At 43.8% G+C, this 288,358-nt stretch overlaps 1 protein-coding gene across 1 annotated transcript; it reads right to left on the reverse strand.

Annotated features, from left to right (window-relative positions):
• Positions 1-46,187: 46,187 nt before the first annotated feature.
• LOC311217847 (very low-density lipoprotein receptor-like) lies at positions 46,188-227,635 on the reverse strand (the record flags this gene model as incomplete). The annotated part of the gene is made up of 4 exons (XM_084300202.1): positions 46,188-46,214; positions 47,181-47,499; positions 225,918-227,146; positions 227,615-227,635. The coding sequence occupies 4 exons, from the start codon at positions 227,633-227,635 to the stop codon at positions 46,188-46,190; spliced, it is 1,596 nt and encodes a 531-aa protein (XP_084156328.1).
• Positions 227,636-288,358: the final 60,723 nt, after the last annotated feature.

Consider the following 288,358-nt stretch of genomic DNA (forward strand, 5'->3'; position numbering starts at 1 on the left):
TCAATTCTTGTTTAAGTTGTTTAAAGACTTTTTGTGCTTCTCCAGTCCAGACTAACTTTGACTGGTTAATCTTTATCAATTCACATAGAGGCTTTACCAATAGTCCATCATTATAAATCCAAAGGCGACACCAACCTGTCGTTCCTAAAAAGGTTTGTAGCTCCTTTACCATTTGAGGTTCTGGAGTCCGGCAAATGACTTCCTTATGTTCAGTTCCTAGTTCTCGTTGTCCTTCCGAAATGTCAAATCCCAGACAGGTCACACTTTGTTGAGCCAGCTGGACTTTCTGTCAAGAGACTTGATATCCATTTAAACCCAGAAAATTAAGACGACTTACAGTCCATTGAATACAACTCCCTTTAGTCTCGGTAGCTATTAAGAGATCATCTACATATTGTAACAAAGCACCTTCAGTGTCCGGAGGTATCCATGTTTCGAGTTCCCTTGCTAATTGGTTTCCAAAAATAGTGGGGCTGTTCTTGAATCCTTGAGGTAGTAATGTCCACGTAAGCTGCGTCTTTCTGCCTGAATCGGGATTTTCCCATTCAAAGGCGAATAGGTTTTGGCTTTCTGTGGCTAAGCCTAGGCAGAAGAAGGCATCTTTTAAATCCAGTACGGTAAACCAGACTTGACTATTCTTTAATTTAGTCAGCAAAGTATAAGGGTTTGCCACTACTGGATGTATATCCTCAGTGATTTTATTTATGGCCCTCAAATCCTGAACTAGCCTACAGCTTTTTCAGCTGCCTTTTTAATTGGCAATATGGGTGCATTGTATTCTGATTCGCATTCAAGCAATAATCCATCCTGTAAAAATTTATCAATTATCTCTTTAATTCCTTTCCTATCTTCTATCCTCAAAGGATATTACTTAACCTTAACGGGTTTCTCTCCTGGCTTTAATTTAATAATTATTAAGGTCACATTTTTAGCTCTTCCAGGGACTTCGGTAGCCCAAACTCCTGGACATACTTGATCTGTGATCTCTAAAGGTATTTCACTTTTAGGGTCACTTTGTATTAGTGCCAAGCTTAACACATTTATTAGTTATTCTTCTCCTCTTCTTAATTCCATTTTCCCTTTTTCAAAGACAATTTCTGCTCCTACTTGCTCTAATAAATCTCTACCTAAGAGTGCCCATGAGGAGCTAGGCATAGATAAAAATCTGTGTATGCCCCATTGTTTCCCTAACTTGTACTTCAAAGGTTCACCAAAATAAGCCTTTTCGGTTACACCTTGTCCTGGTTTCAGTTAGAACAGAGTTAATTTTCTTCCTAGTAGCTGGTAGAATGCTATGTTTTGGCTTAGGATGAGAAGAGTGCTGATAACACCCCGATGTTTTAATTGTTGCAGAGCAGTGCTTATACCAAGCCAAGGACATCTCAGCTTCTTGCTCTGTCCTGCCAACAGGCAGGCTGGGGGTGCAGTAAGAGCTGGGAGGGGACACACCCAGGACAGGTGACCCAAACTAGCCAAAGGGGTATTCCATAGCATCTGACGTCAGGCTAAACAATACATAGGGGTGGCTAGCCAGGGGGAGGGGGCCGGACTGCTCGGGGTTAGGCTGGGCATCGGTCAGCGGGTGGTGAGCAATTGCATTGTGCATCACTTGTTTGTACACATTATTAGTAGTGGTACTATTATCATCATTGTATTATTATTATTATTATTATTATTATTATTATTATTATTATTATTATTATTATTACTACTATTATTTTATCTTATTAAACTGTCTTTATCTCAACTCACGAGCTTCACTTTCCATTTCTCTTCCCCGTCCCAGAGAGGGAGGGGGAGGGTGAGCGAACAGCTGCGTGGTGTTTAGCTGCCGGCCGGGTTAAACCACGACACACCTTTTACCCTAACATAATAATTCTGTGAAGGCATTCATGCTTGATTTAGAACTGAATACGTTGCCCCATAGCAATAAGAAATTTCACTTCCATTCCTCCCCTAGCTTCATTATAACCAGTGGAGGATCCGCTAGGGTAGATTCCCCAGGTCCCCGTTATTCCTGTTGAAATCAGGGGTTGATTACCCTAGGAAAAGGCTAGTCAATTTGTCCTCCAAAGCCAGGTCCAAACCGTTTTGTTTTATTTATTTATTTATTTATGTATTTTCATTACATTTCAGAGTTGGTCCAAAAATTCCATAGGGCTTTCTTTTAGACCTTGTTGGAAGCATATTCTCAATTCCCAATTCATCCAGGTTTTAGTATTTACTTAACCGTTCATAATTTTCAGGATGATTCGGGTCTTAGTGGGGGTCGGTCAGGGGAATGCAATTGTCCACAGTTCCCTGAACGGTCCCATCAGCAATCTGAGCTCGCACATGAACTCAGGTTGTTTTAAGAGTTGACCTCTTTCCTGTTTCTGTGACAACTCTCTCGGACCGATCATGGTCCCTTTGCCCTAAAGGGCTAACACCCATGATTTTAAGATCTCTGCCTCGGGCAGAGGCAGAACTATTAACATTCCTACATCCTCTTTCCCTGCTCATTCAACTTCAAACACCTTTAACACTTTCCACAACCCTTTTAACACTTCCTTTATCTTTCTCCAGCCTGTACTTCTCTAATGCCAACATCAAAGGTTCAGTCAAGGGCCAACTTAATTCCGTACCTTTTCCCACCAAGATGCTGAAACATCAGTATACAACATTTCATCCTGTTCTGCTTCTCAAAAAACAACATTAACTGTAGCAAAATATTAAAGTTCCATTTAGGGGCCACTTTTCTCCACATTCCAGCTTATAAAGCGGCCACCACTGATTACGATATTTTATCAATGTTTTCCTGTTCACACTTCCACCGGCAGATCCTCCAATATCCTTCCAGTGACTTAAAACACAGCCTAACACACTTTTCTTTACAATTTCACTGCTTGTTTGCCCCCCCAGTTTCCAGTTTACACTTTCAGAATACACATGTTACTTACAAAAGCGTATCACAAAACGTATCACTCACAAAAATACGGGCACGCAATATCTTTCAGTAGCGATGTCACAAAACTACTATTACCAGCAATATTGCCAAAATCACAGTAACAATAGTCAGAGTCAAATTCCACATGCGATAAGTCAGAAAACCCAACTGTGTAACACCGTAACGATATCTTTCTTATAACAATGCCACGAACCTACTATTACCACCAGGAAAATAGCCAAAATCGCAGTAACAATAACCAGAGTTAAATACCATACTCCATGAGTCAGAAAACCGAAATAGACAACACAATTCCAGATGGACCTTAAAGCGAGCTCCTTCCTTAAGGTCCCCAAACATGTACTTACGGTGCTAACCACAAAGTATATACCAAACACTGCCTCGCAGAAGATCACCTTCTGACTTACAGACAGTTCCAGATGACCGGTCTACCAGAAAACCAAACCAGAATAAAGAATATACTCACTTACAATGATGGGGTCCTTGTCTGCCTCCGCAGTGATCCGGTGAGTCGAGGAGTCCCTCCGGGAAATCCCGGGGGTACCCTAGGGAGTCCGGTTTCCAGCGGGTCCTGCGGTCCGGCAGAGAGGTTGTCCCATCTGGGTCGCCAAATTGATTCAAAGATCGAAGCCGAAATTCCTTTCAGTGGTATATTCTTTATTGCAGCGCTGGATGCACGGGGGATCTCTCCACCTATCGTGCATACCCAAAGCAGAAAGCAGTCTTGAATTTATACAATCAATCTATCAATATTCTACAAGCACCTATACATATGCATTACCTATCCCCGCCTTCCCTCGCTTCTCATGCTAATTAGCCTTTTGGCACCTTGCGCCTGCGCAGAGCCTTCCAAGAATTGTGGGCAGGGGTCTTTGGGACGTGGGCAGGGGTCTTTGGGAGGAAGACCCCGAGTCTTCCTCACAGTGTACTTTTCACCTTTGGTCAGGAATCTGCTGAATTGGCATGTTTCTTAATTGCAAGAGCTGGTTGTTGCTAATTCTCCCCTTTGTTGTATCTTTATAATGAATTCCAATGTCCAGTTTCGAGATTTATAGTCCTTACATTCGTTTCTCTGTCCGCCTGCCGCTTCCTTATCATGAGTTCCAGTGTCTTGTTTCGAGATATACAGTCCTTGTCTGGGGATTGTCCTTGCCTCCCCAATACCTCCTTAATCAGCCTGCACACAATTATCTGAGAATGAAAGCTGCTTTCCAGTAATTCAGAAAGCCATGTTACGTTTCAGCCTTCAGCATCTCGGGCTTTTGGGCCTGTCTGTAACATTTGGCACCAGCACTAATACTTTTTTTGGCATATGTTTAGCGTTTGGGGCCTGTGTCTGGGATTTGGGCCCTGTCTCGAACCACTGGGGCTTTGTCCTGGGTTTTGGAGCCTGCCTCTAGAGTTCAGGGCCTGTGATTAGGCTTTTGGGGTCTGTGTCTGGGGACCGGTATCTGGGGGCAAGGGGGGAGCTGCTTGTAGACCCTAGGGGCCAGCATTGAGGGGGTTGGGAGCTGACTCTACACCTTTGGGGCCTGCTTCTGGGGGGGGGAGGGTTGAGACCAGCATCTGGGGGAGGGGTGGGAGCTCTTTATATTCCTTTGGAGCCTGTGTCGGGGGGGGGGGAAAGGAGGGTTGGTTGGGAGCTGCTTGTACACTGTTGGAGCCTGGGTTGAGGGAGGAGGTTTGGAGCTGCTTCTACACCTTTGGGCCTGGCATCGGAGGTAGGGGGTTGGGTGCTGGTTGTAGGGGCCTGTGTTTGGGGGGGGGGCTTGGGACCTGCGTCTGGAGGAGGGGTGGGAGCTGCTTGTACACCTTTGGGGCCTGCATCTGTGGGGGGTCAGGGCCTGTGTCTAGCGGGCTGGGAACTGCTTGTACAATGTAGGAATCTGTTTCTGCAGGGTGGCTGGGAGCTGTTTGTACAACTTTGGGGCCAGCATCTGGGGGTGGCTGGGAGCTGCCTGTACACTGTAGGGGCCTGTGTTTGTGGGGGGCTTGGGGGCCTCCCTCGGGGGGGGGGGGGGGGGGAGGGTTGGGAGCTGCTTGTATAGGGTAGGGGGCCTGCCTGGCAGGGGTTGGGAGCTGCTTGTAGAATTTGGGTCCCTGTGTCTGGGGGGGGGTTGGGGCCTGTGTCTCAGGGGTGTTGGGAACTGGTTGTACACCTTTGGGTCCTGTCTATGGGGGGGGGAGCTACTTGTACCCTTACCATAAGCCGTACTCTAACACATACTTCTACCAGTACCCTTACCGTAACCCTTACCTTTACCCTTACTCTTACCCTTACCAAAGCATTACCTTTACCCTTAACGTAAGCCTAAACCTTAACCTTATCCTTACAGTTACCCTTACCGTAAACCTTACCCTTTCTGCTACACTTACCCTTAGCCTAAATCTAAACCTTACACTTACCCTAACCCTAACACTTACCCTTACCATTACCCATATACTTACTCTTACCCTAACCCTAAATCTTACCCAAACACTTACCCTGACCCTTACATTAACCCTAAACCGTACCCTAAAACTTACACTTACTCTTAACCTTAACCTTACGCTTAACCTTAACCTACTACTTACCCTTTCTTATCCGTCACCCTACACCTAAAATTAACCCTAACCATTACCCTAACACTTACCCTTACCCTAACCCTTACTCTAACCCTTACAATGACCCGTACCATTACACATACACTTACTCTTACCCTAAACCTTACCCTTACCATAAGCCATATTCTAACAAATTCTACCCGTACCCTTACCTTTACCGTAATCCTTACCCTTTATGTTACCCTAAACCTTACCCTTACCCTAACACTTACCCTTATCGTAAACCTTACCCTTTCTGCTACATTTATCATTAGCCTAAATCTAAACCTTACACTTACCCTTACCTTAACCCAATACTTACCCTTACGTTTCCCTCACAATAACCCTAAAATTAACCCTAACCATTATTCTAACACTTACCCTTACCCTAACCCTAACCCTTACTCTAACCCTTACCCTTACACTCACCCTTACCCTTACATTACCATAACTCTTACCCATACCATAACCCATACCCTAACACATATTTGTACCCTTAACCTTACCGTTACCCTTACCCTTACTCTATCCGTTACCCTTACGCTTACCCTTAACATAAACCTTACCATTAATCTTACCCTTACGCTAACCCTTACCCTTACACTTATCCTTATCCATACCCTTAACCTTACCCCAACCCTTCCCCTTAAGCTGAACCTAACCCTAAACCTTACCCCAAACCTTTCTGTGAACTTTACATTAAGCCTTACCCTTAACCTAAACCTTACTCTTAACCTTAACCTTACCCTTAACCTTAAGCTAGTACTTAACCTTACATTTTTCTCACCCTAATCCTAAAATTAACCCTAACCATTACCCTAACACTTAACCGTTACACTTACCCTTATTCTATCCGTTACTCTTACGCTTTCCCTTAACATAAACCTTACCCTTTACCTTACCCTTACCATAAGCCATACATCAACACTTACACGTACACTTACGCTTACACTTATCCTAGTAATTACTCGTACAATTACCCTTAACCTAACCATAAACATTAAGGATAAGCTTAAGGGTCACCCTTAAGGTTAACGTTATCCTAACACTTACACTTAAGTTCAGGGTAAGGGTTAGAGTAAGGGTAAGTGTTAGGCTAATGGTTAGGCTAATTTTAGGTTTAGGGTGAGGGAAACGTAAGGGTAAGTATTCGGTTAAGTTTAAGGATAAGGTTAAGAGTTATGGTAAGGGTTAGGTTTAATGTAAGGGTAAGGGTTTGGGAAATGTTTAGGATAAGGGTAAGAGAAGGGATAATGGTAAGGGTAAGGATGATGTTTAGTGTAAGGGTTAGATTTAGTTAAGGGTAAGGGTTAGTGTAAGTTTAAGAGTAAGGGTAAGTGTAAGGGTATGTGTAAAAGTACGGGTAATTGTAAGGCTTAGGGTAAAGGTAAGTGTTAGGGTAATGGTTAGGGTTAATTTTAGGATTAGGGTGAGGGAAACGTAAGAGTAAGTATTAGGTTACAGCTAAGGTTAAGGTTAAGAGTAAGTGTAAGGTTTAGTGTAAGGATTAGGGTTAATGTAAGGGTCAAGGTAAGGGTTGGGGTAAAGGTTTAGGTAAAGGGTAAAAATATGTATATTGTAAGGGTGAGGGGTTAGGGTAATGGTTAGATTTTAGTTAGATTTAGGTAAGGGTGACGGTTCGGGTAAGGTTTAGAATTAGGCAAAGGGTAAGTGTAGCAGAAAGGGTAAGGTTTAGGATAAGGGTAAGTGTTAGGATAGGGGTAAGGTTTAGGGTTAGCTTAATAGTAAGGTTAAGGGTAATTGTACGAGTAATTGCTAGGGTAAGTGCAAGCATAAGTGTACATGTAAGTGTTGTTGTATGGCTTATGGTAAGGGTAAGGTCAAGGGTAAGGTTTATGTTAAGGGTAAGCGTAAGGGTAACGGATAGAGTAAGGGTAAGGTTAAGGGTAACGGTAAGGTTAAGGGTACAAATATGTGTTAGGGTATGGGTTATGGTATGGGTAAGAATTAGGGTAAGTGTAAGGGTATGGGTCAGGGTAAGGGTTAGAGTTACGGTTAGGGTTAGGTTAAGGTTAAGTGTTAGGGTAATGGTTAGGGTTAGTTTTAGGGTTAAAGTCAGGAAAACGTATGCGTAAGTATTAGGTGAATGTTAAGGGTAAGGTTAAGGTTAAGAGTAAGTGTAAGGTTTAGGGTAAGGGTTAGGTTAAGGATAAGTGTTAGGGTAAGGGTAAGGTTAATGGTAACCGTAAGTGTAAAGGTAAGGGTTACGGTAAGGGTAAGAATAAGGGTATGGGTAATGGTAAGGGTGAGGGTTAGGCTAAGGGTAAGTGTAAGGTTTAGATTTAGGCTAAGGGTAAGTGTAGCAGAAAGGGTAAGGTTTACTGTAAGGTTTAAGTTTTCGGCTTAGGTTAAGGTTAAGGGTAAGGGTAAGGGTAATTGTACAAGTAATTGCTAGGGTAAGTGTAAGCGTAAGTGTACATGTAAGTGTTGTTGTATGGCTTATGGTAAGGGTAAGGTCAAGGGTAAGGTTTATGTTAAGGGTAAGCGTAAGGGTAACAGATAGAGTAAGGGTAAGGGTAAGGGTAAGGTTAAGGGTAACGGTAAGGTTAAGGGTACAAATATGTGTTAGGGTATGGGTTATGGTATGGGTAAAAATTTACCCTTACGGTAAGGGTATGGGTAAGAATTTACCCTTACGGTAAGGGTAAGTGTTAGGATAAGGGTAAGGTTTAGGGTTAGGTTAAGGGTAAGGGATAGGGTAAGGGTAAGGGTAAGGGTAAGGGTAAGGGTAACGGTAACGGTAAGGGTAAGGGTTACGGTAAGGGTACGGGTACGGGTAGAAGTATGTGTTAGAGTATGGGTTATGGTAAGGGTAAGGGTTAGGGTAAGGGTAAGTGTTGGGGTAATGGTTAGGGTTAATTTTAGGGTTAGGGTGAGGGAAAAGTAAGGGTAAGTATTAGGTTAAGGTTAAGGGTAAGGTTAAGGGTAAGTGTAAGTTTTAGGGTAAGGGATAATGTAAGGGTCAGGGTAAGGGTTCAGGTAAGGTTTAGGGTTAGAGTTAGGTTAAGGTTAACTGTTAGGGTAAGCAAAAGTTGTATGGATAAGGATAAGTGTAAGGGATAGGGTAAGGGTAAGTGTTCGGGTAAGGGTAAGGTTAATGGTAACCGTAAGTGTAAGGGTAAGGGTTAGGGTAAGGGGAAGAGTAAGGGTAAGGGTAGGGGTAGTCTAAGGTTACGGGTCAGGGTTAAAAGTTAGAGTAAGGGTTAGGGTTAGGGTTAGGTAAGGATAAGTGTTAGGGTAATGGTTATGGTTAATTTTAGGGTTATGTTGAGGGAACACAGCAACAGTGCGCGCAGTCGCAGAATATACCAGGATGTGCTGCGTAAACCCAGAATTAGCAAGGTATAAAAAGGGACCCTGGCAGGGGTGAGGTGCGTGCCGTTGGCGGAGCTGAGACTCCCCGGCTGCCCAGTGCTGTTTTGTTTGATGTTTGCTTACTCAATAAATTCCTTTCTATGATTAATACAATGCTCTCTGAAAATTAATTAAGGGGGCAACTTATAACACTTTGGACGCTCAAAACCCAAACCCAAAAACTTTGGACGCTCAAAACCCTATCCCGAAAACACTAGGACGCTCCAAACCCTATCCCGAAAACAGGACGCTCAAAGCCCTAACCCAAAAACATTAGGATGCTCCAAGCCCTAACCCAAAAACATTCGGACGCTCAAAACCCAAACCCAAAACATTAAGATGCTCCAAACCCTATCCGGAAAACATTAGGAAGCTCAAAGACCCATCCCAAAAACTTAGGACGCTCAAAACCCTATCCTGGAAACACTGAGATGCTCAGAACCCTATCCTGAAAATTTAGGACGCTCCAAACGCTAACCCAAAAACATTAGGACGCTCAAAGCCCCAACCCAAAAACATTAGGACGCTCCAAACCCTATCCTGGAAACATTAAGATGCTCAAAACCCTATCCTGAAAACTGAGGATGCTCATTACCCAGACCCAAAATATTAAGATGCTCAAAACCCTAACCCAACTACTTAGGATGCTTGAAAGCCGATCCCAAAAAATTAGGGCACACAAGAGCCTAACCCCAAAATCAAGATGCTCAAAATCCAAACCCCCAAAGTTAGGATACTCAAAACCCTGGCCCTGGAGAACCTAACCTGAAAAAAAAAAAAATCTTAAAACCCTAACCGTAAATAACTGACCAAAAATAAAACCTTAAGACTTTAACCCTAAAAAACATATCAACACTACAACCCAAAAAACTCTAATACCCTAACACGCTAACCCTGAAACCCTTAAAACCCTAACCCCCAAATCCTTAAAACCCTAACCGTTAAAACTCCAACCCTAAAAACCTTAAAATCCTAAACATAAACCCTGAAACCCCTTACCCTGAAACCCAACCCTAGTGCCCAATCCCTGAAACCTTAAAACCCTGAATCAATCTGTAGCAAATAGCATAGGCTGAGTCGAGGATCTCAGTACAGTAGCATTATTATTCGAGATTACAATGGCGGGTGTCCCACAAGCAGGAGGGTGCCTACTAATTCCATACACAGTTTATACACTTTTTTTTTCTGCCGAGGACCGGGACCCTCCCCTGTTTCCCCTTTAACTGTGCTATTCAAGGTTCATAATCTAGCTGGTGCTTCACAGAAAATACACGGCTGCTGGCCTGTTACAAGTCACATTTCTTTTGAGGTTTTTACTCTTTGAGGTGGTAATGTTTCTTACGCCGTGATTTCCACCTAATTGCTGTAAGGATTCTGGTTGTCTGCGTTTTACAAGGTTGTCTGTTATAATAAATAAAAGTCCCAAATAGGATTACAATCAAAGTTTACAATTCACTGAATGAATAGAGGTAAGCAAACAGTGCTGGGTACGCCGGGAGTCTCTGCTCCACCAAGACGCGCACCAGTTATACACCAGTTACCTCCCTTAAGGGATATAGAGAAGCCCTCTCAGATACGTCCGTCCTACTTCTCCTGCATGCGGCCGGAGGTCGGTCTAATTCTGGTGCTGTTGGTGGTGGAAGCTGGGGCAACGGTGGTACTGGTGGCGATACCACAGCCACCGGAGGGGGAGCTGCCGAGGGTGGATTGTTAGGATATGGAGGTGGTAGCTTATCCAATGGCTCACGTTTATCTTCTTTTTCTTTTTCATGTTCTTCTTGTTCTTCAAATTTCTTACCTGCTTTTAGTGTAAATATTGAGGCTGGAAAAGGACGTGAAGTCCTCCTGATCCATAATCCTGCATAATCACTTTCTTCCTGGCTAAAAGGTTCCTTTGAATTAACATGGATATTTAAGGCCTGGCAAATCCAGTCTTCGAAGGATCCAAAAACAGGCCAAAAGACATGTAGTCTTAAAGGCTCCTTTGGCCATTCTGTCACACAATACTGGACCATTTTTAATTTACTTTTTCCTTTTCTGGGGTCCCTATCATTCCAATTTCTAATCGTTATTCCTAATGGACTTTCTGGTGGTATGACTGGTAATTTGCTCCCTTTCTTCTGGTCTCTGGTCTTCGATTTTGTCTGACCCATCTAGGAATTTTACTATGGCAATTCCCACAGCCCTTGGTTACCTTAGTAAGAGTGTCTTGCAGGGGGTCGAGGACCTATCACACACCCACAAATCCTATAGGAATCCCTTCGGTCCTTCACCAGCCACGTCCCTCGCGGGAGATTGGAACCGCGGTTAGAAGACCTCCACAATCGCTTCAGAACTAAGTTCCATCTCAGTCACACTCTTACACACACAGGCAACCGAACCCCACCCAACCGAACGGTATACGCTTTAAATGCTTACGACTCCGTCATCTTCGTTCGGATCTTCACACACACAATTACGGGCAAAATATAGTGCTGCAGCTGGCAAGGGAGCTGAAAAAAAGAATCAGAAACTTTGCTTACCTTTATTCAGGTTCAAGATGCCATTAGTTCCGACCTGACTCAAACAGCAGCCACCAAATGGTGGGGGTGCCTCTCCTAGATCAAACCAGAAATCAGGAACCAAAGCCCTCCCGGACGAGCGCCCACTTGTAATAAATGACTGGGTCCCAAATAGGCTTACAATTAATGTTTACGATTTATTAAAGGAATAGAGGTAAGCAAGCAGCGCTGGGTGCGCCAGGAGTCTCTGCTCCACCAAGACGCACACAAGTTACATCAGGCGGCTGGTTTTTATGCTGCTAGGCTAATACATATTCATTACTACTTCTACAAAAGGCAGGGTTATTCTAATTAGTTCCCAGAATCCAAACCCTCCCACTGGTGCAGGCGTTATCAGTCTCCGGTGGTCCCTCTGGGGGCCGCTCGTACTGAAGGCTCGCAGTCTTCCTCCCAGGCTTTTCTCTTGTCCATCTCCTTTGTCCATCTTGGCTGGATGGCAGACACTTGCATAGTGTCCCATGCAACAGTTGTAATAGTTAGCAGTTATTCTGAAACCCCTTTGTTCTCTTATCCCCTATTGACCCGAATTGCTGGACCATTCCTTTGCAAGATACAAGAACTATATATATTAACCACTCTGGTTTTCTCAGACTTTTCATCATATCATGCGGCCCTAGCATTGTTCCATATTGACACGAATCAGATGAACTCATTTCACACTGTTAAGCTGTCTTATCACTGCAAGCATATCTCAATACCACCTTCCTTCCCTCTACAGGATGTAACTGCGCAAAAACAACATTTTTATTCCCACAACCTTGATCCCCTTACCCTGAAGTCCTTATTCCCCTTAAACCTAACAACTCTAACCACAACCCTAACCCTTATTATCAACCCCCTAACGCTAATGACACTGACCTTAATCCAAACCCCAAACTGCCCCTAACCCCAGACAACCAACAACGAAACACACACACAAAAAGATGGAAACTACAAAAAAGGCAAAACCCTGGATACAGGCCCCAAATCACAAATACGCAACCAAAATGCAACAGAAAAGCTCCAGATGCAGGCCCCAAATGCTACTGCTAGGCCTCAAAAGCTCAAGATGCATCCCAAAGCAAAAATGCAGGCCCCAAACGTTACAGAAAAGCCCCCAAACCCAGGCTGCACAAGTCTACAAGCAGGCCCCAAACTGCCAACAGAAGCAGGCACCAACCACACCCAGATGCAGACCCCAACTGCCCACAAGCAGCTCCTACCCCACCACCCCCTCCCAAGAACTGGACTCCACCCAGACACTGGCCCAAGACCCAGACCCGACCCCCGCCAACCCCTCTACCCTGCCCCTGACACAGGTGTACAAGCAGCTCACAACCCGCTCCTTCAGAGACCGGTCCCACTCCCCCCACCTCCCCCAAGACATGGGATGCGGAAGTGTACAACCAACTCCCAACTCCCTCCCCCTCAAAGGGAGGCCCCAAAGACCCCCAAATGGAGGCTCCTAGAGTGAACAAACACCTCCCAACTCCCCCAGGCACAGGCCCACCCCCCCCCCAAACACAGGCCACAAAGGTGTATAAACAGCCCAGACCCCCCTCCAAGACCATGGCCCCTATAGTGTACAAGCAGCTCCCAACCACCCACAGATGCAGGCCCCAACCCTTCTCAAAAGGGAGGCACCTAGAATGCATGAGCAGCTCCCAACCCCCCTAAACATAGGTCCAAAAGTGCACAAGCAGCTCCCAACCCCCCTCAAATACAGACCCCAAAAGTGTACAAGTAGCTCCCCCCCGAGAGACAGGACCCAAAGGTGTACAACCAGTTCCCAACACCCCTGAGACACAGGCCCCAACCGCCCCCCCAGACACAGGAACCCAAATTCTACAAGCAGCTCCCAACCCCTGCCAGGCAGGCCCCCTACCCTATACAAGCAGCTCCCCATCCTCCCCCCCCCCCCCCCCCCCCGAGGGAGGCCCCCAAGCCCCCCACAAACACAGGCCCCTACAGTGTACAGGCAGCTCCCAGCCACCCCCAGATGCTGGCCCCAAAGTTGTACAAACAGCTCCCAGCCACCCTGCAGAAACAGATTCCTACATTGTACAAGCAGTTCCCAGCCCGCTAGACACAGGCCCTGACCCCCCACAGATGCAGGCCCCAAAGGTGTACAAGCAGCTCCCACCCCTCCCCCAGACGCAGGTCCCAAGCCCCCCCCCCAAACACAGGCCCCTACAACCAGCACCCAACCCCCTACCTCCGATGCCAGGCCCAAAGGTGTAGAAGCAGCTCCAAACCTCCTCCCTCAACCCAGGCTCCAACAGTGTACAAGCAGCTCCCAACCAACCCACCCCTTCCCCCCCCCCCCCGACACAGGCTCCAAAGGAATACAAAGAGCTCCCACCCCTCCCCCAGAAGCTGGTCTCAACCCCCCCCCGCCCCCAGAAGCAGGCCCCAAAGGCGTAGAGTCAGCTCCCAACCCCCTCAATGCTGGCCCCAAGGGTCTACAAGCAGCTCCCCCCTTGCCCCCAGATACCGGCCCCCAGACACAGACCCCAAAAGCCTAATCACAGGCCCTGAACTCTAGAGGCAGGCTCCAAAACCCAGGACAAAGCCCCAGTGGTTCGAGACAGGGCCCAAATCCCAGACACAGGCCCCAAACGCTAAACATATGCCAAAAAAAGTATTAGTGCTGGTGCCAAATGTTACAGACAGGCCCAAAAGCCCGAGATGCTCAAGGCTGAGACGTAACATGGCTTTCTGAATTACTGGAAAGCAGCTTTCATTCTCAGATAATTGTGTGCAGGCTGATTAAGGAGGTATTGGGGAGGCAAGGACAATCCCCAGACAAGGACTGTATATCTCGAAACAAGACACTGGAACTCATGATAAGGAAGCGGCAGGCGGACAGAGAAACGAATGTAAGGACTATAAATCTCGAAACTGGACATTGGAATTCATTATAAAGATACAACAAACGGGAGAATTAGCAACAACCAGCTCTTGCAATTAAGAAACATGCCAATTCAGCAGATTCCTGACCAAAGGTGAAAAGTACACTGTGAGGAAGACTCGGGGTCTTCCTCCCAAAGACCCCTGCCCACGTCCCAAAGACCCCTGCCCACAATTCTTGGAAGGCTCTGCGCAGGCGCAAGGTGCCAAAAGGCTAATTAGCATGAGAAGCGAGGGAAGGCGGGGATAGGTAATGCATATGTATAGGTGCTTGTAGAATATTGATAGATTGATTGTATAAATTCAAGACTGCTTTCTGCTTTGGGTATGCACGATAGGTGGAGAGATCCCCCGTGCATCCAGCGCTGCAATAAAGAATATACCACTGAAAGGAATTTCGGCTTCGATCTTTGAATCAATTTGGCGACCCAGATGGGACAACCTCTCTGCCGGACCGCAGGACCCGCTGGAAACAGGACTCCCTAGGGTACCCCTGGGATTTCCCGGAGGGACTCCTCGACTCACCGGATCACTGCGGAGGCAGACAAGGACCCCATCATTGTAAGTGAGTATATTCTTTATTCTGGTTTGGTTTTCTGGTAGACCGGTCATCTGGAACTGTCTGTAAGTCAGAAGGTGATCTTCTGCGAGGCAGTGTTTGGTATATACTTTGTGGTTAGCACCGTAAGTACATGTTTGGGGACCTTAAGGAAGGAGCTCGCTTTAAGGTCCATCTGGAATTGTGTTGTCTATTTCGGTTTTCTGACTCATGGAGTATGGTATTTAACTCTGGTTATTGTTACTGCGATTTTGGCTATTTTCCTGGTGGTAATAGTAGGTTCGTGGCATTGTTATAAGAAAGATATCGTTACGGTGTTACACAGTTGGGTTTTCTGACTTATCGCATGTGGAATTTGACTCTGACTATTGTTACTGTGATTTTGGCAATATTGCTGGTAATAGTAGTTTTGTGACATCGCTACTGAAAGATATTGCGTGCCCGTATTTTTGTGAGTGATACGTTTTGTGATACGCTTTTGTAAGTAACATGTGTATTCTGAAAGTGTAAACTGGAAACTGGGGGGGCAAACAAGCAGTGAAATTGTAAAGAAAAGTGTGTTAGGCTGTGTTTTAAGTCACTGGAAGGATATTGGAGGATCTGCCGGTGGAAGTGTGAACAGGAAAACATTGATAAAATATCGTAATCAGTGGTGGCGGCTTTATAAGCTGGAATGTGGAGAAAAGTGGCCCCTAAATGGAACTTTAAACTCTAATATTTTGCTACAGTTAATGTTGTTTTTTGAGAAGCAGAACAGGATGAAATGTTGTATACTGATGTTTCAGCATCTTGGTGGGAAAAGGTACGGAATTAAGTTGGCCCCTGACTGAACCTTTGATGTTGGCATTAGAGAAGTACAGGCTGGAGAAAGATAAAGGAAGTGTTAAAAGGGTTGTGGAAAGTGTTAAAGGTGTTTGAAGTTGAATGAGCAGGGAAAGAGGATGTAGGAATGTTAATAGTTCTGCCTCTGCCCGAGGCAGAGATCTTAAAATCATGGGTGTTAGCCCTTTAGGGCAAAGGGACCATGATCGGTCCGAGAGAGTTGTCACAGAAACAGAAAAGCAGTCAACTCTTAAAACAACCTGAGTTCATGTGCGAGCTCAGATTGCTGATGGGACCGTTCAGGGGACTGTGGACAATTGCATTCCCCTGACCGACCCCCACTAAGACCCGAATCATCCTGAAAATTATGAACGGTTAAGTAAATACTAAAACCTGGATGAATTGGGAATTGAGAATATGCTTCCAACAAGGTCTAAAAGAAAGCCCTATGGAATTTTTGGACCAACTCTGAAATGTAATGAAAATACATAAATAAATAAATAAATAAAACAAAACGGTTTGGACCTGGCTTTGGAGGACAAATTGACTAGCCTGTTCCTAGGGTAATCAACCCCTGATTTCAACAGGAATAACGGGGACCTGGGGAATCTACCCTAGCGGATCCTCCACTGGTTATAATGAAGCTAGGGGAGGAATGGAAGTGAAATTTCTTATTGCTATGGGGCAACGTATTCAGTTCTAAATCAAGCATTAATGCCTTCACAGAATTATTATGTTAGGGTAAAAGGTGTGTCGTGGTTTAACCCGGCCGGCAGCTAAACACCACGCAGCTGTTCGCTCCCCCTCCCCCTCCCTCTCTGGGACGGGGGAGAAAAAATGCAAAGTGAAGCCTGTGAGTTGAGATAAAGACAGTTTAATAAGACAAAATAATAATAATAATAATAATAATAATAATAATAATAATAATAATAATACAATGATGATAATAGTACCACTACTAATAATGTGTACAAACAAGTGATGCACAATGCAATTGCTCACCACCCGCTGACCGATGCCCAGCCTAACCCCGAGCAGTCCGGCCCCCTCCCCCTGGCTAGCCACCCCTATGTATTGTTTAGCCTGACGTCAGATGCTATGGAATACCCCTTTGGCTAGTTTGGGTCACCTGTCCTGGGTGTGTCCCCTCCCAGCTCTTACTGCACCCCCAGCCTGCCTGTTGGCAGGACAGAGCAAGAAGCTGAGATGTCCTTGGCTTGGTATAAGCACTGCTCTGCAACAATTAAAACATCGGGGTGTTATCAGCACTCTTCTCATCCTAAGCCAAAACATAGCATTCTACCAGCTACTAGGAAGAAAATTAACTCTGTTCTAACTGAAACCAGGACAAGGTGTAACCGAAAAGGCTTATTTTGGTGAACCTTTGAAGTACAAGTTAGGGAAACAATGGGGCATACACAGATTTTTATCTATGCCTAGCTCCTCATGGGCACTCTTAGGTAGAGATTTATTAGAGCAAGTAGGAGCAGAAATTGTCTTTGAAAAAGGGAAAATGGAATTAAGAAGAGGAGAAGAACAACTAATAAATGTGTTAAGCTTGGCACTAATACAAAGTGACCCTAAAAGTGAAATACCTTTAGAGATCACAGATCAAGTATGTCCAGGAGTTTGGGCTACCGAAGTCCCTGGAAGAGCTAAAAATGTGACCTTAATAATTATTAAATTGAAGCCAGGAGAGAAACCCGTTAAGGTTAAGTAATATCCTTTGAGGATAGAAGATAGGAAAGGAATTAAAGAGATAATTGATAAATTTTTACAGGATGGATTATTGCTTGAATGCGAATCAGAATACAATGCACCCATATTGCCAATTAAAAAGGCAGCTGAAAAAGCTATAGGCTAGTTCAGGATTTGAGGGCCATAAATAAAATCACTGAGGATATACATCCAGTAGTGGCAAACCCTTATACTTTGCTGACTAAATTAAAGAATAGTCAAGTCTGGTTTACCGTACTGGATTTAAAAGATGCCTTCTTCTGCCTAGGCTTAGCCACAGAAAGCCAAAACCTATTCGCCTTTGAATGGGAAAATCCCGATTCAGGCAGAAAGACGCAGCTTACGTGGACATTACTACCTCAAGGATTCAAGAATAGCCCCACTATTTTTGGAAACCAATTAGCAAGGGAACTCGAAACATGGATACCTCCGGACACTGAAGGTGCTTTGTTACAATATGTAGATGATCTTTTAATAGCTACCGAGACTAAAGGGAGTTGTATTCAATGGACTATAAGTCGTCTTAATTTTCTGGGTTTAAATGGATATCAAGTCTCTTGACAGAAAGTCCAGCTGGCTCAACAAAGTGTGACCTATCTGGGATTTGACATTTCGGAAGGACAACGAGAACTAGGAACTGAACATAAGGAAGTCATTTGCCGGACTTCAGAACCTCAAATGGTAAAGGAGCTACAAACCTTTTTAGGAATGACAGGTTGGTGTCGCCTTTGGATTTATAATGATGGACTATTGGTAAAGCCTCTATGTGAATTGATAAAGATTAACCAGTCAAAGTTAGTCTGGACTGGAGAAGCACAAAAAGTCTTTAAACAACTTAAACAAGAATTGATGATTTTGAAATATCAAGCAATATTGGTAGAACAGGACGACGTGGAAATTGTGATCATTAATATTGTGAATCTAGCCTCTTTTCTTAGTGATGCTCCGGCACAACCTGTGATTCACGATTGTTTAGAAACTATAGAGACTGTGTATTCCAGCCGCCCAGACCTTAAGGAGGAGCCCATGGAAGATGCGGAAGAAACTTGGTTCACGGATGGGAGCAGTTTTGTTACGCAAAGACAACGTAAAGCTGGATATGCTATAACAACTACTCAGCAGGTAATCGAGTCTAAGCCTTTACCCCCTGGAACATCAGCTCAAAAGGCGGAGATAGTTGCTCTCACGAGAGCATTGGAACTGGCAGCGGGAAAAAGGGTAACTATTTGGACAGATTCTAAATATACATTCGGCGTGGTACATGCTCATGGAGCAATTTGGAAAGACCATGGATTGCTGACCGCTCAGTGAAAACACAAAGTATGCTGAAGAAATTTTAAAATTGTTAGAGGCTGTAAAACAACCAGAAAAGGTAGCTATCATGCATTGTCAGGGACACCAAAAGGGGAACACCGATTTTGAAATTGGAAAATCGATTGGCAGAGGCTAAGCAGGCAGCTGAAATAACTGAGGTGAAGGCATTGTCTTTGATACCAGACGGTAAAATCCAAACTATATCCAAATTATACAAAAGAAGACTTAAAATTAATTGAAGATTTGAAAGGTAAAATGAAACCAGATGGATGAGTATATTTAAAAGATAAGCACATAGTAATACCCTCTAGTTTGACATGGCCCATAGTTCTTACAGAACACAATAAAACGCACTGGGGAGCTGGCACACTGCATAAGAGCCTGAGTCAGACATTAGTGGGACGATATGATAAAACAAGTAACTCAACAATGTAGCATTTGCTTACACAATAACCCCAATACCAAGAATAGAATAAAATTTGGAATAATCGGTAAAGGAAATTATTCGGGGCAACAGTGGCAAATTGATTTTTCAGAACTCCCTAGAAAAGGGGGGTATCATTATTTACTGGTTCTGACTGACACGTTCTCAGGAAGGCCTGAAGCCTTTCCCTGTCGAACAAACAAAGCAAGAGAAGTGGTTAAAGTCTTGTTAAATGAAATAATACCATGCTTTGGGATTCTAGTAGCAATGTCTTCTGATAGAGTTTCACATTTTTGTGCACAAGTGGTAGAACAGCTAAGTAAGATTCTAAAGATAGATTGGCAACTGCATACTCCTTATAGACCACAGGCAAGTGGACAGGTAGAAAAACTGAACCATTTAATTAAACAATAAATAGCTAAAATTGGATAAGAAGCTAATTTGTCATGGCCTCAATCCCTCCCTTTAGCATTACTTGGAATTAGAGTTAAACCTAGAATAAAAGGAAATTTGAGTCCCTTCAAAATCTTATATGGAAGGCCATAGCAATTTCTATTTAGTGGAGAGGACCTAACGCAGTTAGGATCAGAATATTTATATGCGTATATAACTGAACTTCAGAAACAATTAAATAAAGTCCATAAATTTGTTTTAGGGACCAGGGCTAGAGGGTTGGATCAACCAATCCACCCCTTTAAGCTCGGGGATTATATATATATAAAGACTTTTTCAGGACAACCCGTGCAGGAAAAATGGAAGGAAAGTGGATGGGACCATACCAAGTATTAATGACAACACACACCGCCATGAAGATTAAGAAGCAAGCAGCTTGGATCCACAATTCAAGGGTGAAGAAGGCCCCGGCGAGGATATGGACCACCACTCCAATTGGACCAACAAAATTACGGTTTTCCAGATCCTAATGATTGCAGGGGTGCGGTTCTCGGATTTGGGGTGGGCAACTTGGGATGAGAACTTACACCTGACCTTAATACAAACAATTTCTCAAGTAACTAATAAGACGAACTGTTGGGTATGCACCCATCTGCCACAGCATGGGAATAAGGGTGTATCGTTAATTGGGATTCCCTTGCCTGCAAACTTATCTTGGACTAATTTGTGGGAAAACACATCTTGGGGTCGAAAATATTAAGCAGTTTTGGAACTAGAAGTGAGTAGCTTCATGCCGTTAGAATCCTATTATGTATGTGTACAAAGGTGTAACCCGCCTAAGGGTATAGGAAAACAGCATTGTAAAAATACGGATACTACTTCTGTGGGAAATCAGACATCTTGTAATTGAACAATTGATATTAGTACGACTAGCGGCTGGGCAAATTCAACCAGCTGGACGGTTCCAGAAGGAAAAGGGTGGTATTGGCTATGCAATGATACAGCCCGTAAGGTCTTGCCTGAGAATTGGAAGGGAACTTGCACTCTTGGAGAGGTAGTCAAGGGTGGTATTGGCTATGCAATGATACAGCCCGTAAGGTCTTGCCTGAGAATTGGAAGGGAACTTGCACTCTTGGAGCGGTAGTCCCCAATATGACAGTACATGATGTAGTGCCTCGAGGTTACTTGAGAAATCATATCCGGAGAATCAGATGAAAAATTAGCAATCCATTGGTAGAGAGACACACCCCTTTTCATAGTTTTGTGCGATGGTTTATCCCATGCTTAGGAGTGAGTGAATTGGAAAAGGCAATAGTTAATATTTCTGCAATTATAGAGAAGTTAGAAAACAAAATTCTGGATGCTATAAAGGCTCAACAAGAAGAGATATCTAGTTTATCACAGGTCGTATTACCAAATCGGATGGCCCTAGACTTGTTACTGGCCACTCAAGGGGGAGTCTGTACAGTAATAAACACAAGTTGTTGTATGTATGTAGATCAGAGTGGAAGGATCTCTACCGACCTGGAAGAAATATGGAAGCAGACAAGGATCCTACATGAGATCAGTAAAGATGATCTTTCATGGAGTTTTAGTGAACTATGGAATAAGTTAACCTCTTGGTTGCCCAATTTCCAATGGTTGAAACAAGTATTCATTGCTCTAATCGTATTAGTAGTGTTAGGAATATTTGTGTGCATGTTGTTTAGATGCCTGCTTTGTTGTGTTACTGTAAATAATGAAAGTATCTGATGCAAAAGAATTTGCATGGGAAAGGAAAAGGGGGGATTGATTAAGGAGGTATTGGGGAGGCAAGGACAATCCCCAGACAATGACTGTATATCTCGAAACAAGACACTGGAACTCATGATAAGGAAGCAGCAGGCGGACAGAGAAACGAATGTAAGGACTATAAATCTCGAAACTGGACATTGGAATTCATTATAAAGATACAACAAACGGGAGAATTAGCAACAACCAGCTCTTGCAATTAAGAAACATGCCAATTCAGCAGATTCCTGACCAAAGGTGAAAAGTACACTGTGAGGAAGACTCGGGGTCTTCCTCCCAAAGACCCCTGCCCACGTCCCAAAGACCCCTGCCCACAATTCTTGGAAGGCTCTGCGCAGGCGCAAGGTGCCAAAAGGCTAATTAGCATGAGAAGCGAGGGAAGGCGGGGATAGGTAATGCATATGTATAGGTGCTTGTAGAATATTGATAGATTGATTGTATAAATTCAAGACTGCTTTCTGCTTTGGGTATGCACGATAGGTGGAGAGATCCCCCGTGCATCCAGCGCTGCAATAAAGAATATACCACTGAAAGGAATTTCGGCTTCGATCTTTGAATCAATTTGGAGACCCGGATGGGACAACCTCTCTGCCGGACCGCAGGACCCGCTGGGAACAGGACTCCCTAGGGTACTCCCGGGATTTCCCGGAGGGACTCCTCGACTCACCGGATCACTGCAGAGGCAGACAAGGACCCCATCATTGTAAGTGAGTATATTCTTTACTCTGGTTTGGTTTTCTGGTAGACCGGTCATCTGGAACTGTCTGTAAGTCAGAAGGTGATCTTCTGCGAGGCAGTGTTTGGTATATACTTTGTGGTTAGCACCATAAGTACATGTTTGGGGACCTTAAGGAAGGAGCTCGCTTTAAGGTCCATCTGGAATTGTGTTGTCTATTTCGGTTTTCTGACTCATGGAGTATGGTATTTAACTCTGGTTATTGTTACTGCGATTTTGGCTATTTTCCTGGTGGTAATAGTAGGTTCGTGGCATTGTTATAAGAAAGATATCGTTACGGTGTTACACAGTTGGGTTTTCTGACTTATCGCATGTGGAATTTGACTCTGACTATTGTTACTGTGATTTTGGCAATATTGCTGGTAATAGTAGTTTTGTGACATCGCTACTGAAAGATATTGCGTGCCCGTATTTTTGTGAGTGATACGTTTTGTGATACGCTTTTGTAAGTAACATGTGTATTTTGAAAGTGTAAACTGGAAACTGGGGGGGCAAACAAGCAGTGAAATTGTAAAGAAAAGTGTGTTAGGCTGTGTTTTAAGTCACTGGAAGGATATTGGAGGATCTGCCGGTGTAAGTGTGAACAGGAAAACATTGATAAAATATCGTAATCAGTGGTGGCCGCTTTATAAGCTGGAATGTGGAGAAAAGTGGCCCCTAAATGGAACTTTAAACTCTAATATTTTGCTACAGTTAATGTTGTTTTTTGAGAAGCAGAACAGGATGAAATGTTGTATACTGATGTTTCAGCATCTTGGTGGGAAAAGGTACGGAATTAAGTTGGCCCCTGACTGAACCTTTGATGTTGGCATTAGAGAAGTACAGGCTGGAGAAAGATAAAGGAAGTGTTAAAAGGGTTGTGGAAAGTGTTAAAGGTGTTTGAAGTTGAATGAGCAGGGAAAGAGGATGTAGGAATGTTAATAGTTCTGCCTCTGCCCGAGGCAGAGATCTTAAAATCATGGGTGTTAGCCCTTTAGGGCAAAGGGACCATGATCGGTCCGAGAGAGTTGTCACAGAAACAGGAAAGAGGTCAACTCTTAAAACAACCTGAGTTCATGTGCGAGCTCAGATTGCTGATGGGACCGTTCAGGGAACTGTGGACAATTGCATTCCCCTGACCGACCCCCACTAAGACCCGAATCATCCTGAAAATTATGAACGGTTAAGTAAATACTAAAACCTGGATGAATTGGGAATTGAGAATATGCTTCCAACAAGGTCTAAAAGAAAGCCCTATGGAATTTTTGGACCAACTCTGAAATGTAATGAAAATACATAAATAAATAAATAAATAAAACAAAACGGTTTGGACCTGGCTTTGGAGGACAAATTGACTAGCCTTTTCCTAGGGTAATCAACCCCTGATTTCAACAGGAATAACGGGGACCTGGGGAATCTACCCTAGCGGATCCTCCACTGGTTATAATGAAGCTAGGGGAGGAATGGAAGTGAAATTTCTTATTGCTATGGGGCAACGTATTCAGTTCTAAATCAAGCATTAATGCCTTCACAGAATTATTATGTTAGGGTAAAAGGTGTGTCGTGGTTTAACCCGGCCGGCAGCTAAACACCACACAGCTGTTCGCTCACCCTCCCCCTCCCTCTCTGGGACGGGGGAGAAAAAATGCAAAGTGAAGCCTGTGAGTTGAGATAAAGACAGTTTAATAAGACAAAATAATAATAATAATAATAATAATAATAATAATAATAATAATAATAATAATAATAATAATAATAATAATAATAATAATAATACAATGATGATAATAGTACCACTACTAATAATGTGTACAAACAAGTGATGCACAATGCAATTGCTCACCACCCGCTGACCGATGCCCAGCCTAACCCCGAGCAGTCCGGCCCCCTCCCCCTGGCTAGCCACCCCTATGTATTGTTTAGCCTGACGTCAGATGCTATGGAATACCCCTTTGGCTAGTTTGGGTCACCTGTCCTGGGTGTGTCCCCTCCCAGCTCTTACTGCACCCCCAGCCTGCCTGTTGGCAGGACAGAGCAAGAAGCTGAGATGTCCTTGGCTTGGTATAAGCACTGCTCTGCAACAATTAAAACATCGGGGTGTTATCAGCACTCTTCTCATCCTAAGCCAAAACATAGCATTCTACCAGCTACTAGGAAGAAAATTAACTCTGTTCTAACTGAAACCAGGACAAGGTGTAACCGAAAAGGCTTATTTTGGTGAACCTTTGAAGTACAAGTTAGGGAAACAATGGGGCATACACAGATTTTTATCTATGCCTAGCTCCTCATGGGCACTCTTAGGTAGAGATTTATTAGAGCAAGTAGGAGCAGAAATTGTCTTTGAAAAAGGGAAAATGGAATTAAGAAGAGGAGAAGAACAACTAATAAATGTGTTAAGCTTGGCACTAATACAAAGTGACCCTAAAAGTGAAATACCTTTAGAGATCACAGATCAAGTATGTCCAGGAGTTTGGGCTACCGAAGTCCCTGGAAGAGCTAAAAATGTGACCTTAATAATTATTAAATTGAAGCCAGGAGAGAAACCCGTTAAGGTTAAGTAATATCCTTTGAGGATAGAAGATAGGAAAGGAATTAAAGAGATAATTGATAAATTTTTACAGGATGGATTATTGCTTGAATGCGAATCAGAATACAATGCACCCATATTGCCAATTAAAAAGGCAGCTGAAAAAGCTATAGGCTAGTTCAGGATTTGAGGGCCATAAATAAAATCACTGAGGATATACATCCAGTAGTGGCAAACCCTTATACTTTGCTGACTAAATTAAAGAATAGTCAAGTCTGGTTTACCGTACTGGATTTAAAAGATGCCTTCTTCTGCCTAGGCTTAGCCACAGAAAGCCAAAACCTATTCGCCTTTGAATGGGAAAATCCCGATTCAGGCAGAAAGACGCAGCTTACGTGGACATTACTACCTCAAGGATTCAAGAATAGCCCCACTATTTTTGGAAACCAATTAGCAAGGGAACTCGAAACATGGATACCTCCGGACACTGAAGGTGCTTTGTTACAATATGTAGATGATCTTTTAATAGCTACCGAGACTAAAGGGAGTTGTATTCAATGGACTATAAGTCGTCTTAATTTTCTGGGTTTAAATGGATATCAAGTCTCTTGACAGAAAGTCCAGCTGGCTCAACAAAGTGTGACCTATCTGGGATTTGACATTTCGGAAGGACAACGAGAACTAGGAACTGAACATAAGGAAGTCATTTGCCGGACTTCAGAACCTCAAATGGTAAAGGAGCTACAAACCTTTTTAGGAATGACAGGTTGGTGTCGCCTTTGGATTTATAATGATGGACTATTGGTAAAGCCTCTATGTGAATTGATAAAGATTAACCAGTCAAAGTTAGTCTGGACTGGAGAAGCACAAAAAGTCTTTAAACAACTTAAACAAGAATTGATGATTTTGAAATATCAAGCAATATTGGTAGAACAGGACGACGTGGAAATTGTGATCATTAATATTGTGAATCTAGCCTCTTTTCTTAGTGATGCTCCGGCACAACCTGTGATTCACGATTGTTTAGAAACTATAGAGACTGTGTATTCCAGCCGCCCAGACCTTAAGGAGGAGCCCATGGAAGATGCGGAAGAAACTTGGTTCACGGATGGGAGCAGTTTTGTTACGCAAAGACAACGTAAAGCTGGATATGCTATAACAACTACTCAGCAGGTAATCGAGTCTAAGCCTTTACCCCCTGGAACATCAGCTCAAAAGGCGGAGATAGTTGCTCTCACGAGAGCATTGGAACTGGCAGCGGGAAAAAGGGTAACTATTTGGACAGATTCTAAATATACATTCGGCGTGGTACATGCTCATGGAGCAATTTGGAAAGACCATGGATTGCTGACCGCTCAGTGAAAACACAAAGTATGCTGAAGAAATTTTAAAATTGTTAGAGGCTGTAAAACAACCAGAAAAGGTAGCTATCATGCATTGTCAGGGACACCAAAAGGGGAACACCGATTTTGAAATTGGAAAATCGATTGGCAGAGGCTAAGCAGGCAGCTGAAATAACTGAGGTGAAGGCATTGTCTTTGATACCAGACGGTAAAATCCAAACTATATCCAAATTATACAAAAGAAGACTTAAAATTAATTGAAGATTTGAAAGGTAAAATGAAACCAGATGGATGAGTATATTTAAAAGATAATCACATAGTAATACCCTCTGGTTTGACATGGCCCATAGTTCTTACAGAACACAATAAAACGCACTGGGGAGCTGGCACACTGCATAAGAGCCTGAGTCAGACATTAGTGGGACGATATGATAAAACAAGTAACTCAACAATGTAGCATTTGCTTACACAATAACCCCAATACCAAGGATAGAATAAAATTTGGAATAATTGGTAAAGGAAATTATTCGGGGCAACAGTGGCAAATTGATTTTTCAGAACTCCCTAGAAAAGGGGGGTATCGTTATTTACTGGTTCTGAATGACACGTTTTCAGGAAGGCCTGAAGCCTTTCCCTGTCGAACAAACAAAGCAAGAGAAGTGGTTAAAGTCTTGTTAAATGAAATAATACCATGCTTTGGGATTCTAGTAGCAATGTCTTCTGATAGAGTTTCACATTTTTGTGCACAAGTGGTAGAACAGCTAAGTAAGATTCTAAAGATAGATTGGCAACTGCATACTCCTTATAGACCACAGGCAAGTGGACAGGTAGAAAAAATGAACCATTTAATTAAATAATAAATAGCTAAAATTGGATAAGAAGCTAATTTGTCATGGCCTCAATCCCTCCCTTTAGCATTACTTGGAATTAGAGTTAAACCTAGAATAAAAGGAAATTTGAGTCCCTTCAAAATCTTATATGCAAGGCCATAGCAATTTCTATTTAGTGGAGAGGACCTAACGCAGTTAGGATCAGAATATTTATATGCTTATATAACTGAACTTCAGAAACAATTAAATAAAGTACATAAATTTGTTTTAGGGACCAGGGCTAGAGGGTTGGATCAACCAATCCACCCCTTTAAGCTCGGGGATTATATATATATAAAGACTTTTTCAGGACAACCCCTGCAGGAAAAATGGAAGGAAAGTGGATGGGACCATACCAAGTATTAATGACAACACACACCGCCATGAAGATTAAGAAGCAAGCAGCTTGGATCCACAATTCAAGGGTGAAGAAGGCCCCGGTGAGGATATGGACCACCACTCCAATTGGACCAACAAAATTACGGTTTTCCAGATCCTAATGATTGCAGGGGTGCGGTTCTCGGATTTGGGGTGGGCAACTTGGGATGAGAACTTACACCTGACCTTAATACAAACAATTTCTCAAGTAACTAATAAGACGAACTGTTGGGTATGCACCCATCTGCCACAGCATGGGAATAAGGGTGTATCGTTAATTGGGATTCCCTTGCCTGCAAACTTATCTTGGACTAATTTGTGGGAAAACACATCTTGGGGTCGAAAATATTAAGCAGTTTTGGAACTAGAAGTGAGTAGCTTCGTGCCGTTAGAATCCTATTATGTATGTGTACAAAGGTGTAACCCGCCTAAGGGTATAGGAAAACAGCATTGTATAAATACGGATACTACTTCTGTGGGAAATCAGACATCTTGTAATTGAACAATTGATATTAGTACGACTAGCGGCTGGGCAAATTCAACCAGCTGGACGGTTCCAGAAGGAAAAGGGTGCTATTGGCTATGCAATGATACAGCCCGTAAGGTCTTGCCTGAGAATTGGAAGGGAACTTGCACTCTTGGAGCGGTAGTCCCCAATATGACAGTACATGATGTAGTGCCTCGAGGTTACTTGAGAAATCATATCCGGAGAATCAGATGAAAAATTAGCAATCCATTGGTAGAGAGACACACCCCTTTTCATAGTTTTGTGCGATGGTTTATCCCATGGTTAGGAGTGAGTGAATTGGAAAAGGCAATAGTTAATATTTCTGCAATTATAGAGAAGTTCGAAAACAAAATTCTGGATGCTATAAAGGCTCAGCAAGAAGAGATATCTAGTTTATCACAGGTCGTATTACCAAATCGGATGGCCCTAGACTTGTTACAGGCCACTCAAGGGGGAGTCTGTACAGTAATAAACACAAGTTGTTGTATGTATGTAGATCAGAGTGGAAGGATCTCTACCGACCTGGAAGAAATATGGAAGCAGACAAGGATCCTACATGAGATCAGTAAAGATGATCTTTCATGGAGTTTTAGTGAACTATGGAATAAGTGAACCTCCTGGTTGCCCAATTTCCAATGGTTGAAACAAGTATTCATTGCTCTAATCGTATTAGTAGTGTTAGGAATATTTGTGTGCATGTTGTTTAGATGCCTGCTTTGTTGTGTTACTGTAAATAATGAAAGTATCTGATGCAAAAGAATTTGCATGGGAAAAGAAAAGGGGGGATTGATTAAGGAGGTATTGGGGAGGCAAGGACAATCCCCAGACAAGGACTGTATATCTCGAAACAAGACACTGGAACTCATGATAAGGAAGCGGCAGGCGGACAGAGAAACGAATGTAAGGACTATAAATCTCGAAACTGGACATTGGAATTCATTATAAAGATACAACAAACGGGAGAATTAGCAACAACCAGCTCTTGCAATTAAGAAACATGCCAATTCAGCAGATTCCTGACCAAAGGTGAAAAGTACACTGTGAGGAAGACTCGGGGTCTTCCTCCCAAAGACCCCTGCCCACGTCCCAAAGACCCCTGCCCACAATTCTTGGAAGGCTCTGCGCAGGCGCAAGGTGCCAAAAGGCTAATTAGCATGAGAAGCGAGGGAAGGCGGGGATAGGTAATGCATATGTATAGGTGCTTGTAGAATATTGATAGATTGATTGTATAAATTCAAGACTGCTTTCTGCTTTGGGTATGCACGATAGGTGGAGAAATCCCCGTGCATCCAGCGCTGCAATAAAGAATATACCACTTAAAGGAATTTCGGCTTCGATCTTTGAATCAATTTGGCGACCCGGATGGGACAACCTCTCTGCCGGACCACAGGACCCGCTGGGAACAGGACTCCCTAGGGTACCCCTGGGATTTCCCAGAGGGACTCCTCGACTCACCGGATCACTGCGGAGGCAGACAAGGACCCCATCATTGTAAGTGAGTATATTCTTTATTCTGGTTTGGTTTTCTGGTAGACCGGTCATCTGGAACTGTCTGTAAGTCAGAAGGTGATCTTCTGCGAGGCAGTGTTTGGTATATACTTTGTGGTTAGCACCATAAGTACATGTTTGGGGACCTTAAGGAAGGAGCTCGCTTTAAGGTCCATCTGGAATTGTGTTGTCTATTTCGGTTTTCTGACTCATGGAGTATGGTATTTAACTCTGGTTATTGTTACTGCAATTTTGGCTATTTTCCTGGTGGTAATAGTAGGTTCGTGGCATTGTTATAAGAAAGATATCGTTACGGTGTTACACAGTTCGGTTTTCTGACTTATCGCATGTGGAATTTGACTCTGACTATTGTTACTGTGATTTTGGCAATATTGCTGGTAATAGTAGTTTTGTGACATCGCTACTGAAAGATATTGCGTGCCCGTATTTTTGTGAGTGATACGTTTTGTGATACGCTTTTGTAAGTAACGTGTATTCTGAAAGTGTAAACTGGAAACTGGGGGGGCAAACAAGCAGTGAAATTTTAAAGAAAAGTGTGTTAGGCTGTGTTTTAAGTCACTGGAAGGATATTGGAGGATCTGCCGGTGGAAGTGTGAACAGGAAAACATTGATAAAATATCGTAATCAGTGGTGGCCGCTTTATAAGCTGGAATGTGGAGAAAAGTGGCCCCTAAATGGAACTTTAATATTTTGCTACAGTTAATGTTGTTTTTTGAGAAGCAGAACAGGATGAAATGTTGTATACTGATGTTTCAGCATCTTGGTGGGAAAAGGTACGGAATTAAGTTGGCCCCTGACTGAACCTTTGATGTTGGCATTAGAGAAGTACAGGCTGGAGAAAGATAAAGGAAGTGTTAAAAGGGTTGTGGAAAGTGTTAAAGGTGTTTGAAGTTGAATGAGCAGGGAAAGAGGATGTAGGAATGTTAATAGTTCTGCCTCTGCCCGAGGCAGAGATCTTAAAATCCCAGGTTGACGTCCCAGGTTGTACACTGCGTTACCTAACCCTTACCGTAACCCTTACCCTAACCCTTCTCACCCTTACCATTACCCAAATCCTTACCTTTACTTTTTCCTTACCCTTACTCTTTCCTTTAATCATAACCTTACCCTTACCCTACACCTTACTCCAACCCTTCCCCTTACCTTCCCCTTCCCCTTACACTTAAACTAACCCTTACCCTTCTGCTTCCCCTAAAACATATCCTAACACTTTCCCTTACCCTTAAACTTACCCTAACCCTTACTATTACCCGTACAATTACTCTTGCCCTAATCCTTGCTTGCACCCTTACACTTATCCTAACCCTTACCCTTACCGTTACTCAAACCATTACTCTAACCCTTACCCTGACCCGTACCCTTATTCATACCATTACCCTTACCCTTAATCTTACCCTTATCCTAACACTTACCCTAACCCTTACGCTTTCTCCTACACTTACCCTTAGCCTAAATCTAAACCTTACACTTACCCTTAGCCTAACCCTCACCCTTACCGTTACCCATACCCTTATTCTTACCCTTACCCTAACCCTTACCTTTACACTTACGGTTACCATTAACCTTACCCTTACCCTAACACTTATCCTTAACCTAACCCTTACCCTAAACCTTACCCCAACCCTTACCCTGACCCTTACATTAACCCTAACCCTTACCCTAAACCTTACACGTACTCTTAACATTAACCTTACCCTTAACCTTTAGCTAATACTTAACCTTACGTTTTTCTCACCCTAACCCTATAATTAACCATAACCATTACCCTAACACTTAACCTTACCCTTACCATAAGCCATACAACAACACTTAAATGTACACTTACGCTTACAGTTACCCTAGGAATTACTCTTTCAATTACTCCTACCCTTACCCTTACACTTACCCTTACCCTTACCCTTCTCCATACCATTACCCTTATCCTAAACCTTACACTTACCCTTATCCTTACCCTAACCCTAACCCTCACCCTTACCATTAACCATACCCTTACTCTTCTCCTTACCCTAAACCTTACCCCAACCCTTACCCTAACCCTTACATTAACCCTAACCCTTAACCTAAACCTTACACTTACTCTTAACCTTAACCTTACCCTTAAACTGATACATACCCGTACATTTCCCTCACCATAACCCTAATTTTAACAGTACCCATTACCCTAACACTTATCCTTACCTAACCCTAACCCTTACCCTGACCTGTACCCTTACACTTACCCTTACCCTTACCCTTATCCTTACCATTACCCTTACCCTTAACCTAACCCTTATCCTAACACCCTTACCCTAATCCTACACCTTTCTGCTACACTTACCCTTAGCCTAAATCTAAACCTTACACTTACCCTTACCCTCGCCCTTACCATTACCCATATCCTTACTCTTACCCTTACCCTAAACCTTACCCTTCCTTTTACCGTTATCATTAACCTTAACCTTACCCTATCCCTTACAATTATCCTTGTCCATACAACTTACCCTTACCCTAACACTTACCCTTAACCTAATTCTAAACCTAAACCTTACCTGAAACCTTACCCTGATCCTTACATTAACCATAACCCTTATCCTAAACCTTACACTTACTCTTAACCTTAACCTTACCCTTAACCTTAACCTAATCCTTACCCTTACGTTTCCCTCACCATAAGCCTAAAATTTACCCTAACCATTACCCTAACACCCTTACCCTAACCCTTACTCTAACCCTTACAATGACCCGTACCCTTACACATACACTTACCCTAAACCTTACCCTTACCATAAGCCATATTCTAACAAATTCTACCCGTACCCTTACCTTTACCGTAATCCTTACCCTTTATGTTACCCTAAACCTTACCCTTACCCTAACACTTACCCTTATCGTAAACCTTACCCTTTCTGCTACACTTACCATTAGGCTAAATCTAAATCTTACACTTACCCTTACCTGAACCGAATACTTACCCTTACGTTTCCCTCACCCTAACCCTAAAATTAACCCTAACCATTATTCTAAACCTTACCCTGACCCATACCCTTACACTCACCCTTACCCTTACATTACCCTAACTCTTACCCATACCATAACCCATACCCTAACACATATTTGTACCCTTAACCTTACCGTTACCCTTACTCTATCCGTTACCCTTACGCTTACCCTTAACATAAACATTACCATTAATCTTACCCTTACGCTAACCCTTACCCTGAACTTAAGTGTAAGTGTTAGGATAACGTTAACCTTAAGGGTGACCCTTTAGCTTATCCTTAATGTTTATGGTTAGGTTAAGGGTAAGGGTAATGGTTTGGTAAGGGTAAGGTTAAGGGTAATTGTACGAGTAATTGCTAGGGTAAGTGTAAGCGTAAGTGTACATGTAAGTGTTGTTGTAGGGCTTATGGTAAGGGTAAGGTCAAGGGTAAGGTTTATGTTAAGGGTAAGCGTAAGGGTAATGGATAGAGTAAAAGTAAGGGTAAGGTTAAGGGTAACGATAAGGTTAAGGGTACAAATATGTGTTAGGGTATGGGTTATGGTATGGGTAAAAATTAGGGTAAGTATAAGGGTAAGGGTAAGTGTAAGGGTACAGGTCAGGGTAAGGGTTAGAGTAAGGTTAAGTGTTAAGGTTATGGTTAGGGTTAGTATTAGGGTTAAATTCAGGAAAACGTATGCGTAAATATTAGGTGAATGTTAAGGGTAAGGTTAAGGTTAAGAGTAAGTGTAAGGTTTAGGGTAAGGGTTAGGGTTAATGTAAGGGTCAGGGTAAGGGTTGGGGAAAGGTTTAGGGTAAGGGTTAGGTTAATGGTAACCGTAAGTGTAAGGGTAAGGGTTAGGGTAAGGGGAAGAGTAAGGGGAAGGGGAAGGGGAAGTCTAAGGGTCCGGGTCAGGGTAAAAGTTAGAGTAAAGGTTAGGGTTAGGGTTCGGTAAGGATAAGTGTTAGGGTAATGGTTCTGGTTAATTTTAGGGTTATGGTGAGGGAAGCGTAAGGGTATGTATTAGTTTAAGGGCAAGGTTAAAGTTAAGATTAAGTGTAAGGTTTAGGTTAAGGGTTAGGGTTAGAGTAAGGGTTAGGGTTAGGGTTAGGATTAGGGTAAGGGTTAGGGATAATGTAAGGGTCAGGGTAAGGGTTGGGGTAAGGTTTAGGTTAAGGGTAAAAGTAAGTATAATGGTAAGGGTAAGAGTGAAGGTTAGGGTAATGGTTAGATTTAGGTAAAGGGTGAGGGTTAGGGTAAGGTTTAGAATTAGGCAAAGGGTAAGTGTAGCAGAAAGGGTAAGGTTTAGGATAAGGGTAAGTGTTAGGATAAGGGTAAGGTTTAGGGTTAGCTTAATAGTAAGGTTAAGGGTAATTGTACGAGTAATTGCTAGGGTAAGTGCAAGCGTAAGTGTACATGTAAGTGTTGTTGTATGGCTTATGATAAGGGTTAGGTTAAGGTTAAGGTTTATGTTAAGTGTAAGTGTAAGGCTAACAGAGACAGTAAAGGTAAGGGTAAGGGGAACGGTAAGGTTAAGGCTACAAGTACGTGTTAGGGTATGGGTTATGGTACGGGTAAGGGTTAGGGTAAGGGTAAGTGTAAGGGTACGGGTCAGGGTAAGGGTTAGAGTAAGGGTTAGAGTAAGGGTTAGGTTTAGGGTATGGTTAAGTGTTAGGGTAATGGTTAGGGTTAGTTTTAGGGTTAAAGTCAGGAAAACGCAAGGGTAAGTATTAGGTTAATGTTAAGGGTAAGGTTAAGGTTAAGAGTAAGTTTAAGTTTTAGGGTAAGGGTTAGGGTTAACGTAAGGGTCAGGGTAAGGGCTGGGGTAAGGTTTAGGGTTAGGGTTAGGTTAAGGGTAAGGATTAGGGTAAGGGTAAGGGTATGGATAAGGATAAGTGTAAGTGTTAGGGTAAGGGTAATGTTAAAGGTAACAGTAAGTGTAAGGAGAAGGGTTAGGGTAAGGGTAAGAGTAAGGGTATTGGCAATGATAAGGGTGAGGGTTACAGTAAGGGTAAGAGTAAGGTTTAGATTTAGGCTAAGGGGAAGTGTAGCAGAAAGAATAAGGTTTACTGTAAGGTTTAAGGTTTCGGCTTAGGTTAAGGGTAAGGGTAAGGGTAATTGTACGAGTAATTGCTAGGGGAAGTGTAAGTGTAAGTGTACATGTAAGTGTTGTTGTATGGCTTATGGTAAGGGTAAGGTCAAGGGTAAGGTTTATGTTAAGGGTAAGCGTAAGGGTAACGGATAGAGTAAGGGTAAGGGTAAGGTTAAGGGTAACGGTAAGGTTAAGAGTACAAATATGTGTTAGGGTATGGGTTATGGTATGGGTAAGAATTAGGGTAAGTATAAGGGTAAGGGTAAGTGTAAGGGTACAGGTCAGGGTAAGGGTTAGAGTAAGGGTTAGGGTTAGGGTAAGGTTAAGTGTTAGGGTAATGGTTAGGGTTAGTTTTAGGGTTAAAGTCAGGAAAACGTATGCGTAAGTATTAGGTGAATGTTAAGGGTAAGGTTAAGGTTAAGAGTAAGTGTAAGGTTCAGGGTAAGGGTTAGGGTTAATGTAAGGGTCAGGGAAAGGGTTGGGGAAAGGTTTAGGGTAAGGGTTAGGTTAAGGATAAGTGTTAAGGTAAGGGAAAGGTTAATGGTAACCGTAAGTGTAAAGGTAAGGGTTACGGTAAGGGTAAGAATAAGGGTATGGGTAATGGTAAGGGCGAGGGTTAGGCTAAGGGTAAGTATAAGGTTTAGATTTAGGCTAACGGTAAGGTTTACGGTAAGGTTAAGTGTTTGGATAAGGGTAAGGTTTAGGGTTAGGTTAAGGGTATGGGGTCGGGTAAGGGTAAGGGTAAGGGTAAGGGTAAGGGTTACGGTAAGGGTAAGAGTTATGATAAGGGTACGGGTACGGGTAGAAGTATGTGTTAGAGTATGGGTTATGGTAAGGGTAAGGGTTAGGGTAAGGGTAAGTGTTGGGGTAATGGTTAGGGTTAATTTTAGGGTTAGGGTGAGGGAATAGTAAGGGTAAGTATTAGGTTAAGGTTAAGGGGAAGGTTAAGGTTAAGTGTAAGTTTTAGGGTAAGGGTTAATGTAAGGGTCAGGGTAAGGGTTCAGGTAAGGTTTAGGGTTAGGGTTAGGTTAAGGGTAAGGATTAGGGTAAGGGTAAGGGTATGGATAAGGATAAGTGTAAGTGTTAGGGTAAGGGTAATGTTAAAGGTAACAGTAAGTGTAAGGAGAAGTGTTAGGGTAAGGGTAAGAGTAAGGGTATTGGCAATGATAAGGGTGAGGGTTACAGTAAGGGTAAGAGTAAGGTTTAGATTTAGGCTAAGGGGAAGTGTAGCAGAAAGGGTAAGGTTTACTGTAAGGTTTAAGGTTTTGGCTTAGGTTAAGGGTAAGGGTAAGGGTAAGGGTAATTGTACGAGTAATTGCTAGGGGAAGTGTAAGTGTAAGTGTACATGTAAGTGTTGTTGTATGGCTTATGGTAAGGGTAAGGTCAAGGGTAAGGTTTATGTTAAGGGTAAGCGTAAGGGTAACGGATAGAGTAAGGGTAAGGGTAAGGTTAAGGGTAACGGTAAGGTTAAGGGTACAAATATGTGTTAGGGTATGGGTTATGGTATGGGTAAGAATTAGGGTAAGTATAAGGGTAAGGGTAAGTGTAAGGGTACAGGTCAGGGTAAGGGTTAGAGTAAGGGTTAGGGTTAGGGTAAGGTTAAGTGTTAGGGTAATGGTTAGGGTTAGTTTTAGGGTTAAAGTCAGGAAAACGTATGCGTAAGTATTAGGTGAATGTTAAGGGTTAGGTTAAGGTTAAGAGTAAGTGTAAGGTTTAGGGTAAGGGTTAGGGTTAATGTAAGGGTCAGGGTAAGGGTTGGGGAAAGGTTTAGGGTAAGGGTTAGGTTAAGGATAAGTGTTAAGGTAAGGGTAATGTTAATGGTAACCGTAAGTGTAAAGGTAAGGGTTACGGTAAGGGTAAGAATAAGGGTATGGGTAATGGTAAGGGTGAGGGTTAGGCTAAGGGTAAGTGTAAGGTTTAGATTTAGGCTAAGGGTAAGTGTAGCAGAAAGGGTAAGCTTTACGGTAAGGTTTAAGGTTTAGGGTTAGGTTAAGGGTAAGGGTAAGGGTAAGGGTACGTGTCAGGGTAAGGGTTAGAGTAAGGGTTTGAGTAAGGGTAAGGGTAAGGGTTAGGATAAGTGTAAGGGTGCAATCAAGGATTAGGGCAAGAGTAAGTGTAAGGGTAATAGGAAGGATTAGGGTAAGTATAAGGGTAAGGGAAAGTGTTAGGATATGTTTTAGGGGAAGCAGAAGGGTAAGGGTTAGGTTAAGTGTAAGGGGAAGGGGAAGGGGAAGGTAAGGGGAAGGGTTGGAGTAAGGTATAGGGTAAGGGTAAGGTTATGGTTAAACGAAAGAGTAAGGGTAAGGAAAAAGTAAAGGTAAGGATTTGGGTAATGGTAAGGGTGAGAAGGGTTAGGGTAAGGGTTACGGTAAGGGTTAGGTAACGCAGTGTACAACCTGGGACGTCACACGCAGAGCTGCCTCTGGCAAGGTGAGTGAGGAACAGATGTAGCAGTTGTTGTGTTGTAGGTCTCACTGTTCCTCTAAGCATCCCCTCTTTGTCTTTTAGAGGTGTTGTAGCTGTTTGAAGAGGGTAGATTGAAGCATCTGCCTCAGGGGCTGGTAAGCGGCAGAGGTAAGGGAGCAGATGAGAGTAACTTACCTAGTTGTGCTGTGTCTTTGGATGCTGCATAGGCCTATGCGTTTCTTTTTCTTTCACAGGTGTCTCGCACAGGCTCAAAGGAGCAAACTGCACTCTGAAGAGCTGTGTAAGAAGAGGGGCTGGTCATGAGCTGGGTTGGAGCAGAATGCCCAAGTAGCACAAGGTGACTATGAAAGGTGTCCGTCTTGCTTTGCAGGTGCCGTGGCAGGCTCTCCACAGAAGTGGATAAGGATATGAGATAAGGCCAGAGAGTGACAAGGAGCGGCACGTGCAGGGATGGTTTTGAAGCGCTGCGGCGGCTTACTCTTCTGTTCGTCAGGTGCCACAGGCAAGGTGGGTTGTAACATCAGTCGTTATATTTGCATGAAAGCAGTTCACTTGAATGCCACAGTGCATCTGAGTAGGGTGTTCTAGCAGAACAAGCTTGTCTGGCACAGCGGTGCCTGATGGCAGTGTGTTTCCTCAGGTGAAGAGGTGCCTGAAGCCCCATCCTATCTAGCCTGCACACAATTATCTGAGAATGAAAGCTGCTTTCCAGTAATTCAGAAAGCCAAGTTACGTCTCAGCCTTGAGCATCTAGGGCTTTTGGGCCTGTCTGTAACATTTGGCACCAGCACTAATACTTTTTTTGGCATATGTTTAGCGTTTGGGGCCTGTGTCTGGGATTTGGGCCCTGTCTCGAACCACTGGGGCTTTGTCCTGGGTTTTGGAGCCTGCCTCTAGAGTTCAGGGCCTGTGATTAGGCTTTTGGGGTCTGTGTCTGGGGGCCGGTATCTGGGGGCAAGGGGGGAGCTGCTTGTAGACCCTTGGGGCCAGCATTGAGGGGGTTGGGAGCTGACTCTACGCCTTTGGGGCCTGCTTCTGGGGGCGGGGGGGGGTTGAGACCAGCTTCTGGGGGAGGGGTGGGAGCTCTTTGTATTCCTTTGGAGCCTGTGTCGGGGGGGGGGGGAAGGGGAGGGTTGGTTGGGAGCTGCTTGTACACTGTTGGAGCCTGGGTTGAGGGAGGAGGTTTGGAGCTGCTTCTACACCTTTGGGCCTGGCATCGGAGGTAGGGGGTTGGGTGCTGGTTGTAGGGGCCTGTGTTTGGGGGGGGGGCTTGGGACCTGCGTCTGGGGGAGGGGTGGGAGCTGCTTGTACACCTTTGGGGCCTGCATCTGTGGGGGGTCAGGGCCTGTGTCTAGCGGGCTGGGAACTGCTTGTACAATGTAGGAATCTGTTTCTGCAGGGTGGCTGGGAGCTGTTTGTACAACTTTGGGGCCAGCATCTGGGGGTGGCTGGGAGCTGCCTGTACACTGTAGGGGCCTGTGTTTGTGGGGGGCTTGGGGGGCCTCCCTCGGGGGGGGGGGGGGGGGGGGGAGGATGGGGAGCTGCTTGTATAGGGTAGGGGGCCTGCCTGGCAGGGGTTGGGAGCTGCTTGTAGAATTTGGGTTCCTGTGTCTGGGGGGGCGGTTGGGGCCTGTGTCTCAGGGGTGTTGGGAACTGGTTGTACACCTTTGGGTCCTGTCTCTCGGGGGGGAGCTACTTGTACACTTTTGGGGTCTGTATTTGAGGGGGGTTGGGAGCTGCTTGTGCACTTTTGGACCTATGTTTAGGGGGGTTGGGAGCTGCTCATGCATTCTAGGTGCCTCCCTTTTGAGAAGGGTTGGGGCCTGCATCTGTGGGTGGTTGGGAGCTGCTTGTACACTATAGGGGCCATGGTCTTGGAGGGGGGTCTGGGCTGTTTATACACCTTTGTGGCCTGTGTTTGGGGGGGGGGGGGGGGGTGGGCCTGTGCTTGGGGAAGTTGGGAGGTGTTTGTTCACTCTAGGAGCCTCCATTTGGGGGTCTTTGGGGCCTCCCTTTGAGGGGGAGGGAGTTGGGAGTTGGTTGTACACCTCCACATCCCATGTCTTGGGGGGGGTGGGGGGAGTGGGACCGGTCTCTGAAGGGGCGGGTTGTGAGCTGCTTGTACACCTGTGTCGGGGGCAGGGTAGAGGGGTTGGCGGGGGTCGGGTCCGGGTCTTGGGCCAGTGTCTGGGTGGAGTCCAGTTCTTGGGAGGGGGTGGTGGGGTAGGAGCTGCTTGTGGGCAGTTGGGGGTCTGCATCTGGGTGTGGTTGGTGCCTGCTTCTGTTGGCAGTTTGGGGCCTGCTTGTAGACTTGTGCAGCCTGGGTTTGGGGGCTTTTCTGTAACGTTTGGGGCCTGCATTTTTGCTTTGGGATGCATCTTGAGCTTTTGAGGCCTAGCAGTAGCATTTGGGGCCTGCATCTGGAGCTTTTCTGTTGCATTTTGGTTGCGTATTTGTGATTTGGGGCCTGTATCCAGGGTTTTGCCTTTTTTGTAGTTTCCATCTTTGTGTGTGTGTGTTTCGTTGTTGGTTGTCTGGGGTTAGGGGCAGTTTGGGGTTTGGATTAAGGTCAGTGTCATTAGCGTTAGGGGGTTGATAATAAGGGTTAGGGTTGTGGTTAGAGTTGTTAGGTTTAAGGGGAATAAGGACTTCAGGGTAAGGGGATCAAGGTTGTGGGAATAAAAATGTTGTTTTTGCGCAGTTACATCCTGTAGAGGGAAGGAAGGTGGTATTGAGATATGCTTGCAGTGATAAGACAGCTTAACAGTGTGAAATGAGTTCATCTGATTCGTGTCAATATGGAACAATGCTAGGGCCGCATGATATGATGAAAAGTCTGAGAAAACCAGAGTGGTTAATGTATATAGTTCTTGTATCTTGCAAAGGAATGGTCCAGCAATTCGGGTCAATAGGGGATAAGAGAACAAAGGGGTTTCAGAATAACTGCTAACTATTACAACTGTTGCATGGGACACTATGCAAGTGTCTGCCATCCAGCCAAGATGGACAAAGGAGATGGACAAGAGAAAAGCCTGGGAGGAAGACTACGAGCCTTCAGTACGAGCGGCCCCCAGAGGGACCACCGGAGACTGATAACGCCTGCACCAGTGGGAAGGTTTGGATTCTGGGAACTAATTAGAATTACCCTGCCTTTTGTAGAAGTAGTAATGAATATGTATTAGCCTAGCAGCATAAAAACCAGCCGCCTGATGTAACTTGTGTGCGTCTTGGTGGAGCAGAGACTCCTGGCGCACCCAGCGCTGCTTGCTTACCTCTATTCCTTTAATAAATCGTAAACATTAATTGTAAGCCTATTTGGGACTTTTATTTATTATAACAGACAACCTTGTAAAACGCAGACAACCAGAATCCTTACAGCAATTAGGTGGAAATCACGGCGTAAGAAACATTACCACCTCAAAGAGTAAAAACCTCAAAAGAAATGTGACTTGTAACAGGCCAGCAGCCGTGTATTTTCTGTGAAGCACCAGCTAGATTATGAACCTTGAATAGCACAGTTAAAGGGGAAACAGGGGAGGGTCCCGGTCCTCGGCAGAAAAAAAAAAAGTGTATAAACTGTGTATGGAATTAGTAGGCACCCTCCTGCTTGTGGGACACCCGCCATTGTAATCTCGAATAATAATGCTACTGTACTGAGATCCTCGACTCAGCCTATGCTATTTGCTACAGATTGATTCAGGGTTTTAAGGTTTCAGGGATTGGGCACTAGGGTTGGGTTTCAGGGTAAGGGGTTTCAGGGTTTATGTTTAGGATTTTAAGGTTTTTAGGGTTGGAGTTTTAACGGTTAGTGTTTTAAGGATTTGGGGGTTAGGGTTTTAAGGGTTTCAGGGTTAGCGTGTTAGGGTATTAGAGTTTTTTGGGTTGTAGTGTTGATATGTTTTTTAGGGTTAGAGTCTTAAGGTTTTATTTTTGGTCAGTTATTTACGGTTAGGGTTTTAAGATCTTTTTTTTTTTTTTTTTTTTTTTTTTCAGGTTAGGTTCTCCAGGTCCAGGGTTTTGAGTATCCTAATTTTGGGGGTTTGGATTTTGAGCATCTTAATTTTGGGGTTAGGCTTTTGTGTGCCCTAATTTTTTGGGATCGGCTTTCAAGCATCCTAAGTAGTTGGGTTAGGGTTTTGAGCATCTTAATATTTTGGGTCTGGGTAATGAGCATCCTCAGTTTTCAGGATAGGGTTTTGAGCATCTTAATGTTTCCAGGATAGGGTTTGGAACGTCCTAAGTTTTTGGGATAGGTCTTTGAGCTTCCTAATGTTTTCGGATAGGGTTTGGAGCATCTTAATGTTTTGGGTTTGGGTTTTGAGCGTCCGAATGTTTTTTGGGTTAGGGCTTGGAGCATCCTAATGTTTTTGGGTTAGGGCTTTGAGCGTCCTGTTTTCGGGATAGGGTTTGGAGCGTCCTAGTGTTTTCGGGATAGGGTTTTGAGCGTCCAAAGTTTTGGGGTTTGGGTTTTGAGCGTCCAAAGTGTTATAAATTGCCCCCTTAATTAATTTTCAGAGAGCATTGTATTAATCATAGAAAGGAATTTATTGAGTAAGCAAACATCAAGCAAAACAGCACTGGGCAGCCGGGGAGTCTCAGCTCCGCCAACGGCACGCACCTCACCCCTGCCAGGGTCCCTTTTTATACCTTGCTAATTCCGGGATTACGCAGCACATCCTGGTATATTCTGCGACTGCGCACACTGTTGCGCGCAAAAGAATTTTTAAGAATTTAAATCTCTTTAAAAAGAAAATTAAGCAAAAGTATTTTCATAGTGTCTAGGCAAGCATTATGCAGCTCCTTACTTCAGCAGGGAGCTTTCGCAACTCCCGCTCCTCAAACAGAACTCCTTGTTTTTATAATACAAAAGACAATGAACAAACATTTATGGTGTATTACCCTAAGTTTTTGGGTTAGGGTTTTTTGCGTCTTAATGTTTTGGGGTTAGGGTTTGGAGTGCCCTAAATTTTTGGCTAGGGCTTTGAGCATTCCTAACATTTTGGGTTGGGTTTGGGTTTTGAGCATCCTAAGATTTGGGGTTAGGGGTTTTATGCATAGGTCTTCAGGGGTTTAGTGTGGTAAATAGTTTGGGTTAGGTCTGTAGGGGTTCCGAGGTTTTTTGGATGTTAGGGCTTGAGGCTTTTTTTGTAAGGGCGGTGAGGGTTCCAGTGAGTGCTGGTAAATGCAGTTCTCGAGCACTCGGCCTGTGATTGGCCATGCTGGCTGTGCGGGGAATGCTGGTAGGTGTAGTTTTCCGGCACGGGGAGGCCATGTTGTGTGCCCAGAGCATGCCGGGAGATGTAGTTCTCGGGACTCCGGACTTCCGGGAGGCCATGTTGCGTACCCTTGGTATGCCGGGAAATGTAGTTGTCGGATTCGGGACTTCCGGGAGGCCATGTTGAATGCCCAGAGCATACCGGGAGACGTAGTTCTCGGGAACTAGGGTTAGGAGCTAGGGCTGGGGCTAGAGTTAGGGTTTCGGGTGAGGGTTGGGGTTGGGGGTTATTGTTAGGGTTAGGGGTTTAGGGTTAGGCTTAGAGGGTTATGGTTAGGGATAGGTTAGGGGTAGGTTTAGAGGGTTAGGGTAAGGGTTAGGGGTTGGGACTGTGGTTAGGCTTAGGGTAAGGATTAGGGTGAGAGTATTAGGGTTAGGGTTCGGGTTCAGATTAGGGTAAGGGTAAGGGTTAGGGTAAAGGTAAGTGTTAGGGTAAGGCTAAGGGTAAGGCTTAGGGTGAGGATAAGGCTTAGGGAAAGGGTTATGTTTAGGGTAAGGGTTGGGGTAACGGTTAGGGTAAGGGTAAGGATTAGGGTTAGGTTTAGGGTAAGAATAAGGGTAAACTAATGGTTAGGATAAGGGTAAGGGTTAGGGTAAAGGTTTTCATTTGTTAAAGCTGAAACGCAGTATGCAATCTGGGATGTCACAGCCAGAGAAGACTATGGCAAGGTGAGAGAGGAAAAGATGGAGCAGATGTTCTACTCCTAGTTTTTTCTTTATACATAAATAAACGTTTGAGCTAATTCCAGTTGGAAGAGTTCCAATTACTTGCTTGGTCATAATGTCTTTTAATATTGACAGCTGCAGCAAAAGCATGGGGATTTTTGCTTCTAGAAACACCCTAATTCTCTTGTCTGCACTATGCATGCTTTTGAGCTAAAACTGATTAAAAAATAAAAACAAAAATCACACAGACACAAAAAAAAAAAAAAAACCACACCACAGCTGCTGCTGCTCTCTTCCTACTTCCTTGTGCTTTGCCCCTACCCTTCCCAGGTGATTGGGTTTGGGTGCTAGACGGGGCCAAATGGTATATGAGTCCCAGACATCCCCTCAGAGAGCTCATTCTGCTTGGGCTGCTCTTTGGGGTGTTTGTTTTTCCTTCGGTCAGTTGCAGGCTTCTTCAGGTGGATGAGAGTTTATGGACTGATGCGTTTCCAAGTAGCGAGGGGTACGCACATCTTTTTGAGGTAACAGCTAGTAGGATCTGTTAGAATAAACTGATGTAGTACTTGGTGCCTTTATTGCATGCAGTTCTTTATCAGGTGAGTAACTGTTGCGAGTAACTGAAGTCAGTGTTACTTTGTATGTTTGATATGCAGTGCCTGTGCGGACTATTGCACGAGACACAGCTTTCTGACATCTGGCCCAGCAACTACTAAATAAGGGGAGGGGAGAAGCTGAAGAACGACCAAAGGACAAAGCCTGGGAGGAAGACTACGAGCCTTCAGTACGAGCGGCCCCCAGAGGGACCACCGGAGACTGATAACGCCTGCACCAGTGGGAGGGTTTGGATTCTGGGAACTAATTAGAATAACCCTGCCTTTTGTAGAAGTAGTAATGAATATGTATTAGCCTAGCAGCATAAAAACCAGCCGCCTGATGTAACTTGTGTGCGTCTTGGTGGAGCAGAGACTCCTGGCGCACCCAGCGCTGCTTGCTTACCTCTATTCCTTTAATAAATCATAAACATTAATTGTAAGCCTATTTGGGACTCGGTCATTTATTACAAGTGGGACCTCCCGATGGGTGGAAGCTGTCGGGATAGCTCGGGATGCTGAGGCGTGGTGCTGCAAGGAGGTTGGTGGTCGGTGGCGCCCAGGGGCAGGCCGAATTGGGAGGGGGCGAGGCGGCGGGTGGTCGGTGGCTTCTGTGGAAAAGGCGCTTGTATGGGGGGGCTGCGCGTTCAGAGGAATCTTGACAAGCTGCAGGCAGGAACCATTTGAAGTTCAGGAGAGGGAAATGCCAAGCCCTACCCCTAGGGAGAAACACCTCTGTTTACCAGCACTGGCTAGCTCGATACTGAATAAGCATTTCTTCATGGAAGGAGTGCTTTGCTATTAGAGCAGGCTGCCCGGGGAAGTGGTAAGAGACCCGATCCTTAAAAGTATTGAAGAGACATGTGGACACAGCCCGGGAGTCCGGCCTCCGGCAGGACGGGAGCTGTCTCTTCCGAGCCCCTGTGCTCCGGTCTTGTGCGACGCGTTTGCAAGCAGCACCGGGTGCCGGGTCCGACATCGGACGGTTCGGGGACGGCGATTCCGGGGCCGTCGGCTAGCGGGGGCCGGCTATCTCGTGTCCCGGGGATCCGAATTCAGGGGGCGTGGGGGCCGGCCGTGCAGTGAAGCGGGGGGCTGGCGTCCGCCGGCTTCCCAGAGAGCGGGCTTTCGGTGCCGTGCGGTTCGGTGGCCGGCCGTCCCGAAACCCTGGGCACCGGTCTTGTGCTAGACTCAGCGGGGTCCGGGGCCGAACTCGGCTTCTCGGGGCCGGCGGTCCCGCTGTCCAGGTGTCCCGCCTCGGGCGGCGCGGGGCCGGCTGTCCCTAGCAGCTGGGCTCCCAAGAGCTTCTGGGCTCCCAAGCGTCGCCCAAGACCGGATCCCAGAGAATCGGGACGGCCGGCCACACCGCTGCGACTAGCACAAGCGTCTCCCGACAACGGAGCCCAGGGGCTTGCGAGGGTCAGATTCCGCACCCCGGGATAGAGAAACGGGGAGCGCGGGTCGGCCGGCCGCAGCTTCGCACGGGACCGAACCCCCTGTCTCCGGGACGGCCAGACCCCGAGCCGGCAGACAGCAGCCTCCCGCTTCACGGCACAGTCGGCCCCCAACCCGCCCGAGTTCTGATCGCCGGGACACGGGACAGCCGGCCGCGCCGCCCGAGGCCGGACACCTGGAGCCCGGGACCGCCGTCCCTGAGAAAGCCAAAGTCGGACCCGGACCCCGGTGCGGCTAGCACACGCGTCGCCCAGGACCGCAGGCTAGGACCTCGGGACGGTCGCATCCCGCGCCTCCGGCAGGAGCTACCAGGAAGGGCAGGACGGCCTGCCGCAGCTCCGCAAGAGACCGAACCTGCTGGATTCCGGGACGGCCAGAGCCCGAGCCGGTGGGCAGCAGCCTCCCGCTTTACGGCTCGGCAGTGAAGCTCACGGTTCATCGCCCGGCTCACGGTTCGTCGCCCGACTTCGGACCCGCGGGACAGCCGGCACCCGCGCCGCCGGAGGCCGGACACACGGGCCTCGGGACCACCGTCCCCGAGCCTCCCGAGGTCGGACCCGGTGCAGCAGTGCCAGACATGATAGAACTCCGGTACGAACTAGAGTCAAAGGCAGCCAAGTGGAATGCTACTATCGATACTGCTAATGCATTTTTCTCTCTCCGTCTAGCAGCAGCATGCAGGCCACAATTTGCTTTCAGTTGGAGGGGCATTCAGTATATTTGGAATCGACTGCCCAAGGGGTGGAAACACAGCCCTGCCATCTGCCATGGACTGATCCAGACGACACTGGAACAGGGGAACGCTCCTGAACACCTGCAGTATATCGATGATATCATCGTATGGGGTAACACAGCAGAAGAAGTTTTTGGGAAAGGGAAGAAAATAATTCCAATTCTCCTGAAAGCTGGATTTGCCATTAAACAGAATAAGGTCAAGGGACCTGCACAGGAAATCCAGTTCTTGGGGGTAAAATGGCAGGATGGACGTCGCCACATTCCGACGGATGTGATCAACAAAATAACAGTTCTGTCTCCGCCAACCAGCAAAAAAGAAACAGAAGCGTTCCTAGGTCTTGTGGGATTTTGGAGAATGCATGTGTCAGGCTATAGTCAGCTTGTGAGTCCTCTATATTGAGTGACTCGAAAGAGGAACTGACCATTGAGGCCGTCACACAGGTTACCCATCAGTGTGAGAGCTGTGCTGCAATCAAACAAGCCATGAGGGTAAAGTCTCCCTGGAATAGGGGGAGATGGCTTGGATTTCGATATGGTGAGGTCTGGCAGATTGACTACATCGGACCACTTCCACAAACCCGCCAAGGCAAACGGTACATACTCACCATGGAAGAAGCAACTACTGGGTGGCTGGAAACATACCCTGTAAACCATGCCACGGCCCGAAACACTATCTTGGTCCTGCAAAGACAAGTGCTGTGGCGACATGGTCCACCAGAAAGAATTGAGTCCGACAATGGGAGTCACTTCCGAAACAATTTGATCACTTTCTGGGCCAAGAGATGGGTGTATCTGGGCCATTGAATGGGTGTATCGCATCCCTTATCACCCACAAGCCTCTGGGAAGGTTGAGAGGTACAATGGACTGTTAAAACCTATGCTGCGAGCATTGGGTGCTGCGACATGGAAACATTGGGATATAAATCTACCAGAGGCCACTTGGCTAGTTAACAACAGGGGGTCTGAAAGCCGTGCTGGTCCTGCTGAAACAAAACCTCTACACACTGTGGGAGAAGCTAAAGTCCCTGTAGTGCATGTGGGGAAGTGGATGGGGAAGGCGGTGTGGGTTGCCCCTGCCATGGGAAAAGGCAAACCCACTCGTGGGATTGTCTTTGCCCAAGGTCCAGGGTATACCTGGTGGGTGATGCAGAAAGATGGGGATATCAAGTGTGTGCCTCAAGGAGATTTAACACTGGGAGAAAATTAATCTGTCATCCAAGTTATGTGTTGTAGGAGGACACTGCAGAACCAATGAAAGGTCAACTTGGCAAGGAACCAGGCAAGTGCAACAGTGATGTGAGCTAAGCTGGTGCTGGTGTCAAGAAGACCAACTTCGCCTGCCCTGAGTGACCACTTTGACAGATGATGCTGAAACCATCAACAGTTTTTATGAGCATTTTGGGAAAAGACCTATAAAATAAAGAGAAGTACAGACATAAAAATGCTTCAATGGACAGAAAACTATGGTGATGAGACCATCTATATACTAAACTGTACCTGATTGTGACACAAATGTTATGGAATAAGGGGTGGAAGTTGTGTTGGGTCTGTCTGAGCTGGAGTCACCTTTTCCCTGCAGCAGCCTGCACAGTGCTGTACTCTGCACTCGTAGCTGGACCAACACTGAAATCACTCCAGTGTTGTGTCTATTGCTGCATAGTGCTGGCACAGCATCAGGACTCCTTCCAAGTCCCCAAGAGCCAGGCACGGGTGCCGGCTGTCCCGTGGGTCCGAACTCGGGCTGCATGACGCACGGCCATCACGCTTCCCAGGGCTCCGGTCTTTGGCGACACATGTGTCAACCGCACCGGGTTCCCGGTACGACCTCGGACGGCTCTGGAGCTGTCTGTCCCTAGAACCTGTGCTCCGGTCTTGGGCGAGGCGTGTGCCAGACGCAGCGAGGTGCGGAGCCGACTTCGGGCGCTTTGAGGACGGTGATCCCCCCGGGGCACTGGAATCTGTCCTCCGGTGGCGCGGGTGCCAGTTGTCCCGTGTTCCGGGGGTCCGAACTCGGGCTGCGTGAGGCACGACCATCCCGCGGCCCTGGGCGCCGTTCTTGGGCGACGCATGTGCCAAGCGCACCGGGTTCCCGGATCGACCTCGGGCTGCACGGCGCTGGCTGATCCTATAATCTGGGCTCCGGTCTTTGCTATGCGTGTGCTGGACGCACCGGAGACCGTGTGTGACTTCGTGCGGTTCGGGGACGGCGATCCCGAGGCCCGTGTGTCCGGCCTCCGGCGGCGCGGGTGCCGGCTGTCCCGTGGGTCCGAAGTCGGGCGACGAACCGTGAGCCGGGCGATGAACCGTGAGCTTCACTGCCGAGCCCTGAAGCGGGAGGCTGCTGCCCACCGGCTCGGACTCTGGCCGTCCCGGAATCCAGCAGATTCGGTCTCTTGCGGAGCTGCGGCAGGCCGTCCTGCCCTTCCTGGTAGCTCCTGCCGGAGGCGCGGGATGCGACCGTCCCGAGGTCCTAGGCTGCGGTCCTGGGCGACGCGTGTGCTAGCCGCACCGGGGTCCGGGTCCGACTTTGGCTTTGTCAAGGACGGCGGTCCCGGGCTCCAGGTGTCCGGCCTCGGGCGGAGCGGCCGGCTGTCCCTTGTCCCGGCGATCAGAACTCGGGCGGGTTGGGGGCCGACTGTGCCGTGAAGCGGGAGGCTGCTGTCTGCCGGCTCGGGGTCTGGCCGTCCCGGAGACAGGGGGTTCGGTCCCGTGCGAAGCTGCGGCCGGCCGACCCGCGCTCCCCGTTTCTCTATCCCGGGGTGCGGAATCTGACCCTCGCAAGCCCCTGGGCTCCGTTGTCGGGAGACGCTTGTGCTAGTCGCAGCGGTGTGGCCGGCCGTCCCGATTCTCTGGGATCCGGTCTTGGGCGACGCTTGGGAGCCCAGAAGCTCTTGGGAGCCCAGCTGCTAGGGACAGCCGGCCCCGCGCCGCCCGAGGCGGGACACCTGGACAGCGGGACCGCCGGCCCCGAGATGCCGAGTTCGGCCCCGGACCCCGCTGAGTCTAGCACAAGACCGGTGCCCAGGGTTTCGGGACGGCCGGCCACCGAACCGCACGGCACCGAAAGCCCGCTCTCTGGGAAGCCGGCGGACGCCAGCCCCCCGCTTCACTGCACGGCCGGCCCCCACGCCCCCTGAATTCGGATCCCCGGGACACGAGATAGCCGGCCCCCGCTAGCCGACGGCCCGGGAATCGCCGTCCCCGAACCGTCCGATGTCGGACCCTGCACCCGGTGCTGCTTGCAAACGCGTCGCACAAGACCGGAGCACAGGGGCTCGGAAGAGACAGCTCCCGCCCTGCCGGAGGCCGGACTCCCGGGCTGTGTCCACATGTCTCTTCAATACTTTTAAGGATCGGGTCTCTTACCACTTCCCCGGGCAGCCTGCTCTAATAGCAAAGCACTCCTTCCATGAAGAAATGCTTATTCAGTATCGAGCTAGCCAGTGCTGGTAAACAGAGGTGTTTCTCCCTAGGGGTAGGGCTTGGCATTTCCCTCTCCTGAACTTCAAAAGGTTCCTGCCTGCCCCTATCTGCAGCCTGTCAAGATTCCTCTGAACGCGCAGCCCCCCATACAAGCGCCTTTTCCACAGAAGCCACCGACCACCCGCCGCCTCGCCCCCTCCCAATTCGGCCTGCCCCAGGGCGCCACCGACCACCAACCTCCTTGCAGCACCACGCCTCAGCATCCCGAGCTATCCCGACAGCTTCCACCCATCGGGAGGTCCCACTTGTAATAAATGACCGAGTCCCAAATAGGCTTACAATTAATGTTTTATGATTTATTAAAGGAATAGAGGTAAGCAAGCAGCGCTGGGTGCGCCAGGAGTCTCTGCTCCACCAAGACGCACACAAGTTACATCAGGCGGCTGGTTTTTATGCTGCTAGGCTAATACATATTCATTACTACTTCTACAAAAGGCAGGGTAATTCTAATTAGTTCCCAGAATCCAAACCCTCCCACTGGTGCAGGCGTTATCAGTCTCCGGTGGTCCCTCTGGGGGCCGCTCGTACTGAAGGCTCGTAGTCTTCCTCCCAGGCTTTGTCCTTTGGTCGTTCTTCAGCTTCTCCCCTCCCCTTATTTAGTAGTTGCTGGGCCAGATGTCAGAAAGCTGTGTCTCGTGCAATAGTCCGCACAGGCACTGCATAGCAAACACACCAAGTAACATTGACTTCAGTTACTCGCAACAGTTACTCACCTGATAAAGAACTGCATGCAATAAAGGCACCAAGTACTACATCAGTTTATTCTAACAGATCCTACTAGCTGTTACCTCAAAAAGATGTGCGTACCCCTCGCTACTTGGAAACGCATCAGTCCATAAACTCTCATCCACCTGAAGAAGCCTGCAACTGACCGAAGGAAAAACAAACACCCCAAAGAGCAGCCCAAGCAGAATGAGCTCTCTGAGGGGATGTCTGGGAATCATATACCATTTGGCCTCGCCTAGCACCCAAACCCAATCACCTGGGAAGGGTAGGGGCAAAGCACAAGGAAGTAGGAAGAGAGCAGCAGCAGCTGTGGTGTGTTTTTTTTTTTTTTTGTGTGTGTGTGATTTTTCTTTTTATTTTTTAATCAGTTTTAGCTCAAAAGCATGCGTAGTGCAGACAAGAGAACTAGGGTGTTTCTAGAAGCAAAAATCCCCATGCTTTTGCTGCAGCTTTCAATATTAAAAGACATTATGACCAAGCAAGTAATTGGAACTCCTCCAACTGGAATTAGCTCAAACTTTGTTTACGTATAAAGAAAAAACTAGGAGTAGAACATCTGCTCCATCTTTTCCTCTCTCACCTTGCCATAGGCAGCTCTGGCTGTGACGTCCCAGATTGCATACTGCGTTTCAGCTTTAACAAATGAAAACCTTTACCCTAACCCTTACCCTTATCCTAACCATTAGCTTACCCTTATTCTTAGCCTAAACCTAACCCTTTCCCTAAATCTTATCCTCACCCTAAGCCTTACCCTAACACTTACCTTTACCCTAACCCTTACCCTTACCCTAATCTGAACCCGAACCCTAACCCTAATACTCTCACCCTAACCCTTACCCTAAGCCTAACCACAGTCCCAACCCCTAACCCTTACCCTAACCCTCTAAACCTACCCCTAACCTATCCCTAACCATAACCCTCTAAGCCTAACCCTAAACCACTAACCCTAACAATAATCCCCAACCCCAACCCTCACCCGAAACCGTAACTCTAGCCCCAGCCCTAGCCCCTAACCCTAACCCTAGTTCCCGAGAACTACATCTCCCGGTATGCTCTGGGCATTCAACATGGCCTCCCGGAAGTCCGGAGTCCCGAGAACTACATCTCCCGGCATGCTCTGGGCACACAACATGGCCTCCCACTGCCGGAAAACTACACCTACCAGCATTCCCCGGACAGCCAGCATGGCCAATCACAGGCCGAGTGCTCGAGAACTGCATTTACCAGCACTCACTGGAACCCTCACCGCCCTTACAAAAAAAGCCTCAAGCCCTAACATCCAAAAAACCTCGGAACCCCTACAGACCTAACCCAAACTATTTACCACACTAAACCCCTGAAGACCTATGCATAAAACCCCTAACCCAAAATCTTAGGATGCTCAAAACCCAAACCCAACCCAAAACGTTAGGAATGCTCAAAGCCCTAGCCAAAAATTTAGGGCGCTCCAAACCCTAACCCCAAAACATTAAGACGCAAAAAACCCTAACCCAAAAACTTAGGGTAATACACCATAAATGTTTGTTCATTGTCTTTTGTATTATAAAAACAAGGAGTTCTGTTTGAGGAGCGGGAGGTGCGAAAGCTCCCTGCTGAAGTAAGGAGCTGCATAATGCTTGCCTAGACGCTATGAAAATACTTTTGCTTAATTTTCTTTTTAAAGAGATTTAAATTCTTAAAAATTCTTTTGCGCGCAACATTGTGCGCAGTCGCAGAATATACCAGGATGTGCTGCGTAATCCCGGAATTAGCAAGGTATAAAAAGGGACCCTGGCAGGGGTGAGGTGCGTGCCGTTGGCGGAGCTGAGACTCCCCGGCTGCCCAGTGCTGTTTTGCTTGATGTTTGCTTACTCAATAAATTCCTTTCTATGATTAATACAATGCTCTCTGAAAATTAATTAAGGGGGCAACTTATAACACTTTGGACGCTCAAAACCCAAACCCCAAAACTTTGGACGCTCAAAACCCTATCCCGAAAACACTAGGACGCTCCAAACCCTATCCCGAAAACAGGACGCTCAAAGCCCTTACCCAAAAACATTAGGATGCTCAAAACCCAAACCCAAAACATTAAGATGCTCCAAACCCTATCCGGAAAACATTAGGAAGCTCAAAGACCTATCCCAAAAACTTAGGACGCTCAAAACCCTATCCTGGAAACACTGAGATGCTCAGAACCCTATCCTGAAAATTTAGGACGCTCCAAACCCTAACCCAAAAACATTAGGACGCTCCAAACCCTATCCTGGAAACATTAAGATGCTCAAAACCCTATCCTGAAAACTGAGGATGCTCATTACCCAGACCCAAAATATTAAGATGCTCAAAACCCTAACCCAACTACTTAGGATGCTTGAAAGCCGATCCCAAAAAATTAGGGCACACAAGAGCCTAACCCCAAAATCAAGATGCTCAAAATCCAAACCCCCAAAGTTAGGATACTCAAAACCCTGGCCCTGGAGAACCTAACCTGAAAAAAAAAAAAAAAAATCTTAAAACCCTAACCGTAAATAACTGACCAAAAATAAAATCTTAAGACTCTAACCCTAAAAAACATATCAACACTACAACCCAAAAAACTCTAATACCCTAACACGCTAACCCTGAAACCCTTAAAACCCTAACCCCCAAATCCTTAAAACACTAACCGTTAAAACTCCAACCCTAAAAACCTTAAAATCCTAAACATAAACCCTGAAACCCCTTACCCTGAAACCCAACCCTAGTGCCCAATCCCTGAAACCTTAAAACCCTGAATCAATCTGTAGCAAATAGCATAGGCTGAGTCGAGGATCTCAGTACAGTAGCATTATTATTCGAGATTACAATGGCGGGTGTCCCACAAGCAGGAGGGTGCCTACTAATTCCATACACAGTTTATACACTTTTTTTTTCTGCCGAGGACCGGGACCCTCCCCTGTTTCCCCTTTAACTGTGCTATTCAAGGTTCATAATCTAGCTGGTGCTTCACAGAAAATACACAGCTGCTGGCCTGTTACAAGTCACATTTCTTTTGAGGTTTTTACTCTTTGAGGTGGTAATGTTTCTTACGCCGTGATTTCCACCTAATTGCTGTAAGGATTCTGGTTGTCTGCGTTTTACAAGGTTGTCTGTTATAATAAATAAAAGTCCCAAATAGGATTACAATCAAAGTTTACAATTCACTGAATGAATAGAGGTAAGCAAACAGTGCTGGGTACGCCGGGAGTCTCTGCTCCACCAAGACGCGCACCAGTTATACACCAGTTACCTCCCTTAAGGGATATAGAGAAGCCCTCTCAGATACGTCCGTCCTACTTCTCCTGCATGCGGCCGGAGGTCGGTCTAATTCTGGTGCTGTTGGTGGTGGAAGCTGGGGCAACGGTGGTACTGGTGGCGATACCACAGCCACCGGAGGGGGAGCCGCCGGGGGTGGATTGTTAGGATATGGAGGTGGTAGCTTATCCAACGGCTCACGTTTATCTTCTTTTTCTTTTTCACGTTCTTCTTGTTCTTCAAATTTCTTACCTGCTTTTAGTGTAAATATTGAGGCTGGAAAAGGATGTGAAGTCCTCCTGATCCATAATCCTGCATAATCACTTTCTTCCTGGCTAAAAGGTTCCTTTGAATTAACATGGATATTTAAGGCCTGGCAAATCCAGTCTTCGAAGGATCCAAAAACAGGCCAAAAGACATGTAGTCTTAAAGGCTCCTTTGGCCATTCTGTCACACAATACTGGACCATTTTTAATTTACTTTTTCCTTTTCTGGGGTCCCTATCATTCCAATTTCTAATCGTTATTCCTAATGGACTTTCTGGTGGTATGACTGGTAATTTGCTCCCTTTCTTCTGGTCTCTGGTCTTCGATTTTGTCTGACCCATCTAGGAATTTTACTATGGCAATTCCCACAGCCCTTGGTTACCTTAGTAAGAGTGTCTTGCAGGGGGTCGAGGACCTATCACACACCCACAAATCCTATAGGAATCCCTTCGGTCCTTCACCAGCCACGTCCCTCGCGGGAGATTGGAACCGCGGTTAGAAGACCTCCACAATCGCTTCAGAACTAAGTTCCATCTCAGTCACACTCTTACTCACACAGGCAACCGAACCCCACCCAACCGAACGGTATACGCTTTAAATGCTTACGACTCCGTCATCTTCGTTCGGATCTTCACACACACAATTACAGGCAAAATATAGTGCTGCAGCTGGCAAGGGAGCTGAAAAAAAGAATCAGAAACTTTGCTTACCTTTATTCAGGTTCAAGATGCCATCAGTTCCGACCTGACCCAAACAGCAGCCACCAAATGGTGGGGGTGCCTCTCCTAGATCAAACCAGAAATCAGGAACCAAAGCCCTCCTGGACGAGCGCCCACTTGTAATAAATGACCGGGTCCCAAATAGGCTTACAATTAATGTTTATGATTTATTAAAGGAATAGAGGTAAGCAAGCAGCGCTGGGTGCGCCAGGAGTCTCTGCTCCACCAAGACGCACACAAGTTACATCAGGCGGCTGGTTTTTATGCTGCTAGGCTAATACATATTCATTACTACTTCTACAAAAGGCAGGGTAATTCTAATTAGTTCCCAGAATCCAAACCCTCCCACTGGTGCAGGCGTTATCAGTCTCTGGTGGTCCCTCTGGGGGCCGCTCGTACTGAAGGCTCGTAGTCTTCCTCCCAGGCTTTTCTCTTGTCCTTCTCCTTTGTCCATCTTGGCTGGATGGCAGACACTTGCATAGTGTCCCATGCAACAGTTGTAATAGTTAGCAGTTATTCTGAAACCCCTTTGTTCTCTTATCCCCTATTGACCCGAATTGCTGGACCATTCCTTTGCAAGATACAAGAACTATATACATTAACCACTCTGGTTTTCTCAGACTTTTCATCATATCATGCGGCCCTAGCATTGTTCCATATTGACACGAATCAGATGAACTCATTTCACACTGTTAAGCTGTCTTATCACTGCAAGCATATCTCAATACCACCTTCCTTCCCTCTACAGGATGTAACTGCGCAAAAACAACATTTTTATTCCCACAACCTTGATTCCCTTACCCTGAAGTCCTTATTCCCCTTAAACCTAACAACTCTAACCACAACCCTAACCCTTATTATCAACCCCCTAACGCTAATGACACTGACCTTAATCCAAACCCCAAACTGCCCCTAACCCCAGACAACCAACAACGAAACACACACACACAAAGATGGAAACTACAAAAAAGGGAAAACCCTGGATACAGGCCCCAAATCACAAATACGCAACCAAAATGCTACAGAAAAGCCCCAGATGTAGGCCCCAAATGCTAGGACTCAAAAGCTCAAGATGCATCCCAAAGCAAAAATGCAGGCCCCAAACGTTACAGAAAAGCCCCCAAACCCAGGCTGCACAAGTCTACAAGCAGGCCCCAAACTGCCAACAGAAGCAGGCACCAACTGCCCACAAGCAGCTCCTACCCCACCACCCCCTCCCAAGAACTGGACTCCACCCAGACACTGGCCCAAGACCCGGACCCGACCCCCGCCAACCCCTCTACCCTTCCCCCCGACACAGGTGTACAAGCAGCTCACAACCCGCCCCTTCAGAGACCGGTCCCACTCCCCCCACCCCCCCCAAGACATGGGATGCGGAGGTGTACAACCAACTCCCAACTCCCTCCCCCTCAAAGGGAGGCCCCAAAGACCCCCAAATGGAGGCTCCTAGAGTGAACAAACACCTCCCAACTTCCCCAGGCACAGGCCCCCTCCCCCCCCCCCCAAAAAACACAGGCCACAAAGGTGTATAAACAGCCCAGACCCCCCTCCAAGACCATGGCCCGTATAGTGTACAAGCAGCTCCCAACCACCCACAGATGCAGGCCCCAACCCTTCTCAAAAGGGAGGCACCTAGAATGCATGAGCAACTCCCAACCCCCCTAAACCTAGGTCCAAAAGTGCACAAGCAGCTCCCAACTCCCCTCAAATACAGACCTCAAAAGTGTACAAGTAGCTCCCCCCCAGAGACAGGACCCAAAGGTGTACAACCAGTTCCCAACACACCTGAGACACAGGCCCCAACCGCCCCCCCAGACACAGCGACCCAAATTCTACAAGCAGCTCCCAACCCCTGCCAGGCAGGCCCCCTACCCTATACAAGCAGCTCCCAACCCTCCCCCCCCCCCCCCCCCGAGGGAGGCCCCCAAGCCCCCCACAAACACAGGCCCCTACAGTGTACAGGCAGCTCCCAGCCACCCCCAGATGCTGGCCCCAAAGTTGTACAAACAGCTCCCAGCCACCCTGCAGAAACAGATTCCTACATTGTACAAGCAGTTCCCAGCCCGCTAGACACAGGCCCTGACCCCCCACAGATGCAGGCCCCAAAGGTGTACAAGCAGCTCCCACCCCTCCCCCAGATGCTGGTCTCAAACCCCCCCTCCTGCCCCCAGAAGCAGGCCCCAAAGGTGTAGAGTCAGCTCCCAACCCCCTCAATGCTGGCCCCAAGGGTCTACAAGCAGCTCCCCCCTTGCCCCCAGATACCGGCCCCCAGACACAGACCCCAAAAGCCTAATCACAGGCCCTGAACTCTAGAGGCAGGCTCCAAAACCCAGGACAAAGCCCCAGTGGTTCGAGACAGGGCCCAAATCCCAGACACAGGCCCCAAACACTAAACATATGCCAAAAAAAAGTATTAGTGCTGGTGCCAAATGTTACAGACAGGCCCAAAAGCCCGAGATGCTCAAGGCTGAGACGTAACTTGGCTTTCTGAATTACTGGAAAGCAGCTTTCATTCTCAGATAATTGTGTGCAGGCTAGATAGGATGGGGCTTCAGGCACCTCTTCACCTGAGGAAACACACTGCCATCAGGCACCGCTGTGCCAGACAAGCTTGTTCTGCTAGAACACCCTACTCAGATGCACTGTGGCATTCAAGTGAACTGCTTTCATGCAAATATAACGACTGATGTTACAACCCACCTTGCCTGTGGCACCTGACGAACAGAAGAGTAAGCCGCCGCAGCGCTTCAAAACCATCCCTGCACGTGCCGCTCCTTGTCGCTCTCTGGCCTTATCTCATATCCTTACCCACTTCTGTGGAGAGCCTGCCACGGCACCTGCAAAGCAAGACGGACACCTTTCATAGTCACCTTGTGCTACTTGGTCGTTCTGCTCCAACCCAGCTCATGACCAGCCCCTCTTCTTACACAGCTCTTCAGAGTGCAGTTTGCTCCTTTGAGCCTGTGCGAGACACCTGTGAAAGAAAAAGAAACGCATAGGCCGATGCAGCATCCAAAGACACAGCACAACTAGGTAAGTTACTCTCATCTGCTCCCTTACCTCTGCCGCTTACCAGCCCCCGAGGCAGATGCTTCAATCTACCCTCTTCAAACAGCTACAACACCTCTAAAAGACAAAGAGGGGATGCTTAGAGGAACAGTGAGACCTACAACACAACAACTGCTACATCTGTTCCTCACTCACCTTGCCAGAGGCAGCTCTGCGTGTGACGTCCCAGGTTGTACACTGCGTTACCTAACCCTTACCGTAACCCTTACCCTAACCCTTCTCACCCTTACCATTACCCAAATCCTTACCTTTACTTTTTCCTTACCCTTACTCTTTCCTTTAACCATAACCTTACCCTTACCCTATACCTTACTCCAACCCTTCCCCTTACCTTCCCCTTCCCCTTACACTTAACCTAACCCTTACCCTTCTGCTTCCCCTAAAACATATCCTAACACTTTCCCTTACCCTTATACTTACCCTAACCCTTTCTATTACCCTTACACTTACTCTTGCCCTAATCCTTGCTTGCACCCTTACACTTATCCTAACCCTTACCCTTACCCTTACTCAAACCCTTAATCTAACCCTTACCCTGACCCGTACCCTTACCCTTACCCTTAACCTAAGCCTAAACCTTAAACCTTAGAGTAAACCTTACCCTTTCTGCTACACTTACCCTTAGCCTAAATCTAAACCTTACACTTACCCTTAGCCTAACCCTTGCCCTTACCATTACCCATACCCTTATTCTTACCCTTACCGTAACCCTTACCTTTACACTTACGGTTACCATTAACCTTACCCTTACCCTAACACTTATCCTTAACCTAACCCTTACCCTAAACCTTACCCCAACCCTTACCCTGACCCTTACATTAACCCTAACCCTTACACTTACTCTTAACATTAACCTTACCCTTAACCTTTAGCTAATACTTAACCTTACGTTTTTCTCACCCTAACCCTATAATTAACCATAACCATTACCCTAACACTTAACCTTACCCTTACAATAAGCCATACAACAACACTTAAATGTACACTTACGCTTAAACTTACCCTAGCAATTACTCGTACAATTAAAATATTAATTAATTAAATTAAAAAAAATTAATTTAAAATAAATTGAATTAAAAAATTAAAATACCCGTATCCTTATACCTTATCCTTAACCCTCACCCTTATCGTTACCAATACCCTTACTCTTACACTTATTCTTATACATACAACTTACCCTTTTCCTAACACTTAACCCTAACCTAACTCTAACCCTAAACCTTACCTGAACCCTTTCCAGGACCCTTACATTAACCCTTACCCTTAATCTAAACCTTACACTTGCTCTTAACCTTAACCTAATACTTACCCTTACGTTTTCCTGACTTTAACCCTAAAACTAACCCTAACCATTACCCTAACACTTACCCTTAACCTAACCCTAACCGTAACTCTAACCCTTACTCTAAGCCTTACCCTTACCCTAACCCTTACCCTTACCATAACCCATACCCTAACACGTACTTGTAGCCTTAACCTTACCATTCCCCTTACCCTTACCTTTACTGTCTCTGTTAGCCTTACACTTAACATAAACCTTAACCTTAACCTAACCCTTATCATAAGCCATACAACAACACTTACATGTACACTTACGCTTGCACTTACCCTAGCAATTACTTGTACAATTACCCTTAACCTTACTATTAAGCTAACCCTAAACCTTACCCTTATCCTAACACTTACCCTTATCCTAAACCTTACCCTTTCTGCTACACTTACCCTTTGCCTAATTCTAAACCTTACCCTAACCCTCACCCTTTACCTAAATCTAACCATTACCCTAACCTTCACTCTTACCCTTACCATTATACTTACTTTTACCCTTAACCTAAACCTTACCCCAACCCTTACCCTGACCCTTACATTATCCCTAACCCTTACCCTAATCCTAACCCTAACCCTTACTCTAACCCTAACCCTTACTCTAACCCTAACCCTTAACCTAAACCTTACACTTAATCTTAACTTTAACCTTACCCTTAAACTAATACATACCCTTACGTTTCCCTCACCATAACCCTAAAATTAACCGTAACCATTATCCTAACACTTATCCTTACCGAACCCTAACCCTAACCCTTACTCTAACTTTTACCCTGACCCGGACCCTTAGACTTCCCCTTCCCCTTCCCCTTACTCTTCCCCTTACCCTAACCCTTACCCTTACACTTACGGTTACCATTAACCTTACCCTAACACTTATCCTTACCCTATCCCTTACTCTTATCCTTATCCATACAACTTACGCTTACCCTAACACTTAACCTTAACCTAACCCTAACCCTAAACCTTACCTGAACCCTTACCCTGACCCTTACATTAACCCTTACCCTAAACCTTACACTTACCCTTAACCTTACCCTTAACCTTAACCTAATACTTACCCTTACTTTTCCCTCACCCTAACCCTAAAATTAACCCTAACCATTACCCCAACACTTACCCTTACCCTAACCCTTACCCTTACCATAATCCATACTATAACACATACTTCTACCCATACCCGTACCGATACCATAACTCTTACCCTTACCGTAACCCTTACCCTTACCATAACCCTTACCCTTACCCTTACCCTTACCCTTACCCGATCCCATACCCTTAACCTAACCCTAAACCTTACCCTTATCCTAACACTTACCCTTACCATAAACCTTACCCTTTCTGCTACACTTAGCCTAAATCTAAACCTTACACTTACCCTTAGCCTAACCCTCACCCTTACCATTACTCATGCCCTTATTCTTACCCTTACCGTAACCCTTACCTTTACACTTACGGTTACCATTAACCTTACCCTTACCTTAACACTTATCCTTAACCTAACCCTTACCCTAAACCTTACCCCAACCCTTACCCTGACCCTTACATTAACCCTAACCCTTACCCTAAACCTTACACTTACTCTTAACCTTAACCTTACCCTTAACATTCACCTAATACTTACACATACGTTTTCCTGACTTTAACCCTAAAACTAACCCTGACCATAACCTTAACACTTAACCTTACCCTAACCCTAACCCTTACTCTTACCCTTACCCTGACCCTTTTTCTTACACTTACCCTAATTCTTACCCATACCATAACCCATACCCTAACACATATTTGTACCCTTAACCTTACCGTTACCCTTAACCTTATCCTTACCCTTACTCTATCCGTTACCCTTTCGCTTACCCTTAACATAAACCTTACCCTTGACCTTACCCTTACCATAAGCCATACAACAACACTTACATGTACACTTACGCTTACACTTACCCTAGCAATTACTCGTACAATTACCCTTACCCTTACCCTTAACCGTAACCTAAGCCGAAACCTTAAACCTTACAGTAAACCTTACCCTTTCTGCTACACTTACCCTTAGCCTGATGGCAGTGTGTTTCCTCAGGTGAAGAGGTGCCTGAAGCCCCATCCTATCTAGCCTCGATTCAAAGATTGAAGCCGAAATTCCTTTAAGTGGTATATTCTTTATTGCAGCGCTGGATGCACGGGGGATCTCTCCACCTATCGTGCATGCCATACACTGTGAGGAAGTCCCCGAGTCTTCCTCACAGTGTACTTTTCACCTTTGGTCAGGAATCTGCTGAATTGGCATGTTTCTTAATTGCAAGAGCTGGTTGTTGCTAATTCTCCCCTTTGTTGTATCTTTATAATGACTTCCAATGTCCAGTTTCGAGAGTTATAGTCCTTACATTCGTTTCTCTGTCCGCCTGCCGCTTCCTTATCATGAGTTCCAGTGTCTTGTTTCGAGATATACAGTCCTTGTCTGGGGATTGTCCTTGCCTCCCCAATACCTCCTTAATCAATCCCCCCTTTTCTTTTCCCATGCAAATTCTTTTGCATCAGATACTTTCATTATTGACAGTAACACAACAAAGCAGGCATCTAAACAACATGCACACAAATATTCCTAACACTACTAATACGATTAGAGCAATGAATACTTGTTTCAACCATTGGAAATTGGGCAACCAGGAGGTTAACTTATTCCATAGTTCACTAAAACTCCATGAAAGATCATCTTTACTGATCTCATGTAGGATCCTTGTCTGCTTCCATATTTCTTCCAGGTCGGTAGAGATCCTTCCACTCTGATCTACATACATACAACAACTTGTGTTTATTACTGTACAGACTCCCCCTTGAGTGGCCAGTAACAAGTCTAGGGCCATCCGATTTGGTAATACGACCTGTGATAAACTAGATATCTCTTCTTGTTGAGCCTTTATAGCATCCAGAATTTTGTTTTCGAACTTCTCTATAATTCCAGAAATATTAACTATTGCCTTTTCCAATTCACTCACTCCTAACCATGGGATAAACCATCGCACAAAACTATGAAAAGGGGTGTGTCTCTCTACCAATGGATTGTTAATTTTTCATCTGATTCTCCGGATATGATTTCTCAAGTAACCTCGAGGCACTACATCATGTACATTCATATTGGGGACTACCGCTCCAAGAGTGCAAGTTCCCTTCCAATTCTCAGGCAAGACCTTACGGGCTGTATCATTGCATAGCCAATAGCACCCTTTTCCTTCTGGAACCGTCCAGCTGGTTGAATTTGCCCAGCCGCTAGTCGTACTAATATCAATTGTTCAATTACAAGATGTCTGATTTCCCACATAAGTAGTATCCGTATTTATACAATGCTGTTTTCCTATACCCTTAGGCGGGTTACACCTTTGTACACATACATAATAGGATTCTAACGGCATGAAGCTACTCACTTCTAGTTCCAAAACTGCTTAATATTTTCGACCCCAAGATGTGTTTTCCCACAAATTAGTCCATGATAAGTTTGCAGGCAAGGGAATCCCAATTAACGATACACCCTTATTCCCATGCTGTGGCAGATGGGTGCATACCCAACAGTTCGTCTTATGAGTTACTTGAGAAATTGTTTGTATTAAGGTCAGGTGTAAGTTCTCATCCCAAGTTGCCCACCCCAAATCCGAGAACCGCACCCCTGCAATCATTAGGATCTGGAAAACCGTAATTTTGTTGGTCCAATTGGAGTGGTGGTCCATATCCTCGCCGGGGCCGCCTTCACCCTTGAATTGTGGATCCAAGCTGCTTGCTTCTTAATCTTCATGGCGGTGTGTGTTGTCAGTAATACTTGGTATGGTCCCATCCACTTTCCTTCCATTTTTCCTGCAGGGGTTGTCCTGAAAAAGTCTTTATATATATATAATCCCCGAGCTTAAAGGGGTGGATTGGTTGATCCAACCCTCTAGCCCTGGTCCCTAAAACAAATTCATGGACTTTATTTAATTGTTTCTGAAGTTCAGTTATATAAGCATATAAATATTCTGATCCTAACTGCGTTATGTCCTCTCCAATAAATAGAAATTGCTATGGCCTTGCATATAAGATTTTGAAGGGACTCAAATTTCCTTTTATTCTAGGTTTAACTCTAATTCCAAGTAATGCTAAAGGGAGGGATTGAGGCCATGACAAATTAGCTTCTTATCCAATTTTAGCTATTTATTGTTTAATTAAATGGTTCAGTTTTTCTACCTGTCCACTTGCCTGTGGTCTATAAGGAGTATGCAGTTGCCAATCTATCTTTAGAATCTTACTTATCTGTTCTACCACTTGTGCACAAAAATGTGAAACTCTATCAGAAGACATTGCTACTAGAATCCCAAAGCATGGTAGTATTTCATTTAACAAGACTTGAACCACTTCTCTTGCTTTGTTTGTTCGACAGGGAAAGGCTTCAGGCCTTCCTGAAAACGTGTCAGTCAGAACCAGTAAATAATGATACCCCCCTTTTCTAGGGAGTTCTGAAAAATCAATTTGCCACTGTTGCCCCGAATAATTTCCTTTACCGATTATTCCAAATTTTATTCTATTCTTGGTATTGGGGTTCTTGTGTAAGCAAATGCTACATTGTTGAGTTACTTGTTTTATCATATCGTCCCACTAATGTCTGACTCAGGCTCTTATGCAGTGTGCCAGCTCCCCAGTGCGTTTTATTGTGTTCTGTAAGAACTATGGGCCATGTCAAACTAGAGGGTATTACTATGTGGTTATCTTTTAAATATACTCATCCATCTGGTTTCATTTTACCTTTCAAATCTTCAATTAATTTTAAGTCTTCTTTTGTATAATTTGGATATAGTTTGGATTTTACCGTCTGGTATCAAAGACAATGCCTTCACCTCAGTTATTTCAGCTGCCTGCTTAGCCTCTGCCAATCGATTTTCCAATTTCAAAATCGGTGTTCCCCTTTTGGTGTCCCTGACAATGCATGATAGCTACCTTTTCTGGTTGTTTTACAGCCTCTAACAATTTTAAAATTTCTTCAGCATACTTTGTGTTTTCACTGAGCGGTCAGCAATCCATGGTCTTTCCAAATTGCTCCATGAGCATGTACCACGCCGAATGTATATTTAGAATCTGTCCAAATATTTACCCTTTTTCCCGCTGCCAGTTCCAATGCTCTCGTGAGAGCAACTATCTCCGCCTTTTGAGCTGATGTTCCAGGGGGTAAAGGCTTAGACTCGATTACCTGCTGAGTAGTTGTTATAGCATATCCAGCTTTACGTTGTCTTTGCGTAACAAAACTGCTCCCATCCGTGAACCAAGTTTCTTCCGCATCTTCCATGGGCTCCTCCTTAAGGTCTGGGCGGCTGGAATACACAGTCTCTATAGTTTCTAAACAATCGTGAATCACAGGCTGTGCCGGAGCATCACTAAGAAAAGAGGCTAGATTCACAATATTAATGATCACAATTTCCACGTCGTCCTGTTCTACCAATATTGCTTGATATTTCAAAATCATCAATTCTTGTTTAAGTTGTTTAAAGACTTTTTGTGCTTCTCCAGTCCAGACTAACTTTGACTGGTTAATCTTTATCAATTCACATAGAGGCTTTACCAATAGTCCATCATTATAAATCCAAAGGCGACACCAACCTGTCATTCCTAAAAAGGTTTGTAGCTCCTTTACCATTTGAGGTTCTGGAGTCCGGCAAATGACTTCCTTATGTTCAGTTCCTAGTTCTCGTTGTCCTTCCGAAATGTCAAATCCCAGATAGGTCACACTTTGTTGAGCCAGCTGGACTTTCTGTCAAGAGACTTGATATCCATTTAAACCCAGAAAATTAAGACGACTTATAGTCCATTGAATACAACTCCCTTTAGTCTCGGTAGCTATTAAGAGATCATCTACATACTACATATTGTAACAAAGCACCTTCAGTGTCCGGAGGTATCCATGTTTCGAGTTCCCTTGCTAATTGGTTTCCAAAAATAGTGGGGCTATTCTTGAATCCTTGAGGTAGTAATGTCCACGTAAGCTGCGTCTTTCTGCCTGAATCGGGATTTTCCCATTCAAAGGAGAATAGGTTTTGGCTTTCCGTGGCTAAGCCTAGGCAGAAGAAGGCATCTTTTAAATCCAGTACGGTAAACCAGACTTGACTATTCTTTAATTTAGTCAGCAAAGTATAAGGGTTTGCCACTACTGGATGTATATCCTCAGTGATTTTATTTATGGCCCTCAAATCCTGAACTAGCCTATAGCTTTTTCAGCTGCCTTTTTAATTGGCAATATGGGTGCATTGTATTCTGATTCGCATTCAAGCAATAATCCATCCTGTAAAAATTTATCAATTATCTCTTTAATTCCTTTCCTATCTTCTATCCTCAAAGGATATTACTTAACCTTAACGGGTTTCTCTCCTGGCTTCAATTTAATAATTATTAAGGTCACATTTTTAGCTCTTCCAGGGACTTCGGTAGCCCAAACTCCTGGACATACTTGATCTGTGATCTCTAAAGGTATTTCACTTTTAGGGTCACTTTGTATTAGTGCCAAGCTTAACACATTTATTAGTTGTTCTTCTCCTCTTCTTAATTCCATTTTCCCTTTTTCAAAGACAATTTCTGCTCCTACTTGCTCTAATAAATCTCTACCTAAGAGTGCCCATGAGGAGCTAGGCATAGATAAAAATCTGTGTATGCCCCATTGTTTCCCTAACTTGTACTTCAAAGGTTCACAAAAATAAGCCTTTTCGGTTACACCTTGTCCTGGTTTCAGTTAGAACAGAGTTAATTTTCTTCCTAGTAGCTGGTAGAATGCTATGTTTTGGCTTAGGATGAGAAGAGTGCTGATAACACCCCGATGTTTCAATTGTTGCAGAGCAATGCTTATACCAAGCCAAGGACATCTCAGCTTCTTGCTCTGTCCTGCCAACAGGCAGGCTGGGGGTGCAGTAAGAGCTGGGAGGGGACAGACCCAGGACAGGTGACCCAAACTAGCCAAAGGGGTATTCCATAGCATCTGACGTCAGGCTAAACAATACATAGGGGTGGCTAGCCAGGGGGAGGGGGCCGGACTGCTCGGGGTTAGGCTGGGCATCGGTCAGCGGGTGGTGAGCAATTGCATTGTGCATCACTTGTTTGTACACATTATTAGTAGTGGTACTATTATCATCATTGTATTATTATTATTATTATTATTATTATTATTATTATTATTATTATTATTATTATTATTTTGTCTTATTAAACTGTCTTTATCTCAACTCACGGGCTTCACTTTCCATTTCTCTCCCCCGTCCCAGAGAGGGAGGGGGAGGGGGAGCGAACAGCTGCGTGGTGTTTAGCTGCCGGCCGGGTTAAACCACGACACACCTTTTACCCTAACATAATAATTCTGTGAAGGCATTCATGCTTGATTTAGAACTGAATACGTTGCCCCATAGCAATAAGAAATTTCACTTCCATTCCTCCCCTAGCTTCATTATAACCAGTGGAGGATCCGCTAGGGTAGATTCCCCAGGTCCCCGTTATTCCTGTTGAAATCAGGGGTTGATTACCCTAGGAAAAGGCTAGTCAATTTGTCCTCCAAAGCCAGGTCCAAACCGTTTTGTTTTATTTATTTATTTATTTATTTATTTTCATTACATTTCAGAGTTGGTCCAAAAATTCCATAGGGCTTTCTTTTAGACCTTGTTGGAAGCATATTCTCAATTCCCAGTTCATCCAGGTTTTAGTATTTACTTAACCGTTCATAATTTTCAGGATGATTCGGGTCTTAGTGGGGGTCGGTCAGGGGAATGCAATTGTCCACAGTTCCCTGAACGGTCCCATCAGCAATCTGAGCTCGCACATGAACTCAGGTTGTTTTAAGAGTTGACCGCTTTTCTGTTTCTCTGACAACTCTCTCGGACCGATCATGGTCCCTTTGCCCTAAAGGGCTAACACCCATGATTTTAAGATCTCTGCCTCGGGCAGAGGCAGAACTATTAACATTCCTACATCCTCTTTCCCTGCTCATTCAACTTCAAACACCTTTAACACTTTCAACAACCCTTTTAACACTTCCTTTATCTTTCTCCAGCCTGTACTTCTCTAATGCCAACATCAAAGGTTCAGTCAGGGGCCAACTTAATTCCGTACCTTTTCCCACCAAGATGCTGAAACATCAGTATACAACATTTCATCCTCTTCTGCTTCTCAAAAAACAACATTAACTGTAGCAAAATATTAGAGTTTAAAGTTCCATTTAGGGGCCACTTTTCTCCACATTCCAGCTTATAAAGCGGCCACCACTGATTACGATATTTTATCAATGTTTTCCTGTTCACACTTCCACCGGCAGATCCTCCAATATCCTTCCAGTGACTTAAAACACATCCTAACACACTTTTCTTTAAAATTTCACTGCTTGTTTGCCCCCCCAGTTTCCAGTTTACACTTTCAGAATACACGTGTTACTTACAAAAGCGTATCACAAAACGTATCACTCACAAAAATACGGGCACGCAATATCTTTCAGTAGCGATGTCACAAAACTACTATTACCAGCAATATTGCCAAAATCACAGTAACAATAGTCAAATTCCACATGCGATAAGTCAGAAAACCGAACTGTGTAACACCGTAACGATATCTTTCTTATAACAATACCACGAACCTACTATTACCACCAGGAAAATAGCCAAAATCGCAGTAACAATAACCAGAGTTAAATACCATACTCCATGAGTCAGAAAACCGAAATAGACAACACAATTCCAGATGGACCTTAAAGCGAGCTCCTTCCTTAAGGTCCCCAAACATGTACTTATGGTGCTAACCACAAAGTATATACCAAACACTGCCTCGCAGAAGATCACCTTCTGACTTACAGACAGTTCCAGATGACCGGTCTACCAGAAAACCAAACCAGAATAAAGAATATACTCACTTACAATGATGGGGTCCTTGTCTGCCTCCGCAGTGATCCGGTGAGTCGAGGAGTCCCTCCGGGAAATCCCGGGGGTACCCTAGGGAGTCCTGTTCCCAGCAGGTCCTGCAGTCCGGCAGAGAGGTTGTCCCATCCGGGTCGCCAAATTGATTCAAAGATCGAAGCCAAAATTCCTTTAAGTGGTATATTCTTTATTGCAGCGCTGGATGCACGGGGGATCTCTCCACCTATCGTGCATACCCAAAGCAGAAAGCAGTCTTGAATTTATACAATCAATCTATCAATATTCTACAAGCACCTATACATATGCATTACCTATCCCCGCCTTCCCTCGCTTCTCATGCTAATTAGCCTTTTGGCACCTTGCGCCTGCGCACAGCCTTCCAAGAATTGTGGGCAGGGGTCTTTGGGACGTGGGCAGGGGTCTTTGGGAGGAAGACCCCGAGTCTTCCTCACAGTGTACTTTTCACCTTTGGTCAGGAATCTGCTGAATTGGCATGTTTCTTAATTGCAAGAGCTGGTTGTTGCTAATTCTCCCCTTTGTTGTATCTTTATAATGAATTCCAATGTCCAGTTTCGAGAGTTATAGTCCTTACATTCGTTTCTCTGTCCGCCTGCCGCTTCCTTATCATGAGTTCCAGTGTCTTGTTTCGAGATATACAGTCCTTGTCTGGGGATTGTCCTTGCCTCCCCAATACCTCCTTAATCAATCCCCCCTTTTCTTTTCCCATGCAAATTCTTTTGCATCAGATACTTTCATTATTGACAGTAACACAACAAAGCAGGCATCTAAACAACATGCACACAAATATTCCTAACACTACTAATACGATTAGAGCAATGAATACTTGTTTCAACCATTGGAAATTGGGCAACCAGGAGGTTAACTTATTCCATGGTTCACTAAAACTCCATGAAAGATCATCTTTACTGATCTCATGTAGGATCCTTGTCTGCTTCCATATTTCTTCCAGGTCGGTAGAGATCCTTCCACTCTGATCTACATACATACAACAACTTGTGTTTATTACTGTACAGACTCCCCCCTGAGTGGCCAGTAACAAGTCTAGGGCCATCCGATTTTGTAATACTACCTGTGATAAACTAGATATCTCTTCTTGTTGAGCCTTTATAGCATCCAGAATTTTGTTTTCGAACTTCTCTATAATTGCAGAAATATTAACTATTGCCTTTTCCAATTCACTCACTCCTAACCATGGGATAAACCATCGCACAAAACTATGAAAAGGGGTGTGTCTCTCTACCAATGGATTGTTAATTTTTCATCTGATTCTCCGGATATGATTTCTCAAGTAACCTCGAGGCACTACATCATGTACTGTCATATTGGGGACTACCGCTCCAAGAGTGCAAGTTCCCTTCCAATTCTCAGGCAAGACCTTACGGGCTGTATCATTGCATAGCCAATACCACCCTTTTCCTTCTGGAACCGTCCAGCTGGTTGAATTTGCCCAGCCGCTAGTCGTACTAATATCAATTGTTCAATTACAAGATGTCTGATTTCCCACAGAAGTAGTATCCGTATTTATACAATGCTGCTTTCCTATACCCTAGGCGGGTTACACCTTTGTACACATACATAATAGGATTCTAACGGCATGAAGCTACTCACTTCTAGTTCCAAAACTGCTTAATATTTTCGACCCCAAGACGTGTTTTCCCACAAATTAGTCCAAGATAAGTTTGCAGGCAAGGGAATCCCAATTAACGATACACCCTTATTCCCATGCTGTGGCAGATGGGTGCATACCCAACAGTTCGTCTTATGAGTTACTTGAGAAATTGTTTGTATTAAGGTCAGGTGTAAGTTCTCATCCCAAGTTGCCCACCCCAAATCCGAGAACTGCACCCCTGCAATCATTAGGATCTGGAAAACCGTAATTTTGTTGGTCCAATTGGAGTGGTGGTCCATATCCTCGCCGGGGCCTTCTTCACCCTTGAATTGTGGATCCAAGCTGCTTGCTTCTTAATCTTCATGGCGGTGTGTGTTGTCAGTAATACTTGGTATGGTCCCATCCACTTTCCTTCCATTTTTCCTGCACGGGTTGTCCTGAAAAAGTCTTTATATATATATAATCCCCGAGCTTAAAGGGGTGGATTGGTTGATCCAACCCTCTAGCCCTGGTCCCTAAAACAAATTTATGGACTTTATTTAATTGTTTCTGAAGTTCAGTTATATAAGCATATAAATATTCTGATCCTAATTGCGTTAGGTCCTCTCCACTAAATAGAAATTGCTATGGCCTTGCATATAAGATTTTGAAGGGACTCAAATTTCCTTTTATTCTAGGTTTAACTCTAATTCCAAGTAATGCTAAAGGGAGGGATTGAGGCCATGACAAATTAGCTTCTTATCCAATTTTAGCTATTTATTGTTTAATTAAATGGTTCATTTTTTCTACCTGTCCACTTGCCTGTGGTCTATAAGGAGTATGCAGTTGCCAATCTATCTTTAGAATCTTACTTATCTGTTCTACCACTTGTGCACAAAAATGTGAAACTCTATCAGAAGACATTGCTACTAGAATCCCAAAGCATGGTATTATTTCATTTAACAAGACTTTAACCACTTCTCTTGCTTTGTTTGTTCAACAGGGAAAGGCTTCAGGCCTTCCTGAAAACGTGTCAGTCAGAACCAGTAAATAATGATACCCCCCTTTTCTAGGGAGTTCTGAAAAATCAATTTGCCACTGTTGCCCCGAATAATTTCCTTTACCGATTATTCCAAATTTTATTCTATTCTTGGTATTGGGGTTCTTGTGTAAGCAAATGCTACATTGTTGAGTTACTTGTTTTATCATATCGTCCCACTAATGTCTGACTCAGGCTCTTATGCAGTGTGCCAGCTCCCCAGTGCGTTTTATTGTGTTCTGTAAGAACTATGGGCCATGTCAAACTAGAGGGTATTACTATGTGGTTATCTTTTAAATATACTCATCCATCTGGTTTCATTTTACCTTTCAAATCTTCAATTAATTTTAAGTCTTCTTTTGTATAATTTGGATATAGTTTGGATTTTACCGTCTGGTATCAAAGACAATGCCTTCACCTCAGTTATTTCAGCTGCCTGCTTAGCCTCTGCCAATCGATTTTCCAATTTCAAAATCGGTGTTCCCCTTTTGGTGTCCCTGACAATGCATGATAGCTACCTTTTCTGGTTGTTTTACAGCCTCTAACAATTTTAAAATTTCTTCAGCATACTTTGTGTTTTCACTGAGCGGTCAGCAATCCATGGTCTTTCCAAATTGCTCCATGAGCATGTACCACGCCGAATGTATATTTAGAATCTGTCCAAATATTTACCCTTTTTCCCGCTGCCAGTTCCAATGCTCTCGTGAGAGCAACTATCTCCGCCTTTTGAGCTGATGTTCCAGGGGGTAAAGGCTTAGACTCGATTACCTGCTGAGTAGTTGTTATAGCATATCCAGCTTTACGTTGTCTTTGCGTAACAAAACTGCTCCCATCCGTGAACCAAGTTTCTTCCGCATCTTCCATGGGCTCCTCCTTAAGGTCTGGGCGGCTGGAATACACAGTCTCTATAGTTTCTAAACAATCGTGAATCACAGGCTGTGCCGGAGCATCACTAAGAAAAGAGGCTAGATTCACAATATTAATGATCACAATTTCCACGTCGTCCTGTTCTACCAATATTGCTTGATATTTCAAAATCATCAATTCTTGTTTAAGTTGTTTAAAGACTTTTTGTGCTTCTCCAGTCCAGACTAACTTTGACTGGTTAATCTTTATCAATTCACATAGAGGCTTTACCAATAGTCCATCATTATAAATCCAAAGGCGACACCAACCTGTCATTCCTAAAAAGGTTTGTAGCTCCTTTACCATTTGAGGTTCTGGAGTCCGGCAAATGACTTCCTTATGTTCAGTTCCTAGTTCTCGTTGTCCTTCCGAAATGTCAAATCCCAGATAGGTCACACTTTGTTGAGCCAGCTGGACTTTCTGTCAAGAGACTTGATATCCATTTAAACCCAGAAAATTAAGACGACTTATAGTCCATTGAATACAACTCCCTTTAGTCTCGGTAGCTATTAAGAGATCATCTACATACTACATATTGTAACAAAGCACCTTCAGTGTCCGGAGGTATCCATGTTTCGAGTTCCCTTGCTAATTGGTTTCCAAAAATAGTGGGGCTATTCTTGAATCCTTGAGGTAGTAATGTCCACGTAAGCTGCGTCTTTCTGCCTGAATCGGGATTTTCCCATTCAAAGGAGAATAGGTTTTGGCTTTCCGTGGCTAAGCCTAGGCAGAAGAAGGCATCTTTTAAATCCAGTACGGTAAACCAGACTTGACTATTCTTTAATTTAGTCAGCAAAGTATAAGGGTTTGCCACTACTGGATGTATATCCTCAGTGATTTTATTTATGGCCCTCAAATCCTGAACTAGCCTATAGCTTTTTCAGCTGCCTTTTTAATTGGCAATATGGGTGCATTGTATTCTGATTCGCATTCAAGCAATAATCCATCCTGTAAAAATTTATCAATTATCTCTTTAATTCCTTTCCTATCTTCTATCCTCAAAGGATATTACTTAACCTTAACGGGTTTCTCTCCTGGCTTCAATTTAATAATTATTAAGGTCACATTTTTAGCTCTTCCAGGGACTTCGGTAGCCCAAACTCCTGGACATACTTGATCTGTGATCTCTAAAGGTATTTCACTTTTAGGGTCACTTTGTATTAGTGCCAAGCTTAACACATTTATTAGTTGTTCTTCTCCTCTTCTTAATTCCATTTTCCCTTTTTCAAAGACAATTTCTGCTCCTACTTGCTCTAATAAATCTCTACCTAAGAGTGCCCATGAGGAGCTAGGCATAGATAAAAATCTGTGTATGCCCCATTGTTTCCCTAACTTGTACTTCAAAGGTTCACAAAAATAAGCCTTTTCGGTTACACCTTGTCCTGGTTTCAGTTAGAACAGAGTTAATTTTCTTCCTAGTAGCTGGTAGAATGCTATGTTTTGGCTTAGGATGAGAAGAGTGCTGATAACACCCCGATGTTTCAATTGTTGCAGAGCAATGCTTATACCAAGCCAAGGACATCTCAGCTTCTTGCTCTGTCCTGCCAACAGGCAGGCTGGGGGTGCAGTAAGAGCTGGGAGGGGACAGACCCAGGACAGGTGACCCAAACTAGCCAAAGGGGTATTCCATAGCATCTGACGTCAGGCTAAACAATACATAGGGGTGGCTAGCCAGGGGGAGGGGGCCGGACTGCTCGGGGTTAGGCTGGGCATCGGTCAGCGGGTGGTGAGCAATTGCATTGTGCATCACTTGTTTGTACACATTATTAGTAGTGGTACTATTATCATCATTGTATTATTATTATTATTATTATTATTATTATTATTATTATTATTATTATTATTATTATTTTGTCTTATTAAACTGTCTTTATCTCAACTCACGGGCTTCACTTTCCATTTCTCTCCCCCGTCCCAGAGAGGGAGGGGGAGGGGGAGCGAACAGCTGCGTGGTGTTTAGCTGCCGGCCGGGTTAAACCACGACACACCTTTTACCCTAACATAATAATTCTGTGAAGGCATTCATGCTTGATTTAGAACTGAATACGTTGCCCCATAGCAATAAGAAATTTCACTTCCATTCCTCCCCTAGCTTCATTATAACCAGTGGAGGATCCGCTAGGGTAGATTCCCCAGGTCCCCGTTATTCCTGTTGAAATCAGGGGTTGATTACCCTAGGAAAAGGCTAGTCAATTTGTCCTCCAAAGCCAGGTCCAAACCGTTTTGTTTTATTTATTTATTTATTTATTTATTTTCATTACATTTCAGAGTTGGTCCAAAAATTCCATAGGGCTTTCTTTTAGACCTTGTTGGAAGCATATTCTCAATTCCCAGTTCATCCAGGTTTTAGTATTTACTTAACCGTTCATAATTTTCAGGATGATTCGGGTCTTAGTGGGGGTCGGTCAGGGGAATGCAATTGTCCACAGTTCCCTGAACGGTCCCATCAGCAATCTGAGCTCGCACATGAACTCAGGTTGTTTTAAGAGTTGACCGCTTTTCTGTTTCTCTGACAACTCTCTCGGACCGATCATGGTCCCTTTGCCCTAAAGGGCTAACACCCATGATTTTAAGATCTCTGCCTCGGGCAGAGGCAGAACTATTAACATTCCTACATCCTCTTTCCCTGCTCATTCAACTTCAAACACCTTTAACACTTTCAACAACCCTTTTAACACTTCCTTTATCTTTCTCCAGCCTGTACTTCTCTAATGCCAACATCAAAGGTTCAGTCAGGGGCCAACTTAATTCCGTACCTTTTCCCACCAAGATGCTGAAACATCAGTATACAACATTTCATCCTCTTCTGCTTCTCAAAAAACAACATTAACTGTAGCAAAATATTAGAGTTTAAAGTTCCATTTAGGGGCCACTTTTCTCCACATTCCAGCTTATAAAGCGGCCACCACTGATTACGATATTTTATCAATGTTTTCCTGTTCACACTTCCACCGGCAGATCCTCCAATATCCTTCCAGTGACTTAAAACACATCCTAACACACTTTTCTTTAAAATTTCACTGCTTGTTTGCCCCCCCAGTTTCCAGTTTACACTTTCAGAATACACGTGTTACTTACAAAAGCGTATCACAAAACGTATCACTCACAAAAATACGGGCACGCAATATCTTTCAGTAGCGATGTCACAAAACTACTATTACCAGCAATATTGCCAAAATCACAGTAACAATAGTCAAATTCCACATGCGATAAGTCAGAAAACCGAACTGTGTAACACCGTAACGATATCTTTCTTATAACAATACCACGAACCTACTATTACCACCAGGAAAATAGCCAAAATCGCAGTAACAATAACCAGAGTTAAATACCATACTCCATGAGTCAGAAAACCGAAATAGACAACACAATTCCAGATGGACCTTAAAGCGAGCTCCTTCCTTAAGGTCCCCAAACATGTACTTATGGTGCTAACCACAAAGTATATACCAAACACTGCCTCGCAGAAGATCACCTTCTGACTTACAGACAGTTCCAGATGACCGGTCTACCAGAAAACCAAACCAGAATAAAGAATATACTCACTTACAATGATGGGGTCCTTGTCTGCCTCCGCAGTGATCCGGTGAGTCGAGGAGTCCCTCCGGGAAATCCCGGGGGTACCCTAGGGAGTCCTGTTCCCAGCAGGTCCTGCAGTCCGGCAGAGAGGTTGTCCCATCCGGGTCGCCAAATTGATTCAAAGATCGAAGCCAAAATTCCTTTAAGTGGTATATTCTTTATTGCAGCGCTGGATGCACGGGGGATCTCTCCACCTATCGTGCATACCCAAAGCAGAAAGCAGTCTTGAATTTATACAATCAATCTATCAATATTCTACAAGCACCTATACATATGCATTACCTATCCCCGCCTTCCCTCGCTTCTCATGCTAATTAGCCTTTTGGCACCTTGCGCCTGCGCACAGCCTTCCAAGAATTGTGGGCAGGGGTCTTTGGGACGTGGGCAGGGGTCTTTGGGAGGAAGACCCCGAGTCTTCCTCACAGTGTACTTTTCACCTTTGGTCAGGAATCTGCTGAATTGGCATGTTTCTTAATTGCAAGAGCTGGTTGTTGCTAATTCTCCCCTTTGTTGTATCTTTATAATGACTTCCAATGTCCAGTTTCGAGAGTTATAGTCCTTACATTCGTTTCTCTGTCCGCCTGCCGCTTCCTTATCATGAGTTCCAGTGTCTTGTTTCGAGATATACAGTCCTTGTCTGGGGATTGTCCTTGCCTCCCCAATACCTCCTTAATCAATCCCCCCTTTTCTTTTCCCATGCAAATTCTTTTGCATCAGATACTTTCATTATTTACAGTAACACAACAAAGCAGGCATCTAAACAACATGCACACAAATATTCCTAACACTACTAATACGATTAGAGCAATGAATACTTGTTTCAACCATTGGAAATTGGGCAACCAGGAGGTTAACTTATTCCATAGTTCACTAAAACTCCATGAAAGATCATCTTTACTGATCTCATGTAGGATCCTTGTCTGCTTCCATATTTCTTCCAGGTCGGTAGAGATCCTTCCACTCTGATCTACATACATACAACAACTTGTGTTTATTACTGTACAGACTCCCCCCTGAGTGGCCAGTAACAAGTCTAGGGCCATCCGATTTTGTAATACTACCTGTGATAAACTAGATATCTCTTCTTGTTGAGCCTTTATAGCATCCAGAATTTTGTTTTCGAACTTCTCTATAATTGCAGAAATATTAACTATTGCCTTTTCCAATTCACTCACTCCTAACCATGGGATAAACCATCGCACAAAACTATGAAAAGGGGTGTGTCTCTCTACCAATGGATTGTTAATTTTTCATCTGATTCTCCGGATATGATTTCTCAAGTAACCTCGAGGCACTACATCATGTACTGTCATATTGGGGACTACCGCTCCAAGAGTGCAAGTTCCCTTCCAATTCTCAGGCAAGACCTTACGGGCTGTATCATTGCATAGCCAATAGCACCCTTTTCCTTCTGGAACCGTCCAGCTGGTTGAATTTGCCCAGCCGCTAGTCGTACTAATATCAATTGTTCAATTACAAGATGTCTGATTTCCCACAGAAGTAGTATCCGTATTTATACAATGCTGCTTTCCTATACCCTTAGGCGGGTTACACCTTTGTACACATACATAATAGGATTCTAACGGCATGAAGCTACTCACTTCTAGTTCCAAAACTGCTTAATATTTTCAACCCCAAGATGTGTTTTCCCACAAATTAGTCCATGATAAGTTTGCAGGCAAGGGAATCCCAATTAACGATACACCCTTATTCCCATGCTGTGGCAGATGGGTGCATACCCAACAGTTCGTCTTATGAGTTACTTGAGAAATTGTTTGTATTAAGGTCAGGTGTAAGTTCTCATCCCAAGTTGCCCACCCCAAATCCGAGAACCGCACCCCTGCAATCATTAGGATCTGGAAAACCGTAATTTTGTTGGTCCAATTGGAGTGGTGGTCCATATCCTCGCCGGGGCCTTCTTCACCCTTGAATTGTGGATCCAAGCTGCTTGCTTCTTAATCTTAATGGCGGTGTGTGTTGTCAGAAATACTTGGTATGGTCCCATCCACTTTCCTTCCATTTTTCCTGCACGGGTTGTCCTGAAAAAGTCTTTTTATATTTATAATCCCCGAGCTTAAAGGGGTGGATTGGTTGATCCAACCCTCTAGCCCTGGTCCCTAAAACAAATTTATGTACTTTATTTAATTGTTTCTGAAGTTCAGTTATATAAGCATATAAATATTCTGATCCTAACTGCGTTAGGTCCTCTCCACTAAATAGAAATTGCTATGGCCTTGCATATAAGATTTTGAAGGGACTCAAATTTCCTTTTATTCTAGGTTTAACTCTAATTCCAAGTAATGCTAAAGGGAGGGATTGAGGCCATGACAAATTAGCTTCTTATCCAATTTTAGCTATTTATTGTTTAATTAAATGGTTCATTTTTTCTACCTGTCCTCTTGCCTGTGGTCTATAAGGAGTATGCAGTTGCCAATCTATCTTTAGAATCTTACTTATCTGTTCTACCACTTGTGCACAAAAATGTGAAACTCTATCAGAAGACATTGCTACTAGAATCCCAAAGCATGGTAGTATTTCATTTAACAAGACTTGAACCACTTCTCTTGCTTTGTTTGTTCGACAGGGATTGGCTTCAGGCCTTCCTGAAAACGTGTCAGTCAGAACCAGTAAATAATGATACCCCCCTTTTCTAGGGAGTTCTGAAAAATCAATTTGCCACTGTTGCCCTGAATAATTTCCTTTACCGATTATTCCAAATTTTATTCTATCCTTGGTATTGGGGTTATTGTGTAAGCAAATGCTACATTGTTGAGTTACTTGTTTTATCGTATCGTTCCACTAATGTCTGACTCAGGCTCTTATGCAGTGTGCCAGCTCCCCAGTGCGTTTTATTGTGTTCTGTAAGAACTATGGGCCATGTCAAACTAGAGGGTATTACTATGTGGTTATCGTTTAAATATACTCATCCATCTGGTTTCATTTTACCTTTCAAATCTTCAATTAATTTTAAGTCTTCTTTTGTATAATTTGGATATAGTTTGGATTTTACCGTCTGGTATCAAAGACAATGCCTTCACCTCAGTTATTTCAGCTGCCTGCTTAGCCTCTGCCAATCGATTTTCCAATTTCAAAATCGGTGTTCCCCTTTTGGTGTCCCTGACAATGCATGATAGCTACCTTTTCTGGTTGTTTTACAGCCTCTAACAATTTTAAAATTTCTTCAGCATACTTTGTGTTTTCACTGAGCGGTCAGCAATCCATGTTCTTTCCAAATTGCTCCATGAGCATGTACCACGCCGAATGTATATTTAGAATCCGTCCAAATAGTTACCCTTTTTCCCGCTGCCAGTTCCAATGCTCTCGTGAGAGCAACTATCTCCGCCTTTTGAGCTGATGTTCCAGGGGGTAAAGGCTTAGACTCGATTACCTGCTGAGTAGTTGTTATAGCATATCCAGCTTTACGTTGTCTTTGCGTAACAAAACTGCTCCCATCCGTGAACCAAGTTTCTTCCGCATCTTCCATGGGCTCCTCCTTAAGGTCTGGTCGGCTGGAATACACAGTCTCTATAGTTTCTAAACAATCGTGAATCACAGGTTGTGCCGGAGCATCACTAAGAAAAGAGGCTAGATTCACAATATTAATGATCACAATTTCCACGTCGTCCTGTTCTACCAATATTGCTTGATATTTCAAAATCATCAATTCTTGTTTAAGTTGTTTAAAGACTTTTTGTGCTTCTCCAGTCCAGACTAACTTTGACTGGTTAATCTTTATCAATTCACATAGAGGCTTTACCAATAGTCCATCATTATAAATCCAAAGGCGACACCAACCTGTCATTCCTAAAAAGGTTTGTAGCTCCTTTACCATTTGAGGTTCTGGAGTCCGGCAAATGACTTCCTTATGTTCAGTTCCTAGTTCTCGTTGTCCTTCCGAAATGTCAAATCCCAGATAGGTCACACTTTGTTGAGCCAGCTGGACTTTCTGTCAAGAGACTTGATATCCATTTAAACCCAGAAAATTAAGACGACTTATAGTCCATTGAATACAACTCCCTTTAGTCTCGGTAGCTATTAAGAGATCATCTACATATTGTAACAAAGCACCTTCAGTGTCCGGAGGTATCCATGTTTCGAGTTCCCTTGCTAATTGGTTTCCAAAAATAGTGGGGCTATTCTTGAATCCTTGAGGTAGTAATGTCCACGTAAGCTGCGTCTTTCTGCCTGAATCGGGATTTTCCCATTCAAAGGAGAATAGGTTTTGGCTTTCTGTGGCTAAGCCTAGGCAGAAGAAGGCATCTTTTAAATCCAGTACGGTAAACCAGACTTGACTATTCTTTAATTTAGTCAGCAAAGTATCAGGGTTTGCCACTACTGGATGTATATCCTCAGTGATTTTATTTATGGCCCTCAAATCCTGAACTAGCCTATAGCTTTTTCAGCTGCCTTTTTAATTGGCAATATGGGTGCATTGTATTCTGATTTGCATTCAAGCAATAATCCATCCTGTAAAAATTTATCAATTATCTCTTTAATTCCTTTCCTATCTTCTATCCTCAAAGGATATTACTTAACCTTAATGGGTTTCTCTCCTGGCTTTAATTTAATAATTATTAAGGTCACATTTTTAGCTCTTCCAGGGAATTCGGTAGCCCAAACTCCTGGACATACTTGATCTGTGATCTCTAAAGGTATTTCACTTTTAGGGTCACTTTGTATTAGTGCCAAGCTTAACACATTTATTAGTTGTTCTTCTCCTCTTCTTAATTCCATTTTCCCTTTTTCAAAGACAATTTCTGCTCCTACTTGCTCTAATAAATCTCTACCTAAGAGTGCCCATGAGGAGCTAGGCATAGATAAAAATCTGTGTATGCCCCATTGTTTCCCTAACTTGTACTTCAAAGGTTCACAAAAATAAGCCTTTTCGGTTACACCTTGTCCTGGTTTCAGTTAGAACAGAGTTAATTTTCTTCCTAGTAGCTGGTAGAATGCTATGTTTTGGCTTAGGATGAGAAGAGTGCTGATAACACCCCGATGTTTCAATTGTTGCAGAGCAATGCTTATACCAAGCCAAGGACATCTCAGCTTCTTGCTCTGTCCTGCCAACAGGCAGGCTGGGGGTGCAGTAAGAGCTGGGAGGGGACAGACCCAGGACAGGTGACCCAAACTAGCCAAAGGGGTATTCCATAGCATCTGACGTCAGGCTAAACAATACATAGGGGTGGCTAGCCAGGGGGAGGGGGCCGGACTGCTCGGGGTTAGGCTGGGCATTGGTCAGCGGGTGGTGAGCAATTGCATTGTGCATCACTTGTTTGTACACATTATTAGTAGTGGTACTATTATCATCATTGTATTATTATTATTATTATTATTATTATTATTATTATTATTATTATTATTATTATTATTTTGTCTTATTAAACTGTCTTTATCTCAACTCACGGGCTTCACTTTCCATTTCTCTCCCCCGTCCCAGAGAGGGAGGGGGAGGGGGAGCGAACAGCTGCGTGGTGTTTAGCTGCCGGCCGGGTTAAACCACGACACACCTTTTACCCTAACATAATAATTCTGTGAAGGCATTCATGCTTGATTTAGAACTGAATACGTTGCCCCATAGCAATAAGAAATTTCACTTCCATTCCTCCCCTAGCTTCATTATAACCAGTGGAGGATCCGCTACGGTAGATTCCCCAGGTCCCCGTTATTCCTGTTGAAATCAGGGGTTGATTACCCTAGGAAAAGGCTAGTCAATTTGTCCTCCAAAGCCAGGTCCAAACCGTTTTGTTTTATTTATTTATTTATTTATTTATTTTCATTACATTTCAGAGTTGGTCCAAAAATTCCATAGGGCTTTCTTTTAGACCTTGTTGGAAGCATATTCTCAATTCCCAATTCATCCAGGTTTTAGTATTTACTTAACCGTTCATAATTTTCAGGATGATTCGGGTCTTAGTGGGGGTCGGTCAGGGGAATGCAATTGTCCACAGTTCCCTGAACGGTCCCATCAGCAATCTGAGCTCGCACATGAACTCAGGTTGTTTTAAGAGTTGACCGCTTTTCTGTTTCTCTGACAACTCTCTCGGACCGATCATGGTCCCTTTGCCCTAAAGGGCTAACACCCATGATTTTAAGATCTCTGCCTCGGGCAGAGGCAGAACTATTAACATTCCTACATCCTCTTTCCCTGCTCATTCAACTTCAAACACCTTTAACACTTTCAACAACCCTTTTAACACTTCCTTTATCTTTCTCCAGCCTGTACTTCTCTAATGCCAACATCAAAGGTTCAGTCAGGGGCCAACTTAATTCCGTACCTTTTCCCACCAAGATGCTGAAACATCAGTATACAACATTTCATCCTCTTCTGCTTCTCAAAAAACAACATTAACTGTAGCAAAATATTAGAGTTTAAAGTTCCATTTAGGGGCCACTTTTCTCCACATTCCAGCTTATAAAGCGGCCACCACTGATTACGATATTTTATCAATGTTTTCCTGTTCACACTTCCACCGGCAGATCCTCCAATATCCTTCCAGTGACTTAAAACACAGCCTAACACACTTTTCTTTAAAATTTCACTGCTTGTTTGCCCCCCCAGTTTCCAGTTTACACTTTCAGAATACACGTGTTACTTACAAAAGCGTATCACAAAACGTATCACTCACAAAAATACGGGCACGCAATATCTTTCAGTAGCGATGTCACAAAACTACTATTACCTGCAATATTGCCAAAATCACAGTAACAATAGTCAGAGTCAAATTCCACATGCGATAAGTCAGAAAACCGAACTGTGTAACACCGTAACGATATCTTTCTTATAACAATGCCACGAACCTACTATTACCACCAGGAAAATAGCCAAAATCGCAGTAACAATAACCAGAGTTAAATACCATACTCCATGAGTCAGAAAACCGAAATAGACAACACAATTCCAGATGGACCTTAAAGCGAGCTCCTTCCTTAAGGTCCCCAAACATGTACTTATGGTGCTAACCACAAAGTATATACCAAACACTGCCTCGCAGAAGATCACCTTCTGACTTACAGACAGTTCCAGATGACCGGTCTACCAGAAAACCAAACCAGAATAAAGAATATACTCACTTACAATGATGGGGTCCTTGTCTGCCTCCGCAGTGATCCGGTGAGTCGAGGAGTCCCTCCGGGAAATCCCGGGGGTACCCTAGGGAGTCCTGTTCCCAGCGGGTCCTGCGGTCCGGCAGAGAGGTTGTCCCATCTGGGTCGCCAAATTGATTCAAAGATCGAAGCCGAAATTCCTTTAAGTGGTATATTCTTTATTGCAGCGCTGGATGCACGGGGGATCTCTCCACCTATCGTGCATACCCAAAGCAGAAAGCAGTCGTGAATTTATACAATCAATCTATCAATATTCTACAAGCACCTATACATATGCATTACCTATCCCCGCCTTCCCTCGCTTCTCATGCTAATTAGCCTTTTGGCACCTTGCACCTGCGCAGAGCCTTCTAAGAATTGTGGGCAGGGGTCTTTGGGATGTGGGCAGGGGTCTTTGGGAGGAAGACCCCGAGTCTTCCTCACAGTGTACTTTTCACCTTTGGTCAGGAATCTGCTGAATTGGCATGTTTCTTAATTGCAAGAGCTGGTTGTTGCTAATTCTCCCGTTTGTTGTATCTTTATAATGACTTCCAACGTCCAGTTTCGAGAGTTATAGTCCTTACATTCGTTTCTCTGTCCGCCTGCCGCTTCCTTATCATGAGTTCCAGTGTCTTGTTTCGAGATATACAGTCCTTGTCTGGGGATTGTCCTTGCCTCCCCAATACCTCCTTAATCAGCCTGCACACAATTATCTGAGAATGAAAGCTGCTTTCCAGTAATTCAGAAAGCCAAGTTACGTCTCAGCCTTGAGCATCTCGGGCTTTTGGGCCTGTCTGTAACATTTGGCACCAGCACTAATACTTTTTTTGGCATATGTTTAGCGTTTGGGGCCTGTGTCTGGGATTTGGGCCCTGTCTCGAACCACTGGGGCTTTGTCCTGGGTTTTGGAGCCTGCCTCTAGAGTTCAGGGCCTGTGATTAGGCTTTTGGGGTCTGTGTCTGGGGGCCGGTATCTGGGGGCAAGGGGGGAGCTGCTTGTAGACCCTTGGGGCCAGCATTGAGGGGGTTGGGAGCTGACTCTATGCCTTTGGGGCCTGCTTCTGGGGGCGGGGGGGGGTTGAGACCAGCATCTGGGGGAGGGGTGGGAGCTCTTTGTATTCCTTTGGAGCCTGTGTCGGGGGGGGAGGGGGGGGGGGGAAGGGGAGGGTTGGTTGGGAGCTGCTTGTACACTGTTGGAGCCTGGGTTGAGGGAGGAGGTTTGGAGCTGCTTCTACACCTTTGGGCCTGGCATCGGAGGTAGGGGGTTGGGTGCTGGTTGTAGGGGCCTGTGTTTGGGGGGGGGCTTGGGACCTGCGTCTGGGGGAGGGGTGGGAGCTGCTTGTACACCTTTGGGGCCTGCATCTGTGGGGGGTCAGGGCCTGTGTCTAGCGGGCTGGGAACTGCTTGTACAATGTAGGAATCTGTTTCTGCAGGGTGGCTGGGAGCTGTTTGTACAACTTTGGGGCCAGCATCTGGGGGTGGCTGGGAGCTGCCTTTACACTGTAGGGGCCTGTGTTTGTGGGGGCCTTGGGGGCCTCCCTCGGGGCGGGGGGGGAGGATTGGGAGCTGCTTGTATAGGGTAGGGGGCCTGCCTGGCAGGGGTTGGGAGCTGCTTGTAGAATTTGGGTCGCTGTGTCTGGGGGGGCGGTTGGGGCCTGTGTCTCAGGGGTGTTGGGAACTGGTTGTACACCTTTGGGTCCTGTCTCTCGGGGTGGAGCTACTTGTACCCTTACCATAAGCCGTACTCTAACACATAGTTCTACCAGTACCCTTACCGTAACCCTTACCTTTACCCTTACTCTTACCCTTACCAAAGCATTACCCTTACCCTTAACGTAAGCCTAAACCTTAACCTTACACTTACACTTACACTTACACTTACCGTAACCCTTACCCTTTCTGCTACACTTACCCTTAGCCTAAATCTAAACCTTACACTTACCCTAACCCTAACACTTACCCTTACCATTACCCATATACTTACTCTTACCCTAACCCTAAATCTTACCCAAACACTTACCCTGACCCTTACATTAACCCTAAACCGTACCCTAAAACTTACACTTACTCTTAACCTTAACCTTACGCTTAACCTTAACCTACTACTTACCCTTTCTTATCCGTCACCCTACACCTAAAATTAACCCTAACCATTACCCTAACACTTACCCTTACCCTAACCCTTACTCTAACCCTTACAATGACCCGTACCCTTACACATACACTTACACTTACTCTTACCCTAAACCTTACCCTTACCATAAGCCATATTCTAACAAATTCTACCCGTACCCTTACCCTTACCGTAATCCTTACCCTTTATGTTACCCTAAACCTTACCCTTACCCTAACACTTACCCTTATCGTAAACCTTACCCTTTCTGCTACATTTACCATTAGCCTAAATCTAAACCTTACACTTACCCTTACCTTAACCCAATACTTACCCTTACGTTTCCCTCACCCTAACCCTAAAATTAACCCTAACCATTATTCTAACACTTACCCTTACCCTAACCCTAACCCTTACTCTAACCCTTACCCTGACCCATACCCTTACACTCACCCTTACCCCTACATTACCCTAACTCTTACCCATACCATAACCCATACCCTAACACATATTTGTACCCTTAACCTTACCGTTACCCTTACCCTTACTCTATCCGTTACCCTTACGCTTACCCTTAACATAAACCTTACCATTAATCTTACCCTTACGCTAACCCTTACCCTTACCCTATCCCTTACACTTATCCTTATCCATACCCTTAACCTTACCCCAACCCTTACCCTTAAGCTGAACCTAACCCTAAACCTTACCCCAAACCTTTCCCTGAACCTTATATTAACCCTAACCCTTAACCTAAACCTTACACTTACTCTTAACCTTAACCTTACCCTTAACCTTAAGCTAGTACTTAACCTTACATTTTTCTCACCCTAATCCTAAAATTAACCCTAACCATTACCCTAACACTTAACCGTTACACTTACCCTTATTCTATCCGTTACTCTTACGCTTTCCCTTAACATAAACCTTACCCTTTACCTTACCCTTACCATAAGCCATACATCAACACTTACATGTACACTTACGCTTACACTTATCCTAGCAATTACTCGTACAATTACCCTTAACCTAACCATAAACATTAAGGATAAGCTTAAGGGTCACCCTTAAGGTTAACGTTATCCTAACACTTACACTTAAGTTCAGGGTAAGGGTTAGAGTAAGGGTAAGTGTTAGGGTAATGGTTAGGCTAATTTTAGGTTTAGGGTGAGGGAAACGGAAGGGTAAGTATTAGGTTAAGTTTAAGGATAAGGTTAAGAGTTATGGTAAGGGTTAGGTTTATAAGGGTAAGGGTTTGGGAAATGTTTAGGATAAGGGTAAGAGAAGGGATAATAGTAAGGGTAAGGATGATGTTTAGTGTAAGGGTTAGATTTAGTTAAGGGTAAGGGTTAGTGTAAGTTTAAGAGTAAGGGTAAGTGTAAGGGTATGTGTAAAAGTACGGGTAATTGTAAGGGTTTGAGTAAGGGTTAGGGTAAAGGTAAGTGTTAGGGTAAAGGTTAGGGTTAATTTTAGGATTAGGGTGAGGGAAACGTAAGAGTAAGTATTAGGTTACAGCTAAGGTTAAGGTTAAGAGTAAGTGTAAGGTTTAGTGTAAGGATTAGGGTTAATGTAAGGGTCAAGGTAAGGGTTGGGGTAAAGGTTTAGGTAAAGGGTAAAAATATGTATATTGTAAGGGTGAGGGGTTAGGGTAATGGTTAGATTTTAGTTAGATTTAGGTAAGGGTGAGGGTTCGGGTAAGGTTTAGAATTAGGCAAAGGGTAAGTGTAGCAGAAAGGGTAAGGTTTAGGATAAGGGTAAGTGTTAGGATAGGGGTAAGGTTTAGGGTTAGCTTAATTGTAAGGTTAAGGGTAATTGCACGAGTAATTGCTAGGGTAAGTGCAAGCGTAAGTGTACATGTAAGTGTTGTTGTATGGCTTATGGTAAGGGTAAGGTCAAGGGTAAGGTTTATGTTAAGGGTAAGCGTAAGTGTAACGGATAGAGTAAGGGTAAGGGTGAGGTTAAGGGTAACGGTAAGGTTAAGGGTACAAATATGTGTTAGGGTATGGGTTATGGTATGGGTAAGAATTAGGGTAAGTGTAAGGGTATGGGTCAGGGTAAGGGTAAGAGTAAGGGTTAGGGTTAGGGTTAGGTTAAGGTTAAGTGTTAGGGTAATGGTTAGGGTTAGTTTTAGGGTTAAAGTCAGGAAAACGTATGCGTAAGTATTAGGTGAATGTTAAGGGTAAGGTTAAGGTTAAGAGTAAGTGTAAGGTTTAGGGTAAGGGTTAGGGTTAATGTAAGGGTCAGGGTAAGGGTTGGGGTAAGGTTTAGGGTAAGGGTTAGGTTAAGGATAAGTGTTAGGGTAAGGGTAAGGTTAATGGTAACCGTAAGTGTAAAGGTAAGGGTTAGGGTAAGGGTAAGAATAAGGGTATGGGTAATGGTAAGGGCAAGGGTTAGGCTAAGGGTAAGTGTAAGGTTTAGATTTAGGCTAAGGGTAAGTGTAGCAGAAAGGGTAAGGTTTACGGTAAGGGTAAGTGTTAGGATAAGGGTAAGGTTTAGGGTTAGATTAAGGGTAAGGGATAGGGTAAGGGTAAGGTAACGGTAAGGGTAACGGTAACGGTAAGGGTAAGGGTAACAGTAAGGGTAAGGGTAACGGTAACGGTAAGGGTAAGGGTTACGGTAAGGGTACGGGTACGGGTAGAAGTATGTGTTAGAGTATGGGTTATGGTAAGGGTAAGGGTTAGAGTAAGGGTTAGGGTAAGGGTAATGGTTAGGGTTAATTTTAGGGTTAGGTTGAGGGAAAAGTAAGGGTAAGTATTAGGTTAAGGTTAAGGGTAAGGTTAAGGTTAAGTGTAAGTTTTAGGGTTAGGGTTAATGTAAGGGTCAGGGTAAGGGTTCAGGTAAGGTTTAGGCTTAGGGTTAGGTTAAGGTTAAGTGTTAGGGTAAGCGTAAGTTGTATGGATAAGGATAAGTGTAAGGGATAGGGTAAGGGTAAGTGTTAGGGTAAGGGTAAGATTAATGGTAACCGTAAGTGTAAGGGTAAGGGTTAGGGTAAGGGTATGAGTAAGGGGAAGGGGAGGGGGAACTCTAAGGGTCCGGGTCAGGGTAAAAGTTAGAGTAAGGGTTAGGGTTAGGGTTCGGTAAGGATAAGTGTTAGGGTAATGGTTACGGTTAATTTTAGGGTTATGGTGAGGGAAACGTAAGGGTATGTATTAGTTTAAGGGTAAGGTTAAAGTTAAGATTAAGTGTAAGGTTTAGGTTAAGGGTTAGGATTAGAGTTAGGGTTAGGGTAAGGGTTAGGGTTAATGTAAGGGTCAGGGTAAGGGTTGGGGTAAGGTTTAGGGTAAGGGTAAAAGTAAGTATAATGGTAAGGGTAAGGGTGAGGGTTAGGGTAATGGTTAGATTTAGGTAAGGGTGAGGGTTAGGGTAAGGTTTAGAATTAGGCAAAACGTAAGTGTAGCAGAAAGGGTAAGGTTTAGGATAAGGGTAAGTGTTAGGATAAGGGTAAGGTTTAGGGCTAGCTTAATAGTAAGGTTAAGGGTAATTGTACGAGTAATTGCTAGGGTAAGTGCAAGCGTAAGTGTACATGTAAGTGTTGTTGTATGGCTTATGGTAAGGGTAAGGTCAAGGGTAAGGTTTATGTTAAGGGTAAGGGTAAGGGTAACGGTAAGGTTAAGAGTACAAATATGTGTTAGGGTATGGGTTATGGTATGGGTAAGAATTAGGGTAAGTATAAGGGTAAGGGTAAGTGTAAGGGTACAGGTCAGGGTAAGGGTTAGAGTAAGGGTTAGGGTTAGGGTAAGGTTAAGTGTTAGGGTAATGGTTAGGGTTAGTTTTAAGGTTAAAGTCAGGAAAACGTATGCGTAAGTATTACGTTAATTTTAAGGGTTAGGTTAAGGTTAACAGTAAGTGTAAGGTTTAGGGTAAGGTTTAGGGTTAATGTAAGGGTCAGGGTAAGGGTTGGGGTAAGGTTTAGGGTAAGGGTTAGGTTAAGGATAAGTGTTAGGGTAAGGGTAAGGTTAATGGTAACCGTAAGTGTAAAGGTAAGGGTTAGGGTAAGGGTAAGAATAAGGGTATGGGTAATGGTAAGGGTGAGGGTTAGGCTAAGGGTAAGTGTAAGGTTTAGATTTAGGCTAAGGGTAAGTGTAGCAGAAAGGGTAAGGTTTACTCTAAGGTTTAAGGTTTAGGCTTAAGTTAAGGGTAAGGGTAAGGGTACGGGTCAGGGTAAGGGTTAGAGTAAGGGTTTGAGTATGGGTAAGGGTAAGGGTTAGGATAAGTGTAAGGGTGCAAACAAGGATTAGGGCAAGAGTAAGTGTAAGGGTAATAGAAAGGGTTAGGGTAAGTGTAAGGGTAAGGGAAAGTGTTAGGATATGTTTTAGGGGAAGCAGAAGGGTAAGGGTTAGGTTAAGTGTAAGGGGAAGGGTAAGGTAAGGGGAAGGGTTGGAGTAAGGTATAGGGTAAGGGTAAGGTTATGGTTAAAGGAAAGAGTAAGGGAAAGGAAAAAGTAAAGGTAAGGATTTGGGTAATGGTAAGGGTGAGAAGGGTTAGGGTAAGGGTTACGGTAAGGGTTAGGTAACGCAGTGTACAACCTGGGACGTCACACGCAGAGCTGCCTCTGGCAAGGTGAGTGAGGAACAGATGTAGCAGTTGTTGTGTTGTAGGTCTCACTGTTCCTCTAAGCATCGCCTCTTTGTCTTTTAGAGGTGTTGTAGCTGTTTGAAGAGGGTAGATTGAAGCATCTGCCTCGGGGGCTGGTAAGCGGCAGAGGTAAGGGAGCAGATGAGAGTAACTTACCTAGTTGTGCTGTGTCTTTGGATGCTGCATAGGCCTATGCGTTTCTTTTTCTTTCACAGGTGTCTCTCACAGGCTCAAAGGAGCAAACTGCACTCTGAAGAGCTGTGTAAGAAGAGGGGCTGGTCATGAGCTGGGTTGGAGCAGAACGACCAAGTAGCACAAGGTGACTATGAAAGGTGTCCGTCTTGCTTTGCAGGTGCCGTGGCAGGCTCTCCACAGAAGTGGATAAGGATATGAGATAAGGCCAGAGAGCGACAAGGAGCGGCACGTGCAGGGATGGTTTTGAAGCGCTGCGGCGGCTTACTCTTCTGTTCATCAGGTGCCACAGGCAAGGTGGGTTGTAACATCAGTCGTTATATTTGCATGAAAGCAGTTCACTTGAACGCCACAGTGCATCTGAGTAGGGTGTTCTAGCAGAACAAGCTTGTCTGGCACAGCGGTGCCTGATGGCAGTGTGTTTCCTCAGGTGAAGAGGTGCCTGAAGCCCCATCCTATCTAGCCTGCACACAATTATCTGAGAATGAAAGCTGCTTTCCAGTAATTCAGAAAGCCAAGTTACGTCTCAGCCTTGAGCATCTCGGGCTTTTGGGCCTGTCTGTAACATTTGGCACCAGCACTAATACTTTTTTTGGCATATGTTTAGCGTTTGGGGCCTGTGTCTGGGATTTGGGCCCTGTCTCGAACCACTGGGGCTTTGTCCTGGGTTTTGGAGCCTGCCTCTAGAGTTCAGGGCCTGTGATTAGGCTTTTGGGGTCTGTGTCTGGGGGCCGGTATCTGGGGGCAAGGGGGGAGCTGCTTGTAGACCCTTGGGGCCAGCATTGAGGGGGTTGGGAGCTGACTCTACGCCTTTGGGGCCTGCTTCTGGGGGCGGGGGGGGGTTGAGACCAGCATCTGGGGGAGGGGTGGGAGCTCTTTGTATTCCTTTGGAGCCTGTGTCGGGGGGGAGGGGGGGGGGGGGGGAAGGGGAGGGTTGGTTGGGAGCTGCTTGTACACTGTTGGAGCCTGGGTTGAGGGAGGAGGTTTGGAGCTGCTTCTACACCTTTGGGCCTGGCATCGGAGGTAGGGGGTTGGGTGCTGGTTGTAGGGGCCTGTGTTTGGGGGGGGGGCTTGGGACCTGCGTCTGGGGGAGGGGTGGGAGCTGCTTGTACACCTTTGGGGCCTGCATCTGTGGGGGGTCAGGGCCTGTGTCTAGCGGGCTGGGAACTGCTTGTACAATGTAGGAATCTGTTTCTGCAGGGTGGCTGGGAGCTGTTTGTACAACTTTGGGGCCAGCATCTGGGGGTGGCTGGGAGCTGCCTTTACACTGTAGGGGCCTGTGTTTGTGGGGGGCTTGGGGGCCTCCCTCGGGAGGGGGGGGGGGAGGATTGGGAGCTGCTTGTATAGGGTAGGGGGCCTGCCTGGCAGGGGTTGGGAGCTGCTTGTAGAATTTGGGTCGCTGTGTCTGGGGGGGGGTTGGGGCCTGTGTCTCAGGGGTGTTGGGAACTGGTTGTACACCTTTGGGTCCTGTCTCTGGGGGGGAGCTACTTGTACACTTTTGGGGTTTTTATTTGAGGGGGGTTGGGAGCTGCTTGTGCACTTTTGGACCTATGTTTAGGGGGGTTGGGAGTTGCTCATGCATTCTAGGTGCCTCCCTTTTGAGAAGGGTTGGGGCCTGCATCTGTGGGTGGTTGGGAGCTGCTTGTACACTATAGGGGCCATGGTCTTGGAGGGGTGTCTGGCCTGTTTATACACCTTTGTGGCCTGTGTTTGGGGGCGGGGTGGGCCTGTGCCTGGGGGAGTTGGGAGGTGCTTGTTCACTCTAGGAGCCTCCATTTGGGGGTCTTTGGGGCCTCCCTTTGAGGGGGAGGGAGTTGGGAGTTGGTTGTACACGTCCGCATCCCATGTCTTGGGGGAGGTGGGGGGAGTGGGACCAGTCTCTGAAGGGGCGGGTTGTGAGCTGCTTGTACACCTGTGTCGGGGGGAGGGTAGGGGGGGTGGCGGGGGTCGGGCCCGGGTCTTGGGCCAGTGTCTGGGTGGAGTCCAGTTCTTGGGAGGGGGTGGTGGGGTAGGAGCTGCTTGTGGGCAGTTGGGGTCTGCATCTGGGTGTGGTTGGTGCCTGCTTCTTTTGGCAGTTTGGGGCCTGCTTGTAGACTTGTGCAGCCTGGGTTTGGGGGCTTTTCTGTAACGTTTGGGGTCTGCATTTTTGCTTTGGGATGCATCTTGAGCTTTTGAGGCCTAGCAGTAGCATTTGGGGCCTGCATCTGGGGCTTTTCTGTAGCATTTTGGTTGCGTATTTGTGATTTGGGGCCTGTATCCAGGGTTTTGCCTTTTTTGTAGTTTCCATCTTCGTGTGTGTGTGTTTCGTTGTTGGTTGTCTGGGGTTAGGGGCAGTTTGGGGTTTGGATTAAGGTCAGTGTCATTAGCGTTAGGGGGTTGATAATAAGGGTTAGGGTTGTGGTTAGAGTTGTTAGGTTTAAGGGGAGTAAGGATTTCAGGGTAAGGGGATCAAGGTTGTGGGAATAAAAATGTTGTTTTTGCGCAGTTACATCCTGTAGAGGGAAGGAAGGTGGTATTGAGATATGCTTGCAGTGATAAGACAGCTTAACAGTGTGAAATGAGTTCATCTGATTCGTGTCAATATGGAACAATGCTAGGGCCGCATGATATGATGAAAAGTCTGAGAAAACCAGAGTGGTTAATGTATATAGTTCTTGTATCTTGCAAAGGAATGGTCCAGCAATTCGGGTCAATAGGGGATAAGAGAACAAAGGGGTTTCAGAATAACTGCTAACTATTACAACTGTTGCATGGGACACTATGCAAGTGTCTGCCATCCAGCCAAGATGGACAAAGGAGATGGACAAGAGAAAAGCCTGGGAGGAAGACTACGAGCCTTCAGTACGAGCGGCCCCCAGAGGGACCACCAGAGACTGATAACGCCTGCACCAGTGGGAGGGTTTGGATTCTGGGAACTAATTAGAATTACCCTGCCTTTTGTAGAAGTAGTAATGAATATGTATTAGCCTAGCAGCATAAAAACCAGCCGCCTGATGTAACTTGTGTGCGTCTTGGTGGAGCAGAGACTCCTGGCGCACCCAGCGCTGCTTGCTTACCTCTATTCCTTTAATAAATCATAAACATTAATTGTAAGCCTATTTGGGACCCAGTCATTTATTACAAGTGGGGGCTCGTCCAGGAGGGCTTTGGTTCCTGATTTCTGGTTTGATCTAGGAGAGGCACCCCCACCATTTGGTGGCTGCTGTTTGGGTCAGGTCGGAACTCATGGCATCTTGAACCTGAATAAAGGTAAACAAAGTTTCTGATTCTTTTTTTCAGCTCCCTCGCCAGCTGCAGCACTATATTTTGCCCGTAATTGTGTGTGTGAAGATCCGAACGAAGATGACGGAGTCGTAAGCATTTAAAGCGTATACTGTTCGGTTGGGTGGGGTTCGGTTGCCTGTGTGTGTAAGAGTGTGACTGAGATGGAACTTAGTTCTGAAGTGATTGTGGAGGTCTTCTAACCGCGGTTCCAGTCTCCCGTGAGGGACTTGGCCGGTGAAGGACCGAAGGGATTCCTATAGGATTTGTGGGTGTGTGATAGGTCCTCGACCCCCTGCAAGACACTCTTACTAAGGTAACCAAGGGCTGTGGGAATTGCCATAGTAAAATTCCTAGATGGGTCAGACAAAATCGAAGACCAGAGACCAGAAGAAAGGGAGCAAATTACCAGTCATACCACCAGAAAGTCCATTAGGAATAACGATTAGAAATTGGAATGATAGGGACCCCAGAAAAGGAAAAAGTAAATTAAAAATGGTCCAGTATTGTGTGACAGAATGGCCAAAGGAGCCTTTAAGACTACATGTCTTTTGGCCTGTTTTTGGATCCTTCGAAGACTGGATTTGCCAGGCCTTAAATATCCATGTTAATTCAAAGGAACCTTTTAGCCAGGAAGAAAGTGATTATGCAGGATTATGGATCAGGAGGACTTCACGTCCTTTTCCAGCCTCAATATTTACACTAAAAGCAGGTAAGAAATTTGAAGAACAAGAAGAACATGAAAAAGAAAAAGAAGATAAACGTGAGCCGTTGGATAAGCTACCACCTCCATATCCTAACAATCCACCCTTGGCAGCTCCCCCTCCGGTGGCTGTGGTATCGCCACCAGTACCACCGTTGCCCCAGCTTCCACCACCAACAGCACCAGAATTAGACCGACCTCCGGCCGCATGCAGGAGAAGTAGGACGGACGTATCTGAGAGGGCTTCTCTATATCCCTTAAGGGAGGTAACTGGTGTATAACTGGTGCGCGTCTTGGTGGAGCAGAGACTCCCGGCGTACCCAGCACTGTTTGCTTACCTCTATTCATTCAGTGAATTGTAAACTTTGATTGTAATCCTATTTGGGACTTTTATTTATTATAACAGACAACCTTGTAAAACGCAGACAACCAGAATCCTTACAGCAATTAGGTGGAAATCACGGCGTAAGAAACATTACCACCTCAAAGAGTAAAAACCTCAAAAGAAATGTGACTTGTAACAGGCCAGCAGCCGTGTATTTTCTGTGAAGCACCAGCTAGATTATGAACCTTGAATAGCACAGTTAAAGGGGAAACAGGGGAGGGTCCCGGTCCTCGGCAGAAAAAAAAAGTGTATAAACTGTGTATGGAATTAGTAGGCACCCTCCTGCTTGTGGGACACCCGCCATTGTAATCTCGAATAATAATGCTACTGTACTGAGATCCTCGACTCAGCCTATGCTATTTGCTACAGATTGATTCAGGGTTTTAAGGTTTCAGGGATTGGGCACTAGGGTTGGGTTTCAGGGTAAGGGGTTTCAGGGTTTATGTTTAGGATTTTAAGGTTTTTAGGGTTGGAGTTTTAACGGTTAGTGTTTTAAGGATTTGGGGGTTAGGGTTTTAAGGGTTTCAGGGTTAGCGTGTTAGGGTATTAGAGTTTTTTGGGTTGTAGTGTTGATATGTTTTTTAGGGTTAGAGTCTTAAGATTTTATTTTTGGTCAGTTATTTACGGTTAGGGTTTTAAGATTTTTTTTTTTTTTTTCAGGTTAGGTTCTCCAGGGCCAGGGTTTTGAGTATCCTGATTTTGGGGGTTTGGATTTTGAGCATCTTAATTTTGGGGTTAGGCTCTTGTGTGCCCTAATTTTTTGGGATCGGCTTTCAAGCATTCTAAGTAGTTGGGTTAGGGTTTTGAGCATCTTAATATTTTGGGTCTGGGTAATGAGCATCCTCAGTTTTCAGGATAGGGTTTTGAGCATCTTAATGTTTCCAGGATAGGGTTTGGAGCGTCCTAATGTTTTGGGTTGGGGCTTTGAGCGTCCTAATGTTTTTGGGTTAGGGTTTGGAGCGTCCTAAATTTTCAGGATAGGGTTCTGAGCATCTCAGTGTTTCCAGGATAGGGTTTTGAGCGTCCTAAGTTTTTGGGATAGGTCTTTGAGCTTCCTAATGTTTTCTGGATAGGGTTTGGAGCATCTTAATGTTTTGGGTTTGGGTTTTGAGCGTCCGAATGTTTTTGGGTTAGGGCTTGGAGCATCCTAATGTTTTTGGGTTAGGGCTTTGAGCGTCCTGTTTTCGGGATAGGATTTGGAGCGTCCTAGTGTTTTCGGGATAGGGTTTTGAGCGTCCAAAGTTTTTAGGTTTGGGTTTTGAGCGTCCAAAGTGTTATAAGTTGCCCCCTTAATTAATTTTCAGAGAGCATTGTATTAATCATAGAAAGGAATTTATTGAGTAAGCAAACATCAAGCAAAACAGCACTGGGCAGCCGGGGAGTCTCAGCTCCGCCAACGGCACGCACCTCACCCCTGCCAGGGTCCCTTTTTATACCTTGCTAATTCCGGGATTACGCAGCACATCCTGGTATATTCTGCGACTGCGCGCACTGTTGCTGTGTTCCCTCAACATAACCCTAAAATTAACTGTAACCATTACCCTAACACTTATCCTTACCTAACCCTAACCCTAAACCTTACTCTAACTTTTAACCCTGACCCGTAACCTTAGACTTCCCCTACCCTTACCCTTACTCTTCCCCTTACCCTAACCCTTACCCTTACACTTACAGTTACCATTAACCTTACCCATACCCTAACACTTACCCTTACCCTATCCCTTACACTTATCCTTATCCATACAACTTACGCTTACCCTAACACTTAACCTTAACCTAACCCTAAGCCTAAACCTTACCTGAACCCTTACCCTGACCCTTACATTAACCCTAACCCTAAAACTTACACTTAACCTTAACCTTACCCTTAACCTTAACCTAATACTTACCCTTACTCTTCCCTCACCCTAACCCTAAAATTAACCCTAACCATTACCCCAACACTTACCCTTACTCTAACCCTTACCCTTACCATAACCCATACTCTAACACATACTTCTACCCGTACCCGTACCCTTACCGTAACCCTTACCCTTACCGTTACCCTTACCCTTACCCTATCCCTTACCCTTAACCTAACCCTAAACCTTACCCTTATCCTAACACTTACCCTTACCGTAAGGGTAAATTCTTACCCATAACCTTACCGTAAGGGTAATTCTTACCCATACCATAACCCATACCCTAACACATATTTGTACCCTTAACCTTACCGTTACCCTTAACCTTACCCTTACCCTTACTCTATCTGTTACCCTTACGCTTACCCTTAACATAAACCTTACCCTTGACCTTACCCTTACCATAAGCCATACAACAACACTTACATGTACACTTACGCTTACACTTACCCTAGCAATTACTCGTACAATTACCCTTACCCTTACCCTTAACCTAAGCCGAAACCTTAAACCTTAGAGTAAACCTTACCCTTTCTGCTACACTTACCCTTAGCCTAAATCTAAACCTTACACTTACCCTTACTGAAACCCTGACCCTTACCATTGCCAATACCCTTACTCTTACCCTTACCCTAACCCTTCTCCTTACACGTACTGTTACCTTTAACATTACCCTTACCCTAACACTTACACTTATCCTTATCCATACCCTTACCCTTACCCTAATCCTTACCCTTAACCTAACCCTAACCCTAAACCTTACCCCAGCCCTTACCCTGACCCTTACATTAACCCTAACCCTTACCCTAAAACTTACACTTACTCTTAACCTTAACCTTACCCTTAACATTAACCTAATACTTACGCATACGTTTTCCTGACTTTAACCCTAAAACTAACCCTAACCATTACCCTAACACTTAACCTTAACCTAACCCTAAACGTAACCCTTACTCTAACCCTTACCCTGACCCGTACCCTTACACTTACCCTTACCCTTATACTTACCCTAATTCTTACCCATACCGTAACCCATACCCTAACACATATTTGTACCCTTACCGTTACCCTTACCCTTACCCTTAACATAAACCTTACCCTTGACCTTACCCTTACCATAAGCCATACAACAACACTTACATGTACTCTTACGCTTTGCACTTACCCTAGCAATTACTCGTACAATTACCCTTAACCTTACTATTAAGCTAGCCCTAAACCTTACCCTTATCCTAACACTTACCCTTATCCTAAACCTTACCCTTTCTGCTATACTTACCCTTTGCCTAATTCTAAACCTTACCCGAACCCTCACCCTTACCTAAATCTAACCATTACCCTAACCCTCACCCTTACCCTTACCATTATACTTACTTTTACCCTTACCCTAAACCTTACCCCAACCCTTACCCTGACCCTTACATTAACCTTAACCCTTACCCTAACCCTAACTCTAATCCTAACCCTTAACCAAAACCTTACACTTAATCTTAACTTTGACCTTACCCTTAAACTAATACATACCCTTACGTTTCCCTCACCATAACCCTAAAATTAACCGTAACCATTACCCTAACACTTATCCTTACCGAACCCTAACCCTTACTCTAACTTTTACCCTGACCCGGACCCTTAGAGTTCCCCTTCCCCTTCCCCTTACTCATACCCTTACCCTAACCCTTACCCTTACACTTACGGTTACCATTAACCTTACCCTTACCCTAACACTTACCCTTACCCTATCCCTTACACTTATCCTTATCCATACAACTTACGCTTACCCTAACACTTAACCTTAACCTAACCCTAAGCCTAAACCTTACCTGAACCCTTACCCTGACCCTTACATTAACCCTTACCCTAAAACTTACACTTAACCTTAACCTTACCCTTAACCTTAACCTAATACTTACCCTTACTTTTCCCTCAACCTAACCCTAAAATTAACCCTAACCATTACCCCAACACTTACCCTTACTCTAACCCTTACCCTTACCATAACCCATACTCTAACACATACTTCTACCCGTACCCGTACCCTTACCGTAACCCTTACCCTTACCGTTACCGTTACCCTTACCCTTACTGTTACCCTTACCCTTACCGTTACCGTTACCCTTACCGTTACCTTACCCTTACCCTATCCCTTACCCTTAATCTAACCCTAAACCTTACCCTTATCCTAACACTTACCCTTACCGTAAACCTTACCCTTTCTGCTACACTTACCCTTAGCCTAAATCTAAACCTTACACTTACCCTTAGCCTAACCCTTGCCCTTACCATTACCCATACCCTTATTCTTACCCTTACCCTAACCCTTACCTTTACACTTACGGTTACCATTAACCTTACCCTTACCCTAACACTTATCCTTAACCTAACCCTTACCCTAAACCTTACCCCAACCCTTACCCTGACCCTTACATTAACCCTAACCCTTACCCTAAACCTTACACTTACTCTTAACCTTAACCTTACCCTTAACATTCACCTAATACTTACGCATACGTTTTCCTGACTTTAACCCTAAAACTAACCCTAACCATTACCCTAACACTTAACCTTACCCTAACCCTAACCCTTACTCTTACCCTTACCCTGACCCATACCCTTACACTTACCCTAATTCTTACCCATACCATAACCCATACCCTAACACATATCTGTACCCTTAACCTTACCGTTACCCTTAACCTTACCCTTACCCTTACTCTATCCGTTACCCTTACGCTTACCCTTAAGAAAAACCTTACCCTTGACCTTACCCTTACCATAAGCTATACAACAACACTTACATGTACACTTACGCTTGCACTTACCCTAGCAATTACTCGTACAAGTACCCTTAACCTTACTATTAAGCTAACCCTAAACCTTACCCCTATCCTAACACTTACCCTTATCCTAAACCTTACCCTTTCTGCTACACTTACCCTTTGCCTAATTCTAAACCTTACCCGAACCCTCACCCTTACCTAAATCTAACTAAAATCTAACCATTACCCTAACCCCTCACCCTTACAATATACATATTTTTACCCTTTACCTAAACCTTTACCCCAACCCTTACCCTTACCCTTACATTAACCCTAATCCTTACACTAAACCTTACACTTACTCTTAACCTTAACCTTAGCTGTAACCTAATACTTACTCTTACGTTTCCCTCACCCTAACACTAAAATTAACCCTAACCTTTACCCTAACACTTACCTTTACCCTAACCCTTACTCAAACCCTTACAATTACCCGTACTTTTACACATACCCTTACACTTACCCTTACTCTTAAACTTACACTAACCCTTACCCTTAACTAAATCTAACCCTTACACTAAACATCATCCTTACCCTTACTATTATCCCTTCTCTTACCCTTATCCTAAACATTTCCCAAACCCTTACCCTTATAAACCTAACCCTTACCATAACTCTTAACCTTATCCTTAAACTTAACCTAATACTTACCCTTCCGTTTCCCTCACCCTAAACCTAAAATTAGCCTAACCATTACCCTAACACTTACCCTTACTCTAACCCTTACCCTGAACTTAAGTGTAAGTGTTAGGATAACGTTAACCTTAAGGGTGACCCTTAAGCTTATCCTTAATGTTTATGGTTAGGTTAAGGGTAATTGTACGAGTAATTACTAGGATAAGTGTAAGCGTAAGTGTACGTGTAAGTGTTGATGTATGGCTTATGGTAAGGGTAAGGTAAAGGGTAAGGTTTATGTTAAGGGAAAGCGTAAGAGTAACGGATAGAATAAGGGTAAGTGTAACGGTTAAGTGTTAGGGTAATGGTTAGGGTTAATTTTAGGATTAGGGTGAGAAAAATGTAAGGTTAAGTACTAGCTTAAGGTTAAGGGTAAGGTTAAGGTTAAGAGTAAGTGTAAGGTTTAGGTTAAGGGTTAGGGTTAATATAAGGTTCAGGGAAAGGTTTGGGGTAAGGTTTAGGGTTAGGTTCAGCTTAAGGGTAAGGGTTGGGGTAAGGTTAAGGGTATGGATAAGGATAAGTGTAAGGGATAGGGTAAGGGTAAGGGTTAGCGTAAGGGTAAGATTAATGGTAAGGTTTATGTTAAGGGTAAGCGTAAGGGTAACGGATAGAGTAAGGGTAAGGGTAACGGTAAGGTTAAGGGTACAAATATGTGTTAGGGTATGGGTTATGGTATGGGTAAGAGTTAGGGTAATGTAAGGGTAAGGGTGAGTGTAAGGGTATGGGTCAGGGTAAGGGTTAGAGTAAGGGTTAGGGTTAGGGTAAGGGTAAGTGTTAGAATAATGGTTAGGGTTAATTTTAGGGTTAGGGTGAGGGAAACGTAAGGGTAAGTATTGGGTTAAGGTAAGGGTAAGTGTAAGGTTTAGATTTAGGCTAATGGTAAATGTAGCAGAAAGGGTAAGGTTTACGATAAGGGTAAGTGTTAGGGTAAGGGTAAGGTTTAGGGTAACATAAAGGGTAAGGATTACGGTAAGGGTAAGGGTACGGGTAGAATTTGTTAGAATATGGCTTATGGTAAGGGTAAGGTTTAGGGTAAGAGTAAGTGTAAGTGTATGTGTAAGGGTACGGGTCATTGTAAGGGTTAGAGTAAGGGTTAGGGTAAGGGTAAGTGTTAGGGTAATGGTTAGGGTTAATTTTAGGTGTAGGGTGACGGATAAGAAAGGGTAAGTAGTAGGTTAAGGTTAAGCGTAAGGTTAAGGTTAAGAGTAAGTGTAAGTTTTAGGGTACGGTTTAGGGTTAATGTAAGGGTCAGGGTAAGTGTTTGGGTAAGATTTAGGGTTAGGGTAAGAGTAAGTATATGGGTAATGGTAAGGGTAAGTGTTAGGGTTAGGGTAAGTGTAAGGTTTAGATTTAGGCTAAGGGTAAGTGTAGCAGAAAGGGTAAGGGTTACGGTAAGTGTAAGTGTAAGTGTAAGTGTAAGTGTAAGGTTAAGGTTTAGGCTTACGTTAAGGGTAAGGGTAATGCTTTGGTAAGGGTAAGAGTAAGGGTAAAGGTAAGGGTTACGGTAAGGGTACTGGTAGAACTATGTGTTAGAGTACGGCTTATGGTAAGGGTACAAGTAGCTCCACCCCGAGAGACAGGACCCAAAGGTGTACAACCAGTTCCCAACACCCCTGAGACACAGGCCCCAACTGCCCCCCCAGACACAGGGCCCCAAATTCTACAAGCAGCTCCCAACCCCTGCCAGGCAGGCCCCCTACCCTATACAAGCAGCTCCCAACCCTCCCCCCCCGCCCCGAGGGAGGCCCCCAAGGCCCCCACAAACACAGGCCCCTACAGTGTAAAGGCAGCTCCCAGCCACCCCCAGATGCTGGCCCCAAAGTTGTACAAACAGCTCCCAGCCACCCTGCAGAAACAGATTCCTACATTGTACAAGCAGTTCCCAGCCCGCTAGACACAGGCCCTGACCCCCCACAGATGCAGGCCCCAAAGGTGTACAAGCAGCTCCCACCCCTCCCCCAGACGCAGGTCCCAAGCCCCCCCCCCAAACACAGGCCCCTACAACCAGCACCCAACCCCCTACCTCCGATGCCAGGCCCAAAGGTGTAGAAGCAGCTCCAAACCTCCTCCCTCAACCCAGGCTCCAACAGTGTACAAGCAGCTCCCAACCAACCCTCCCCTTCCCCCCCCCCCGTCCCCCCCCGACACAGGCTCCAAAGGAATACAAAGAGCTCCCACCCCTCCCCCAGATGCTGGTCTCAACCCCCCCCCGCCCCCAGAAGCAGGCCCCAAAGGCGTAGAGTCAGCTCCCAACCCCCTCAATGCTGGCCCCAAGGGTCTACAAGCAGCTCCCCCCTTGCCCCCAGATACCGGCCCCCAGACACAGACCCCAAAAGCCTAATCACAGGCCCTGAACTCTAGAGGCAGGCTCCAAAACCCAGGACAAAGCCCCAGTTGTTCGAGACAGGGCCCAAATCCCAGACACAGGCCCCAAACGCTAAACATATGCCAAAAAAAGTATTAGTGCTGGTGCCAAATGTTACAGACAGGCCCAAAAGCCCGAGATGCTCAAGGCTGAGACGTAACTTGGCTTTCTGAATTACTGGAAAGCAGCTTTCATTCTCAGATAATTGTGTGCAGGCTGATTAAGGAGGTATTGGGGAGGCAAGGACAATCCCCAGACAAGGACTGTATATCTCGAAACAAGACACTGGAACTCATGATAAGGAAGCGGCAGGCGGACAGAGAAACGAATGTAAGGACTATAACTCTCGAAACTGGACGTTGGAATTCATTATAAAGATACAACAAACGGGAGAATTAGCAACAACCAGCTCTTGCAATTAAGAAACATGCCAATTCAGCAGATTCCTGACCAAAGGTGAAAAGTACACTGTGAGGAAGACTCGGGGTCTTCCTCCCAAAGACCCCTGCCCACGTCCCAAAGACCCCTGCCCACAATTCTTGGAAGGCTCTGCGCAGGCGCAAGGTGCCAAAAGGCTAATTAGCATGAGAAGCGAGGGAAGGCGGGGATAGGTAATGCATATGTATAGGTGCTTGTAGAATATTGATAGATTGATTGTATAAATTCAAGACTGCTTTCTGCTTTGGGTATGCACGATAGGTGGAGAGATCCCCCGTGCATCCAGCGCTGCAATAAAGAATATACCACTTAAAGGAATTTCGGCTTCGATCTTTGAATCAATTTGGCGACCCAGATGGGACAACCTCTCTGCCGGACTGCAGGACCCGCTGGGAACAGGACTCCCTAGGGTACCCCCGGGATTTCCCGGAGGGACTCCTCGACTCACCGGATCACTGCGGAGGCAGACAAGGACCCCATCATTGTAAGTGAGTATATTCTTTATTCTGGTTTGGTTTTCTGGTAGACCGGTCATCTGGAACTGTCTGTAAGTCAGAAGGTGATCTTCTGCGAGGCAGTGTTTGGTATATACTTTGTGGTTAGCACCATAAGTACGTGTTTGGGGACCTTAAGGAAGGAGCTCGCTTTAAGGTCCATCTGGAATTGTGTTGTCTATTTCGGTTTTCTGACTCATGGAGTATGGTATTTAACTCTGGTTATTGTTACTGCGATTTTGGCTATTTTCCTGGTGGTAATAGTAGGTTCGTGGCATTGTTATAAGAAAGATATCGTTACGGTGTTACACAGTTGGGTTTTCTGACTTATCGCATGTGGAATTTGACTCTGACTATTGTTACTGTGATTTTGGCAATATTGCTGGTAATAGTAGTTTTGTGGCATCGCTACTGAAAGATATTGCGTGCCCGTATTTTTGTGAGTGATACGTTTTGTGATACGCTTTTGTAAGTAACATGTGTATTCTGAAAGTGTAAACTGGAAACTGGGGGGGCAAACAAGCAGTGAAATTTTAAAGAAAAGTGTGTTAGGATGTGTTTTAAGTCACTGGAAGGATATTGGAGGATCTGCCGGTGGAAGTGTGAACAGGAAAACATTGATAAAATATCGTAATCAGTGGTGGCGGCTTTATAAGCTGGAATGTGGAGAAAAGTGGCCCCTAAATGGAACTTTAAACTCTGATATTTTGCTACAGTTAATGTTGTTTTTTGAGAAGCAGAACAGGATGAAATGTTGTATACTGATGTTTCAGCGTCTTGGTGGGAAAAGGTACGGAATTAAGTTGGCCCCTGACTGAACCTTTGATGTTGGCATTAGAGAAGTACAGGCTGGAGAAAGATAAAGGAAGTGTTAAAAGGGTTGTGGAAAGTGTTAAAGGTGTTTGAAGTTGAATGAGCAGGGAAAGAGGATGTAGGAATGTTAATAGTTGTGCCTCTGCCCGAGGCAGAGATCTTAAAATCATGGGTGTTAGCCCTTTAGGGCAAAGGGACCATGATCGGTCCGGTCCGAGAGAGTTGTCACAGAAACAGAAAAGCAGTCAACTCTTAAAACACCCTGAGTTCATGTGCGAGCTCAGATTGCTGATGGGACCGTTCAGGGAACTGTGGACAATTGCATTCCCCTGACCGACCCCCACTAAGACCCGAATCATCCTGAAAATTATGAACGGTTAAGTAAATACTAAAACCTGGATGAATTGGGAATTGAGAATATGCTTCCAACAAGGTCTAAAAGAAAGCCCTATGGAATTTTTGGACCAACTCTGAAATGTAATGAAAATAAATAAATAAATAAATAAATAAAACAAAACGGTTTGGACCTGGCTTTGGAGGACAAATTGACTAGCCTTTTCCTAGGGTAATCAACCCCTGATTTCAACAGGAATAACGGGGACCTGGGGAATCTACCCTAGCGGATCCTCCACTGGTTATAATGAAGCTAGGGGAGGAATGGAAGTGAAATTTCTTATTACTATGGGGCAACGTATTCAGTTCTAAATCAAGCATGAATGCCTTCACAGAATTATTATGTTAGGGTAAAAGGTGTGTCGTGGTTTAACCCGGCCGGCAGCTAAACACCACGCAGCTGTTCGCTCACCCTCCCCCTCCCTCTCTGGGACGGGGGAGAGAAATGGAAAGTGAAGCCCGTGAGTTGAGATAAAGACAGTTTAATAAGACAAAATAATAATAATAATAATAATAATAATAATAATAATAATAATAATAATAATAATAATAATAATAATACAATGATGATAATAGTACCACTACTAATAATGTGTACAAACAAGTGATGCACAATGCAATTGCTCACCACCCGCTGACCGATGCCCAGCCTAACCCCGAGCAGTCCGGCCCCCTCCCCCTGGCTAGCCACCCCTATGTATTGTTTAGCCTGACGTCAGATGCTATGGAATACCCCTTTGGCTAGTTTGGGTCACCTGTCCTGGGTGTGTCCCCTCCCAGCTCTTACTGCACCCCCAGCCTGCCTGTTGGCAGGACAGAGCAAGAAGCTGAGATGTCCTTGGCTTGGTATAAGCATTGCTCTGCCACATTTGAAACATCGGGGTGTTACCAGCACTCTTCTCATCCTAAGCCAAAACATAGCATTCTACCAGCTACTAGGAAGAAAATTAACTCTGTTCTAACTGAAACCAGGACAAGGTGTAACCGAAAAGGCTTATTTTTGTGAACCTTTGAAGTACAAGTTAGGGAAACAATGGGGCATACACAGATTTTTATCTATGCCTAGCTCCTCGTGGGCACTCTTAGGTAGAGATTTATTAGAGCAAGTAGGAGCAGAAATTGTCTTTGAAAAAGGGAAAATGGAATTAAGAAGAGGAGAAGAACAACTAATAAATGTGTTAAGCTTGGCACTAATACAAAGTGACCCTAAAAGTGAAATACCTTTAGAGATCACAGATCAAGTATGTCCAGGAGTTTGGGCTACCGAAGTCCCTGGAAGAGCTAAAAATGTGACCTTAATAATTATTAAATTGAAGCCAGGAGAGAAACCCGTTAAGGTTAAGTAATATCCTTTGAGGATAGAAGATAGGAAAGGAATTAAAGAGATAATTGATAAATTTTTACAGGATGGATTATTGCTTGAATGCGAATCAGAATACAATGCACCCATATTGCCAATTAAAAAGGCAGCTGAAAAAGCTATAGGCTAGTTCAGGATTTGAGGGCCATAAATAAAATCACTGAGGATATACATCCAGTAGTGGCAAACCCTTATACTTTGCTGACTAAATTAAAGAATAGTCAAGTCTGGTTTACCGTACTGGATTTAAAAGATGCCTTCTTCTGCCTAGGCTTAGCCACAGAAAGCCAAAACCTATTCGCCTTTGAATGGGAAAATCCCGATTCAGGCAGAAAGACGCAGCTTACGTGGACATTACTACCTCAAGGATTCAAGAATAGCCCCACTATTTTTGGAAACCAATTAGCAAGGGAACTCGAAACATGGATACCTCCGGACACTGAAGGTGCTTTGTTACAATATGTAGTATGTAGATGATCTCTTAATAGCTACCGAGACTAAAGGGAGTTGTATTCAATGGACTATAAGTCGTCTTAATTTTCTGGGTTTAAATGGATATCAAGTCTCTTGACAGAAAGTCCAGCTGGCTCAACAAAGTGTGACCTATCTGGGATTTGACATTTCGGAAGGACAACGAGAACTAGGAACTGAACATGAGGAAGTCATTTGCCGGCCTCCAGAACCTCAAATGGTAAAGGAGCTACAAACCTTTTTAGGAATGACAGGTTGGTGTCGCCTTTGGATTTATAATGATGGACTATTGGTAAAGCCTCTATGTGAATTGATAAAGATTAACCAGTCAAAGTTAGTCTGGACTGGAGAAGCACAAAAAGTCTTTAAACAACTTAAACAAGAATTGATGATTTTGAAATATCAAGCAATATTGGTAGAACAGGACGACGTGGAAATTGTGATCATTAATATTGTGAATCTAGCCTCTTTTCTTAGTGATGCTCCGGCACAACCTGTGATTCACGATTGTTTAGAAACTATAGAGACTGTGTATTCCAGCCGACCAGACCTTAAGGAGGAGCCCATGGAAGATGCGGAAGAAACTTGGTTCACGGATGGGAGCAGTTTTGTTACGCAAAGACAACGTAAAGCTGGATATGCTATAACAACTACTCAGCAGGTAATCGAGTCTAAGCCTTTACCCCCTGGAACATCAGCTCAAAAGGCGGAGATAGTTGCTCTCATGAGAGCATTGGAACTGGCAGCGGGAAAAAGGGTAACTATTTGGACGGATTCTAAATATACATTCGGCGTGGTACATGCTCATGGAGCAATTTGGAAAGAACATGGATTGCTGACCGCTCAGTGAAAACACAAAGTATGCTGAAGAAATTTTAAAATTGTTAGAGGCTGTAAAACAACCAGAAAAGGTAGCTATCATGCATTGTCAGGGACACCAAAAGGGGAACACCGATTTTGAAATTGGAAAATCGATTGGCAGAGGCTAAGCAGGCAGCTGAAATAACTGAGGTGAAGGCATTGTCTTTGATACCAGACGGTAAAATCCAAACTATATCCAAATTATACAAAAGAAGACTTAAAATTAATTGAAGATTTGAAAGGTAAAATGAAACCAGATGGATGAGTATATTTAAAAGATAACCACATAGTAATACCCTCTAGTTTGACATGGCCCATAGTTCTTACAGAACACAATAAAACGCACTGGGGAGCTGGCACACTGCATAAGAGCCTGAGTCAGACATTAGTGGGACGATACGATAAAACAAGTAACTCAACAATGTAGCATTTGCTTACACAAGAACCCCAATACCAAGGATAGAATAAAAGTTGGAATAATCGGTAAAGGAAATTATTCGGGGCAACAGTGGCAAATTGATTTTTCAGAACTCCCTAGAAAAGGGGGGTATCATTATTTACTGGTTCTGACTGAGACGTTTTCAGGAAGGCCTGAAGCCTTTCCCTGTCAAACAAACAAAGCAAGAGAAGTGGTTCAAGTCTTGTTAAATGAAATACTACCATGCTTTGGGATTCTAGTAGCAATGTCTTCTGATAGAGTTTCACATTTTTGTGCACAAGTGGTAGAACAGCTAAGTAAGATTCTAAAGATAGATTGGCAACTGCATACTCCTTATAGACCACAGGCAAGTGGACAGGTAGAAAAAATGAACCATTTAATTAAACAATAAATAGCTAAAATTGGATAAGAAGCTAATTTGTCATGGCCTCAATCCCTCCCTTTAGCATTACTTGGAATTAGAGTTAAACCTAGAATAAAAGGAAATTTGAGTCCCTTCAAAATCTTATATGCAAGGCCATAGCAATTTCTATTTAGTGGAGAGGACCTAACGCAGTTAGGATCAGAATATTTATATGCTTATATAACTGAACTTCAGAAACAATTAAATAAAGTCCATAAATTTGTTTTAGGGACCAGGGCTAGAGGGTTGGATCAACCAATCCACCCCTTTAAGCTCGGGGATTATATATATATAAAGACTTTTTCAGGACAACCCGTGCAGGAAAAATGGAAGGAAAGTGGATGGGACCATACCAAGTATTACTGACAACACACACCGCCATGAAGATTAAGAAGCAAGCAGCTTGGATCCACAATTCAAGGGTGAAGAAGGCCCCGGCGAGGATATGGACCACCACTCCAATTGGACCAACAAAATTACGGTTTTCCAGATCCTAATGATTGCAGGGGTGCGGTTCTCGGATTTGGGGTGGGCAACTTGGGATGAGAACTTACACCTGACCTTAATACAAACAATTTCTCAAGTAACTCATAAGACGAACTGTTGGGTATGCACCCATCTGCCACAGCATGGGAATAAGGGTGTATCGTTAATTGGGATTCCCTTGCCTGCAAACTTATCTTGGACTAATTTGTGGGAAAACACATCTCGGGGTCGAAAATATTAAGCAGTTTTGGAACTAGAAGTGAGTAGCTTCATGCCGTTAGAATCCTATTATGTATGTGTACAAAGGTGTAACCCGCCTAAGGGTATAGGAAAACAGCATTGTATAAATACGGATACTACTTCTGTGGGAAATCAGACATCTTGTAATTGAACAATTGATATTAGTACGACTAGCGGCTGGGCAAATTCAACCAGCTGGACGGTTCCAGAAGGAAAAGGGTGGTATTGGCTATGCAAAGATACAGCCCGTAAGGTCTTGCCTGAGAATTGGAAGGGAACTTGCACTCTTGGAGCGGTAGTCCCCAATATGACAGTACGTGATGTAGTGCCTCGAGGTTACTTGAGAAATCATATCCGGAGAATCAGATGAAAAATTAACAATCCATTGGTAGAGAGACACACCCCTTTTCATAGTTTTGTGCGGTGGTTTATGCCATGGTTAGGAGTGAGTGAATTGGAAAAGGCAATAGTTAATATTTCTGCAATTATAGAGAAGTTCGAAAACAAAATTCTGGATGCTATAAAGGCTCAACAAGAAGAGATATCTAGTTTATCACAGGTAGTATTACAAAATCGGATGGCCCTAGACTTGTTACTGGCCACTCAAGGGGGAGTCTGTACAGTAATAAACACAAGTTGTTGTATGTATGTAGATCAGAGTGGAAGGACCTCTACCGACCTGGAAGAAATATGGAAGCAGACAAGGATCCTACATGAGATCAGTAAAGATGATCTTTCATGGAGTTTTAGTGAACTATGGAATAAGTTAACCTCCTGGTTGCCCGATTTCCAATGGTTGAAACAAGTATTCATTGCTCTAATCGTATTAGTAGTGTTAGGAATATTTGTGTGCATGTTGTTTAGATGCCTGCTTTGTTGTGTTACTGTAAATAATGAAAGTATCTGATGCAAAAGAATTTGCATGGGAAAAGAAAAGGGGGGATTGATTAAGGAGGTATTGGGGAGGCAAGGACAATCCCCAGACAAGGACTGTATATCTCGAAACAAGACACTGGAACTCATGATAAGGAAGCGGCAGGCGGACAGAGAAACGAATGTAAGGACTATAACTCTCGAAACTGGACGTTGGAATTCATTATAAAGATACAACAAACGGGAGAATTAGCAACAACCAGCTCTTGCAATTAAGAAACATGCCAATTCAGCAGATTCCTGACCAAAGGTGAAAAGTGCACTGTGAGGAAGACTCGGGGTCTTCCTCCCAAAGACCCCTGCCCACGTCCCAAAGACCCCTGCCCACAATTCTTGGAAGGCTCTGCGCAGGCGCAAGGTGCCAAAAGGCTAATTAGCATGAGAAGCGAGGGAAGGCGGGGATAGGTAATGCATATGTATAGGTGCTTGTAGAATATTGATAGATTGATTGTATAAATTCAAGACTGCTTTCTGCTTTGGGTATGCACGATAGGTGGAGAGATCCCCCGTGCATCCAGCGCTGCAATAAAGAATATACCACTTAAAGGAATTTCGGCTTCGATCTTTGAATCAATTTGGCGACCCAGATGGGACAACCTCTCTGCCGGACTGCAGGACCCGCTGGGAACAGGACTCCCTAGGGTACCCCCGGGATTTCCCGGAGGGACTCCTCGACTCACCGGATCACTGCGGAGGCAGACAAGGACCCCATCATTGTAAGTGAGTATGTTCTTTATTCTGGTTTGGTTTTCTGGTAGACCGGTCATCTGGAACTGTCAGAAGGTGATCTTCTGCGAGGCAGTGTTTGGTATATACTTTGTGGTTAGCACCATAAGTACGTGTTTGGGGACCTTAAGGAAGGAGCTCGCTTTAAGGTCCATCTGGAATTGTGTTGTCTATTTCGGTTTTCTGACTCATGGAGTATGGTATTTAACTCTGGTTATTGTTACTGCGATTTTGGCTATTTTCCTGGTGGTAATAGTAGGTTCGTGGCATTGTTATAAGAAAGATATCGTTACGGTGTTACACAGTTGGGTTTTCTGACTTATCGCATGTGGAATTTGACTCTGACTATTGTTACTGTGATTTTGGCAATATTGCTGGTAATAGTAGTTTTGTGGCATCGCTACTGAAAGATATTGCGTGCCCGTATTTTTGTGAGTGATACGTTTTGTGATACGCTTTTGTAAGTAACATGTGTATTCTGAAAGTGTAAACTGGAAACTGGGGGGGCAAACAAGCAGTGAAATTTTAAAGAAAAGTGTGTTAGGATGTGTTTTAAGTCACTGGAAGGATATTGGAGGATCTGCCGGTGGAAGTGTGAACAGGAAAACATTGATAAAATATCGTAATCAGTGGTGGCGGCTTTATAAGCTGGAATGTGGAGAAAAGTGGCCCCTAAATGGAACTTTAAACTCTGATATTTTGCTACAGTTAATGTTGTTTTTTGAGAAGCAGAACAGGATGAAATGTTGTATACTGATGTTTCAGCGTCTTGGTGGGAAAAGGTACGGAATTAAGTTGGCCCCTGACTGAACCTTTGATGTTGGCATTAGAGAAGTACAGGCTGGAGAAAGATAAAGGAAGTGTTAAAAGGGTTGTTGAAAGTGTTAAAGGTGTTTGAAGTTGAATGAGCAGGGAAAGAGGATGTAGGAATGTTAATAGTTGTGCCTCTGCCCGAGGCAGAGATCTTAAAATCATGGGTGTTAGCCCTTTAGGGCAAAGGGACCATGATCGGTCCGGTCCGAGAGAGTTGTCACAGAAACAGAAAAGCAGTCAACTCTTAAAACACCCTGAGTTCATGTGCGAGCTCAGATTGCTGATGGGACCGTTCAGGGAACTGTGGACAATTGCATTCCCCTGACCGACCCCCACTAAGACCCGAATCATCCTGAAAATTATGAACGGTTAAGTAAATACTAAAACCTGGATGAATTGGGAATTGAGAATATGCTTCCAACAAGGTCTAAAAGAAAGCCCTATGGAATTTTTGGACCAACTCTGAAATGTAATGAAAATAAATAAATAAATAAATAAATAAAACAAAACGGTTTGGACCTGGCTTTGGAGGACAAATTGACTAGCCTTTTCCTAGGGTAATCAACCCCTGATTTCAACAGGAATAACGGGGACCTGGGGAATCTACCCTAGCGGATCCTCCACTGGTTATAATGAAGCTAGGGGAGGAATGGAAGTGAAATTTCTTATTACTATGGGGCAACGTATTCAGTTCTAAATCAAGCATGAATGCCTTCACAGAATTATTATGTTAGGGTAAAAGGTGTGTCGTGGTTTAACCCGGCCGGCAGCTAAACACCACGCAGCTGTTCGCTCACCCTCCCCCTCCCTCTCTGGGACGGGGGAGAGAAATGGAAAGTGAAGCCCGTGAGTTGAGATAAAGACAGTTTAATAAGACAAAATAATAATAATAATAATAATAATAATAATAATAATAATAATAATAATAATAATAATAATACAATGATGATAATAGTACCACTACTAATAATGTGTACAAACAAGTGATGCACAATGCAATTGCTCACCACCCGCTGACCGATGCCCAGCCTAACCCCGAGCAGTCCGGCCCCCTCCCCCTGGCTAGCCACCCCTATGTATTGTTTAGCCTGACGTCAGATGCTATGGAATACCCCTTTGGCTAGTTTGGGTCACCTGTCCTGGGTGTGTCCCCTCCCAGCTCTTACTGCACCCCCAGCCTGCCTGTTGGCAGGACAGAGCAAGAAGCTGAGATGTCCTTGGCTTGGTATAAGCATTGCTCTGCCACATTTGAAACATCGGGGTGTTACCAGCACTCTTCTCATCCTAAGCCAAAACATAGCATTCTACCAGCTACTAGGAAGAAAATTAACTCTGTTCTAACTGAAACCAGGACAAGGTGTAACCGAAAAGGCTTATTTTTGTGAACCTTTGAAGTACAAGTTAGGGAAACAATGGGGCATACACAGATTTTTATCTATGCCTAGCTCCTCGTGGGCACTCTTAGGTAGAGATTTATTAGAGCAAGTAGGAGCAGAAATTGTCTTTGAAAAAGGGAAAATGGAATTAAGAAGAGGAGAAGAACAACTAATAAATGTGTTAAGCTTGGCACTAATACAAAGTGACCCTAAAAGTGAAATACCTTTAGAGATCACAGATCAAGTATGTCCAGGAGTTTGGGCTACCGAAGTCCCTGGAAGAGCTAAAAATGTGACCTTAATAATTATTAAATTGAAGCCAGGAGAGAAACCCGTTAAGGTTAAGTAATATCCTTTGAGGATAGAAGATAGGAAAGGAATTAAAGAGATAATTGATAAATTTTTACAGGATGGATTATTGCTTGAATGCGAATCAGAATACAATGCACCCATATTGCCAATTAAAAAGGCAGCTGAAAAAGCTATAGGCTAGTTCAGGATTTGAGGGCCATAAATAAAATCACTGAGGATATACATCCAGTAGTGGCAAACCCTTATACTTTGCTGACTAAATTAAAGAATAGTCAAGTCTGGTTTACCGTACTGGATTTAAAAGATGCCTTCTTCTGCCTAGGCTTAGCCACAGAAAGCCAAAACCTATTCGCCTTTGAATGGGAAAATCCCGATTCAGGCAGAAAGACGCAGCTTACGTGGACATTACTACCTCAAGGATTCAAGAATAGCCCCACTATTTTTGGAAACCAATTAGCAAGGGAACTCGAAACATGGATACCTCCGGACACTGAAGGTGCTTTGTTACAATATGTAGATGATCTCTTAATAGCTACCGAGACTAAAGGGAGTTGTATTCAATGGACTATAAGTCGTCTTAATTTTCTGGGTTTAAATGGATCTCAAGTCTCTTGACAGAAAGTCCAGCTGGCTCAACAAAGTGTGACCTATCTGGGATTTGACATTTCGGAAGGACAACGAGAACTAGGAACTGAACATAAGGAAGTCATTTGCCGGCCTCCAGAACCTCAAATGGTAAAGGAGCTACAAACCTTTTTAGGAATGACAGGTTGGTGTCGCCTTTGGATTTATAATGATGGACTATTGGTAAAGCCTCTATGTGAATTGATAAAGATTAACCAGTCAAAGTTAGTCTGGACTGGAGAAGCACAAAAAGTCTTTAAACAACTTAAACAAGAATTGATGATTTTGAAATATCAAGCAATATTGGTAGAACAGGACGACGTGGAAATTGTGATCATTAATATTGTGAATCTAGCCTCTTTTCTTAGTGATGCTCCGGCACAACCTGTGATTCACGATTGTTTAGAAACTATAGAGACTGTGTATTCCAGCCGCCCAGACCTTAAGGAGGAGCCCATGGAAGATGCGGAAGAAACTTGGTTCACGGATGGGAGCAGTTTTGTTACGCAAAGACAACGTAAAGCTGGATATGCTATAACAACTACTCAGCAGGTAATCGAGTCTAAGCCTTTACCCCCTGGAACATCAGCTCAAAAGGCGGAGATAGTTGCTCTCACGAGAGCATTGGAACTGGCAGCGGGAAAAAGGGTAACTATTTGGACAGATTCTAAATATACATTCGGCGTGGTACATGCTCATGGAGCAATTTGGAAAGAACATGGATTGCTGACCGCTCAGTGAAAACACAAAGTATGCTGAAGAAATTTTAAAATTGTTAGAGGCTGTAAAACAACCAGAAAAGGTAGCTATCATGCATTGTCAGGGACACCAAAAGGGGAACACCGATTTTGAAATTGGAAAATCGATTGGCAGAGGCTAAGCAGGCAGCTGAAATAACTGAGGTGAAGGCATTGTCTTTGATACCAGACGGTAAAATCCAAACTATATCCAAATTATACAAAAGAAGACTTAAAATTAATTGAAGATTTGAAAGGTAAAATGAAACCAGATGGATGAGTATATTTAAAAGATAACCACATAGTAATACCCTCTAGTTTGACATGGCCCATAGTTCTTACAGAACACAATAAAACGCACTGGGGAGCTGGCACACTGCATAAGAGCCTGAGTCAGACATTAGTGGGACGATATGATAAAACAAGTAACTCAACAATGTAGCATTTGCTTACACAAGAACCCCAATACCAAGGATAGAATAAAATTTGGAATAATCGGTAAAGGAAATTATTCGGGGCAACAGTGGCAAATTGATTTTTCAGAACTCCCTAGAAAAGGGGGGTATCGTTATTTACTGGTTCTGACTGAGACGTTTTCAGGAAGGCCTGAAGCCTTTCCCTGTTGAACAAACAAAGCAAGAGAAGTGGTTCAAGTCTTGTTAAATGAAATACTACCATGCTTTGGGATTCTAGTAGCAATGTCTTCTGATAGAGTTTCACATTTTTGTGCACAAGTGGTAGAACAGATAAGTAAGATTCTAAAGATAGATTGGCAACTGCATACTCCTTATAGACCACAGGCAAGTGGACAGGTAGAAAAACTGAACCATTTAATTAAACAATAAATAGCTAAAATTGGATAAGAAGCTAATTTGTCATGGCCTCAATCCCTCCCTTTAGCATTACTTGGAATTAGAGTTAAACCTAGAATAAAAGGAAATTTGAGTCCCTTCAAAATCTTATATGCAAGGCCATAGCAATTTCTATTTAGTGGAGAGGACCTAACGCAGTTAGGATCAGAATATTTATATGCTTATATAACTGAACTTCAGAAACAATTAAATAAAGTCCATAAATTTGTTTTAGGGACCAGGGCTAGAGGGTTGGATCAACCAATCCACCCCTTTAAGCTCGGGGATTATATATATATAAAGACTTTTTCAGGACAACCCGTGCAGGAAAAATGGAAGGAAAGTGGATGGGACCATACCAAGTATTACTGACAACACACACCGCCATGAAGATTAAGAAGCAAGCAGCTTGGATCCACAATTCAAGGGTGAAGAAGGCCCCGGCGAGGATATGGACCACCACTCCAATTGGACCAACAAAATTACGGTTTTCCAGATCCTAATGATTGCAGGGGTGCGGTTCTCGGATTTGGGGTGGGCAACTTGGGATGAGAACTTACACCTGACCTTAATACAAACAATTTCTCAAGTAACTCATAAGACGAACTGTTGGGTATGCACCCATCTGCCACAGCATGGGAATAAGGGTGTATCGTTAATTGGGATTCCCTTGCCTGCAAACTTATCTTGGACTAATTTGTGGGAAAACACATCTCGGGGTCGAAAATATTAAGCAGTTTTGGAACTAGAAGTGAGTAGCTTCATGCCGTTAGAATCCTATTATGTATGTGTACAAAGGTGTAACCCGCCTAAGGGTATAGGAAAACAGCATTGTATAAATACGGATACTACTTCTGTGGGAAATCAGACATCTTGTAATTGAACAATTGATATTAGTACGACTAGCGGCTGGGCAAATTCAACCAGCTGGACGGTTCCAGAAGGAAAAGGGTGGTATTGGCTATGCAAAGATACAGCCCGTAAGGTCTTGCCTGAGAATTGGAAGGGAACTTGCACTCTTGGAGCGGTAGTCCCCAATATGACAGTACGTGATGTAGTGCCTCGAGGTTACTTGAGAAATCATATCCGGAGAATCAGATGAAAAATTAACAATCCATTGGTAGAGAGACACACCCCTTTTCATAGTTTTGTGCGGTGGTTTATCCCATGGTTAGGAGTGAGTGAATTGGAAAAGGCAATAGTTAATATTTCTGCAATTATAGAGAAGTTCGAAAACAAAATTCTGGATGCTATAAAGGCTCAACAAGAAGAGATATCTAGTTTATCACAGGTAGTATTACAAAATCGGATGGCCCTAGACTTGTTACTGGCCACTCAAGGGGGAGTCTGTACAGTAATAAACACAAGTTGTTGTATGTATGTAGATCAGAGTGGAAGGACCTCTACCGACCTGGAAGAAATATGGAAGCAGACAAGGATCCTACATGAGATCAGTAAAGATGATCTTTCATGGAGTTTTAGTGAACTATGGAATAAGTTAACCTCCTGGTTGCCCGATTTCCAATGGTTGAAACAAGTATTCATTGCTCTAATCGTATTAGTAGTGTTAGGAATATTTGTGTGCATGTTGTTTAGATGCCTGCTTTGTTGTGTTACTGTAAATAATGAAAGTATCTGATGCAAAAGAATTTGCATGGGAAAAGAAAAGGGGGGATTGATTAAGGAGGTATTGGGGAGGCAAGGACAATCCCCAGACAAGGACTGTATATCTCGAAACAAGACACTGGAACTCATGATAAGGAAGCGGCAGGCGGACAGAGAAACGAATGTAAGGACTATAACTCTCGAAACTGGACATTGGAAGTCATTATAAAGATACAACAAAGGGGAGAATTAGCAACAACCAGCTCTTGCAATTAAGAAACATGCCAATTCAGCAGATTCCTGACCAAAGGTGAAAAGTACACTGTGAGGAAGACTCGGGGTCTTCCTCCCAAAGACCCCTGCCCACGTCCCAAAGACCCCTGCCCACAATTCTTGGAAGGCTCTGCGCAGGCGCAAGGTGCCAAAAGGCTAATTAGCATGAGAAGCGAGGGAAGGCGGGGATAGGTAATGCATATGTATAGGTGCTTGTAGAATATTGATAGATTGATTGTATAAATTCAAGACTGCTTTCTGCTTTGGGTATGCATGATAGGTGGAGAGATCCCCCATGCATCCAGCGCTGCAATAAAGAATATACCACTTAAAGGAATTTCGGCTTCGATCTTTGAATCAATTTGGCGACCCAGATGGGACAACCTCTCTGCCGGACTGCAGGACCTGCTGGGAACAGGACTCCCTAGGGTACCCCCGGGATTTCCCGGAGGGACTCCTCGACTCACCGGATCACTGCGGAGGCAGACAAGGACCCCATCATTGTAAGTGAGTATATTCTTTATTCTGGTTTGGTTTTCTGGTAGACCGGTCATCTGGAACTGTCTGTAAGTCAGAAGGTGATCTTCTGCGAGGCAGTGTTTGGTATATACTTTGTGGTTAGCACCATAAGTACATGTTTGGGGACCTCAAGGAAGGAGCTCGCTTTAAGGTCCATCTGGAATTGTGTTGTCTATTTCGGTTTTCTGACTCATGGAGTATGGTATTTAACTCTGGTTATTGTTACTGCGATTTTGGCTATTTTCCTGGTGGTAATAGTAGGTTCGTGGCATTGTTATAAGAAAGATATCGTTACGGTGTTACACAGTTGGGTTTTCTGACTTATCGCATGTGGAATTTGACTCTGACTATTGTTACTGTGATTTTGGCAATATTGCTGGTAATAGTAGTTTTGTGGCATCGCTACTGAAAGATATTGCGTGCCCGTTTTTTTGTAAGTGATACGTGTTGTGATACGCTTTTGTAAGTAACATGTGTATTCTGAAAGTGTAAACTGGAAACTGGGGGGGCAAACAAGCAGTGAAATTTTAAAGAAAAGTGTGTTAGGCAGTGTTTTAAGTCACTGGAAGGATATTGGAGGATCTGCCGGTGGAAGTGTGAACAGGAAAACATTGATAAAATATCGTAATCAGTGGTGGCGGCTTTATAAGCTGGAATGTGGAGAAAAGTGGCCCCTAAATGGAACTTTAAACTCTGATATTTTGCTACAGTTAATGTTGTTTTTTGAGAAGCAGAACAGGATGAAATGTTGTATACTGATGTTTCAGCGTCTTGGTGGGAAAAGGTACGGAATTAAGTTGGCCCCTGACTGAACCTTTGATGTTGGCATTAGAGAAGTACAGGCTGGAGAAAGATAAAGGAAGTGTTAAAAGGGTTGTTGAAAGTGTTAAAGGTGTTTGAAGTTGAATGAGCAGGGAAAGAGGATGTAGGAATGTTAATAGTTGTGCCTCTGCCCGAGGCAGAGATCTTAAAATCATGGGTGTTAGCCCTTTAGGGCAAAGGGACCATGATCGGTCCGGTCCGAGAGAGTTGTCAGAGAAACAGAAAAGCAGTCAACTCTTAAAACACCCTGAGTTCATGTGCGAGCTCAGATTGCTGATGGGACCGTTCAGGGAACTGTGGACAATTGCATTCCCCTGACCGACCCCCACTAAGACCCGAATCATCCTGAAAATTATGAACGGTTAAGTAAATACTAAAACCTGGATGAATTGGGAATTGAGAATATGCTTCCAACAAGGTCTAAAAGAAAGCCCTATGGAATTTTTGGACCAACTCTGAAATGTAATGAAAATAAATAAATAAATAAATAAATAAAACAAAACGGTTTGGACCTGGCTTTGGAGGACAAATTGACTAGCCTTTTCCTAGGGTAATCAACCCCTGATTTCAACAGGAATAACGGGGACCTGGGGAATCTACCCTAGCGGATCCTCCACTGGTTATAATGAAGCTAGGGGAGGAATGGAAGTGAAATTTCTTATTACTATGGGGCAGCGTATTCAGTTCTAAATCAAGCATGAATGCCTTCACAGAATTATTATGTTAGGGTAAAAGGTGTGTCGTGGTTTAACCCGGCCGGCAGCTAAACACCACGCAGCTGTTCGCTCACCCTCCCCCTCCCTCTCTGGGACGGGGGAGAGAAATGGAAAGTGAAGCCCGTGAGTTGAGATAAAGACAGTTTAATAAGACAAAATAATAATAATAATAATAATAATAATAATAATAATAATAATAATACAATGATGATAATAGTACCACTACTAATAATGTGTACAAACAAGTGATGCACAATGCAATTGCTCACCACCCGCTGACCGATGCCCAGCCTAACCCCGAGCAGTCCGGCCCCCTCCCCCTGGCTAGCCACCCCTATGTATTGTTTAGCCTGACGTCAGATGCTATGGAATACCCCTTTGGCTAGTTTGGGTCACCTGTCCTGGGTGTGTCCCCTCCCAGCTCTTACTGCACCCCCAGCCTGCCTGTTGGCAGGACAGAGCAAGAAGCTGAGATGTCCTTGGCTTGGTATAAGCATTGCTCTGCCACATTTGAAACATCGGGGTGTTACCAGCACTCTTCTCATCCTAAGCCAAAACATAGCATTCTACCAGCTACTAGGAAGAAAATTAACTCTGTTCTAACTGAAACCAGGACAAGGTGTAACCGAAAAGGCTTATTTTTGTGAACCTTTGAAGTACAAGTTAGGGAAACAATGGGGCATACACAGATTTTTATCTATGCCTAGCTCCTCGTGGGCACTCTTAGGTAGAGATTTATTAGAGCAAGTAGGAGCAGAAATTGTCTTTGAAAAAGGGAAAATGGAATTAAGAAGAGGAGAAGAACAACTAATAAATGTGTTAAGCTTGGCACTAATACAAAGTGACCCTAAAAGTGAAATACCTTTAGAGATCACAGATCAAGTATGTCCAGGAGTTTGGGCTACCGAAGTCCCTGGAAGAGCTAAAAATGTGACCTTAATAATTATTAAATTGAAGCCAGGAGAGAAACCCGTTAAGGTTAAGTAATATCCTTTGAGGATAGAAGATAGGAAAGGAATTAAAGAGATAATTGATAAATTTTTACAGGATGGATTATTGCTTGAATGCGAATCAGAATACAATGCACCCATATTGCCAATTAAAAAGGCAGCTGAAAAAGCTATAGGCTAGTTCAGGATTTGAGGGCCATAAATAAAATCACTGAGGATATACATCCAGTAGTGGCAAACCCTTATACTTTGCTGACTAAATTAAAGAATAGTCAAGTCTGGTTTACCGTACTGGATTTAAAAGATGCCTTCTTCTGCCTAGGCTTAGCCACAGAAAGCCAAAACCTATTCGCCTTTGAATGGGAAAATCCCGATTCAGGCAGAAAGACGCAGCTTACGTGGACATTACTACCTCAAGGATTCAAGAATAGCCCCACTATTTTTGGAAACCAATTAGCAAGGGAACTCGAAACATGGATACCTCCGGACACTGAAGGTGCTTTGTTACAATATGTAGATGATCTCTTAATAGCTACCGAGACTAAAGGGAGTTGTATTCAATGGACTATAAGTCGTCTTAATTTTCTGGGTTTAAATGGATCTCAAGTCTCTTGACAGAAAGTCCAGCTGGCTCAACAAAGTGTGACCTATCTGGGATTTGACATTTCGGAAGGACAACGAGAACTAGGAACTGAACATGAGGAAGTCATTTGCCGGCCTCCAGAACCTCAAATGGTAAAGGAGCTACAAACCTTTTTAGGAATGACAGGTTGGTGTCGCCTTTGGATTTATAATGATGGACTATTGGTAAAGCCTCTATGTGAATTGATAAAGATTAACCAGTCAAAGTTAGTCTGGACTGGAGAAGCACAAAAAGTCTTTAAACAACTTAAACAAGAATTGATGATTTTGAAATATCAAGCAATATTGGTAGAACAGGACGACGTGGAAATTGTGATCATTAATATTGTGAATCTAGCCTCTTTTCTTAGTGATGCTCCGGCACAACCTGTGATTCACGATTGTTTAGAAACTATAGAGACTGTGTATTCCAGCCGCCCAGACCTTAAGGAGGAGCCCATGGAAGATGCGGAAGAAACTTGGTTCACGGATGGGAGCAGTTTTGTTACGCAAAGACAACGTAAAGCTGGATATGCTATAACAACTACTCAGCAGGTAATCGAGTCTAAGCCTTTACCCCCTGGAACATCAGCTCAAAAGGCGGAGATAGTTGCTCTCACGAGAGCATTGGAACTGGCAGCGGGAAAAAGGGTAACTATTTGGACGGATTCTAAATATACATTCGGCGTGGTACATGCTCATGGAGCAATTTGGAAAGAACATGGATTGCTGACCGCTCAGTGAAAACACAAAGTATGCTGAAGAAATTTTAAAATTGTTAGAGGCTGTAAAACAACCAGAAAAGGTAGCTATCATGCATTGTCAGGGACACCAAAAGGGGAACACCGATTTTGAAATTGGAAAATCGATTGGCAGAGGCTAAGCAGGCAGCTGAAATAACTGAGGTGAAGGCATTGTCTTTGATACCAGACGGTAAAATCCAAACTATATCCAAATTATACAAAAGAAGACTTAAAATTAATTGAAGATTTGAAAGGTAAAATGAAACCAGATGGATGAGTATATTTAAAAGATAACCACATAGTAATACCCTCTAGTTTGACATGGCCCATAGTTCTTACAGAACACAATAAAACGCACTGGGGAGCTGGCACACTGCATAAGAGCCTGAGTCAGACATTAGTGGGACGATACGATAAAACAAGTAACTCAACAATGTAGCATTTGCTTACACAATAACCCCAATACCAAGGATAGAATAAAAGTTGGAATAATCGGTAAAGGAAATTATTCGGGGCAACAGTGGCAAATTGATTTTTCAGAACTCCCTAGAAAAGGGGGGTATCATTATTTACTGGTTCTGACTGAGACGTTTTCAGGAAGGCCTGAAGCCTTTCCCTGTCAAACAAACAAAGCAAGAGAAGTGGTTCAAGTCTTGTTAAATGAAATACTACCATGCTTTGGGATTCTAGTAGCAATGTCTTCTGATAGAGTTTCACATTTTTGTGCACAAGTGGTAGAACAGCTAAGTAAGATTCTAAAGATAGATTGGCAACTGCATACTCCTTATAGACCACAGGCAAGTGGACAGGTAGAAAAAATGAACCATTTAATTAAACAATAAATAGCTAAAATTGGATAAGAAGCTAATTTGTCATGGCCTCAATCCCTCCCTTTAGCATTACTTGGAATTAGAGTTAAACCTAGAATAAAAGGAAATTTGAGTCCCTTCAAAATCTTATATGCAAGGCCATAGCAATTTCTATTTAGTGGAGAGGACCTAACGCAGTTAGGATCAGAATATTTATATGCTTATATAACTGAACTTCAGAAACAATTAAATAAAGTCCATAAATTTGTTTTAGGGACCAGGGCTAGAGGGTTGGATCAACCAATCCACCCCTTTAAGCTCGGGGATTATATATATATAAAGACTTTTTCAGGACAACCCGTGCAGGAAAAATGGAAGGAAAGTGGATGGGACCATACCAAGTATTACTGACAACACACACCGCCATGAAGATTAAGAAGCAAGCAGCTTGGATCCACAATTCAAGGGTGAAGAAGGCCCCGGCGAGGATATGGACCACCACTCCAATTGGACCAACAAAATTACGGTTTTCCAGATCCTAATGATTGCAGGGGTGCGGTTCTCGGATTTGGGGTGGGCAACTTGGGATGAGAACTTACACCTGACCTTAATACAAACAATTTCTCAAGTAACTCATAAGACGAACTGTTGGGTATGCACCCATCTGCCACAGCATGGGAATAAGGGTGTATCGTTAATTGGGATTCCCTTGCCTGCAAACTTATCTTGGACTAATTTGTGGGAAAACACATCTCGGGGTCGAAAATATTAAGCAGTTTTGGAACTAGAAGTGAGTAGCTTCATGCCGTTAGAATCCTATTATGTATGTGTACAAAGGTGTAACCCGCCTAAGGGTATAGGAAAACAGCATTGTATAAATACGGATACTACTTCTGTGGGAAATCAGACAGCTTGTAATTGAACAATTGATATTAGTACGACTAGCGGCTGGGCAAATTCAACCAGCTGGACGGTTCCAGAAGGAAAAGGGTGGTATTGGCTATGCAATGATACAGCCCGTAAGGTCTTGCCTGAGAATTGGAAGGGAACTTGCACTCTTGGAGCGGTAGTCCCCAATATGACAGTACGTGATGTAGTGCCTCGAGGTTACTTGAGAAATCATATCCGGAGAATCAGATGAAAAATTAACAATCCATTGGTAGAGAGACACACCCCTTTTCATAGTTTTGTGCAGTGGTTTATGCCATGGTTAGGAGTGAGTGAATTGGAAAAGGCAATAGTTAATATTTCTGCAATTATAGAGAAGTTCGAAAACAAAATTCTGGATGCTATAAAGGCTCAACAAGAAGAGATATCTAGTTTATCACAGGTAGTATTACAAAATCGGATGGCCCTAGACTTGTTACTGGCCACTCAAGGGGGAGTCTGTACAGTAATAAACACAAGTTGTTGTATGTATGTAGATCAGAGTGGAAGGACCTCTACCGACCTGGAAGAAATATGGAAGCAGACAAGGATCCTACATGAGATCAGTAAAGATGATCTTTCATGGAGTTTTAGTGAACTATGGAATAAGTTAACCTCCTGGTTGCCCGATTTCCAATGGTTGAAACAAGTATTCATTGCTCTAATCGTATTAGTAGTGTTAGGAATATTTGTGTGCATGTTGTTTAGATGCCTGCTTTGTTGTGTTACTGTAAATAATGAAAGTATCTGATGCAAAAGAATTTGCATGGGAAAAGAAAAGGGGGGATTGATTAAGGAGGTATTGGGGAGGCAAGGACAATCCCCAGACAAGGACTGTATATCTCGAAACAAGACACTGGAACTCATGATAAGGAAGCGGCAGGCGGACAGAGAAACGAATGTAAGGACTATAACTCTCGAAACTGGACGTTGGAATTCATTATAAAGATACAACAAACGGGAGAATTAGCAACAACCAGCTCTTGCAATTAAGAAACATGCCAATTCAGCAGATTCCTGACCAAAGGTGAAAAGTGCACTGTGAGGAAGACTCGGGGTCTTCCTCCCAAAGACCCCTGCCCACGTCCCAAAGACCCCTGCCCACAATTCTTGGAAGGCTCTGCGCAGGCGCAAGGTGCCAAAAGGCTAATTAGCATGAGAAGCGAGGGAAGGCGGGGATAGGTAATGCATATGTATAGGTGCTTGTAGAATATTGATAGATTGATTGTATAAATTCAAGACTGCTTTCTGCTTTGGGTATGCACGATAGGTGGAGAGATCCCCCGTGCATCCAGCGCTGCAATAAAGAATATACCACTTAAAGGAATTTCGGCTTCGATCTTTGAATCAATTTGGCGACCCAGATGGGACAACCTCTCTGCCGGACTGCAGGACCCGCTGGGAACAGGACTCCCTAGGGTACCCCCGGGATTTCCCGGAGGGACTCCTCGACTCACCGGATCACTGCGGAGGCAGACAAGGACCCCATCATTGTAAGTGAGTATATTCTTTATTCTGGTTTGGTTTTCTGGTAGACCGGTCATCTGGAACTGTCTGTAAGTCAGAAGGTGATCTTCTGCGAGGCAGTGTTTGGTATATACTTTGTGGTTAGCACCATAAGTACATGTTTGGGGACCTTAAGGAAGGAGCTCGCTTTAAGGTCCATCTGGAATTGTGTTGTCTATTTCGGTTTTCTGACTCATGGAGTATGGTATTTAACTCTGGTTATTGTTACTGCGATTTTGGCTATTTTCCTGGTGGTAATAGTAGGTTCGTGGCATTGTTATAAGAAAGATATCGTTACGGTGTTACACAGTTGGGTTTTCTGACTTATCGCATGTGGAATTTGACTCTGACTATTGTTACTGTGATTTTGGCAATATTGCTGGTAATAGTAGTTTTGTGGCATCGCTACTGAAAGATATTGCGTGCCCGTATTTTTGTGAGTGATACGTTTTGTGATACGCTTTTGTAAGTAACATGTGTATTCTGAAAGTGTAAACTGGAAACTGGGGGGGCAAACAAGCAGTGAAATTTTAAAGAAAAGTGTGTTAGGATGTGTTTTAAGTCACTGGAAGGATATTGGAGGATCTGCCGGTGGAAGTGTGAACAGGAAAACATTGATAAAATATCGTAATCAGTGGTGGCGGCTTTATAAGCTGGAATGTGGAGAAAAGTGGCCCCTAAATGGAACTTTAAACTCTGATATTTTGCTACAGTTAATGTTGTTTTTTTGAGAAGCAGAACAGGATGAAATGTTGTATACTGATGTTTCAGCGTCTTGGTGGGAAAAGGTACGGAATTAAGTTGGCCCCTGACTGAACCTTTGATGTTGGCATTAGAGAAGTACAGGCTGGAGAAAGATAAAGGAAGTGTTAAAAGGGTTGTTGAAAGTGTTAAAGGTGTTTGAAGTTGAATGAGCAGGGAAAGAGGATGTAGGAATGTTAATAGTTGTGCCTCTGCCCGAGGCAGAGATCTTAAAATCATGGGTGTTAGCCCTTTAGGGCAAAGGGACCATGATCGGTCCGGTCCGAGAGAGTTGTCAGAGAAACAGAAAAGCAGTCAACTCTTAAAACACCCTGAGTTCATGTGCGAGCTCAGATTGCTGATGGGACCGTTCAGGGAACTGTGGACAATTGCATTCCCCTGACCGACCCCCACTAAGACCCGAATCATCCTGAAAATTATGAACGGTTAAGTAAATACTAAAACCTGGATGAATTGGGAATTGAGAATATGCTTCCAACAAGGTCTAAAAGAAAGCCCTATGGAATTTTTGGACCAACTCTGAAATGTAATGAAAATAAATAAATAAATAAATAAATAAAACAAAACGGTTTGGACCTGGCTTTGGAGGACAAATTGACTAGCCTTTTCCTAGGGTAATCAACCCCTGATTTCAACAGGAATAACGGGGACCTGGGGAATCTACCCTAGCGGATCCTCCACTGGTTATAATGAAGCTAGGGGAGGAATGGAAGTGAAATTTCTTATTACTATGGGGCAACGTATTCAGTTCTAAATCAAGCATGAATGCCTTCACAGAATTATTATGTTAGGGTAAAAGGTGTGTCGTGGTTTAACCCGGCCGGCAGCTAAACACCACGCGGCTGTTCGCTCCCCCTCCCCCTCCCTCTCTGGGACGGGGGAGAGAAATGGAAAGTGAAGCCCGTGAGTTGAGATAAAGACAGTTTAATAAGACAAAATAATAATAATAATAATAATAATAATAATAATAATAATAATAATAATAATAATAATAATAATAATAATAATAATAATAATACAATGATGATAATAGTACCACTACTAATAATGTGTACAAACAAGTGATGCACAATGCAATTGCTCACCACCCGCTGACCGATGCCCAGCCTAACCCCGAGCAGTCCGGCCCCCTCCCCCTGGCTAGCCACCCCTATGTATTGTTTAGCCTGACGTCAGATGCTATGGAATACCCCTTTGGCTAGTTTGGGTCACCTGTCCTGGGTGTGTCCCCTCCCAGCTCTTACTGCACCCCCAGCCTGCCTGTTGGCAGGACAGAGCAAGAAGCTGAGATGTCCTTGGCTTGGTATAAGCATTGCTCTGCCACATTTGAAACATCGGGGTGTTACCAGCACTCTTCTCATCCTAAGCCAAAACATAGCATTCTACCAGCTACTAGGAAGAAAATTAACTCTGTTCTAACTGAAACCAGGACAAGGTGTAACCGAAAAGGCTTATTTTTGTGAACCTTTGAAGTACAAGTTAGGGAAACAATGGGGCATACACAGATTTTTATCTATGCCTAGCTCCTCGTGGGCACTCTTAGGTAGAGATTTATTAGAGCAAGTAGGAGCAGAAATTGTCTTTGAAAAAGGGAAAATGGAATTAAGAAGAGGAGAAGAACAACTAATAAATGTGTTAAGCTTGGCACTAATACAAAGTGACCCTAAAAGTGAAATACCTTTAGAGATCACAGATCAAGTATGTCCAGGAGTTTGGGCTACCGAAGTCCCTGGAAGAGCTAAAAATGTGACCTTAATAATTATTAAATTGAAGCCAGGAGAGAAACCCGTTAAGGTTAAGTAATATCCTTTGAGGATAGAAGATAGGAAAGGAATTAAAGAGATAATTGATAAATTTTTACAGTATGGATTATTGCTTGAATGCGAATCAGAATACAATGCACCCATATTGCCAATTAAAAAGGCAGCTGAAAAAGCTATAGGCTAGTTCAGGATTTGAGGGCCATAAATAAAATCACTGAGGATATACATCCAGTAGTGGCAAACCCTTATACTTTGCTGACTAAATTAAAGAATAGTCAAGTCTGGTTTACCGTACTGGATTTAAAAGATGCCTTCTTCTGCCTAGGCTTAGCCACAGAAAGCCAAAACCTATTCGCCTTTGAATGGGAAAATCCCGATTCAGGCAGAAAGACGCAGCTTACGTGGACATTACTACCTCAAGGATTCAAGAATAGCCCCACTATTTTTGGAAACCAATTAGCAAGGGAACTCGAAACATGGATACCTCCGGACACTGAAGGTGCTTTGTTACAATATGTAGATGATCTCTTAATAGCTACCGAGACTAAAGGGAGTTGTATTCAATGGACTATAAGTCGTCTTAATTTTCTGGGTTTAAATGGATCTCAAGTCTCTTGACAGAAAGTCCAGCTGGCTCAACAAAGTGTGACCTATCTGGGATTTGACATTTCGGAAGGACAACGAGAACTAGGAACTGAACATAAGGAAGTCATTTGCCGGCCTCCAGAACCTCAAATGGTAAAGGAGCTACAAACCTTTTTAGGAATGACAGGTTGGTGTCGCCTTTGGATTTATAATGATGGACTATTGGTAAAGCCTCTATGTGAATTGATAAAGATTAACCAGTCAAAGTTAGTCTGGACTGGAGAAGCACAAAAAGTCTTTAAACAACTTAAACAAGAATTGATGATTTTGAAATATCAAGCAATATTGGTAGAACAGGACGACGTGGAAATTGTGATCATTAATATTGTGAATCTAGCCTCTTTTCTTAGTGATGCTCCGGCACAACCTGTGATTCACGATTGTTTAGAAACTATAGAGACTGTGTATTCCAGCCGCCCAGACCTTAAGGAGGAGCCCATGGAAGATGCGGAAGAAACTTGGTTCACGGATGGGAGCAGTTTTGTTACGCAAAGACAACGTAAAGCTGGATATGCTATAACAACTACTCAGCAGGTAATCGAGTCTAAGCCTTTACCCCCTGGAACATCAGCTCAAAAGGCGGAGATAGTTGCTCTCACGAGAGCATTGGAACTGGCAGCGGGAAAAAGGGTAACTATTTGGACAGATTCTAAATATACATTCGGCGTGGTACATGCTCATGGAGCAATTTGGAAAGAACATGGATTGCTGACCGCTCAGTGAAAACACAAAGTATGCTGAAGAAATTTTAAAATTGTTAGAGGCTGTAAAACAACCAGAAAAGGTAGCTATCATGCATTGTCAGGGACACCAAAAGGGGAACACCGATTTTGAAATTGGAAAATCGATTGGCAGAGGCTAAGCAGGCAGCTGAAATAACTGAGGTGAAGGCATTGTCTTTGATACCAGACGGTAAAATCCAAACTATATCCAAATTATACAAAAGAAGACTTAAAATTAATTGAAGATTTGAAAGGTAAAATGAAACCAGATGGATGAGTATATTTAAAAGATAACCACATAGTAATACCCTCTAGTTTGACATGGCCCATAGTTCTTACAGAACACAATAAAACGCACTGGGGAGCTGGCACACTGCATAAGAGCCTGAGTCAGACATTAGTGGGACGATATGATAAAACAAGTAACTCAACAATGTAGCATTTGCTTACACAAGAACCCCAATACCAAGGATAGAATAAAATTTGGAATAATCGGTAAAGGAAATTATTCGGGGCAACAGTGGCAAATTGATTTTTCAGAACTCCCTAGAAAAGGGGGGTATCGTTATTTACTGGTTCTGACTGAGACGTTTTCAGGAAGGCCTGAAGCCTTTCCCTGTTGAACAAACAAAGCAAGAGAAGTGGTTCAAGTCTTGTTAAATGAAATACTACCATGCTTTGGGATTCTAGTAGCAATGTCTTCTGATAGAGTTTCACATTTTTGTGCACAAGTGGTAGAACAGATAAGTAAGATTCTAAAGATAGATTGGCAACTGCATACTCCTTATAGACCACAGGCAAGTGGACAGGTAGAAAAACTGAACCATTTAATTAAACAATAAATAGCTAAAATTGGATAAGAAGCTAATTTGTCATGGCCTCAATCCCTCCCTTTAGCATTACTTGGAATTAGAGTTAAACCTAGAATAAAAGGAAATTTGAGTCCCTTCAAAATCTTATATGCAAGGCCATAGCAATTTCTATTTAGTGGAGAGGACCTAACGCAGTTAGGATCAGAATATTTATATGCTTATATAACTGAACTTCAGAAACAATTAAATAAAGTCCATAAATTTGTTTTAGGGACCAGGGCTAGAGGGTTGGATCAACCAATCCACCCCTTTAAGCTCGGGGATTATATATATATAAAGACTTTTTCAGGACAACCCGTGCAGGAAAAATGGAAGGAAAGTGGATGGGACCATACCAAGTATTACTGACAACACACACCGCCATGAAGATTAAGAAGCAAGCAGCTTGGATCCACAATTCAAGGGTGAAGAAGGCCCCGGCGAGGATATGGACCACCACTCCAATTGGACCAACAAAATTACGGTTTTCCAGATCCTAATGATTGCAGGGGTGCGGTTCTCGGATTTGGGGTGGGCAACTTGGGATGAGAACTTACACCTGACCTTAATACAAACAATTTCTCAAGTAACTCATAAGACGAACTGTTGGGTATGCACCCATCTGCCACAGCATGGGAATAAGGGTGTATCGTTAATTGGGATTCCCTTGCCTGCAAACTTATCTTGGACTAATTTGTGGGAAAACACATCTCGGGGTCGAAAATATTAAGCAGTTTTGGAACTAGAAGTGAGTAGCTTCATGCCGTTAGAATCCTATTATGTATGTGTACAAAGGTGTAACCCGCCTAAGGGTATAGGAAAACAGCATTGTATAAATACGGATACTACTTCTGTGGGAAATCAGACAGCTTGTAATTGAACAATTGATATTAGTACGACTAGCGGCTGGGCAAATTCAACCAGCTGGACGGTTCCAGAAGGAAAAGGGTGGTATTGGCTATGCAATGATACAGCCCGTAAGGTCTTGCCTGAGAATTGGAAGGGAACTTGCACTCTTGGAGCGGTAGTCCCCAATATGACAGTACGTGATGTAGTGCCTCGAGGTTACTTGAGAAATCATATCCGGAGAATCAGATGAAAAATTAACAATCCATTGGTAGAGAGACACACCCCTTTTCATAGTTTTGTGCAGTGGTTTATGCCATGGTTAGGAGTGAGTGAATTGGAAAAGGCAATAGTTAATATTTCTGCAATTATAGAGAAGTTCGAAAACAAAATTCTGGATGCTATAAAGGCTCAACAAGAAGAGATATCTAGTTTATCACAGGTCGTATTACAAAATCGGATGGCCCTAGACTTGTTACTGGCCACTCAAGGGGGAGTCTGTACAGTAATAAACACAAGTTGTTGTATGTATGTAGATCAGAGTGGAAGGACCTCTACCGACCTGGAAGAAATATGGAAGCAGACAAGGATCCTACATGAGATCAGTAAAGATGATCTTTCATGGAGTTTTAGTGAACTATGGAATAAGTTAACCTCCTGGTTGCCCGATTTCCAATGGTTGAAACAAGTATTCATTGCTCTAATCGTATTAGTAGTGTTAGGAATATTTGTGTGCATGTTGTTTAGATGCCTGCTTTGTTGTGTTACTGTAAATAATGAAAGTATCTGATGCAAAAGAATTTGCATGGGAAAAGAAAAGGGGGGATTGATTAAGGAGGTATTGGGGAGGCAAGGACAATCCCCAGACAAGGACTGTATATCTCGAAACAAGACACTGGAACTCATGATAAGGAAGCGGCAGGCGGACAGAGAAACGAATGTAAGGACTATAACTCTCGAAACTGGACATTGGAAGTCATTATAAAGATACAACAAAGGGGAGAATTAGCAACAACCAGCTCTTGCAATTAAGAAACATGCCAATTCAGCAGATTCCTGACCAAAGGTGAAAAGTACACTGTGAGGAAGACTCGGGGTCTTCCTCCCAAAGACCCCTGCCCACGTCCCAAAGACCCCTGCCCACAATTCTTGGAAGGCTCTGCGCAGGCGCAAGGTGCCAATAGGCTAATTAGCATGAGAAGCGAGGGAAGGCGGGGATAGGTAATGCATATGTATAGGTGCTTGTAGAATATTGATAGATTGATTGTATAAATTCAAGACTGCTTTCTGCTTTGGGTATGCACGATAGGTGGAGAGATCCCCCATGCATCCAGCGCTGCAATAAAGAATATACCACTTAAAGGAATTTCGGCTTCGATCTTTGAATCAATTTGGCGACCCAGATGGGACAACCTCTCTGCCGGACTGCAGGACCTGCTGGGAACAGGACTCCCTAGGGTACCCCCGGGATTTCCCGGAGGGACTCCTCGACTCACCGGATCACTGCGGAGGCAGACAAGGACCCCATCATTGTAAGTGAGTATATTCTTTATTCTGGTTTGGTTTTCTGGTAGACTGGTCATCTGGAACTGTCTGTAAGTCAGAAGGTGATCTTCTGCGAGGCAGTGTTTGGTATATACTTTGTGGTTAGCACCATAAGTACATGTTTGGGGACCTCAAGGAAGGAGCTCGCTTTAAGGTCCATCTGGAATTGTGTTGTCTATTTCGGTTTTCTGACTCATGGAGTATGGTATTTAACTCTGGTTATTGTTACTGCGATTTTGGCTATTTTCCTGGTGGTAATAGTAGGTTCGTGGCATTGTTATAAGAAAGATATCGTTACGGTGTTACACAGTTGGGTTTTCTGACTTATCGCATGTGGAATTTGACTCTGACTATTGTTACTGTGATTTTGGCAATATTGCTGGTAATAGTAGTTTTGTGGCATTGCTACTGAAAGATATTGCGTGCCCGTATTTTTGTGAGTGATACGTTTTGTGATACGCTTTTGTAAGTAACATGTGTATTCTGAAAGTGTAAACTGGAAACTGGGGGGGCAAACAAGCAGTGAAATTTTAAAGAAAAGTGTGTTAGGCAGTGTTTTAAGTCACTGGAAGGATATTGGAGGATCTGCCGGTGGAAGTGTGAACAGGAAAACATTGATAAAATATCGTAATCAGTGGTGGCGGCTTTATAAGCTGGAATGTGGAGAAAAGTGGCCCCTAAATGGAACTTTAAACTCTAATATTTTGCTACAGTTAATGTTGTTTTTTGAGAAGCAGAAGAGGATGAAATGTTGTATACTGATGTTTCAGCATCTTGGTGGGAAAAGGTACGGAATTAAGTTGGCCCCTGACTGAACCTTTGATGTTGGCATTAGAGAAGTACAGGCTGGAGAAAGATAAAGGAAGTGTTAAAAGGGTTGTTGAAAGTGTTAAAGGTGTTTGAAGTTGAATGAGCAGGGAAAGAGGATGTAGGAATGTTAATAGTTGTGCCTCTGCCCGAGGCAGAGATCTTAAAATCATGGGTGTTAGCCCTTTAGGGCAAAGGGACCATGATCGGTCCGGTCCGAGAGAGTTGTCAGAGAAACAGAAAAGCAGTCAACTCTTAAAACACCCTGAGTTCATGTGCGAGCTCAGATTGCTGATGGGACCGTTCAGGGAACTGTGGACAATTGCATTCCCCTGACCGACCCCCACTAAGACCCGAATCATCCTGAAAATTATGAACGGTTAAGTAAATACTAAAACCTGGATGAATTGGGAATTGAGAATATGCTTCCAACAAGGTCTAAAAGAAAGCCCTATGGAATTTTTGGACCAACTCTGAAATGTAATGAAAATAAATAAATAAATAAATAAATAAAACAAAACGGTTTGGACCTGGCTTTGGAGGACAAATTGACTAGCCTTTTCCTAGGGTAATCAACCCCTGATTTCAACAGGAATAACGGGGACCTGGGGAATCTACCCTAGCGGATCCTCCACTGGTTATAATGAAGCTAGGGGAGGAATGGAAGTGAAATTTCTTGTTGCTATGGGGCAACGTATTCAGTTCTAAATCAAGCATGAATGCCTTCACAGAATTATTATGTTAGGGTGAAAGGTGTGTCGTGGTTTAACCCGGCCGGCAGCTAAACACACGCAGCTGTTCGCTCACCCTCCCCCTCCCTCTCTGGGACGGGGGAGAGAAACGGAAAGTGAAGCCTGTGAGTTGAGATAAAGACAGTTAATAAGACAAAATAATAATAATAATAATAATAATAATAATAATAATAATAATAATAATAATAATAATACAATGATGATAATAGTACCACTACTAATAATGTGTACAAACCAGTGATGCACAATGCAATTGCTCACCACCCGCTGACCGATGCCCAGCCTAACCCCGAGCAGTCCGGCCCCCTCCCCCTGGCTAGCCACCCCTATGTATTGTTTAGCCTGACGTCAGATGCTATGGAATACCCCTTTGGCTAGTTTGGGTCACCTGTCCTGGGTCTGTCCCCTCCCAGCTCTTACTGCACCCCCAGCCTGCCTGTTGGCAGGACAGAGCAAGAAGCTGAGATGTCCTTGGCTTGGTATAAGCACTGCTCTGCAACAATTAAAACATCGGGGTGTTATCAGCACTCTTCTCATCCTAAGCCAAAACATAGCATTCTACCAGCTACTAGGAAGAAAATTACCTCTGTTCTAACTGAAACCAGGACAAGGTGTAACCGAAAAGGCTTATTTTTGTGAACCTTTGAAGTACAAGTTAGGGAAACAATGGGGCATACACAGATTTTTATCTATGCCTAGCTCCTCATGGGCACTCTTAGGTAGAGATTTATTAGAGCAAGTAGGAGCAGAAATTGTCTTTGAAAAAGGGAAAATGGAATTAAGAAGAGGAGAAGAACAACTAATAAATGTGTTAAGCTTGGCACTAATACAAAGTGACCCTAAAAGTGAAATACCTTTAGAGATCACAGATCAAGTATGTCCAGGAGTTTGGGCTACCGAAGTCCCTGGAAGAGCTAAAAATGTGACCTTAATAATTATTAAATTGAAGCCAGGAGAGAAACCCGTTAAGGTTAAGTAATATCCTTTGAGGATAGAAGATAGGAAAGGAATTAAAGAGATAATTGATAAATTTTTACAGTATGGATTATTGCTTGAATGCGAATCAGAATACAATGCACCCATATTGCCAATTAAAAAGGCAGCTGAAAAAGCTATAGGCTAGTTCAGGATTTGAGGGCCATAAATAAAATCACTGAGGATATACATCCAGTAGTGGCAAACCCTTATACTTTGCTGACTAAATTAAAGAATAGTCAAGTCTGGTTTACCGTACTGGATTTAAAAGATGCCTTCTTCTGCCTAGGCTTAGCCACAGAAAGCCAAAACCTATTCGCCTTTGAATGGGAAAATCCCGATTCAGGCAGAAAGACGCAGCTTACGTGGACATTACTACCTCAAGGATTCAAGAATAGCCCCACTATTTTTGGAAACCAATTAGCAAGGGAACTCGAAACATGGATACCTCCGGACACTGAAGGTGCTTTGTTACAATATGTAGTATGTAGATGATCTCTTAATAGCTACCGAGACTAAAGGGAGTTGTATTCAATGGACTATAAGTCGTCTTAATTTTCTGGGTTTAAATGGATCTCAAGTCTCTTGACAGAAAGTCCAGCTGGCTCAACAAAGTGTGACCTATCTGGGATTTGACATTTCGGAAGGACAACGAGAACTAGGAACTGAACATAAGGAAGTCATTTGCCGGCCTCCAGAACCTCAAATGGTAAAGGAGCTACAAACCTTTTTAGGAATGACAGGTTGGTGTCGCCTTTGGATTTATAATGATGGACTATTGGTAAAGCCTCTATGTGAATTGATAAAGATTAACCAGTCAAAGTTAGTCTGGACTGGAGAAGCACAAAAAGTCTTTAAACAACTTAAACAAGAATTGATGATTTTGAAATATCAAGCAATATTGGTAGAACAGGACGACGTGGAAATTGTGATCATTAATATTGTGAATCTAGCCTCTTTTCTTAGTGATGCTCCGGCACAACCTGTGATTCACGATTGTTTAGAAACTATAGAGACTGTGTATTCCAGCCGCCCAGACCTTAAGGAGGAGCCCATGGAAGATGCGGAAGAAACTTGGTTCACGGATGGGAGCAGTTTTGTTACGCAAAGACAACGTAAAGCTGGATATGCTATAACAACTACTCAGCAGGTAATCGAGTCTAAGCCTTTACCCCCTGGAACATCAGCTCAAAAGGCGGAGATAGTTGCTCTCACGAGAGCATTGGAACTGGCAGCGGGAAAAAGGGTAACTATTTGGACAGATTCTAAATATACATTCGGCGTGGTACATGCTCATGGAGCAATTTGGAAAGAACATGGATTGCTGACCGCTCAGTGAAAACACAAAGTATGCTGAAGAAATTTTAAAATTGTTAGAGGCTGTAAAACAACCAGAAAAGGTAGCTATCATGCATTGTCAGGGACACCAAAAGGGGAACACCGATTTTGAAATTGGAAAATCGATTGGCAGAGGCTAAGCAGGCAGCTGAAATAACTGAGGTGAAGGCATTGTCTTTGATACCAGACGGTAAAATCCAAACTATATCCAAATTATACAAAAGAAGACTTAAAATTAATTGAAGATTTGAAAGGTAAAATGAAACCAGATGGATGAGTATATTTAAAAGATAAGCACATAGTAATACCCTCTAGTTTGACATGGCCCATAGTTCTTACAGAACACAATAAAACGCACTGGGGAGCTGGCACACTGCATAAGAGCCTGAGTCAGACATTAGTGGGACGATATGATAAAACAAGTAACTCAACAATGTAGCATTTGCTTACACAAGAACCCCAATACCAAGGATAGAATAAAATTTGGAATAATCGGTAAAGGAAATTATTCGGGGCAACAGTGGCAAATTGATTTTTCAGAACTCCCTAGAAAAGGGGGGTATCATTATTTACTGGTTCTGACTGAGACGTTTTCAGGAAGGCCTGAAGCCTTTCCCTGTTGAACAAACAAAGCAAGAGAAGTGGTTCAAGTCTTGTTAAATGAAATACTACCATGCTTTGGGATTCTAGTAGCAATGTCTTCTGATAGAGTTTCACATTTTTGTGCACAAGTGGTAGAACAGATAAGTAAGATTCTAAAGATAGATTGGCAACTGCATACTCCTTATAGACCACAGGCAAGTGGACAGGTAGAAAAACTGAACCATTTAATTAAACAATAAATAGCTAAAATTGGATAAGAAGCTAATTTGTCATGGCCTCAATCCCTCCCTTTAGCATTACTTGGAATTAGAGTTAAACCTAGAATAAAAGGAAATTTGAGTCCCTTCAAAATCTTATATGCAAGGCCATAGCAATTTCTATTTAGTGGAGAGGACCTAACGCAGTTAGGATCAGAATATTTATATGCTTATATAACTGAACTTCAGAAACAATTAAATAAAGTCCATAAATTTGTTTTAGGGACCAGGGCTAGAGGGTTGGATCAACCAATCCACCCCTTTAAGCTCGGGGATTATATATATATAAAGACTTTTTCAGGACAACCCGTGCAGGAAAAATGGAAGGAAAGTGGATGGGACCATACCAAGTATTACTGACAACACACACCGCCATGAAGATTAAGAAGCAAGCAGCTTGGATCCACAATTCAAGGGTGAAGAAGGCCCCGGCGAGGATATGGACCACCACTCCAATTGGACCAACAAAATTACGGTTTTCCAGATCCTAATGATTGCAGGGGTGCGGTTCTCGGATTTGGGGTGGGCAACTTGGGATGAGAACTTACACCTGACCTTAATACAAACAATTTCTCAAGTAACTCATAAGACGAACTGTTGGGTATGCACCCATCTGCCACAGCATGGGAATAAGGGTGTATCGTTAATTGGGATTCCCTTGCCTGCAAACTTATCTTGGACTAATTTGTGGGAAAACACATCTCGGGGTCGAAAATATTAAGCAGTTTTGGAACTAGAAGTGAGTAGCTTCATGCCGTTAGAATCCTATTATGTATGTGTACAAAGGTGTAACCCGCCTAAGGGTATAGGAAAACAGCATTGTATAAATACGGATACTACTTCTGTGGGAAATCAGACATCTTGTAATTGAACAATTGATATTAGTACGACTAGCGGCTGGGCAAATTCAACCAGCTGGACGGTTCCAGAAGGAAAAGGGTGGTATTGGCTATGCAAAGATACAGCCCGTAAGGTCTTGCCTGAGAATTGGAAGGGAACTTGCACTCTTGGAGCGGTAGTCCCCAATATGACAGTACGTGATGTAGTGCCTCGAGGTTACTTGAGAAATCATATCCGGAGAATCAGATGAAAAATTAACAATCCATTGGTAGAGAGACACACCCCTTTTCATAGTTTTGTGCGGTGGTTTATGCCATGGTTAGGAGTGAGTGAATTGGAAAAGGCAATAGTTAATATTTCTGCAATTATAGAGAAGTTCGAAAACAAAATTCTGGATGCTATAAAGGCTCAACAAGAAGAGATATCTAGTTTATCACAGGTAGTATTACAAAATCGGATGGCCCTAGACTTGTTACTGGCCACTCAAGGGGGAGTCTGTACAGTAATAAACACAAGTTGTTGTATGTATGTAGATCAGAGTGGAAGGACCTCTACCGACCTGGAAGAAATATGGAAGCAGACAAGGATCCTACATGAGATCAGTAAAGATGATCTTTCATGGAGTTTTAGTGAACTATGGAATAAGTTAACCTCCTGGTTGCCCGATTTCCAATGGTTGAAACAAGTATTCATTGCTCTAATCGTATTAGTAGTGTTAGGAATATTTGTGTGCATGTTGTTTAGATGCCTGCTTTGTTGTGTTACTGTAAATAATGAAAGTATCTGATGCAAAAGAATTTGCATGGGAAAAGAAAAGGGGGGATTGATTAAGGAGGTATTGGGGAGGCAAGGACAATCCCCAGACAAGGACTGTATATCTCGAAACAAGACACTGGAACTCATGATAAGGAAGCGGCAGGCGGACAGAGAAACGAATGTAAGGACTATAACTCTCGAAACTGGACATTGGAAGTCATTATAAAGATACAACAAAGGGGAGAATTAGCAACAACCAGCTCTTGCAATTAAGAAACATGCCAATTCAGCAGATTCCTGACCAAAGGTGAAAAGTACACTGTGAGGAAGACTCGGGGTCTTCCTCCCAAAGACCCCTGCCCACGTCCCAAAGACCCCTGCCCACAATTCTTGGAAGGCTCTGCGCAGGCGCAAGGTGCCAAAAGGCTAATTAGCATGAGAAGCGAGGGAAGGCGGGGATAGGTAATGCATATGTATAGGTGCTTGTAGAATATTGATAGATTGATTGTATAAATTCAAGACTGCTTTCTGCTTTGGGTATGCATGATAGGTGGAGAGATCCCCCATGCATCCAGCGCTGCAATAAAGAATATACCACTTAAAGGAATTTCGGCTTCGATCTTTGAATCAATTTGGCGACCCAGATGGGACAACCTCTCTGCCGGACTGCAGGACCTGCTGGGAACAGGACTCCCTAGGGTACCCCCGGGATTTCCCGGAGGGACTCCTCGACTCACCGGATCACTGCGGAGGCAGACAAGGACCCCATCATTGTAAGTGAGTATATTCTTTATTCTGGTTTGGTTTTCTGGTAGACCGGTCATCTGGAACTGTCTGTAAGTCAGAAGGTGATCTTCTGCGAGGCAGTGTTTGGTATATACTTTGTGGTTAGCACCATAAGTACATGTTTGGGGACCTCAAGGAAGGAGCTCGCTTTAAGGTCCATCTGGAATTGTGTTGTCTATTTCGGTTTTCTGACTCATGGAGTATGGTATTTAACTCTGGTTATTGTTACTGCGATTTTGGCTATTTTCCTGGTGGTAATAGTAGGTTCGTGGCATTGTTATAAGAAAGATATCGTTACGGTGTTACACAGTTGGGTTTTCTGACTTATCGCATGTGGAATTTGACTCTGACTATTGTTACTGTGATTTTGGCAATATTGCTGGTAATAGTAGTTTTGTGGCATCGCAACTGAAAGATATTGCGTGCCCGTTTTTTTGTAAGTGATACGTGTTGTGATACGCTTTTGTAAGTAACATGTGTATTCTGAAAGTGTAAACTGGAAACTGGGGGGGCAAACAAGCAGTGAAATTTTAAAGAAAAGTGTGTTAGGCAGTGTTTTAAGTCACTGGAAGGATATTGGAGGATCTGCCGGTGGAAGTGTGAACAGGAAAACATTGATAAAATATCGTAATCAGTGGTGGCGGCTTTATAAGCTGGAATGTGGAGAAAAGTGGCCCCTAAATGGAACTTTAAACTCTAATATTTTGCTACAGTTAATGTTGTTTTTTGAGAAGCAGAAGAGGATGAAATGTTGTATACTGATGTTTCAGCATCTTGGTGGGAAAAGGTACGGAATTAAGTTGGCCCCTGACTGAACCTTTGATGTTGGCATTAGAGAAGTACAGGCTGGAGAAAGATAAAGGAAGTGTTAAAAGGGTTGTTGAAAGTGTTAAAGGTGTTTGAAGTTGAATGAGCAGGGAAAGAGGATGTAGGAATGTTAATAGTTGTGCCTCTGCCCGAGGCAGAGATCTTAAAATCATGGGTGTTAGCCCTTTAGGGCAAAGGGACCATGATCGGTCCGGTCCGAGAGAGTTGTTACAGAAACAGAAAAGCAGTCAACTCTTAAAACACCTTGAGTTCATGTGCGAGCTCAGATTGCTGATGGGACCGTTCAGGGAACTGTGGACAATTGCATTCCCCTGACCGACCCCCACTAAGACCCGAATCATCCTGAAAATTATGAACGGTTAAGTAAATACTAAAACCTGGATGAATTGGGAATTGAGAATATGCTTCCAACAAGGTCTAAAAGAAAGCCCTATGGAATTTTTGGACCAACTCTGAAATGTAATGAAAATAAATAAATAAATAAATAAATAAAACAAAACGGTTTGGACCTGGCTTTGGAGGACAAATTGACTAGCCTTTTCCTAGGGTAATCAACCCCTGATTTCAACAGGAATAACGGGGACCTGGGGAATCTACCCTAGCGGATCCTCCACTGGTTATAATGAAGCTAGGGGAGGAATGGAAGTGAAATTTCTTGTTGCTATGGGGCAACGTATTCAGTTCTAAATCAAGCATGAATGCCTTCACAGAATTATTATGTTAGGGTGAAAGGTGTGTCGTGGTTTAACCCGGCCGGCAGCTAAACACACGCAGCTGTTCGCTCCCCCTCCCCCTCCCTCTCTGGGACGGGGGAGAGAAATGGAAAGTGAAGCCTGTGAGTTGAGATAAAGACAGTTTAATAAGACAAAATAATAATAATAATAATAATAATAATAATAATAATAATAATACAATGATGATAATAGTACCACTACTAATAATGTGTACAAACAAGTGATGCACAATGCAATTGCTCACCACCCGCTGACCGATGCCCAGCCTAACCCCGAGCAGTCCGGCCCCCTCCCCCTGGCTAGCCACCCCTATGTATTGTTTAGCCTGACGTCAGATGCTATGGAATACCCCTTTGGCTAGTTTGGGTCACCTGTCCTGGGTGTGTCCCCTCCCAGCTCTTACTGCACCCCCAGCCTGCCTGTTGGCAGGACAGAGCAAGAAGCTGAGATGTCCTTGGCTTGGTATAAGCACTGCTCTGCAACAATTAAAACATCGGGGTGTTATCAGCACTCTTCTCATCCTAAGCCAAAACATAGCATTCTACCAGCTACTAGGAAGAAAATTAACTCTGTTCTAACTGAAACCAGGACAAGGTGTAACCGAAAAGGCTTATTTTTGTGAACCTTTGAAGTACAAGTTAGGGAAACAATGGGGCATACACAGATTTTTATCTATGCCTAGCTCCTCATGGGCACTCTTAGGTAGAGATTTATTAGAGCAAGTAGGAGCAGAAATTGTCTTTGAAAAAGGGAAAATGGAATTAAGAAGAGGAGAAGAACAACTAATAAATGTGTTAAGCTTGGCACTAATACAAAGTGACCCTAAAAGTGAAATACCTTTAGAGATCACAGATCAAGTATGTCCAGGAGTTTGGGCTACCGAAGTCCCTGGAAGAGCTAAAAATGTGACCTTAATAATTATTAAATTGAAGCCAGGAGAGAAACCCGTTAAGGTTAAGTAATATCCTTTGAGGATAGAAGATAGGAAAGGAATTAAAGAGATAATTGATAAATTTTTACAGGATGGATTATTGCTTGAATGCGAATCAGAATACAATGCACCCATATTGCCAATTAAAAAGGCAGCTGAAAAAGCTATAGGCTAGTTCAGGATTTGAGGGCCATAAATAAAATCACTGAGGATATACATCCAGTAGTGGCAAACCCTTATACTTTGCTGACTAAATTAAAGAATAGTCAAGTCTGGTTTACCGTACGGGATTTAAAAGATGCCTTCTTCTGCCTAGGCTTAGCCACAGAAAGCCAAAACCTATTCGCCTTTGAATGGGAAAATCCCGATTCAGGCAGAAAGACGCCGCTTACGTGGACATTACTACCTCAAGGATTCAAGAATAGCCCCACTATTTTTGGAAACCAATTAGCAAGGGAACTCGAAACATGGATACCTCCGGACACTGAAGGTGCTTTGTTACAATATGTAGTATGTAGTAGATCTCTTAATAGCTACCGAGACTAAAGGGAGTTGTATTCAATGGACTATAAGTCGTCTTAATTTTCTGGGTTTAAATGGATCTCAAGTCTCTTGACAGAAAGTCCAGCTGGCTCAACAAAGTGTGACCTATCTGGGATTTGAAATTTCGGAAGGACAACGAGAACTAGGAACTGAACATAAGGAAGTCATTTGCCGGCCTCCAGAACCTCAAATGGTAAAGGAGCTACAAACCTTTTTAGGAATGACAGGTTGGTGTCGCCTTTGGATTTATAATGATGGACTATTGGTAAAGCCTCTATGTGAATTGATAAAGATTAACCAGTCAAAGTTAGTCTGGACTGGAGAAGCACAAAAAGTCTTTAAACAACTTAAACAAGAATTGATGATTTTGAAATATCAAGCAATATTGGTAGAACAGGACGACGTGGAAATTGTGATCATTAATATTGTGAATCTAGCCTCTTTTCTTAGTGATGCTCCGGCACGACCTGTGATTCACGATTGTTTAGAAACTATAGAGACTGTGTATTCCAGCCGCCCAGACCTTAAGGAGGAGCCCATGGAAGATGCGGAAGAAACTTGGTTCACGGATGGGAGCAGTTTTGTTACGCAAAGACAACGTAAAGCTGGATATGCTATAACAACTACTCAGCAGGTAATCGAGTCTAAGCCTTTACCCCCTGGAACATCAGCTCAAAAGGCGGAGATAGTTGCTCTCACGAGAGCATTGGAACTGGCGGCGGGAAAAAGGGTAACTATTTGGACGGATTCTAAATATACATTCGGCGTGGTACATGCTCATGGAGCAATTTGGAAAGAACATGGATTGCTGACCGCTCAGTGAAAACACAAAGTATGCTGAAGAAATTTTAAAATTGTTAGAGGCTGTAAAACAACCAGAAAAGGTAGCTATCATGCATTGTCAGGGACACCAAAAGGGGAACACCGATTTTGAAATTGGAAAATCGATTGGCAGAGGCTAAGCAGGCAGCTGAAATAACTGAGGTGAAGGCATTGTCTTTGATACCAGACGGTAAAATCCAAACTATATCCAAATTATACAAAAGAAGACTTAAAATTAATTGAAGATTTGAAAGGTAAAATGAAACCAGATGGATGAGTATATTTAAAAGATAAGCACATAGTAATACCCTCTAGTTTGACATGGCCCATAGTTCTTACAGAACACAATAAAACGCACTGGGGAGCTGGCACACTGCATAAGAGCCTGAGTCAGACATTAGTGGGACGATACGATAAAACAAGTAACTCAACAATGTAGCATTTGCTTACACAAGAACCCCAATACCAAGAATAGAATAAAATTTGGAATAATCGGTAAAGGAAATTATTCGGGGCAACAGTGGCAAATTGATTTTTCAGAACTCCCTAGAAAAGGGGGGTATCATTATTTACTGGTTCTGACTGACACGTTTTCAGGAAGGCCTGAAGCCTTTCCCTGTCGAACAAACAAAGCAAGAGAAGTGGTTAAAGTCTTGTTAAATGAAATACTACCATGCTTTGGGATTCTAGTAGCAATGTCTTCTGATAGAGTTTCACATTTTTGTGCACAAGTGGTAGAACAGATAAGTAAGATTCTAAAGATAGATTGGCAACTGCATACTCCTTATAGACCACAGGCAAGTGGACAGGTAGAAAAACTGAACCATTTAATTAAACAATAAATAGCTAAAATTGGATAAGAAGCTAATTTGTCATGGCCTCAATCCCTCCCTTTAGCATTACTTGGAATTAGAGTTAAACCTAGAATAAAAGGAAATTTGAGTCCCTTCAAAATCTTATATGCAAGGCCATAGCAATTTCTATTTAGTGGAGAGGACCTAACGCAGTTAGGATCAGAATATTTATATGCTTATATAACTGAACTTCAGAAACAATTAAATAAAGTCCATAAATTTGTTTTAGGGACCAGGGTTAGAGGGTTGGATCAACCAATCCACCCCTTTAAGCTCGGGGATTATATATATATAAAGACTTTTTCAGGACAACCCGTGCAGGAAAAATGGAAGGAAAGTGGATGGGACCATACCAAGTATTACTGACAACACACACCGCCATGAAGATTAAGAAGCAAGCAGCTTGGATCCACAATTCAAGGGTGAAGAAGGCCCCGGCGAGGATATGGACCACCACTCCAATTGGACCAACAAAATTACGGTTTTCCAGATCCTAATGATTGCAGGGGTGCGGTTCTCGGATTTGGGGTGGGCAACTTGGGATGAGAACTTACACCTGACCTTAATACAAACAATTTCTCAAGTAACTCATAAGACGAACTGTTGGGTATGCACCCATCTGCCACAGCATGGGAATAAGGGTGTATCGTTAATTGGGATTCCCTTGCCTGCAAACTTATCTTGGACTAATTTGTGGGAAAACACATCTCGGGGTCGAAAATATTAAGCAGTTTTGGAACTAGAAGTGAGTAGCTTCATGCCGTTAGAATCCTATTATGTATGTGTACAAAGGTGTAACCCGCCTAAGGGTATAGGAAAACAGCATTGTATAAATACGGATACTACTTCTGTGGGAAATCAGACATCTTGTAATTGAACAATTGATATTAGTACGACTAGCGGCTGGGCAAATTCAACCAGCTGGACGGTTCCAGAAGGAAAAGGGTGCTATTGGCTATGCAATGATACAGCCCGTAAGGTCTTGCCTGAGAATTGGAAGGGAACTTGCACTCTTGGAGCGGTAGTCCCCAATATGACAGTACATGATGTAGTGCCTCGAGGTTACTTGAGAAATCATATCCGGAGAATCAGATGAAAAATTAACAATCCATTGGTAGAGAGACACACCCCTTTTCATAGTTTTGTGCGATGGTTTATGCCATGGTTAGGAGTGAGTGAATTGGAAAAGGCAATAGTTAATATTTCTGCAATTATAGAGAAGTTCGAAAACAAAATTCTGGATGCTATAAAGGCTCAACAAGAAGAGATATCTAGTTTATCACAGGTAGTATTACAAAATCGGATGGCCCTAGACTTGTTACTGGCCACTCAAGGGGGAGTCTGTACAGTAATAAACACAAGTTGTTGTATGTATGTAGATCAGAGTGGAAGGACCTCTACCGACCTGGAAGAAATATGGAAGCAGACAAGGATCCTACATGAGATCAGTAAAGATGATCTTTCATGGAGTTTTAGTGAACTATGGAATAAGTTAACCTCCTGGTTGCCCGATTTCCAATGGTTGAAACAAGTATTCATTGCTCTAATCGTATTAGTAGTGTTAGGAATATTTGTGTGCATGTTGTTTAGATGCCTGCTTTGTTGTGTTACTGTAAATAATGAAAGTATCTGATGCAAAAGAATTTGCATGGGAAAAGAAAAGGGGGGATTGATTAAGGAGGTATTGGGGAGGCAAGGACAATCCCCAGACAAGGACTGTATATCTCGAAACAAGACACTGGAACTCATGATAAGGAAGCGGCAGGCGGACAGAGAAACGAATGTAAGGACTATAACTCTCGAAACTGGACATTGGAAGTCATTATAAAGATACAACAAAGGGGAGAATTAGCAACAACCAGCTCTTGCAATTAAGAAACATGCCAATTCAGCAGATTCCTGACCAAAGGTGAAAAGTACACTGTGAGGAAGACTCGGGGTCTTCCTCCCAAAGACCCCTGCCCACGTCCCAAAGACCCCTGCCCACAATTCTTGGAAGGCTCTGCGCAGGCGCAAGGTGCCAAAAGGCTAATTAGCATGAGAAGCGAGGGAAGGCGGGGATAGGTAATGCATATGTATAGGTGCTTGTAGAATATTGATAGATTGATTGTATAAATTCAAGACTGCTTTCTGCTTTGGGTATGCATGATAGGTGGAGAGATCCCCCATGCATCCAGCGCTGCAATAAAGAATATACCACTTAAAGGAATTTCGGCTTCGATCTTTGAATCAATTTGGCGACCCAGATGGGACAACCTCTCTGCCGGACTGCAGGACCTGCTGGGAACAGGACTCCCTAGGGTACCCCCGGGATTTCCCGGAGGGACTCCTCGACTCACCGGATCACTGCGGAGGCAGACAAGGACCCCATCATTGTAAGTGAGTATATTCTTTATTCTGGTTTGGTTTTCTGGTAGACCGGTCATCTGGAACTGTCTGTAAGTCAGAAGGTGATCTTCTGCGAGGCAGTGTTTGGTATATACTTTGTGGTTAGCACCATAAGTACATGTTTGGGGACCTCAAGGAAGGAGCTCGCTTTAAGGTCCATCTGGAATTGTGTTGTCTATTTCGGTTTTCTGACTCATGGAGTATGGTATTTAACTCTGGTTATTGTTACTGCGATTTTGGCTATTTTCCTGGTGGTAATAGTAGGTTCGTGGCATTGTTATAAGAAAGATATCGTTACGGTGTTACACAGTTGGGTTTTCTGACTTATCGCATGTGGAATTTGACTCTGACTATTGTTACTGTGATTTTGGCAATATTGCTGGTAATAGTAGTTTTGTGGCATCGCAACTGAAAGATATTGCGTGCCCGTTTTTTTGTAAGTGATACGTGTTGTGATACGCTTTTGTAAGTAACATGTGTATTCTGAAAGTGTAAACTGGAAACTGGGGGGGCAAACAAGCAGTGAAATTTTAAAGAAAAGTGTGTTAGGCAGTGTTTTAAGTCACTGGAAGGATATTGGAGGATCTGCCGGTGGAAGTGTGAACAGGAAAACATTGATAAAATATCGTAATCAGTGGTGGCGGCTTTATAAGCTGGAATGTGGAGAAAAGTGGCCCCTAAATGGAACTTTAAACTCTAATATTTTGCTACAGTTAATGTTGTTTTTTGAGAAGCAGAAGAGGATGAAATGTTGTATACTGATGTTTCAGCATCTTGGTGGGAAAAGGTACGGAATTAAGTTGGCCCCTGACTGAACCTTTGATGTTGGCATTAGAGAAGTACAGGCTGGAGAAAGATAAAGGAAGTGTTAAAAGGGTTGTTGAAAGTGTTAAAGGTGTTTGAAGTTGAATGAGCAGGGAAAGAGGATGTAGGAATGTTAATAGTTGTGCCTCTGCCCGAGGCAGAGATCTTAAAATCATGGGTGTTAGCCCTTTAGGGCAAAGGGACCATGATCGGTCCGGTCCGAGAGAGTTGTCACAGAAACAGAAAAGCAGTCAACTCTTAAAACACCTTGAGTTCATGTGCGAGCTCAGATTGCTGATGGGACCGTTCAGGGAACTGTGGACAATTGCATTCCCCTGACCGACCCCCACTAAGACCCGAATCATCCTGAAAATTATGAACGGTTAAGTAAATACTAAAACCTGGATGAATTGGGAATTGAGAATATGCTTCCAACAAGGTCTAAAAGAAAGCCCTATGGAATTTTTGGACCAACTCTGAAATGTAATGAAAATAAATAAATAAATAAATAAATAAAACAAAACGGTTTGGACCTGGCTTTGGAGGACAAATTGACTAGCCTTTTCCTAGGGTAATCAACCCCTGATTTCAACAGGAATAACGGGGACCTGGGGAATCTACCCTAGCGGATCCTCCACTGGTTATAATGAAGCTAGGGGAGGAATGGAAGTGAAATTTCTTGTTGCTATGGGGCAACGTATTCAGTTCTAAATCAAGCATGAATGCCTTCACAGAATTATTATGTTAGGGTGAAAGGTGTGTCGTGGTTTAACCCGGCCGGCAGCTAAACACACGCAGCTGTTCGCTCCCCCTCCCCCTCCCTCTCTGGGACGGGGGAGAGAAATGGAAAGTGAAGCCTGTGAGTTGAGATAAAGACAGTTTAATAAGACAAAATAATAATAATAATAATAATAATAATAATAATAATAATAATACAATGATGATAATAGTACCACTACTAATAATGTGTACAAACAAGTGATGCACAATGCAATTGCTCACCACCCGCTGACCGATGCCCAGCCTAACCCCGAGCAGTCCGGCCCCCTCCCCCTGGCTAGCCACCCCTATGTATTGTTTAGCCTGACGTCAGATGCTATGGAATACCCCTTTGGCTAGTTTGGGTCACCTGTCCTGGGTGTGTCCCCTCCCAGCTCTTACTGCACCCCCAGCCTGCCTGTTGGCAGGACAGAGCAAGAAGCTGAGATGTCCTTGGCTTGGTATAAGCACTGCTCTGCAACAATTAAAACATCGGGGTGTTATCAGCACTCTTCTCATCCTAAGCCAAAACATAGCATTCTACCAGCTACTAGGAAGAAAATTAACTCTGTTCTAACTGAAACCAGGACAAGGTGTAACCGAAAAGGCTTATTTTTGTGAACCTTTGAAGTACAAGTTAGGGAAACAATGGGGCATACACAGATTTTTATCTATGCCTAGCTCCTCATGGGCACTCTTAGGTAGAGATTTATTAGAGCAAGTAGGAGCAGAAATTGTCTTTGAAAAAGGGAAAATGGAATTAAGAAGAGGAGAAGAACAACTAATAAATGTGTTAAGCTTGGCACTAATACAAAGTGACCCTAAAAGTGAAATACCTTTAGAGATCACAGATCAAGTATGTCCAGGAGTTTGGGCTACCGAAGTCCCTGGAAGAGCTAAAAATGTGACCTTAATAATTATTAAATTGAAGCCAGGAGAGAAACCCGTTAAGGTTAAGTAATATCCTTTGAGGATAGAAGATAGGAAAGGAATTAAAGAGATAATTGATAAATTTTTACAGGATGGATTATTGCTTGAATGCGAATCAGAATACAATGCACCCATATTGCCAATTAAAAAGGCAGCTGAAAAAGCTATAGGCTAGTTCAGGATTTGAGGGCCATAAATAAAATCACTGAGGATATACATCCAGTAGTGGCAAACCCTTATACTTTGCTGACTAAATTAAAGAATAGTCAAGTCTGGTTTACCGTACGGGATTTAAAAGATGCCTTCTTCTGCCTAGGCTTAGCCACAGAAAGCCAAAACCTATTCGCCTTTGAATGGGAAAATCCCGATTCAGGCAGAAAGACGCCGCTTACGTGGACATTACTACCTCAAGGATTCAAGAATAGCCCCACTATTTTTGGAAACCAATTAGCAAGGGAACTCGAAACATGGATACCTCCGGACACTGAAGGTGCTTTGTTACAATATGTAGTATGTAGTAGATCTCTTAATAGCTACCGAGACTAAAGGGAGTTGTATTCAATGGACTATAAGTCGTCTTAATTTTCTGGGTTTAAATGGATCTCAAGTCTCTTGACAGAAAGTCCAGCTGGCTCAACAAAGTGTGACCTATCTGGGATTTGAAATTTCGGAAGGACAACGAGAACTAGGAACTGAACATAAGGAAGTCATTTGCCGGCCTCCAGAACCTCAAATGGTAAAGGAGCTACAAACCTTTTTAGGAATGACAGGTTGGTGTCGCCTTTGGATTTATAATGATGGACTATTGGTAAAGCCTCTATGTGAATTGATAAAGATTAACCAGTCAAAGTTAGTCTGGACTGGAGAAGCACAAAAAGTCTTTAAACAACTTAAACAAGAATTGATGATTTTGAAATATCAAGCAATATTGGTAGAACAGGACGACGTGGAAATTGTGATCATTAATATTGTGAATCTAGCCTCTTTTCTTAGTGATGCTCCGGCACGACCTGTGATTCACGATTGTTTAGAAACTATAGAGACTGTGTATTCCAGCCGCCCAGACCTTAAGGAGGAGCCCATGGAAGATGCGGAAGAAACTTGGTTCACGGATGGGAGCAGTTTTGTTACGCAAAGACAACGTAAAGCTGGATATGCTATAACAACTACTCAGCAGGTAATCGAGTCTAAGCCTTTACCCCCTGGAACATCAGCTCAAAAGGCGGAGATAGTTGCTCTCACGAGAGCATTGGAACTGGCGGCGGGAAAAAGGGTAACTATTTGGACGGATTCTAAATATACATTCGGCGTGGTACATGCTCATGGAGCAATTTGGAAAGAACATGGATTGCTGACCGCTCAGTGAAAACACAAAGTATGCTGAAGAAATTTTAAAATTGTTAGAGGCTGTAAAACAACCAGAAAAGGTAGCTATCATGCATTGTCAGGGACACCAAAAGGGGAACACCGATTTTGAAATTGGAAAATCGATTGGCAGAGGCTAAGCAGGCAGCTGAAATAACTGAGGTGAAGGCATTGTCTTTGATACCAGACGGTAAAATCCAAACTATATCCAAATTATACAAAAGAAGACTTAAAATTAATTGAAGATTTGAAAGGTAAAATGAAACCAGATGGATGAGTATATTTAAAAGATAAGCACATAGTAATACCCTCTAGTTTGACATGGCCCATAGTTCTTACAGAACACAATAAAACGCACTGGGGAGCTGGCACACTGCATAAGAGCCTGAGTCAGACATTAGTGGGACGATACGATAAAACAAGTAACTCAACAATGTAGCATTTGCTTACACAAGAACCCCAATACCAAGAATAGAATAAAATTTGGAATAATCGGTAAAGGAAATTATTCGGGGCAACAGTGGCAAATTGATTTTTCAGAACTCCCTAGAAAAGGGGGGTATCATTATTTACTGGTTCTGACTGACACGTTTTCAGGAAGGCCTGAAGCCTTTCCCTGTCGAACAAACAAAGCAAGAGAAGTGGTTAAAGTCTTGTTAAATGAAATACTACCATGCTTTGGGATTCTAGTAGCAATGTCTTCTGATAGAGTTTCACATTTTTGTGCACAAGTGGTAGAACAGATAAGTAAGATTCTAAAGATAGATTGGCAACTGCATACTCCTTATAGACCACAGGCAAGTGGACAGGTAGAAAAACTGAACCATTTAATTAAACAATAAATAGCTAAAATTGGATAAGAAGCTAATTTGTCATGGCCTCAATCCCTCCCTTTAGCATTACTTGGAATTAGAGTTAAACCTAGAATAAAAGGAAATTTGAGTCCCTTCAAAATCTTATATGCAAGGCCATAGCAATTTCTATTTAGTGGAGAGGACCTAACGCAGTTAGGATCAGAATATTTATATGCTTATATAACTGAACTTCAGAAACAATTAAATAAAGTCCATAAATTTGTTTTAGGGACCAGGGTTAGAGGGTTGGATCAACCAATCCACCCCTTTAAGCTCGGGGATTATATATATATAAAGACTTTTTCAGGACAACCCGTGCAGGAAAAATGGAAGGAAAGTGGATGGGACCATACCAAGTATTACTGACAACACACACCGCCATGAAGATTAAGAAGCAAGCAGCTTGGATCCACAATTCAAGGGTGAAGAAGGCCCCGGCGAGGATATGGACCACCACTCCAATTGGACCAACAAAATTACGGTTTTCCAGATCCTAATGATTGCAGGGGTGCGGTTCTCGGATTTGGGGTGGGCAACTTGGGATGAGAACTTACACCTGACCTTAATACAAACAATTTCTCAAGTAACTCATAAGACGAACTGTTGGGTATGCACCCATCTGCCACAGCATGGGAATAAGGGTGTATCGTTAATTGGGATTCCCTTGCCTGCAAACTTATCTTGGACTAATTTGTGGGAAAACACATCTCGGGGTCGAAAATATTAAGCAGTTTTGGAACTAGAAGTGAGTAGCTTCATGCCGTTAGAATCCTATTATGTATGTGTACAAAGGTGTAACCCGCCTAAGGGTATAGGAAAACAGCATTGTATAAATACGGATACTACTTCTGTGGGAAATCAGACATCTTGTAATTGAACAATTGATATTAGTACGACTAGCGGCTGGGCAAATTCAACCAGCTGGACGGTTCCAGAAGGAAAAGGGTGCTATTGGCTATGCAATGATACAGCCCGTAAGGTCTTGCCTGAGAATTGGAAGGGAACTTGCACTCTTGGAGCGGTAGTCCCCAATATGACAGTACATGATGTAGTGCCTCGAGGTTACTTGAGAAATCATATCCGGAGAATCAGATGAAAAATTAACAATCCATTGGTAGAGAGACACACCCCTTTTCATAGTTTTGTGCGATGGTTTATGCCATGGTTAGGAGTGAGTGAATTGGAAAAGGCAATAGTTAATATTTCTGCAATTATAGAGAAGTTCGAAAACAAAATTCTGGATGCTATAAAGGCTCAACAAGAAGAGATATCTAGTTTATCACAGGTAGTATTACAAAATCGGATGGCCCTAGACTTGTTACTGGCCACTCAAGGGGGAGTCTGTACAGTAATAAACACAAGTTGTTGTATGTATGTAGATCAGAGTGGAAGGATCTCTACCGACCTGGAAGAAATATGGAAGCAGACAAGGATCCTACATGAGATCAGTAAAGATGATCTTTCATGGAGTTTTAGTGAACTATGGAATAAGTTAACCTCCTGGTTGCCCAATTTCCAATGGTTGAAACAAGTATTCATTGCTCTAATCGTATTAGTAGTGTTAGGAATATTTGTGTGCATGTTGTTTATGACCTGCTTTGTTGTGTTACTGTCAATAATGAAAGTATCTGATGCAAAAGAATTTGCATGGGAAAAGAAAAGGGGGGATTGATTAAGGAGGTATTGGGGAGGCAAGGACAATCCCCAGACAAGGACTGTATATCTCGAAACAAGACACTGGAACTCATGATAAGGAAGCGACAGGCGGACAGAGAAACGAATGTAAGGACTATAACTCTCGAAAGTGGACATTGGAATTCATTATAAAGATACAACAAAGGGGAGAATTAGCAACAACCAGCTCTTGCAATTAAGAAACATGCCAATTCAGCAGATTCCTGACCAAAGGTGAAAAGTACACTGTGAGGAAGACTCGGGGTCTTCCTCCCAAAGACCCCTGCCCACGTCCCAAAGACCCCTGCCCACAATTCTTGGAAGGCTGTGCGCAGGCGCAAGGTGCCAAAAGGCTAATTAGCATGAGAAGCGAGGGAAGGCGGGGATAGGTAATGCATATGTATAGGTGCTTGTAGAATATTGATAGATTGATTGTATAAATTCAAGACTGCTTTCTGCTTTGGGTATGCACGATAGGTGGAGAGATCCCCCGTGCATCCAGCGCTGCAATAAAGAATATACCACTTAAAGGAATTTCGGCTTCGATCTTTGAATCAATTTGGCGACCCAGATGGGACAACCTCTCTGCCGGACCGCAGGACCCGCTGGAAACAGGACTCCCTAGGGTACCCCCGGGATTTCCCGGAGGGACTCCTCGACTCACCGGATCACTGCGGAGGCAGACAAGGACCCCATCATTGTAAGTGAGTATATTCTTTATTCTGGTTTGGTTTTCTGGTAGACCGGTCATCTGGAACTGTCTGTAAGTCAGAAGGTGATCTTCTGCGAGGCAGTGTTTGGTATATACTTTGTGGTTAGCACCATAAGTACATGTTTGGGGACCTTAAGGAAGGAGCTCGCTTTAAGGTCCATCTGGAATTGTGTTGTCTATTTCGGTTTTCTGACTCATGGAGTATGGTATTTAACTCTGGTTATTGTTACTGCGATTTTGGCTATTTTCCTGGTGGTAATAGTAGGTTCGTGGCATTGTTATAAGAAAGATATCGTTACGGTGTTACACAGTTGGGTTTTCTGACTTATCGCATGTGGAATTTGACTCTGACTATTGTTACTGTGATTTTGGCAATATTGCTGGTAATAGTAGTTTTGTGACATCGCAACTGAAAGATATTGCGTGCCCGTATTTTTGTGAGTGATACGTTTTGTGATACGCTTTTGTAAGTAACATGTGTATTCTGAAAGTGTAAACTGGAAACTGGGGGGGCAAACAAGCAGTGAAATTTTAAAGAAAAGTGTGTTAGGCAGTGTTTTAAGTCACTGGAAGGATATTGGAGGATCTGCCGGTGGAAGTGTGAACAGGAAAACATTGATAAAATATCGTAATCAGTGGTGGCCGCTTTATAAGCTGGAATGTGGAGAAAAGTGGCCCCTAAATGGAACTTTAAACTCTAATATTTTGCTACAGTTAATGTTGTTTTTTGAGAAGCAGAAGAGGATGAAATGTTGTATACTGATGTTTCAGCATCTTGGTGGGAAAAGGTACGGAATTAAGTTGGCCCCTGACTGAACCTTTGATGTTGGCATTAGAGAAGTACAGGCGGGAGAAAGATAAAGGAAGTGTTAAAAGGGTTGTTGAAAGTGTTAAAGGTGTTTGAAGTTGAATGAGCAGGGAAAGAGGATGTAGGAATGTTAATAGTTGTGCCTCTGCCCGAGGCAGAGATCTTAAAATCATGGGTATTAGCCCTTTAGGGCAAAGGGACCATGATCGGTCCGAGAGAGTTGTCACAGAAACAGAAAAGCAGTCAACTCTTAAAACAACCTGAGTTCACGTGCGAGCTCAGATTGCTGATGGGACCGTTCAGGGAACTGTGGACAATTGCATTCCCCTGACCGACCCCCACTAAGACCCGAATCATCCTGAAAATTATGAACGGTTAAGTAAATACTAAAACCTGGATGAATTGGGAATTGAGAATATGCTTCCAACAAGGTCTAAAAGAAAGCCCTATGGAATTTTTGGACCAACTCTGAGATGTAATGAAAATAAATAAATAAATACATAAATAAAACAAAACGGTTTGGACCTGGCTTTGGAGGACAAATTGACTAGCCTTTTCCTAGGGTAATCAACCCCTGATTTCAACAGGAATAACGGGGACCTGGGGAATCTACCCTAGCGGATCCTCCACTGGTTATAATGAAGCTAGGGGAGGAATGGAAGTGAAATTTCTTATTGCTATGGGGCAACGTATTCAGTTCTAAATCAAGCATGAATGCCTTCACAGAATTATTATGTTAGGGTAAAAGGTGTGTCGTGGTTTAACCCGGCCGGCAGCTAAACACCACGCAGCTGTTCGCTCCCCCTCCCCCTCCCTCTCCGGGACGGGGGAGAGAAATGGAAAGTGAAGCCCGTGAGTTGAGATAAAGACAGTTTAATAAGACAAAATAATAATAATAATAATAATAATAATAATAATAATAATAATAATAATAATAATAATAATAATAATAATAATAATAATAATAAAATGATGATAATAGTACCACTACTAATAATGTGTACAAACAAGTGATGCACAGTGCAATTGCTCACCACCCGCTGACCGATGCCCAGCCTAACCCCGAGCAGTCCGGCCCCCTCCCCCTGGCTAGCCACCCCTATGTATTGTTTAGCCTGACGTCAGATGCTATGGAATACCCCTTTGGCTAGTTTGGGTCACCTGTCCTGGCTGTGTCCCCTCCCAGCTCTTACTGCACCCCCAGCCTGCCTGTTGGCAGGACTGAGCAAGAAGCTGAGATGTCCTTGGCTTGGTATAAGCATTGCTCTGCAACAATTAAAACATCGGGGTGTTATCAGCACTCTTCTCATCCTAAGCCAAAACATAGCATTCTACCAGCTACTAGGAAGAAAATTAACTCTGTTCTAACCGAAACCAGGACAAGGTGTAACCGAAAAGGCTTATTTTTGTGAACCTTTGAAGTACAAGTTAGGGAAACAATGGGGCATACACAGATTTTTATCTATGCCTAGCTCCTCATGGGCACTCTTAGGTAGAGATTTATTAGAGCAAGTAGGAGCAGAAATTGTCTTTGGAAAAGGGAAAATGGAATTAAGAAGAGGAGAAGAACAACTAATAAATGTGTTAAGCTTGACACTAATACAAAGTGACCCTAAAAGTGAAATACCTTTAGAGATCACAGATCAAGTATGTCCAGGAGTTTGGGCTACCGAAGTCCCTGGAAGAGCTAAAAATGTGACCTTAATAATTATTAAATTAAAGCCAGGAGAGAAACCCGTTAAGGTTAAGTAATATCCTTTGAGGATAGAAGATAGGAAAGGAATTAAAGAGATAATTGATAAATTTTTACAGGATGGATTATTGCTTGAATGCGAATCAGAATACAATGCACCCATATTGCCAATTAAAAAGGCAGCTGAAAAAGCTATAGGCTAGTTCAGGATTTGAGGGCCATAAATAAAATCACTGAGGATATACATCCAGTAGTGGCAAACCCTTATACTTTGCTGACTAAATTAAAGAATAGTCAAGTCTGGTTTACCGTACGGGATTTAAAAGATGCCTTCTTCTGCCTAGGCTTAGCCACAGAAAGCCAAAACCTATTCGCCTTTGAATGGGAAAATCCCGATTCAGGCAGAAAGACGCAGCTTACGTGGACATTACTACCTCAAGGATTCAAGAATAGCCCCACTATTTTTGGAAACCAATTAGCAAGGGAACTCGAAACATGGATACCTCCGGACACTGACGGTGCTTTGTTACAATATGTAGTATGTAGATCTCTTAATAGCTACCGAGACTAAAGGGAGTTGTATTCAATGGACTATAAGTCGTCTTAATTTTCTGGGTTTAAATGGATCTCAAGTCTCTTGACAGAAAGTCCAGCTGGCTCAACAAAGTGTGACCTATCTGGGATTTGACATTTCAGAAGGACAACGAGAACTAGGAACTGAACATAAGGAAGTCATTTGCCGGACTCCAGAATCTCAAATGGTAAAGGAGCTACAAACCTTTTTAGGAATGACAGGTTGGTGTCGCCTTTGGATTTATAATGATGGACTATTGGTAAAGCCTCTATGTGAATTGATAAAGATTAACCAGTCAAAGTTAGTCTGGACTGGAGAAGCACAAAAAGTCTTTAAACAACTTAAACAAGAATTGATGATTTTGAAATATCAAGCAATATTGGTAGAACAGGACGACGTGGAAATTGTGATCATTAATATTGTGAATCTAGCCTCTTTTCTTAGTGATGCTCCGGCACAACCTGTGATTCACGATTGTTTAGAAACTATAGAGACTGTGTATTCCAGCCGCCCAGACCTTAAGGAGGAGCCCATGGAAGATGCGGAAGAAACTTGGTTCACGGATGGGAGCAGTTTTGTTACGCAAAGACAACGTAAAGCTGGATATGCTATAACAACTACTCAGCAGGTAATCGAGTCTAAGCCTTTACCCCCTGGAACATCAGCTCAAAAGGCGGAGATAGTTGCTCTCACGAGAGCATTGGAACTGGCAGCGGGAAAAAGGGTAACTATTTGGACAGATTCTAAATATACATTCGGCGTGGTACATGCTCATGGAGCAATTTGGAAAGAACATGGATTGCTGACCGCTCAGTGAAAACACAAAGTATGCTGAAGAAATTTTAAAATTGTTAGAGGCTGTAAAACAACCAGAAAAGGTAGCTATCATGCATTGTCAGGGACACCAAAAGGGGAACACCGATTTTGAAATTGGAAAATCGATTGGCAGAGGCTAAGCAGGCAGCTGAAATAACTGAGGTGAAGGCATTGTCTTTGATACCAGACGGTAAAATCCAAACTATATCCAAATTATACAAAAGAAGACTTAAAATTAATTGAAGATTTGAAAGGTAAAATGAAACCAGATGGATGAGTATATTTAAAAGATAACCACATAGTAATACCCTCTAGTTTGACATGGCCCATAGTTCTTACAGAACACAATAAAACGCACTGGGGAGCTGGCACACTGCATAAGAGCCTGAGTCAGACATTAGTGGGACGATATGATAAAACAAGTAACTCAACAATGTAGCATTTGCTTACACAATAACCCCAATACCAAGGATAGAATAAAATTTGGAATAATCGGTAAAGGAAATTATTCGGGGCAACAGTGGCAAATTGATTTTTCAGAACTCCCTAGAAAAGGGGGGTATCATTATTTACTGGTTCTGACTGACACGTTTTCAGGAAGGCCTGAAGCCAATCCCTGTCGAACAAACAAAGCAAGAGAAGTGGTTCAAGTCTTGTTAAATGAATTAATACCATGCTTTGGGATTCTAGTAGCAATGTCTTCTGATAGAGTTTCACATTTTTGTGCACAAGTGGTAGAACAGCTAAGTAAGATTCTAAAGATAGATTGGCAACTGCATACTCCTTATAGACCACAGGCAAGTGGACAGGTAGAAAAACTGAACCATTTAATTAAACAATAAATAGCTAAAATTGGATAAGAAGCTAATTTGTCATGGCCTCAATCCCTCCCTTTAGCATTACTTGGAATTAGAGTTAAACCTAGAATAAAAGGAAATTTGAGTCCCTTCAAAATCTTATATGCAAGGCCATAGCAATTTCTATTTAGTGGAGAGGACCTAACGCAGTTAGGATCAGAATATTTATATGCTTATATAACTGAACTTCAGAAACAATTAAATAAAGTCCATAAATTTGTTTTAGGGACCAGGGCTAGAGGGTTGGATCAACCAATCCACCCCTTTAAGCTCGGGGATTATAAATATATAAAGACTTTTTCAGGACAACCCGTGCAGGAAAAATGGAAGGAAAGTGGATGGGACCATACCAAGTATTTCTGACAACACACACCGCCATGAAGATTAAGAAGCAAGCAGCTTGGATCCACAATTCAAGGGTGAAGAAGGCCCCGGCGAGGATATGGACCACCACTCCAATTGGACCAACAAAATTACGGTTTTCCAGATCCTAATGATTGCAGGGGTGCAGTTCTCGGATTTGGGGTGGGCAACTTGGGATGAGAACTTACACCTGACCTTAATACAAACAATTTCTCAAGTAACTAATAAGACGAACTGTTGGGTATGCACCCATCTGCCACAGCATGGGAATAAGGGTGTATCATTAATTGGGATTCCCTTGCCTGCAAACTTATCTTGGACTAATTTGTGGGAAAACACATCTCGGGGTCGAAAATATTAAGCAGTTTTGGAACTAGAAGTGAGTAGCTTCATGCCGTTAGAATCCTATTATGTATGTGTACAAAGGTGTAACCCGCCTAAGGGTATAGGAAAACAGCATTGTATAAATACGGATACTACTTCTGTGGGAAATCAGACAGCTTGTAATTGAACAATTGATATTAGTACGACTAGTGGCTGGGCATATTCAACCAGCTGGATGGTTCCAGAAGGAAAAGGGTGGTATTGGCTATGCAAAGATACAGCCCGTAAGGTCTTGCCTGAGAATTGGAAGGGAACTTGCACTCTTGGAGCGGTAGTCCCCAATATGACAGTACATGATGTAGTGCCTCGAGGTTACTTGAGAAATCATATCCGGAGAATCAGATGAAAAATTAACAATCCATTGGTAGAGAGACACACCCCTTTTCATAGTTTTGTGCGATGGTTTATGCCATGGTTAGGAGTGAGTGAATTGGAAAAGGCAATAGTTAATATTTCTGCAATTATAGAGAAGTTCGAAAACAAAATTCTGGATGCTATAAAGGCTCAACAAGAAGAGATATCTAGTTTATCACAGGTAGTATTACAAAATCGGATGGCCCTAGACTTGTTACTGGCCACTCAAGGGGGAGTCTGTACTGTAATAAACACAAGTTGTTGTAGGTATGTAGATCAGAGTGGAAGGATCTCTACCGACCTGGAAGAAATATGGAAGCAGACAAGGATCCTACATGAGATCAGTAAAGATGATCTTTCATGGAGTTTTAGTGAACCATGGAATAAGTTAACCTCCTGGTTGCCCAATTTCCAATGGTTGAAACAAGTATTCATTGCTCTAATCGTATTAGTAGTGTTAGGAATATTTGTGTGCATGTTGTTTAGATGCCTGCTTTGTTGTGTTACTATAAATAATGAAAGTATCTGATGCAAAAGAATTTGCATGGGAAAAGAAAAGGGGGGATTGATTAAGGAGGTATTGGGGAGGCAAGGACAATCCCCAGACAAGGACTGTATATCTCGAAACAAGACACTGGAACTCATGATAAGGAAGCGGCAGGCGGACAGAGAAACGAATGTAAGGACTATAACTCTCGAAACTGGACATTGGAATTCATTATAAAGATACAACAAAGGGGAGAATTAGCAACAACCAGCTCTTGCAATTAAGAAACATGCCAATTCAGCAGATTCCTGACCAAAGGTGAAAAGTACACTGTGAGGAAGACTCGGGGTCTTCCTCCCAAAGACCCCTGCCCACGTCCCAAAGACCCCTGCCCACAATTCTTGGAAGGCTCTGCGCAGGCGCAAGGTGCCAAAAGGCTAATTAGCATGAGAAGCGAGGGAAGGCGGGGATAGGTAATGCATATGTATAGGTGCTTGTAGAATATTGATAGATTGATTGTATAAATTCAAGACTGCTTTCTGCTTTGGGTATGCACGATAGGTGGAGAGATCCCCCGTGCATCCAGCGCTGCAATAAAGAATATGCCACTTAAAGGAATTTCGGCTTCGATCTTTGAATCAATTTGGCGACCCAGATGGGACAACCTCTCTGCCGGACCGCAGGTCCCGCTGGAAACAGGACTCCCTAGGGTACCCCCGGGATTTCCCGGAGGGACTCCTCGACTCACCGGATCACTGCGGAGGCAGACAAGGACCCCATCATTGTAAGTGAGTATATTCTTTATTCTGGTTTGGTTTTCTGGTAGACCGGTCATCTGGAACTGTCTGTAAGTCAGAAGGTGATCTTCTGCGAGGCAGTGTTTGGTATATACTTTGTGGTTAGCACCATAAGTACATGTTTGGGGACCTTAAGGAAGGAGCTCGCTTTAAGGTCCATCTGGAATTGTGTTGTCTATTTCGGTTTTCTGACTCATGGAGTATGGTATTTAACTCTGGTTATTGTTACTGCGATTTTGGCTATTTTCCTGGTGGTAATAGTAGGTTCGTGGCATTGTTATAAGAAAGATATCGTTACGGTGTTACACAGTTGGGTTTTCTGACTTATCGCATGTGGAATTTGACTCTGACTATTGTTACTGTGATTTTGGCAATATTGCTGGTAATAGTAGTTTTGTGACATCGCAACTGAAAGATATTGCGTGCCCGTATTTTTGTGAGTGATATGTTTTGTGATACGCTTTTGTAAGTAACGTGTATTCTGAAAGTGTAAACTGGAAACTGGGGGGGCAAACAAGCAGTGAAATTTTAAAGAAAAGTGTGTTAGGCAGTGTTTTAAGTCACTGGAAGGATATTGGAGGATCTGCCGGTGGAAGTGTGAACAGGAAAACATTGATAAAATATCGTAATCAGTGGTGGCCACTTTATAAGCTGGAATGTGGAGAAAAGTGGCCCCTAAATGGAACTTTAAACTCTAATATTTTGCTACAGTTAATGTTTTTTGAGAAGCAGAAGAGGATGAAATGTTGTATACTGATGTTTCAGCATCTTGGTGGGAAAAGGTACGGAATTAAGTTGGCCCCTGACTGAACCTTTGATGTTGGCATTAGAGAAGTACAGGCTGGAGAAAGATAAAGGAAGTGTTAAAAGGGTTGTTGAAAGTGTTAAAGGTGTTTGAAGTTGAATGAGCAGGGAAAGAGGATGTAGGAATGTTAATAGTTGTGCCTCTGCCCGAGGCAGAGATCTTAAAATCATGGGTGTTAGCCCTTTAGGGCAAAGGGACCATGATCGGTCCGGTCCGAGAGAGTTGTCACAGAAACAGAAAAGAGGTCAACTCTTAAAACAACCTGAGTTCATGTGCGAGCTCAGATTGCTGATGGGACCGTTCAGGGAACTGTGGACAATTGCATTCCCCTGACCGACCCCCACTAAGACCCGAATCATCCTGAAAATTATGAACGGTTAAGTAAATACTAAAACCTGGATGAATTGGGAATTGAGAATATGCTTCCAACAAGGTCTAAAAGAAAGCCCTATGGAATTTTTGGACCAACTCTGAAATGTAATGAAAATAAATAAATAAATAAATAAATAAATAAATAAAACAAAACGGTTTGGACCTGGCTTTGGAGGACAAATTGACTAGCCTTTTCCTAGGGTAATCAACCCCTGATTTCAACAGGAATAACGGGGACCTGGGGAATCTACCCTAGCGGATCCTCCACTGGTTATAATGAAGCTAGGGGAGGAATGGAAGTGAAATTTCTTATTGCTATGGGGCAACGTATTCAGTTCTAAATCAAGCATGAATGCCTTCACAGAATTATTATGTTAGGGTAAAAGGTGTGTCGTGGTTTAACCCGGCCGGCAGCTAAACACCACGCAGCTGTTCGCTCCCCCTCCCCCTCCCTCTCTGGGACGGGGGAGAGAAATGGAAAGTGAAGCCCGTGAGTTGAGATAAAGACAGTTTAATAAGACAAAATAATAATAATAATAATAATAATAATAATAATAATAATACAATGATGATAATAGTACCACTACTAATAATGTGTACAAACAAGTGATGCACAATGCAATTGCTCACCACCCGCTGACCGATGCCCAGCCTAACCCCGAGCAGTCCTGCCCCCTCCCCCTGGCTAGCCACCCCTATGTATTGTTTAGCCTGACGTCAGATGCTATGGAATACCCCTTTGGCTAGTTTGGGTCACCTGTCCTGGCTGTGTCCCCTCCCAGCTCTTACTGCACCCCCAGCCTGCCTGTTGGCAGGACAGAGCAAGAAGCTGAGATGTCCTTGGCTTGGTATAAGCATTGCTCTGCAACAATTAAAACATCGGGGTGTTATCAGCACTCTTCTCATCCTAAGCCAAAACATAGCATTCTACCAGCTACTAGGAAGAAAATTAACTCTGTTCTAACCGAAACCAGGACAAGGTGTAACCGAAAAGGCTTATTTTTGTGAACCTTTGAAGTACAAGTTAGGGAAACAATGGGGCATACACAGATTTTTATCTATGCCTAGCTCCTCATGGGCACTCTTAGGTAGAGATTTATTAGAGCAAGTAGGAGCAGAAATTGTCTTTGGAAAAGGGAAAATGGAATTAAGAAGAGGAGAAGAACAACTAATAAATGTGTTAAGCTTGGCACTAATACAAAGTGACCCTAAAAGTGAAATACCTTTAGAGATCACAGATCAAGTATGTCCAGGAGTTTGGGCTACCGAAGTCCCTGGAAGAGCTAAAAATGTGACCTTAATAATTATTAAATTAAAGCCAGGAGAGAAACCCGTTAAGGTTAAGTAATATCCTTTGAGGATAGAAGATAGGAAAGGAATTAAAGAGATAATTGATAAATTTTTACAGTATGGATTATTGCTTGAATGCGAATCAGAATACAATGCACCCATATTGCCAATTAAAAAGGCAGCTGAAAAAGCTATAGGCTAGTTCAGGATTTGAGGGCCATAAATAAAATCACTGAGGATATACATCCAGTAGTGGCAAACCCTTATACTTTGCTGACTAAATTAAAGAATAGTCAAGTCTGGTTTACCGTACGGGATTTAAAAGATGCCTTCTTCTGCCTAGGCTTAGCCACAGAAAGCCAAAACCTATTCGCCTTTGAATGGGAAAATCCCGATTCAGGCAGAAAGACGCAGCTTACGTGGACATTACTACCTCAAGGATTCAAGAATAGCCCCACTATTTTTGGAAACCAATTAGCAAGGGAACTCGAAACATGGATACCTCCGGACACTGAAGGTGCTTTGTTACAATATGTAGATGATCTCTTAATAGCTACCGAGACTAAAGGGAGTTGTATTCAATGGACTATAAGTCGTCTTAATTTTCTGGGTTTAAATGGATATCAAGTCTCTTGACAGAAAGTCCGGCTGGCTCAACAAAGTGTGACCTATATGGGATTTGACATTTCGGAAGGACAACGAGAACTAGGAACTGAACATAAGGAAGTCATTTGCCGGCCTCCAGAACCTCAAATGGTAAAGGAGCTACAAACCTTTTTAGGAATGACAGGTTGGTGTCGCCTTTGGATTTATAATGATGGACTATTGGTAAAGCCTCTATGTGAATTGATAAAGATTAACCAGTCAAAGTTAGTCTGGACTGGAGAAGCACAAAAAGTCTTTAAACAACTTAAACAAGAATTGATGATTTTGAAATATCAAGCAATATTGGTAGAACAGGACGACGTGGAAATTGTGATCATTAATATTGTGAATCTAGCCTCTTTTCTTAGTGATGCTCCGGCACAACCTGTGATTCACGATTGTTTAGAAACTATAGAGACTGTGTATTCCAGCCGACCAGACCTTAAGGAGGAGCCCATGGAAGATGCGGAAGAAACTTGGTTCACGGATGGGAGCAGTTTTGTTACGCAAAGACAACGTAAAGCTGGATATGCTATAACAACTACTCAGCAGGTAATCGAGTCTAAGCCTTTACCCCCTGGAACATCAGCTCAAAAGGCGGAGATAGTTGCTCTCACGAGAGCATTGGAACTGGCAGCGGGAAAAAGGGTAACTATTTGGACGGATTCTAAATATACATTCGGCGTGGTACATGCTCATGGAGCAATTTGGAAAGAACATGGATTGCTGACCGCTCAGTGAAAACACAAAGTATGCTGAAGAAATTTTAAAATTGTTAGAGGCTGTAAAACAACCAGAAAAGGTAGCTATCATGCATTGTCAGGGACACCAAAAGGGGAACACCGATTTTGAAATTGGAAAATCGATTGGCAGAGGCTAAGCAGGCAGCTGAAATAACTGAGGTGAAGGCATTGTCTTTGATACCAGACGGTAAAATCCAAACTATATCCAAATTATACAAAAGAAGACTTAAAATTAATTGAAGATTTGAAAGGTAAAATGAAACCAGATGGATGAGTATATTTAAAAGATAAGCACATAGTAATACCCTCTAGTTTGACATGGCCCATAGTTCTTACAGAACACAATAAAACGCACTGGGGAGCTGGCACACTGCATAAGAGCCTGAGTCAGACATTAGTGGGACGATACGATAAAACAAGTAACTCAACAATGTAGCATTTGCTTACACAATAACCCCAATACCAAGGATAGAATAAAAGTTGGAATAATCGGTAAAGGAAATTATTCGGGGCAACAGTGGCAAATTGATTTTTCAGAACTCCCTAGAAAAGGGGGGTATCATTATTTACTGGTTCTGACTGAGACATTTTCAGGAAGGCCTGAAGCCTTTCCCTGTCGAACAAACAAAGCAAGAGAAGTGGTTAAAGTCTTGTTAAATGAAATAATACCATGCTTTGGGATTCTAGTAGCAATGTCTTCTGATAGAGTTTCACATTTTTGTGCACAAGTGGTAGAACAGCTAAGTAAGATTCTAAAGATAGATTGGCAACTGCATACTCCTTATAGACCACAGGCAAGTGGACAGGTAGAAAAAATGAACCATTTAATTAAACAATAAATAGCTAAAATTGGATAAGAAGCGAATTTGTCATGGCCTCAATCCCTCCCTTTAGCATTACTTGGAATTAGAGTTAAACCTAGAATAAAAGGAAATTTGAGTCCCTTCAAAATCTTATATGCAAGGCCATAGCAATTTCTATTTAGTGGAGAGGACCTAACGCAGTTAGGATCAGAATATTTATATGCTTATATAACTGAACTTCAGAAACAATTAAATAAAGTCCATAAATTTGTTTTAGGGACCAGGGCTAGAGGGTTGGATCAACCAATCCACCCCTTTAAGCTCGGGGATTATATATATATAAAGACTTTTTCAGGACAACCCGTGCAGGAAAAATGGAAGGAAAGTGGATGGGACCATACCAAGTATTACTGACAACACACACCGCCATGAAGATTAAGAAGCAAGCAGCTTGGATCCACAATTCAAGGGTGAAGAAGGCCCCGGCGAGGATATGGACCACCACTCCAATTGGACCAACAAAATTACGGTTTTCCAGATCCTAATGATTGCAGGGGTGCGGTTCTCGGATTTGGGGTGGGCAACTTGGGATGAGAACTTACACCTGACCTTAATACAAACAATTTCTCAAGTAACTCATAAGACGAACTGTTGGGTATGCACCCATCTGCCACAGCATGGGAATAAGGGTGTATCGTTAATTGGGATTCCCTTGCCTGCAAACTTATCTTGGACTAATTTGTGGGAAAACACATCTCGGGGTCGAAAATATTAAGCAGTTTTGGAACTAGAAGTGAGTAGCTTCATGCCGTTAGAATCCTATTATGTATGTGTACAAAGGTGTAACCCGCCTAAGGGTATAGGAAAACAGCATTGTATAAATACGGATACTACTTCTGTGGGAAATCAGACAGCTTGTAATTGAACAATTGATATTAGTACGACTAGCGGCTGGGCAAATTCAACCAGCTGGACGGTTCCAGAAGGAAAAGGGTGGTATTGGCTATGCAAAGATACAGCCCGTAAGGTCTTGCCTGAGAATTGGAAGGGAACTTGCACTCTTGGAGCGGTAGTCCCCAATATGACAGTACATGATGTAGTGCCTCGAGGTTACTTGAGAAATCATATCCGGAGAATCAGATGAAAAATTAACAATCCATTGGTAGAGAGACACACCCCTTTTCATAGTTTTGTGCGATGGTTTATCCCATGGTTAGGAGTGAGTGAATTGGAAAAGGCAATAGTTAATATTTCTGCAATTATAGAGAAGTTCGAAAACAAAATTCTGGATGCTATAAAGGCTCAACAAGAAGAGATATCTAGTTTATCACAGGTAGTATTACAAAATCGGATGGCCCTAGACTTGTTACTGGCCACTCAAGGGGGAGTCTGTACTGTAATAAACACAAGTTGTTGTAGGTATGTAGATCAGAGTGGAAGGATCTCTACCGACCTGGAAGAAATATGGAAGCAGACAAGGATCCTACATGAGATCAGTAAAGATGATCTTTCATGGAGTTTTAGTGAACTATGGAATAAGTTAACCTCCTGGTTGCCCAATTTCCAATGGTTGAAACAAGTATTCATTGCTCTAATCGTATTAGTAGTGTTAGGAATATTTGTGTGCATGTTGTTTAGATGCCTGCTTTGTTGTGTTACTGTCAATAATGAAAGTATCTGATGCAAAAGAATTTGCATGGGAAAAGAAAAGGGGGGATTGATTAAGGAGGTATTGGGGAGGCAAGGACAATCCCCAGACAAGGACTGTATATCTCGAAACAAGACACTGGAACTCATGATAAGGAAGCGGCAGGCGGACAGAGAAACGAATGTAAGGACTATAACTCTCGAAACTGGACATTGGAATTCATTATAAAGATACAACAAAGGGGAGAATTAGCAACAACCAGCTCTTGCAATTAAGAAACATGCCAATTCAGCAGATTCCTGACCAAAGGTGAAAAGTACACTGTGAGGAAGACTCGGGGTCTTCCTCCCAAAGACCCCTGCCCACGTCCCAAAGACCCCTGCCCACAATTCTTGGAAGGCTCTGCGCAGGCGCAAGGTGCCAAAAGGCTAATTAGCATGAGAAGCGAGGGAAGGCGGGGATAGGTAATGCATATGTATAGGTGCTTGTAGAATATTGATAGATTGATTGTATAAATTCAAGACTGCTTTCTGCTTTGGGTATGCACGATAGGTGGAGAGATCCCCCGTGCATCCAGCGCTGCAATAAAGAATATACCACTTAAAGGAATTTCGGCTTCGATCTTTGAATCAATTTGGCGACCCAGATGGGACAACCTCTCTGCCGGACTGCAGGACCTGCTGGGAACAGGACTCCGTAGGGTACCCCCGGGATTTCCCGGAGGGACTCCTCGACTCACCGGATCACTGCGGAGGCAGACAAGGACCCCATCATTGTAAGTGAGTATATTCTTTATTCTGGTTTGGTTTTCTGGTAGACCGGTCATCTGGAACTGTCTGTAAGTCAGAAGGTGATCTTCTGCGAGGCAGTGTTTGGTATATACTTTGTGGTTAGCACCATAAGTACATGTTTGGGGACCTTAAGGAAGGAGCTCGCTTTAAGGTCCATCTGGAATTGTGTTGTCTATTTCGGTTTTCTGACTCATGGAGAATGGTATTTAACTCTGGTTATTGTTACTGCGATTTTGGCTATTTTCCTGGTGGTAATAGTAGGTTCGTGGCATTGTTATAAGAAAGATATCGTTACGGTGTTACACAGTTGGGTTTTCTGACTTATCGCATGTGGAATTTGACTCTGACTATTGTTACTGTGCTTTTGGCAATATTGCTGGTAATAGTAGTTTTGTGGCATCGCTACTGAAAGATATTGCGTGCCCGTATTTTTGTGAGTGATACGTTTTGTGATACGCTTTTGTAAGTAACATGTGTATTCTGAAAGTGTAAACTGGAAACTGGGGGGGCAAACAAGCAGTGAAATTTTAAAGAAAAGTGTGTCAGGATGTGTTTTAAGTCACTGGAAGGATATTGGAGGATCTGCCGGTGGAAGTGTGAACAGGAAAACATTGATAAAATATCGTAATCAGTGGTGGCGGCTTTATAAGCTGGAATGTGGAGAAAAGTGGCCCCTAAATGGAACTTTAAACTCTAATATTTTGCTACAGTTAATGTTGTTTTTTGAGAAGCAGAAGAGGATGAAATGTTGTATACTGATGTTTCAGCATCTTGGTGGGAAAAGGTACGGAATTAAGTTGGCCCCTGACTGAACCTTTGATGTTGGCATTAGAGAAGTACAGGCTGGAGAAAGATAAAGGAAGTGTTAAAAGGGTTGTTGAAAGTGTTAAAGGTGTTTGAAGTTGAATGAGCAGGGAAAGAGGATGTAGGAATGTTAATAGTTGTGCCTCTGCCCGAGGCAGAGATCTTAAAATCATGGGTGTTAGCCCTTTAGGGCAAAGGGACCATGATCGGTCCGGTCCGAGAGAGTTGTCACAGAAACAGAAAAGAGGTCAACTCTTAAAACAACCTGAGTTCATGTGCGAGCTCAGATTGCTGATGGGACCGTTCAGGGAACTGTGGACAATTGCATTCCCCTGACCGACCCCCACTAAGACCCGAATCATCCTGAAAATTATGAACGGTTAAGTAAATACTAAAACCTGGATGAATTGGGAATTGAGAATATGCTTCCAACAAGGTCTAAAAGAAAGCCCTATGGAATTTTTGGACCAACTCTGAAATGTAATGAAAATACATAAATAAATAAATAAATAAAACAAAACGGTTTGGACCTGGCTTTGGAGGACAAATTGACTAGCCTTTTCCTAGGGTAATCAACCCCTGATTTCAACAGGAATAACGGGGACCTGGGGAATCTACCCTAGCGGATCCTCCACTGGTTATAATGAAGCTAGGGGAGGAATGGAAGTGAAATTTCTTATTGCTATGGGGCAACGTATTCAGTTCTAAATCAAGCATGAATGCCTTCACAGAATTATTATGTTAGGGTAAAAGGTGTGTCGTGGTTTAACCCGGCCGGCAGCTAAACACCACGCAGCTGTTCGCTCCCCCTCCCCCTCCCTCTCTGGGACGGGGGAGAGAAATGGAAAGTGAAGCCCGTGAGTTGAGATAAAGACAGTTTAATAAGACAAAATAATAATAATAATAATAATAATAATAATAATAATAATAATAATAATAATAATAATAATAATAATACAATGATGATAATAGTACCACTACTAATAATGTGTACAAACAAGTGATGCACAATGCAATTGCTCACCACCCGCTGACCGATGCCCAGCCTAACCCCGAGCAGTCCTGCCCCCTCCCCCTGACTAGCCACCCCTATGTATTGTTTAGCCTGACGTCAGATGCTATGGAATACCCCTTTGGCTAGTTTGGGTCACCTGTCCTGGCTGTGTCCCCTCCCAGCTCTTACTGCACCCCCAGCCTGCCTGTTGGCAGGACAGAGCAAGAAGCTGAGATGTCCTTGGCTTGGTATAAGCATTGCTCTGCAACAATTAAAACATCGGGGTGTTATCAGCACTCTTCTCATCCTAAGCCAAAACATAGCATTCTACCAGCTACTAGGAAGAAAATTAACTCTGTTCTAACTGAAACCAGGACAAGGTGTAACCGAAAAGGCTTATTTTTGTGAACCTTTGAAGTACAAGTTAGGGAAACAATGGGGCATACACAGATTTTTATCTATGCCTAGCTCCTCATGGGCACTCTTAGGTAGAGATTTATTAGAGCAAGTAGGAGCAGAAATTGTCTTTGAAAAAGGGAAAATGGAATTAAGAAGAGGAGAAGAACAACTAATAAATGTGTTAAGCTTGGCACTAATACAAAGTGACCCTAAAAGTGAAATACCTTTAGAGATCACAGATCAAGTATGTCCAGGAGTTTGGGCTACCGAAGTCCCTGGAAGAGCTAAAAATGTGACCTTAATAATTATTAAATTAAAGCCAGGAGAGACACCCGTTAAGGTTAAGTAATATCCTTTGAGGATAGAAGATAGGAAAGGAATTAAAGAGATAATTGATAAATTTTTACAGGATGGATTATTGCTTGAATGCGAATCAGAATACAATGCACCCATATTGCCAATTAAAAAGGCAGCTGAAAAAGCTATAGGCTAGTTCAGGATTTGAGGGCCATAAATAAAATCACTGAGGATATACATCCAGTAGTGGCAAACCCTTATACTTTGCTGACTAAATTAAAGAATAGTCAAGTCTGGTTTACCGTACTGGATTTAAAAGATGCCTTCTTCTGCCTAGGCTTAGCCACAGAAAGCCAAAACCTATTCGCCTTTGAATGGGAAAATCCCGATTCAGGCAGAAAGACGCAGCTTACGTGGACATTACTACCTCAAGGATTCAAGAATAGCCCCACTATTTTTGGAAACCAATTAGCAAGGGAACTCGAAACATGGATACCTCCGGACACTGAAGGTGCTTTGTTACAATATGTAGATGATCTCTTAATAGCTACCGAGACTAAAGGGAGTTGTATTCAATGGACTATAAGTCGTCTTAATTTTCTGGGTTTAAATGGATATCAAGTCTCTTGACAGAAAGTCCAGCTGGCTCAACAAAGTGTGACCTATCTGGGATTTGACATTTCAGAAGGACAACGAGAACTAGGAACTGAACATAAGGAAGTCATTTGCCGGCCTCCAGAACCTCAAATGGTAAAGGAGCTACAAACCTTTTTAGGAATGACAGGTTGGTGTCGCCTTTGGATTTATAATGATGGACTATTGGTAAAGCCTCTATGTGAATTGATAAAGATTAACCAGTCAAAGTTAGTCTGGACTGGAGAAGCACAAAAAGTCTTTAAACAGCTTAAACAAGAATTGATGATTTTGAAATATCAAGCAATATTGGTAGAACAGGACGACGTGGAAATTGTGATCATTAATACTGTGAATCTAGCCTCTTTTCTTAGTGATGCTCCGGCACAACCTGTGATTCACGATTGTTTAGAAACTATAGAGACTGTGTATTCCAGCCGCCCAGACCTTAAGGAGGAGCCCATGGAAGATGCGGAAGAAACTTGGTTCACGGATGGGAGCAGTTTTGTTACGCAAAGACAACGTAAAGCTGGATATGCTATAACAACTACTCAGCAGGTAATCGAGTCTAAGCCTTTACCCCCTGGAACATCAGCTCAAAAGGCGGAGATAGTTGCTCTCACGAGAGCATTGGAACTGGCAGCGGGAAAAAGGGTAACTATTTGGACGGATTCTAAATATACATTCGGCGTGGTACATGCTCATGGAGCAATTTGGAAAGAACATGGATTGCTGACCGCTCAGTGAAAACACAAAGTATGCTGAAGAAATTTTAAAATTGTTAGAGGCTGTAAAACAACCAGAAAAGGTAGCTATCATGCATTGTCAGGGACACCAAAAGGGGAACACCGATTTTGAAATTGGAAAATCGATTGGCAGAGGCTAAGCAGGCAGCTGAAATAACTGAGGTGAAGGCATTGTCTTTGATACCAGACGGTAAAATCCAAACTATATCCAAATTATACAAAAGAAGACTTAAAATTAATTGAAGATTTGAAAGGTAAAATGAAACCAGATGGATGAGTATATTTAAAAGATAACCACATAGTAATACCCTCTAGTTTGACATGGCCCATAGTTCTTACAGAACACAATAAAACGCACTGGGGAGCTGGCACACTGCATAAGAGCCTGAGTCAGACATTAGTGGGACGATACGATAAAACAAGTAACTCAACAATGTAGCATTTGCTTACACAAGAACCCCAATACCAAGAATAGAATAAAATTTGGAATAATCGGTAAAGGAAATTATTCGGGGCAACAGTGGCAAATTGATTTTTCAGAACTCCCTAGAAAAGGGGGGTATCATTATTTACTGGTTCTGACTGAGACGTTTTCAGGAAGGCCTGAAGCCTTTCCCTGTCAAACAAACAAAGCAAGAGAAGTGGTTCAAGTCTTGTTAAATGAAATACTACCATGCTTTGGGATTCTAGTAGCAATGTCTTCTGATAGAGTTTCACATTTTTGTGCACAAGTGGTAGAACAGATAAGTAAGATTCTAAAGATAGATTGGCAACTGCATACTCCTTATAGACCACAGGCAAGTGGACAGGTAGAAAAAATGAACCATTTAATTAAACAATAAATAGCTAAAATTGGATAAGAAGCTAATTTGTCATGGCCTCAATCCCTCCCTTTAGCATTACTTGGAATTAGAGTTAAACCTAGAATAAAAGGAAATTTGAGTCCCTTCAAAATCTTATATGCAAGGCCATAGCAATTTCTATTTAGTGGAGAGGACCTAACGCAGTTAGGATCAGAATATTTATATGCTTATATAACTGAACTTCAGAAACAATTAAATAAAGTCCATAAATTTGTTTTAGGGACCAGGGCTAGAGGGTTGGATCAACCAATCCACCCCTTTAAGCTCGGGGATTATATATATATAAAGACTTTTTCAGGACAACCCGTGCAGGAAAAATGGAAGGAAAGTGGATGGGACCATACCAAGTATTACTGACAACACACACCGCCATGAAGATTAAGAAGCAAGCAGCTTGGATCCACAATTCAAGGGTGAAGAAGGCCCCGGCGAGGATATGGACCACCACTCCAATTGGACCAACAAAATTACGGTTTTCCAGATCCTAATGATTGCAGGGGTGCGGTTCTCGGATTTGGGGTGGGCAACTTGGGATGAGAACTTACACCTGACCTTAATACAAACAATTTCTCAAGTAACTCATAAGACGAACTGTTGGGTATGCACCCATCTGCCACAGCATGGGAATAAGGGTGTATCGTTAATTGGGATTCCCTTGCCTGCAAACTTATCTTGGACTAATTTGTGGGAAAACACATCTCGGGGTCGAAAATATTAAGCAGTTTTGGAACTAGAAGTGAGTAGCTTCATGCCGTTAGAATCCTATTATGTATGTGTACAAAGGTGTAACCCGCCTAAGGGTATAGGAAAACAGCATTGTATAAATACGGATACTACTTCTGTGGGAAATCAGACAGCTTGTAATTGAACAATTGATATTAGTACGACTAGCGGCTGGGCAAATTCAACCAGCTGGACGGTTCCAGAAGGAAAAGGGTGGTATTGGCTATGCAAAGATACAGCCCGTAAGGTCTTGCCTGAGAATTGGAAGGGAACTTGCACTCTTGGAGCGGTAGTCCCCAATATGACAGTACATGATGTAGTGCCTCGAGGTTACTTGAGAAATCATATCCGGAGAATCAGATGAAAAATTAACAATCCATTGGTAGAGAGACACACCCCTTTTCATAGTTTTGTGCGATGGTTTATGCCATGGTTAGGAGTGAGTGAATTGGAAAAGGCAATAGTTAATATTTCTGCAATTATAGAGAAGTTCGAAAACAAAATTCTGGATGCTATAAAGGCTCAACAAGAAGAGATATCTAGTTTATCACAGGTAGTATTACAAAATCGGATGGCCCTAGACTTGTTACTGGCCACTCAAGGGGGAGTCTGTACTGTAATAAACACAAGTTGTTGTAGGTATGTAGATCAGAGTGGAAGGATCTCTACCGACCTGGAAGAAATATGGAAGCAGACAAGGATCCTACATGAGATCAGTAAAGATGATCTTTCATGGAGTTTTAGTGAACTATGGAATAAGTTAACCTCCTGGTTGCCCGATTTCCAATGGTTGAAACAAGTATTCATTGCTCTAATCGTATTAGTAGTGTTAGGAATATTTGTGTGCATGTTGTTTAGATGCCTGCTTTGTTGTGTTACTGTCAATAATGAAAGTATCTGATGCAAAAGAATTTGCATGGGAAAAGAAAAGGGGGGATTGATTAAGGAGGTATTGGGGAGGCAAGGACAATCCCCAGACAAGGACTGTATATCTCGAAACAAGACACTGGAACTCATGATAAGGAAGCGGCAGGCGGACAGAGAAACGAATGTAAGGACTATAACTCTCGAAACTGGACATTGGAATTCATTATAAAGATACAACAAAGGGGAGAATTAGCAACAACCAGCTCTTGCAATTAAGAAACATGCCAATTCAGCAGATTCCTGACCAAAGGTGAAAAGTACACTGTGAGGAAGACTCGGGGTCTTCCTCCCAAAGACCCCTGCCCACGTCCCAAAGACCCCTGCCCACAATTCTTGGAAGGCTCTGCGCAGGCGCAAGGTGCCAAAAGGCTAATTAGCATGAGAAGCGAGGGAAGGCGGGGATAGGTAATGCATATGTATAGGTGCTTGTAGAATATTGATAGATTGATTGTATAAATTCAAGACTGCTTTCTGCTTTGGGTATGCACGATAGGTGGAGAGATCCCCCGTGCATCCAGCGCTGCAATAAAGAATATACCACTTAAAGGAATTTCGGCTTCGATCTTTGAATCAATTTGGCGACCCAGATGGGACAACCTCTCTGCCGGACCGCAGGACCTGCTGGGAACAGGACTCCGTAGGGTACCCCCGGGATTTCCCGGAGGGACTCCTCGACTCACCGGATCACTGCGGAGGCAGACAAGGACCCCATCATTGTAAGTGAGTATATTCTTTATTCTGGTTTGGTTTTCTGGTAGACCGGTCATCTGGAACTGTCTGTAAGTCAGAAGGTGATCTTCTGCGAGGCAGTGTTTGGTATATACTTTGTGGTTAGCACCATAAGTACATGTTTGGGGACCTCAAGGAAGGAGCTCGCTTTAAGGTCCATCTGGAATTGTGTTGTCTATTTCGGTTTTCTGACTCATGGAGAATGGTATTTAACTCTGGTTATTGTTACTGCGATTTTGGCTATTTTCCTGGTGGTAATAGTAGGTTCGTGGCATTGTTATAAGAAAGATATCGTTACGGTGTTACACAGTTGGGTTTTCTGACTTATCGCATGTGGAATTTGACTCTGACTATTGTTACTGTGCTTTTGGCAATATTGCTGGTAATAGTAGTTTTGTGGCATCGCTACTGAAAGATATTGCGTGCCCGTATTTTTGTGAGTGATACGTTTTGTGATACGCTTTTGTAAGTAACATGTGTATTCTGAAAGTGTAAACTGGAAACTGGGGGGGCAAACAAGCAGTGAAATTTTAAAGAAAAGTGTGTCAGGATGTGTTTTAAGTCACTGGAAGGATATTGGAGGATCTGCCGGTGGAAGTGTGAACAGGAAAACATTGATAAAATATCGTAATCAGTGGTGGCGGCTTTATAAGCTGGAATGTGGAGAAAAGTGGCCCCTAAATGGAACTTTAAACTCTAATATTTTGCTACAGTTAATGTTGTTTTTTGAGAAGCAGAAGAGGATGAAATGTTGTATACTGATGTTTCAGCATCTTGGTGGGAAAAGGTACGGAATTAAGTTGGCCCCTGACTGAACCTTTGATGTTGGCATTAGAGAAGTACAGGCTGGAGAAAGATAAAGGAAGTGTTAAAAGGGTTGTTGAAAGTGTTAAAGGTGTTTGAAGTTGAATGAGCAGGGAAAGAGGATGTAGGAACGTTAATAGTTCTGCCTCTGCCCGAGGCAGAGATCTTAAAATCATGGGTGTTAGCCCTTTAGGGCAAAGGGACCATGATCGGTCCGAGAGAGTTGTCAGAGAAACAGAAAAGAGGTCAACTCTTAAAACAACCTGAGTTCATGTGCGAGCTCAGATTGCTGATGGGACCGTTCAGGGAACTGTGGACAATTGCATTCCCCTGACCGACCCCCACTAAGACCCGAATCATCCTGAAAATTATGAACGGTTAAGTAAATACTAAAACCTGGATGAATTGGGAATTGAGAATATGCTTCCAACAAGGTCTAAAAGAAAGCCCTATGGAATTTTTGGACCAACTCTGAAATGTAATGAAAATACATAAATAAATAAATAAATAAAACAAAACGGTTTGGACCTGGCTTTGGAGGACAAATTGACTAGCCTTTTCCTAGGGTAATCAACCCCTGATTTCAACAGGAATAACGGGGACCTGGGGAATCTACCCTAGCGGATCCTCCACTGGTTATAATGAAGCTAGGGGAGGAATGGAAGTGAAATTTCTTATTGCTATGGGGCAACGTATTCAGTTCTAAATCAAGCATGAATGCCTTCACAGAATTATTATGTTAGGGTAAAAGGTGTGTCGTGGTTTAACCCGGCCGGCAGCTAAACAGCACGCAGCTGTTCGCTCCCCCTCCCCCTCCCTCTCTGGGACGGGGGAGAGAAATGGAAAGTGAAGCCCGTGAGTTGAGATAAAGACAGTTTAATAAGACAAAATAATAATAATAATAATAATAATAATACAATGATGATAATAGTACCACTACTAATAATGTGTGCAAACAAGTGATGCACAATGCAATTGCTCACCACCCGCTGACCAATGCCCAGCCTAACCCCGAGCAGTCTAGGCTAGATAGGATAGGGCTTCAGGCACCTCTTCACCTGAGGAAACACACTGCCATCAGGCACCGCTGTGCCAGACAAGCTTGTTCTGCTAGAACACCCTACTCAGATGCACTGTGGCATTCAAGTGAACTGCTTTCATGCAAATATAACGACTGATGTTACAACCCACCTTGCCTGTGGCACCTGATGAACAGAAGAGTAAGCCACCGCAGCGCTTCAAAACCATCCCTGCACGTGCCACTCCTTGTCGCTCTCTGGCCTTATCTCATATCCTTATCCACTTCTGTGGAGAGCCTGCCACGGCACCTGCAAAGCAAGACGGACACCTTTCATAGTCACCTTGTGCTACTTGGTCGTTCTGCTCCAACCCAGCTCATGACCAGCCCCTCTTCTTACACAGCTCTTCAGAGTGCAGTTTGCTCCTTTGAGCCTGTGCGAGACACCTGTGAAAGAAAAAGAAACGCATAGGCCGATGCAGCATCCAAAGACACAGCACAACTAGGTAAGTTACTCTCATCTGCTCCCTTACCTCTGCCGCTTACCAGCCCCCGAGGCAGATGCTTCAATCTACCCTCTTCAAACAGCTACAACACCTCTAAAAGACAAAGAGGGGATGCTTAGAGGAACAGTGAGACCTACAACACAACAACTGCTACATCTGTTCCTCACTCACCTTGCCAGAGGCAGCTCTGCGTGTGACGTCCCAGGTTGTACACTGCGTTACCTAACCCTTACCGTAACCCTTACCCTAACCCTTCTCACCCTTACCATTACCCAAATCCTTACCTTTACTTTTTCCTTACCCTTACTCTTTCCTTTAACCATAACCTTACCCTTACCCTATACCTTATTCCAACCCTTCCCCTTACCTTCCCCTTCCCCTTACACTTAACCTAACCCTTACCCTTCTGCTTCCCCTAAAACATATCCTAACACTTTCCCTTACCCTTAAACTTACCATAACCCTTACTATTACCCGTACAATTACTCTTGCCCTAATCCTTGCTTGCACCCTTACACTTATCCTAACCCTTACCCTTACCCTTACTCAAACCCTTACTCTAACCCTTACCCTGACCCGTACCCTTACCCTTACCCTTACCCTTATTCATACCATTACCCTTACCCTTAACCTTACCCTTATCCTAACACTTACCCTAACCCTTAATCTTTCTGCTACACTTACCCTTTTCCTAAATCTAAACCTTACCCTTAACCTAAGCCTAAACCTCAAACCTTACCGTAAAGCTTACCCTTTCTGCTACACTTACCCTTAGCCTAAATCTAAACCTTACACTTACCCTTAGCCTAACCCTCACCCTTACCATTACCCATACCCTTATTCTTACCCTAACCCTTATCTTTACACTTACGGTTACCATTAACCTTACACTTACCCTAACACTTATCCTTAACCTAACCCTTACCCTAACCCTTACCCTGACCCTTACATTAACCCTAACCCTTACCCTAAACCTTACACTTACTCTTAACATTAACCTTACCCTTAACCTTTAGCTAATACTTAACCTTACGTTTTTCTCACCATAACCCTATAATTAACCATAACCATTACCCTAACACTTAACCTTACCCTTACAATAAGCCATACAACAACACTTAAATGTACACTTACGCTTACAGTTACCCTAGGAATTACTCTTTCAATTACTCCTACCCTTACCCTTACACTTACCCTTACCCTTACCCTTCTCCATACCATTACCCTTACCCTAAACCTTACACTTACCCTTACCCTAACCCTAACCCTAACCCTCACCCTTACCATTAACCATACCCTTACTCTTCTCCTTACCCTAAACCTTACCCCAACCCTTACCCTAACCCTTACATTAACCCTAACCCTTAACCTAAACCTTACACTTACTCTTAACCTTAACCTTACCCTTAAACTAATACATACCCGTACATTTCCCTCACCATAACCCTAATTTTAACAGTACCCATTACCCTAACACTTATCCTTACCTAACCCTAACCCTTACTCTAACCCTTACCCTGACCTGTACCCTTACACTTACTCTTACCCTTACACTTACCCTAACCCTTTCCCTTACCATTACCGATACCCTTACCCTTACCCTTACCCTTATCCTTACCATTACCCTTACCCTTAACCTAACCCTTATCCTAACACCCTTACCCTAATCCTACACCTTTCTGCTGCACTTACCCTTAGCCTAAATCTAAACCTTACACTTACCCTTACCCTCACCCTTACCATTATCCATATCCTTACTCTTACCCTTACCCTAAACCTTACCCTTCCTTTTACCGTTATCATTAACCCTAACCTTACCCTATCCCTTACAATTATCCTGGTCCATACAACTTACCCTTACACTAACACTTACCCTTAACCTAACTCTAAACCTAAACCTTACCTGAAACCTTACCCTGACTCTTACATTAACCCTAACCCTTATCCTAAACCTTACACTTACTCTTAATCTTAACCTTACCCTTAACCTTAACCTAATCCTTACCCTTACGTTTCCCTCACCATAAGCCTAAAATTTACCCTAACCATTACCCTAACACCCTTACCCTAACCCTTACTCTAACGCTTACAATGACCCGTACCCTTACACATACACTTACACTTTTACCCTAAACCTTACCCTTACCCTAACACTTACCCTTATCGTAAACCTTACCCTTTCTGCTACACTTACCATTAGCCTAAATCTAAATCTTACACTTACCCTTACCTGAACCGAATACTTACCCTTACGTTTCCCTCACCCTAACCCTAAAATTAACCCTAACCATTATTCTAACCCTTACCCTGACCCATACCCTTACACTCACCCTTACCCTTACATTACCCTAACTCTTACCCATACCATAACCCATACCCTAACACATATTTGTACCCTTAACCTTACCGTTACCCTTACCCTTACTCTATCCATTACCCTTACGCTTACCCTTAACATAAACATTACCATTAATCTTACCCTTACGCTAACCCTTACCTTACCCTTACCCTATCCCTTACACTTATCCTTATCCATACACTTAACCTTACCCCAACCCTTACCCTTAAGCTGAACCTAACCCTAAACCTTACCCCAAACCTTTCCCTGAACCTTACATTAACACTAACCCTTAACCTAAACCTTACACTTACTCTTAACCTTAACCTTACCCTTAACCTTAACTAGTACTTAACCTTACATTTTTCTCACCCTAATCCTAAAATTAACCCTAACCATTACCCTAACACTTAACCGTTACACTTACCCTTATTCTATCCGTTACCCTTACGCTTACCCTTAACATAAACCTTACCCTTGACCTTACCCTTACCATAAGCCATACAACAACACTTACATGTACACTTACGCTTACACTTACCCTAGCAACTACTCGTACAATTACCCTTACCCTTAACCTAAGCCGAAACCTTAAACCTTACAGTAAACCTTACCCTTTCTGCTACACTTACCCTTAGCCTAAATCTAAACCTTACACTTATCCTTACTGTAACTCTCACCCTTATCATTACCAATACCCTTACTCTTACCCTTACCCTAACACTTATTCTAACCCTTATAATTACCCGTACTTTTACACATACCCTTACACTTACCCTTACTCTTAAACTTACACTAAACCTTACCCTTAACTAAATCTAACCCTTACACTAAACATCATCCTTACCCTTACCATTATCCCTTCTCTTACCCTTATCCTAAACGTTTCCCAAACCCTTACCCTTACATTAAACCTAACCCTTACCATAACTCTTAACCTTATCCTTAAACTTAACCTAATACTTACCCTTACGTTTCCCTCACCCTAAACCTAAAATTAGCCTAACCACTACCCTAACACTTACCCTTACTCTAACCCTTACCATGAACTGTACCCTTACACTTCCACTTACCCACTTAAGTGTAAGAGCTAGGATAACGTTAACCTTAAGGGTGACCCTTTAGCTTATCCTTAATGTTTATGGTTAGGTTAAGGGTAAGGGTAATGGTTTGGTAAGGGTAAGGTTAAGTGTAATTGTACGAGTAATTGCTAGGGTAAGTGTAAGCGTAAGTGTACATGTAAGTGTTGTTGTAGGGCTTATGGTAAGGGTAAGGTCAAGGGTAAGGTTCATGTTAAGGGTAAGCGTAAGGGTAATGGATAGAGTAAAAGTAAGGGTAAGGATAAGGGTAACAGTAAGGTTAAGGGTACAAATATGTGTTAGGGTATGGGTTATGGTATGGGTAAGAATTAGGGTAAGTGTAAGGGTAAGTGTAAGGGTACAGGTCAGGGTAAGGGTTAGAGTAAGGGTTAAGGTTAGGGTAAGGTTAAGTGTTAGAGTAATGGTTAGGGTTAGTTTTAGGGTTAAAGTCAGGAAAACGTATGCGTAATTATTAGGTTAATGTTAAGGGTAAGGTTAAGAGTAAGTGTAAGTTTTAGGGTAAGGGTTAGGGTTAATGTAAGGGTCAGGGTAAGGGTTAGGATAAGGTTTAGGGTTAGGGTTAGGTTAAGGGTAAGGATTAGGGTAAGGGTAAGGGTATGGATAAGGATAAGTGTAAGTGTTAGGGTAAGGGTAATGTTAAAGGTAACAGTAAGTGTAAGGAGAAGGGTTAGGGTAAGGGCAAGAGTAAGGGTATTGGTAATGATAAGGGTGAGGGTTACAGTAAGGGTAAGTGTAAGGTTTAGATTTAGGCTAAGGGGAAGTGTAGCAGAAAGGGTAAGGTTTACTGTAAGGTTTAAGGTTTCGGCTTAGGTTAAGGGTAAGGGTAAGGGTAAGGGTAATTGTACGAGTAATTGCTAGGGTAAGTGTAAGTGTAAGTGTACATGTAAGTGTTGTTGTATGGCTTATGGTAAGGGTAAGGTCAAGGGTAAGGTTTATGTTAAGGGTAAGCGTAAGGGTAACGGATAGAGTAAGGGTAAGGGTAAGGTTAAGGGTAACGGTAAGGTTAAGGGAACAAATATGTGTTAGGGTTTGGTTAAGAATTAGGGTAAGTGTAAGAAAAAGGGTCAGGGTCAGGGTAAGGGTTAGGGTTAGGGTTAGGTTAAGGTTAAGTGTTAGGGTAATGGTTAGGGTTAGTTTTAGGGTTAAAGTCAGGAAAACGTATGCGTAAGTATTAGGTGAATGTTAAGGGTAAGGTTAAGGTTAAGAGTAAGTGTAAGGTTTAGGGTAAGGGTTAGGGTTAATGTAAGGGTCAGGGTAAGGGTTGGGGAAAGGTTTAGGGTAAGGGTTAGGTTAAGGATAAGTGTTAGGGTAAGGGTAAGGTTAATGGTAACCGTAAGTGTAAAGGTAAGGGTTAGGGTAAGGGTAAGAATAAGGGTATGGGTAATGGTAAGGGTGAGGGTTAGGCTAAGGGTAAGTGTAAGGTTTAGATTTAGGCTAAGTGTAGCAGAAAGGGTAAGGTTTATGGTAAGGGTAAGTGTTAGGATAAGGGTAAGGTTTAGGGTTAGGTTAAGGGTAAGTTATAGGGTAAGGTTAAGGGTAAGGGTAAGGGCAACTGTAATGGTAAGGGTAAGGGTTACGGTAAGGGTAAGGGTTACGGTAAGGGTAAGGGTACGGGTAGAAGTATGTGTTAGATTATGGGTTATCGTAAGGGTTAGGGTAAGGGTAAGTGTTGGGGTAATGGTTAGGGTTAATTTTAGGGTTAGGGTGAGGGAAAAGTAAGGGTAAGTATTAGGTTAAGGTTAAGGGTAAGGTTAAGGTTAAGTGTAAGTTTTGGGATAAGGGTTAATGTAAGGGTCAGGGTAAGGGTTCAGGTAAGGTTTAGGCTTAGGGTTAGGTTAAGGTTAAGTGTTAGGGTAAGCGTAAGTTGTATGGATAAGGATAAGTGTAAGGGATAGGGTAAGGGTAAGTGTTAGGGTAAGGGTAAGGTTAATGGTAACCGTAAGTGTAAGGGTAAGGGTTAGGGTAAGGGGAAGAGTAAGGGGAAGGGGAAGGGGAAGTCTAAGGGTCCGGGTCAGGGTAAAAGTTAGAGTAAGGGTTAGGGTTAGGGTTCGGTAAGGATAAGTGTTAGGGTAATGGTTACGGTTAATTTTAGGGTTATGGTGAGGGAAACGTAAGGGTATGTATTAGTTTAAGGGTAAGGTTAAAGTTAAGATTAAGTGTAAGGTTTAGGTTAAGGGTTAGGGTTAGAGTAAGGGTTAGGGTTAGGGTAAGGGTTACGGTTAGGGTTAGGTTTAGGGTAAGGGTTAGGGATAATGTAAGGGTCAGGGTAAGGGTTGGGGTAAGGTTTAGGTTAAGGGTAAAAGTAAGTATAATGGTAAGGGTAAGAGTGAAGGTTAGGGTAATGGTTAGATTTAGGTAAGGGTGAGGGTTAGGGTAAGGTTTAGAATTAGGCAAAACGTAAGTGTAGCAGAAAGGGTAAGGTTTAGGATAAGGGTAAGTGTTAGGATAAGGGTAAGGTTTAGGGTTAGCTTAATAGTAAGGTTAAGGGTAATTGTACGAGTAATTGCTAGGGTAAGTGCAAGCGTAAGTGTACATGTAAGAGTTGTTGTATGGCTTATGATAAGGGTTAGGTTAAGGTTAAGGTTTATGTTAAGTGTAAGTGTAAGGCTAACAGAGACAGTAAAGGTAAGGGTAAGGGGAACGGTAAGGTTAAGGCTACAAGTACGTGTTAGGGTATGGGTTATGGTAAGGGTAAGGGTTAGGGTAAGGGTAAGTGTAAGGGTACGGGTCAGGGTAAGGCTTAGAGTAAGGGTTAGAGTAACGGTTAGGGTTAGGGTAAGGGTAAGGGTTACGGTTAGGGTTAGGGTTAGTTTTAGGGTTAAAGTCAGGAAAACGTAAGGGTAAGTATTAGGTTAATGTTAAGGGTAAGCTTAAGGTTAAGAGTAAGTGTAAGTTTTAGGGTAAGGGTTAGGGTTAATGTAAGGGTCAGGGTAAGGGCTGGGGTAAGGTTTAGGGTTAGGGTTAGGTTAAGGGTAAGGATTAGGGTAAGGGTAAGTGTATGGATAAGGATAAGTGTAAGTGTTAGGGTAAGGGTAAGGTTAATGGTAACCGTAAGTGTAAGGAGAAGGGTTAGGGTAAGGGTAAGAGTAAGGGTATTGGTAATGATAAGGGTGAGGGTTACAGTAAGGGTAAGTGTAAGGTTTAGATTTAGGCTAAGGGGAAGTGTAGCAGAAAGGGTAAGGTTTACTGTAAGGTTTAAGGTTTCGGCTTAGGTTAAGGGTAAGGGTAAGGGTAATTGTACGAGTAATTGCTAGGGTAAGTGTAAGTAAGTGTACATGTAAGTGTTGTTGTATGGCTTATGGTAAGGGTAAGGTCAAGGGTAAGGTTTATGTTAAGGGTAAGCGTAAGGGTAACGGATAGAGTAAGGGTAAGGGTAAGGGTAAGGGTAACGGTAAGGTTAAGGGTACAAATATGTGTTAGGGTATGGGTTATAATATGGGTAAGAATTAGGGTAAGTATAAGGGTAAGGGTAAGTGTAAGGGTACAGGTCAGGGTAAGGGTTAGAGTAAGGGTTCGCGTTAGGGTTAGGGTAAGGTTAAGTGTTAGGGTAATGGTTAGGGTTAGTTTTAGGGTTAAAGTCAGGAAAACGTATGCGTAAGTATTAGGTGAATGTTAAGGGTAAGGTTAAGGTTAAGAGTAAGTGTAAGGTTTAGGGTAAGGGTTAGGGTTAATGTAAGGGTCAGGGTAAGGGTTGGGGTAAGGTTTAGTGTAAGGGTTAGGTTAAGGATAAGTGTTAGGGTAAGGGTAAGGTTAATGGTAACCGTAAGTGTAAAGGTAAGGGTTAGGGTAAGGGTAAGAATAAGGGTATGGGTAATGGTAAGGGTGAGGGTTAGGCTAAGGGTAAGTGTAAGGTTTAGATTTAGGCTAAGGGTAAGTGTAGCAAAAAGGGTAAGGTTTACGGTAAGGGTAAGTGTTAGGATAAGGGTAAGGTTTCGGGTTAGGTTAAGGGTATGGGATAGGGTAAGGGTAAGTTATAGGGTAAGGGTAAGGGTAAGGTTAAGGGTAAGGGTAAGGGTAAGGGTAAGAGTTACGGTAAGGGTAAGAGTTATGGTATGGGTACGGGTACGGGTAGAAGTATGTGTTAGAGTATGGGTTATGGTAAGGGTTAGGGTAAGGGTAAGTGTTGGGGTAATGGTTAGGGTTAATTTTAGGGTTAGGGTGAGGGAAAAGTAAGGGTAAGTATTAGGTTAAGGTTAAGGGTAAGGTTAAGGTTAAGTGTAAGTTTTAGGGTAAGGTTTAATGTAAGGGTCAGGGTAAGGGTTCAGGTAAGGTTTAGGGTTAGGGTTAGGTTAAGATTAAGTGTTAGGGTAAGCGTAAATTGTATGGATAAGGATAAGTGTAAGGGATAGGGTAAGGGTAAGTGTTAGGGTAAGGGTAAGGTTAATGGTAACCGTAAGTGTAAGGGTAAGGGTTAGGGTAAGGGGAAGAGTAAGGGGAAGGGGAAGGGGAAGTCTAAGGGTCCGGGTCAGGGTAAAAGTTAGAGTAAGGGTTAGGGTTAGGGTTCGGTAAGGATAAGTGTTAGGGTAATGGTTACGGTTAATTTTAGGGTTATGGTGAGGGAAACGTAAGGGTATGTATTAGTTTAAGGGTAAGGTTAAAGTTAAGATTAAGTGTAAGGTTTAGGTTAAGGGTTAGGGTTAGAGTAAGGGTTAGGGTTAGGGTAAGGGTTAGGGTTAGGGTTAGGTTTAGGGTAAGGGTTAGGGATAATGTAAGGGTCAGGGTAAGGGTTGGGGTAAGGTTTAGGTTAAGGGTAAAAGTAAGTGTAAGGGTAAGAGTGAAGGTTAGGGTAATGGTTAGATTTAGGTAAGGGTGAGGGTTAGGGTAAGGTTTAGAATTAGGCAAAGGGTAAGTGTAGCAGAAAGGGTAAGGTTTAGGATAAGGGTAAGTGTTAGGATAAGGGTAAGGTTTAGGGTTAGCTTAATAGTAAGGTTAAGGGTAATTGTACGAGTAATTGCTAGGGTAAGTGCAAGCGTAAGTGTACATGTAAGTGTTGTTGTATGGCTTATGATAAGGGTTAGGTTAAGGTTAAGGTTTATGTTAAGTGTAAGTGTAAGGCTAACAGAGACAGTAAAGGTACGGGTAAGGGGAACGGTAAGGTTAAGGCTACAAGTACATGTTAGGGTATGGGTTATGGTAAGGGTAAGGGTTAGGGTAAGGGTAAGTGTAAGGGTACGGGTCAGGGTAAGGCTTAGAGTAAGGGTTAGAGTTACGGTTAGGGTTAGGGTAAGGGTAAGTGTTAGGGTAATGGTTAGGGTTAGTTTTAGGGTTAAAGTCAGGAAAACGTAAGGCTAAGTATTAGGTTAAGGTTAAGAGCACGTGTAAGGTTTAGGTTAAGGGTAAGGGTTAATGTAAGGGTCCTGGAAAGGGTTCAGGTAAGATTTAGGGTTAGAGTTAGGTTAGGGTTAAGTGTTAGGAAGAGGGTAAGTTGTATGTATAAGAATAAGTGTAAGAGTAAGTGTATTGGTAATGATAAGGGTGAGGGTTAAGGATAAGGTATAAGGATAAGGGTATTTTAATTTTTTAATTCAATTAATTTTAAATTAAATTTTTTTAATTTAATTAATTAATATTTTAATTGTATGAGTAATTGCTAGGGTAAGTGCAAGCGTAAGTGTACATTTAAGTGTTGTTGTATGGCTTATTTTAAGGGTAAGGTTAAGTGTTAGCGTAATGGTTATGGTTAAATATAGGGTTAGGGTGAGAAAAACATAAGATTAAGTATTAGCTAAAGGTTAAGGGTAAGGTTAATGTTAAGAGTAACTGTAAGGTTTAGGGTAAGGGTTAGGGTTAATGTAAGGGTCAGGGTAAGGGTTGGGGTAAGGTTTAGGGTAAGGGTTAGGTTAAGGATAAGTGTTAGGGTAAGGTTAAGGTTAATGGTAACCGTAAGTGTAAAGGTAAGGGTTACGGTAAGGGTAAGAATAAGGTTATGGGTAATGGTAAGGGTGAGGGTTAGGCTAAGGGTAAGTGTAAGGTTTAGATTTAGGCTAAGGGTAAGTGTAGCAGAAAGGGTAAGGTTTACGGTAAGGTTTAAGGTTTTGGGTTAGGTTAAGGGTAAGGGTAAGGGTACGGGTCAGGGTAAGGGTTAGAGTAAGGGTTTGAGCATGGGTAAGGGTAAGGGTTAGGATAAGTGTAAGGGTGCAAGCAAGGATTAGGGCAAGAGTAAGTGTAAGGGTAATAGAAAGGGTTAGGGTAAGTTTAAGGGTAAGGGAAAGTGTTAGGATATGTTTTAGGGGAAGCAGAAGGGTAAGGGTTAGGTTAAGTGTAAGGGGAAGGGGAAGGTAAGGGGAAGGGTTGGAGTAAGGTATAGGGTAAGGGTAAGGTTATGGTTAAAGGAAAGAGTAAGAGTAAGGAAAAGGAAAGGTAAGGATTTGGGAAATGGTAAGGGTGAGAAAGGTTAGGGTAAGGGTTATGGTAAGGGTTAGGTAACGCAGTGTACAACCTGGGACGTCACACGCAGAGCTGCCTCTGGCAAGGTGAGTGAGGAACAGATGTAGCAGTTGTTGTGTTGTAGGTCTCACTGTTCCTCTAAGCATCCCCTCTTTGTCTTTTAGAGGTGTTGTAGCTGTTTGAAGAGGGTAGATTGAAGCATCTGCCTCGGGGGCTGGTAAGCGGCAGAAATAAGGGAGCAGATGAGAGTAACTTACCTAGTTGTGCCGTGTCTTTGGATGCTGCATAGGCCTATGCATTTCTTTTTCTTTCACAGGTGTCTCGCACAGGCTCAAAGGAGCAAACTGCACTCTGAAGAGCTGTGTAAGAAGAGGGGCTGGTCATGAGCTGGGTTGGAGCAGAACGACCAAGTAGCACAAGGTGACTATGAAAGGTGTCCGTCTTGCTTTGCAGGTGCCGTGGCAGGCTCTCCACAGAAGTGGATAAGGATATGAGATAAGGCCAGAGAGCGACAAGGAGCGGCACGTGCAGGGATGGTTTAGAAGCGCTGCGGTGGCTTACTCTTCTGTTCATCAGGTGCCACAGGCAAGGTGGGTTGTAACATCAGTCGTTATATTTGCATGAAAGCAGTTCACTTGAATGCCACAGTGCATCTGAGTAGGGTGTTCTAGCAGAACAAGCTTGTCTGGCACAGCGGTGCCTGATGGCAGTGTGTTTCCTCAGGTGAAGAGGTGCCTGAAGCCCCATCCTATCTAGCCTGCACACAATTATCTGAGAATGAAAGCTGCTTTCCAGTAATTCAGAAAGCCAAGTTACGTCTCAGCCTTGAAAATCTCGGGCTTTTGGGCCTGTCTGTAACATTTGGCACCAGCACTAATACTTTTTTTGGCATATGTTTAGCGTTTGGGGCCTGTGTCTGGGATTTGGGCCCTGTCTCGAACCACTGGGGCTTTGTCCTGGGTTTTGGAGCCTGCCTCTAGAGTTCAGGGCCTGTGATTAGGCTTTTGGGGTCTGTGTCTGGGGGCCGGTATCTGGGGGCAAGGGGGGAGCTGCTTGTAGACCCTTGGGGCCAGCATTGAGGGGGTTGGGAGCTGACTCTACGCCTTTGGGGCCTGCTTCTGGGGGCGGGGGGGGGGTTGAGACCAGCATCTGGGGGAGGGGTGGGAGCTCTTTGTATTCCTTTGGAGCCTGTGTCCGGGGGGGGGGTTGGGGGGGGGGAGGGGAGGGTTGGTTGGGAGCTGCTTGTACACTGTTGGAGCCTGGGTTGAGGGAGGAGGTTTGGAGCTGCTTCTACACCTTTGGGCCTGGCATCGGGGGTAGGGGGTTGGGTGCTGGTTGTAGGGGCCTGTGTTTGGGGGGGGGCTTGGGACCTGCGTCTGGGGGAGGGGTGGGAGCTGCTTGTACACCTTTGGGGCCTGCATCTGTGGGGGGTCAGGGCCTGTGTCTAGCAGGCTGGGAACTGCTTGTACGATGTAGGAATCTGTTTCTGCAGGGTGGCTGGGAGCTGTTTGTACAACTTTGGGGCCAGCATCTGGGGGTGGCTGGGAGCTGCCTGTACACTGTAGGGGCCTGTGTTTGTGGGGGGCTTGGGGGCCTCCCTCGGGAGGGGGGGGGGAGGATTGGGAGCTGCTTGTATAGGGTAGGGGGCCTGCCTGGCAGGGGTTGGGAGCTGCTTGTAGAATTTGGGTCGCTGTGTCTGGGGGGGGGTTGGGGCCTGTGTCTCAGGGGTGTTGGGAACTGGTTGTACACCTTTGGGTCCTGTCTCTGGGGGGGAGCTACTTGTACACTTTTGGGGTTTTTATTTGAGGGGGGTTGGGAGCTGCTTGTGCACTTTTGGACCTATGTTTAGGCTGGTTGGGAGTTGCTCATGCATTCTAGGTGCCTCCCTTTTGAGAAGGGTTGGGGCCTGCATCTGTGGGTGGTTGGGAGCTGCTTGTACACTATAGGGGCCATGGTCTTGGAGGGGTGTCTGGGCTGTTTATACACCTTTGTGGCCTGTGTTTGGGGGGGGGTGGGGTGGGCCTGTGCCTGGGGAAGTTGGGAGGTGTTTGTTCACTCTAGGAGCCTCCATTTGGGGGTCTTTGGGGTCTCCCTTTGAGGGGGAGGGAGTTGGGAGTTGGTTGTACACCTCCGCATCCCATGTCTTGGGGGGGGTGGGGGGAGTGGGACCAGTCTCTGAAGGGGCGGGTTGTGAGCTGCTTGTACACCTGTGTCGGGGGGAGGGTAGGGGGGTTGGCAGGGGTCGGGTCCGGGTCTTGGGCCAGTGTCTGGGTGGAGTCCAGTTCTTGGGAGGGGGTGGTGGGGTAGGAGCTGCTTGTGGGCAGTTGGGGTCTGCATCTGGGTGTGGTTGGTGCCTGCTTCTGTTGGCAGTTTGGGGCCTGCTTGTAGACTTGTGCAGCCTGGGTTTGGGGGCTTTTCTGTAACGTTTGGGGCCTGCATTTTTGCTTTGGGATGCATCTTGAGCTTTTGAGGCCTAGCAGTAGCATTTGGGGCCTGCATCTGGGGCTTTTCTGTAGCATTTTGGTTGCGTATTTGTGATTTGGGGCCTGTATCCAGGGTTTTGCCTTTTTTGTAGTTTCCATCTTTGTGTGTGTGTGTTTCGTTGTTGGTTGTCTGGGGTTAGGGGCAGTTTGGGGTTTGGATTAAGGTCAGTGTCATTAGCGTTAGGGGGTTGATAATAAGGGTTAGGGTTGTGGTTAGAGTTGTTAGGTTTAAGGGGAATAAGGACTTCAGGGTAAGGGGATCAAGGTTGTGGGAATGAAAATGTTGTTTTTGCGCAGTTACATCCTGTAGAGGGAAGGAAGGTGGTATTGAGATATGCTTGCAGTGATAAGACAGCTTAACAGTGTGAAGTGAGTTCATCTGATTCGTGTCAATATGGAACAATGCTAGGGCCGCATGATATGATGAAAAGTCTGAGAAAACCAGAGTGGTTAATGTATATAGTTCTTGTATCTTGCAAAGGAATGGTCCAGCAATTCGGGTCAATAGGGGATAAGAGAACAAAGGGGTTTCAGAATAACTGCTAACTATTACAACTGTTGCATGGGACACTATGCAAGTGTCTGCCATCCAGCCAAGATGGACAAAGGAGATGGACAAGAGAAAAGCCTGGGAGGAAGACTACGAGCCTTCAGTACGAGCGGCCCCCAGAGGGACCACCAGAGACTGATAACGCCTGCACCAGTGGGAGGGTTTGGATTCTGGGAACTAATTAGAATAACCCTGCCTTTTGTAGAAGTAGTAATGAATATGTATTAGCCTAGCAGCATAAAAACCAGCCGCCTGATGTAACTTGTGTGCGTCTTGGTGGAGCAGAGACTCCTGGCGCACCCAGCGCTGCTTGCTTACCTCTATTCCTTTAATAAATCATAAACATTAATTGTAAGCCTATTTGGGACCCAGTCATTTATTACAAGTGGGCGCTCGTCCAGGAGGGCTTTGGTTCCTGATTTCTGGTTTGATCTAGGAGAGGCACCCCCACCATTTGGTGGCTGCTGTTTGAGTCAGGTCGGAACTAATGGCATCTTGAACCTGAATAAAGGTAAGCAAAGTTTCTGATTCTTTTTTTTCAGCTCCCTTGCCAGCTGCAGCACTATATTTTGCCCGTAATTGTGTGTGTGAAGATCCGAACGAAGATGACGGAGTCGTAAGCATTTAAAGCGTATACCGTTCGGTTGGGTGGGGTTCGGTTGCCTGTGTGTGTAAGAGTGTGACTGAGATGGAACTTAGTTCCAAAGCGATTGTGAAGGTCTTCTAACCGCGTTTTCAATCTCCCACGAGGGACGTGGCTGGTGAAGGACCGAAGGGATTCCTATAGGATTTGTGGGTGTGTGATAGGTCCTCGACCCCCTGCAAGACACTCTTACTAAGGTAACCAAGGGCTGTGGGAATTGCCATAGTAAAATTCCTAGATGGGTCAGACAAAATCGAAGACCAGAGACCAGAAGAAAGGGAGCAAATTACCAGTCATACCACCAGAAAGTCCATTAGGAATAACGATTAGAAATTGGAATGATAGGGACCCCAGAAAAGGAAAAAGTAAATTAAAAATGGTCCAGTATTGTGTGACAGAATGGCCAAAGGAGCCTTTAAGACTACATGTCTTTTGGCCTGTTTTTGGATCCTTCGAAGACTGGATTTGCCAGGCCTTAAATATCCATGTTAATTCAAAGGAACCTTTTAGCCAGGAAGAAAGTGATTATGCAGGATTATGGATCAGGAGGACTTCACGCCCTTTTCCAGCCTCAATATTTACACTAAAAGCAGGTAAGAAATTTGAAGAACAAGAAGAACATGAAAAAGAAAAAGAAGATAAACGTGAGCCGTTGGATAAGCTACCACCTCCATATCCTAACAATCCACCCCCGGCGGCTCCCCCTCCGGTGGCTGTGGTATCGCCACCAGTACCACCGTTGCCCCAGCTTCCACCACCAACAGCACCAGAATTAGACCGACCTCCGGCCGCATGCAGGAGAAGTAGGACGGACGTATCTGAGAGGGCTTCTCTATATCCCTTAAGGGAGGTAACTGGTGTATAACTGGTGCGCGTCTTGGTGGAGCAGAGACTCCCGGCGTACCCAGCACTGTTTGCTTACCTCTATTCATTCAGTGAATTGTAAACTTTGATTGTAATCCTGTTTGGGACTTTTATTTATTATAACAGACAACCTTGTAAAACGCAGACAACCAGAATCCTTACAGCAATTAGGTGGAAATCACGGCGTAAGAAACATTACCACCTCAAAGAGTAAAAACCTCAAAAGAAATGTGACTTGTAACAGGCCAGCAGCCGTGTATTTTCTGTGAAGCACCAGCTAGATTATGAACCTTGAATAGCACAGTTAAAGGGGAAACAGGGGAGGGTCCCGGTCCTCGGCAGAAAAAAAAAGTGTATAAACTGTGTATGGAATTAGTAGGCACCCTCCTGCTTGTGGGACACCCGCCATTGTAATCTCGAATAATAATGCTACTGTACTGAGATCCTCGACTCAGCCTATGCTATTTGCTACAGATTGATTCAGGGTTTTAAGGTTTCAGGGATTGGGCACTAGGGTTGGGTTTCAGGGTAAGGGGTTTCAGGGTTTATGTTTAGGATTTTAAGGTTTTTAGGGTTGGAGTTTTAACGGTTAGTGTTTTAAGGATTTGGGGGTTAGGGTTTTAAGGGTTTCAGGGTTAGCGTGTTAGGGTATTAGAGTTTTTTGGGTTGTAGTGTTGATATGTTTTTTAGGGTTAGAGTCTTAAGGTTTTATTTTTGGTCAGTTATTTACGGTTAGGGTTTTAAGATCTTTTTTTTTTTTTTTTTTTTTTTTCAGGTTAGGTTCTCCAGGTCCAGGGATTTGAGTATCCTAATTTTGGGGGTTTGGATTTTGAGCATCTTAATTTTGGGGGTTAGGCTTTTGTGTGCCCTAATTTTTTGGGATCGGCTTTCAAGCATCCTAAGTAGTTGGGTTAGGGTTTTGAGCATCTTAATATTTTGTGTCTGGGTAATGAGCATCCTCAGTTTTCAGGATAGGGTTTTGAGCATCTTAATGTTTCCAGGATAGGGTTTTGAGCGTCCTAAGTTTTTGGGATAGGTCTTTGAGCTTCCTAATGTTTTCCGGATAGGGTTTGGAGCATCTTAATGTTTTGGGTTTGGGTTTTGAGCGTCCGAATGTTTTTGGGTTAGGGCTTGGAGCATCCTAATGTTTTTGGGTTAGGGCTTTGAGCGTCCTGTTTTCGGGATAGGGTTTGGAGCGTCCTAGTGTTTTCGGGATAGGGTTTTGAGCGTCCAAAGTTTTGGGGTTTGGGTTTTGAGCGTCCAAAGTGTTATAAATTGCCCCCTTAATTAATTTTCAGAGAGCATTGTATTAATCATAGAAAGGAATTTATTGAGTAAGCAAACATCAAGCAAAACAGCACTGGGCAGCCGGGGAGTCTCAGCTCCGCCAACGGCACGCACCTCACCCCTGCCAGGGTCCCTTTTTATACCTTGCTAATTCCGGGATTACGCAGCACATCCTGGTATATTCTGCGACTGCGCACACTGTTGCGCGCAAAAGAATTTTTAAGAATTTAAATCTCTTTAAAAAGAAAATTAAGCAAAAGTATTTTCATAGTGTCTAGGCAAGCATTATGCAGCTCCTTACTTCAGCAGGGAGCTTTCGCAACTCCCGCTCCTCAAACAGAACTCCTTGTTTTTATAATACAAAAGACAACAAACATTTATGGTGTATTACCCTAAGTTTTGGGTTAGGTTTTTTTGCGTCTTAATGTTTTGGGGTTAGGGTTTGGAGCGCCCTAAATTTTTGGCTAGGGCTTTGAGCATTCCTAACGTTTTGGGTTGGGTTTGGGTTTTGAGCATCCTAAGATTTTGGGTTAGGGGTTTTAGGCATAGGTCTTCAGGGGTTTAGTGTGGTAAATAGTTTGGGTTAGGTCTGTAGGGGTTCCGAGGTTTTTTGGATGTTAGGGCTTGAGGCTTTTTTTGTAAGGGCGGTGAGGGTTCCAGTGAGTGCTGGTAAATGCAGTTCTCGAGCACTCGGCCTGTGATTGGCCATGCTGGCTGTCCGGGGAATGCTGGTAGGTGTAGTTTTCCGGCAGTGGGAGGCCATGTTGTGTGCCCAGAGCATGCCGGGAGATGTAGTTCTCGGGACTCCGGACTTCCGGGAGGCCATGTTGCGTACCCTTGGTATGCCGGGAAATGTAGTTGTCGGATTCGGGACTTCCGGGAGGCCATGTTGAATGCCCAGAGCATACCGGGAGACGTAGTTCTCGGGAACTAGGGTTAGGAGCTAGGGCTGGGGCTAGAGTTAGGGTTTCGGGTGAGGGTTGGGGTTGGGGGTTATTGTTAGGGTTAGTGGTTTAGGGTTAGGCTTAGAGGGTTATGGTTAGGGATAGGTTAGGGGTAGGTTTAGAGGGTTAGGGTAAGGGTTAGGGGTTGGGACTGTGGTTAGGCTTAGGGTAAGGGTTAGGGTGAGAGTATTAGGGTTAGGGTTCGGGTTCAGATTAGGGTAAGGGTAAGGGTTAGGGTAAAGGTAAGTGTTAGGGTAAGGCTAAGGGTAAGGCTTAGGGTGAGGATAAGGCTTAGGGAAAGGGTTATGTTTAGGGTAAGGGTTGGGGTAAGGGTTAGGGTAACGGTAAGGATTAGGGTTAGGTTTAGGGTAAGAATAAGGGTAAACTAATGGTTAGGATAAGGGTAAGGGTTAGGGTAAAGGTTTTCATTTGTTAAAGCTGAAACGCAGTATGCAATCTGGGATGTCACAGCCAGAGAAGACTATGGCAAGGTGAGAGAGGAAAAGATGGAGCAGATGTTCTACTCCTAGTTTTTTCTTTATACATAAATAAACGTTTGAGCTAATTCCAGTTGGAAGAGTTCCAATTACTTGCTTGGTCATAATGTCTTTTAATATTGAAAGCTGCAGCAAAAGCATGGGGATTTTTGCTTCTAGAAACACCCTAATTCTCTTGTCTGCACTATGCATGCTTTTGAGCTAAAACTGATTAAAAAATAAAAACAAAAATCACACACACACAAAAAAAAAAAAAAAAAAAAAAAAAAACACACCACAGCTGCTGCTGCTCTCTTCCTACTTCCTTGTGCTTTGCCCCTACCCTTCCCAGGTGATTGGGTTTGGGTGCTAGGCGAGGCCAAATGGTATATGAGTCCCAGACATCCCCTCAGAGAGCTCATTCTGCTCTTTGGGGTGTTTGTTTTTCCTTCGGTCAGTTGCAGGCTTCTTCAGGTGGATGAGAGTTTATGGACTGATGCGTTTCCAAGTAGCGAGGGGTACGCACATCTTTTTGAGGTAACAGCTAGTAGGATCTGTTAGAATAAACTGATGTAGTACTTGGTGCCTTTATTGCATGCAGTTCTTTATCAGGTGAGTAACTGTTGCGAGTAACTGAAGTCAATGTTACTTGGTGTGTTTGCTATGCAGTGCCTGTGCGGACTATTGCACGAGACACAGCTTTCTGACATCTGGCCCAGCAACTACTAAATAAGGGGAGGGGAGAAGCTGAAGAACAACCAAAGGACAAAGCCTGGGAGGAAGACTACGAGCCTTCAGTACGAGCGGCCCCCAGAGGGACCACCGGAGACTGATAACGCCTGCACCAGTGGGAGGGTTTGGATTCTGGGAACTAATTAGAATAACCCTGCCTTTTGTAGAAGTAGTAATGAATATGTATTAGCCTAGCAGCATAAAAACCAGCCGCCTGATGTAACTTGTGTGCGTCTTGGTGGAGCAGAGACTCCTGGCGCACCCAGCGCTGCTTGCTTACCTCTATTCCTTTAATAAATCATAAACATTAATTGTAAGCCTATTTGGGACTCGGTCATTTATTACAAGTGGGACCTCCCGATGGGTGGAAGCTGTCGGGATAGCTCGGGATGCTGAGGCGTGGTGCTGCAAGGAGGTTGGTGGTTGGTGGCGCCCTGGGGCAGGCCGAATTGGGAGGGGGCGAGGCGGCGGGTGGTCGGTGGCTTCTGTGGAAAAGGCGCTTGTATGGGGGGGCTGCGCGTTCAGAGGAATCTTGACAAGCTGCAGATAGGGGCAGGCAGGAACCTTTTGAAGTTCAGGAGAGGGAAATGCCAAGCCCTACCCCTAGGGAGAAACACCTCTGTTTACCAGCACTGGCTAGCTCGATACTGAATAAGCATTTCTTCATGGAAGGGGTGCTTTGCTATTAGAACAGGCTGCCCGGGGAAGTGGTAAGAGACCCGATCCTTAAAAGTATTGAAGAGACATGTGGACATAGCCCGGGAGTCCGGCCTCCGGCAGGGCGGGAGCTGTCTCTTCCGAGCCCCTGTGCTCCGGTCTTGTGCGACGCGTTTGCAAGCAGCACCGGGTGCCGGGGTCCGACATCGGACGGTTCGGGGACGGCGATTCCGGGGCCGTCGGCTAGCGGGGGCCGGCTATCTCGTGTCCCGGGGGATCCGAATTCAGGGGGCGTGGGGGCCGGCCGTGCAGTGAAGCGGGGGGCTGGCGTCCGCCGGCTTCCCAGAGAGCGGGCTTTCGGTGCCGTGCGGTTCGGTGGCCGGCCGTCCCGAAACCCTGGGCACCGGTCTTGTGCTAGACTCAGCGGGGGTCCGGGGGCCGAACTCGGCTTCTCGGGGCCGGCGGTCCCCGCTGTCCAGGTGTCCCGCCTCGGGCGGCGCGGGGCCGGCTGTCCCCAGCAGCTGTGCTCCCAAGATATTCTGGGCTCCCAAGCGTCGCCCAAGACCGGATCCCAGAGAATCGGGACGGAGGGCCGGACCACACGGGCCTCGGGACCACCGTCCCCGAGCCTCCCGAGGTCGGACCCGGACCCCGTGTGTTGGTGCAGCAGTGCCAGACATGATAGAACTCCGGTACGAACTAGAGTCAAAGGCAGCCAAGTGGAATGCTACTATCGATACTGCTAATGCATTTTTCTCTCTCCGTCTAGCAGCAGCATGCAGGCCACAATTTGCTTTCAGTTGGAGGGGCATTCAGTATATTTGGAATCGACTGCCCCAGGGGTGGAAACACAGCCCTGCCATCTGCCATGGACTGATCCAGACGACACTGGAACAGGGGAACGCTCCTGAACACCTGCAGTATATCGATGATATCATCGTATGGGGTAACACAGCAGAAGAAGTTTTTGGGAAAGGGAAGAAAAATAATTCCAATTCTCCTGAAAGCTGGATTTGCCATTAAACAGAATAAGGTCAAGGGACCTGCACAGGAAATCCAGTTCTTGGGGGTAAAATGGCAGGATGGACGTCGCCACATTCCGACGGATGTGATCAACAAAATAACTGTTCTGTCTCCGCCAACCAGCAAAAAAGAAACAGAAGCGTTCCTAGGTCTTGTGGGATTTTGGAGAATGCATGTGTCAGGCTATAGTCAGCTTGTGAGTCCTCTATATTGAGTGACTCGAAAGAGGAACTGACCATTGAGGCCGTCACACAGGTTACCCATCAGTGTGAGAGCTGTGCTGCAATCAAACAAGCCATGAGGGTAAAGTCTCCCTGGAATAGGGGGAGATGGCTTGGATTTCGATATGGTGAGGTCTGGCAGATTGACTACATCGGACCACTTCCACAAACCCGCCAAGGCAAACGGTACATACTCACCATGGAAGAAGCAACTACTGGGTGGCTGGAAACATACCCTGTAAACCATGCCACGGCCCGAAACACTATCTTGGTCCTGCAAAGACAAGTGCTGTGGCGACATGGTCCACCAGAAAGAATTGAGTCCGACAATGGGAGTCACTTCCGAAACAATTTGATCACTTTCTGGGCCAAGAGATATGGCATTGAATGGGTGCATCACGTCCCTTATCACCCACAAGCCTCTGGGAAGGTTGAGAGGTACAATGGACTGTTAAAACCTATGCTGCGAGCATTGGGTGCTGCGACATGGAAACATTGGGATATAAATCTACCAGAGGCCACTTGGCTAGTTAACAACAGGGGGTCTGAAAGCCGTGCTGGTCCTGCTGAAACAAAACCCCTACACATGTGGGAGAAGCTAAAGTCCCTGTAGTGCATGTGGGGAAGTGGATGGGGAAGGCGGTGTGGGTTGCCCCTGCCATGGGAAAAGGCAAACCCACTCGTGGGATTGTCGTTGTCCAGGGTATACCTGGTGGGTGATGCAGAAAGATGGGGTGTGCCTCAAGGAGATTTAACACTGGCAGAAAATTAATCTGTCATCCAAGTTATGTGTTGTAGGAGGACACTGCAGAACCAAAGAAAGGTCAACTTGGCAAGGAACCAGGCAAGTGCAACAGTGATGTGAGCTAAGCTGGTGCTGGTGTCAAGAAAACAAACTTCGCCTGCCCTGAGTGACCACTTTGACAGATCAACAGTTTTTATGAGCATTTTGGGAAAAGACCTATAAAATAAAGAGAAGTACAGACATAAAAATGCTTCAATGGACAGAAAACTATGGTGATGAGACCATCTATATACTAAACTGTACCTGATTGTGACACAAATGTTATGGAATAAGGGGTGGAAGTTGTGTTGGGTCTGTCTGAGCTGGAGTCACCTTTTCCCTGCAGCAGCCCGCACAGTGCTGTACTCTGCACTCGTAGCTGGACCAACACTGAAATCACTCCAGTGTTGTGTCTATTTCTGCATAGTGCTGGCACAGCATCAGGACTCCTTCCAAGTCCCCAAGAGCCAGGCACGGGTGCCGGCTGTCCCGTGGGTCCGAACTCGGGCTGCGTGGGGTCCGGCCATCACGCTTCCCAGGTCTCCGGTCTTTGGCGACACATGTGTCAACCGCACCGGGTTCCCGGTCCAACCTCGGGCGGCGCGGGGCTGGCTGATCCTATAATCTGGGGTCCGATCTTTGCTATGCGTGTGCTGGACGCACCGGAGACCGTGTGTGACTTCGGGCGGTTCGGGGACGGCGATCCCAAGGCCCGTGTGTCCGGCCTCCGGCGGCGCGGGTGCCGGCTGTCCCGCGGGTCCGAAGTCGGGCGACGAACCGTGAGCCGGGCGATGAACCGTGAGCTTCACTGCCGAGCCGTAAAGCGGGAGGCTGCTGCCCACCGGCTCGGGCTCTGGCCGTCCCGGAATCCAGCAGGTTCGGTCTCTTGCGGAGCTGAGGCAGGCCGTCCTGCCCTCCCGGGTAGCTCCTGCCGGAGGCGCGGGATGCGACCGTCCCGAGGTCCTAGGCTGCGGTCCTGGGCGACGCGTGTGCTAGCCGCACCGGGGTCCGGGTCCGACTTTGGCTTTGTCAGGGACGGCGGTCCCGGGCTCCAGGTGTCCGGCCTCGGGCGGCGCGACCGGCTGTCCCGTGTCCCGGCGATCAGAACTCGGGCGGGTTGGGGGCCGACTGTGCCGTGAAGCGGGAGGCTGCTGTCTGCCGGCTCGGGGTCTGGCCGTCCCGGAGACAGGGGGTTCGGTCCCGTGCGAAGCTGCGCCGGCCGACCCGCGCTCCCCGTTTCTCTATCCCGGGGCGCAGTCGGACCCGGAACCCGGTGCTGCTTGCAAACGCGTCGCACAAGACCGGAGCACAGGGGCTCGGAAGAGCCAGCTCCCGCCCTGCCGGAGGCCGGACTCCCGGGCTATGTCCACATGTCTCTTCAATACTTTTAAGGATCGGGTCTCTTACCACTTCCCCGGGCAGCCTGTTCTAATAGCAAAGCACCCCTTCCATGAAGAAATGCTTATTCAGTATCGAGCTAGCCAGTGCTGGTAAACAGAGGTGTTTCTCCCTAGGGGTAGGGCTTGGCATTTCCCTCTCCTGAACTTCAAAAGGTTCCTGCCTGCCCCTATCTGCAGCCTGTCAAGATTCCTCTGAAGGCGCAGCCCCCCCATACAAGCGCCTTTTCCACAGAAGCCACCGACCACCCGCCGCCTCGCCCCCTCCCAATTCGGCCTGCCCCAGGGCGCCACCGACCACCAACCTCCTTGCAGCACCACGCCTCAGCATCCCGAGCTATCCCGACAGCTTCCACCCATCGGGAGGTCCCACTTGTAATAAATGACCGAGTCCCAAATAGGCTTACAATTAATGTTTATGATTTATTAAAGGAATAGAGGTAAGCAAGCAGCGCTGGGTGCGCCAGGAGTCTCTGCTCCACCAAGACGCACACAAGTTACATCAGGCGGCTGGTTTTTATGCTGCTAGGCTAATACATATCCATTACTACTTCTACAAAAGGCAGGGTTATTCTAATTAGTTCCCAGAATCCAAACCCTCCCACTGGTGCAGGCGTTATCAGTCTCCGGTGGTCCCTCTGGGGGCCGCTCGTACTGAAGGCTCGTAGTCTTCCTCCCAGGCTTTGTCCTTTGGTCGTTCTTCAGCTTCTCCCCTCCCTTTATTTAGTAGTTGCTGGGCCAGATGTCAGAAAGCTGTGTCTCGTGCAATAGTCCGCACAGGCACTGCATAGCAAACACACCAAGTAACATTGACTTCAGTTACTCGCAACAGTTACTCACCTGATAAAGAACTGCATGCAATAAAGGCACCAAGTACTACATCAGTTTATTCTAACAGATCCTACTAGCTGTTACCTCAAAAAGATGTGCATACCCCTCGCTACTTGGAAACGCATCAGTCCATAAACTCTCATCCACCTGAAGAAGCCTGCAACTGACCGAAGGAAAAACAAACACCCCAAAGAGAAGAACGAGCTCTCTGAGGGGATGTCTGGGACTCATATACCATTTGGCCTCGCCTAGCACCCAAACCCAATCACCTGGGAAGGGTAGGGGCAAAGCACAAGGAAGTAGGAAGAGAGCAGCAGCAGCTGTGGTGTGTTTTTTTTTTTTTTTTTTTTTTTGTGTGTGTGTGATTTTTGTTTTTATTTTTTAATCAGTTTTAGCTCAAAAGCATGCATAGTGCAGACAAGAGAATTAGGGTGTTTCTAGAAGCAAAAATCCCCATGCTTTTGCTGCAGCTTTCAATATTAAAAGACATTATGACCAAGCAAGTAATTGGAACTCTTCCAACTGGAATTAGCTCAAACTTTTATTTACGTCTAAAGAAAAAACTAGGAGTAGAACATCTGCTCCATCTTTTCCTCTCTCACCTTGCCATAGGCAGCTCTGGCTGTGACATCCCAGATTGCATACTGCGTTTCAGCTTTAACAAATGAAAACCTTTACCCTAACCCTTACCCTTATCCTAACCATTAGTTTACCCTTATTCTTACCCTAAACCTAACCCTTTCCCTAAACCTTATCCTCACCCTAAGCCTTACCCTTAGCCTTACCCTAACACTTACCTTTACCCTAACCCTTACCCTTACCCTAATCTGAACCCGAACCCTAACCCTAATACTCTCACCCTAACCCTTACCCTAAGCCTAACCACAGTCCCAACCCCTAACCCTTACCCTAACCCTCTAAACCTACCCCTAACCTATCCCTAACCATAACCCTCTAAGCCTAACCCTAAACCCCTAACCCTAACAATAACCCCCAACCCCAACCCTCACCCGAAACCCTAACTCTAGCCCCAGCCCTAGCTCCTAACCCTAGTTCCCGAGAACTACGTCTCCCGGTATGCTCTGGGCATTCAACATGGCCTCCCGGAAGTCCCGAATCCGACAACTACATTTCCCGGCATACCAAGGGTACGCAACATGGCCTCCCGGAAGTCCGGAGTCCCGAGAACTACATCTCCCGGCATGCTCTGGGCACACAACATGGCCTCCCCGTGCCGGAAAACTACACCTACCAGCATTCCCCGCACAGCCAGCATGGCCAATCACAGGCCGAGTGCTCGAGAACTGCATTTACCAGCACTCACTGGAACCCTCACCGCCCTTACAAAAAAAGCCTCAAGCCCTAACATCCAAAAAACCTCGGAACCCCTACAGACCTAACCCAAACTATTTACCACACTAAACCCCTGAAGACCTATGCCTAAAACCCCTAACCCAAAATCTTAGGATGCTCAAAACCCAAACCCAACCCAAAACGTTAGGAATGCTCAAAGCCCTAGCCAAAAATTTAGGGCGCTCCAAACCCTAACCCCAAAACATTAAGACGCAAAAAAACCTAACCCAAAACTTAGGGTAATACACCATAAATGTTTGTTCATTGTCTTTTGTATTATAAAAACAAGGAGTTCTGTTTGAGGAGCGGGAGTTGCGAAAGCTCCCTGCTGAAGTAAGGAGCTGCATAATGCTTGCCTAGACACTATGAAAATACTTTTGCTTAATTTTCTTTTTAAAGAGATTTAAATTCTTAAAAATTCTTTTGCGCGCAACAGTGTGAGCAGTCGCAGAATATACCAGGATGTGCTGCGTAATCCCGGAATTAGCAAGGTATAAAAAGGGACCCTGGCAGGGGTGAGGTGCGTGCCGTTGGCAGAGCTGAGACTCCCCGGCTGCCCAGTGCTGTTTTGCTTGATGTTTGCTTACTCAATAAATTCCTTTCTATGATTAATACAATGCTCTCTGAAAATTAATTAAGGGGGCAATTTATAACACTTTGGACGCTCAAAACCCAAACCCCAAAACTTTGGACGCTCAAAACCCTATCCCGAAAACACTAGGACGCTCCAAACCCTATCCCGAAAACAGGACGCTCAAAGCCCTAACCCAAAAACATTAGGATGCTCCAAGCCCTAACCCAAAAACATTCGGACGCTCAAAACCCAAACCCAAAACATTAAGATGCTCCAAACCCTATCCGGAAAACATTAGGAAGCTCAAAGACCTATCCCAAAAACTTAGGACGCTCAAAACCCTATCCTGGAAACATTAAGATGCTCAAAACCCTATCCTGAAAACTGAGGATGCTCATTACCCAGACCCAAAATATTAAGATGCTCAAAACCCTAACCCAACTACTTAGGATGCTTGAAAGCCGATCCCAAAAAATTAGGGCACACAAAAGCCTAACCCCCAAAATTAAGATGCTCAAAATCCAAACCCCCAAAACTAGGATACTCAAAACCCTGGCCCTGGAGAACCTAACCTGAAAAAAAAAAAAAAAAAAAAAAAAAAAATCTTAAAACCCTAACCGTAAATAACTGACCAAAAATAAAACCTTAAGACTCTAACCCTAAAAAACATATCAACACTACAACCCAAAAAACTCTAATACCCTAACACGCTAACCCTGAAACCCTTAAAACCCTAACCCCCAAATCCTTAAAACACTAACCGTTAAAACTCCAACCCTAAAAACCTTAAAATCCTAAACATAAACCCTGAAACCCCTTACCCTGAAACCCAACCCTAGTGCCCAATCCCTGAAACCTTAAAACCCTGAATCAATCTGTAGCAAATAGCATAGGCTGAGTCGAGGATCTCAGTACAGTAGCATTATTATTCGAGATTACAATGGCGGGTGTCCCACAAGCAGGAGGGTGCCTACTAATTCCATACACAGTTTATACACTTTTTTTTTCTGCCGAGGACCGGGACCCTCCCCTGTTTCCCCTTTAACTGTGCTATTCAAGGTTCATAATCTAGCTGGTGCTTCACAGAAAATACACAGCTGCTGGCCTGTTACAAGTCACATTTCTTTTGAGGTTTTTACTCTTTGAGGTGGTAATGTTTCTTACGCCGTGATTTCCACCTAATTGCTGTAAGGATTCTGGTTGTCTGCGTTTTACAAGGTTGTCTGTTATAATAAATAAAAGTCCCAAACAGGATTACAATCAAAGTTTACAATTCACTGAATGAATAGAGGTAAGCAAACAGTGCTGGGTACGCCGGGAGTCTCTGCTCCACCAAGACGCGCACCAGTTATACACCAGTTACCTCCCTTAAGGGATATAGAGAAGCCCTCTCAGATACGTCCGTCCTACTTCTCCTGCATGCGGCCGGAGGTCGGTCTAATTCTGGTGCTGTTGGTGGTGGAAGCTGGGGCAACGGTGGTACTGGTGGCGATACCACAGCCACCGGAGGGGGAGCTGCCGAGGGTGGATTGTTAGGATATGGAGGTGGTAGCTTATCCAACGGCTCACGTTTATCTTCTTTTTCTTTTTCATGTTCTTCTTGTTCTTCAAATTTCTTACCTGCTTTTAGTGTAAATATTGAGGCTGGAAAAGGACGTGAAGTCCTCCTGATCCATAATCCTGCATAATCACTTTCTTCCTGGCTAAAAGGTTCCTTTGAATTAACATGGATATTTAAGGCCTGGCAAATCCAGTCTTCGAAGGATCCAAAAACAGGCCAAAAGACATGTAGTCTTAAAGGCTCCTTTGGCCATTCTGTCACACAATACTGGACCATTTTTAATTTACTTTTTCCTTTTCTGGGGTCCCTATCATTCCAATTTCTAATCGTTATTCCTAATGGACTTTCTGGTGGTATGACTGGTAATTTGCTCCCTTTCTTCTGGTCTCTGGTCTTCGATTTTGTCTGACCCATCTAGGACTTTTACTATGGCAATTCCCACAGCCCTTGGTTACCTTAGTAAGAGTGTCTTGCAGGGGGTCGAGGACCTATCACACACCCACAAATCCTATAGGAATCCCTTCGGTCCTTAACCAGCCACGTCCCTCGTGGGAGATTGAAAACGCGGTTAGAAGACCTTCACAATCGCTTTGGAACTAAGTTCCATCTCAGTCACACTCTTACACACACAGGCAACCGAACCCCACCCAACCGAACGGTATACGCTTTAAATGCTTACGGCTCCGTCATCTTCGTTCGGATCTTCACACACACAATTACGGGCAAAATATAGTGCTGCAGCTGGCAAGGGAGCTGAAAAAAAGAATCAGAAACTTTGCTTACCTTTATTCAGGTTCAAGATGCCATTAGTTCCAACCTGACTCAAACAGCAGCCACCAAATGGTGGGGGTGCCTCTCCTAGATCAAACCAGAAATCAGGAACCAAAGCCCTCCCGGACGAGCGCCCACTTGTAATAAATGACTGGGTCCCAAATAGGCTTACAATTAATGTTTATGATTTATTAAAGGAATAGAGGTAAGCAAGCAGCGCTGGGTGCGCCAGGAGTCTCTGCTCCACCAAGACGCACACAAGTTACATCAGGCGGCTGGTTTTTATGCTGCTAGGCTAATACATATTCATTACTACTTCTACAAAAGGCAGGGTTATTCTAATTAGTTCCCAGAATCCAAACCCTCCCACTGGTGCAGGCGTTATCAGTCTCCGGTGGTCCCTCTGGGGACCGCTCGTACTGAAGGCTCGTAGTCTTCCTCCCAGACTTTTCTCTTGTCCTTCTCCTTTGTCCATCTTGGCTGGATGGCAGACACTTGCATAGTGTCCCATGCAACAGTTGTAATAGTTAGCAGTTATTCTGAAACCCCTTTGTTCTCTTATCCCCTATTGACCCGAATTGCTGGACCATTCCTTTGCAAGATACAAGAACTATATACATTAACCACTCTGGTTTTCTCAGACTTTTCATCATATCATGCGGCCCTAGCATTGTTCCATATTGACACGAATCAGATGAACTCACTTCACACTGTTAAGCTGTCTTATCACTGCAAGCATATCTCAATACCACCTTCCTTCCCTCTACAGGATGTAACTGCGCAAAAACAACATTTTCATTCCCACAACCTTGATCCCCTTACCCTGAAGTCCTTATTCCCCTTAAACCTAACAACTCTAACCACAACCCTAACCCTTATTATCAACCCCCTAACGCTAATGACACTGACCTTAATCCAAACCCCAAACTGCCCCTAACCCCAGACAACCAACAACGAAACACACACACACAAAGATGGAAACTACAAAAAAGGCAAAACCCTGGATACAGGCCCCAAATCACAAATACGCAACCAAAATGCTACAGAAAAGCCCCAGATGCAGGCCCCAAATGCTACTGCTAGGCCTCAAAAGCTCAAGATGCATCCCAAAGCAAAAATGCAGGCCCCAAACGTTACAGAAAAGCCCCCAAACCCAGGCTGCACAAGTCTACAAGCAGGCCCCAAACTGCCAACAGAAGCAGGCACCAACCACACCCAGATGCAGACCCCAACTGCCCACAAGCAGCTCCTACCCCACCACCCCCTCCCAAGAACTGGACTCCACCCAGACACTGGCCCAAGACCCGGACCCGACCCCTGCCAACCCCCCTACCCTCCCCCCGACACAGGTGTACAAGCAGCTCACAACCCGCCCCTTCAGAGACTGGTCCCACTCCCCCCACCCCCCCCAAGACATGGGATGCGGAGGTGTACAACCAACTCCCAACTCCCTCCCCCTCAAAGGGAGACCCCAAAGACCCCCAAATGGAGGCTCCTAGAGTGAACAAACACCTCCCAACTTCCCCAGGCACAGGCCCACCCCACCCCCCCCCAAACACAGGCCACAAAGGTGTATAAACAGCCCAGACACCCCTCCAAGACCATGGCCCCTATAGTGTACAAGCAGCTCCCAACCACCCACAGATGCAGGCCCCAACCCTTCTCAAAAGGGAGGCACCTAGAATGCATGAGCAACTCCCAACCAGCCTAAACATAGGTCCAAAAGTGCACAAGCAGCTCCCAACCCCCCTCAAATAAAACCCCCAAAAGTGTACAAGTAGCTCCCCCCCAGAGACAGGACCCAAAGGTGTACAACCAGTTCCCAACACCCCTGAGACACAGGCCCCAACCCCCCCCCAGACACAGGGCCCCAAATTCTACAAGCAGCTCCCAACCCCTGCCAGGCAGGCCCCCTACCCCTTTCAGAATACACATGTTACTTACAAAAGCGTATCACAAAACTTATCACTCACAAAAATACGGGCACGCAATATCTTTCAGTAGCGATGCCACAAAACTACTATTACCAGCAATATTGCCAAAATCACAGTAACAATAGTCAGAGTCAAATTCCACATGTGATAAGTCAGAAAACCGAACTGTGTAACACCGTAACGATATCTTTCTTATAACAATGCCACGAACCTACTATTACCACCAGGAAAATAGCCAAAATCGCAGTAACAATAACCAGAGTTAAATACCATACTCCATGAGTCAGAAAACCGAAATAGACAACACAATTCCAGATGGACCTTAAAGCGAGCTCCTTCCTTAAGGTCCCCAAACATGTACTTATGGTGCTAACCACAAAGTATATACCAAACACTGCCTCGCAGAAGATCACCTTCTGACTTACAGACAGTTCCAGATGACCGGTCTACCAGAAAACCAAACCAGAATAAAGAATATACTCACTTACAATGATGGGGTCCTTGTCTGCCTCCGCAGTGATCCGGTGAGTCGAGGAGTCCCTCCGGGAAATCCCGGGGGTACCCTAGGGAGTCCTGTTCCCAGCAGGTCCTGCAGTCCGGCAGAGAGGTTGTCCCATCTGGGTCGCCAAATTGATTCAAAGATCGAAGCCGAAATTCCTTTAAGTGGCATATTCTTTATTGCAGCGCTGGATGCACGGGGGATCTCTCCACCTATCGTGCATACCCAAAGCAGAAAGCAGTCTTGAATTTATACAATCAATCTATCAATATTCTACAAGCACCTATACATATGCATTACCTATCCCCGCCTTCCCTCGCTTCTCATGCTAATTAGCCTTTTGGCACCTTGCGCCTGCGCAGAGCCTTCCAAGAATTGTGGGCAGGGGTCTTTGGGACGTGGGCAGGGGTCTTTGGGAGGAAGACCCCGAGTCTTCCTCACAGTGTACTTTTCACCTTTGGTCAGGAATCTGCTGAATTGGCATGTTTCTTAATTGCAAGAGCTGGTTGTTGCTAATTCTCCCGTTTGTTGTATCTTTATAATGAATTCCAATGTCCAGTTTCGAGAGTTATAGTCCTTACATTCGTTTCTCTGTCCGCCTGCCGCTTCCTTATCATGAGTTCCAGTGTCTTGTTTCGAGATATACAGTCCTTGTCTGGGGATTGTCCTTGCCTCCCCAATACCTCCTTAATCAATCCCCCCTTTTCTTTTCCCATGCAAATTCTTTTGCATCAGATACTTTCATTATTTACAGTAACACAACAAAGCAGGCATCTAAACAACATGCACACAAATATTCCTAACACTACTAATACGATTAGAGCAATGAATACTTGTTTCAACCATTGGAAATTGGGCAACCAGGAGGTTAACTTATTCCATAGTTCACTAAAACTCCATGAAAGATCATCTTTACTGATCTCATGTAGGATCCTTGTCTGCTTCCATATTTCTTCCAGGTCGGTAGAGATCCTTCCACTCTGATCTACATACACACAACAACTTGTGTTTATTACTGTACAGACTCCCCCTTGAGTGGCCAGTAACAAGTCTAGGGCCATCCGATTTTGTAATACGACCTGTGATAAACTAGATATCTCTTCTTGTTGAGCCTTTATAGCATCCAGAATTTTGTTTTCGAACTTCTCTATAATTGCAGAAATATTAACTATTGCCTTTTCCAATTCACTCACTCCTAACCATGGGATAAACCATCGCACAAAACTATGAAAAGGGGTGTGTCTCTCTACCAATGGATTGTTAATTTTTCATCTGATTCTCCGGATATGATTTCTCAAGTAACCTCGAGGCACTACATCATGTACTGTCATATTGGGGACTACCGCTCCAAGAGTGCAAGTTCCCTTCCAATTCTCAGGCAAGACCTTACGGGCTGTATCTTTGCATAGCCAATAGCACCCTTTTCCTTCTGGAACCGTCCAGCTGGTTGAATTTGCCCAGCCGCTAGTCGTACTAATATCAATTGTTCAATTACAAGATGTCTGATTTCCCACAGAAGTAGTATCCGTATTTATACAATGCTGTTTTCCTATACCCTTAGGCGGGTTACACCTTTGTACACATACATAATAGGATTCTAACGGCATGAAGCTACTCACTTCTAGTTCCAAAACTGCTTAATATTTTCGACCCCAAGATGTGTTTTCCCACAAATTAGTCCAAGATAAGTTTGCAGGCAAGGGAATCCCAATTAACGATACACCCTTATTCCCATGCTGTGGCAGATGGGTGCATACCCAACAGTTCGTCTTATGAGTTACTTGAGAAATTGTTTGTATTAAGGTCAGGTGTAAGTTCTCATCCCAAGTTGCCCACCCCAAATCTGAGAACCGCACCCCTGCAATCATTAGGATCTGGAAAACCGTAATTTTGTTGGTCCAATTGGAGTGGTGGTCCATATCCTCGCCGGGGCCTTCTTCACCCTTGAATTGTGGATCCAAGCTGCTTGCTTCTTAATCTTAATGGCGGTGTGTGTTGTCAGTAATACTTGGTATGGTCCCATCCACTTTCCTTCCATTTTTCCTGCAGGGGTTGTCCTGAAAAAGTCTTTATATATATATAATCCCCGAGCTTAAAGGGGTGGATTGGTTGATCCAACCCTCTAGCCCTGGTCCCTAAAACAAATTTATGGACTTTATTTAATTGTTTCTGAAGTTCAGTTATATAAGCATATAAATATTCTGATCCTAACTGCGTTAGGTCCTCTCCACTAAATAGAAATTGCTATGGCCTTCCATATAAGATTTTGAAGGGACTCAAATTTCCTTTTATTCTAGGCTTAACTCTAATTCCAAGTAATGCTAAAGGGAGGGATTGAGGCCATGACAAATTAGCTTCTTATCCAATTTTAGCTATTTATTGTTTAATTAAATGGTTCATTTTTTCTACCTGTCCACTTGCCTGTGGTCTATAAGGAGTATGCAGTTGCCAATCTATCTTTAGAATCTTACTTATCTGTTCTACCACTTGTGCACAAAAATGTGAAACTCTATCAGAAGACATTGCTACTAGAATCCCAAAGCATGGTAGTATTTCATTTAACAAGACTTGAACCACTTCTCTTGCTTTGTTTGTTCGACAGGGAAAGGCTTCAGGCCTTCCTGAAAACGTCTCAGTCAGAACCAGTAAATAATGATACCCCCCTTTTCTAGGGAGTTCTGAAAAATCAATTTGCCACTGTTGCCCCGAATAATTTCCTTTACCGATTATTCCAAATTTTATTCTATTCTTGGTATTGGGGTTCTTGTGTAAGCAAATGCTACATTGTTGAGTTACTTGTTTTATCGTATCGTCCCACTAATGTCTGACTCAGGCTCTTATGCAGTGTGCCAGCTCCCCAGTGCGTTTTATTGTGTTCTGTAAGAACTATGGGCCATGTCAAACTAGAGGGTATTACTATGTGGTTATCTTTTAAATATACTCATCCATCTGGTTTCATTTTACCTTTCAAATCTTCAATTAATTTTAAGTCTTCTTTTGTATAATTTGGATATAGTTTGGATTTTACCGTCTGGTATCAAAGACAATGCCTTCACCTCAGTTATTTCAGCTGCCTGCTTAGCCTCTGCCAATCGATTTTCCAATTTCAAAATCGGTGTTCCCCTTTTGGTGTCCCTGACAATGCACGATAGCTACCTTTTCTGGTTGTTTTACAGCCTCTAACAATTTTAAAATTTCTTCAGCATACTTTGTGTTTTCACTGAGCGGTCAGCAATCCATGTTCTTTCCAAATTGCTCCATGAGCATGTACCACGCCGAATGTATATTTAGAATCTGTCCAAATATTTACCCTTTTTCCCGCTGCCAGTTCCAATGCTCTCGTGAGAGCAACTATCTCCGCCTTTTGAGCTGATGTTCCAGGGGGTAAAGGCTTAGACTCGATTACCTGCTGAGTAGTTGTTATAGCATATCCTGCTTTACGTTGTCTTTGCGTAACAAAACTGCTCCCATCCGTGAACCAAGTTTCTTCCGCATCTTCCATGGGCTCCTCCTTAAGGTCTGGGCGGCTGGAATACACAGTCTCTATAGTTTCTAAACAATCGTGAATCACAGGTTGTGCCGGAGCATCACTAAGAAAAGAGGCTAGATTCACAATATTAATTGTCACAATTTCCACGTCGTCCTGTTCTACCAATATTGCTTGATATTTCAAAATCATCAATTCTTGTTTAAGCTGTTTAAAGACTTTTTGTGCTTCTCCAGTCCAGACTAACTTTGACTGGTTAATCTTTATCAATTCACATAGAGGCTTTACCAATAGTCCATAATTATAAATCCAAAGGCGACACCAACCTGTCATTCCAAAAAAGGTTTGTAGCTCCTTTACCATTTGAGGTTCTGGAGTCCGGCAAATGACTTCCTCATGTTCAGTTCCTAGTTCTCGTTGTCCTTCCGAAATGTCAAATCCCAGATAGGTCACAATTTGTTGAGCCAGCTGGACTTTCTGTCAAGAGACTTGATATCCATTTAAACCCAGAAAATTAAGACGACTTATAGTCCATTGAATACAACTCCCTTTAGTCTCGGTAGCTATTAAGAGATCATCTACATATTGTAACAAAGCACCTTCAGTGTCCGGAGGTATCCATGTTTCGAGTTCCCTTGCTAATTGGTTTCCAAAAATAGTGGGGCTATTCTTGAATCCTTGAGGTAGTAATGTCCACGTAAGCTGCGTCTTTCTGCCTGAATCGGGATTTTCCCATTCAAAGGCGAATAGGTTTTGGCTTTCTGTGGCTAAGCCTAGGCAGAAGAAGGCATCTTTTAAATCCCGTACGGTAAACCAGACTTGACTATTCTTTAATTTAGTCAGCAAAGTATAAGGGTTTGCCACTACTGGATGTATATCCTCAGTGATTTTATTTATGGCCCTCAAATCCTGAACTAGCCTATAGCTTTTTCATCTGCCTTTTTAATTGGCAATATGGGTGCATTGTATTCTGATTCGCATTCAAGCAATAATCCATCCTGTAAAAATTTATCAATTATCTCTTTAATTCCTTTCCTATCTTCTATCCTCAAAGGATATTACTTAACCTTAACGGGTTTCTCTCCTGGCTTTAATTTAATAATTATTAAGGTCACATTTTTAGCTCTTCCAGGGACTTCGGTAGCCCAAACTCCTGGACATACTTGATCTGTGATCTCTAAAGGTATTTCACTTTTAGGGTCACTTTGTATTAGTGCCAAGCTTAACACATTTATTAGTTGTTCTTCTCCTCTTCTTAATTCCATTTTCCCTTTTTCAACGACAATTTCTGCTCCTACTTGCTCTAATAAATCTCTACCTAAGAGTGCCCATGAGGAGCTAGGCATAGATAAAAATCTGTGTATGCCCCATTGTTTCCCTAACTTGTACTTCAAAGGTTCACAAAAATAAGCCTTTTCGGTTACACCTTGTCCTGGTTTCAGTTAGAACAGAGGTAATTTTCTTCCTAGTAGCTGGTAGAATGCTATGTTTTGGCTTAGGATGAGAAGAGTGCTGATAACACCCCGATGTTTTAATTGTTGCAGAGCAATGCTTATACCAAGCCAAGGACATCTCAGCTTCTTGCTCTGTCCTGCCAACAGGCAGGCTGGGGGTGCAGTAAGAGCTGGGACGGGACACACCCAGGACAGGTGACCCAAACTAGCCAAAGGGGTATTCCATAGCATCTGACGTCAGGCTAAACAATACATAGGGGTGGCTAGCCAGGGGGAGGGGGCCGGACTGCTCGGGGTTAGGCTGGGCATCGGTCAGCGGGTGGTGAGCAATTGCATTGTGCATCACTTGTTTGTACACATTATTAGTAGTGGTACTATTATCATCATTGTATTATTATTATTATTATTATTATTATTATTATTATTATTATTATTATTGTTATTTTGTCTTATTAAACTGTCTTTATCTCAACTCACAGGCTTCACTTTCCATTTCTCTCCCCCGTCCCAGAGAGGGAGGGGGAGGGGGAGCGAACAGCTGCGTGGTGTTTAGCTGCCGGCCGGGTTAAACCACAACACACCTTTTACCCTAACATAATAATTCTGTGAAGGCATTCATGCTTGATTTAGAACTGAATACATTGCCCCATAGCAATAAGAAATTTCACTTCCATTCCTCCCCTAGCTTCATTATAACCAGTGGAGGATCCGCTAGGGTAGATTCCCCAGGTTCCCGTTATTCCTGTTGAAATCAGGGGTTGATTACCCTAGGAAAAGGCTAGTCAATTTGTCCTCCAAAGCCAGGTCCAAACAGTTTTGTTTTATTTATTTATTTATTTATTTATTTATTTATTTATTTATTTATTTTCATTACATTTCAGAGTTGGTCCAAAAATTCCATAGGGCTTTCTTTTAGACCTTGTTGGAAGCATATTCTCAATTCCCAATTCATCCAGGTTTTAGTATTTACTTAACCGTTCATAATTTTCAGGATGATTCGGGTCTTAGTGGGGGTCAATCAGGGGAATGCAATTGTCCACAGTTCCCTGAACGGTCCCATCAGCAGTCCGAGCTCGCACATGAACTCAGGTTGTTTTAAGAGTTGACTGCTTTTCTGTTTCTGTGACAACTCTCTCGGACCGGACCGATCATGGTCCCTTTGCCCTAAAGGGCTAACACCCATGATTTTAAGATCTCTGCCTCGGGCAGAGGCACAACTATTAACATTCCTACATCCTCTTTCCCTGCTCATTCAACTTCAAACACCTTTAACACTTTCCACAACCCTTTTAACACTTCCTTTATCTTTCTCCAGCCTGTACTTCTCTAATGCCAACATCAAAGGTTCAGTCAGGGGCCAACTTAATTCCGTACCTTTTCCCACCAAGATGCTGAAACATCAGTATACAACATTTCATCCTGTTCTGCTTCTCAAAAATCTACATTAACTGTAGCAAAATATTAGAGTTTAAAGTTCCATTTAGGGGACACTTTTCTCCACATTCCAGCTTATAAAGCGGCCACCACTGATTACGATATTTTATCAATGTTTTCCTGTTCACACTTCCACCGGCAGATCCTCCAATATCCTTCCAGTGACTTAAAACACATCCTAACACCCTTTTCTTTAAAATTTCACTGCTTGTTTGCCCCCCCAGTTTCCAGTTTACACTTTCAGAATACACATGTTACTTACAAAAGCGTATCACAAAACGTATCACTCACAAAAATACGGGCACGCAATATCTTTCAGTAGCGATGTCACAAAACTACTATTACCAGCAATATTGCCAAAAATCACAGTAACAAGTCAGAGTCAAATTCCACATGCGATAAGTCAGAAAACCGAACTGTGTACCACCGTAACGATATCTTTCTTATAACAATGCCACGAACCTACTATTACCACCAGGAAAATAGCCAAAATCGCAGTAACAATAACCAGAGTTAAATACCATACTCCATGAGTCAGAAAACCGAAATAGACAACACAATTCCAGATGGACCTTAAAGCGAGCTCCTTCCTTAAGGTCCCCAAACACGTACTTATGGTGCTAACCACAAAGTATATACCAAACACTGCCTCGCAGAAGATCACCTTCTGACTTACAGACAGTTCCAGATGACCGGTCTACCAGAAAACCAAACCAGAATAAAGAATATACTCACTTACAATGATGGGGTCCTTGTCTGCCTCCGCAGTGATCCGGTGAGTCGAGGAGTCCCTCCGGGAAATCCCGGGGGTACCCTAGGGAGTCCTGTTCCCAGCAGGTCCTGCAGTCCGGCAGAGAGGTTGTCCCATCTGGGTCGCCAAATTGATTCAAAGATCGAAGCCGAAATTCCTTTAAGTGGTATATTCTTTATTGCAGCGCTGGATGCACGGGGGATCTCTCCACCTATCGTGCATACCCAAAGCAGAAAGCAGTCTTGAATTTATACAATCAATCTATCAATATTCTACAAGCACCTATACATATGCATTACCTATTTGTTGAGCCAGCTGGACTTTCTGTCAAGAGACTTGAGATCCATTTAAACCCAGAAAATTAAGACGACTTAGAGTCCATTGAATACAACTCCCTTTAGTCTCGGTAGCTATTAAGAGATCATCTACATATTGTAACAAAGCACCTTCAGTGTCCGGAGGTATCCATGTTTCGAGTTCCCTTGCTAATTGGTTTCCAAAAATAGTGGGGCTATTCTTGAATCCTTGAGGTAGTAATGTCCACGTAAGCGGCGTCTTTCTGCCTGAATCGGGATTTTCCCATTCAAAGGCGAATAGGTTTTGGCTTTCTGTGGCTAAGCCTAGGCAGAAGAAGGCATCTTTTAAATCCCGTACGGTAAACCAGACTTGACTATTCTTTAATTTAGTCAGCAAAGTATAAGGGTTTGCCACTGCTGGATGTATATCCTCAGTGATTTTATTTATGGCCCTCAAATCCTGAACTAGCCTATAGCTTTTTCATCTGCCTTTTTAATTGGCAATATGGGTGCATTGTATTCTGATTCGCATTCAAGCAATAATCCATACTGTAAAAATTTATCAATTATCTCTTTAATTCCTTTCCTATCTTCTATCCTCAAAGGATATTACTTAACCTTAACGGGTTTCTCTCCTGGCTTTAATTTAATAATTATTAAGGTCACATTTTTAGCTCTTCCAGGGACTTCGGTAGCCCAAACTCCTGGACATACTTGATCTGTGATCTCTAAAGGTATTTCACTTTTAGGGTCACTTTGTATTAGTGCCAAGCTTAACACATTTATTAGTTGTTCTTCTCCTCTTCTTAATTCCATTTTCCCTTTTTCAACGACAATTTCTGCTCCTACTTGCTCTAATAAATCTCTACCTAAGAGTGCCCATGAGGAGCTAGGCATAGATAAAAATCTGTGTAAGCCCCATTGTTTCCCTAACTTGTACTTCAAAGGTTCACAAAAATAAGCCTTTTCGGTTACACCTTGTCCTGGTTTCAGTTAGAACAGAGGTAATTTTCTTCCTAGTAGCTGGTAGAATGCTATGTTTTGGCTTAGGATGAGAAGAGTGCTGATAACACCCCGATGTTTTAATTGTTGCAGAGCAATGCTTATACCAAGCCAAGGACATCTCAGCTTCTTGCTCTGTCCTGCCAACAGGCAGGCTGGGGGTGCAGTAAGAGCTGGGACGGGACACACCCAGGACAGGTGACCCAAACTAGCCAAAGGGGTATTCCATAGCACCTGACGTCAGGCTAAACAATACATAGGGGTGGCTAGCCAGGGGGAGGGGGCCGGACTGCTCGGGGTTAGGCTGGGCATCGGTCAGCGGGTGGTGAGCAATTGCATTGTGCATCACTTGTTTGTACACATTATTAGTAGTGGTACTATTATCATCATTGTATTATTATTATTATTATTATTATTATTATCATTATCATTATTATTATTTTGTCTTATTAAACTGTCTTTATCTCAACTCACAGGCTTCACTTTCCATTTCTCTCCCCCGTCCCAGAGAGGGAGGGGGAGGGGGAGCGAACAGCTGCGTGGTGTTTAGCTGCCGACCGGGTTAAACCACGACACACCTTTTACCCTAACATAATAATTCTGTGAAGGCATTCATGCTTGATTTAGAACTGAATACGTTGCCCCATAGCAATAAGAAATTTCACTTCCATTCCTCCCCTAGCTTCATTATAACCAGTGGAGGATCCGCTAGGGTAGATTCCCCAGGTTCCCGTTATTCCTGTTGAAATCAGGGGTTGATTACCCTAGGAAAAGGCTAGTCAATTTGTCCTCCAAAGCCAGGTCCAAACAGTTTTGTTTTATTTATTTATTTATTTATTTATTTATTTATTTATTTATTTATTTATTTTCATTACATTTCAGAGTTGGTCCAAAAATTCCATAGGGCTTTCTTTTAGACCTTGTTGGAAGCATATTCTCAATTCCCAATTCATCCAGGTTTTAGTATTTACTTAACCATTCATAATTTTCAGGATGATTCGGGTCTTAGTGGGGGTCGGTCAGGGGATTGCAATTGTCCACAGTTCCCTGAACGGTCCCATCAGCAATCCGAGCTCGCACATGAACTCAGGTTGTTTTAAGAGTTGACTGCTTTTCTGTTTCTGTGACAACTCTCTCGGACCGGACCGATCATGGTCCCTTTGCCCTAAAGGGCTAACACCCATGATTTTAAGATCTCTGCCTCGGGCAGAGGCACAACTATTAACATTCCTACATCCTCTTTCCCTGCTCATTCAACTTCAAACACCTTTAACACTTTCCACAACCCTTTTAACACTTCCTTTATCTTTCTCCAGCCTGTACTTCTCTAATGCCAACATCAAAGGTTCAGTCAGGGGCCAACTTAATTCCGTACCTTTTCCCACCAAGATGCTGAAACATCAGTATACAACATTTCATCCTGTTCTGCTTCTCAAAAAACAACATTAACTGTAGCAAAATATTAGAGTTTAAAGTTCCATTTAGGGGCCACTTTTCTCCACATTCCAGCTTATAAAGCGGCCACCACTGATTACGATATTTTATCAATGTTTTCCTGTTCACACTTCCACCGGCAGATCCTCCAATATCCTTCCAGTGACTTAAAACACATCCTAACACCCTTTTCTTTAAAATTTCACTGCTTGTTTGCCCCCCCAGTTTCCAGTTTACACTTTCAGAATACACATGTTACTTACAAAAGCGTATCACAAAACGTATCACTCACAAAAATACGGGCACGCAATATCTTTCAGTAGCGATGCCACAAAACTACTATTACCAGCAATATTGCCAAAAATCACAGTAACAAGTCAGAGTCAAATTCCACATGCGATAAGTCAGAAAACCGAACTGTGTACCACCGTAACGATATCTTTCTTATAACAATGCCACGAACCTACTATTACCACCAGGAAAATAGCCAAAATCGCAGTAACAATAACCAGAGTTAAATACCATACTCCATGAGTCAGAAAACCGAAATAGACAACACAATTCCAGATGGACCTTAAAGCGAGCTCCTTCCTTAAGGTCCCCAAACACGTACTTATGGTGCTAACCACAAAGTATATACCAAACACTGCCTCGCAGAAGATCACCTTCTGACTTACAGACAGTTCCAGATGACCGGTCTACCAGAAAACCAAACCAGAATAAAGAATATACTCACTTACAATGATGGGGTCCTTGTCTGCCTCTGCAGTGATCCGGTGAGTCGAGGAGTCCCTCCGGGAAATCCCGGGGGTACCCTAGGGAGTCCTGTTCCCAGCAGGTCCTGCAGTCCGGCAGAGAGGTTGTCCCATCTGGGTCACCAAATTGATTCAAAGATCGAAGCCGAAATTCCTTTAAGTGGTATATTCTTTATTGCAGCGCTGGATGCACGGGGGATCTCTCCACCTATCGTGCATACCCAAAGCAGAAAGCAGTCTTGAATTTATACAATCAATCTATCAATATTCTACAAGCACCTATACATATGCATTACCTATTTGTTGAGCCAGCTGGACTTTCTGTCAAGAGACTTGAGATCCATTTAAACCCAGAAAATTAAGACGACTTATAGTCCATTGAATACAACTCCCTTTAGTCTCGGTAGCTATTAAGAGATCATCTACATATTGTAACAAAGCACCTTCAGTGTCCGGAGGTATCCATGTTTCGAGTTCCCTTGCTAATTGGTTTCCAAAAATAGTGGGGCTATTCTTGAATCCTTGAGGTAGTAATGTCCACGTAAGCTGCGTCTTTCTGCCTGAATCGGGATTTTCCCATTCAAAGGCGAATAGGTTTTGGCTTTCTGTGGCTAAGCCTAGGCAGAAGAAGGCATCTTTTAAATCCCGTACGGTAAACCAGACTTGACTATTCTTTAATTTAGTCAGCAAAGTATAAGGGTTTGCCACTGCTGGATGTATATCCTCAGTGATTTTATTTATGGCCCTCAAATCCTGAACTAGCCTATAGCTTTTTCATCTGCCTTTTTAATTGGCAATATGGGTGCATTGTATTCTGATTCGCATTCAAGCAATAATCCATCCTGTAAAAATTTATCAATTATCTCTTTAATTCCTTTCCTATCTTCTATCCTCAAAGGATATTACTTAACCTTAACGGGTTTCTCTCCTGGCTTTAATTTAATAATTATTAAGGTCACATTTTTAGCTCTTCCAGGGACTTCGGTAGCCCAAACTCCTGGACATACTTGATCTGTGATCTCTAAAGGTATTTCACTTTTAGGGTCACTTTGTATTAGTGCCAAGCTTAACACATTTATTAGTTGTTCTTCTCCTCTTCTTAATTCCATTTTCCCTTTTTCAACGACAATTTCTGCTCCTACTTGCTCTAATAAATCTCTACCTAAGAGTGCCCATGAGGAGCTAGGCATAGATAAAAATCTGTGTAAGCCCCATTGTTTCCCTAACTTGTACTTCAAAGGTTCACAAAAATAAGCCTTTTCGGTTACACCTTGTCCTGGTTTCAGTTAGAACAGAGGTAATTTTCTTCCTAGTAGCTGGTAGAATGCTATGTTTTGGCTTAGGATGAGAAGAGTGCTGATAACACCCCGATGTTTTAATTGTTGCAGAGCAATGCTTATACCAAGCCAAGGACATCTCAGCTTCTTGCTCTGTCCTGCCAACAGGCAGGCTGGGGGTGCAGTAAGAGCTGGGAGGGGACACACCCAGGACAGGTGACCCAAACTAGCCAAAGGGGTATTCCATAGCACCTGACGTCAGGCTAAACAATACATAGGGGTGGCTAGCCAGGGGGAGGGGGCCGGACTGCTCGGGGTTAGGCTGGGCATCGGTCAGCGGGTGGTGAGCAATTGCATTGTGCATCACTTGTTTGTACACATTATTAGTAGTGGTACTATTATCATCATTGTATTATTATTATTATTATTATTATTATTATTATTATTATTATTATTATCATTATCATTATCATTATCATTATCATTATCATTATCATTATTATTATTTTGTCTTATTAAACTGTCTTTATCTCAACTCACAGGCTTCACTTTCCGTTTCTCTCCCCCGTCCCAGAGAGGGAGGGGGAGGGGGAGCGAACAGCTGCGTGGTGTTTAGCTTCCGGCCGGGTTAAACCACGACACACCTTTTACCCTAACATAATAATTCTGTGAAGGCATTCATGCTTGATTTAGAACTGAATACGTTGCCCCATAGCAATAAGAAATTTCACTTCCATTCCTCCCCTAGCTTCATTATAACCAGTGGAGGATCCGCTAGGGTAGATTCCCCAGGTTCCCGTTATTCCTGTTGAAATCAGGGGTTGATTACCCTAGGAAAAGGCTAGTCAATTTGTCCTCCAAAGCCAGGTCCAAACAGTTTTGTTTTATTTATCTATTTATTTATTTATTTATTTATTTATTTTCATTACATTTCAGAGTTGGTCCAAAAATTCCATAGGGCTTTCTTTTAGACCTTGTTGGAAGCATATTCTCAATTCCCAATTCATCCAGGTTTTAGTATTTACTTAACCGTTCATAATTTTCAGGATGATTCGGGTCTTAGTGGGGGTCGGTCAGGGGATTGCAATTGTCCACAGTTCCCTGAACGGTCCCATCAGCAATCCGAGCTCGCACATGAACTCAGGTTGTTTTAAGAGTTGACTGCTTTTCTGTTTCTGTGACAACTCTCTCGGACCGGACCGATCATGGTCCCTTTGCCCTAAAGGGCTAACACCCATGATTTTAAGATCTCTGCCTCGGGCAGAGGCACAACTATTAACATTCCTACATCCTCTTTCCCTGCTCATTCAACTTCAAACACCTTTAACACTTTCAACAACCCTTTTAACACTTCCTTTATCTTTCTCCAGCCTGTACTTCTCTAATGCCAACATCAAAGGTTCAGTCAGGGGCCAACTTAATTCCGTACCTTTTCCCACCAAGATGCTGAAACATCAGTATACAACATTTCATCCTCTTCTGCTTCTCAAAAAACAACATTAACTGTAGCAAAATATTAGAGTTTAAAGTTCCATTTAGGGGACACTTTTCTCCACATTCCAGTTATAAAGCCGCCACCACTGATTACGATATTTTATCAATGTTTTCCTGTTCACACTTCCACCGGCAGATCCTCCAATATCCTTCCAGTGACTTAAAACACATCCTAACACTCTTTTCTTTAAAATTTCACTGCTTGTTTGCCCCCCCAGTTTCCAGTTTACACTTTCAGAATACACATGTTACTTACAAAAGCGTATCACAAAACGTATCACTCACAAAAATACGGGCACGCAATATCTTTCAGTAGCGATGCCACAAAACTACTATTACCAGCAATATTGCCAAAAATCACAGTAACAAGTCAGAGTCAAATTCCACATGCGATAAGTCAGAAAACCGAACTGTGTACCACCGTAACGATATCTTTCTTATAACAATGCCACGAACCTACTATTACCACCAGGAAAATAGCCAAAATCGCAGTAACAATAACCAGAGTTAAATACCATACTCCATGAGTCAGAAAACCGAAATAGACAACACAATTCCAGATGGACCTTAAAGCGAGCTCCTTCCTTAAGGTCCCCAAACACGTACTTATGGTGCTAACCACAAAGTATATACCAAACACTGCCTCGCAGAAGATCACCTTCTGACTTACAGACAGTTCCAGATGACCGGTCTACCAGAAAACCAAACCAGAATAAAGAATATACTCACTTACAATGATGGGGTCCTTGTCTGCCTCCGCAGTGATCCGGTGAGTCGAGGAGTCCCTCCGGGAAATCCCGGGGGTACCCTAGGGAGTCCTGTTCCCAGCAGGTCCTGCAGTCCGGCAGAGAGGTTGTCCCATCTGGGTCACCAAATTGATTCAAAGATCGAAGCCGAAATTCCTTTAAGTGGTATATTCTTTATTGCAGCGCTGGATGCACGGGGGATCTCTCCACCTATCGTGCATACCCAAAGCAGAAAGCAGTCTTGAATTTATACAATCAATCTATCAATATTCTACAAGCACCTATACATATGCATTACCTATTTGTTGAGCCAGCTGGACTTTCTGTCAAGAGACTTGAGATCCATTTAAACCCAGAAAATTAAGACGACTTATAGTCCATTGAATACAACTCCCTTTAGTCTCGGTAGCTATTAAGAGATCATCTACATATTGTAACAAAGCACCTTCAGTGTCCGGAGGTATCCATGTTTCGAGTTCCCTTGCTAATTGGTTTCCAAAAATAGTGGGGCTATTCTTGAATCCTTGAGGTAGTAATGTCCACGTAAGCTGCGTCTTTCTGCCTGAATCGGGATTTTCCCATTCAAAGGCGAATAGGTTTTGGCTTTCTGTGGCTAAGCCTAGGCAGAAGAAGGCATCTTTTAAATCCCGTACGGTAAACCAGACTTGACTATTCTTTAATTTAGTCAGCAAAGTATAAGGGTTTGCCACTGCTGGATGTATATCCTCAGTGATTTTATTTATGGCCCTCAAATCCTGAACTAGCCTATAGCTTTTTCATCTGCCTTTTTAATTGGCAATATGGGTGCATTGTATTCTGATTCGCATTCAAGCAATAATCCATACTGTAAAAATTTATCAATTATCTCTTTAATTCCTTTCCTATCTTCTATCCTCAAAGGATATTACTTAACCTTAACGGGTTTCTCTCCTGGCTTTAATTTAATAATTATTAAGGTCACATTTTTAGCTCTTCCAGGGACTTCGGTAGCCCAAACTCCTGGACATACTTGATCTGTGATCTCTAAAGGTATTTCACTTTTAGGGTCACTTTGTATTAGTGCCAAGCTTAACACATTTATTAGTTGTTCTTCTCCTCTTCTTAATTCCATTTTCCCTTTTTCAACGACAATTTCTGCTCCTACTTGCTCTAATAAATCTCTACCTAAGAGTGCCCATGAGGAGCTAGGCATAGATAAAAATCTGTGTAAGCCCCATTGTTTCCCTAACTTGTACTTCAAAGGTTCACAAAAATAAGCCTTTTCGGTTACACCTTGTCCTGGTTTCAGTTAGAACAGAGGTAATTTTCTTCCTAGTAGCTGGTAGAATGCTATGTTTTGGCTTAGGATGAGAAGAGTGCTGATAACACCCCGATGTTTTAATTGTTGCAGAGCAATGCTTATACCAAGCCAAGGACATCTCAGCTTCTTGCTCTGTCCTGCCAACAGGCAGGCTGGGGGTGCAGTAAGAGCTGGGAGGGGACACACCCAGGACAGGTGACCCAAACTAGCCAAAGGGGTATTCCATAGCACCTGACGTCAGGCTAAACAATACATAGGGGTGGCTAGCCAGGGGGAGGGGGCCGGACTGCTCGGGGTTAGGCTGGGCATCGGTCAGCGGGTGGTGAGCAATTGCATTGTGCATCACTTGTTTGTACACATTATTAGTAGTGGTACTATTATCATCATTGTATTATTATTATTATTATTATTATTATTATTATTATTATTATTATCATTATCATTATCATTATCATTATCATTATCATTATTATTATTTTGTCTTATTAAACTGTCTTTATCTCAACTCACAGGCTTCACTTTCCGTTTCTCTCCCCCGTCCCAGAGAGGGAGGGGGAGGGGGAGCGAACAGCTGCGTGGTGTTTAGCTGCCGGCCGGGTTAAACCACGACACACCTTTTACCCTAACATAATAATTCTGTGAAGGCATTCATGCTTGATTTAGAACTGAATACGTTGCCCCATAGCAATAAGAAATTTCACTTCCATTCCTCCCCTAGCTTCATTATAACCAGTGGAGGATCCGCTAGGGTAGATTCCCCAGGTTCCCGTTATTCCTGTTGAAATCAGGGGTTGATTACCCTAGGAAAAGGCTAGTCAATTTGTCCTCCAAAGCCAGGTCCAAACCGTTTTGTTTTATTTATTTATTTATTTATGTATTTTCATTACATTTCAGAGTTGGTCCAAAAATTCCATAGGGCTTTCTTTTAGACCTTGTTGGAAGCATATTCTCAATTCCCAATTCATCCAGGTTTTAGTATTTACTTAACCGTTCATAATTTTCAGGATGATTCGGGTCTTAGTGGGGGTCAGTCAGGGGATTGCAATTGTCCACAGTTCCCTGAACGGTCCCATCAGCAATCCGAGCTCGCACATGAACTCAGGTTGTTTTAAGAGTTGACTGCTTTTCTGTTTCTGTGACAACTCTCTCGGACCGGACCGATCATGGTCCCTTTGCCCTAAAGGGCTAACACCCATGATTTTAAGATCTCTGCCTCGGGCAGAGGCAGAACTATTAACATTCCTACATCCTCTTTCCCTGCTCATTCAACTTCAAACACCTTTAACACTTTCCACAACCCTTTTAACACTTCCTTTATCTTTCTCCAGCCTGTACTTCTCTAATGCCAACATCAAAGGTTCAGTCAGGGGCCAACTTAATTCCGTACCTTTTCCCACCAAGATGCTGAAACATCAGTATACAACATTTCATCCTGTTCTGCTTCTCAAAAAACAACATTAACTGTAGCAAAATATTAGAGTTTAAAGTTCCATTTAGGGGACACTTTTCTCCACATTCCAGCTTATAAAGCGGCCACCACTGATTACGATATTTTATCAATGTTTTCCTGTTCACACTTCCACCGGCAGATCCTCCAATATCCTTCCAGTGACTTAAAACACATCCTAACACCCTTTTCTTTAAAATTTCACTGCTTGTTTGCCCCCCCAGTTTCCAGTTTACACTTTCAGAATACACATGTTACTTACAAAAGCGTATCACAAAACGTATCACTCACAAAAATACGGGCACGCAATATCTTTCAGTAGCGATGCCACAAAACTACTATTACCAGCAATATTGCCAAAAATCACAGTAACAAGTCAGAGTCAAATTCCACATGTGATAAGTCAGAAAACCGAACTGTGTACCACCGTAACGATATCTTTCTTATAACAATGCCACGAACCTACTATTACCACCAGGAAAATAGCCAAAATCGCAGTAACAATAACCAGAGTTAAATACCATACTCCATGAGTCAGAAAACCGAAATAGACAACACAATTCCAGATGGACCTTAAAGCGAGCTCCTTCCTTAAGGTCCCCAAACACGTACTTATGGTGCTAACCACAAAGTATATACCAAACACTGCCTCGCAGAAGATCACCTTCTGACTTACAGACAGTTCCAGATGACCGGTCTACCAGAAAACCAAACCAGAATAAAGAATATACTCACTTACAATGATGGGGTCCTTGTCTGCCTCCGCAGTGATCCGGTGAGTCGAGGAGTCCCTCCGGGAAATCCCGGGGGTACCCTAGGGAGTCCTGTTCCCAGCAGGTCCTGCAGTCCGGCAGAGAGGTTGTCCCATCTGGGTCGCCAAATTGATTCAAAGATCGAAGCCGAAATTCCTTTAAGTGGTATATTCTTTATTGCAGCGCTGGATGCACGGGGGATCTCTCCACCTATCGTGCATACCCAAAGCAGAAAGCAGTCTTGAATTTATACAATCAATCTATCAATATTCTACAAGCACCTATACATATGCATTACCTATTTGTTGAGCCAGCTGGACTTTCTGTCAAGAGACTTGAGATCCATTTAAACCCAGAAAATTAAGACGACTTATAGTCCATTGAATACAACTCCCTTTAGTCTCGGTAGCTATTAAGAGATCATCTACATATTGTAACAAAGCACCTTCAGTGTCCGGAGGTATCCATGTTTCGAGTTCCCTTGCTAATTGGTTTCCAAAAATAGTGGGGCTATTCTTGAATCCTTGAGGTAGTAATGTCCACGTAAGCTGCGTCTTTCTGCCTGAATCGGGATTTTCCCATTCAAAGGCGAATAGGTTTTGGCTTTCTGTGGCTAAGCCTAGGCAGAAGAAGGCATCTTTTAAATCCCGTACGGTAAACCAGACTTGACTATTCTTTAATTTAGTCAGCAAAGTATAAGGGTTTGCCACTGCTGGATGTATATCCTCAGTGATTTTATTTATGGCCCTCAAATCCTGAACTAGCCTATAGCTTTTTCATCTGCCTTTTTAATTGGCATTATGGGTGCATTGTATTCTGATTCGCATTCAAGCAATAATCCATACTGTAAAAATTTATCAATTATCTCTTTAATTCCTTTCCTATCTTCTATCCTCAAAGGATATTACTTAACCTTAACGGGTTTCTCTCCTGGCTTTAATTTAATAATTATTAAGGTCACATTTTTAGCTCTTCCAGGGACTTCGGTAGCCCAAACTCCTGGACATACTTGATCTGTGATCTCTAAAGGTATTTCACTTTTAGGGTCACTTTGTATTAGTGCCAAGCTTAACACATTTATTAGTTGTTCTTCTCCTCTTCTTAATTCCATTTTCCCTTTTTCAACGACAATTTCTGCTCCTACTTGCTCTAATAAATCTCTACCTAAGAGTGCCCATGAGGAGCTAGGCATAGATAAAAATCTGTGTAAGCCCCATTGTTTCCCTAACTTGTACTTCAAAGGTTCACAAAAATAAGCCTTTTCGGTTACACCTTGTCCTGGTTTCAGTTAGAACAGAGGTAATTTTCTTCCTAGTAGCTGGTAGAATGCTATGTTTTGGCTTAGGATGAGAAGAGTGCTGATAACACCCCGATGTTTTAATTGTTGCAGAGCAATGCTTATACCAAGCCAAGGACATCTCAGCTTCTTGCTCTGTCCTGCCAACAGGCAGGCTGGGGGTGCAGTAAGAGCTGGGAGGGGACACACCCAGGACAGGTGACCCAAACTAGCCAAAGGGGTATTCCATAGCACCTGACGTCAGGCTAAACAATACATAGGGGTGGCTAGCCAGGGGGAGGGGGCCGGACTGCTCGGGGTTAGGCTGGGCATCGGTCAGCGGGTGGTGAGCAATTGCATTGTGCATCACTTGTTTGTACACATTATTAGTAGTGGTACTATTATCATCATTGTATTATTATTATTATTATTATTATTATTATCATTATCATTATTATTATTTTGTCTTATTAAACTGTCTTTATCTCAACTCACAGGCTTCACTTTCCATTTCTCTCCCCCGTCCCAGAGAGGGAGGGGGAGGGGGAGCGAACAGCTGCGTGGTGTTTAGCTGCCGGCCGGGTTAAACCACGACACACCTTTTACCCTAACATAACAATTCTGTGAAGGCATTCATGCTTGATTTAGAACTGAATACGTTGCCCCATAGCAATAAGAAATTTCACTTCCATTCCTCCCCTAGCTTCATTATAACCAGTGGAGGATCCGCTAGGGTAGATTCCCCAGGTCCCCGTTATTCCTGTTGAAATCAGGGGTTGATTACCCTAGGAAAAGGCTAGTCAATTTGTCCTCCAAAGCCAGGTCCAAACCGTTTTGTTTTATTTATTTATTTATTTATTTATTTATTTATTTATTTTCATTACATCTCAGAGTTGGTCCAAAAATTCCATAGGGCTTTCTTTTAGACCTTGTTGGAAGCATATTCTCAATTCCCAATTCATCCAGGTTTTAGTATTTACTTAACCGATCATAATTTTCAGGATGATTCGGGTCTTAGTGGGGGTTGGTCAGGGGAATGCAATTGTCCACAGTTCCCTGAACGGTCCCATCAGCAATCCGAGCTCGCACATGAACTCAGGTTGTTTTAAGAGTTGACTGCTTTTCTGTTTCTGTGACAACTCTCTCGGACCGGACCGATCATGGTCCCTTTGCCCTAAAGGGCTAACACCCATGATTTTAAGATCTCTGCCTCGGGCAGAGGCACAACTATTAACATTCCTACATCCTCTTTCCCTGCTCATTCAACTTCAAACACCTTTAACACTTTCAACAACCCTTTTAACACTTCCTTTATCTTTCTCCCGCCTGTACTTCTCTAATGCCAACATCAAAGGTTCAGTCAGGGGCCAACTTAATTCCGTACCTTTTCCCACCAAGATGCTGAAACATCAGTATACAACATTTCATCCTGTTCTGCTTCTCAAAAAACAACATTAACTGTAGCAAAATATTAGAGTTTAAAGTTCCATTTAGGGGCCACTTTTCTCCACATTCCAGCTTATAAAGCCGCCACCACTGATTACGATATTTTATCAATGTTTTCCTGTTCACACTTCCACCGGCAGATCCTCCAATATCCTTCCAGTGACTTAAAACACATCCTAACACCCTTTTCTGTTGCAGGAAGCACGGCCGAAAGCACGACAGACACACAGTAGAGTCAGATCATGCTCCATTTTATTGCCCGAATAGCCTAACTTTTATAGAGAACTTAACAGGGGTGGACAGTGTTTCACACAAGATTATTGGTCAAAAGCACTCAGACAAACAGCTACAAGAAAACAACCCCACCTGCAAGAAAACAACCCCCTTGTGATTAGCAGTCACATAGACCTTGTCCTTGAGGCCAGCTACTGGTAACAATATTTTCCTGAATTCCTCAATTGGGCGATGTGGGAACACTGTCATGGGAACTTCTCATAGTTGCCCTGGTAGCTTGGTTTGCTCAGCTACAGCAAGCCATGGGATTTTTGCTGTTTCAAGAAATCCCTCAACAATTCCCCCTTCTTCTTTTGAGCAAACCAAGCCTGACACAGCAGTTTTACAAGTAACTTTTTAGCTATACTTACAACACACAACGATGATTACCACCACCATAAACCAAATCCTTAATCCCCTTGTGATTAAACCCAGCAACCATCTACACTTTGTTTCAAACAAGTCAGTGAACCATTGATTGAAAGGATTGATACCATGTTGAATCTTTCTCATGTGCTCTTTCAGGAAAGTAATGGATTTGTGAATTGACTCATTATGATCAAAAAGGTTTAAACAGTGCATTCCCTTAAAGTCCTCACACCCATGCCTTTGAGCCAAAAGCAAGTAGTCAATAGCAGCTTGATCCTGTAAGAGCACATGTCGCAGACTATTTTGATCTGGTAACATCTCCTCAAGTTATCTCTGTCGTGGCATAGGCTTGCTTCTCGGCCCAGCATACCAATTTTTCTAAGTTGCTACGTGCAGCCGCAGATGCCACTCCAGGCACTAAAATTGCCAATGCTGCAACCCCACACAGTTCAACATTATCATTGCAATCCGGTGCAAGCAATGCCCATTTATGTCTGGTGGTCTCACGCAACTGTAACAAGCTAGGAGCAAATACAATGAGTTTATCTAAGTAACATGGACATCTGATAGCATTTGCAGCAATACTTTGCCAGGCCCCATCCCCACAAATCAGAGAAACATCAGGAGGTAAGGCCAAAGCTGTACAATTGTTCCAAACACTGTAGTTGTTACCCCTTGTCTCCGTGCCATAAGCCCCTAAACCCTGCTTAGCAGTGTCATTGTAAACACGGGTGTTATTTGTATTTCTGTACCCGTATGGCCCTTTCCAGGTTCCTGTAGCAGGATCCATCTGATAACCACGGCTACATTCACATTTGTAGCCACCTTTCAGGTTGATACAGATTTGACTACAGCTACCAGGGTTTTGGCATTCATCGATATCTCCACAGTTTCTCTTGTCTACAAACTCAAACCCAGCTGGACAGTCACATTCATTTATGGGCTCATCACCCCAGTCCTTGCAGTCTCTCTGCTGGTTACACACTTTATTGATATCTATGCATTCTCCACTTCTGCACTTGAATTTGCCAGGTCCAGAGCACTGAATAACATGGTTACAGTTTGCTGCATCAGTGCCATCCAGACAGTCTCTCACACCACTGCACTGCCTACTCCCATGGACACAGTTCCCATCTTCACATCTGAACTGGTCTGGCCTGCAGGTCCGAGAAGGGCAGTTAATTTCATCACTTCCATCCTTGCAATCAGGATCTCCATCACATCGCCACTTCTTGTGGATACATTCACCTGAGCTGCACTGCACCTCACTCGTAGCACACTTCACTGGAGGTGCAGGCTGGCGGCCACACTGCTCCAAAGATTCATCCGAGTGGTTGGAGCAGTCAGCATCATCATCACACACCCAGCTGATAGGGATGCAGGTAGAACTCTTGCACTGAAACTCATGAACACCACAGGTAGGAGGTGCACACTCCAACTCATCGCTACCATCACTGCAGTCATCTTGAACATTGCAGACAAAGCTTTTGGAGATACATTGCCCACTACTGCATGTGAATTCTGCTGCACTACAAGTCACAATGCCACAATTCTCTTCATCTTCTCCACTGTCACAATCCTTTTCACCATCACATTTCCAGGACACTGGGATACACTGGGTTGACTGAGGACCACAGCTGATTTCATTTACCCGGCATGCTCTCATATGACACAGCTCAGCACTCTCATCAGACCCATTTTCACAGTCCGGATCCCCATCACACTGCCATCTATTTGGCACACACTGACCACTGTTGCACACAAAGTCAGATTCAGCACACATCTTCACACAAGCACTCTCATCACTGCCATCTGAGCAATCTTCACATTTTGCTCTAGCACCGTCGGCAGCAGTGCACAGGCAGGCGAGGGCGAGCAGCAGGCAGAGTGCCCCGCAGCGCGGCAGCACCCACCGCCGCCCTGCACCTGTGTCACTTATACTACTCCTATTACCCGTGCTGTTAGTGTCAGTGGCATCCTCCTGGCACCGTTTCCGTCTTTGTCGCCCCTTACTCTCCCCCTTTTCTTTTTGCCACTGACCATTCACCACAAATGGATGAGACACATGATTACTAGTTAGGAAAGAGAGTGTAACGTCTGCTATACGGCTGCAGGCCGTGCCAGCTGCAACCCTAGAAGCTGTTTGTGAACGAGCCTGCCGGTGGTCATTTGGCAGTGTAATCTGCGTCTCTGCACTCCTGCCCCGCAATAGAGCTAAATTGTCACTAGTAATCTGTAGAATGTGGCAACCCCACGGAATCTTATCCAGAAACATAGTTATAACACCGATCTGGGGACGAATAGTCTTTTTTTGCATTGCAAGATAACTTCTTATAAAAAGAATGCCAGAGAGAAGCAGCACAGCCGCTGCTGCCGCTGTCTCCATGGTTACGTCAGACAGGCTGCAGGGTCCTGATCTCCGCCCCTCTGCTCTGTGCCGACTGGCCACACGGTGAGGGTCGGCCGCCATTGTCCACTGACGCCTCTTATCGCCCGTAGCAACTCGACTCCGGACGGCCTGCGCCGCAGTGTGATCACGTCAATTTCCCGCGGCCCTCCGCAAATTCCACGTCCCGCCGCAACTCTAATTCCCGCGGCCCTCCGCAAATTCCACGTCCCGCCGCAACTCCGTTTCCCGCGGCCCTCCGCAAATTCCACGTCCCGCCGCAACTCCGTTTCCCGCGGCCCTCCGCAAATTCCACGTCCCGCCGCAACTGTAATTCCCGCGGCCCTCCGCAAATTCCACGTCCCGCCGCAACTCTAATTCCCGCGGCCCTCCGCAAATTCCACGTCCCGCCGCAACTGTAATTCCCGCGGCCCTCCGCAAATTCCACGTCCCGCCGCAACTCCGTTTCCCGCGGCCCTCCGCAAATTCCACGTCCCGCCGCAACTGTAATTCCCGCGGCCCTCCGCAAATTCCACGTCCCGCCGCAACTCTAATTCCCGCGGCCCTCCGCAAATTCCACGTCCCGCCGCAACTCCGTTTCCCGCGGCCCTCCGCAAATTCCACGTCCCGCCGCAACTCCGTTTGCCGCGGCCCTCCGCAAATTCCACGTCCCGCCGCAACTCCGTTTCCCGCGGTTTTCCGCGTGTCTCAGCGGGAATACCACGCCTCACCGTGAGTCCTGTGTACCGTGTTTCTGGGCCGGTGTCCGGTCCGCTCAAGCGCCGGTCGGATGGGCGCTCCGAAGTCCCGACGGCGCGGCGAGGTCGCGGCGCCGCTGGTCCCGGCGCCGCTGGTCTCCTGGTCTACCTGCGTTCGGATGTGCCGGCGCCGCTGGTGTCCCGCTGCGCTGCGATGTTTGTCCCGGCGAAGCTGCGATGTTCCGTTCGGGTCCTGTTCAGGTCTCAGCCTGTTCGGGCGCCATATGTTGCAGGAAGCACGGCCGAAAGCACGACAGACACACAGTAGAGTCAGATCATGCTCCATTTTATTGCCCGAATAGCCTAACTTTTATAGAGAACTTAACAGGGGTGGACAGTGTTTCACACAAGATTATTGGTCAAAAGCACTCAGACAAACAGCTACAAGAAAACAACCCCACCTGCAAGAAAACAACCCCCTTGTGATTAGCAGTCACATAGACCTTGTCCTTGAGGCCAGCTACTGGTAACAATATTTTCCTGAATTCCTCAATTGGGCGATGTGGGAACACTGTCATGGGAACTTCTCATAGTTGCCCTGGTAGCTTGGTTTGCTCAGCTACAGCAAGCCATGGGATTTTTGCTGTTTCAAGAAATCCCTCAACACTTTTCTTTAAAATTTCACTGCTTGTTTGCCCCCCCAGTTTCCAGTTTACACTTTCAGAATACACATGTTACTTACAAAAGCGTATCACAAAACGTATCACTCACAAAAATACGGGCACGCAATATCTTTCAGTAGCGATGCCACAAAACTACTATTACCAGCAATATTGCCAAAATCACAGTAACAATAGTCAGAGTCAAATTCCACATGCGATAAGTCAGAAAACCGAACTGTGTAACACCGTAACGATATCTTTCTTATAACAATGCCACGAACCTACTATTACCACCAGGAAAACAGCCAAAATTGCAGTAACAATAACCAGAGTTAAATACCATACCCCATGAGTCAGAAAACCGAAATAGACAACACAATTCCAGATGGACCTTAAAGCGAGCTCCTTCCTTAAGGTCCCCAAACACGTACTTATGGTGCTAACCACAAAGTATATACCAAACACTGCCTCGCAGAAGATCACCTTCTGACTTACAGACAGTTCCAGATGACCGGTCTACCAGAAAACCAAACCAGAATAAAGAATATACTCACTTACAATGATGGGGTCCTTGTCTGCCTCCGCAGTGATCCGGTGAGTCGAGGAGTCCCTCCGGGAAATCCCGGGGGTACCCTAGGGAGTCCTGTTCCCAGCAGGTCCTGCAGTCCGGCAGAGAGGTTGTCCCATCTGGGTCGCCAAATTGATTCAAAGATCGAAGCCGAAATTCCTTTAAGTGGTATATTCTTTATTGCAGCGCTGGATGCACGGGGGATCTCTCCACCTATCGTGCATACCCAAAGCAGAAAGCAGTCTTGAATTTATACAATCAATCTATCAATATTCTACAAGCACCTATACATATGCATTACCTATCCCCGCCTTCCCTCGCTTCTCATGCTAATTAGCCTTTTGGCACCTTGCGCCTGCGCACAGCCTTCCAAGAATTGTGGGCAGGGGTCTTTGGGACGTGGGCAGGGGTCTTTGGGAGGAAGACCCTGAGTCTTCCTCACAGTGTACTTTTCACCTTGGTCAGGAATCTGCTGAATTGGCATGTTTCTTAATTGCAAGAGCTGGTTGTTGCTAATTCTCCCGTTTGTTGTATCTTTATAATGAATTCCAATGTCCAGTTTCGAGAGTTATAGTCCTTACATTCGTTTCTCTGTCCGCCTGCCGCTTCCTTATCATGAGTTCCAGTGTCTTGTTTCGAGATATACAGTCCTTGTCTGGGGATTGTCCTTGCCTCCCCAATACCTCCTTAATCAGCATGCACACAATTATCTGAGAATGAAAGCTGCTTTCCAGTAATTCAGAAAGCCAAGTTAACCTCAGCCTTGAGCATCTCGGGCTTTTGGGCCTCTCTGTAACATTTGGCACCAGCACTAATACTTTTTTTGGCATATGTTTAGCGTTTGGGGCCTGTGTCTGGGATTTGGGCCCTGTGTCGAACCACTGGGGCTTTGTCCTGGGTTTTGGAGCCTGCCTCTAGAGTTCAGGGCCTGTGATTAGGCTTTTGGGGTCTGTGTCTGGGGGCCGGTATCTGGGGGCAAGGGGGGAGCTGCTTGTAGACCCTAGGGGCCAGCATTGAGGGGGTTGGGAGCTGACTCTACACCTTTGGGGCCTGCTTCTGGGGGGGGCGGGGGGTTGAGACCAGCATCTGGGGGAGGGGTGGGAGCTCTTTGTTTTCCTTTGGAGCCTGTTTCGGGGGGTGGGGGGAAGGGGAGGGTTGGTTGGGAGCTGCTTGTACACTGTTGGAGCCTGGGTTGAGGGAGGAGGTTTGGAGCTGCTTCTACACCTTTGGGCCTGGCATCGGGGGTAGGGGGTTGGGTGCTGGTTGTAGGGGCCTGTGTTTGGGGGGGGGGCTTGGGACCTGCGTCTGGGGGAGGGGTGGGAGCTGCTTGTACACCTTTGGGGCCTGCATCTGTGGGGGGTCAGGGCCTGTGTCTAGCGGGCTGGGAACTGCTTGTACAATGTAGGAATCTGTTTCTGCAGGGTGGCTGGGAGCTGTTTGTACAACTTTGGGGCCAGCATCTGGGGGTGGCTGGGAGCTGCCTGTACACTGTAGGGGCCTGTGGCTGTGGGGGGCTTGGGGGCCTCCCTCGGGGGGGGGGGGGGGTGGAGGGTTGGGAGCTGCTTGTATAGGGTAGGGGGCCTGCCTGGCAGGGGTTGGGAGCTGCTTGTAGAATTTGGGGCCCTGTGTCTGGGGGGGGGTTGGGGCCTGTGTCTCAGGGGTGTTGGGAACTGGTTGTACACCTTTGGGTCCTGTCTCTGGGGGGGGAGCTACTTGTACCCTTACCATAAGCCGTACTCTCACACATACTTCTACCAGTACCCTTACCCTTACCGTAACCCTTACCTTTACCCTTACTCTTACCCTTACCAAAGCATTACCCTTACCCTTAACGTAAGCCTAAACCTTAACCTTATCCTTACACTTACACTTACCGTAACCCTTACCCTTTCTGCTACACTTACACTTACACTTAAGGTTTAGATTTAGGTTTAGCCTAAATCTAAACCTTACACTTACCCTAACCCTAACACTTACCCTTACCATTACCCATATACTTACTCTTACCCTAACCCTAAATCTTACCCAAACACTTACCCTGACCCTTACATTAACCCTAAACCGTACCCTAAAACTTACACTTACTCTTAACCTTAACCTTACGCTTAACCTTAACCTACTACTTACCCTTTCTTATCCGTCACCCTACACCTAAAATTAACCCTAACCATTACCCTAACACTTACCCTTACCCTAACCCAAACCCTAATCCTAACTCTAAACCTTACCCTGACTTGTACACTTATCCTTATCCTTACACTTATCCTAACACTTACCCTTACACTTATCCTTATACATATAGCTTACCCTTACCCTAAAACTTAACCTTAACCTAACTCTAACCCTAACCCTTACCTTAACCCTTACTCTGACCCTTACATTAACCCTAAACCGTACCCTAAAACTTACACTTACTCTTAACCTTAACCTAATACTTACCCTTCCGTTTCCCTCACCCTAACCCTAAAATTAACACTAACCATTACCCTAACACCTACCCTTACCCTAACCCTTACTCTAACCCTTACAATGACCCGTACCCTTACACATACCCTTACCCTTACTCTTACCCTAAACCTTACCCTTACCATAAGCCATATTCTAACAAATTCTACCCGTACCCTTACCCTTACCGTAATCCTTACCCTTTATGTTAACCTAAACCTTACCCTTTTCTAACACTTACCCTTATCGTAAACCTTACCCTTTCTGCTACATTTACCATTAGCCTAAATCTAAACCTTACACTTACCCTTACCTTAACCCAATACTTACCCTTACGTTTCCCTCACCCTAACCCTAAAATTAACCCTAACCATTATTCTAACACTTACCCTTACCCTAAACCTAACCCTTACTCTAACCCTTACCCTGACCCATACCCTTACACTCACCCTTACCCTTACATTACCCTAACTCTTACCCATACCATAACCCATACCCTAACACATATTTGTTCCCTTAACCTTACCGTTACCCTTAACCTTACTCTATCCGTTACCCTTACGCTTACCCTTAACATAAACCTTACCATTAATCTTACCCTTACGCTAACCCTTACCCTTACCCTATCCCTTACACTTATCCTTATCCATACCCTTAACCTTACCCCAACCCTTACCCTTAAGCTGAACCTAACCCTAAACCTTACCCCAAACCTTTCCCTGAACCTTACATTAACCCTAACCCTTAACCTAAACCTTACACTTACTCTTAACCTTAACCTTACCCTTAACCTTAAGCTAGTACTTAACCTTACATTTTTCTCACCCTAATCCTAAAATTAACCCTAACCATTACCCTAACACTTAACCGTTACACTTACCCTTATTCTATCCGTTACTCTTACGCTTTCCCTTAACATAAACCTTACCCTTTACCTTACCCTTACCATAAGCCATACATCAACACTTACACGTACACTTACGCTTACACTTATCCTAGTAATTACTCGTACAATTACCCTTAACCTAACCATAAACATTAAGGATAAGCTTAAGGGTCACCCTTAAGGTTAACGTTATCCTAACACTTACACTTAAGTTCAGGGTAAGGGTTAGAGTAAGGGTAAGTGTTAGGGTAATGGTTAGGCTAATTTTAGGTTTAGGGTGAGGGAAACGGAAGGGTAAGTATTAGGTTAAGTTTAAGGATAAGGTTAAGAGTTATGGTAAGGGTTAGGTTTAATGTAAGGGTAAGGGTTTGGGAAATGTTTAGGATAAGGGTAAGAGAAGGGATAATGGTAAGGGTAAGGATGATGTTTAGTGTAAGGGTTAGATTTAGTTAAGGGTAAGGTTTAGTGTAAGTTTAAGAGTAAGGGTAAGTGTAAGGGTATGTGTAAAAGTACGGGTAATTGTAAGGGTTTGAGTAAGGGTTAGGGTAAGGGTAAGTGTTAGGGTAATGGTTAGGGTTAATTTTAGGGTTATGGTGAGGGAAACGTAAGAATAAGTATTAGGTTACAGCTAAGGTTAAGGTTAAGAGTAAGTGTAAGGTTTAGTGTAAGGATTAGGGTTAATGTAAGGGTCAAGGTAAGGGTTGGAGTAAAGGTTTAGGTAAAGGGTAAAAATATGTATATTGTAAGGGTGAGGGGTTAGGGTAATGGTTAGATTTTAGTTAGATTTAGGTAAGGGTGAGGGTTCGGGTAAGGTTTAGAATTAGGCAAAGGGTAAGTGTAGCAGAAAGGGTAAGGTTTAGGATAAGGGTAAGTGTTAGGATAAGGGTAAGGTTTAGGGTTAGCTTAATAGTAAGGTTAAGGGTAATTGTACGAGTAATTGCTAGGGTAAGTGCAAGCGTAAGTGTACATGTAAGTGTTGTTGTATGGCTTATGATAAGGGTTAGGTTAAGGTTAAGGTTTATGTTAAGTGTAAGTGTAAGGCTAACAGAGACAGTAAAGGTAAGGGTAAGGGGAACGGTAAGGTTAAGGCTACAAGTACGTGTTAGGGTATGGGTTATGGTAAGGGTAAGGGTTAGGGTAAGGGTAAGTGTAAGGGTACGGGTCAGGGTAAGGGTTAGAGTAAGGGTTAGAGTTACGGTTAGGGTTAGGGTAAGGGTGAGGGTTACGGTTAGGGTTAGTTTTAGGGTTAAAGTCAGGAAAACGTATGCGTAAGTATTAGGTTAATGTTAAGGGTAAGGTTAAGGTTAAGAGTAAGTGTAAGTTTTTAGGGTAAGGGTTAGGGTTAATGTAAGGGGTCAGGGTAAGGGCTGGGGTAAGGTTTAGGGTTAGGGTTAGGTTAAGGTAAGGATTAGGGTAAGGGTATGGATAAGGATAAGTGTAAGTGTTAGGGTAAGGGGTAATGTTAAAGGTAACAGTAAGTGTAAGGTGAAGGGTTAGGGTAAGGGTAAGAGTAAGGGTATTGTAATGATAAGGGTGAGGGTTACAGTAAGGGTAAGTGTAAGGTTTAGATTTAGGCTAAGGGTAAGTGTAGCAGAAAGGGTAAGGTTTACTGTAAGGTTTAAGGTTTCGGCTTAGGTTAAGGGTAAGGGGTAAGGGTAAGGGTTAATTGTACGAGTAATTGCTAGGGTAAGTGTAAGCGTAAGTGTACATGTAAGTGTTGTTGTATGGCTTATGGTAAGGGTAAGGTCAAGGGTAAGGTTTATGTTAAGGGTAAGCGTAAGGGTAATGGATAGAGTAAGGGTAAGGGTAAGGTTAAGGGTAACAGTAAGGTTAAGGGTAACAAATATGTGTTAGGGTATGGGTTATGGTATGGGTAAGAATTAGGGTGAGTATAAGGGTAAGGGTCAAGGTAAGGGTTAGAGTAAGGGTTAGGGTTAGGGTAGGTTAAGGGTTAAGTGTTTAGGGTAATGGTTTAGGGTTAGTTTTAGGGTTAAAGTCAGGGAAAACGTATGCGTAGGTTTTAGGTTAATGTTAAGGGTAAGGTTAAGGTTAAGAGTAAGTGTAAGGTTTAGGATAAGGGTTAGGGTTAATGTAAGGGTCAGGGTAAGGGTTGCGGTAAGGTTTAGGGTAAGGGTTAGGTTAAGGATAAGTGTTAGGGTAAGGGTAAGGTTAATGGTAACCGTAAGTGTAAAGGTAAGGGTTAGGGTAAGGGTAAGAATAAGGGTATGGGTAATGGTAAGGGGGAGGGTTAGGCTAAGGGTAAGTGTAAGGTTTAGATTTAGGCTAAGGGTAAGTGTAGCAGAAAGGGTAAGGTTTTACGGTAAGGGTAAGTGTTAGGATAAGGGTAAGGTTTAGGGTTAGGTTAAGGGTAAGGGATAGGGTAAGGGTAAAGGTAACGGTAAGGTGTAACGGTAAGGGTAAAGTGGTAACGGTAAGGGTAAGGGTTATGGTAAGGGTACGGGTATTGGTTAGAAGTATGTGTTAGAGTATGGGTTATGGTAAGGTGTAAGGGTTAGAGTAAGGGTTAGGGTAAGGGTAATGGTTAGGGTTAATTTTAGGGTTAGGGTGAGGGAAAATTAAGGGTAAGTATTAGGTTAAGGTTAAGGGTAAGGTTAAGGTTAAGTGTAAGTTTTAGGGTAAGGGTTAATGTAAGGGTCAGGGTAAGGGGTTCAGGTAAGGTTTAGGGTTAGGGTTAGGTTAAGGTTAAGTGTTAGGGTAAGCGTAAGTTGTATGGATAAGGATAAGTGTAAGGGATAGGGTAAGGGTAAGTGTTAGGTGTAAGGGTAAGGTTAATGGTAACCGTAAGTGTAAGGGTAAGGGTTAGGGTAAGGGGAAGAGTAAGCGTAAGGGTAAGGGGAAGTCTAAGGTTTCGTGTCAGGGTAAAAGTTAGAGTAAGGGTTAGGGTTAGGTAAGGATAAGTGTTAGGGTAATGGTTATGGTTAATTTTAGGGTTATGGTGAGGGAAACGTAAGGGTATGTATTAGTTTAAGGGTAAAGTTAAGATTAAGTGTAAGGTTTAGGTTAAGGGTTAGGATTAGAGTTAGGGTAAGGGTTAGGGTTAATGTAAGGGTCAGGGTAAGAGGTTGGGGTAAAGGTTTAGGTTAAGGGTAAAAGTAAGTATAATGGTAAGGGTAAGGGGTGAGGGTTAGGGTAATGGTTAGATTTAGGTAAGGGTGAGGGTTAGGGTAAGGTTTAGAATTAGGCAAAGGGTAAGTGTAGCAGAAAGGGGTACGGTTTAGGATAAGGGTAAGTGTTAGGATAAGGGTAAGGTTTAGATTAGCTTAATAGTTAGGTTAAGGGTAATTGTACGAGTAATTGCTAGGGTAAGTGCAAGCATAAGTGTACATGTAAGTGTTGTTGTATGGCTTATGATAAGGGTGTGAGGAATGTTTTTAACAATTCGTGTCCATAAAGAACAATTCTGTTTGAATCCTGTCTGCCTCTGGGCCCTGCACTGGCAATTTAATTCTTGAACCACAGCTGCAGTGTGTCCCAGTCTCCCCCTCATTCTAGTCAATTTATCACTCCTTAAATTTATGAACCTGTTTGCTTTTGTTATTCCGGACTTCTATTCTAACACTGCTATAGATGTGTCTGTGAATGGCTGGGGAAGAATGTTTTAATTACTCGTGAAGCTGTTTGTGTTTGATGTCTGGAGTTTCAGAACAACTGATAACAACTAGTGACTGTTATGGGATACTATGCGGATCTATTGGTATCTGGTTATGGGGGCCGAGAGATTAAGAGGAAGGAAAACAGAAGCTGAAGGACGGCTGGGAGACAAGACTTGGAGAGAATGTTCTATAAACTTGGTATGGTGCCAAGTAAGTACAAAGGGGGAGAGGAAGACTACGAGCCTTCAGCATGACAAGACCCCTAGAGACCCCCAGAAGAGACCCCAGAGGAGACTGCGCATGCTCCAGTAGGAGAGACTGCCACCCCGGAAGCTAATTTTAATAATCTATTTTTTTAGAAGTAGTAATGAATATGTATTAGTCTACGGAGCATAAAAATCAGCTGCTTGATGTAACTGGTGTGCGTCCTGGTGGAGCGGAGACTCCGGTGCACCCAGCGCTGTTTGCTTACCTCTATTCCTTTATATTCTTTCAATAAATCCTATTTTTCTATTTAATACTAATTTGAATCCTGAGCCATTTATAATAAGGGTTAGGTTAACTTTAAGGTTTATGTTAAGTGTAAGTGTAAGGGTAACGGAGACAGAAAAGGTAAGGGTAAGGGGAATCGTAAGGTTAAGGCTACAAGTACGTGTTAGGGTATGGGTTATGGTCAGGATAAGGGTTAGGGTAAGGGTAAGTGTTAGGGTAATGGTTAAGGGTAAGGTTAAGGTTAAGAGTAAGTGTAAGTTTTAGGGTAAGGGTTAGGGTTAATGTAAGGGTCAGGGTAAGGGCTGGGGTAAGGTTTAGGGTTAGGGTTAGGTTAAGGGTAAGGATTAGGGTAAGGGTAAGGGTATGGATAAGGATAAGTGTAAGTGTTAGGGTAAGGGTAATGTTAAAGGTAACAGTAAGTGTAAGGAGAAGGGTTAGGGTAAGGGTAAGAGTAAGGGTATTGGCAACGGTAAGGGTAAGGGTTACAGTAAGGGTAAGTGTAAGGTTTAGATTTAGGCTAAGGGTAAGTGTAGCAGAAAGGGTAAGGTTTACGGTAAGGGTAAGTGTTAGGATAAGGGTAAGGTTTAGGGTTAGGTTAAGGGTAAGGGATAGGGTAAGGGTAAGGGTAAGGGTAAGGGTAACGGTAACGGTAACGGTAAGGGTAAGGGTACTGGTAGAAGTATGTGTTAGAGTACGGCTTATGGTAAGGGTACAAGTAGCTCCCCCCCCAGAGACAGGACCCAAAGGTGTACAACCAGTTCCCAACACCCCTGAGACACAGGCCCCAACCCCCCCCCAGACACAGGGCCCCAAATTCTACAAGCAGCTCCCAACCCCTGCCAGGCAGGCCCCCTACCCTATACAAGCAGCTCCCAACCCTCCCCCCCCACCCCGAGGGAGGCCCCCAAGCCCCCCACAAACACAGGCCCCTACAGTGTACAGGCAGCTCCCAGCCACCACCAGATGCTGGCCCCAAAGTTGTACAAACAGCTCCCAGCCACCCTGCAGAAACAGATTCCTACATTGTACAAGCAGTTCCCAGCCCGCTAGACACAGGCCCTGACCCCCCACAGATGCAGGCCCCAAAGGTGTACAAGCAGCTCCCACCCCTCCCCCAGACGCAGGTCCCAAGCCCCCCCCCCAAACACAGGCCCCTACAACCAGCACCCAACCCCCTACCCCCGATGCCAGGCCCAAAGGTGTAGAAGCAGCTCCAAACCTCCTCCCTCAACCCAGGCTCCAACAGTGTACAAGCAGCTCCCAACCAACCCTCCCCTTCCCCCCCGCCCCCCGACACAGGCTCCAAAGGAATACAGAGAGCTCCCACCCCTCCCCCAGAAGCTGGTCTCAACCCCACCCCCCCCAAGAAGCAGGCCCCAAAGGTGTAGAGTCAGCTCCCAACCCCCTCAATGCTGGCCCCAAGGGTCTACAAGCAGCTCCCCCCTTGCCCCCAGATACCGGCCCCCAGACACAGACCCCAAAAGCCTAATCACAGGCCCTGAACTCTAGAGGCAGGCTCCAACACCAGGACAAAGCCCCAGTGGTTCGACACAGGGCCCAAATCCCAGACACAGGCCCCAAACGCTAAACATATGCCAAAAAAAGTATTAGTGCTGGTGCCAAATGTTACAGACAGGCCCAAAAGCCCAAGATGCTCAAGGCTGAGACGTAACTTGGCTTTCTGAATTACTGGAAAGCAGCTTTCATTCTCAGATAATTGTGTGCATGCTGATTAAGGAGGTATTGGGGAGGTAAGGACAATCCCCAGACAAGGACTGTATATCTCGAAACAAGACACTGGAACTCATGATAAGGAAGCGGCAGGCGGACAGAGAAACGAATGTAAGGACTATAACTCTCGAAACTGGACATTGGAATTCATTATAAAGATACAACAAACGGGAGAATTAGCAACAACCAGCTCTTGCAATTAAGAAACATGCCAATTCAGCAGATTCCTGACCAAAGGTGAAAAGTACACTGTGAGGAAGACTCGGGGGCTTCCTCCCAAAGACCCCTGCCCACGTCCCAAAGACCCCTGCCCACAATTCTTGGAAGGCTCTGCGCAGGCGCAAGGTGCCAAAAGGCTAATTAGCATGAGAAGCGAGGGAAGGCGGGGATAGGTAATGCATATGTATAGGTTCTTGTAGAATATTGATAGATTGATTGTATAAATTCAAGACTGCTTTCTGCTTTGGGTATGCACGATAGGTGGGGAGATCTCCCGTGCATCCAGCGCTGCAATAAAGAATATACCACTTAAAGGAATTTCGGCTTCGATCTTTGAATCAATTTGGCGACCCAGATGGGACAACCTCTCTGCCGGACCGCAGGACCCGCTGGGAACAGGACTCCCTAGGGTACCCCCGGGATTTCCCGGAGGGACTCCTCGACTCACCGGATCACTGCGGAGGCAGACAAGGACCCCATCATTGTAAGTGAGTATATTCTTTATTCTGGTTTGGTTTTCTGGTAGACCGGTCATCTGGAACTGTCTGTAAGTCAGAAGGTGATCTTCTGCGAGGCAGTGTTTGGTATATACTTTGTGGTTAGCACCATAAGTACGTGTTTGGGGACCTTAAGGAAGGAGCTCGCTTTAAGGTCCATCTGGAATTGTGTTGTCTATTTCGGTTTTCTGACTCATGGAGTATGGTATTTAACTCTGGTTATTGTTACTGCGATTTTGGCTATTTTCCTGGTGGTAATAGTAGGTTCGTGGCATTGTTATAAGAAAGATATCGTTACGGTGTTACACAGTTGGGTTTTCTGACTTATCGCATGTGGAATTTGACTCTGACTATTGTTACTGTGATTTTGGCAATATTGCTGGTAATAGTAGTTTTGTGACATCGCTACTGAAAGATATTGCGTGCCCGTATTTTTGTGAGTGATACGTTTTGTGATACGCTTTTGTAAGTAACATGTGTATTCTGAAAGTGTAAACTGGAAACTGGGGGGGCAAACAAGCAGTGAAATTTTAAAGAAAAGTGTGTTAGGATGTGTTTTAAGTCACTGGAAGGATATTGGAGGATCTGCCGGTGGAAGTGTGAACAGGAAAACATTGATAAAATATCGTAATCAGTGGTGGCCGCTTTATAAGCTGGAATGTGGAGAAAAGTGGCCCCTAAATGGAACTTTAAACTCTAATATTTTGCTACAGTTAATGTTGTTTTTTGAGAAGCAGAACAGGATGAAATGTTGTATACTGATGTTTCAGCATCTTGGTGGGAAAAGGTACGGAATTAAGTTGGCCCCTGACTGAACCTTTGATGTTGTCATTAGAGAAGTACAGGCTGGAGAAAGATAAAGGAAGTGTTAAAAGGGTTGTGGAAAGTGTTAAAGGTGTTTGAAGTTGAATGAGCAGGGAAAGAGGATGTAGGAATGTTAATAGTTCTGCCTCTGCCCGAGGCAGAGATCTTAAAATCATGGGTGTTAGCCCTTTAGGGCAAAGGGACCGTGATCGGTCCGGTCCGAGAGAGTTGTCACAGAAACAGAAAAGCAGTCAACTCTTAAAACAACCTGAGTTCATGTGCGAGCTCGGATTGCTGATGGGACCGTTCAGGGAACTGTGGACAATTGCATTCCCCTGACCGACCCCCACTAAGACCCGAATCATCCTGAAAATTATGAACGGTTAAGTAAATACTAAAACCTGGATGAATTGGGAATTGAGAATATGCTTCCAACAAGGTCTAAAAGAAACGCCTATGGAATTTTTGGACCAACTCTGAAATGTAATGAAAATAAATAAATAAATAAATAAATAAAACAAAACGGTTTGGACCTGGCTTTGGAGGACAAATTGACTAGCCTTTTCCTAGGGTAATCAACCCCTGATTTCAACAGGAATAACGGGGACCTGGGGAATCTACCCTAGCGGATCCTCCACTGGTTATAATGAAGCTAGGGGAGGAATGGAAGTGAAATTTCTTATTGCTATGGGGCAACGTATTCAGTTCTAAATCAAGCATGAATGCCTTCACAGAATTATTATGTTAGGGTAAAAGGTGTGTCGTGGTTTAACCCGGCCGGCAGCTAAACACCACGCAGCTGTTCGCTCCCCCTCCCCCTCCCTCTCTGGGACGGGGGAGAGAAATGGAAAGTGAAGCCCGTGAGTTGAGATAAAGACAGTTTAATAAGACAAAATAATAATAATAATAATAATAATAATAATAATAATAATAATAATAATAATAATAATAATAATAATAATAATAATACAATGATGATAACAGTACCACTACTAATAATGTGTACAAACAAGTGATGCACAATGCAATTGCTCACCACCCGCTGACCGATGCCCAGCCTAACCCCGAGCAGTCCGGCCCCCTCCCCCTGGCTAGCCACCCCTATGTATTGTTTAGCCTGACGTCAGATGCTATGGAATACCCCTTTGGCTAGTTTGGGTCACCTGTCCTGGGTGTGTCCCCTCCCAGCTCTTACTGCACCCCCAGCCTGCCTGTTGGCAGGACAGAGCAAGAAGCTGAGATGTCCTTGGCTTGGTATAAGCATTGCTCTGCAACAATTAAAACATCGGGGTGTTATCAGCACTCTTCTCATCCTAAGCCAAAACATAGCATTCTACCAGCTACTAGGAAGAAAATTAACTCTGTTCTAACTGAAACCAGGACAAGGTGTAACCGAAAAGGCTTATTTTTGTGAACCTTTGAAGTACAAGTTAGGGAAACAATGGGGCTTACACAGATTTTTATCTATGCCTAGCTCCTCATGGGCACTCTTAGGTAGAGATTTATTAGAGCAAGTAGGAGCAGAAATTGTCGTTGAAAAAGGGAAAATGGAATTAAGAAGAGGAGAAGAACAACTACTAAATGTGTTAAGCTTGGCACTAATACAAAGTGACCCTAAAAGTGAAATACCTTTAGAGATCACAGATCAAGTATGTCCAGGAGTTTGGGCTACGGAAGTCCCTGGAAGAGCTAAAAATGTGACCTTAATAATTATTAAATTAAAGCCAGGAGAGAAACCCGTTAAGGTTAAGTAATATCCTTTGAGGATAGAAGATAGGAAAGGAATTAAAGAGATAATTGATAAATTTTTACAGTATGGATTATTGCTTGAATGCGAATCAGAATACAATGCACCCATATTGCCAATTAAAAAGGCAGATGAAAAAGCTATAGGCTAGTTCAGGATTTGAGGGCCATAAATAAAATCACTGAGGATATACATCCAGTAGTGGCAAACCCTTATACTTTGCTGACTAAATTAAAGAATAGTCAAGTCTGGTTTACCGTACGGGATTTAAAAGATGCCTTCTTCTGCCTAGGCTTAGCCACAGAAAGCCAAAACCTATTCGCCTTTGAATGGGAAAATCCCGATTCAGGCAGAAAGACGCAGCTTACGTGGACATTACTACCTCAAGGATTCAAGAATAGCCCCACTATTTTTGGAAACCAATTAGCAAGGGAACTCGAAACATGGATACCTCCGGACACTGGAGGTGCTTTGTTACAATATGTAGTATGTAGATGATCTCTTAATAGCTACCGAGACTAAAGGGAGTTGTATTCAATGGACTCTAAGTCATCTTAATTTTCTGGGTTTAAATGGATCTCAAGTCTCTTGACAGAAAGTCCAGCTGGCTCAACAAAGTGTGACCTATCTGGGATTTGACATTTCGGAAGGACAACGAGAACTAGGAACTGAACATAAGGAAGTCATTTGCCGGCCTCCAGAACCTCAAATGGTAAAGGAGCTACAAACCTTTTTAGGAATGACAGGTTGGTGTCGCCTTTGGATTTATAATTATGGACTATTGGTAAAGCCTCTATGTGAATTGATAAAGATTAACCAAAGTTAGTCTGGACTGGAGAAGCACAAAAAGTCTTTAAACAACTTAAACAAGAATTGATGATTTTGAAATATCAAGCAATATTGGTAGAACAGGACGACGTGGAAATTGTGATCATTAATATTGTGAATCTAGCCTCTTTTCTTAGTGATGCTCCGGCACAACCTGTGATTCACGATTGTTTAGAAACTATAGAGACTGTGTATTCCAGCCGCCCAGACCTTAAGGAGGAGCCCATGGAAGATGCGGAAGAAACTTGGTTCACGGATGGGAGCAGTTTTGTTACGCAAAGACAACGTAAAGCTGGATATGCTATAACAACTACTCAGCAGGTAATCGAGTCTAAGCCTTTACCCCCTGGAACATCAGCTCAAAAGGCGGAGATAGTTGCTCTCACGAGAGCATTGGAACTGGCAGCGGGAAAAAGGGTAAATATTTGGACAGATTCTAAATATACATTCGGCGTGGTACATGCTCATGGAGCAATTTGGAAAGAACATGGATTGCTGACCGCTCAGTGAAAACACAAAGTATGCTGAAGAAATTTTAAAATTGTTAGAGGCTGTAAAACAACCAGAAAAGGTAGCTATCGTGCATTGTCAGGGACACCAAAAGGGGAACACCGATTTTGAAATTGGAAAATCGATTGGCAGAGGCTAAGCAGGCAGCTGAAATAACTGAGGTGAAGGCATTGTCTTTGATACCAGACGGTAAAATCCAAACTGTATCCAAATTATACAAAAGAAGACTTAAAATTAATTGAAGATTTGAAAGGTAAAATGAAACCAGATGGATGAGTATATTTAAAAGATAATCACATAGTAATACCCTCTAGTTTGACATGGCCCATAGTTCTTACAGAACACAATAAAACGCACTGGGGAGCTGGCACACTGCATAAGAGCCTGAGTCAGACATTAGTGGGACGATATGATAAAACAAGTAACTCAACAATGTAGCATTTGCTTACACAATAACCCCAATACCAAGGATAGAATAAAATTTGGAATAATCGGTAAAGGAAATTATTCGGGGCAACAGTGGCAAATTGATTTTTCAGAACTCCCTAGAAAAGGGGGGTATCATTATTTACTGGTTCTGACTGAGACGTTTTCAGGAAGGCCTGAAGCCTTTCCCTGTCGAACAAACAAAGCAAGAGAAGTGGTTCAAGTCTTGTTAAATGAAATAATACCATGCTTTGGGATTCTAGTAGCAATGTCTTCTGGTAGAGTTTCACATTTTTGTGCACAAGTGGTAGAACAGATAAGTAAGATTCTAAAGATAGATTGGCAACTGCATACTCCTTATAGACCACAGGCAAGTGGACAGGTAGAAAAAATGAACCATTTCATTAAACAATAAATAGCTAAAATTGGATAAGAAGCTAATTTGTCATGGCCTCAATCCCTCCCTTTAGCATTACTTGGAATTAGAGTTAAACCTAGAATAAAAGGAAATTTGAGTCCCTTCAAAATCTTATATGCAAGGCCATAGCAATTTCTATTTAGTGGAGAGGACCTAACGCAGTTAGGATCAGAATATTTATATGCTTATATAACTGAACTTCAGAAACAATTAAATAAAGTCCGTAAATTTGTTTTAGGGACCAGGGCTAGAGGGTTGGATCAACCAATCCACCCCTTTAAGCTCGGGGATTATATATATATAAAGACTTTTTCAGGAAAACCCCTGCAGGAAAAATGGAAGGAAAGTGGATGGGACCATACCAAGTATTACTGACAACACACACCGCCATGAAGATTAAGAAGCAAGCAGCTTGGATCCACAATTTAAGGGTGAAGAAGGCCCCGGCGAGGATATGGACCACCACTCCAATTGGACCAACAAAATTACGGTTTTCCAGATCCTAATGATTGCAGGGGTGCGGTTCTCGGATTTGGGGTGGGCAACTTGGGATGAGAACTTACACCTGACCTTAATACAAGCAATTTCTCAAGTAACTCATAAGACGAACTGTTGGGTATGCACCCATCTGCCACAGCATGGGAATAAGGGTGTATCGTTAATTGGGATTCCCTTGCCTGCAAACTTATCTTGGACTAATTTGTGGGAAAACACATCTTGGGGTCGAAAATATTAAGCAGTTTTGGAACTAGAAGTGAGTAGCTTCGTGCCGTTAGAATCCTATTATGTATGTGTACAAAGGTGTAACCCGCCTAAGGGTATAGGAAAACAGCATTGTATAAATACGGATACTACTTATGTGGGAAATCAGACAGCTTGTAATTGAACAATTGATATTAGTACAACTAGCGGCTGGGCAAATTCAACCAGCTGGACGGTTCCAGAAGGAAAAAGGTGGTATTGGCTATGCAATGATACAGCCCGTAAGGTCTTGCCTGAGGGAAAGTTCCTGGAAGGGAACTTGCACTCTTGGAGCGGTAGTCCCCAATATGACAGTACATGATGTAGTGCCTCGAGGTTACTTGAGAAATCGTATCCGGAGAATCAGATGAAAAATTAACAATCCATTGGTAGAGAGACACACCCCTTTTCATAGTTTTGTGCGATGGTTTATCCCATGGTTAGGAGTGAGTGAATTGGAAAAGGCAATAGTTAATATTTCTGCAATTATAGAGAAGTTCGAAAACAAAATTCTGGATGCTATAAAGGCTCAACAAGAAGAGATATCTAGTTTATCACAGGTCGTATTACAAAATCGGATGGCCCTAGACTTGTTACTGGCCACTCAAGGGGGAGTCTGTACAGTAATAAACACAAGTTGTTGTATGTATGTAGATCAGAGTGGAAGGATCTCTACCGACCTGGAAGAAATCTGGAAGCAGACAAGGATCCTACATGAGATCAGTAAAGATGATCTTTCATGGAGTTTTAGTGAACTATGGAATAAGTGAACCTCCTGGTTGCCCAATTTCCAACGGTTGAAACAAGTATTCATTGCTCTAATCGTATTAGTAGTGTTAGGAATATTTGTGTGCATGTTGTTTAGATGCCTGCTTTGTTGTGTGACTGTAAATAATGAAAGTATCTGATGCAAAAGAATTTGCATGGGAAAAGAAAAGGGGGGATTGATTAAGGAGGTATTGGGGAGGCAAGGACAATCCCCAGACAAGGACTGTATATCTCGAAACGAGACACTGGAACTCATGATAGGGAAGCGGCAGGCGGACAGAGAAACGAATGTAAGGACTATAACTCTCGAAACTGGACATTGGAATTCATTATAAAGATACAACAAACGGGAGAATTAGCAACAACCAGCTCTTGCAATTAAGAAACATGCCAATTCAGCAGATTCCTGACCAAAGGTGAAAAGTACACTGTGAGGAAGACTCGGGGTCTTCCTCCCAAAGACCCCTGCCCACGTCCCAAAGACCCCTGCCCACAATTCTTGGAAGGCTGTGCGCAGGCGCAAGGTGCCAAAAGGCTAATTAGCATGAGAGGCGAGGGAAGGCGGGGATAGGTAATGCATATGTATAGGTGCTTGTAGAATATTGATAGATTGATTGTATAAATTCAAGACTGCTTTCTGCTTTGGGTATGCACGATAGGTGGAGAGATCCCCCGTGCATCCAGCGCTGCAATAAAGAATATGCCACTTAAAGGAATTTCAGCTTCGATCTTTGAATCAATTTGGCGACCCAGATGGGACAACCTCTCTGCCGGACTGCAGGACCCGCTGGGAACAGGACTCCCTAGGGTACCCCCGGGATTTCCCGGAGGGACTCCTCGGCTCACCGGATCACTGCGGAGGCAGACAAGGACCCCATCATTGTAAGTGAGTATATTCTTTATTCTGGTTTGGTTTTCTGGTAGACCGGTCATCTGGAACTGTCTGTAAGTCAGAAGGTGATCTTCTGCGAGGCAGTGTTTGGTATATACTTTGTGGTTAGCACCATAAGTACATGTTTGGGGACCTTAAGGAAGGAGCTCGCTTTAAGGTCCATCTGGAATTGTGTTGTCTATTTCGGTTTTCTGACTCATGGAGTATGGTATTTAACTCTGGTTATTGTTACTGCGATTTTGGCTATTTTCCTGGTGGTAATAGTAGGTTCGTGGCATTGTTATAAGAAAGATATCGTTACGGTGTTACACAGTTGGGTTTTCTGACTTATCGCATGTGGAATTTGACTCTGACTATTGTTACTGTGATTTTGGCAATATTGCTGGTAATAGTAGTTTTGTGGCATCGCTACTGAAAGATATTGCGTGCCCGTATTTTTGTGAGTGATACGTTTTGTGATACGCTTTTGTAAGTAACATGTGTATTCTGAAAGTGTAAACTGGAAACTGGGGGGGCAAACAAGCAGTGAAATTTTAAAGAAAAGTGTGTTAGGATGTGTTTTAAGTCACTGGAAGGATATTGGAGGATCTGCCGGTGGAAGTGTGAACAGGAAAACATTGATAAAATATCGTAATCAGTGGTGGCCGCTTTATAAGCTGGAATGTGGAGAAAAGTGGCCCCTAAATGGAACTTTAAACTCTAATATTTTGCTACAGTTAATGTTGTTTTTTGAGAAGTAGAACAGGATGAAATGTTGTATACTGATGTTTCAGCATCTTGGTGGGAAAAGGTACGGAATTAAGTTGGCCCCTGACTGAACCTTTGATGTTGTCATTAGAGAAGTACAGGCTGGAGAAAGATAAAGGAAGTGTTAAAAGGGTTGTGGAAAGTGTTAAAGGTGTTTGAAGTTGAATGAGCAGGGAAAGAGGATGTAGGAATGTTAATAGTTCTGCCTCTGCCCGAGGCAGAGATCTTAAAATCATGGGTGTTAGCCCTTTAGGGCAAAGGGACCATGATCGGTCCGAGAGAGTTGTCACAGAAACAGAAAAGAGGTCAACTCTTAAAACAACCTGAGTTCATGTGCGAGCTCAGATTGCTGATGGGACCGTTCAGGGAACTGTGGACAATTGCATTCCCCTGACCGACCCCCACTAAGACCCGAATCATCCTGAAAATTATGAACGGTTAAGTAAATACTAAAACCTGGATGAATTGGGAATTGAGAATATGCTTCCAACAAGGTCTAAAAGAAAGCCCTATGGAATTTTTGGACCAACTCCGAAATGTAATGAAAATAAATAAATAAATAAATAAATAAATAAATAAAACAAAACGGTTTGGACCTGGCTTTGGAGGACAAATTGACTAGCCTTTTCCTAGGGTAATCAACCCCTGATTTCAACAGGAATAACGGGGACCTGGGGAATCTACCCTAGCGGATCCTCCACTGGTTATAATGAAGCTAGGGGAGGAATGGAAGTGAAATTTCTTATTGCTATGGGGCAACGTATTCAGTTCTAAATCAAGCATTAATGCCTTCACAGAATTATTATGTTAGGGTAAAAGGTGTGTCGTGGTTTAACCCGGCCGGCAGCTAAACACCACGCAGCTGTTCGCTCCCCCTCCCCCTCCCTCTCTGGGACGGGGGAGAGAAATGGAAAGTGAAGCCCGTGAGTTGAGATAAAGACAGTTTAATAAGACAAAATAATAATAATAATAATAATAATAATAATAATAATAATAATAATAATAATAATAATAATAATAATAATGATACAATGATGATAATAGTACCACTACTAATAATGAGTACAAACAAGTGATGCACAATGCAATTGCTCACCACCCGCTGACCGATGCCCAGCCTAACTCCGAGCAATCTGGCCCCCTCCCCCTGGCTAGCCACCCCTATGTATTGTTTAGCCTGACGTCAGATGCTATGGAATACCCCTTTGGCTAGTTTGGGTCACCTGTCCTGGGTGTGTCCCCTCCCAGCTCTTACTGCACCCCCAGCCTGCCTGTTGGCAGGACAGAGCAAGAAGCTGAGATGTCCTTGTCTTGGTATAAGCATTGCTCTGCAACAATTAAAACATCGGGGTGTTATCAGCACTCTTCTCATCCTAAGCCAAAACATAGCATTCTACCAGCTACTAGGAAGAAAATTAACTCTGTTCTAACTGAAACCAGGACAAGGTGTAACCGAAAAGGCTTATTTTTATGAATCTTTGAAGTACAAGTTAGGGAAACAATGGGGCATACACAGATTTTTATCTATGCCTAGCTCCTCATGGGCACTCTTAGGTAGAGATTTATTAGAGCAAGTAGGAGCAGAAATTGTCTTTGAAAAAGGGAAAATGGAATTAAGAAGAGGAGAAGAACAACGAATAAATGTGTTAAGCTTGGCACTAATACAAAGTGACCCTAAAAGTGAAATACCTTTAGAGATCACAGATCAAGTATGTCCAGGAGTTTGGGCTACGGAAGTCCCTGGAAGAGCTAAAAATGTGACCTTAATAATTATTAAATTAAAGCCAGGAGAGAAACCTGTTAAGGTTAAGTAATATCCTTTGAGGATAGAAGATAGGAAAGGAATTAAAGAGATAATTGATAAATTTTTACAGTATGGATTATTGCTTGAATGCGAATCAGAATACAATGCACCCATATTGCCAATTAAAAAGGCAGATGAAAAAGCTATAGGCTAGTTCAGGATTTGAGGGCCATAAATAAAATCACTGAGCATATACATCCAGTAGTGGCAAACCCTTATACTTTGCTGACTAAATTAAAGAATAGTCAAGTCTGGTTTACCGTACTGGATTTAAAAGATGCCTTCTTCTGCCTAGGCTTAGCCACAGAAAGCCAAAACCTATTCACCTTTGAATGGGAAAATCCCAATTCAGGCAGAAAGACGCAGCTTACGTGGACATTACTACCTCAAGGATTCAAGAATAGCCCCACTATTTTTGGAAACCAATTAGCAAGGGAACTCGAAACATGGATACCTCCGGACACTGAAGGTGCTTTGTTACAATATGTAGATGATCTCTTAATAGCTACCGAGACTAAAGGGAGTTGTATTCAATGGACTCTAAGTCGTCTTAATTTTCTGGGTTTAAATGGATCTCAAGTCTCTTGACAGAAAGTCCAGCTGGCTCAACAAAGTGTGACCTATCTGGGATTTGACATTTCGGAAGGACAACGAGAACTAGGAACTGAACATAAGGAAGTCATTTGCCGGCCTCCAGAACCTCAAATGGTAAAGGAGCTACAAACCTTTTTAGGAATGACAGGTTGGTGTCGCCTTTGGATTTATAATGATGGACTATTGGTAAAGCCTCTATGTGAATTGATAAAGATTAACCAGTCAAAGTTAGTCTGGACTGGAGAAGCACAAAAAGTCTTTAAACAACTTAAACAAGAATTGATGATTTTGAAATATCAAGCAATATTGGTAGAACAGGACGACGTGGAAATTGTGATAATTAATATTGTGAATCTAGCCTCTTTTCTTAGTGATGCTCCAGCACAACCTGTGATTCACGATTGTTTAGAAACTATAGAGACTGTGTATTCCAGCCGCCCAGACCTTAAGGAGGAGCCCATGGAAGATGCGGAAGAAACTTGGTTCACGGATGGGAGCAGTTTTGTTACGCAAAGACAACGTAAAGCTGGATATGCTATAACAACTACTCAGCAGGTAATCGAGTCTAAGCCTTTACCCCCTGGAACATCAGCTCAAAAGGCGGAGATAGTTGCTCTCACGAGAGCATTGGAACTGGCAGCGGGAAAAAGGGTAACTATTTGGACAGATTCTAAATATACATTCGGCGTGGTACATGCTCATGGAGCAATTTGGAAAGAACATGGATTGCTGACCGCTCAGTGAAAACACAAAGTATGCTGAAGAAATTTTAAAATTGTTAGAGGCTGTAAAACAACCAGAAAAGGTAGCTATCATGCATTGTCAGGGACACCAAAAGGGGAACACCGATTTTGAAATTGGAAAATCGATTGGCAGAGGCTAAGCAGGCAGCTGAAATAACTGAGGTGAAGGCATTGTCTTTGATACCAGACGGTAAAATCCAAACTATATCCAAATTATACAAAAGAAGACTTAAAATTAATTGAAGATTTGAAAGGTAAAATGAAACCAGATGGATGAGTATATTTAAAAGATAATCACATAGTAATACCCTCTAGTTTGACATGGCCCATAGTTCTTACAGAACACAATAAAACGCACTGGGGAGCTGGCACACTGCATAAGAGCCTGAGTCAGACATTAGTGGGACGATATGATAAAACAAGTAACTCAACAATGTAGCATTTGCTTACACAATAACCCCAATACCAAGGATAGAATAAAATTTGGAATAATCGGTAAAGGAAATTATTCGGGGCAACAGTGGCAAATTGATTTTTCAGAACTCCCTAGAAAAGGGGGGTATCATTATTTACTGGTTCTGACTGAGACGTTTTCAGGAAGGCCTGAAGCCTTTCCCTGTCGAACAAACAAAGCAAGAGAAGTGGTTCAAGTCTTGTTAAATGAAATAATACCATGCTTTGGGATTCTAGTAGCAATGTCTTCTGGTAGAGTTTCACATTTTTGTGCACAAGTGGTAGAACAGATAAGTAAGATTCTAAAGATAGATTGGCAACTGCATACTCCTTATAGACCACAGGCAAGTGGACAGGTAGAAAAAATGAACCATTTAATTAAACAATGAATAGCTAAAATTGGATAAGAAGCTAATTTGTCATGGCCTCAATCCCTCCCTTTAGCATTACTTGGAATTAGAGTTAAACCTAGAATAAAAGGAAATTTGAGTCCCTTCAAAATCTTATATGCAAGGCCATAGCAATTTCTATTTAGTGGAGAGGACCTAACGCAGTTAGGATCAGAATATTTATATGCTTATATAACTGAACTTCAGAAACAATTAAATAAAGTACATACATTTGTTTTAGGGACCAGGGCTAGAGGGTTGGATCAACCAATCCACCCCTTTAAGCTCGGGGATTATATATATATAAAGACTTTTTCAGGAAAACCCCTGCAGGAAAAATGGAAGGAAAGTGGATGGGACCATACCAAGTATTACTGACAACACACACCGCCATGAAGATTAAGAAGCAAGCAGCTTGGATCCACAATTCAAGGGTGAAGAAGGCCCCGGCGAGGATATGGACCACCACTCCAATTGGACCAACAAAATTACGGTTTTCCAGATCCTAATGATTGCAGGGGTGCGGTTCTCGGATTTGGGGTGGGCAACTTGGGATGAGAACTTACACCTGACCTTAATACAAACAATTTCTCAAGTAACTCATAAGACGAACTGTTGGGTATGCACCCATCTGCCACAGCATGGGAATAAGGGTGTATCGTTAATTGGGATTCCCGTGCCTGCAAACTTATCTTGGACTAATTTGTGGGAAAACACATCTTGGGGTTGAAAATATTAAGCAGTTTTGGAACTAGAAGTGAGTAGCTTCGTGCCGTTAGAATCCTATTATGTATGTGTACAAAGGTGTAACCCGCCTAAGGGTATAGGAAAACAGCATTGTATAAATACGGATACTACTTATGTGGGAAATCAGACAGCTTGTAATTGAACAATTGATATTAGTACGACTAGCGGCTGGGCAAATTCAACCAGCTGGACGGTTCCAGAAGGAAAAGGGTGCTATTGGCTATGCAATGATACAGCCCGTAAGGTCTTGCCTGAGAATTGGAAGGGAACTTGCACTCTTGGAGCGGTAGTCCCCAATATGACAGTACATGATGTAGTGCCTCGAGGTTACTTGAGAAATCGTATCCGGAGAATCAGATGAAAAATTAACAATCCATTGGTAGAGAGACACACCCCTTTTCATAGTTTTGTGCGATGGTTTATCCCATGGTTAGGAGTGAGTGAATTGGAAAAGGCAATAGTTAATATTTCTGCAATTATAGAGAAGTTCGAAAACAAAATTCTGGATGCTATAAAGGCTCAACAAGAAGAGATATCTAGTTTATCACAGGTAGTATTACAAAATCGGATGGCCCTAGACTTGTTACTCGCCACTCAAGGGGGAGTCTGTACAGTAATAAACACAAGTTGTTGTATGTATGTAGATCAGAGTGGAAGGATCTCTACCGACCTGGAAGAAATCTGGAAGCAGACAAGGATCCTACATGAGATCAGTAAAGATGATCTTTCATGGAGTTTTAGTGAACTATGGAATAAGTGAACCTCCTGGTTGCCCAATTTCCAACGGTTGAAACAAGTATTCATTGCTCTAATCGTATTAGTAGTGTTAGGAATATTTGTGTGCATGTTGTTTAGATGCCTGCTTTGTTGTGTGACTGTAAATAATGAAAGTATCTGATGCAAAAGAATTTGCATGGGAAAAGAAAAGGGGGGATTGATTAAGGAGGTATTGGGGAGGCAAGGACAATCCCCAGACAAGGACTGTATATCTCGAAACGAGACACTGGAACTCATGATAGGGAAGCGGCAGGCGGACAGAGAAACGAATGTAAGGACTATAACTCTCGAAACTGGACATTGGAATTCATTATAAAGATACAACAAACGGGAGAATTAGCAACAACCAGCTCTTGCAATTAAGAAACATGCCAATTCAGCAGATTCCTGACCAAAGGTGAAAAGTACACTGTGAGGAAGACTCGGGGTCTTCCTCCCAAAGACCCCTGCCCACGTCCCAAAGACCCCTGCCCACAATTCTTGGAAGGCTCTGCGCAGGCGCAAGGTGCCAAAAGGCTAATTAGCATGAGAAGCGAGGGAAGGCGGGGATAGGTAATGCATATGTATAGGTGCTTGTAGAATATTGATAGATTGATTGTATAAATTCAAGACTGCTTTCTGCTTTGGGTATGCACGATAGGTGGAGAGATCCCCCGTGCATCCAGCGCTGCAATAAAGAATATGCCACTTAAAGGAATTTCAGCTTCGATCTTTGAATCAATTTGGCGACCCAGATGGGACAACCTCTCTGCCGGACTGCAGGACCCGCTGGGAACAGGACTCCCTAGGGTACCCCCGGGATTTCCCGGAGGGACTCCTCGGCTCACCGGATCACTGCGGAGGCAGACAAGGACCCCATCATTGTAAGTGAGTATATTCTTTATTCTGGTTTGGTTTTCTGGTAGACTGGTCATCTGGAACTGTCTGTAAGTCAGAAGGTGATCTTCTGCGAGGCAGTGTTTGGTATATACTTTGTGGTTAGCACCATAAGTACGTGTTTGGGGACCTTAAGGAAGGAGCTCGCTTTAAGGTCCATCTGGAATTGTGTTGTCTATTTCGGTTTTCTGACTCATGGAGTATGGTATTTAACTCTGGTTATTGTTACTGCGATTTTGGCTATTTTCCTGGTGGTAATAGTAGGTTCGTGGCATTGTTATAAGAAAGATATCGTTACGGTGTTACACAGTTGGGTTTTCTGACTTATCGCATGTGGAATTTGACTCTGACTATTGTTACTGTGATTTTGGCAATATTGCTGGTAATAGTAGTTTTGTGACATCGCTACTGAAGGATATTGCGTGCCCGTATTTTTGTGAGTGATACGTTTTGTGATACGCTTTTGTAAGTAACATGTGTATTCTGAAAGTGTAAACTGGAAACTGGGGGGGCAAACAAGCAGTGAAATTTTAAAGAAAAGTGTGTTAGGATGTGTTTTAAGTCACTGGAAGGATATTGGAGGATCTGCCGGTGGAAGTGTGAACAGGAAAACATTGATAAAATATCGTAATCAGTGGTGGCGGCTTTATAAGCTGGAATGTGGAGAAAAGTGGCCCCTAAATGGAACTTTAAACTCTAATATTTTGCTACAGTTAATGTTGTTTTTTGAGAAGCAGAAGAGGATGAAATGTTGTATACTGATGTTTCAGCATCTTGGTGGGAAAAGGTACGGAATTAAGTTGGCCCCTGACTGAACCTTTGATGTTGGCATTAGAGAAGTACAGGCTGGAGAAAGATAAAGGAAGTGTTAAAAGGGTTGTGGAAAGTGTTAAAGGTGTTTGAAGTTGAATGAGCAGGGAAAGAGGATGTAGGAATGTTAATAGTTCTGCCTCTGCCCGAGGCAGAGATCTTAAAATCATGGGTGTTAGCCCTTTAGGGCAAAGGGACCATGATCGGTCCGAGAGAGTTGTCACAGAAACAGAAAAGAGGTCAACTCTTAAAACAACCTGAGTTCATGTGCGAGCTCAGATTGCTGATGGGACCGTTCAGGGAACTGTGGACAATTGCATTCCCCTGACCGACCCCCACTAAGACCCGAATCATCCTGAAAATTATGAACGGTTAAGTAAATACTAAAACCTGGATGAATTGGGAATTGAGAATATGCTTCCAACAAGGTCTAAAAGAAAGCCCTATGGAATTTTTGGACCAACTCTGAAATGTAATGAAAATAAATAAATAAATAAATAAATAAAACAAAACGGTTTGGACCTGGCTTTGGAGGACAAATTGACTAGCCTTTTCCTAGGGTAATCAACCCCTGATTTCAACAGGAATAACGGGGACCTGGGGAATCTACCCTAGCGGATCCTCCACTGGTTATAATGAAGCTAGGGGAGGAATGGAAGTGAAATTTCTTATTGCTATGGGGCAACGTATTCAGTTCTAAATCAAGCATGAATGCCTTCACAGAATTATTATGTTAGGGTAAAAGGTGTGTCGTGGTTTAACCCGGCCGGCAGCTAAACACCACGCAGCTGTTTGCTCACCCTCCCCCTCCCTCTCTGGGACGGGGGAGAGAAATGGAAAGTGAAGCCCGTGAATTGAGATAAAGACAGTTTAATAAGATAAAATAATAGTAATAGTAATAATAGTAATAATAGTAATAATAGTAATAATAATAATAATAATAATAATAATAATAATAATAATAATAATACAATGATGATAATAGTACCACTACTAATAATGTGTACAACCAAGTGATGCACAATGCAATTGCTCACCACCCGCTGACCGATGCCCAGCCTAACCCCGAGCAGTCCGGCCCCCTCCCCCTGGCTAGCCACCCCTATGTATTGTTTAGCCTGACGTCAGATGCTATGGAATACCCCTTTGACTAGTTTGGGTCACCTGTCCTGGGTCTGTCCCCTCCCAGCTCTTACTGCACCCCCAGCCTGCCTGTTGGCAGGACAGAGCAAGAAGCTGAGATGTCCTTGGCTTGGTATAAGCACTGCTCTGCAACAATTAAAACATCGGGGTGTTATCAGCACTCTTCTCATCCTAAGCCAAAACATAGCATTCTACCAGCTACTAGGAAGAAAATTAACTCTGTTCTAACTGAAACCAGGACAAGGTGTAACCGAAAAGGCTTATTTTGGTGAACCTTTGAAGTACAAGTTAGGGAAACAATGGGGCATACACAGATTTTTATCTATGCCTAGCTCCTCATGGGCACTCTTAGGTAGAGATTTATTAGAGCAAGTAGGAGCAGAAATTGTCTTTGAAAAAGGGAAAATGGAATTAAGAAGAGGAGAAGAACAACTACTAAATGTGTTAAGCTTGGCACTAATACAAAGTGACCCTAAAAGTGAAATACCTTTAGAGATCACAGATCAAGTATGTCCAGGAGTTTGGGCTACGGAAGTCCCTGGAAGAGCTAAAAATGTGACCTTAATAATTATTAAATTAAAGCCAGGAGAGAAACCCGTTAAGGTTAAGTAATATCCTTTGAGGATAGAAGATAGGAAAGGAATTAAAGAGATAATTGATAAATTTTTACAGTATGGATTATTGCTTGAATGCGAATCAGAATACAATGCACCCATATTGCCAATTAAAAAGGCAGATGAAAAAGCTATAGGCTAGTTCAGGATTTGAGGGCCATAAATAAAATCACTGAGGATATACATCCAGTAGTGGCAAACCCTTATACTTTGCTGACTAAATTAAAGAATAGTCAAGTCTGGTTTACCGTACGGGATTTAAAAGATGCCTTCTTCTGCCTAGGCTTAGCCACAGAAAGCCAAAACCTATTCGCCTTTGAATGGGAAAATCCCGATTCAGGCAGAAAGACGCAGCTTACGTGGACATTACTACCTCAAGGATTCAAGAATAGCCCCGCTATTTTTGGAAACCAATTAGCAAGGGAACTCGAAACATGGATAACTCCGGACACTGAAGGTGCTTTGTTACAATATGTAGTATGTAGATGATCTCTTAATAGCTACCGAGACTAAAGGGAGTTGTATTCAATGGACTATAAGTCGTCTTAATTTTCTGGGTTTAAATGGATCTCAAGTCTCTTGACAGAAAGTCCAGCTGGCTCAACAAAGTGTGACCTATCTGGGATTTGACATTTCGGAAGGACAACGAGAACTAGGAACTGAACATAAGGAAGTCATTTGCCGGCCTCCAGAACCTCAAATGGTAAAGGAGCTACAAACCTTTTTAGGAATGACAGGTTGGTGTCGCCTTTGGATTTATAATTATGGACTATTGGTAAAGCCTCTATGTGAATTGATAAAGATTAACCAGTCAAAGTTAGTCTGGACTGGAGAAGCACAAAAAGTCTTTAAACAACTTAAACAAGAATTGATGATTTTGAAATATCAAGCAATATTGGTAGAACAGGACGACGTGGAAATTGTGATAATTAATATTGTGAATCTAGCCTCTTTTCTTAGTGATGCTCTGGCACAACCTGTGATTCACGATTGTTTAGAAACTATAGAGACTGTGTATTCCAGCCGCCCAGACCTTAAGGAGGAGCCCATGGAAGATGCGGAAGAAACTTGGTTCACGGATGGGAGCAGTTTTGTTACGCAAAGACAACGTAAAGCTGGATATGCTATAACAACTACTCAGCAGGTAATCGAGTCTAAGCCTTTACCCCCTGGAACATCAGCTCAAAAGGCGGAGATAGTTGCTCTCACGAGAGCATTGGAACTGGCAGCGGGAAAAAGGGTAAATATTTGGACAGATTCTAAATATACATTCGGCGTGGTACATGCTCATGGAGCAATTTGGAAAGAACATGGATTGCTGACCGCTCAGTGAAAACACAAAGTATGCTGAAGAAATTTTAAAATTGTTAGAGGCTGTAAAACAACCAGAAAAGGTAGCTATCATGCATTGTCAGGGACACCAAAAGGGGAACACCGATTTTGAAATTGGAAAATCGATTGGCAGAGGCTAAGCAGGCAGCTGAAATAACTGAGGTGAAGGCATTGTCTTTGATACCAGACGGTAAAATCCAAACTATATCCAAATTATACAAAAGAAGACTTAAAATTAATTGAAGATTTGAAAGGTAAAATGAAACCAGATGAATGAGTATATTTAAAAGATAATCACATAGTAATACCCTCTAGTTTGACATGGCCCATAGTTCTTACAGAACACAATAAAACGCACTGGGGAGCTGGCACACTGCATAAGAGCCTGAGTCAGACATTAGTGGGACGATATGATAAAACAAGTAACTCAACAATGTAGCATTTGCTTACACAATAACCCCAATACCAAGGATAGAATAAAATTTGGAATAATCGGTAAAGGAAATTATTCGGGGCAACAGTGGCAAATTGATTTTTCAGAACTCCCTAGAAAAGGGGGGTATCGTTATTTACTGGTTCTGACTGACACGTTTTCAGGAAGGCCTGAAGCCTTTCCCTGTCGAACAAACAAAGCAAGAGAAGTGGTTAAAGTCTTGTTAAATGAAATAATACCATGCTTTGGGATTCTAGTAGCAATGTCTTCTGGTAGAGTTTCACATTTTTGTGCACAAGTGGTAGAACAGATAAGTAAGATTCTAAAGATAGATTGGCAACTGCATACTCCTTATAGACCACAGGCAAGTGGACAGGTAGAAAAAATGAACCATTTAATTAAACAATGAATAGCTAAAATTGGATAAGAAGCTAATTTGTCATGGCCTCAATCCCTCCCTTTAGCATTACTTGGAATTAGAGTTAAACCTAGAATAAAAGGAAATTTGAGTCCCTTCAAAATCTTATATGCAAGGCCATAGCAATTTCTATTTAGTGGAGAGGACCTAACGCAGTTAGGATCAGAATATTTATATGCTTATATAACTGAACTTCAGAAACAATTAAATAAAGTACATACATTTGTTTTAGGGACCAGGGCTAGAGGGTTGGATCAACCAATCCACCCCTTTAAGCTCGGGGATTATATATATATAAAGACTTTTTCAGGAAAACCCCTGCAGGAAAAATGGAAGGAAAGTGGATGGGACCATACCAAGTATTACTGACAACACACACCGCCATGAAGATTAAGAAGCAAGCAGCTTGGATCCACAATTCAAGGGTGAAGAAGGCCCCGGCGAGGATATGGACCACCACTCCAATTGGACCAACAAAATTACGGTTTTCCAGATCCTAATGATTGCAGGGGTGCGGTTCTCGGATTTGGGGTGGGCAACTTGGGATGAGAACTTACACCTGACCTTAATACAAACAATTTCTCAAGTAACTCATAAGACGAACTGTTGGGTATGCACCCATCTGCCACAGCATGGGAATAAGGGTGTATCGTTAATTGGGATTCCCGTGCCTGCAAACTTATCTTGGACTAATTTGTGGGAAAACACATCTTGGGGTTGAAAATATTAAGCAGTTTTGGAACTAGAAGTGAGTAGCTTCGTGCCGTTAGAATCCTATTATGTATGTGTACAAAGGTGTAACCCGCCTAAGGGTATAGGAAAACAGCATTGTATAAATACGGATACTACTTATGTGGGAAATCAGACAGCTTGTAATTGAACAATTGATATTAGTACGACTAGCGGCTGGGCAAATTCAACCAGCTGGACGGTTCCAGAAGGAAAAGGGTGGTATTGGCTATGCAATGATACAGCCCGTAAGGTCTTGCCTGAGAATTGGAAGGGAACTTGCACTCTTGGAGCGGTAGTCCCCAATATGACAGTACATGATGTAGTGCCTCGAGGTTACTTGAGAAATCGTATCCGGAGAATCAGATGAAAAATTAACAATCCATTGGTAGAGAGACACACCCCTTTTCATAGTTTTGTGCGATGGTTTATCCCATGGTTAGGAGTGAGTGAATTGGAAAAGGCAATAGTTAATATTTCTGCAATTATAGAGAAGTTCGAAAACAAAATTCTGGATGCTATAAAGGCTCAACAAGAAGAGATATCTAGTTTATCACAGGTCGTATTACAAAATCGGATGGCCCTAGACTTGTTACTGGCCACTCAAGGGGGAGTCTGTACAGTAATAAACACAAGTTGTTGTATGTATGTAGATCAGAGTGGAAGGATCTCTACCGACCTGGAAGAAATCTGGAAGCAGACAAGGATCCTACATGAGATCAGTAAAGATGATCTTTCATGGAGTTTTAGTGAACTATGGAATAAGTGAACCTCCTGGTTGCCCAATTTCCAACGGTTGAAACAAGTATTCATTGCTCTAATCGTATTAGTAGTGTTAGGAATATTTGTGTGCATGTTGTTTAGATGCCTGCTTTGTTGTGTGACTGTAAATAATGAAAGTATCTGATGCAAAAGAATTTGCATGGGAAAAGAAAAGGGGGGATTGATTAAGGAGGTATTGGGGAGGCAAGGACAATCCCCAGACAAGGACTGTATATCTCGAAACGAGACACTGGAACTCATGATAGGGAAGCGGCAGGCGGACAGAGAAACGAATGTAAGGACTATAACTCTCGAAACTGGACATTGGAATTCATTATAAAGATACAACAAACGGGAGAATTAGCAACAACCAGCTCTTGCAATTAAGAAACATGCCAATTCAGCAGATTCCTGACCAAAGGTGAAAAGTACACTGTGAGGAAGACTCGGGGTCTTCCTCCCAAAGACCCCTGCCCACGTCCCAAAGACCCCTGCCCACAATTCTTGGAAGGCTCTGCGCAGGCGCAAGGTGCCAAAAGGCTAATTAGCATGAGAAGCGAGGGAAGGCGGGGATAGGTAATGCATATGTATAGGTGCTTGTAGAATATTGATAGATTGATTGTATAAATTCAAGACTGCTTTCTGCTTTGGGTATGCATGATAGGTGGAGAGATCCCCCGTGCATCCAGCGCTGCAATAAAGAATATGCCACTTAAAGGAATTTCAGCTTCGATCTTTGAATCAATTTGGCGACCCAGATGGGACAACCTCTCTGCCGGACTGCAGGACCCGCTGGGAACAGGACTCCCTAGGGTACCCCCGGGATTTCCCGGAGGGACTCCTCGGCTCACCGGATCACTGCGGAGGCAGACAAGGACCCCATCATTGTAAGTGAGTATATTCTTTATTCTGGTTTGGTTTTCTGGTAGACCGGTCATCTGGAACTGTCTGTAAGTCAGAAGGTGATCTTCTGCGAGGCAGTGTTTGGTATATACTTTGTGGTTAGCACCATAAGTACGTGTTTGGGGACCTTAAGGAAGGAGCTCGCTTTAAGGTCCATCTGGAATTGTGTTGTCTATTTCGGTTTTCTGACTCATGGAGTATGGTATTTAACTCTGGTTATTGTTACTGCGATTTTGGCTATTTTCCTGGTGGTAATAGTAGGTTCGTGGCATTGTTATAAGAAAGATATCGTTACGGTGTTACACAGTTGGGTTTTCTGACTTATCGCATGTGGAATTTGACTCTGACTATTGTTACTGTGATTTTGGCAATATTGCTGGTAATAGTAGTTTTGTGACATCGCTACTGAAGGATATTGCGTGCCCGTATTTTTGTGAGTGATACGTTTTGTGATACGCTTTTGTAAGTAACATGTGTATTCTGAAAGTGTAAACTGGAAACTGGGGGGGCAAACAAGCAGTGAAATTTTAAAGAAAAGTGTGTTAGGATGTGTTTTAAGTCACTGGAAGGATATTGGAGGATCTGCCGGTGGAAGTGTGAACAGGAAAACATTGATAAAATATCGTAATCAGTGGTGGCGGCTTTATAAGCTGGAATGTGGAGAAAAGTGGCCCCTAAATGGAACTTTAAACTCTAATATTTTGCTACAGTTAATGTTGTTTTTTGAGAAGCAGAAGAGGATGAAATGTTGTATACTGATGTTTCAGCATCTTGGTGGGAAAAGGTACGGAATTAAGTTGGCCCCTGACTGAACCTTTGATGTTGGCATTAGAGAAGTACAGGCTGGAGAAAGATAAAGGAAGTGTTAAAAGGGTTGTGGAAAGTGTTAAAGGTGTTTGAAGTTGAATGAGCAGGGAAAGAGGATGTAGGAATGTTAATAGTTCTGCCTCTGCCCGAGGCAGAGATCTTAAAATCATGGGTGTTAGCCCTTTAGGGCAAAGGGACCATGATCGGTCCGAGAGAGTTGTCACAGAAACAGAAAAGAGGTCAACTCTTAAAACAACCTGAGTTCATGTGCGAGCTCAGATTGCTGATGGGACCGTTCAGGGAACTGTGGACAATTGCATTCCCCTGACCGACCCCCACTAAGACCCGAATCATCCTGAAAATTATGAACGGTTAAGTAAATACTAAAACCTGGATGAATTGGGAATTGAGAATATGCTTCCAACAAGGTCTAAAAGAAAGCCCTATGGAATTTTTGGACCAACTCTGAAATGTAATGAAAATAAATAAATAAATAAATAAATAAAACAAAACGGTTTGGACCTGGCTTTGGAGGACAAATTGACTAGCCTTTTCCTAGGGTAATCAACCCCTGATTTCAACAGGAATAACGGGGACCTGGGGAATCTACCCTAGCGGATCCTCCACTGGTTATAATGAAGCTAGGGGAGGAATGGAAGTGAAATTTCTTATTGCTATGGGGCAACGTATTCAGTTCTAAATCAAGCATGAATGCCTTCACAGAATTATTATGTTAGGGTAAAAGGTGTGTCGTGGTTTAACCCGGCCGGCAGCTAAACACCACGCAGCTGTTTGCTCACCCTCCCCCTCCCTCTCTGGGACGGGGGAGAGAAATGGAAAGTGAAGCCCGTGAATTGAGATAAAGACAGTTTAATAAGATAAAATAATAGTAATAGTAATAATAGTAATAATAGTAATAATAATAATAATAATAATAATAATAATAATAATAATAATAATAATAATAATACAATGATGATAATAGTACCACTACTAATAATGTGTACAAACAAGTGATGCACAATGCAATTGCTCACCACCCGCTGACCGATGCCCAGCCTAACCCCGAGCAGTCCGGCCCCCTCCCCCTGGCTAGCCACCCCTATGTATTGTTTAGCCTGACGTCAGATGCTATGGAATACCCCTTTGACTAGTTTGGGTCACCTGTCCTGGGTCTGTCCCCTCCCAGCTCTTACTGCACCCCCAGCCTGCCTGTTGGCAGGACAGAGCAAGAAGCTGAGATGTCCTTGGCTTGGTATAAGCACTGCTCTGCAACAATTAAAACATCGGGGTGTTATCAGCACTCTTCTCATCCTAAGCCAAAACATAGCATTCTACCAGCTACTAGGAAGAAAATTAACTCTGTTCTAACTGAAACCAGGACAAGGTGTAACCGAAAAGGCTTATTTTTGTGAACCTTTGAAGTACAAGTTAGGGAAACAATGGGGCATACACAGATTTTTATCTATGCCTAGCTCCTCATGGGCACTCTTAGGTAGAGATTTATTAGAGCAAGTAGGAGCAGAAATTGTCTTTGAAAAAGGGAAAATGGAATTAAGAAGAGGAGAAGAACAACTACTAAATGTGTTAAGCTTGGCACTAATACAAAGTGACCCTAAAAGTGAAATACCTTTAGAGATCACAGATCAAGTATGTCCAGGAGTTTGGGCTACCGAAGTCCCTGGAAGAGCTAAAAATGTGACCTTAATAATTATTAAATTAAAGCCAGGAGAGAAACCCGTTAAGGTTAAGTAATATCCTTTGAGGATAGAAGATAGGAAAGGAATTAAAGAGATAATTGATAAATTTTTACAGTATGGATTATTGCTTGAATGCGAATCAGAATACAATGCACCCATATTGCCAATTAAAAAGGCAGATGAAAAAGCTATAGGCTAGTTCAGGATTTGAGGGCCATAAATAAAATCACTGAGGATATACATCCAGTAGTGGCAAACCCTTATACTTTGCTGACTAAATTAAAGAATAGTCAAGTCTGGTTTACCGTACTGGATTTAAAAGATGCCTTCTTCTGCCTAGGCTTAGCCACAGAAAGCCAAAACCTATTCGCCTTTGAATGGGAAAATCCCGATTCAGGCAGAAAGACGCAGCTTACGTGGACATTACTACCTCAAGGATTCAAGAATAGCCCCGCTATTTTTGGAAACCAATTAGCAAGGGAACTCGAAACATGGATAACTCCGGACACTGAAGGTGCTTTGTTACAATATGTAGTATGTAGATGATCTCTTAATAGCTACCGAGACTAAAGGGAGTTGTATTCAATGGACTATAAGTCGTCTTAATTTTCTGGGTTTAAATGGATCTCAAGTCTCTTGACAGAAAGTCCAGCTGGCTCAACAAAGTGTGACCTATCTGGGATTTGACATTTCGGAAGGACAACGAGAACTAGGAACTGAACATAAGGAAGTCATTTGCCGGCCTCCAGAACCTCAAATGGTAAAGGAGCTACAAACCTTTTTAGGAATGACAGGTTGGTGTCGCCTTTGGATTTATAATTATGGACTATTGGTAAAGCCTCTATGTGAATTGATAAAGATTAACCAGTCAAAGTTAGTCTGGACTGGAGAAGCACAAAAAGTCTTTAAACAACTTAAACAAGAATTGATGATTTTGAAATATCAAGCAATATTGGTAGAACAGGACGACGTGGAAATTGTGATAATTAATATTGTGAATCTAGCCTCTTTTCTTAGTGATGCTCCGGCACAACCTGTGATTCACGATTGTTTAGAAACTATAGAGACTGTGTATTCCAGCCGCCCAGACCTTAAGGAGGAGCCCATGGAAGATGCGGAAGAAACTTGGTTCACGGATGGGAGCAGTTTTGTTACGCAAAGACAACGTAAAGCTGGATATGCTATAACAACTACTCAGCAGGTAATCGAGTCTAAGCCTTTACCCCCTGGAACATCAGCTCAAAAGGCGGAGATAGTTGCTCTCACGAGAGCATTGGAACTGACAGCGGGAAAAAGGGTAAATATTTGGACAGATTCTAAATATACATTCGGCGTGGTACATGCTCATGGAGCAATTTGGAAAGAACATGGATTGCTGACCGCTCAGTGAAAACACAAAGTATGCTGAAGAAATTTTAAAATTGTTAGAGGCTGTAAAACAACCAGAAAAGGTAGCTATCGTGCATTGTCAGGGACACCAAAAGGGGAACACCGATTTTGAAATTGGAAAATCGATTGGCAGAGGCTAAGCAGGCAGCTGAAATAACTGAGGTGAAGGCATTGTCTTTGATACCAGACGGTAAAATCCAAACTATATCCAAATTATACAAAAGAAGACTTAAAATTAATTGAAGATTTGAAAGGTAAAATGAAACCAGATGGATGAGTATATTTAAAAGATAATCACATAGTAATACCCTCTAGTTTGACATGGCCCATAGTTCTTACAGAACACAATAAAACGCACTGGGGAGCTGGCACACTGCATAAGAGCCTGAGTCAGACATTAGTGGGACGATATGATAAAACAAGTAACTCAACAATGTAGCATTTGCTTACACAATAACCCCAATACCAAGGATAGAATAAAATTTGGAATAATCGGTAAAGGAAATTATTCGGGGCAACAGTGGCAAATTGATTTTTCAGAACTCCCTAGAAAAGGGGGGTATCGTTATTTACTGGTTCTGACTGACACGTTTTCAGGAAGGCCTGAAGCCTTTCCCTGTCGAACAAACAAAGCAAGAGAAGTGGTTCAAGTCTTGTTAAATGAAATAATACCATGCTTTGGGATTCTAGTAGCAATGTCTTCTGATAGAGGTTCACATTTTTGTGCACAAGTGGTAGAACAGATAAGTAAGATTCTAAAGATAGATTGGCAACTGCATACTCCTTATAGACCACAGGCAAGTGGACAGGTAGAAAAAATGAACCATTTCATTAAACAATGAATAGCTAAAATTGGATAAGAAGCTAATTTGTCATGGCCTCAATCCCTCCCTTTAGCATTACTTGGAATTAGAGTTAAACCTAGAATAAAAGGAAATTTGAGTCCCTTCAAAATCTTATATGCAAGGCCATAGCAATTTCTATTTAGTGGAGAGGACCTAACGCAGTTAGGATCAGAATATTTATATGCTTATATAACTGAACTTCAGAAACAATTAAATAAAGTACATACATTTGTTTTAGGGACCAGGGCTAGAGGGTTGGATCAACCAATCCACCCCTTTAAGCTCGGGGATTATATATATATAAAGACTTTTTCAGGAAAACCCCTGCAGGAAAAATGGAAGGAAAGTGGATGGGACCATACCAAGTATTACTGACAACACACACCGCCATGAAGATTAAGAAGCAAGCAGCTTGGATCCACAATTCAAGGGTGAAGAAGGCCCCGGCGAGGATATGGACCACCACTCCAATTGGACCAACAAAATTACGGTTTTCCAGATCCTAATGATTGCAGGGGTGCGGTTCTCGGATTTGGGGTGGGCAACTTGGGATGAGAACTTACACCTGACCTTAATACAAACAATTTCTCAAGTAACTCATAAGACGAACTGTTGGGTATGCACCCATCTGCCACAGCATGGGAATAAGGGTGTATCGTTAATTGGGATTCCCGTGCCTGCAAACTTATCTTGGACTAATTTGTGGGAAAACACATCTTGGGGTTGAAAATATTAAGCAGTTTAGGAACTAGAAGTGAGTAGCTTCGTGCCGTTAGAATCCTATTATGTATGTGTACAAAGGTGTAACCCGCCTAAGGGTATAGGAAAACAGCATTGTATAAATACGGATACTACTTATGTGGGAAATCAGACAGCTTGTAATTGAACAATTGATATTAGTACGACTAGCGGCTGGGCAAATTCAACCAGCTGGACGGTTCCAGAAGGAAAAGGGTGGTATTGGCTATGCAATGATACAGCCCGTAAGGTCTTGCCTGAGAATTGGAAGGGAACTTGCACTCTTGGAGCGGTAGTCCCCAATATGACAGTACATGATGTAGTGCCTCGAGGTTACTTGAGAAATCGTATCCGGAGAATCAGATGAAAAATTAACAATCCATTGGTAGAGAGACACACCCCTTTTCATAGTTTTGTGCGATGGTTTATCCCATGGTTAGGAGTGAGTGAATTGGAAAAGGCAATAGTTAATATTTCTGCAATTATAGAGAAGTTCGAAAACAAAATTCTGGATGCTATAAAGGCTCAACAAGAAGAGATATCTAGTTTATCACAGGTCGTATTACAAAATCGGATGGCCCTAGACTTGTTACTCGCCACTCAAGGGGGAGTCTGTACAGTAATAAACACAAGTTGTTGTATGTATGTAGATCAGAGTGGAAGGATCTCTACCGACCTGGAAGAAATATGGAAGCAGACAAGGATCCTACATGAGATCAGTAAAGATGATCTTTCATGGAGTTTTAGTGAACTATGGAATAAGTGAACCTCCTGGTTGCCCAATTTCCAACGGTTGAAACAAGTATTCATTGCTCTAATCGTATTAGTAGTGTTAGGAATATTTGTGTGCATGTTGTTTAGATGCCTGCTTTGTTGTGTTACTGTAAATAATGAAAGTATCTGATGCAAAAGAATTTGCATGGGAAAAGAAAAGGGGGGATTGATTAAGGAGGTATTGGGGAGGCAAGGACAATCCCCAGACAAGGACTGTATATCTCGAAACAAGACACTGGAACTCATGATAAGGAAGCGGCAGGCGGACAGAGAAACGAATGTAAGGACTATAACTCTCGAAACTGGACGTTGGAATTCATTATAAAGATACAACAAACGGGAGAATTAGCAACAACCAGCTCTTGCAATTAAGAAACATGCCAATTCAGCAGATTCCTGACCAAAGGTGAAAAGTGCACTGTGAGGAAGACTCGGGGTCTTCCTCCCAAAGACCCCTGCCCACGTCCCAAAGACCCCTGCCCACAATTCTTGGAAGGCTCTGCGCAGGCGCAAGGTGCCAAAAGGCTAATTAGCATGAGAAGCGAGGGAAGGCGGGGATAGGTAATGCATATGTATAGGTGCTTGTAGAATATTGATAGATTGATTGTATAAATTCAAGACTGCTTTCTGCTTTGGGTATGCATGATAGGTGGAGAGATCTCCCGTGCATCCAGCGCTGCAATAAAGAATATGCCACTTAAAGGAATTTCAGCTTCGATCTTTGAATCAATTTGGCGACCCAGATGGGACAACCTCTCTGCCGGACTGCAGGACCCGCTGGGAACAGGACTCCCTAGGGTACCCCCGGGATTTCCCGGAGGGACTCCTCGGCTCACCGGATCACTGCGGAGGCAGACAAGGACCCCATCATTGTAAGTGAGTATATTCTTTATTCTGGTTTGGTTTTCTGGTAGACTGGTCATCTGGAACTGTCTGTAAGTCAGAAGGTGATCTTCTGCGAGGCAGTGTTTGGTATATACTTTGTGGTTAGCACCATAAGTACGTGTTTGGGGACCTTAAGGAAGGAGCTCGCTTTAAGGTCCATCTGGAATTGTGTTGTCTATTTCGGTTTTCTGACTCATGGAGTATGGTATTTAACTCTGGTTATTGTTACTGCGATTTTGGCTATTTTCCTGGTGGTAATAGTAGGTTCGTGGCATTGTTATAAGAAAGATATCGTTACGGTGTTACACAGTTGGGTTTTCTGACTTATCGCATGTGGAATTTGACTCTGACTATTGTTACTGTGATTTTGGCAATATTGCTGGTAATAGTAGTTTTGTGACATCGCTACTGAAGGATATTGCATGCCCGTATTTTTGTGAGTGATACGTTTTGTGATACGCTTTTGTAAGTAACATGTGTATTCTGAAAGTGTAAACTGGAAACTGGGGGGGCAAACAAGCAGTGAAATTTTAAAGAAAAGTGTGTTAGGATGTGTTTTAAGTCACTGGAAGGATATTGGAGGATCTGCCGGTGGAAGTGTGAACAGGAAAACATTGATAAAATATCGTAATCAGTGGTGGCGGCTTTATAAGCTGGAATGTGGAGAAAAGTGGCCCCTAAATGGAACTTTAAACTCTAATATTTTGCTACAGTTAATGTTGTTTTTTGAGAAGCAGAACAGGATGAAATGTTGTATACTGATGTTTCAGCATCTTGGTGGGAAAAGGTACGGAATTAAGTTGGCCCCTGACTGAACCTTTGATGTTGGCATTAGAGAAGTACAGGCTGGAGAAAGATAAAGGAAGTGTTAAAAGGGTTGTGGAAAGTGTTAAAGGTGTTTGAAGTTGAATGAGCAGGGAAAGAGGATGTAGGAATGTTAATAGTTCTGCCTCTGCCCGAGGCAGAGATCTTAAAATCATGGGTGTTAGCCCTTTAGGGCAAAGGGACCATGATCGGTCCGAGAGAGTTGTCACAGAAACAGGAAAGAGGTCAACTCTTAAAACAACCTGAGTTCATGTGCGAGCTCAGATTGCTGATGGGACCGTTCAGGGAACTGTGGACAATTGCATTCCCCTGACCGACCCCCACTAAGACCCGAATCATCCTGAAAATTATGAACGGTTAAGTAAATACTAAAACCTGGATGAATTGGGAATTGAGAATATACTTCCAACAAGGTCTAAAAGAAAGCCCTATGGAATTTTTGGACCAACTCTGAAATGTAATGAAAATAAATAAATAAATAAATAAATAAATAAAACAAAACGGTTTGGACCTGGCTTTGGAGGACAAATTGACTAGCCTTTTCCTAGGGTAATCAACCCCTGATTTCAACAGGAATAACGGGGACCTGGGGAATCTACCCTAGCGGATCCTCCACTGGTTATAATGAAGCTAGGGGAGGAATGGAAGTGAAATTTCTTATTGCTATGGGGCAACGTATTCAGTTCTAAATCAAGCATGAATGCCTTCACAGAATTATTATGTTAGGGTAAAAGGTGTGTCGTGGTTTAACCCGGCCGGCAGCTAAACACCACGCAGCTGTTCGCTCCCCCTCCCCCTCCCTCTCTGGGACGGGGGAGAGAAATGGAAAGTGAAGCCCGTGAGTTGAGATAAAGACAGTTTAATAAGACAAAATAATAATAATAATAATAATAATAATAATAATAATAATAATAATAATAATACAATGATGATAATAGTACCACTACTACTAATGTGTACAAACAAGTGATGCACAATGCAATTGCTCACCACCCGCTGACCGATGCCCAGCCTAACCCCGAGCAGTCCGGCCCCCTCCCCCTGGCTAGCCACCCCTATGTATTGTTTAGCCTGACGTCAGATGCTATGGAATACCCCTTTGGCTAGTTTGGGTCACCTGTCCTGGGTGTGTCCCCTCCCAGCTCTTACTGCACCCCCAGCCTGCCTGTTGGCAGGACAGAGCAAGAAGCTGAGATGTCCTTGGCTTGGTATAAGCATTGCTCTGCAACAATTAAAACATCGGGGTGTTATCAGCACTCTTCTCATCCTAAGCCAAAACATAGCATTCTACCAGCTACTAGGAAGAAAATTAACTCTGTTCTAACTGAAACCAGGACAAGGTGTAACCGAAAAGGCTTATTTTTGTGAACCTTTGAAGTACAAGTTAGGGAAACAATGGGGCATACACAGATTTTTATCTATGCCTAGCTCCTCATGGGCACTCTTAGGTAGAGATTTATTAGAGCAAGTAGGAGCAGAAATTGTCTTTGAAAAAGGGAAAATGGAATTAAGAAGAGGAGAAGAACAACTAATAAATGTGTTAAGCTTGGCACTAATACAAACTGACCCTAAAAGTGAAATACCTTTAGAGATCACAGATCAAGTATGTCCAGGAGTTTGGGCTACGGAAGTCCCTGGAAGAGCTAAAAATGTGACCTTAATAATTATTAAATTAAAGCCAGGAGAGAAACCCGTTAAGGTTAAGTAATATCCTTTGAGGATAGAAGATAGGAAAGGAATTAAAGAGATAATTGATAAATTTTTACAGTATGGATTATTGCTTGAATGCGAATCAGAATACAATGCACCCATATTGCCAATTAAAAAGGCAGATGAAAAAGCTATAGGCTAGTTCAGGATTTGAGGGCCATAAATAAAATCACTGAGGATATACATCCAGTAGTGGCAAACCCTTATACTTTGCTGACTAAATTAAAGAATAGTCAAGTCTGGTTTACCGTACTGGATTTAAAAGATGCCTTCTTCTGCCTAGGCTTAGCCACAGAAAGCCAAAACCTATTCGCCTTTGAATGGGAAAATCCCGATTCAGGCAGAAAGACGCAGCTTACGTGGACATTACTACCTCAAGGATTCAAGAATAGCCCCGCTATTTTTGGAAACCAATTAGCAAGGGAACTCGAAACATGGATACCTCCGGACACTGAAGGTGCTTTGTTACAATATGTAGATGATCTCTTAATAGCTACCGAGACTAAAGGGAGTTGTATTCAATGGACTCTAAGTCGTCTTAATTTTCTGGGTTTAAATGGATCTCAAGTCTCTTGACAGAAAGTCCAGCTGGCTCAACAAAGTGTGACCTATCTGGGATTTGACATTTCGGAAGGACAACGAGAACTAGGAACTGAACATAAGGAAGTCATTTGCCGGCCTCCAGAACCTCAAATGGTAAAGGAGCTACAAACCTTTTTAGGAATGACGGGTTGGTGTCGCCTTTGGATTTATAATTATGGACTATTGGTAAAGCCTCTATGTGAATTGATAAAGATTAACCAGTCAAAGTTAGTCTGGACTGGAGAAGCACAAAAAGTCTTTAAACAACTTAAACAAGAATTGATGATTTTGAAATATCAAGCAATATTGGTAGAACAGGACGACGTGGAAATTGTGTTAATTAATATTGTGAATCTAGCCTCTTTTCTTAGTGATGCTCCGGCACAACCTGTGATTCACGATTGTTTAGAAACTATAGAGACTGTGTATTCCAGCCGCCCAGACCTTAAGGAGGAGCCCATGGAAGATGCGGAAGAAACTTGGTTCACGGATGGGAGCAGTTTTGTTACGCAAAGACAACATAAAGCTGGATATGCTATAACAACTACTCAGCAGGTAATCGAGTCTAAGCCTTTACCCCCTGGAACATCAGCTCAAAAGGCGGAGATAGTTGCTCTCACGAGAGCATTGGAACTGGCAGCGGGAAAAAGGGTAAATATTTGGACAGATTCTAAATATACATTCGGCGTGGTACATGCTCATGGAGCAATTTGGAAAGAACATGGATTGCTGACCGCTCAGTGAAAACACAAAGTATGCTGAAGAAATTTTAAAATTGTTAGAGGCTGTAAAACAACCAGAAAAGGTAGCTATCGTGCATTGTCAGGGACACCAAAAGGGGAACACCGATTTTGAAATTGGAAAATCGATTGGCAGAGGCTAAGCAGGCAGCTGAAATAACTGAGGTGAAGGCATTGTCTTTGATACCAGACGGTAAAATCCAAACTATATCCAAATTATACAAAAGAAGACTTAAAATTAATTGAAGATTTGAAAGGTAAAATGAAACCAGATGGATGAGTATATTTAAAAGATAATCACATAGTAATACCCTCTAGTTTGACATGGCCCATAGTTCTTACAGAACACAATAAAACGCACTGGGGAGCTGGCACACTGCATAAGAGCCTGAGTCAGACATTAGTGGGACGATATGATAAAACAAGTAACTCAACAATGTAGCATTTGCTTACACAATAACCCCAATACCAAGGATAGAATAAAATTTGGAATAATCGGTAAAGGAAATTATTCGGGGCAACAGTGGCAAATTGATTTTTCAGAACTCCCTAGAAAAGGGGGGTATCGTTATTTACTGGTTCTGACTGACACGTTTTCAGGAAGGCCTGAAGCCTTTCCCTGTCGAACAAACAAAGCAAGAGAAGTGGTTCAAGTCTTGTTAAATGAAATAATACCATGCTTTGGGATTCTAGTAGCAATGTCTTCTGATAGAGTTTCACATTTTTGTGCACAAGTGGTAGAACAGATAAGTAAGATTCTAAAGATAGATTGGCAACTGCATACTCCTTATAGACCACAGGCAAGTGGACAGGTAGAAAAAATGAACCATTTAATTAAACAATGAATAGCTAAAATTGGATAAGAAGCTAATTTGTCATGGCCTCAATCCCTCCCTTTAGCATTACTTGGAATTAGAGTTAAACCTAGAATAAAAGGAAATTTGAGTCCCTTCAAAATCTTATATGCAAGGCCATAGCAATTTCTATTTAGTGGAGAGGACCTAACGCAGTTAGGATCAGAATATTTATATGCTTATATAACTGAACGTCAGAAACAATTAAATAAAGTACATACATTTGTTTTAGGGACCAGGGCTAGAGGGTTGGATCAACCAATCCACCCCTTTAAGCTCGGGGATTATATATATATAAAGACTTTTTCAGGAAAACCCCTGCAGGAAAAATGGAAGGAAAGTGGATGGGACCATACCAATAGGGTAACGGATAGAGTAAGGGTAAGGATAAGGTTAAGGGTACAAATATGTGTTAGGGTATGGGTTATGGTATGGGTAAGAACTAGGGTTAGTATAAGGGTAAGGGTACGGGTCAGGGTAAGGCTTAGAGTAAGGGTTAGAGTTACGGTTAGGGTTAGGGTAAGGATAAGGGTTATGGTTAGGGTTAGGGTTAGTTTTAGGGTTAAATTCAGGAAAACGTATGCGTAAGTATTAGGTTAATGTTAAGGGTAAGGTTAAGGTTAAGAGTAAGTGTAAGTTTTAGGCTAAGGGTTAGGGTTAATGTAAGGGTCAGGGTAAGGGCTGGGGTAAGGTTTAGGGTTAGGGTTAGGTTAAGGGTAAGGATTAGGGTAAGGGTATGGATAAGGATAAGTGTAAGTGTTAGGGTAAGGGTAATATTAAAGGTAACAGTAAGTGTAAGGAGAAGGGTTAGGGTAAGGGTAAGAGTAAGGGTATTGGTAATGATAAGGGTGAGGGTTACAGTTAGGGTAAGTGTAAGGTTTAGATTTAGGCTAAGGGGAAGTGTAGCAGAAATGGTAAGGTTTACAGTAAGGGTAAGTGTTAGGGTAAGGGTAAGGTTTAGGGTTAGGTTAAGGGTATGGGATCGGGTAAGGGTAAGGGTAAGGGTTACGGTAAGGGTAAGGGTAAGGGTAAGGTTTACGGTAAGGGTAAGGGTTACGGTAATGTAAGGGTACGGGTAGAAGTATGTGTTAGAGTATGGGTTATGTTAAGGGTAAGGGTTAGAGTAAGGGTTAGGGTAAGTGTAATGGTTAGGGTTAATTTTAGGGTGACGGTGAGGGAAAAGTAAGGGTAAGTATTAGGTTAAGGTTAAGGGTCAGCTTAAGGTTAAGAGTAAGTTTTAGGGTAAGGGTTAATGTAAGGGTCAGGGTAAGGGTTCAGGTAAGGTTTAGGGTTAGGGTTAGGTTAAGGTTAAGTGTTAGGGTAAGCATAAGTTGTATGGATAAGGATAAGTGTAAGGAATAGGGTAAGGGTAAGTGTTAGGGTAAGGGTAAAGTTAATGGTAACCGTAAGTGTAAGGGGAAGGGGAAGGGGAAGGGGAAGTCTAAGGGTACGGGTCAGGGTAAAAGTTAGTGTAAGGGTTAGGGTTAGGGTTCGGTAAGGATAAGTGTTATGGTAATGGTTACGGTTAATTTTAGGGTTATGGTGAGGGAAACGTAAGGGTATGTATTAGTTTAAGGGTAAGGTTAAAGTTAAGATTAAGTGTAAGGTTTAGGTTAAGGGTTAGGGTTAGGGTAAGGGTTAGGGTTGATGTAAGGGTCAGGGTAAGGGTTGGGGTAAGGTTTAGGTTAAGGGTAAAAGTAAGTATAATGGTAAGGGTAAGAGTGAAGGTTAGGGTAATGGTTAGATTTAGGTAAGGGTGAGGGTTAGGGTAAGGTTTAGAATTAGGCAAAGGGTAAGTGTAGCAGAAAGGGTAAGGTTTAGGATAAGGGTAAGTGTTAGGATAAGGGTAAGGTTTAGGGTTAGCTTAATAGTAAGGTTAAGGGTAATTGTACGAGTAATTGCTAGGGTAAGTGCAAGCGTAAGTGTACATGTAAGTGTTGTTGTATGGCTTATGATAAGGGTTAGGTTAAGGTTAAGGTTTATCTTAAGTGTAAGGGTAACAGAGACAGTAAAGGTAAGGGTAAGGGGAATGGTAAGGTTAAGGCTACAAGTACGTGTTAGGGTATGGGTTATGGTAAGAGTAAGGGTTAGGGTAAGGGTAAGTGTAAGGGTACGGGTCAGGGTAAGGGTTAGAGTAAGGGTTAGAGTTACGGTTAGGGTTAGGGTAAGGGTTAGGGTAAGGGTTAGGGTTAGTTTTAGGGTTAAAGTCAGGAAAACGGATGCGTAAGTATTAGGTTAATGTTAAGGGTAAGGGTAAGGTTAAGAGTAAGTGTAAGTTTTAGGGTAAGGGTTAGGGTTAATGTAAGGGTCAGGGTAAGGGCTGGGGTAAGGTTTAGGGTTAGGGTTAGGTTAAGGGTAAGGATTAGGGTAAGGGTAAGGGTATGGATAAGGATAAGTGTAAGTGTTAGGGTAAGGGTAATGTTAAAGGTAACAGTAAGTGTAAGGAGAAGGGTTAGGGTAAGGGTAAGAGTAAGGGTATTGGTAATGATAAGGGTGAGGGTTACAGTAAGGGTAAGTGTAAGGTTTAGATTTAGGCTAAGGGTAAGTGTAGCAGAAAGGGTAAGGTTTACTGTAAGGTTTAAGGTTTCGGCTTAGGTTAAGGGTAAGCGTAAGGGTAAGGGTAATTGTACGAGTAATTGCTAGGGTAAGTGCAAGCGTAAGTGTACATGTAAGTGTTGTTGTATGGCTTATGGTAAGGGTAAGGTCAAGGGTAAGGTTTATGTTAAGGGTAAGCGTAAGGGTAACGGATAGAGTAAGGGTAAGGGTAAGGTTAAGGGTAACGGTAAGGTTAAGGGTACAAATATGTGTTAGGGTATGGGTTATGGTATGGGTAAGAATTAGGGTAAGTATAAGGGTAAGGGTAAGTGTAAGGGTACAGGTCAGGGTAAGGGTTAGAGTAAGGGTTAGGGTTAGGGTAAGGTTAAGTGTTAGGGTAAGGGTTAGGGTTAGTTTTAGGTTTAAAGTCAGGAAAACGCATGTGTAAGTATCAGGTTAATGTTAAGGGTAAGGTTAAGGTTAAGAGTAAGTGTAAGGTTTAGGGTAAGGGTTAGGTTAAGGATAAGTATTAGGGTAAGGGTAAGGTTAATGGTAACCGTAAGTGTAAAGGTAAGGGTTAGGGTAAGGGTAAGAATAAGGGTATGGGTAATGGTAAGGGGGAGGGTTAGGCTAAGGGTAAGTGTAAGGTTTAGATTTAGGCTAAGGGTAAGTGTAGCAGAAAGGGTAAGGTTTACGGTAAGGGTAAGTGTTAGGGTAAGGGTAAGGTTTAGGGTTAGGTTAAGGGTATGGGATTGGGTAAGGGTAAGGGTAAGGGTAAGGGTTATGTTAAGGGTAAGGGTTACGGTAAGGGTAAGGGTTACGGTAATGTAAGGGTACGGGTAGAAGTATGTGTTAGAGTATGGGTTATGTTAAGGGTAAGGGTTAGAGTAAGGGTTAGGGTAAGTGTAATGGTTAGGGTTAATTTTAGGGTGACGGTGAGGGAAAAGTAAGGGTAAGTATTAGGTTAAGGTTAAGGGTCAGGTTAAGGTTAAGTGTAAGTTTTAGGGTAAGGGTTAATGTAAGGGTCAGGGTAAGGGTTCAGGTAAGGTTTAGGGTTAGGGTTAGGTTAAGGTTAAGTGTTAGGGTAAGCATAAGTTGTATGGATAAGGATAAGTGTAAGGGATAGGGTAAGGGTAAGTGTTAGGGTAAGGTTAATGGTAACCGTAAGGGGAAGGGGAAGGGGAAGGGGAAGGGGAAGGGGAAGGGGAAGGGTTAGGGTAAAAGTTAGAGTAAGGGTTAGGGTTAGGGTTAGGGTTAGGGTTCGGTAAGGATAAGTGTTATGGTAATGGTTACGGTTAATTTTAGGGTTATGGTGAGGGAAATGTAAGGGTATGTATTAGTTTAAGGGTAAGGTTAAGGTTAAAGGTTAGGTTAAGGGTTAGGGTTAGAGTAAGGGTTATGGTTAGGGTTAGGGTAAGGGTTAGGGTTAATGTAAGGGTCAGGGTAAGGGTTGGGGTAAGGTTTAGGTTAAGGGTAAAAGTAAGTATAATGGTAAGGGTAAGAGTGAAGGTTAAGGTTATGGTTAGATTTAGGTAAGGGTTAGGATAAGGGTAGGTGTAAGGTTTAGATTTAGGCTTAGGGTAAGTGTAGCAGAAAGGGTAAGCTTTACGGTAAGGTTTAAGGTTTAGGCTTAGGTTAAGGGTAAGGGTAAAGGTACCGGTCAGGGTAAGGGTTAGAGTAAGGGTTTGAATAAGGGTAAGGGTAATGGTTACGATAAGTGTAAGTGTGCAAGCAAGGATTAGGGCAAGAGTAAGTGTAAGGGTAATAGAAAGGGTTAGGGTAAGTATAAGGGTAAGGGAAAGTGTTAGGATATGTTTTAGGGGAAGCAGAAGGGTAAGGGTTAGGTTAAGTGTAAGGGGAAGGGGAAGGTAAGGGGAAGGGTTGGAGTAAGGTATAGGGTAAGGGTAAGGTTATGGTTAAAGGAAAGAGTAAGGGTAAGGAAAAAGTAAAGGTAAGGATTTGGGTAATGGTAAGGGTGAGAAGGGTTAGGGTAAGGGTTACGGTAAGGGTTAGGTAACGCAGTGTACAACCTGGGACGTCACACGCAGAGCTGCCTCTGGCAAGGTGAGTGAGGAACAGATGTAGCAGTTGTTGTGTTGTAGGTCTCACTGTTCCTCTAAGCATCCCCTCTTTGTCTTTTAGAGGTGTTGTGGCTGTTTGAAGAGGGTAGATTGAAGCATCTGCCTTGGGGGCTGGTAAGCGGCAGAGGTAAGGGAGCAGATGAGAGTAACTTACCTAGTTGTGCTGTGTCTTTGGATGCTGCATCGGCCTATGCGTTTCTTTTTCTTTCACAGGTGTCTCGCACAGGCTCAAAGGAGCAAACTGCACTCTGAAGAGCTGTGTAAGAAGAGGGGCTGGTCATGAGCTGGGTTGGAGCAGAACGACCAAGTAGCACAAGGTGACTATGAAAGGTGTCCGTCTTGCTTTGCAGGTGCCGTGGCAGGCTCTCCACAGAAGTGGATAAGGATATGAGATAAGGCCAGAGAGCGACAAGGAGCGGCACGTGCAGGGATGGTTTAGAAGCGCTGCGGTGGCTTACTCTTCTGTTCATCAGGTGCCACAGGCAAGGTGGGTTGTAACATCAGTCGTTATATTTGCATGAAAGCAGTTCACTTGAATGCCACAGTGCATCTGAGTAGGGTGTTCTAGCAGAACAAGCTTGTCTGGCACAGCGGTGCCTGATGGCAGTGTGTTTCCTCAGGTGAAGAGGTGCCTGAAGCCCCATCCTATCTAGCCTGCACACAATTATCTGAAAATGAAAGCTGCTTTCCAGTAATTCAGAAAGCCAAGTTCCGTCTCAGCCTTGAGCATCTCGGGCTTTTGGGCCTGTCTGTAACATTTGGCACCAGCACTAATACTTTTTTTGGCATATGTTTAGCGTTTGGGGCCTGTGTCTGGGATTTGGGCCCTGTCTCGAACCACTGGGGCTTTGTCCTGGGTTTTGGAGCCTGCCTCTAGAGTTCAGGGCCTGTGATTAGGCTTTTGGGCTCTGTGTCTGGGGGCCGGTATCTGGGGGCAAGGGGGGAGCTGCTTGTAGACCCTTGGGGCCAGCATTGAGGGGGTTGGGAGCTGACTCTACACCTTTGGGGCCTGCTTCTGGGGGCGGGGGGGGGGGTTGAGACCAGCATCTGGGGGAGGGGTGGGAGCTCTTTGTATTCCTTTGGAGCCTGTGTCCGGGGGGGGGGGGGAAGGGGAGGGTTGGTTGGGAGCTGCTTGTACACTGTTGGAGCCTGGGTTGAGGGAGGAGGTTTGGAGCTGCTTCTACACCTTTGGGCCTGGCATCGGGGGTAGGGGGTTGGGTGCTGGTTGTAGGGGCCTGTGTTTGTGGGGGCGCTTGGGGGCCTCCCTCGGGGGGGGGGGGAGGGTTGGGAGCTGCTTGTATAGGGTAGGGGGCCTGCCTGGCAGGGGTTGGGAGCTGCTTGTAGAATTTGGGGCCCTGTGTCTGGGGGGGGTTGGGGCCTGTGTCTCAGGGGTGTTGGGAACTGGTTGTACACCTTTGGGTCCTGTCTCTGGGGGGGGAGCTACTTATACACTTTTGGGGTCTGTATTTGAGGGGTGTTGGGAGCTGCTTGTGCACTTTTGGACCTATGTTTAGGCTAGTTGGGAGTTGCTCATGCATTCTAGGTGCCTCCCTTTTGAGAAGGGTTGGGGCCTGCATCTGTGGGTGGTTGGGAGCTGCTTGTACACTATAGGGGCTATGGTCTTGGAGGGGGGTCTGGGCTGTTTATACACCTCTGTGGCCTGTGTTTGGGGGGGGGGGTGGGCCTGTGCCTGGGGAAGTTGGGAGGTGCTTGTTCACTCTAGGAGCCTCCATTTGGGGGTCTTCGGGGCCTCCCTTTGAGGGGGAGGGAGTTGGGAGTTGGTTGTACACCTCCGCATCCCATGTCTTGGGGGGGGTGGGGGGAGTGGGACCGGTCTCTGAAGGGGCGGGTTGTGAGCTGCTTGTACACCTGTGTCGGGGGGGAGGGTAGGGGGGGTGGCGGGAAGCGGGCCCGGGTCTTGGGCCAGTGTCTGGGTGGAGTCCAGTTCTTGGGAGGGGGTGGTGGGGTAGGAGCTGCTTGTGGGCAGTTGGGGTCTGCATCTGGGTGTGGTTGGTGCCTGCTTCTGTTGGCAGTTTGGGGCCTGCTTGTAGACTTGTGCAGCCTGGGTTTGGGGGCTTTTCTGTAACGTTTGGGGCCTGCATTTTTGCTTTGGGATGCATCTTGAGCTTTTGAGGCCTAGCAGTAGCATTTGGGGCCTGCATCTGGGGCTTTTCTGTAGCATTTTGGTTGCGTATTTGTGATTTGGGGCCTGTATCCAGGGTTTTGCCTTTTTTGTAGTTTCCATCTTTGTGTGTGTGTGTTTCGTTGTTGGTTGTCTGGGGTTAGGGGCAGTTTGGGGTTTGGATTAAGGTCAGTGTCATTAGCGTTAGGGGGTTGATAATAAGGGTTAGGGTTGTGGTTAGAGTTGTTAGGTTTAAGGGGAATAAGGACTTCAGGGTAAGGGGATCAAGGTTGTGGGAATAAAAATGTTGTTTTTGCGCAGTTACATCCTGTAGAGGGAAGGAAGGTGGTATTGAGATATGCTTGCAGTGATAAGACAGCTTAACAGTGTGAAATGAGTTCATCTGATTCGTGTCAATATGGAACAATGCTAGGGCCGCATGATATGATGAAAAGTCTGAGAAAACCAGAGTGGTTAATGTATATAGTTCTTGTATCTTGCAAAGGAATGGTCCAGCAATTCGGGTCAATAGGGGATAAGAGAACAAAGGGGTTTCAGAATAACTGCTGACTTTTACAACTGTTGATGGGACACTATGCAAGTGTCTGCCATCCAGCCAAGATGGACAAAGGAGAAGGACAAGAGAAAAGCCTGGGAGGAAGACTACGAGCCTTCAGTACGAGCGGCCCCCAGAGGGACCACCGGAGACTGATAACGCCTGCACCAGTGGGAGGGTTTGGATTCTGGGAACTAATTAGAATAACCCTGCCTTTTGTAGAAGTAGTAATGAATATGTATTAGCCTAGCAGCATAAAAACCAGCCGCCTGATGTAACTTGTGTGCGTCTTGGTGGAGCAGAGACTCCTGGCGCACCCAGCGCTGCTTGCTTACCTCTATTCCTTTAATAAATCATAAACATTAATTGTAAGCCTATTTGGGACCCAGTCATTTATTACAAGTGGGCGCTCGTCCGGGAGGGCTTTGGTTCCTGATTTCTGGTTTGATCTAGGAGAGGCACCCCCACCATTTGGTGGCTGCTGTTTGAGTCAGGTCGGAACTAATGGCATCTTAAACCTGAATAAAGGTAAGCAAAGTTTCTCATTCTTTTTTTCAGCTCCCTTGCCAGCTGCAGCACTATATTTTGCCCGTAATTGTGTGTGTGAAGATCCGAACAAAGATGACGGAGTCGTAAGCATTTAAAGCATATACCGTTCGGTTGGGTGGGGTTCGGTTGCCTGTGTGTGTAAGAGTGTGACTGAGATGGAACTTAGTTCCGAAGCGATTGTGGAGGTCTTCTAACCGCGGTTCCAATCTCCCGCGAGGGACTTGGCCGGTGAAGGACCGAAGGGATTCCTATAGGATTTGTGAGTGTGTGATAGGTCCTCGACCCCCTGCAAGACACTCTTACTAAGGTAACCAAGGGCTGTGGGAATTGCCATAGTAAAATTCCTAGATGGGTCAGACAAAATCGAAGACCAGAGACCAGAAGAAAGGGAGCAAATTACCAGTCATACCACCAGAAAGTCCATTAGGAATAACGATTAGAAATTGGAATGATAGGGACCCCAGAAAAGGAAAAAGTAAATTAAAAATGGTCCAGTATTGTGTGACAGAATGGCCAAAGGAGCCTTTTAGACTACATGTCTTTTGGCCTGTTTTTGGATCCTTCGAAGACTGGATTTGCCAGGCCTTAAATATCCATGTTAATTCAAAGGAACCTTTTAGCCAGGAAGAAAGTGATTATGCAGGATTATGGATCAGGAGGACTTCATGTCCTTTTCCAGCCTCAATATTTACACTAAAAGCAGGTAAGAAATTTGAAGAACAAGAAGAACATGAAAAAGAAAAAGAAGATAAACGTGAGCCGTTGGATAAGCTACCACCTCCATATCCTAACAATCCACCCTCGGCGGCTCCCCCTCCGGTGGCTGTGGTATCGCCACCAGTACCACCGTTGCCCCAGCTTCCACCACCAACAGCACCAGAATTAGACCGACCTCCGGCCACATGCAGGAGAAGTAGGACGGACGTATCTGAGAGGGCTTCTCTATATCCCTTAAGGGAGGTAACTGGTGTATAACTGGTGCGCGTCTTGGTGGAGCAGAGACTCCCGGCGTACCCAGCACTGTTTGCTTACCTCTATTCATTCAGTGAATTGTAAACTTTGATTGTAATCCTATTTGGGACTTTTATTTATTATAACAGACAACCTTGTAAAACGCAGACAACCAGAATCCTTACAGCAATTAGGTGGAAATCACGGCGTAAGAAACATTACCACCTCAAAGAGTAAAAACCTCAAAAGAAATGTGACTTGTAACAGGCCAGCAGCTGTGTATTTTCTGTGAAGCACCAGCTAGATTATGAACCTTGTATAGCACAGTTAAAGGGGAAACAGGGGAGGGTCCCGGTCCTCGGCAGAAAAAAAAAGTGTATAAACTGTGTATGGAATTAGTAGGCACCCTCCTGCTTGTGGGACACCCGCCATTGTAATCTCGAATAATAATGCTACTGTACTGAGATCCTCGACTCAGCCTATGCTATTTGCTACAGATTGATTCAGGGTTTTAAGGTTTCAGGGATTGGGCACTAGGGTTGGGTTTCAGGGTAAGGGGTTTCAGGGTTTATGTTTAGGATTTTAAGGTTTTTAGGGTTGGAGTTTTAACGGTTAGGGTTTTAAGGATTTCAGGGTTAGGGTTTTAAGGGTTTCAGGGTTAGCGTGTTAGGGTATTAGAGTTTTTTGGGTTGTAGTGTTGATATGTTTTTTAGGGTTAGAGTCTTAAGGTTTTATTTTTGGTCAGTTATTTACGGTTAGGGTTTTAAGATCTTTTTTTTTTTTTTTTTTCAGGTTAGGTTCTCCAGGGCCAGGGTTTTGAGTATCCTAATTTTGGGGGTTTGGATTTTGAGCATCTTAATTTTGGAGGTTAGGCTTTTGTGCGCCCTAATTTTTTGAGATAGGCTTTCAAGCATCCTAAGTAGTTGGGTTAGGGTTTTGAGCATCTTAATATTTTGGGTCTGGGTAATGAGCATCCTCAGTTTTCAGGATAGGGTTTTGAGCATCTTAATGTTTCCAGGATAGGGTTTGGAGCATCCTAATGTTTTTGGGTTAGGGTTTGGAGCGTCCTAAATTTTCAGGATAGGGTTCTGAGCATCTCAGTGTTTCCAGGATAGGGTTTGGAGCGTCCTAATGTTTTTGGGTTAGGGTTTGGAGCGTCCTAAATTTTCAGGATAGGGTTCTGAGCATCTCAGTGTTTCCAGGATAGGGTTTTGAGCGTCCTAAGTTTTTGGGATAGGTCTTTGAGCTTCCTAATGTTTTCCGGATAGGGTTTGGAGCATCTTAATGTTTTGGGTTTGGGTTTTGAGCATCCAAATGTTTTTGGGTTAGGGCTTGGAGCATCCTAATGTTTTTGGGTTAGGGCTTTGAGCGTCCTGTTTTCGGGATAGGGTTTGGAGCGTCCTAGTGTTTTCGGGATAGGGTTTTGAGCGTCCAAAGTTTTGGGGTTTGGGTTTTGAGCGTCCAAAGTGTTATAAGTTGCCCCCTTAATTAATTTTCAGAGAGCATTGTATTAATCATAGAAAGGAATTTATTGAGTAAGCAAACATCAAGCAAAACAGCACTGGGCAGCCGGGGAGTCTCAGCTCCGCCAACGGCACGCACCTCACCCCTGCCAGGGTCCCTTTTTATACCTTGCTAATTCCGGGATTACGCAGCACAGCCTGGTATATTCTGCGACTGCGCACACTGTTGCGCGCAAAAGAATTTTTAAGAATTTAAATCTCTTTAAAAAGAAAATTAAGCAAAAGTATTTTCATAGTGTCTAGGCAAGCATTATGCAGCTCCTTACTTCAGCAGGGAGCTTTCGCACCTCCCGCTCCTCAAACAGAACTCCTTGTTTTTATAATACAAAAGACAATGAACAAACATTTATGGTGTATTACCCTAAGTTTTTGGGTTAGGGTTTTTTGCGTCTTAATGTTTTGGGGTTAGGGTTTGGAGCGCCCTAAATTTTTGGCTAGGGCTTTGAGCATTCCTAACGTTTTGGGTTGGGTTTGGGTTTTGAGCATCCTAAGATTTTGGGTTAGGGGTTTTAGGCATAGGTCTTCAGGGGTTTAGTGTGGTAAATAGTTTGGGTTAGGTCTGTAGGGGTTCCGAGGTTTTTTGGATGTTAGGGCTTGAGGCTTTTTTTGTAAGGGCGGTGAGGGTTCCAGTGAGTGCTGGTAAATGCAGTTTTCGAGCACTCGGCCTGTGATTGGCCATGCTGGCTGTCCGGGGAATGCTGGTAGGTGTAGTTTTCCGGCAGTGGGAGGCCATGTTGTGTGCCCAGAGCATGCCGGGAAATGTAGTTGTCGGATTCGGGACTTCCAGGAGGCCATGTTGAATGCCCAGAGCATACCGGGAGATGTAGTTCTCGGGAACTAGGGTTAGGGTTAGGGGCTAGGGCTGAGGCTAGAGTTAGGGTTTCGGGTGAGGGTTGGGGTTGGGGGTTATTGTTAGGGTTAGTGGTTTAGGGTTAGGCTTAGAGGGTTATGGTTAGGGATAGGTTAGGGGTAGGTTTAGAGGGTTAGGGTAAGGGTTAGGGGTTGGGACTGTGGTTAGGCTTAGGGTAAGGGTTAGGGTGAGAGTATTAGGGTTAGGGTTCGGGTTCAGATTAGGGTTATGGTTAGGGCAAAGGTAAGTGTTAGGGTAAGGGTAAGGCTTAGGGTGAGGATAAGGTTTAGGGAAAGGGTTAGGTTTAGGGTAAGGGTTAGGGTAAGGGTAAGAGTTAGGGTAAAGGATAGAGTAATGGTAAGTATAAGGGTAGGGTAAGGATTAGGGTAAGGGTAAGGATTAGGGTTAGGTTTAGGGTAAGAATAAGGGTAAGCTAATGGTTAGGATAAGGGTAAGGGTTAGGGTAAAGGTTTTCATTTGTTAAAGCTGAAACGCAGTATGCAATCTGGGACGTCACAGCCAGAGCTGCCTATGGCAAGGTGAGAGAGGAAAAGATGGAGCAGATGTTCTACTCCTAGTTTTTTCTTTAGACGTAAATAAAAGTTTGAGCTAATTCCAGTTGGAAGAGTTCCAATTACTTGCTTGGTCATAATGTCTTTTAATATTGAAAGCTGCAGCAAAAGCATGGGGATTTTTGCTTCTAGAAACATCCTAGTTCTCTTGTCTGCACTATGCATGCTTTTGAGCTAAAACTGATTAAAAAATAAAAAGAAAAATCACACACACACAAAAAAAAAAAAAAAAAAACACACCACAGCTGCTGCTCTCTTCCTACTTCCTTGTGCTTTGCCCCTACCCTTCCCAGGTGATTGGGTTTGGGTGCTAGTCGGGACCAAATGGTATATGAGTCCCAGACATCCCCTCAGAGAGCTCATTCTGCTTGGGCTGCTCTTTGGGGTGTTTGTTTTTCCTTCGGTCAGTTGCAGGCTTCTTCAGGTGGATGAGAGTTTATGGACTGATGCGTTTCCAAGTAGCGAGGGGTACGCACATCTTTTTGAGGTAACAGCTAGTAGGATCTGTTAGAATAAACTGATGTAGTACTTGGTGCCTTTATTGCATGCAGTTCTTTATCAGGTGAGTAACTGTTGCGAGTAACTGAAGTCAATGTTACTTGGTGTGTTTGCTATGCAGTGCCTGTGCGGACTATTGCACGAGACACAGCTTTCTGACATCTGGCCCAGCAACTACTAAATAAGGGGAGGGGAGAAGCTGAAGAACGACCAAAGGACAAAGCCTGGGAGGAAGACTACGAGCCTTCAGTACGAGCGGCCCCCAGAGGGACCACCGGAGACTGATAACGCCTGCACCAGTGGGAGGGTTTGGATTCTGGGAACTAATTAGAATAACCCTGCCTTTTGTAGAAGTAGTAATGAATATGTATTAGCCTAGCAGCATAAAAAACAGCCGCCTGATGTAACTTGTGTGCGTCTTGGTGGAGCAGAGACTCCTGGTGCACCCAGCGCTGCTTGCTTACCTCTATTCCTTTAATAAACCATAAACATTAATTGTAAGCCTATTTGGGACTCGGTCATTTATCACAAGTGGGACCTCCCGATGGGTGGAAGCTGTCGGGATAGCTCGGGATGCTGAGCCGTGGTGGTGCTAGGAGGTTGGTGGTCGGTGGCGCCCTGGGGCAGGCCGAATTGGGAGGGGGCGAGGCGGCGGGTGGTCGTTGGCTTCTGTGGAAAAGGCGCTTGTATGGGGGGGCTGCGCGTTCAGAGGAATCTTGACAGGCTGCAGATAGGGGCAGGCAGGAACCGTTTGAAGTTCAGGAGAGGGAAATGCCAAGCCCTACCCCTAGGGAGAAACACCTCTGTTTACCAGCACTGGCTAGCTCGATACTGAATAAGCATTTCTTCATGGAAGGGGTGCTTTGCTATTAGAACAGGCTGCCCGGGGAAGTGGTAAGAGACCCGATCCTTAAAAGTATTGAAGAGACATGTGGACATAGCCCGGGAGTCCGGCCTCCGGCAGGGCGGGAGCTGGCTCTTCCGAGCCCCTGTGCTCCGGTCTTGTGCGACGCGTTTGCAAGCAGCACCGGGTGCCGGGTCCGATATCGGACGGTTCGGGGACGGCGATTCCCGGGCCGTCGGCTAGCGGGGGCCGTCTATCTCGTGTCCCGGGGATCCGAATTCAGGGGGCGTGGGGGCCGGCCGTGCAGTGAAGCGGGGGGCTGGCGTCCGCCGACTTCACAGAGAGCGGGCTTTCGGTGCCGTGCGGTTCGGTGGCCGGCCGTCCCGAAACCCTGGGCACCGGTCTTGTGCTAGACTCAGCGGGGTCCGGGGCCGAACTCGGCTTCTCGGGGCCGGCGGTCCCGCTGTCCAGGTGTCCCGCCTCGGGCGGCGCGGGGCCGGCTGTCCCTAGCAGCTGGGCTCCCAAGAGCTTCTGGGCTCCCAAGCGTCGCCCAAGACCGGATCCCAGAGAATCGGGACGGCCGGCCACACCGCTGCGACTAGCGCAAGCGTCTCCCGACAACGGAGCCCAGGGGCTTGCGAGGGTCAGATTCCGCGCCCCGGGATAGAGAAACGGGGAGCGCGGGTCGGCCGGCCGCAGCTTCGCACGGGACCGAACCCCCTGTCTCCGGGACGGCCAGACCCCGAGCCGGCAGACAGCAGCCTCCCGCTTCACGGCACAGTCGACCCCCAACCCGCCCGAGTTCTGATCGCCGGGACACGGGACAGCCGGCCGCGCCGCCCGAGGCCGGACACCTGGAGCCCGGGACCGCCGGCCCTGACAAAGCCAAAGTCGGACCCGGACCCCGGTGCGGCTAGCACACGCGTCGCCCAGGACCGCAGCCTAGGACCTCGGGACGGTCGCATCACGCGCCTCCGGCAGGAGCTACCCGGGAGGGCAGGACGGCCTGCCCAGCTCCGCAAGAGACCGAACCTGCTGGATTCCGGGACGGCCAGAGCCAGAGCCCGGTGGGCAGCAGCCGCCTGCTTCACGGCTCGGCAGGCACCCACGTCGTCCGACTTCGGACCCACGGGACAGCCGGCACCCGCGCCGCCCGAGGCCGGACCGGGACCCCGGTGCGCTTGGCACATGCGTCGCCCAAGAACGGCGCCCAGGGCCGCGGGATGGTCGTGCCTCACGCAGCCCGAGTTCGGACCCCCAGAACACGGGACGACTGGCACCCGCGCCACCGGAGGACAGAATCCCGTACCCCGGGGTGATCACTGTCCTCAAAGCGCCCGAAGTCGGCTCCGCACCTCTCTGCGTCTGGCACACGCCTCGCCCAAGACCGGAGCACAGGTTCTAGGGACAGACAGCTCCAGAGCCGTCCGAGGTCGTACCGGGAACCCGGTGCGGTTGACACATGCGTCGCCAAAGACCGGAGCCCTGGGAAGCGTGATGGCCGGACCCCACGCAGCCCGAGTTCGGACCCACGGGACAGCCGGCACCCGTGCCTGGCTCTTGGGGACTTGGAAGGAGTCCTGATGCTGTGCCAGCACTATGCAGCAATAGACACAACACTGGAGTGATTTCAGTGTTGGTCCAGCTACGAGTGCAGAGTACAGCACTGTGCGGGCTGCTGCAGGGAAAAGGTGACTCCAGCTCAGACAGACCCAACACAACTTCCACCCCTTATTCCATAACATTTGTGTCACAATCAGGTACAGTTTAGTATATAGATGGTCTCATCACCATAGTTTTCTGTCCATTGAAGCATTTTTATGTCTTTACTTCTCTTTATTTTATAGGTCTTTTCCCAAAATGCTCATAAAAACTGTTGATCTGTCAAAGTGGTCACTCAGGGCAGGCGAAGTTTGTTTTCTTGACACCAGCACCAGCTTAGGTCACATCACTGTTGCACTTGCCTGGTTCCTTGCCAAGTTGACCTTTCATTGGTTCTGCAGTGTCCTCCTCCAGCAGATAACTTGGCTGACAGATTAATTTTCTCCCAGTGTTAAATCTCCTTGAGGCACACACTAGATATCCCCATCTTTCTGCATCAACCACCAGGTATACCCTGGACAAAGACAATCCCACGAGTGGGTTTGCCTTTTCCCATGGCAGGGGCAACCCACACCGCCTTCCCCATCCACTTCCCCACATGCACTACAGGGACTTTAGCTTCTCCCACATGTGTAGGGGTTTTGTTTCAGCAGGACCAGCACGGCTTTCAGACCCCCCTGTTGTTAACTAGCCAAGTGGCCTCTGGTAGATTTATATCCCAATGTTTCCATGTCGCAGCACCCAATGCTCGCAGCATAGTTTTTAACAGTCCATTGTACCTCTCAACCTTCCCAGAGGCTTGTGGGTGATAAGGGATGTGATACACCCATTCAATGCCATATCTCTTGGCCCAGAAAGTGATCAAATTGTTTCGGAAGTGACTCCCATTGTCGGACTCAATTCTTTCTGGTGGACCATGTCGCCACAGCACTTGTCTTTGCAGGACCAAGATAGTGTTTCGGGCCGTGGCATGGTTTACAGGGTATGTTTCCAGCCACCCAGTAGTTGCTTCTTCCATGGTGAGTATGTACCGTTTGCCTTGGCGGGTTTGTGGA

The sequence above is a fragment of the Netta rufina genome (genome assembly GCF_964035555.1).
Source record: "Netta rufina genome assembly, chromosome: 22".
In the NCBI taxonomy this organism is placed as follows: Eukaryota; Metazoa; Chordata; class Aves; order Anseriformes; family Anatidae; genus Netta; species Netta rufina.